The sequence below is a fragment of the Panthera onca genome, chromosome X, assembly GCF_046562875.1.
Source record: "Panthera onca isolate mPanOnc1 chromosome X, mPanOnc1 haplotype 2, whole genome shotgun sequence".
Classification (NCBI taxonomy): domain Eukaryota; kingdom Metazoa; phylum Chordata; class Mammalia; order Carnivora; family Felidae; genus Panthera; species Panthera onca.
Genome location: NC_138357.1, coordinates 32,517,373 through 32,805,730, shown reverse-complemented (window position 1 = coordinate 32,805,730; position 288,358 = coordinate 32,517,373). Strand labels below are relative to the sequence as shown.

The 288,358-nt window shown below is 43.2% G+C and overlaps 1 protein-coding gene across 9 annotated transcripts; it reads right to left on the bottom strand.

Moving 5' to 3' along the window:
• Window positions 1–64,169: 64,169 nt before the first annotated feature.
• On the bottom strand, window positions 64,170–265,741 carry KLHL13 (kelch like family member 13). 9 transcript variants are annotated; one of them, XM_081793530.1, is made up of 8 exons: window positions 265,453–265,741; window positions 185,435–185,508; window positions 106,139–106,280; window positions 88,233–88,365; window positions 87,286–87,482; window positions 74,701–75,496; window positions 67,895–68,008; window positions 64,170–65,303 (listed from the first exon to the last, which is right to left on the bottom strand). In XM_081793530.1, exons 2-8 carry the CDS (start codon window positions 185,485–185,487, stop codon window positions 64,816–64,818), a joined length of 1,923 nt encoding a protein of 640 aa, XP_081649656.1. In that variant the 5' UTR covers window positions 185,488–185,508; window positions 265,453–265,741; the 3' UTR covers window positions 64,170–64,815. The 9 variants fall into 9 exon arrangements, with proteins under 9 accessions (XP_081649656.1, XP_081649657.1, XP_081649651.1 ...); XM_081793531.1 differs by lacking the exon at window positions 265,453–265,741 and adding an exon at window positions 265,372–265,390; XM_081793525.1 differs by lacking the exons at window positions 185,435–185,508; window positions 265,453–265,741 and adding exons at window positions 145,694–145,759; window positions 147,491–147,671.
• Window positions 265,742–288,358: the final 22,617 nt, after the last annotated feature.

Here is a 288,358-nt window from a genome sequence, read left to right as displayed (position 1 = left end):
ATAGGGGCGCCTGGGTGGCTCAGTCGGTTGAGCGTCCGACTTCGGCTCGGGTCACGATCTCACGGTCCATGAGTTCGAGCCCCGCGTCGGGCTCTGGGCTGACGGCTCAGAGCCTGGAGCCTGCTTCCGATTCTGTGTCTCCCTCTCTCTCTGCCCCTCCCCTGTTCGTGCTCTGTCTCTCTCGGTCTCAAAAATAAACGTTAAAAAAAAAAAATTAAAAAAAAAATAACTGGATAAACATTAAAAAAAAAAAAGGACTTGCCAGTTTTTCCTCACGATGCAAATATTATTGTTTATTCTTCAACACGCTCTTCAAAGAGCTGGACTAAACGGCAGAGCACACGGATGAAGGATGCTCATATTGCGTGAGCAAGTCATCGCACAGTGCCGGGATAGAATGCGTGTACATATTTCTACACCTCAGAGGCACAGAGAGAGGATTCCAGCTCTTTCTTAAAGTATAGTCCCTGAAGTCACTTATCCTTTGTGGGTAAGCAGAGGTGGCAGAAACAGGAGTTGACAGAGTAGGACGCTAAGTGAAGGTCAAAAACAGAAACCAGAGTCCTTTTAGCCAGGCCACGTCAGAGAAGGACAGAGCGGACGGAAGCTCTCAGCCCTGCTTAGTTGGCTAACGCTAAAGAGCTACGTACAGGGGCACCCGGGTGGCTCAGTTAAGCGCCTGACTCTGGATTTCGGCTCAGGTCATGAGATCTCAGGGTTTGTGAGTTCAAGCCCCATGTGGGGATCTGCGCTCACAGCACGGAGCCTGCTTGGGATTCCCTGTCTCCTCCTCTCTCTGCCGCTGCCCCGCTTGTGTTCGTTCTCTCTCTCAAACACTTTAAAAAATAAATAAAAATAAAGAGCTATGTACAGACACGTTGGGCACTAGTCCGGACTTAACTGAATTTTAACAATTTCGGTCTCTTCCCATGGATAAAGTAGGTCTGTGGTTACTGGCACGGACTTTGAAACAAAGAGATACCAGAGTGGAACAGGAGGATGTGTTTTAACCCTGGGAAGGCTCCAGCGGCACGCGTTCAATTTTGCAAAAAGACACAGCAGTGGGGGCTCTGGACTGAGCCAGGTCACCACCGTGAGAGTTCACCAGAACTCAGGAATCACATGGTTTCCCGATTTTGCATCACCCACTTAACAACGACGGTGATAAGGATACATCAGCTATCGTTGCATTGCATTGCATTCCTAGCCGTCCTTGATTATAGAGTATCAGATAGGGTGGCATAAGGCAGCTCGTCGTCGGAATGAGCTTTACAGAGCTACCGGGGATCCTGCCAATGTTACGAACTCCTCTGATGATCAATTATAACTGACGTATATTAACGGTCCTTGCCGTCATATGGGAGGGATCGTCTTTTGCGGTGGGGTTTCTCAAGCTTTTACGTGCACCAGAATAGTGGGGTTTTTTTTTTCTGAAAGTACAGAGGTTTGGACCTCACTTCTAGGGATTCTAAATCAACTAGGGCTCACTCAGGAATCTCCACTTTTACCAAGCACCCCAGGTTGATGCAAATGGCCCAGGGATTACACTTTGGAAAATACGGAGCATGTGTTCGCACAAAAAAGAAAAATTCCTCATTTCAAACCAGCTCATTGAGCCTTTCTGTGAAATGTGGATTTTAAACCGAGCCACAGAAATATTCTCAACAATGGATTTGGCTTGCCCGCTGGCCTAGGGCATCCCACGCAATGTTAAACTAAGGACATCTGACACTCAGTTTGCAGATCTCGCGCACAAACTCCCAACGTCCCCACCAACTCTTGGCCTTTGGTTCTCCTGCAGATTCTAATCCACTGACTACCTATCAGGACATATTTGGGGTCAGAAAAAACACCAGCAAGTGACTTGTGCTGTTCTGGCATCATCATTACACATTACCAAGCTGTGGAGAAGCAAATCAGGGATAATCGTGCCTAACGTTTCCTCAATATTCATCCGGTTGGAAGGTGAAGAAACAGGTCCCGGGCCACACAGGAAGGGGAAGAACTGGGATTTAACTACTGGTCAGAGCGCACACACTGAACCACTCCGGCGGCCACGACACCAGCACGGTCCCCCAGCAGCATTATTAGCCTTACCCGCTAACTTCTTAGAAGTTCCAGCTCGGTTGGGCGCCCCGCTTCAGCTCAGGTCATGAGCTCGCGGTTCGTGGGTTCGAGCCCCGCATCGGGCTCCATGCTGACAGCACAGTGCCTGCTGGGGATTCTCTCCCTCCGCCCAACACCCCCTTCCTCCCCCCTGCCAGCAACTCACACGCGCACACCCTTTCTCTCTCCGTGAAAATAAACTTTAAAAAAAAAAAACTGTCTTCGATCAACCCTGGCCCCTCGCTACCCTTGTCACAATTCCCCCATGGGGAGAAGTAGAACCTCAAAACCCAGGGCAGCACCACCCATCGACCCACGTGGTCCACACCTTTCCTTATTTTAAGGGACACTGGATTTCACCAGTGCAGCAAGAACTAACATTCCTCCCGTTTGCCAATGGAAGAAGCTATCCGGAAGGCTCCCGTTTGCTCCTTCATTTATTCCACCACGATTTAAGAGCCGGGCAGGTGTCCGGCAGGCGAGCTGCCTGCTGCCGATACTTAAAAGGTAACGACAAAAGGTAACGACAAAAGGTAACGACAAAAGGTAAGGACGGCACACAGAACCGTCCTTGGAGATGCGGCAGCAGACCCACCACTTCGAAGCCTGTGACAATATAAGCAGTGCCTACATCAGTTCAAACGACAACAAAGGTCCCAACAAAGGTGTGCTTGGGGCAGGAGATAAAGTCACCCAAGGACTACCGTCCAGTTCTCTACTCCCCAAGCAGGGGCCAGCCAGAGCCAACAGCCAGATGGCTTTCCCCACACCTCCCCTGTGGCACAGAGAGAGGCGCACTCCTGCAAATAGCAGATCTTACTTCAAAGTTTATTCACGAAAATGCTGACACCTGGAAAGACCTTGAGTTGTAAAAACATCCCAGGAAGGGCCTTTGAACGTTTGAGGATTTATAGCCCTACCTCTAGAATGTAGCTCCAGAAGGCCAGAGACACTGGTTTCTATTTGGTGCCCTGATAGATTTCAAAGACCAAGAACAGCGCCTGGTACGTAACTGACGCTCAGTAAGTATTTGTGGTGAACCATCCGCGTCTGTTCTAATTTCAGAAACTCCTGTATGTACTTTTCAATAAAGATGACTTGTCGGGGGCGCCTGGATGGCTCGGCCCATGGAGCGTCCAGCTCTTGATTTCAGCTCAGGTCATGATCTCACAATTCGGGACGTTCGCGAGATTCACGATTCATGAGCCCCTTGTCGGATACCCTGCTGACTCTCCATGGTAACTCTTGGGACGCTCTCTCTCTCTGCCCCTCCCCCACACGCATAGGCATCTCAAAATAAACATTTTTTTAGAAACGATTTGTCAAATTTGTTAACTACATACTTCATTTTCATACCTTTGTAAGACTTTTCATATATATATATATACACATATACATATATATATATACATATACATATATATACATATACATATATATAAATATATATATGTATATGTATATATATATATATAAATATATATATGTATATGTATATATATATATATATTCCTGCCCCCACAACCCACGATTGGACCACCTAACCAACTTTTGGTTCAGCAAATATCGTCATCCTACTTAAAACACACACCCACTGAATCTTGAGCAATAAGGCACGAATTAGCTTTGGGAAAATAAGCCACTGAAACGCACACGAGCCAGATCCAGTTTCCGGCCTCTAGAAAGTCTTTCCAACTGGAGCAGCTCGGATTTTCTGGCGACGAGCCAGGCAAAGCGGAAACACGGGGTGCGCTCCCACCCCCCCCCCCAACCCCACCCCCGGCTGGCCTCCGGAAAGACCAGGCTGACCTAAGATTGTGGTGCCTGTTTTGTGGGCTGCTGCCGGCATGGATACTCACGGCTGGAACGCAGTGGGCACAGAGCATCAGAAGCCCGGGATCGGGGAGCGCCTGGGCGGCTCAGTCGGTTGGGCGTCCGACTTCGGCTCAGGCCAGGATCTCGTGGTTCGTGAGTTCAAGCCCCGCGTCGGGCTGTGTGCTGACGGCTTGGAGCCTGGAGCCTGGAGCCTGCTTCGGATTCTGTGTCTCCCTCTCTCTCTGCTCCTCCCCTGTGCACGCACTCTCTCTCTCTCTCTCTCAAAAATAAATAAACATTTAAAAAAATTTTTAAAAAAAAGAAGCCCGGGATCAGGATGCCGGGTCAGGGCACGGAGGCAGAAAGGCAGGGAGAGGCGAGGGCAGAACCGGTGGCCCCCGGGAAGGTCTTGCCAACACCTCCCTGAGCTCTGCTGAGTCGCTTTATCCTAAAGCACCTGGCAGGGGCCAAGGCCAAACATTAATAAACTGAATTCATCTGGGTAGGGCTTGCTCCCAATGATTCATCTGATACAGCTGAGAGCAGGGCAGTTACACTTGAGGCTTCATTGGAAGGGGCCAAATAACTTCCAGTCTATAGGACGCTGCAGGGAGGGACAGTCCTCAGCCCAGTGTATTGACCAAACACCTCCAAACATCCACGCACACCACATCCCTGTGAAGAAGGGGAGAAGTGGGCACGTGTGACCTGACTTTACAAACACACAAGAGAACATCCGCCCAGTGTCACCCGCCCTTGGCGGGCAGCTCCGAGCCCTGCCCATCATCTCCACCTTCTCGGGCAGCACGTGGCTTCGGGGCTTGCTCTGGGGACCCACGATTTCCATCTTCCAGCGACCTTCAGACTGTCGAGCCTTCCAAAACGCCTGACATGTTGTGAGTTCACCAGCCGTGTGTTTGTTCCTCCCTCTACGGAACGCACGCTTAGCTGCAATGTTTCGGTGGAGGGAGGGCCTTGGTTTGCCAGGGCTGCTGTGACAAAGGACCCCAAACTGAGTAGCTAGAACAACAGAAACTTCCTGTGTCCGTTCTGGAGGCCGGAAGTCTGAGATCGAGGGGTCGGCAAGGTTGGTTCTTTCGGAGGGCTGGGAGGGAAAATCCGTCCCATGCCTCCCTCCTAAGTCCTGGTGGCTTTGCTGACCATCTTTGGTGTTCTTTGGTTTGTAGAAACAGTACCCTGATTTCTGCCTTCACCTTTACTTGGTGTTCCTTCCGGTAGGTGTCTCCAAATACCTCCCCCACTTTTTTTTTAAAGATTTTATTTTTAAGTAAACTCTGCACCCAACGCGGGGCTTGAACTCACGACCCCGAGATCAAGAGTCACGCGCTCTACTGTGTGAGCCAGCGAGGTGCCCCCTCTGAATTCCCTTTTTCATAAGGACACCACTCATTGCATATGGGCCCGCCCTACTGCCCTGCTCCAATATGACCTCACTTAACTAATTACATTTGCAGGGACCCTATTTCCAAATTAGGTCACATTCTGAGATACTGAGAGGACTTCAACACAGGAATTCTGGGAGGTCACAATTCAACACAGAACGTCAAGTTTCTAAACAGAAAACCTTGGTTTCCCCACTGACTTTCACAAAAATATTCTAAATGGGTCCATTCCGGTGTAATTGTCAACAGATAATATAAATTACATTAGATAACGCAGCAAACAGCTTGAAATGGCATAAAGAAAAAAATCGTTGTGGGGGGGCGGGGAAGGGGCACAGAATGAGGGTGCAAAGCGGTGGTGTTTCTCTTATCGTAACAATAGATTTGGGGGATAAAAAGACAGGGACAGTTTAGCAGCACAAAACATACTGGATGACCATGAATGGATTTCCCCCAGCCCTCCACCCTCGCTGACATCATTGCAACAGGGGAAAAACCAAAGCTCTGGTTACCTAGCCCCGGCTTTCTAGCACGCCGTGGAAGCTGCTGGCTCGTCAAAACGAACAGATTGCTCTGAACTGAAGGATGGAAAAGACACAAACACAGCTGAGGCATTTGCAAAATGCGAGAAGAAATGGGCAAACAAGATGAACACCCCCAACCGCGATGGATGGGGGGGGGGGGGGGGGGAGCGCGCCAAGGAGACATTTGCTGGCATCTGAAGACTCTCCCGTCTGGCATAAGGCAGGGCAAAGCCGATCGGTCCCCCTCGCCGTAACCGGAGAAGGGCAGCCAGGCAGTGGAGGGGTGTCCGAAGGGAAAGCTGACCAGCCAGCCGGCCAAAAGGCTTTTCAGGGAACCGCTGGCAAATACACCATCGTTCAGAACTTGTTCCCAGAAACTCCATCCCGCGTGTGTTTCCGAGTGAGTCAGACCCGGGGGCAAACCGATCCACGCTACCAAAGTCATAAGAGATTGTCCTGGTTAGCAGAACGTCCATGTATTCATTCATGGAGGACTCCTTTACAGAGACCAAAGTGGGGTGTGTGTGCGTGTGTGTGTGCGCGCGCGCGTGCATGCGTGTGCCGTCCAAACCTCTTCTTGCAGACTGCCATCCGTCATCAGAAGATGAGTTGGGATGGGCATAGACTCGGGAGTTCAAAGAAGACGCCGCTCAAGGATAGCTCACCCAGACCAGAGTAAGGCCTAAGACCTCCCGACTGGGACAATGACCTTCCTAGTGCCTGGAATGCGTATGCCCTCCTAGAATCTGAGTCCCTCTGGCCCCGGCTCGCCTGGGTTTCCATACTGACTACTCGCTTCCCGTTGGCCCAGTCTCCCCTTCAGTCGGCATCACTGATTATACCAAAACCGGGTCTTTTCTCTGCACCTCTAGTCCGACCTGCAGTATTCTGTCTCTATGTCGGTCTGTAGGCGTCAATATCTCCACAGTCTCACGGTCCTTGACAATTACCTCCATGCTCGGGCTTCAACCTCACTTAAAAATTCAGTATTCCCGGGGCACCTGGGTGGCTCAGTTGGTTAAGCTCCTGACTCTTGACTTCGGCTCAGGTCAGGATCTCACAGTTGGTGGACCCAAGCCCCGTGTCGGGCTCTGAGCTGACAGCGCAGAGCCTGCTTGAGATTCTCTCTCTCTCCGCCCCTCCCTTGTTCATGCTCTCTCTGTCTCTCAATAAGTAAATAAAAATTCAGTATTTCAAATTGTTTGTTGATCCTCTAGGCATATCCTTTACTCACCAGGATCCAGAGAAAGACACAGGGACAAAAAGGGGAGAACAAGACTTGGCATCTGTGATCAGAGCTACAGGTAAAATAAAAACACCAACGTCACCTAATGAACTTGGCTTCCATTCCTCACCATGCTTTGCACAGCCCCGCTTCCAGCTACCCCCACGCTGTCCTGCCAAGTGCATCTACGAAGGCAGACGCCATGAAGTCCTCTTTGCTCGTTCCGATGGCCCCCCTCTTCCGGACTCGGGGTGACAGTTGTCTTGGCTCTCTGGGGTTGTATCCCACCCCTGCTCATGGGACTTGTTCAAGTTGTGTGTCACGCGGCCATAGGATCCCCAGTGAAAGTGTCACGGCCACGCCATACTTTATTGCTATTTGTTTTCCCTGCTTCGAATGGAAACCAAACAAATCATTCTTTCTGAAACTGCTCTCTTTCCTAGGGACTTGGGCGAATTGTTGCACAAAGCCAAGAGCTGCTCCGCCAGAAATCAAAGTCTTTCCATCACAGCAGGAGACTGGTTGTTGCCCAGCCACAAAAAGGAAGCTTCACGATGGTTAGTGTCACAGACGATGGGGAGGGATCGACAACGATGATAGACATTATAACAGACGTCAACGACAACAACAACAACCACTTCAAAATAATAGACGACAACGACAACAACAACAACAACAACAACCTCAAAAGCTCCTTCTTCATCCACTGTCAATTCAAGTCACCAGAGATTGAGTACCCTTAAGTACTATGGGGGACAAAACGATGAGTGAGACAAGGTCTCTGCCCTCAGAGGGCTTAAAGTCTAGAGAGGAAGGTATATACCTGAGGGAGGCAGGGAGGAAAGGCAGCAACTGAAGGATGTCACAAAATGCCTGAAGAATAGAGAGAGAGCAATTACAGTGATTAAAAATTGTTTTGGGATAGCGTGCCAGGCCAACAGACTGACACCATTTATTTTTTCAGAGCAGTGTTGAAGCACATCCTGTCTGCTCCGGTGAAAGTCCCCCAGCTTGCCTGCCTCTTTGGTGGAAACAGCTAGGTTCTCTGCCAGTATGAAGAGAGAAAGCCAGAGCTCAAGGTGGGAGGAGAGGGGAGATGCTAGGAAGAATGGGAGGGGGAAGGCATTCTTTGGTTTATGACGAAGCACAAGCTTAGAAAAATGAATAGGACTGAAAGGGATCTGAGTAGTCACCTGACTCGGCCACCACCTAACGCTTGAGTTCCCTTCACAATATCCTGGCCAAACAGATGCCCCGAGGGGAGCGATCAGAAAGCTTAACACAGAAAAAAAGGTGGCATTTAAATTGGGTCCTAGGGGCACTGAATTTTGACGCTTGAAAACAAAAAGTAAAGACAAGGAAATGACCAAATCCTAAAGGCTCTAAGAAATGGTATGGCATTTGCGGAGGCTAAATGTTACAGGCTGGATGGAGTATTAAAGAATATCAGGGGAAAGAGGATGGAAATCTTGATAGGCATGAGATCACAAAGACTTCTAAATACCAGGTCAAGAAGTCTGGACTTGATGTCATAGGTACTAGGGAGCTATTGAAGATTTCAGAGCAGAGGAGGAGAGCCATGATTAAGCGTGGATTTTGGAAAACGAGTCCGACAGTACAGTGGAGAATCTATTGTAGAAGGGAGGCTGGAGGTAGAAAGAGAAATCAGGAGGCATGTGCAGTAACCCAGAAAAAGCGTATGAACTCTGGTTGGAGCAGAAAGGGGCAGAAAGAAAAGGGACAGAATTTCACAATTATTCTCCAGTGGGATGTGGTGACGGATGGTGTGTGTGGGTGTGTGTCTAGCATTCCACGGGTTTCAAAGAACTAGAACATCTATTATTTCCTTGATTGCTGCAACACCCTGCGAAGTAGGTAAGACAGGTTATTTCCCCCCATATTCTAGATAAAGAAACGCAAGCAGACATTTCATGCAGGAGCAGTGGGCGTCATACTGAATAAAATCAGTCACAGGACGGGGTGCCCCGGGTGGCTCATTCGGTTAAGCGTCCGACTCAGGTCGCGATCTCACGGTTGGGGAGTTCGAGTCCCGCCGACGCGGAGCCTGCTTGGGGTTCTCTTTCTCCCTCTCTCCCTGCCCCTCCCCCACTTGTGCTCACAGTCTCTCTCAAAATAAATAAATCAACGTAAAAACCAAACAAAAAAAAAAAAACAGTCACAGGGCCAGGGCAGGTAATGAGGGCCCCCCACCCCCCACGACAGTCACGGCAACACGTTTCCTTCACAGTCACGTCCCTACACATCCGCCCCAGGTTTCGTGCCACATTTTGCCAATAAGGCAGCTCCCCCTCGCTATGGTGCATTCTCTTTTCAAAACAAACAAACAGATATCGGCTCTTGTTTGCAGAGTATAAATTGCTCATGACAGACTAACCAGCTTTCACGAGCTGGTCTCCTTATCTTCGACGTAGCGCCAGCTGGAGGTAACCCAATCCCCGCAGCACTGCAGTGCCGATCTCTGGAAGAAATACACCAAAGGAGAAGCATCCTTCACTCGGCCTGTCCCCCAACACCAGTGGCCGCCGGGACAATCTAGTGAGAGGAGCCCGGGCTAATATTAGGATCACCGTTACCTCTTTTTTCAACTATTGATTTTTGAGGGTTGCTGCTAGAAATCAAACGAAAGCTAAAAAAACAAACAAAAAAAACCAACAACAACAACAACAAAAAAATCCATCTGGGGCCTACTAAAATTGCTTCCAAATGAAAAGCAACGTGATGAGTCACCACCGGGCCTGGCCCGGCCCCGAGAATAGACGTAAATGGACACAGAGGGACCTACTGGACCGGCTCCACGCAGAACACGGCACAATCCCTGGACTGGGGACAAAATGAAGGGCAGTAGAAAGGGCTCATAAAAGAACTGTTTAAGACTGTACCAAGACACCTTCCAGAATGTTCCCAAGGCCACAACGCCGGAAGGGAACCGAGATTGGAAACCACGTTATCGTTCAGTCAGGTGTAAAGGCACAGCAACGTGGGTTACGGATAAGGCCATTAATTCAGGACTTTTTCCTCCTATAAACAGTCAACTGCCTTTGGCCTCCTGATGTCCGTAAGGAGCCACTCAGATAGGGGCGCCTGGGCGGCTCGGTCATTTGACCATCCGACATCAGCTCAGTTCGTGATCTCACAGTTCCTGAGTTCGAGCCCCACATCAGGCTCACTGCTGTCGGTGCAGAGCCGAGCTTCGGATCCTCTGTCTGCCACGCGCCCCCCCCCCCCCGTCCCTCCCCCTATCACTCTCTCTCTCTCAAAAATGAATAAACATTAAAAAAAAGGAGCCACTCAGATATGTACCATTCATAACTCTTCCCCTGTGAACAAAAACCATTCTTGTCTCTGCCTTTACGCCATAGCGATGTGTCAAGACCCACTTTTTTAGGACTGTGGATGCTGATTGAGAAATTCGGGAGTCAAGGCATCAACCACCTAGAGATAAGTCATCTATAAAGTATAACCACGGGGGCTGCCTGGCTGGCTCAATTGGTAGAGCCTGCAACTCTTGATCCGGGGGTCGTGAGTTCGAGCCCTGAGTTGGGCATAGAGCTTCCTTAAAAAATAAATACCAAGGGGCACCTGGGTGGCTCAGTCAGTTAAGCATCTGACGTCAGCTCAGGTCATGATCTCGTGGTTCCGGGAGTTCGAGCCCCGCTCTGTGGGCTCTGTGCTGACAGCTCGGAGCCTGGAGCCTATTGGGATTCCGTGTCTCCCTCTCTCTCTGCCCTTCTGCTGCCCATGCTCTGTCTCTCTCTGTCTCAAAAATAAATACACATTAAAATTTTTTTAAATAAATAAAAATAAATAAATACACATTGCAAAAAACAACTACTTGGGCATCTCAATATGTTTAATTCAGTTGTATCCCTGAGCTCACCATACAGAGCTCCTCTAAGGCACGAACGGGAGGCACTATGACGCGGTAGAAAGATCGCCAAACTAAAGACTTTAAGTCACACCTCTACGCATGACCCCACGTCTATCCCGAAGCCACACACTAAACTAACTCGCTGACCCATAAACTAACCCATAAACTAACTCGCATCATCCATAGGAGAAGGGTGTTTTCTTCCCCCTAGTTTAGAGTTAAATGCGGGTGCAGCTCAGTGGTTTACAAACTCGCACGAAGCAGCAGAATCTTTTTTTCTTGCCCCCAAGTGACATCCCGGCCGAAACCCAGATGCCAGAAAAGCAGGTGCCGAGTGGTCTGGAACTCCCTGGATCCAGAACCGAGAACCCCCGAGACAGGAAAGAGCCTGGAAGTGGAACCTGTGGTTCCATTTGACCAGGAACTAGTTGAAACCCCATGGTTAAACACACGTCTCCTGGGGTTAAGGCTTTGACACCTCAAGAAGCCCTCTGCCACACCCCCTTCCTCCAAAGGGTGACATTCAGAAGTCTGGTCAGTGACGTCGCATTTCAGGCTGAGTAGAGGACATCAGAAAGGACTTTTTGGAGCACCTGGGTGGCTCGGTCACTTAAGCGTCTGACTCTTGATTTCAGCTCAGGTCACGATCTCACGGGTTTGGGGGTTCAAGCCCCGCGTCGGGCTCTGGGCTGACAGCTCAGAGCCTGGAGCCCGCTTCGGATTCTGCGTCTCCCTCTCTCTCTCTGCCCTTCCCCCACTCGTGCTGTCTCTCTCTCCCTCTCTCAAGAATAAACAAACATTAAAAAAATTTAAAAACAAAGGAAAAATATAAATTAAAAAGGCAACTTTCCCTACAAACCCCCCCCCCCACACACACACACCTGCCACCAGATAAATCAATGGCCTTTGCTAAACATCCTTCTGGGCTTTTTTTTTTAAGTTTATTTATTTATTTATTTATTTATTTATTTATTTATTGAGAGAGAGAGAGAGAGTGCACAAGCAGGGCAGGAACAGAGCGAGGGGGAGAGAGGGAATCCCAAGCAGGCTCCACACCACCAGCATGGAGCCTGATGTGGGGCTCGAACCCACAGTGAGATCATGACCTGAGCTGAAGTCAAGAGTCAGAGGCTTAACTGACTGAGCCACCCAGGTGCCCCAACCTGTCTTCTTTTGAAAGAACTGCTTTGCTTCTGGTTCCAACCTAAGTAAATTTATCTAATTCATTCTCCACGGATCTGTCAGGGTTTCTACTTTTGGTGGGGGGGTGGCTGTTGCAAACACTGTGCAGTGCAGCCTTTTTCAATCTTCTCTCAATTTTGGGTGGGAGTGGAGAACTTGGGGGCCCTGGTCCCCGGTGGTGCACCAAAGCCAAAAAGGGCAGGCAATGGGGCACCTGGGTGGCTCAGTCAGTTAAGGGTCCGACGGCTCAGGTCATGATCTCGTGGTCTGTGAGTTCAAGCCCTGCGTGGGGCTCTGTGCTGACAGCCCAGAGCCTGGAGCCTGCTTTGGATTCTGTGTCTCCCTCTCTCTGCCCTCCCCTGCTCACACACACTCTCACTCTCACTCTCTCTCTCTCTCTCTCTCTCTCTCCTTCAAAAATAAATAAACATTTTTTTTTTTTAAAAGGACAGGCAAGCTTGAAGACCACAATTCAGGCGTGGCCTCGCTTCACGGTGTCGGAGGCTCTAAATGATTCCTTTTATCCCCGCAAAAGCCGCAGCCACATTTTATTAGCATGCAGCTCTGAAATCCAGCAATGATTTCCCACTTTCCTCAAAGGTTTGTACTGACAGCATGGGGTCCATTCCAGACTTTCTGGATCACCAGAGGAAACCGAATGACCCACTTAGAAGAATTACTCTTCAAGCCTCAAGCTCATCTATCAACCCACCTATGATAGAAGTGGACCTCTTGGTGACGTCCCCTCTCCGACCCTCCGGCCCCCCACTCGTGGACAGGAAGTGGTGCATAACTGGTCTTGAAATTTCTTCAGGGTGAGAGAGCAAAACGGCCATAAACCTCACCGTAATTAGTCACTGATTACACTAACCATGCACATTCATTTCAGAGCTTCCCAGGTTATGGGTTTTCACTCCATTTACTTTTCAAAGCCCATCCTGTTGAATATGAAATTTAGCACCAGCCAAGGCGGCTGGGGGACTGACGTCAGTACCGATCTGGAAGCAAAACGAAAGAAATACAGGTTCCGTGCCAACATCGCCGACTGAGGGAAAAATCTACTTTTCTGACTTTCCTAGAGCGTGGTCCGGGCGGACGCTTCCTGAATGCTTACCAAAACACGCTGCTATGCATTTCTGAAATGCATTTCTAGGAAATGCTTGCTTGCTTTTTTTTTTTTTTTTTTGTGAACTCCTATAGTTTAGCTTTACAGCAAGGTTGAGTTCACGGACCAGTCAAGTAACCATCTAAGTTCCTTCCTAACAGGAGCAAGACAGTAGGTGGTGTTGAGGAGGCTGCAAAAGTGAATAAAGCAAGATCCCTGTCCTCAAGGAGCTTGGACTTCGGGGAGCGCCTAAGTAAGGCTCGCACACACCATTACCACAAAGCCGAGGAAGAAATACATTTCGTGTAGTCTAGGAGGACAAAAGGGGGGCAGGGGGGGACAGCGAGAAATTTCAGGTCATGATCAGATCTAGGAAGGCTTTCATGGGGGAGAAGGAATTTGAGATGGCCTTGAACGTTGGGCAGGATTTAAACTCCGGTGGGGGCGGTCTCAAAGCAAAATGCCTTCGGGAGCCCAGCAGAGGCCAGAGATCTGTATAAATGTTCTAAGTGACAGAAAACAGCAAGGAGTGGGATATGTGCCGAATGAAGCACAGCGTGCCCCCTTTAAAGGCAGGTAATAAACACCGTGCAGAGCAAACAAACCGTACTGGTGGGCAGACTTTGGCCTTCGAGACATGCCAGTCTGCGAGAGGAAGAGAATGGGGGTGGGTCGGGAACAGGCAATGATGAAATCAAGGGCACGGAGGCTGGAAAGGGTAGATTGTACTCAAGGAAGAGTAACTAAACCAGTCTGACCAGAGCACCCTGGCAAAGAAGGAGGAGGAGGGGTAGGGGTGGGGGGTGGGGAAACGGAAGAGGGAAATCAAGGAGACTGGAGTAAATAACATTCCTCTGAAGGCCAACAGCATCACCTATACCGTGTCTCCCGGGCTCTCTGCAGGGGCCTTTCTAAAGTAGGTGTTATGGCTCCTGTTTTAAAGAAAAATAAAACTCAAGATATAAAGAGGTAGGTAAGGGGTGCCTGCGTGGCTCAGGTGATTAAGCATCCGACTCTATTTTTCTTTTTTTTAATATCTTTGTTTAATTTTTTTATAGTTTATTTTTGAGAGAGAGAGAGAGAGAGAGAGAGAGAGCAAGCGAGCACAAGTCGGGGAGGGGCAGAGAGCAACAGAGACACAGAATCCGAAGCAGGCTCCAGGCTCCGGGCTGTCAGCACAGAGCCCGACGCGGGGCTCGAACTCACGAACCACGAGATCATAACCTGAGCCGAAGTCGGATGTTAATTGACTGAGCCACCCAGGCGTCCCAAGGATCTGTTGATTTCAGCTCAGGTCATAATTTTACGGTTTCTGGGATCAAGCCCCAAATCAGGCTCTGTGCTGACAATGCGGAACCAGTTTGGGATTCTGTCTCCCTCTGTCGCTCTGTCTCTCTGCCCCTCCCCTGCCTATACTCTCTCTGTCTCTCAAAATAAATAAAAAACTTTAAAAGAAAGCTTTAGGGGCACCTGGGTGGCTCCGTCGGTTAAGCGGCCGACTTCGGCTCAGGTCATGACCTCACGGTTCATGGATTCAAGCCCCGCATCGGGCTCTGCGCTGACAGCTCGGAGCCTGGAGCCTGCTTCGGATTCTGTCTCCCTCTCTCTCTGCCCCTCCTCTGCCTGTTCTCTCTCTCCCTTTTCTCGCTCAAAAATCAATAAACTTTTTAAAAATAAATAAGTAAAAAAATAGTTAAAAAAAGAAAAAAAAAACCCTTGAAACCCAAACTTGCCAATTTCTAAAACTTCTTCTCAGGTCGTCACACTGGGCGGTAGGAGGTAAGGTAATGTGAAAAGGTGAGGCCAGACCGTGAAGGTCCTCGACTGGCAAACCAATTAACTCAATAAAAAAACATACGCGGATCAAATCAAATATTTCAAGTACGACGCGATACCCGTGTTCCATCTGTTGTGAATACAGAATTTACCCCCATTTCATACGGGAGACGTGCTGCTTTAAGGGTGCCTCCCTCTCCTCCTTTCCCACTTGTCCTCATTCCCTTTCGCCAACTCTAAGCAAACCAACCGGTGCTGTGTTAATAAGGAGGCTCTGGCCTCCAATTGCTTGCCTTTGGGGGTGCCGGGGTGGCTCGGTCGGTTGAGGTCACGATCCCAGGGTTGTGAGATTGGGCCCCACGTCAGGCTCCAGGCTGAGCCTGAGTCTGCTGAGGATTCTCTTTGTCTCTCTTTCTCTCTCTCTCTCTCTCTGTCCTTCTGCTCCTCTCCCCCACTTGCTCTCTCTCTCTAAAATTAAAAATTAAAAACTGCTTGCATTTGAATCCTGAGTCTCCCGCTACACAGGAACTTATTTAACCTCTCCGTGCCTCAATGTCCTCATCCGTGAAATGGGAATTCTAGTACACTCCACACTCTACAGCATAGCACGACTGCCACACTTAGCATAGAGTAAGTACTCAACGTTAGACGTTCCCTTCAATAGAACCGATAATCCCATCTAGGTACAAACAATGAAAGTAGGAGGAAACTTCTTTTCCTGAGAAAAAGGAAAGTCACAAATGTGGATAAGAATTTACACAAAGGGGGCGCCTGGGTGGCTCAGTCGGTTAAGCGTCTGACTCTTGATTTGGGCCCAGGTCGTGATCTCACGGTTCTGGAGTCTGAGCCGCGCGTCGGGCTCCATGCGGACGGTAAGAAACCTGCTTGGGATTCTCTCTCCCTCCTTCTGCCCCCTCCCCTGCTTGTGTGCACTCTCCCCTGCTCTCTCTTTCTCAAAAGAAATAGACTTTAAAAATATGAATAAAAAAAAAGAATTTACACAAAGAACTGATTTGGCTCCAAATCTTCCCAATATCCATTTCCCCCCCTTCCTGTTTAGTAAAGAGAATCTTAATGGTTAGCTGAGCATATTCAACACAGAAAACCATATTGTCTAGCCTCCCTTGCAGCTAGGTGAAGTCCGAAGTCAGTCAAGCACCTAACTTCAGCTCAGGTCACGATCTCACCGTTTGTGGGTTCAGGTCCCGCATCGGGCCCTGTGCTGCCAGCTCGGAGCCGGGAGCCTGCTTCGGATTCTGTGTCTCCTCCTCTCTCTGCCCCTCCCCCGCTCGCCCTCTGTCTCTCCCTTTCTGTCAAAAATAAAGATTTAAAAAAATTTTTTAAAGAAGAATAAGATGTAAGCAAAAACATTACGTGGACTTTTTAGGAAGTCTCCTGGAAAGACGGAGGATACCGCCTTTCCCCTTTCTCCCTCCATTCTGCTACCTGGAAAATAGATGTGAGAGCTGGAACTCCAGCAGCCGACTTGGATTCTGGTGATGGGGCTTCCAAGAGGATTCCCAAGGACAATTAAAATGTAACCCCTGACCTGTATCTAACGTGAACTTTGCCTTTTGTAGAGATACAAATACATTAATAGACTGTTCCATTCACGCTATGAAACGATCTCGTAAGGCTTTTTTCCCGGGAAAAGGTTATGCCGAGAGGTGCCTGGCTGGCTCAGTCAGTAGACCATGTGACTCTTGATCTCAGGGTTGTGAGTTCAAGCCCCGCGTTGGGCATGGAGCCTACTTAAATAAATGAATGAATGAATGAATGAAAAAATAAATAAATAAAGTACAAATCAGTAAACTCAACTGAACAGAAAAGAAAATGTTATGAGGTATCACCTCACGCCGGTCAGAATGGCTAAAATCAACAACACAAGAGACAACAGGCGTTGGCGAGAACGTGGAGAAAAGGGGAACCATCATGCACCGCTGGCGGGAAGGCAAACGGGGGTGCAGCCACTCTGGAGAACAGTACGGACCGTATGGACGTTCCTCAGAAAGTTAAAAACAGAACTACCCTACGACCCACCGATGGCACCACTCGGTATTCACCCAAAGAATACAAAAATACGAATCCAAAGAGATACATGCACGCTGATGTCTGTAAAAGCATTCTCTACGATAGCCAAGCTATGGAAACAGCCCAAGTGTCCCTCGGCTGACGAATGCATAAAGATGTGGTGTATATATACAAGGCCATACAAAATGAACGGAATCTTGCCATTTGCAAGGACATGGATGGAGCCAGCGGAATCAGTCAGTCAAAGGCAAAGACCGTATGATTTCACTCGTATGTGGAATTTAAGAAACAAAACCAACGAGCAAAGGGAAAAAGAGACAGAGGCAAAAGAAGAAACAGATCCTTTAACGCTAGAGAACAAACCGATGGTTACGAGAGGGGAGGCGGGGGTGGGGGGGAGTGTTGGGGAAAATAGGGGATGGGGAGTAAGGAGTGCGCTTGTCGAGATGAGCGCCGGGTGTTGTATGGAAACGATGAGATCGCTATATTGTACGCCTGAAACTAATATTGCATTGTATGCTAACTAACCGGAATTTAAATAAAAACTTAAAATAAATAAATAAACAAACTCACCAACAAAACGTTCAAAAGAAAACGTTCGGACAAGATATGAACAGTACCAGGATTCTGGATTCCTCAACCTATTGCCTTCACTTATCAGGATCTAGAAATATCTATCTTCCCATTTAACAGATGCGGAAACTAGGGAGCACAGCTGGTTAAGTAGCAATGTCCAGATTCAAATCCAGGTGGTCTGATTGCCAAGTATGTGTTTCTTTTGCTTTGTTTTTTGTGGTTTTTTTTCTTTCTCTTTTAGAGACAGAGAAAGCACGAGCCCTAGAGGGAAAGAATCTTAAGAAGGCTCCACACCCAGCAGGGAGCCCAATGCCAGGCTTAACCTCATGACCCTGAGACCGCGGCCTGAGCCCAAACCAAGGCGCTTAAACCGACTGAGCCCCCCGGGGCGCCCTGATAAAAAAGGCCATGGATGGAGGAGCCTGGGCGGTTCAATCTGTTGGATGGCGGGCTCTCGAGTTCGGGCTCAGGTCACGATCCCAGGGTCGTGGGATCGAGCCCCGCGTCGGGCCGCACGCTGAACGCGGGGCCTGCCTGAGATTCTCTCCCTCTGCCCCTCTCCCCCCACTTGCACTCTCTTGCTCGAAAATTTTTTAAAAATAACCGGAAAAAAATAAAATGCCGCGTACACATCGCTTGCTTGTTTTTTAAGTCAAGTCTCTCCCCAGTGTGGGACTCAAACTCACAACCCCAAGATCAAGAATCGCACGCTCTCCTGACTGAGCCACCCAGGGGCCCCACCGAAGGGCTAATTTTAAGAGTTAAAGTTAACAGGGCGCCTGGGTGGCTCAGTCGAGCGCCCAACTTCGGCTCAGGTCACGATCTCGCGATTCGTGGGTTCGAGCCCCACGTCGGGCTCTGTGCTGACAGCTCGGAGCCTGGAGCCTGCTTCGGATTCTGTGTCTCGCTCTCTGTCTGCCACTCCCCCGCTCACGCTCTGTCTCGGTCTCTTAAAAAAAAAAATGAATACATATTTAAAAAAAATTTTTTAAAGAGCTATTTCTATCTAGAACTCAGCAATGAAAGCTACCCTCTCAACCTGATTTCGGAGGCAACTCTTAGGGGAGGAGCAGTGACTCTTCTCAACCAGGATCACCGGTTAAGCCGGAAATGTAAAGACTCTTGCACTCTTTCCAGGTCTTTTGCTTTGCTCAGGGACACAGAACATGGTCCTGCAGAGTTAACACAGTGACAACTATAAACTCAGGGGAGGAATGGCACCTTCAGATCCCCAGAGCTGGGAAAGGAGAGCAAACGGAGCCCTGTTGTCATCTCAGCCCCATCCCGCCCCGACCTTCAAGGAGCCAGAGAACCTTCCAGGTGCCAGGTCCCTTTGGTTCTTGATCTCAAGAGAAAGAAATACCCCCAAGAGGGGAAAAGAGGGCACATGTTGTCAAGTAGGAAAAAGAACCTCCTGCTGTTTTCCAACAGTCGCAACATTTGCGGAAACCTCTTAGGCACTCAGGGCTGGCTCTCCTAGCGGTCTGAGGCGATGTTGGCCCGGAGACTGAAAGAGCCCTTTCCAGGACATTAATGGCTTCTCTCGACGGAAGTATTTTCCCCGCTTGCAGATCAGAACGCTCCTTCTTCCACACCCTCATGAATTTGGGCCACTTTATTCCCTCTCGCTCTAGGAGTCTGTAACAGACTCTTAAAAGGTACAGGGCCTCCCAAAATTTGACATATGAAATACCAGCAAAAAGGAAAGATACTAAGGACACAGGCCGCGTGTCGGGACCTTTACGGTTCTATGCGCTTGTTTTTGTAAGAACGGCGGCGATACCACTGGGCGGCAAATATCCCATCCCGTTGTTTCCGTAAGCACCCTGTCAGGCCACAGTTGGAAAATATGGTCACCACATCGATAGAGAGCTCGAACTATGCTCGGCAGCTGTTACATAAGCCCTAAGGAACGATGAGAGCGGAATAAAAACATACCACGAATCTGCCCCCCGAGAAGCTGATAAAATGCAGAAGGGACCCGAGTCCTTCCCGTGGCTGCAAATAGGCGAACCACGCTTGGCTCCGTGAAGACTTCAGACACGCCTCTGGGTGTCAACCAACCCTCGGCAAAAAAGGGGACCTTCTTCACCTCCTTGGAAGGAAAGGACGTTCACGCGTCGGTCTATCTCAGGCGCCACGACCATAGATAGGTATTTCTCCTTTGTCAAGCCTCCTGATTGTTTTTTTAAGTTTATTTATTTATTTCAAGGCAGAGAGAGAGCTTGAGCGGGGTAGGGGCAGAGAGACAGAGCGAGGGAGAGAATCCCAAGCAGGCTCCACGCAGAGTCCCGTGCAGGGCCCAATCCCACGAACCATGCGATCGTGACCCGAGCTTCCCACCGACCGGGAGATCCTGATGGGAGCCGACACCAAGGGTGGGGCGCTCAATCAACCGAGCCACCCAAGCCCACGGAGCCTTCGTCAAGCTGCTAATTCAGCCTCGGCAGGGTTCTGGCACAAGGGACATCGGGAAGGGGAAACGTCGGTATTCAAAGGGGAAGACGAATCATTTGAAAGACGAAATACAGTCTATGGCCATACCACCCTGAACGCGCCCGATCTCGTCTGAAAGATGAAATACTAGTTCAGGTCAGTGAATTTTTTCCAGACCTAAAACAACAGGCAACATGTGAGCTGTGTGACCAGGGGGCCGCGCACAGAGGTGAGAGGGACAGGAAGGGGAAAACCCATTAAAACTGAAGAGTCAAGAAAAAAGCAAGAGGGGCGCCTGGGTGGCTCCGTCGGTTAAGCGTCCGACTTCAGCTCAGGTCACGATCTCGCGGTCCGTGAGTTCGAGCCCCGCGTCGGGCTCTGGGCTGATGGCTCAGAGCCTGGAGCCTGTTTCCGATTCTGTGTCTCCCTCTCTCTCTGCCCCTCCCCCGTTCATGCTCTGTCTCTCTCTGTCCCAAAAATAAATAAACGTTAAAAAAAAATATATATATATATATAAAAAAAAAAAAAAAAAAAGAAAAAAAAAAAGAAAAAAGCAAGAGCCAACGGGCCAAAAGGAAATTCTATCAACTTAACTAATAAATGGAAATTAAAATTGCAGGGGATTGCTAATCATACTCAAGACGCTCTTCTACTCTGAATTCTAAGTAGAGATACAAAAAGAAAAAACACCCTCCAGAGGAGCTTTTAATAAACGTAAGGAGGGGCGCCTGGGTGGCTCGAGCCCCACATCGGACTCTGAGCAGACCGTGCGGAGCCTGCTTGGGATTCTCTCTCCCTCTCTCTCTGCCCCTCCGCTGCTCACACTCTCTCTCTCTCTCTCAAAAAAAAAAAAAAAAAAAAAAAGAAGTCAGTAAACAATCGGAAAAAAAACAAAAATACTCACTCGGAAAGATATTTGCACCAGGGTCATTGCAATATTATTGCAGTGGAATATTATTCAGCCTGAAAAAAAAAATGAAATCTTGCTATTTGCAACATGGTTGGACCTTGAGGGCATCATGCGAAGTGAAATAAGTCTAGAGGAAGACAAAAAATACAGGATGATCTCACTTCTATGTAGACTCTACAAAAAGGGGGAAAAAAAAATCCAGCTCATAGATACAGAGAACAGATCGGTGGTTGCCAGAGGCAGGAGGTGACCGGGGAGTGGGGGGGTTGTGAAATGGCTGAAGGTGGTCAAAAGGTACGTCCAGTTATAAAATAAGTCATTGGGGGGGGGGGGGGGGGCGCGCCTGGGTGTCTCAGTCGGTTAAGCGTCCGACTTTGGCTCAGGTCATGATCTCACGGTCCGTGAGTTCGAGCCCCACGTCCGGCTCTGTGCTGACAGCTGGGAGCCCGGCGCCTGCTTTCTTAGTTGACCGAGGAGTACCTCTCCACCCACCCATGGGACCTAGCCCACATTCCTGCTCCCACCACTGTGACCCATAAATGCAACCATGCTGTGTTCTCAGACATGTGATATTCTAGACCTCCCTTAAGATTTTCTGGAGGGATCCATGAGACAGCTTAAAGAGGTGTCATTAGCAATTCCTGGGGTTCGTGTTGGGCTCTGTGCTGACAGCATGGAGCCTACTTGGGATTCTCTCTCTCTCTCTCTCTCTCTCTCTCTCTCTCTCCGACCCTCCCCTGCTCATGCTCTCGCTCTCTCTCAAAATAAATAAATCAATACGTTCTAAAAAGAGACGGTTCAGGTCACGGGGGCCTGAGGCTCTCCAACAGCCTTTCATTCCTGAGTTAGGGAGAACACCTGTCCTCACACACCAAACGGTGGTTTTAAAGTTCTAGAACCCTCCCTCTGTGATATCATTAGAGCTATGATGTCTGTTAATCGTCGCTTCTAGGCTAAATACACATTCAAAGCTTGAACATTTTTTTTTATGTTTATTTATTGTTGAGAGAGAGTGAGCAGGGAAGGGGGCAAAGAGTGGAAGGGGCAGAGAGTGAGGCAGACAAAGGATCCAAAGCAGGCTCCGTGCCCACAGCAACGAGCCCGATGTGGGGCTGCAATTCACGGAAGCGTGAGACTACGACCTGAGCCGAAGTGGGACGCTCACCCGACTGAGCCAGCCGGGCACCTGAAAGCTTGAACATCTTTAACACTTTCATGGTCCAGGGTGCTAAGATGGGCCCATCACCCAGACTATTTTATTTTTCACATTTACATAAAGCAGTTAAAAATAATCACGTACGGTGGAGCGCCTGGGTGGCTCGGTAGGTTAAGCGTCCAACTTCGGCTCGGGCCTTGCTCTCAGTTTGTGAGTTCGAGCCCCGCGTCGGGCTCCGTGCTGACAGCTCAGAGCCCGGAGCCTGCTTCGGATTCTGTGTCTCAATCTCTCCCTGCCCCCTCCCCCACTCACACTCTGTCTCTCTCTCTCTCTGTCTCTCTCTGTCTCTCTCTCTCTCAAAATAAATACAATAAACATTGAAAATTTTTTTCAAAATCATGTATAGTGAGGAATTCTAAGTGGTGCTTCACGATGAATAAGGGCCGTTTGAAGGACACAACAAAGTCAGAGATCACTCTCAAGTCTTCTAAGAAGCTCTGTGACCCCCAGCATCCTGGACAGCCCTCAGCAACATGGTGTAGCAGAGCATGTACTGAAAAGTCAGATGGGTCCGGGGCACCTGGCTGGCTCAGTCTGAAGAGCATGCAACTCATGAGTTGTAAGTTTGAGCCCCATGTCAGGTGTAGACATTACTTAAATAAATAAAACTTAAAAAAAAAAAAAAAAAGTCAGATGGGTCCGGGTTCCTATCCCGATTCTGTTACTTCTTACCCGTGTCATTTGGCCAAGTCACTGAACCTCTCTGAGACTCCATTTCCCTCAATAAAATGGAGATAATGGGGCGCCTGGGTGGCTCAGTCGGTTAAGCGTCCGACTTCAGCCCAGGTCATGATCTCACAGTCTGTGAGTTCGAGCCCCGCGTCGGGCTCTCTGCTGTCGGCACAGAGCCCACTTTGGATCCCCTGTCCCCTTCTCTCTGCCCTTCCCCTGCTCATGCCCTCTCTCAAAAATAAAAATAAACATTAAAAAAAATTAAAAATAGGGGCACCTAGGTGGCTCAGTCGGTTGAGTGCCTGACTCCTGATTTCACCTCAGGTCATGATCTCTTGGTTTCAGGAGTTCGAGCACCACGTAGGGTTCTGCGCTGGCAACACGGAGCCTGCTTGGGATTCACTCTCTCTCCCTCTCTCTCTGCCCCTCCCCCACGCGCGCGCTCTCTGTCTCTCTCAGAGATAAATAAATACACTTCAAAAAGTACATTAAAAGATAAAGTAGTTAAAAATTAAAAATGGAGGGGCGCCTGGGTGGCTCAGTCGGTTGAGCATCCGACTTCAGCTCAGGTCATGATCTCACGGTCCGGGAGTTCGAGCCCCGCGTCGGGCTCCGGGCTGATGGCCCAGAGCCTGGAGCCTGCTTCCGATTCTGTGTCTCCCTCTCTCTCTGCCCCTCCCCCGTTCACGCTCTGTCTCTCTCTGTCTCAAAAATAAATAAAGGTTAAAAAAAAAATTTTTTTTTTTTAAATTAAAAATGGAGATCATGAAGACAATAACGGCCGTATTAAAGGGTTTTATGAGAAACATGGGTATAAAGTACGTAAAGCACGTGGACTAATCCCGGTACATAGTCAGAACCAGTGGCCACTCCAGAAATTCCACAAAGGAGACACTCCAGGGTTACGTTCTAGTTCAAAGGGGCAGATACGCAAGGGTCACAGATCACATGCTGTTTTTTGCATTGGTTGATCTCCATTTAGCATAGTTTGTGGTACTGAAGACATTAAAGCCTCCCACTAACCTTGACACAGCCACTCATAGAGCCTCATAAATGTAGTTCTCCCCAACGCCCACACCATCACAAAGGTCAGAGAGTCAACATCTTCCGAGGCCAAGCAGGGGAGGGGCAGAGAGAGGGGGCGACAGAGGCTCCAGGGCAGGCTCTGCGCTGACCGCAGCGAGCCCGACGCGGGGCTCAAACTCACAAAGTGTGAGATCATGACCTGAACTGAAGTCAGACGCTCAACCGACTAAGCCAACCGACTGAGCTCCAGCACCGTCTTCTCTAATCCCGACCCTTCTACCTTCCCCGAAAACAAAAGCCAGAAGGATTTCCTTACTGGATTTTATCTAGCTGGGACCAACCCAGGGAGGCACATTCAGGAATGAGCCGTTCTCCTTCCAGCAACGTAGCAGAGTAGACGGTTCACAATCGCACACGTTAACGTCCGGGCTCAAGCCCACAAATTCAAGTTCTCTCTCGTTTGCAAATGCTATAAGGAATTCGGACTTCTCTTCAGTCTTCTGCACACAACAGCGGGGAGCTACCTCCATCCAAACCCAGGCTGCTTCCAAACACGTAATGAGAAGTGCAGAAGCCTTGTCAACCTACTGTTCACCTTGGCCCGTCTCTAGGGATGTCGATGAGAAGCATTGTGCCCCCACAGCAGAGACTCAGTCTGGGGGCTCCCCAATGTCTGTGCTTCCTTGGGTATTACCAGCTAGCGGCACAAGGAAGGCAATCCCTGGCATTCAGGCAATAATTCCACTCGACTTCACATTTTTTTTTTATTTTAAAAAAAATTTTTTTTAACGTTTATTTATTTTTGAGACAGAGAGAGACAGAGCATGAACAGGGGAGGGGCAGAGAGAGAGGGAGACACAGAATCAGAAGCAGGCTCCAGGCTCTGAGCCATCAGCCCAGAGCCTGACGCGGGGCTCGAACTCACGGACCGCGAGATTGTGACCTGAGCTGAAGTAGGACGCTTAACCGACTGAGCCACCCAGGCGCCCCTCGACTTCACATTTTGATGCAAACTTGGCTAAGCCTGTAAGTTGCACCAGTAACGTTTCAATATAAACAAGCTAAAAATAGAACTTAAACCTTGGAAGCAAAAAAAAAAAAAACCCACCAACAGCAAATAGGGGCGCCGGTTCAGCGTCCGACTCCCAATTTCGTGTCAGGTCACGATCTCATGGTGCATGGGATCAAGCCTTACCTCGGGCTCTGCTACTGACAGCACGACACCTGCTTGGGAATCTCGGTCTCCCTCTGTCTCTCTCTCTCTGCCCCTCCCCCTGCTTGTGCGCTCGCACATACTCTCTCTCTCTCTTAAAATAAACAGGCTTTAAATAAATAAATAGGGGCGCCTGGGTGAGTCAGTCGGTTAAGCGTCCATGACTTCCGCTCAGGTCATGATCTCACGGTTCATGGGTTCGAGCCCCGCGCCGGGCTCTGTGCTGACAGCTCGGAACCTGGAGCCTGTTTCGGGTTCTGTGTCTCCCTCTCTCTGACCCTCCCCTGCTTGTACTCTGTCTCTCTCTCTCTCTCTCCCAAAAATAAATAAACATTTAAAAAAATAATTGAATAAATACAAGATAAATATGCAAGAGGAAAAGAAAGAGCAAATAATATTTATCAAGTGCCCACTACAAGCCAGCACTATTCTAAGTGCTTTATATGTAAAAACAGTATTTGTGATACAGATAATGGAGAGCTATTTAGACTCTATAATAATAAAATGATAGCAAATACTTATTGAATGTTTAGTGCCTTGTACTATTTTTTTTGAAGATTTTACTTTTAAGTGATCAATATACCCAACGTGGGGCTCGAACCTCTAACTCTGAGATTAACAGTCACACACTCTATTGACTGAGCCACCCAGGCACCCCTGCCCTGCACTTTTCTAAGGACCTATAAGGACTTTTTTTTAACAAAAGAGAGGGTGCGCATGTGCACAAGCAGGGGAGGGGCAGAGAGAGAAAGGGAGAGAATCTCACGCAGGTCTCGATGCAGCAGGTCCCAATCCCATGAGTGTGGGATCATAACCTGAGCCAAAATCAAGACTCAAAAGCTTCACCGACGGAGCCACCTAGGTGCCCCGAATAGGATAGGACTTGTTAAATTCTCAACCAACCCTATGAGGTGAGTACGGATATCCCCATTTCACAGGTAAGTAAATCGGGGCTCAGAAAGTTAAGTAAACTGGCACAGGACCGTGTAGCTGGAAAGTGGCATAGCTTCCACTAAAACCAGGCAGTCTGACTTCAGAACCCATGAGACTTGAGGACGGGCTCTGGAAACATCTCTTCTACAACTCATTCCCATGTATTTAAAGCTGCCCACTGTAGTTTGGGGTGGGGAAGAACCATTTTGCAACCTGGATTATAACAAGAGACACCATTTATCGAGCTCCTATTATGTGAGATACGACGCTGGGGTGTTGATACATTGTATTAAATTCTCACATCAGTAATGTGAGCGGATTACTAATGTTTACAGATTATAATAATGGGGCTGTCCCCAATCACACAGCTATGTTTCCTGCTCCCCACAAAGCCAAATTTATCTGAATCCAAGCTACATGCTCTTTACAATTGTTTACAATTCTCACGCGGATCACTCACTGCCCATCCCTACCCTCCAACCCCCAAAGCCCATGATCAGTAAGTAGGAGAGATAGCTATTTTTTTTTTATTTTTTTTTTAACGTTTTATTTATTTTTGAGACAGGGAGAGACAGAGCATGAACAGGGGAGGGTCAGAGAGAGGGAGACACAGAATCTGAAACAGGCTCCAGGCTCTGAGCTGTCAGCACAGAGCCCGACGCGGGGCTCGAACTCACGGACTGCGAGATCATGACCTGAGCCGAAGTCGGCCGCTTAACCGACTGAGCCACCCAGGCGCCCCAAGATAGCTATTTTTTTATTCCTGTCTCCACATACTTTCTGCTTGAAGAAATTTCTAGCCATCGAACATAAAAATATAGTAGTATCTTCTCTTGACCTGAAAACTACATTTTCCTTTCCTTTATTTCAACCAGGAGTGCCATTCAGCCATCAGGACAGGACATCAGGACATTGAATTCTGCCTCCAAGAAATCTTGAAAGCTTCTATACAGACCTGGGAATCCAGGTTCCTTCTCTGCCTCCGCTTAAGAAGTGTCATTTGTGGGAGTGCCTGGGTGGCTCAGTCGGTTAAGCCTCGGACTTTGGGTCAGGTCATGATCTCGAAGTTCCTAAGCTCAAGCCCCACGTCGGGCTCTGTGCTGACAGGTCAGAGCCTGAAGCCTGCTTCAGATTCTGTGTCTCCCTTTCTCTCTGCTCCTCCCCTGCTCACGCGCTCTCTCTCTCTCTCTCATAAATAAACATTAAAAAAATTAAAAACAAATGAAGTGCCATTCGTGGGGCACCTGGGTGGCTCAGTCAGTTAAGCATCCGACTTCAGCTCAGGTCATGATGTCACGGTTCATGAGTTCAGGCCCCACATCAGGATCAGTGCTGACAGTGCAGAGCCTGCTTGGAATCCTCTCTCTCTCCCTCTCTCTCTCTCTGCCCCTCCCCCACTCACACTCTATCTCAAAATAAAACCTTTATAAGAAAATCATTTTTTAAAAAAGAAGTGTCATTCGTCCTTTTGTAGCCTCATAAATTCTGATCTAACAAACCTGCCCCATGCTTATACAGAACAGGTTCATTCTCTTCCCAAGACAGACGGAGCAGGGGCCCCGAGACATGAGATGCCGGTATGGTGGGGGGTAAAGGGACGTTTATGAACATTGCAAGTACTTGAAATATGAAGAGGAACTAGGAACAGTAGCTTTGTGGACAGTAATGCACCCAACTAAAATGATTCAGAGTGGCTGGACAGCCTGGAAGTCAAGCATTTAAAAGCACTGGGTATTAGGCAGCATGGAAACCAAGTATTTTTAAACTCAACAGAGAAAGCAATTATCACTTTGTATTTTGATAAAACTACTTCAGCTAATGGCTTTTTTTTTTTTTTTAATCTCCAGGGTCTGGAAGCCCAGAACCCAAAGTCTTCAAAAAGAAACAAAGACTAGTAGAAATAGGCCAGCGTGCAGTCCAAAGTAGGGCCTCTGCGGAGTTCAAAAGAATCCCATTTTCCTTACTCCTACCAGCAGGAAAAGCGGGTCAGTGAATCAAGAACACGGATCGTGGCAAGCACGTGAGAGGGAGGCTGTATGTTATTTTTCCTCTTTGGTGAGAGTAAGCTTGCTAAAGAATAGAAGGCAGATGCCTCAGTGTTGTAGTTAGGACAGGAGACTATTCTAGAAGCATCTATAGGTACCCAAAATAAACAAAGAAAGGCTCTGGCCCCAGAGGGACCCTGCAACCGATGCCTTTCTTTAAAGTCTCCCCTCCCCTACTCAAAACTCAACGAATAAACAAATAATAAGATTATCCCATTTACCCTCCTGAGAAAATGGACCTAACAGAGCAAAGAAAGTGATTTACAGGCCTTTGGAAACACAAATGGTTCTCCAGTGGGGAGGGGGGAGGGGACAAAACAGTTACAGATTAATAAGGTAGCAACTGCTAAGCAAGCACCAGCCTTAGGACCAGAAGAGGCGGGTGTGAGTGGCTTTGCCAACTTACTTAGTGTTGAACAAGTCACAAGCCCGTGGAGGTGATCAGTTTCCTGCCATCAGTTGTTCATTCATTCATCAACTAAACACGTTTGAATGCTCTATCCCGGATCCTGCACTAGGCAATGGCGCAGAAACAGAAATAAAACAAGCCCTGGGAATTCCTTTCCATCTACAGCCTTTGAAACACACCTAGAAACAGTACGTGCTCTCATGACATTGTATCTTCCTTCATGAAACAGCTCCCGCTTACTGAGCGCGATTTTGTGGCAGGTGCTAGGCTAGAAACGCTTTATAAAACACCCCTTGGAAAGTCGCATCACCACATTCATTTCACATGTAAGTAGGTTTCTGAGAGGGCGAATAGCTTGCCCAAGGTCACGCGCACAACGTTCCAAGTGGCAGAGCTGGGATTTCAATGCAGCACAGTCCGACTCGTGCTCTTTCCACCCTGCCACACTGCCCACGTGTGATGCGGCTGTCAGCCAGATGGCTTTTTGTGTTTTCTATCAAGCACACAAGGCGCTGACAAATGTATTTCTTGTCCTATCCAGCTTCTGAAGAGGACAGCAAATGTTTGGTAACTCAGCCCTGGCACGACATCATCTGACTTATCCCCTGAACATGAAGGCTGAAAGTGATGACCAAAATAGTCCTGGGCAAAAAGGACACATCAGCCTAATCACGGTCTCATAAGATGACATATGCAGCGTTTATTACCAGTAGAGACTTGGTGTGCGTGGTCTCTGGGACTCAGTGTCAGGCCAATTATGGATTGAAGGGACGAATGCGCTTCCCTTTTTCCTTCAGGGATTATCACGATCATTTAGCATCACTGGTGATGGGGCAGACCAGTCATGAGCAGCAGGTCATTTCAACTGAGTTGTCAAATTTACTGGCATACGATTGTTCATATTTACTTACTAGTCTTTTAAAAGCTATACAAGGTCTAGTAACCTCACCTCTGTCAATCCTGGTATCGGTAATTTGTGTTTTCTCGTACAAAAGTCATAGTTGCGACCATGAGCTCCAGGTTTAAGCACGAACTCTTTATTTTTTTTTTTAATTTTTTTTAATGCTTATTTATTTTTGAGAGAGACAGAGACAGAATGAGAGTGGGTTAGGGGCAGAGAGAGAGGGAGACACAGAATCAGAAGCACGTTCCAGGCTCTGAGCTATCAGCACAGAGCCCGACGCGGGGCTCAAACTCAAAAGCTGTGACATCATGACCTGAGCCCAAGTCGGACGCTCAACCGACTGAGCCACCCAGGCGCCCCAAGCACGAACTCTTTAAAGATTCATATTCAGACAGCAGTAGCGATGTAGCAAACGGAACAAGATACTGTACAAATGAATCAGAGACTGTGTTCCTCAACTCTTAATTAATTACGGGGACCCCTGGGTGGCTCAGTCGGCTCAGGTCATGATCCCGCGGTTCGTGAGTTCGAGCCCCGCGTCAGGCTCTGGGCTGACCGCTCGGAGTCCGGAGCCTGTTTCGGATTCTGTGTCTCCCTCTTTCCCTGCCCCTCCCCCGCTCACACTGTCTCTCTCGGTCTCTCAAAAAAAAATAAACATTAAAAAAATTAATTATAAAAGATCAAGGCTGAAAGGAAACTTTGAAAGCATCTGACCCAACTCTCACTTTACAGATGAGAAAACCAGAGCAAAGAACAGGGAAGTGGATTCCTCACGGTCAACAGGCACTGCTTACTACACAGCAATAAAAATCAGCAAGGGAGGGGATAACGGAGGTGAACTAAATGCCTCATCCTTCTTGGTCAAAATTAAAAAAAAAAAAAAAAAAAAAAGAACCCAGAGGTAAACACAAATCATTTTGTGTTATAGCTGCAACAACACAAGAACTGAAAATGAAAGCAGTCCTGATATGGCGACAAACTAGCTAAGTGACTTTGAGTAAACTCCCTGGGCCTCAGTTTTGTTATCTCTAAAATGGGAATAACTGCCTCTGCCGCAGCTCACTTCCTAAGGCTCTTATGAGGAACAAACAAGAGAGTAAATGTGGAAAATGAGAATAGTTCTCAGCCCCAGAGATGGTTTCTGGCCGTTTCTCCAGCTCATTTATATACTAGGCCTCTTGTTACAACCTCCCCAAATCTACTGGCTTCTGTCCCCAGACTATCACCCAATCTTATGGTCTACTCCTTCTAGCCCCTGATAAGAAACACTTAAATCTTTGAGATAAAAGTACAGTTAGAAAATACCTAATGTTCTCTCTCAGTCTCTCCCCTCTAATCAAGATCGTCTCCCTACTACTAGGGTTCCTCCTTGGGGTTTGAGATTTCTTATTCTAGAATGACTCACTATAAAAGGAGGGAAAAAAAAATCAACCCTGGTTTTCCTCCCTTTGTCAGAGTAGGGTCTCAATGTAAAACAAAGATCCCTCCCTCCAAAGGTTTTTTTAGGGGCACCTGGGTGGCTCAGTGGGTGAAGCATCTGACTTCAGCTCGGGTCAACATCTCACAGTTCATGAGTTCGAGTCCCATACCGAACTCCATGCTGACAGCTCAGAGCCTGGAGCCTGCTTCCGATTCTGTGTCTCCCTCTCTCTCTGCTCCTCCCCCACTCATACTCTGTTTCTCTCTCTCTCTCAAAAATAAACATTAAAAACAAACCAAAAAAAAAAGAAGCTGTTAGAGCTGGGAACAGTCATCTCAGGAATATGTCCCTAACAGTAGAAAGACATCATCTGCGCTCCTCTGTCCAGTATGGGCATTCATGGGCCTGAAAGGACCCAGCTCTACCTTCCAATGTCTGGAGATACACATATGCGCGCGCGCACACACACACAGGCAAACGCACACCATACAAGCCCCAGGCATGCACCCTCCCTGGCGTGGTGGAAAAAAAAAAAAAATACTCTCTAGCCCTCTGAGAGGCTTTTTGCATTAACGGATGGTGTAGTCCCACTAAGCAGAAAATCAGAGTGACATTTTTTCGAGAAATGCACACTTGTTCCAATTTTCTTGTCTAAATTATCCAAAGCCCTCACAGTCCTGATATGGTTCACTTAAAGATCATCCCTCCTGTTACTGAGTGGGCTGCAGAACGATCGTGCCTACGCAAGGTATTCTTCTGGGTATTGGAAAATGACAGGAGTTAGCTATAGTACTGAATGTGATGAAATTAACTCCAACTTGCAAAGTTCCATCAGCACCAAATAAGGGAAGATATTTATCCTGCAGCTGAAGTTCCAGAGGGAAGACGCAGAGGGATGGGGGTCTCAAGTGATTTGTGATTGAAAAGGTTCAAGTCAGCAGACGGGCTGAGGGTCCCATAAGATGTTGCGAATGATTAGCAATATAGCCATTGGTATCCGTGTTGAATATAAACCACTAACGCAAATTAGAAGAGTTTACTAAAAAAAAGTCTTGTCAGTTTCTCCCAAACCCTTTCTTCTATTTGACACAAAAGGCTATTTGGCATGTGTCGTTTATAACTAAGATCAAATGCGCATCGTTTTTGAAAGAAAATGAAAGAACGACTGCCTGAACAGGGAGATGGAAATGATTATTTTTCAAAAGTAAAGCAAAACCCAATTAAACACGTCTTGCGCCTTAAAATACTCCCTAAAGAAGTGTCTAAGGTCTTAATTAGCTTTCCTCCTTATCTCCGGTAAAACAGGCTCACCAAGTTTTCTATGTCACTTCCACAAAGGCATTTGAAAAATATGCGATCACCCACACGGAAGATGTGTAAGCGCATTTCCATCCTATTTGAGACTTATTGCCAGCAACGTGTGTATGTTTGTACATTTTGACTAATAACTATGGAAAATTATGGAAGATGCTGTTAGGGGAATTGGTTCCATTAGATTAGGAAGGAATATTCTTCCAATATTCTATAGGCAGAGGTCTAATCTCATAATAAGCATGATTTACAAAATGAATTTTAAGTCATTTTAATGGAAAGTATTCTCTAAACTGGGATGATAGGCTCTTTCGTCCAGAATTTGATTCTGATCATCTGTGTTCTTTTTTTTTTTTTAAGTTTACTTTTATTTATTTATTTCAGTAATCTCTACACCCAAGGTGGGGCTCGAACTCACGACCCTGCAATCGACTCGCATCCTCCTCCACTGAAGCCAATCACATGCCCCTGACCCATTGTGTTCTTAATTTTTTTTTTTTTAACATTTATTCATTTTTGAGAGTGAGAGAGACAGAGCGTGTGCGGGGGACGGCCAGAGAGAGGGAGACACAGAATCCCAAGCCGGCTCCAGGCTCCAAGCTGTCAGCACAGGGCCCGACGCGGGGCTCGAACTCACGGACTGCGAGATGGTGACCTGAGCCGAAGTCGGACACTCAACCGACTGAGCCACCCAGGCGCCCCTCACTGTGTCCCTAAAAAACACATGAAGCTCACTGAAATTTATTTTTTAAATATCCGATGCATAAAAAGGATCTGCTTTTGAAGATTGCCCTGAATAAAGGTATCCGCAGATATCCTGTGTTGTTTCTCACTCTTCAATAGCCGACTCCAACTTTTTGATATTTTACTCAGTACATTTCTTTAAGTGTATCTATTTTCCAAAGAGAGAGAGTGAGCACGATCAGGGGAGGGGCAGAGACAGGGAAAGAACCCCAATCAGGCTCCGCACTGTCAGCACGGAGCCCGACCCGGGGCTCAATCTCACCAACCTCGAGATCGTGGCCTGAGCTGAAACCAAGAGTCGGACGCTCACCTGACTAAACCACCCAGGGGGCCAAGGGAGTGCGTTCATTACCAAATGCAAGTGTGGAACTGCTTCTACTAATAAGGCTGTGTTGCTTGGGGCGCCTGACTGGCTCCGTCACAAAAGCAGGAGACTTTGGATCTTGGGTCATGAGTTCGAGCCCCCTGTTGGGTGTAGAGGTTACTTTAGAAACTAACTTAAAAAAAAAAAAAAAAAAAGACTTCATCGCCAACGTTTCCACCTTTAGGAGCCTTCCCTCCACTTGAAATGCACGTGTGAAAGCCGGAGTCATGGCATCATTCTGCGCTGCACCCCGCCCCCCCCCCCCCACCTTAACAGAGCTTTGTTGGGAGTCTGAATCTACCAGAATCAAAAAGGAGGTCAGTTACCTCAATGTCCCCTTGCTCCAAAAGCAAAAGGGGTTCCCAGGGGCGAAAGATTTGGCTCCTTGATGGTCCGATGACCGCTTTTTGTCATGCGGAAGGTTTCTCTGTCCTCGTGCTCTTTTGCATATCCCAAGAGTATCTGTAAGACAAAGGAGAAACAAAGCTGTGTCAAGCCCCCCTCTTACCTTCATCCTGCGTGACCTTAACCGGCCCGCCATCGGGCGCGCCACAACCGCTCCTTCGCTCAACCCTGTGAGTCCGTGCACGACCCAGCTGCTTCTCTGTGGCCTGATTCAGGCGCTGGAGCTGGCCCAACTCTGACCAAAGACAAGCTGAACAGTGATCCCTGCCTCCCGTTCAACTGGTGTGGCGTGTAACCCAGGAAGCAATATACAACTTGGCCTCCCACAGAATTCAGAGTTTTGTCTGCTGGAACAGAACTGTATGGCAGGCCTGTTTGAAGCATCTCAGCTCCCCATTGCAATCAGTCTCCATTCGTTTTTGTTTTGTTTTGTTTTGTTTTGTTTTTAATGTTTTATTTATTTTTGAGAGAGTGAGCGAGCAGGGGAATGGGCAGAGAGAGAGAGAGGGAGACAGAAGATCCGAAGCAGGCTCTGTGGTGACAGCAGAGAGCCCAGTGCGGGACTTGAACCCAAGAACCAGAACTCAAAGAGCCGTGAGATCATGACCCGTCTTCCGCAAGCCTCCCCTCCTCCCTTCTTAGCATTTTGTTTCAGGAACCCTAGAGATTTGACAAAGGAGGCTGGCAGCATATACACACACTATTCTTTTTCAAAACCGGCTAGATCCTGTATTGCCCTATGAACACCGCCTTTCCCCACCCCCCCACACCCCCCTCCGGCCCCATCCCTCGGGGAGAGCTGGCAGTTTTTGAAGGCCAGAGGCCTGCCCCGGCCTCCTTGGCCTGGCAGAGCGACCAAGTTCTTGCCCCTCCGGATTCCAAACTCGGTCTATTTTGGCTCCAGAAGCACAGAGGTCGGTTTTTGCCGACAAATTCAAAGTAGCCAGAGGGAAAATGATTGAAAATAATGGCTATGGTACCAATACTAATAACCACGATCATAGCAGCTAACCCTTATCAAGTGCTTCCGGGCTTCAGGGACCACGCTATAGGCTTCATGGACCTTGGCGCATTTAATCCCTACAAAACTCCCCTTAGGTCAATTACCTTCACTTCACAAATGGGGAAACTGAGGCTCAGAATGATCAAGTTACCCGAAAGCAGAGCGGCTAGCAAGTGAGAGAGATGTGGTTTCAACGCTACTGTCTCCCCAAATTCTCTCTCTCTCTCTCTCTCTCTCTCTCTCTCTCTAAGCCCTGGACTCCTAACCCAGCCTGCCCATTAGCATCACAATTAAGAAATGGGACCCAAGCATCGGTAATTTTTCTTTTACTTTTTTCTAAGATTTTATTGTTTTAAGTAATCTCTACGCCCAAGGCGGGGACTGGAGATCCAGAGTTCCAGGCTCCACTGACGGGGCCAGCCAGGCGCCCCTCCATCAGGACTTTTTAAAAAGACTCCGAGATGTCTCCATATTGCCAAAAAATTTCGGACGTTTTACTGCCAAGTTTACTCTCGAAAATCTTTCCAGTACAGTTGAGTTACCTTCGTAGGTTCCTCTATTAGAAAAACTCAGTTTTCCACCTGGAAATCGTCTCTGCTACTCACAAAAACACTTCACTCCTGGTCCCCAAATGCGTGGAGGGTTTTTTTTTCCCCCCACACCAGGCCATTCTTTGCAACACCACCTAGGTGTCCCTACAACTTAACTCAATTCTGGTACGGTCTACCCAAAGGTGGCTTCAGATCCCAAAGGTTAAGGGCTCCGTCCTTCAAGATTGGAACCTGCCCCCCCGCGTCACACAACTCACCCAACTCAGAGAAATACTTACTTCCGTTCACCAGGCCATTAAAGGATATGATAAGGATACAGATGAACATAAAGATAGAAGAGAAGAATAGGACGAGGTATAGGTACTCCATTCTCCCCCATGTCCCTGTGTTCACCAACCCCCGAGCTCTTCTGGGCTCTTTCAGAGGCTCCCTGGAGTAAATCATTGGCCATTGGCGACGGATTCCAGCCCCAGCCCCTCCCCCAGATCCTTAGGTGCATTCCAAGAGCGACGTCATTAGCATAGCAAAAGATACCCTGATGGCTTTTACCACTTAGGAAATTGTCTCAGGATCTGTGAGCCAAGGTCTTAGGTCACAGGTCTTAGGATCTGTGAGCCAAGAACTGCCCAGGAAGAGCAAATATATATACAGGAAAAATATATTTGGGTTACCTGAACGACCAAATATACATTTCTTGCAAATCAGAATATCACAGTCTACCCTCCGATCACTTCTAGAAAAAGCAATCCGAGAAGTCAAAAGAGGCCGGCACATTACTAGAATCCCGTTCGGTCATTACTGACTACCCATGCCTCACCACATCCTACGGAAAACGTCTTCCAGGGTGACGTCCCTCGGATGTGCACGTCTCCCTTTGATCTTGTCAGGGGAGTGGCCATGTTTGACCTTGGGCAAGTCATTTCCCCTGTCCGAGTTGCACCCTCCTTATGATGGCCATCCCGCCCTCTGGTTTCCAGAAGCTGGAATTTCTACGGGCTCTTGTCCGTGTTCACACGTAAAGCCTTTACTCTTTGAGTCCTTCTTCCATCCCTTTATTCAATAGATATTTATGGAGTAGATCCTAGGGACCTGGCCCTGTTCTAGGAGCTGTGAACTGAACAAACCAAAGATCCTGCCCCTAGAGAGCTTGTATGCTAGTAGAAGGAGGTCGACAAGGAATAACTCAACAAAAAATTCCATCTCTCTGATGGTGACAAGTGCCAAGGAGGAAAAGAGGACAGACTATGGAGTCAGAGGGGCGCCTGGGTAGCTCCGTCGGTTAAGCGTCCAACTTCACTTAGGTCATGATTTCGTGGTTGGTGAGTTCGAGCCCCGCAACGGGTTCTGTGCTGACAGCTCGGAGCCTGGAGCCTGCCTCAGATTCTGTGTCTCCCTCTCTCTCTGTCCCTTCCCTTGCTCACACGCTATCTCTCTGTCTCTCTCAAAAATAAATAAATAAATACATAAATACATAAATAAATAAAAAGAACATGGAGTCGGAAAGCTGGGGGTGCTTTTTTGGATAAGATGTTTAGGGTAGGCCCCTCACAGGAGGGGGTGGCTGAACGGACGTGGAGTGAAGGGAAACAGCAAGGCCATCTGATGCAAGAACGTTCCAGGCAGCTGGAATGGAACCTTTTGCTGGAATGGAACCTTTTTCTGGAACCACAGCGCACAGCTTCAGAGGAGACCTCCTCGGGGAAGGTCTGCCAGGGCCGAGGCTGCGGCTGTAGAGTTTGGAGATAGAAGGAGCTCACCTTAACCTAACTTTGCCTTTTTAGCTCCTACTTCCAAGGCTTTTGCTATCACATACTCATGGAAAGGGCTTTGTTTAGCCAAGGAAACAGGCTAACAAATGTACTAATAATTGAAGGCATACGCTGGTGCAGTCATTCTGGAAAACAGGCTGGAGGTTCCTCAGAAAGTTAAAAATAGATCTGCCCTACGACCCAGCAGTTGCACTGCTAGGCATTTACCCAAAGGATACAAAAATACTGATTCAAAGGGATACACGCAGGGGCGCCTGGGTGGCTCAGTGGGTTAAGTGTCCAACTTCGGCTCAGGTCACGATCTCGCGGTCTGTGAGTTCGAGCCCCGCGTCGGGCTCTGTGCTGACAGCTCGGAGCCCGGAGCCTGCTTCCGATTCTGTGTCTCCCTCTCTCTCTGCCCCTCCCCTGCTCATGCTCTCTCTCTCTCTCTCTCTCTCTCAAAAATAAATAAACATTTAAACAAAAGGATACATGCGCATAGATGTTTATGATGAGGGAGCATGTTTATGATGTTTATGATGAGGATGTTTATGATGAGGGACGTGGGGCAAACTGAGAACTGGGCTACCCAAGAACAAAGGAAAGGGGTTTAAGCGCTTGCCATGGTAATGTGGGAAACTAAGGCAAGTGAGAAATTAAGTTCCCTTACTGCCTACAGTCCACTGACAAGTCCTTGAAACAGGCAGTGTCCTCCCTCTAGGAGCTCTGCTGCCTCGATGATGACACTTTGCTGGGGCAAAAGGGAATCTTGGCTTAACATTACCCTGACCCCCCCCCCCCCCCCGCCCCAGGATCCTGTAAAGTCTACTTTCACATAGGAAAATTCCTTTGGAAACTTCATCTCACCTCCCCCGAGATACATGCTGGTAATCATACTCCAAGCTTATGGCCCCCAATACACATCTGAAGGGTCTCATGACTGAGGTTTCACTAAATGGTAATGAAGGGCCTTTTCCTAAGAGCAGCTGGCCCCTTCAAGGTCCTGGAAACCTTGCTTCCAAAATATCTTAGAGACTTACTCTATCCTATATACGATGGAATATCACTCGGTGATCACAAAGAATGAAATCTTGCCATTTGCAATGACGTGGATGGAGTGAGAGCGTATAAGGCTAAGTGAAATAAGTCAGAGAGAGACAAATACCCTATGATTTCACTCACACGTGGACTTTAAGAAACAAAACAGAAGAGGGGCGCCTGGGTGGCTCAGTCGGTTAAGCATCCAACTCTCGATGTCAGCTCAGGTCATGATCTCACTGATCGTGAGTTTGAGCCCCGTATGGGGCTCTGGGCTGAAGGCACAGACTCTGCCTGGGATTCTCTGTCTTCCTCTCTCTCCGCAACCTCCCCCCCCCACACTCACACTCTGTCTCAAAATAAACAAATAAATAAAAAAAAAAAATAATAAAAAAAATAAAAAATAAAAAAAATAAAATAAACAAATAGACATTTAAAAAATAATAATAATTAATTACATTTCAAATTAATGTATGAGGGACGTCGGGGGGGGGGGGGGGGGTCAAAGGGCAACTGGTCCTGGAGACAGGAGGCCTGGGCCAAAGTCCAAACTCTAGCACTCACTAGACACGTGACCACAAGTAAGTCCCTTCACTGCTCTGAGCCCGCACATTCCTCACCTCCTATATAGAAACAGGATAAGTAAAGAAAAAAAGAAAAGAAAAGAAAAGAAACAGGATAGGAATCCATGTCTGACCTCAAGGGTGGCTACATTTTTAAAAACTGAAAATTGTGAAATACCTATTTCAGCATTTGGGGTTTCTTTTCTTTTCAACTAGTTGAAAGAATATGAAGATAAAGAGTGAACAGCGATCTGAGAGCTCGTATCGGCTCAAGTTACAGACACGTGGCAATGCGAAGCCATTCTAAGCTAATTTTCACAAAAATCTCAAAAACAGGCAGTTCAGTTCCTCTGTAGCACTAATTCTTAACTTTTCCGGCCACCCAATTCTAACCAAATTGTTCTTTGTGGTTTGGGGGTTTTGGTTTTGGTTTTTTGTTTTCTATATAAAATTACTGAACCACAGATGTTTGTACCTGGAAGGGATCATAGCGTTCATGTTATCCAATCCTGCTTTGTACAAATGAGGAAATGAGGCCCAGAAGGGTCAAATGCCTAGCCAAGCCATTCGGGGAGTTAGTGAGTGATCCAGAAGCAGAATCAGATTCCCCTGACTCCCTCCAGTGCCCTTCACGTTCTAGAAATCTTCTCTGTTCCATCCTGTCTCCGAACCTCCGTCCCACCTGTTTTAGTACACTTTGAAAGGGATCTTTGCTTCTAAAACGCTCTCCCTAGCTATGTTTCTTGAGATTAATCAGTTTCCTTATCTGATCGCAGCCACACGCACATAGGAAAGTGGCCTGTCACAAATCTCTCGCACTGGTTCACATGGGTAGTTGAAACAGTACCGGCAGCTGGACCGTGTTCAATTACACGTTCATTTCTCTGGGGCCATTCAAACAGACTATAGTAAAATGCTTCTTACCCTTATAAAAACCCTACTGAAATAAAAGAAAAAGAACAGGTGGCTTTATACACAAAAGACCATTAAAACCCACAAATGGGTTAAGTTGGCAGAAAAATTCTAGCGTGGCCAGAAACAACAAAGCGTGGTATCTTGGCCAAACACTGGCCAAACATAGGGACTCCTACGGAGGATAATAGGAAGCACCGTATAGACAGACAAGACTTACCATCTCACTTGACACTTTCTTCCAAAGCCCCAGAAGCACTTAAGTCACAGATACGCTTTTCCCTAATGACATCAAGCGGTGGGGGAAATATTGAATGGAGGCTTTCTCAAATGGTCTCTTGGGAACTTACCGCATAACACACTCAGTGGAGACTGTACTACAAAGCATTGATTCCACCTCCGGTGAGGTTCCGGTGACATCATCTGAAAGGCTTGGTCAAAGTGAAGAGGTCACTGGAGTGTGAGAATGTTCTACGGCAAGGCACTAATAGAAACTCTCACAGAAACCATTTCTTTTCTTGCCGAGGGATTCGGGGCTAGCTCATTGTTGAAGAGACAGACACTCTCCGGGCAGCCTAATGAAATTAAATTCTAGAAATGTTTCCTGCTGAGTCAGCACTTCTTTTTATAGAGCCGAAGGAGAAACAAAAAAAAAAACAAAACAAAACAAAGAAAGGACCCTAGCCCACAGGGTCCTTCCTTCCTGCCCCGCCTGCCTCACTGGCCAAGAGGCCAAGGTGCCACCCAAGGACAATGGTCTCCTCCCCCAGGCAAAAAAGATCATGGCATTTCAGATGTTGATGCTGAATGTTATAGAAATGCTGGTTGCAGGGATGATGGATCGAGTTTACTGTAACACTTTGCTCTGGGCAGGGCAACTCCCACCAGCTCATGTAATCCTTGCAGCATTCTGTGGGGTAGATATTTTATCTTACCTTTTTTTTAAAAAAAATTCTTTAAGTGTATTTATTTTCTTTTGAGAAAAAGGGAAAGCACAAGTTGGGGAGGGGCAGACGGAGAGGGGGAGAGAGAGGATCCCAAGCAGGCTGTGAGCTGTCAGCACAGAGCTCGACAGGGGGCTCGAACCCACAAACCATGAGATCATGACCTGAGCAGAAATCAAGAGTTGAACACTTAACCAACTGAGCCACCCCGGCGCCCCTATGCATGCATTTTGAAGTATTCACCACCAATCACCTCAGTTACCATTTTCCTCTTTTTTTCCCCCTTTTTTGGGGTGAGATCCCACAAGATCTACCCTCTCGGCAGATTTCAGATACACAATACAATATTGTCAACTATGGTCACACTGTTGTACCCTGGTTCTCAAAATCATCTTCTTCCCGTGCAGCCGAAACTCTGTGCCTCTTGACCCACGTCACCCATTTCGCCTTCCCCCCAACCCAGCCCCTGCTGACGACCACTCTACTGCTTCTGGGAGTTGGACTAGTTTAAACTCCACAGGTAAGCTCAGGCAGTATCTATCTGCATCTCGTTATTTCGCTCAGCGTAATGTCCGTCAGCTTTACCCAGGTTTTCACGCACTGCACGATCTCCTTTTTTTGTCATGGCTGGTATTCTGTTGTTTACATATCCCACATTTTCTTTATGCATTCATCCACGGACAGACATTTAAGCTTTTTCCCATAGCTGAGCTATTATGAATAATGCTGAAAAGAACATAGGAGGGCAGATATCTCTTCGTGAGCCTGATTTTATTACCTTTGGATATATAGCCAGAAACGGGATTATTGGATCATGCCGTAGATCTGTTTTTAGGTATTTTAGGAACCTCCATACTGTTTTCCCAACTGGTGGCACCAATTTACATTCCCATCAAGAATGTACAAGGGTTCCCTTTTCTAGACATTTTTGCCAACAGGTGCTGTCTTTCTGATAATAGCTATTCTAAAATGTCTGAGGTGATATCTCATTATGGTTTTGATTTGCATTTTCCTGATGACTGATAATTGCTGAACACGTTTTCATATACCCTTTGGCCATTGGTGGGTCTTCTTTTGAGCAAGAATCCTATTCAGATCCTATGTCCATTTTTATTTTATTTATTTTTTAATTTTTTTTTAATGTTTATTTATTTTTGAGACAGAGAGAGACAGAGCATGAACGGGGGAGAGTCAGAGAGAGGGAGGCACAGAATCTGAAACAGGCTCCAGGCTCTGAGCTGTCAGCACAGAGCCCGACGCGGGGCTTGAACTCACTGACCGCGAGATCATGACCTGAGCCGAAGGCGGCCGCTTAATCGACTGAGCCACCCAGGCGCCCCCCTATGTCCATTTTTAATGGGGTTTTGCTATTTGGTTATATTAAGTCCTTATGAATTTTGGACATTAACTCCTTATCAGATATATGGCTTTCAAATATTTCCTTCCATTTCGTAACTTGCCTTTTTACTCTATCAACTGTTTCCTTTGCTTTCTAGAATATTTTTAGTTTTTTGGTTTTTGGGCTTTTTTTCTTTTCTATCTAAAAGATTTTATGATTTGGGCACCGGGGTGGCTCAGTTGGTTAGGTGTCTGTCTCTTGATTTCAGCTCAGGTCATGATCTCATGTTTCATGAGTTTGAGCTCTGTGCTGACAGTGGAGAGCCTGCTTAGGGTTCTCCCTCTCTCCCCCTCTCTCTCTCTCTGCCCCTTAAAGTTTATTTATTTATTTTGAGAGAGAGAGAGCATGAGCAGGGGAGGAGCAGAGCGAGAGGGAGAATCCTAAGCAGGCTCAGCACTGTTATCATAGAGTCTTGGGCGGGACTTGATCCTGGGAACTGTGAGATCATGATCTGAGCTGAAATCAAGTCAGATGCTCACCCCACTGAGCCACGCAGGTGCCCCCCCACCGCCAAAGATTTTTGTTTGATGTAATCCCACTTGTCTCTTTTTTTTTTTCTCTTGTTGCCTGTGCTTTTGGTATCATATCCAAGAAATCGCTGTCCAGACCAACGTCAAGAAGCTTTCTGTGTTTTCTTCTAGTAGTTTTACAGTTTGGGTCTTCCATTCAAGTCTTTAATCTATTTTGAGTTGATTTTTTAATATGGTGTGAGATAAGGGTTCAGTTTTATTCTTATGCATGTAGATATACAGTTGTCACAAAGGTCATTTATTAAAGAGACTATCTCTCCCCGCTGTATATTCTTGGTGTCCTTGTCAAAGATCGGTTGACTGTAGATGTGTGGACTTACTTCTGGGTTCTCTATTCTGCTCTATTGGTCTATGTGTCTATTTTTACGCTAGTACCAAAATATTTTGATTACTACAGTCTTGTAATGTATTTTGAAATCAGGAAATGTGATGCCTCCAGCTTTGTTCTTCTTGTTGAAGATTGCTTTAGCCATTTGGCGTCTTTTGTGGTTCCATATAAATTCAAAGGCTTTTTTCTATTTCTGTAAAGAAGGTCATTGAATAAATTCCTAAAGCATACAAACTAGCAAAAATCAATCAAGAAGAAATAGAAAACTTAAGTAGATCCATAGCAAATAAGGAGACTGAATCAATCATCAACCATCTCCCAACAAAGAAAAGCACAGGACCAAATGGTCTAATGGGTGAATTCTAGCAAACATTCAAAGAAGGATTAATACTAACCCTTCTTAATGTCTTCCAAAAAATAGAACAGGGAACACTTCCAAACTCATTTTGTGAGGCCAGCATTACTCTGATACCAGAACCAGATGAAAACACAGCAAAATGAGAAAACCACAAGCCCATATCCTGGATGAAGACAGATGCAAAAATTCTCAAGAAAATGCTAATAAACTGAATTCAACAACACATTAATAGGATCAGACACCGTGACCAAGTGGGATTTATCCTTGGGAGGCAAAGTGGTTCAATGTATGCAAAGCAATCACCGAGACGCTACACATTAACAAATTAGAAGAAGAAAACCCCACAGGATCGTCTCAATAGCTGTAGAAAAAGCACTTGACAAAGCTAAACAGCAATTCACGATTAAAATGGCCAACAAGGGGCACAGAGGCTGACAGCACGGAGCCTGCTTGGGATTCTCTCTCTCCCTCTGTCTCTGCCGTTCCCCAACTCTCTCTCTCTCAAAAGACATAAATAAACTTTAAATAAATAAATAAATACACGCATACATAAATAAATAAATGAAATGCTCAACAAAATAGGAACACTTGGCTGGCTCAGTCAGGAAAGCATGTGACTCTTGATCTTAGGGTCAGGAGTTGGGGCCCCATGCTGGGTGTAGAGATTACTAAAAAAATAAATACACTTAAAAAAAAAAAGGCAAGGAAACAAGTCTTGGCACTGTGTGGAGAAAGGCTGGGCACTAGCAGTGGGAATGTAAATTGGCACAGCCACTGTGGAAAACAGCGTGGAGGTTCCGCAAAATGTCAAAAATCGAAATACCGCACGATCCAGTAATTCTACCACTGGGTACTTAGCCACAGAAAACAAAAACACTAATTCGAAAAGATATATGCACCCTGCGCAGCTCTGTGTTATTGCAGTATTATTTACAGGAGCCGATGTGGTATGTATGTGCAACAGAACATTACTCAGCCACGAAAAAAGAACGAAATCTTGCCATTTGCGACAACGTGGGTGGCGCTAGAGAGTATTAGGCTAGCTCAAATGAGTCAGGGAAAGACAAATACCCATAGGATTTCACTTATAGGTGAAGTCTAAAAAAACAAAAGCAAACAAACAAACAAGCAAAAAGAACACACACACACACAAACAGCAGGAACAGACCCACAAATACGGAGAAGTCGCGGTTGTCGGAGGGGAAGGGAAGGGGGGGGGATGGGCAAGGTGGATGAAGGGGAGTAGGAGGCACGGGCTCCCAGTTATGGAATGAGCAAGTCACAAAGACGAAGGGTACAAAAAAGCTTTCAGTGCCTCAGATGGACCAGCCATACGCCAAGTACTCCAGAGAACCGTCTCGACCAGTGTAGCTATATGATATGTCCGCCATCTCAAAAAGCTTTCTTGGCCAGGACTGCTCTATAATAAAACAGAATACTACTTCTTGCACTTGAAAAGCTACCCAAATGTTTCCCCTCAGTCATTTTTTTAACTTTATTTATTTATTTTGAGAGAGAGAGAAAGAGAGAGAGAATGAGTGGGGAAGCAGCAGAGAGAGGGGGACAGAGGATCAGAAGCGGGCTCCGGGCTGAAGGCAGAGAGCTGATGCGGGGCTCGAGCCCCCCCCCCCCCCCCCCCCCCCCCGAACCACGAGATCATGACCTGAGCCGAAGTCGGACCTTGAACTGACTAAGCCACCCAGGGGCCCCTCCCCTCGGTCATTTGCATCCAGAATAAATAGCCTTAGTTCCTTCAACTTTGGGGAATGGTTGTAGTCGTTAGCTAGTACTGCCTAACAATTAACCCAAATGAGGTGGCTTAAAACAACGTTCGTGTGTCTCATGATTCTGGAGGTCAGAAGTCAACAGGCTCACGCGGGTTCCGTGCTCTGGTATTCAGAAAGCCAAAACCAAATTGTCGACCAGGCTGGGCTCTTATCTGGAGGCTCTGGGGGAGAATGTGCTTTCACATCCATTCAGGTTGTTGGCAGAATCACGTTTCTAGAGGATGCTCTTCACTCCTTGCCCTTGGACCCCCTCATTTATTCCCTCCACTGCAAAGCCAGCAGTGGTGCCTCAAATCCCTCTGAACTTCCTATTATGCTACTAGGCAGAGAAAACTCTGTTTTTAAAGGGCTCATATGCTTGGATTGGTCCCACCTGGATAATTTACCTACCACAAGGTCAACTAACAAGTAACCAGCAAAATCCATTTGCTGGGATGTCTTCATATTCACAGTCTGAGGGCTAGGATGGGCCATCTTAGAATTTTGCATACCGCAAATGATTTCCTGTTACTATCTAATCGTGGCTGTGACCCCTATACTTTCTTTTCTTTTTTTTTTTTTTAAGTAGGCTTCACGCCCAGCACAGAGCCCAACATGGGGCTTGAACCCATAACCCTGAGATCAAGACCTGAGCTTAGATCAATAGTTGGATAATTAACCGACTGAGCCACCCAGGTGCCTCAACACCTATATTTTTTTAAAATTTTTTTTAACATTTATTTATTTTTGAGAGAGACAGAGCATGAGTGTGGGAGGGGCAGAGAGAGAGGGGGAGACACAGAATCTGAAGCAGGCTCCAGGCTCTGACCTGTCAGCACAGGGCCCGATGCAGGGCTTGAACTCACAGACGGCGACATCATGACCTGAGCCGAAGTCGGACGCTCAACCGACTGAGCCACCCAGGCGCCCCAACACCTATGTTTTTTTTTTTTTTTTAACGTTTTTATTTTTGAGACAGAGAGAGACAGAGCATGAACAGGGGAGGGTCAGAGAGAGAGGGAGACACAGAATCTGAAACAGGCTCCAGGCTCTGAGCGGTCAGCACAGAGCCCGACGCGGGGCTCGAACTCACGGACCGTGAGATCATGACCTGAGCCGAAGTCGGACACTTAACCGACCGAGCCACCCAGGCGCCCCAACACCTATGTTTTCTAAAGAGCTGTTGGCATAATGGCTATAGACAACAATGCTGTATTATAAACTTCAAAGTTGCCGAAAGACTAGAACTTAATTGTTCTCACCACACACACACACACACACACACACACACACACACACACACAATGATAATGACGTGAGAGAGACATTAGCTAACACTACGGTGCTAATCATATTGCGATATATAAATGTACCAGATCAACGTGTTGTACACCTTAAATTTTACACAATGTTATATGTCAATTGGATCTTACTAACATTTGTTAAGAATAAAGAGTGGTTGATCAAGGTCATTTCTTCGAGTTCTGCAAAAAAAAAAAAAAACTGGCCAGCAGGAAACATTTCTGAAATTGAATTCCAACTAAAAGTGTGTTAAGTTTCCTATGTGCAGTTTGAGGTCTCCTAGAGATGAGCAATTAGCCGCAGGAACACAATCAAAACCCAGAAGTAAAGGTTTTGTTTTACCAACTCACTATTCCGAGGAACTAGGAGATCACAGTTTTTCCACTTAATGACCTACACATGTTCTGAATTCGCGTTCCGACGAAAAACCTGAACTCAAGGAGAGTTCGAGGGGTTTAGCTTTGTGTGTCTAAAACTTACTGGACCACCTGGGTGGCTCAGTCAGTTGAACATCCAACTTCGGCACGGAGCCTGCTTCAGACCCTCTGTCCCCTCCACCCCCTGTCTCTCTCAAAATAAATAAACTTAAAAAAAAAAAAAAAAGGAAAGCTCATCAAAAGAAAATGTAGCAGATTTTCAGAATTAAAAATTTAACACAGGAGGTGCCTGGGCGGCTCAGCCAGTTAAGCATCTGACTCTCTTGATTTCGGCTCAGGTCTCGATCTCGCGTTTAGTGAGTTTGAGCCCCTCAACCGGCTCTGTGCTGACAGTGTGGAGCCTACTTGGGGAATCTCCCTCTCTCCCTCTGCCTCTGCCCCTCTCATGCGATCTCTCTCAAAAATAAATAAGGAAGCTTTAAAGAAAATGCAACACAGAATATCCCACAAAATTAGTAAAGGCAGTGGCCTCAGAAAAAGGTTAGCAAAACAGCACATTTAAGACTAATATTAAATGATGACTTTTCCATTATTCTCACCTGATTGCCCTTGCTAACTCCTTCAAAACGCCATGGTTCGCAAAAATACTACGAAAAGTATTACGAAGCTACGGCTTCGTGGAAAAGAAGGTAGTTAGTACTTGGGACACCCTGCAAGCAGGAGCGTGATATTCTAAAAAGTTTGAATCCTGGGGCGCCTGGCTGGCTCAGTCAGTAGAGCCTGTGGTTCTTGATCGGAGAGTCGTGAGTTCGAGCCCCATCGTGCGCCGGGCTTACTTAAAAATAAATAAATCATTAAATTTTTAAAATAAACAGGTTGAATCCTACTAGGAGAACAAAACGCTCACGTGGTGAAGCGATGACAACCTTCTCCCACCGGAAGTACCAATTGGGGGAAATATTGAAAACATACCTCACAGCAACCCAGCGTCTTCCCTTGGAGAATTCACACACGTCCTGGGCTCAAAGGCCCGCGTATGATCTGCGGGGCAATGTTTCCAAGCGTGTCTCCCTCCTTCACAAATTGCAGATACAAAATATCTACCTCCCTCCACCTCAGGGTGGAGAGGAAAAAAACAAAACAACAATGGCTCGATGTTCGTTTCCCCCCTCCGGCTTTACCCAGGTATAAGTGAGAAGTAAAAATTATCTCGATTTGGGGCGCCTGGGTGGCTCAGTCAATTGAGCTTCTGACTTCGGCTCAGGTCATGATCTCACGGTCTGTGGGTTCGAGCCCCGCGTCGGGCTCTGTGCTGACCGCTCAGAGCCTGGAACCTGTTTCGGATTCTGTGTCTCCCTCTCTCTGACCCTCCCCCATCCGTGCTCTGTCTCCCTCTGTCTCAAAAATAAAATAAACATTAAAAAAATCTTTTTAAAAATTATCTCGATTTAAAGTGTGCAACTCGATGTTTTGATATACATACACATGGTGAAATAATCACCACAGGCCAGCGAATTGCCATGCCCATCACCTCACATAGTCACCCTTCTCTTTTTTTGTGTGGTGAGCACACAGACCTATTACTCCCCTAACAAACTGCAAGTATACAACACTATACAGCAAAACCTTGGTTTGCGAGCATAATCCGTTCCGGAAACACGCCTGTCATCCAAAAAGCACTTGTACTTCAAAGTGAATTTCCCCGTAAGAAAGAATGGAAACTCCGATGATTCCTCCCACAACCCACAAATTTTCGCATAAAATGATCACAACACTGTAATAGGGTACAAAACAATAAAGAAACCACAAAACGTAAAGAAAAATAAACAAAGTAACCTACACTCACCTTTGAAAACCTTCGTGGCCGGCATGAGGGAGACCAGAGGGAGGAGGGTTCTTGTGTAGGACGCCGTTCACTGTCACGAAGGGAATCCCTGCTACCTCTTGGCTCAACGGGATCTTTTTCTTTTCGTGCGACCTTCACAAGGAACCTACCCAATGACACTCGCTTTTGCCTCCTTTTGAGGATTTCACGGACATGTGACATTGCATTGTCATCAAACCGATTCGCCACTCGCACGGCTGCAGCCTTATGCGGTAGAGCTTTTCTACAAAATTTCGCACTGTTTCCCACATCTGACACATCTTCCTAATCTCATTTGAAGCGAGGGATTCCTCCACGCTTTTCTCCTCTTCCTCTGCAGACGAGAGGCAGAGGTAGACTTCTCATAAAGTCTTGCAATTTCGGCCACTCACAGACCTCGTTTGCACTTCTCGATGATTTCCTTCTTAACTTCCACCGTAACCAGCTCCTTCTTACCGCCTTTCTTTTCAACCTTTTTGTGCACGGGGGCCATCGCATACGCTCGCACGGATGTTGACTACGGGACACCATTAATAAACTCTTGTCCTAGACTGTATTTAATGTAACTGGCAATAAGGCAGCAGAGGAAAGGGCTATATATCTGCCGGCAGCCTGACCTAGAATGAAGCAAAGCATTCCGATGCTTCCTCTTGTCTGGAGAAGCAAAGGACTGTCCAGAGGTGCTGTGAAGTGACAAAAAATACACTAGTGTGGGCTGTGGGCACCTTCCAGCGTTCTGAAAAATCACTGATTTCTGCCAAACACCGTAGCCTGAGACTGAACATCCGAGCATGGGAGACGATTACCCACAATCCCGGAGAGAGAGAGAGAGAGAGAGAACCATTGGCTCAGTCGTGATCATGTGACATCCGACATCAGGTACTACTCGTATTGTAAGACATCGCTCGTTTATCAAGCGAAAATTCGTAAGAAATGTTTGCTCATCTTAGGGAACACTTGCAGAACAAGTTCCTCCCAATCCAAGGTTTTACTGTACTGTTAACTGTAATCACGTTGCTGTACATTAGATCTCTAGAACTTATTCATCTGGCGTAACTGACACTTTACACCCCTTTGACCAATGATTACTATTATTACTGCATGGAACAGAGGAGGAACCTACCTCACTGAATTCCTGTGACTTCCGGCAAGATCAAATGAGCATATTGTCTTGCAATTTCCTCATCTTGCAAATGGAGACAGGGCACGGATAAATGATTCTAGAATTCAAAAAAAAATGACTTACACTTAACACAGTTTTCTATTTCCCTGGACAAGAATATTGCTTCGAGTGAAAAAGACAAGTCCATAAGCACCCTGAGTGAATGACCTCCAGACAAAGGCGGGACGCTTGCTAATCATTTCCAGTGGTGTAAGCTGACCTTCCCACAGTCTGCTCTCCGCATACCTTATCCCCAACATCTGACAAGAGGTCATGCCTGTTTACAGAGGTAATACTCATAGCGCTAACTCTGGCTATTTTTGCAAAGGGCTTTCACAAACCAGCGCTATCTCCAGAACGTTTGCCAAGTCTTGCTAACTCGAAAGAAGCTGTCCCTTCTTCAACATCCCTGCTTCAACTTTTCCCAGGGGCCATTTTCCTTGGTGTTGACCGTGGCGTCAGAAAAAAACGCCATAAAACGTTAAAACCTTAAAGAGTTCTTCAAAATGGAGTCTAATCCCAACTTTTCATTAAAAAAAAAAAAAATACTTGATTTGAGAGAGAGAGAGACAGAGCACAAGCAGAGGAGGGGCAGGGAGAGAGAGACAGAGAGAGAGAGAGAGTCCTAAGCAGCCCAATGGGGGGCTGAATCCCACGAACTGTGAAATCATGACCTGAGCCACGACCAAGAATCGGACACTTAACTGACTGAGCCACCCAGGCGCCCCAATCCCACCTTTTCTAAATGAGGAAACTGAGTTACAAAGATGTTAGACTCATAGAACTTAGTTCCATGACCATACTCATCTATTCAGGACTATCCCTCAGCCTGGTCTGAGCTTCCGAGTACCCACATGCATAAAAGCCTACAAAAATATGTCTGATTCCTAAGGCCAAAGAAGAAACACGGATCAGGCCAGTGCCCCCTAGCAAATGCTGAATTTAGCTCCAGGACAATCAGCTTATCCATTTCATATTGTCCAGTGAGATAATGCCTATATATTTCGAGTCGTTTAAAAAAATTTTATTTTAAAATGATTCTAGACTTACAGAAAATTTTCAAAAATAGTCCTGGGAGTTCACATATACCCTTTACCGAGCTTCTCCTAATGTCAACACCTTGCGTAATCTTGGTAAAATTAGCAAAACCAGGAAATTAACTCCATATAGTGTTATTAGCTAAACTACAGACCTCATTTGCATTCCACCAGGGTTCTTGTGCTAATGTCCCTCTTCTGTTCTGGTATCCAATCCAGATCTCATATTGTAAATATTTGTTGTGTCTCTTTGCTCTCTCTTCCAGTCTGTGATAGTCCTTTAGTATTTGACCTTCACGATCTTGGCACTTTTGACGAATACTAGTCCGTTGTTTTGCAGAAGAGCTCTGAATTATTTCAGACCATTTTAGAGAAATCCGAATCTCATGGTTCAATAAAGGGGTGCCCTCATTTTTTAAAGTCTATTTATTTATTTTGGGAGAGAGAGGGAGTGAGTGCGAGCGGGGGAGGGACAGAGAGAGAGGGAGAGAGAAAATCCCAAGCAGGCTCCATGCTGTCAGTGCAGAGCCCCATGTGGGGATCGAACTCCCGAACCACGAGATCACGATCGGAGGCAAAATCGAGAGTCAGATGCTTATCGAACTGAACCCAAGTGGGGCCCCCATTTTGCATCCTGATCAGGCTCGTGTGTTTTACCACTCACCTCCACTTACATGGTATCTGTCTTTGTCTTGTTTTGTTTTACTCACTTAGGACCATTCCATAAGTGATTGGGGTCAAGTTTATCATCCCTCATTTGCCAGAATTAGACGTACTATTCTTCCAGCATCTCTGGAGAACCACCTCGTGATGCATTATGAGTAACAAGAAACACTGCTGGGACACAGGATGTGAAACTGATTAACGGGTTCATCGCGAGTGTGTGTTGTTACCCATAGGAGGGCCAGGCCATGTTAACTCAAGCCAGTCACATCCCAACGCACTGGAACCTTCAAGTTCTGGGGGATGTTGGCCATGACGGACATCAAAACACACTCCAGGGGGGGCGCCTGGGTGGCTCAGTTGGTTGGGCGGGCACCTTCGGCTCAGGTCATGATTTCACGGGTTCATGAGTTCCAGCCCCGCGTGAGCTCGGTGCCGACAGCTCGGAGCATGGAGCCTGCTTCGGATTCCGTGTCTCCCTCTCTCTCTGCCCCTCTCCTGCTCACGCTCTGCCGCTCTCTCTCTCAAAAATAAACAATAAAAAAATTTTTTTTTTTAATTTCGCTTTAAAAAAAAAATAACAACACTCTGGGGGCGCCTGGGTGGCTCTATCAGTTGAGCGTCCGACTCTTGATTTCGGCTCAGGTCATGATCTTGCAGTTTCATAGGTTTGAGCCCCCGTCCAGCTCTGCACTGACAGTGTGGAGGCTGCTTGGGATATTCTCTCTCTCTCTCTCTCTCTCTCTCTCTCTCTCTCTCTCTGCCCCTCCTCTGCTCGCATTATCTCTATCTCTCTCAGAATAAACAAACTTTCAAAAAAAAAAAACCACTCCCAATTTCACCCCAACTTTGAGATAGCATGTTCCCATCATAAAATAACAGTACCCATCATAAAATAGAAGATGCATGCCTATAGAAGAGGATGGCCTGGATGAATAATCTTGGGCAAATCCTGGGGGCCGTGGCTGGCTCAGTCAGAAGAACATGTGACTCTTGACCTCCGGGTTATAAGTTCCAGCCCCATGTTGGGTAAAGAGATTACTTAAAATTAAAAGCTTTGAAAAAAACCTTGGGCAAATCCCTTAATGTCTCTGAGATATTGGCAGTTGGGGCAGGGGAGGAAAGACAAAGGAAAGAACATGAAGGAAAAGATGTTGGATACCCCAAGGAGCTGCCATGGCACCAAAATCATGCTCTTCTGATAAAGCCCCCCTCCAACTCACCCCACTGTCAAGAGAAAGACAGACCTGAAAAAGCTGTGCCCTCATAGAGATCATGCAACCCTTTCTCTTGACAGTGGAGGCTTCTTGGAAGCAACGGCGAAAGCTTCTGTTGGGCCATACAGTGATCGGTAAATGTTGGCCGAATGGATTAACGAACGATGAATCAATGAAAAAAGTGTAGGTCTTTCGAACCTTCCGATGACCCTGAAGAATAAGCAGGACAGGATTTCCATTTTAATGAAGAAGACGAGCTTAAAGGACCTGCCCTGTGATCTCATGGCTTCAGTGATTCCCATGGTGCTAGGACGAGGGAAAATAAAGAGAATGACCCAAATTAAATGCCACATTTGTCCCATGCCTTATGCTGAGCCAAGAGTAGCCAACTCAAGTGCCTTTAGAGGTCCACAGGTCATCTAAATGTGCACAGAGGACATCAGATAATACAAGTGGTAGGGACAGTGGCCCAGTGGATCATGCCTGCAAATCACGTTTAGTCCAAGGGATCTGCACGTCATGGCCCCTGTGGGCTCCTTCACACCCAAGATCTCATTTACCCTCCTCACCACCTGTAAGGTCTGCATTATCATCCCCCCTTTACAGCCGAGGCTGTTGGGGTTTAGAGATCTAAGTGCCTTGGTCTTCCTGCTAGTGTGTGTCCAGGTCGGGGAGTCAAGCATGTGTCTAGGGGACCTCGTCACCTGGAGAAGCAGAACGTCTGGCTTTTCTTCCACAACTGCCCATACGCGGACAAAGCTCAAAGAGAGAGAGCCTCAGTAAGACTGAAGCTGTAGGTAAACATTATTGTGTTTTGCCATGTCTCTAATCTAACCCCTTTAATTTCCAGAACATCCAGCAGAAAAATATCTTAAAGACCCCCCAGTCCAGGGGCACCCGGGTGGCTCAGTCGGTTGAGCGTCCAACTTTAGCTTGGGTCATGGTGTCGCGATTCGTGAGGACTAGCACCCAGTCGAGCTCTGTACTGATGGTGCGGAGCCTGCTTGGGATTCTCTCGCCCCGCCCCTCTCTCTGCCCCACCCCCCCTTGCACACACCTGTGCTCTCTTCGAAATAAATAAATAAACTTAAAAAAATTAAAAAAAGACCCTCTAATCCAGTGTTCTTCAAACTACCAGACAACTCTCCTTGCTTGGTCAGAAAAATTCAGTTTCTGGGGTCACAACAGGCAACTCAAATAATAGAAAATAATGGAAAATATCAGAGTCCCTCACCCATGACTGGTGGTGCATGTGATTTTGTGAAATTTGTAGACACAGTAAAAAAGGAAATTAAAAAAAATTTTTTTTGAAGTTTATTTGTTTTGAGGGAGAGAGAGCAAGTGAGCGTGGGGAGGGATGGGGTGAGGGAGAGAGAGAATCCCGAGCAGGCTCCCCTCTGTCAGCACAGAGCCCGACGTGGGGCTCCATCCCATGAACCGTGAGATCATGACCCGAGCTGAAATCAAGAGTCAGACCCTTCACTGACTGAGCCATCCAGATGCCCTTAAAATATATTTTTTTACAAGCTCACGTTGGGGGCACCTGGGTGGTTCAGTCCGTTGAGTATCATTTCGGCTCGGGTCACGATCCCAGGGTCGTGGGATCGAGCTCCGCGTTGGGCTGTGTTGCCACCTTGGTAGGCTTCAGGCAACTCACTTGACTCTATGTCTTTTTTTTTTTTTAAGTGTATTTATTTATTTTGAGAGAGAGAGAGAGAGAGAGAGAGAGAGCAAGAGTTGGGAGGGGCAGAGAGAGAGGGAGAGAGAGAATCCCAAGCAGGCTCCGCACCATCAGCAGAGAGCCTGATGCGGGGCTCGAACTCACGAACCGTGAGATCGTGACCTAAGCCAAGATCAAGAGTCAGGCGCTTGACCGACTGAGCCACCCGGGTGCCCCTCGACGCTATGTCTTTGACCAGAGACCACACGCATTCTACCCTGGACCCCTAGAAAGCAAGAGCAGACACAGATGGGATTTCACGGTTTTCTGGCCTCTCTGCAGACTCTCGGGACCACATCTGTTTTACCTGAGACATGCGTGAAGACAGTAGTGAGCGCGGACGATATTTCGGTGTCTCTTTGCTACCCTTTAAGGGCGGAGGGGACCCCAATTTTCATTTAGTGGCCGTTCCCAACAGAGCCTCTATCCTTTGTGCTCTGGGAGGAGGTGCGAGACCTTCCCCCCGTGACTATCAGTGTCCCAGCTTCTCTTCTCCTTCTTCCAGTGGCCAGCCTTTAATTCTGCCCTCGTTCCTGTGCTGGATCCCTCAAAGGCACTGCCCCTTTCAGAGACCTCACTGGTTCTGACCGTGGTCACCATCCGCCAGAGGGCAAAGAGGGGTTCAGGAAAAATTTCCTCAAGAGATGGTCTCCAGTCTTGTGTTGCAGCTATGCCCCCAAAGGTCTTCTGGATCGGGCTCCGGGCTCCTCCCAGTCCTCATGAACGACGCTGGGTCTGCGACAACATCCGCCAACCTGCGGATGATTCGACTTTCCCCTTCCTCTCTCAGGAACCTAGAACGGGCCTGGCTCCACTCTCCCTCGCTGAACGACAGAGTCACCTTCTAGAGACATCTGGGCGGTGGCCTGGGCTCATTGTGCTACAGCATATTATGCTCTTCTGTCTGATTCTTAGCCCACCGTCACCGTCCAGCACCCCCCAGGACACACAACTGTTGGTTTCCTACGTGTGTTTAGAGTCTGCGCAAATTACGTGTACGGCTCCCTGGGCTCCTTGGGTCTTGGTAAGCCTTCCTGCTTGCTATAGAAGGAAAATAACAGACTGAAAGGGCCCTGCGGAATGAAAGAAACGCCCAGCGTGTGACTTCACTCCAAGCCACCCATTGGTTCCTCCCTCATAATCTGTTGGGGCCTTTCACTCATCTATGGGGCTTTCTTGGACTCCTAAGGGATAGTCGGCTGCTTATAACCCGCCCTCTACAAAGGGATCAGTTCTCCCATCCATGTACATGCCCTGCCAGCTCGTTGGAAACTCTGCTTTCTCGACCCGTGACCACATGCACCTTCTCCCTTGGAAGCAAAATTGGGAGCGCCTTCCTCTTTCTTTCTTTTTTTTTTTTTTTCCAATTTTTCAAATGTTTTATTTATTTTTGAGAGGGAGGGCATGAGCAGGGGAGTGGCGGGCGGGGGGCGGGGGGGGGGGGGGACAGGATCCAAAGCGGGCTCTGCACCGACAGGCTGCGAGCCCGACGCGGGGCTCAAACTCGCCAACCGTGAGATCATGACCTGAGCGGAAGTCGGCCACTCAACCAACTGGGCCACCCAGGCGCCCCAGTAGTGCCTTCCCGATTGATGGATGGGTGCATATTCTTTCACCTTCCAAAGACTTCCGCCCTTTCCGTGGACTCCTCCCCACCCCCCCCCCACCCCCCCCCCCCCCCCCCCCCGATCTCCCTAAGAGATAGATGGAAAAGAACCAGATCTGCTCGGTCACACGAAGAGGTAAATGACGGATGGGGGACGGAAACAAAAAGAGCAGACACCAGGTGTGACAAATATTCCAGCCATGACCCACGTGCCCCTGACACAATAGCCCTTTCCCTGTCCTCTCTGGATGGAGCTCCAATCACGGAGATTTCTTTTCGGATAATAGTAATGGGCCTTCTTTGCGGCACTGGCCTCACTGGCCCCAGAGTCTCCCTCAGGGTCCAAACAGAGCACTCAGTACTGTCCAGGTTAGAGGTCAGATCCTCTGAAGCTTCCCTGTGTGACCAGACCAGGCCAAAATGGCCGTGTCCTCCTCTTCTGCTGACTGAAGGGGAGTTTGTCTAATTCTCTAGACTTCCTCGGGCCCAGGAGGTTGGCCAGGGTGCTGAGGACTGGCATGGTGCCACAGGGAGCTTTTGCCTTCTCCAGACCCTCCTCGCCTGACCGATGCCTCTAGAACATTGTCCCAGCTTCTTTCTTTTTCATTTATTGTGAGAGAGAGCGTGCGTGACAAAGCGAGAGCGCGCGCGAGAGAGCACAAGTCGGGGAGGGGCAGCGAGAGAGGGAGGCAGAGAATCCCGAGCAGGCTCCGCCCCGACAGCGCAGAGCCCGATGTGGGGCCCGAACTCACGAACCGCGAGATCATGACCTGAGCCGAGATCAAGAGTCGAACGGTTAACCCATGGAGCCACCCAGGCGGCCCTGTGCCAGCTTCTTAAAATACCCAGGCTTCTTGTTTCAAAGAGGTAGGGTTCTTTGATCGATGCTTTCAATTTCCAATGACATCCATTTCTCCTACGCACGCCTCTCGGGTCAGTTTCAAGCTTCGGCAAAGCACGCGTGTGACCTGTTCACGCGATGAAAATGACAGGTGTGGGCTGGAGCTGGCTTACGTGGGCTTGTGAGAAACCACCGTCTGCCTTTCCCCCCAACTCCGCTCGCGGAGATGTCGCATGCTGGCTTACAATTTACATGGTGGGAGTACTTACAGCACTGAAATTAGCAAATGCTATAAATTGGGGCACCCCCTTTCTCTTCCCTGGACTGTTAAAATATTAACCTGGACAGCACTGTGTATAGATGAATGATTGAGTGTCAATATGGGAACCTCATAAAAGGTACAGCATAGGGAATATAGTCGATGGTGTTGGGACAACGTTGTATGGTGACAGATGGTGACAATACCTGTGAGTACAGCATAACGTTGTACACCTGACACTAATGTAACGTGGTCTGTCACGTGTACTTCAATTAAAAATACAACAAAGAGGGGCGCCTGGGTGGCTCGGTCGTTGGAGCGCCTGACTCCTGAGTTTCGCCCAGGTCACGTGATCTCGCGGTTCGTGAACTCGAGCCCCGCGTCGGGCTCTGCACGGAGCCTGCTTGGGATTCTCTGTCTCCCTCTCTCTTTGCTCCTCCCCTGCCCTCTCTCCCTCTCAAAAATAAATAAACTCTAAAAAAATACAATAAATAAATAAGGGCACCCGGGTGGCTCAGTCAGTTGAGTGTCCAACTTCGGCTCAGGTCGTGATCTCACGGTTCATGAGTTCCAGCCCCGTATCGGGCTCTCTGCTGTCCGCGCAGAGCCCGCTTCGGATCCTCTGTCCCCCTCTCGCTCTGCCCCTCCCCCACTTGCTCTCTCTCTCTCTCTCTCTCTCTCTCAAAAATAAACATGACAAAATACAATCGATCGATCGATCAGGGTTACCACAGACAACGAGGGGACAAAAAGCAGTCAGAAAATAGGATTATGTCACAGAAGCCCAAGAGTCTCAAAGAAGTGGTTCACCTGGCCCACCTCTCGAGCAATTTCCGGCGTTCTCCTGCCCATCCCTGTGCATAGCTATGAGTTGAGAGCTTTTCCCTTGTGACAGAAGAAGCAAGCCGTGTCTCAGAGGCCAGGACTCGGTTTCCTCCTGTATCTTGCTCTTGATTCTCAAGCCCAATGAGCAGAAGCGACAGTTTCTCATGAGACTTTCCTGCACCTGCTACCCCAGTCTTGGCCTCTCTGAGGCCTGCAAAGGGATCTATCCTTTTTTTTTTTTTTTAAGTTTATTTATTTATCTTGAGAGACCGAGAGCATAAGCGGAGGAGGGGCAGAGAGAGAGAGGGAGAGGGAGAGAGAATCCCAAGCAGGCTCCGTGCTGTCAGCGCAGAGCCGACGCGAGGCGCAGTCTCACGGCCCGTGAGGTCACGACCTGAGCCGAAATCAAGAGTTGGGCGCTTAACCGACTGAGCCACCCAGGGACCCGCCCTGAGATATATTTTTAAGAACTCGCTTTTGTTCAGTGTTGTACCCGTGAGTGTCCTAGGTATGCTTCTTAGGCGTCTGGCCCTGCTCTTGAGGGCTTTGAAAAAATGTCACCCCCCCCCCCCCCGAATCCCTGATGAAACGCTCCCTGGTGAGGATCATTAGCCCTTTTGGGCTAGGGCAGCCCCTCCCTTTGCCATAGGCCAGCATGCTCAGGGCACGGGCTGGCACTTCCCACGGAGGTGGTCCCTCCCTCTCGTACTGTCTTACTGGCAGATATTCTGAGGTTGTGGTCTTGGGCCACAGAGCCCTCTTCCATCCCGGTTTCAACCGGGGAGCAAGAGCGAGGCGGGGGACAGCGGAGGACATTTAAGTATCTAGTGGGTATTTGAAGAAGATGGGGTTTATAAATATGCAACGGAATACCACTCGGCCATGAAGAAGAATGAAGTCCCGCCATTTGCAACAATGTGGATGGAACTGGGGGGCATTGGGCGAAGTGAAATAAGCCAGAGAAAGACAGATACCCTACGTTTTCACTCCTAGGTGGAATTCGAGAAACTGAACAGAAGACCACGGGGGAAGGGAGGGGAAAAAAACGAGTTATAAACAGAGACGGAGGGAAACCATAAGGGAGTCTTAAATACAGAGAACAAACTGAAAGTTGATGGGGGTCGGAGGTGGGGGGCGGGCGGGCGGGGAAAATGGGTGATGGGCACTGAGGAGGGCACCTGTTGGGATGAGCACTGGGTGTTGTTTGTAAGCGATGAATCACTGGGTTCTACTCCCGAAGGCAAGACTACCCTGTATACACCGTATGTTAGCTAACTTGACAATAAATAAATACGTAAATACATAAATGGAGACGGAGTAAAGTATCGTAAATTTTGTTAGACCCGATAATGGGATTGGTACAAAGAAGAAAATTTTCCTTAGCGTTAAACATATGTTCCGAAGTAGTTAGGGGAGAAACATCACAATGTCCATATTTACTTGAAAACATTTTAACCTTTTAAAAAACGAGATGAAGCAAATATGACAAAATATTTACACTTGTTACACAGAAGTAACAGGTACACAGGTGGTCGTTATCCTATTTTCTCTACATGCTGGAAAATTGTCCTATTTAAGATGAAATGTAGGGACACCCAGCTGGCTCAGTCGGAGGAGTGTGTGACTCTTGGTCTTGGGGTTGTGGGTTTGAGCCCCATGTCGGGTGCAGAGATTAATTTTTTTTAATTAAGAAAAAATTATTTGTTTTAGAGAGAGGGAGAGACGGTGTGCGAGTGGGGGAGGGGCAGAGAGCGAGGGAGACACAGGATCCGAAGCAGGTTCCACGCTCCGAGCTGTCGGCACAGAGCCCGACGCGGGGCTCGAACTCACGAGCTGTGAGATCATGGCCTGAGCCGAAGCCGGACGCTTAACCGGCTGAGCCACCCAGGGGCCCCTAGAGATTACTTTTAAAAAATACAATCTTGGGGCGCCTGGGTGGCTCAGTCGGTTAGGCGGCCGACTTCGGCTCAGGTCATGATCTCACGGTCCATGGGTTCGAGCCCCGCATCGGGCTCTGTGCTGACAGCTCAGAGCCTGGAGCCTGTTTCAGATTCTGTGTCTCCCTCTCTCTGACCCTCCCCCGTTCATGCTCTGTCTCTCCCTGTCGCAAAAATAAATGTTAAAAAAAAATTTAAAAAAAAAATTAAATAAATAAATAAAAAATACAATCTTCAGGGGCCCCTGGGTGGCTCAGTCGGTTGAGCGACTGACTCTTGATTTCAGCTCAGGTCATGATCCCAGGGTCGTCGAGTAGGGCTCTGTACTGAGCATGAAGCCTGCTGAAGATTCTCTCTCCCTTCCTCTGCCCCTCTCCCCTGCCTGCGTGCTCTCTCTCAAATTAAAAAAAAAAATAAAAAATAGAGTACTGTAAAGGACAAGTTATGTGTGACCCTACCCGGCACGTCGGTGGTTGGGGTGATTAGCGAGAGCTCTGTAAGTTCAAGTTGAATGTCAACCGTCAACCGACAGGAGCTGGGATTTCAAGGACCGGCTGCCCCTTCCCTACAGGGAACTCTTTTATTTACAGCTTTGCGGCAAGAAAAGTTACATGGCGTTAACACAGGCACTCTTTTCTTTGCAGCCTCCCACTTTATAAACATCTATGCAGTTACGGTGCTCAGACATTGCTTCTTCACACGCCCATCGTGGCCCCCAGCCCTACATCTGCTCCCGTGGACGAAGCTCCTTGAGGGCAGGGATTTTGTAGTCATCTTAGTAGCCCCAGGCCTCTTCACTGACGTTAATACGCAGTAGGTTCACAATTAATGTTTGCTGAGCGAATAAACGAATGATAATGAAGCATGCTCTTGCAATGGCAAGAGCCGGCCAACTACAGCCCCTGGACGAAATCTGGTCTGTGGCTTATTTTTCTTTCTTCTTTTTTTTCAAGTTTGTGTGGGTTTGTTTTTCATCTCTAAACCCAGTGTGGGGCTCGAACTCACAACCCCTAGATCGAGTCCCACGTTCCTCTTATTGAGCCAGCCAGGCGCCCCTGTGGCCTATTTTTCTGTGGCCCTTGAGCTCAGAATGGTCTTCACATTTTTTTTTTTTTAAGATTTTCTTTAAAAAAAAAAAATTTTGTTTTTAATGTTTATTTTTAAGAGACAGAGTGTGAGTGGGGCAGGGGCACAGACAGAGAGAGAGAGACAGAATCTGAGGCAGGCTCCAGGCTCTGAGCTGTCAGCACAGGGCCCAACGCGGGGCTCAGACTCACAAGCCGTGGGATCATGACCTGAGCGGAAGTCGGCTGTTTAACCAACTGGGCCACCCAGGTGCCCCTTGGGATTTTCTTTTTAAGCAATCTCTACACCGAACGTGGGGCTCCAACTCATGACTCCGAGATCGGGAGTCGCACGCTCTATTGATTGAGCCAGCCAGGTGCCCCTATTTCCTCTGATTTTTTTTTCAATGAACAAGGTTGGTGTTTTTTTTTTTTTTTTTAAGTTTATTTTGAGAGACAGAGCGAGTGCACGAGCAGGGAGGGGTGGAGAGAGACAGGGAGAGAGGGAGAGAGGGAGAGAACCCCAAGCAGGTTTCGCACTGTCAGCTAGAAGACTGGCATGGGACTCGATCTCACGAACTGTAAGACCACGTGACCTGAGCTGAAACCGAGAGTTGGGGGCGCCTGGGTGGCTCAGTCGGTTAGGCGGCCGACTTCGGCTCAGGTCATGATCTCGCAGTCCGTGAGTTCGAGCCCCGCGTCGGGCTCTGGGCTGACCGCCTGGAGCCTCCTTCCGATTCTGTGTCTCCCTCTCTCTGCCCCTCCCCCGCTCATGCTCTGCCTCTCTCTGTCTCAAAAATAAATAAACGTTAAAAAAAAAAATTAAAAAAAAAACAAACCAAGAGTTGGATGCTTGACTGACTGAGCTACCCGGGTGCCCCTATTTACTCTGATTTTAAATGACAACTGGGTAAATAACAATAGTCTATTTAGCAGTAATCACCTTGACATGGGGGGAGATAAATATTTTTCTTCCCTCTTGTATTTCCCAATTGGTCTATATTTTGCACGTTACGACTACCCAAATAGTTTACTTTTTAAAATTTATTTTCATTTTCTTATTTTAGAGAGAGGGAGAACGAACAAGCAGGGTGGGGGGGGGGGAGAGGGGCAGAGGGAGAGAGAGACCTTCAAGCAGTCCCCACCCTCAGTGTGGAGCCCGACGGGGGAGGCTCCATCCCACGACCCTGGGATCGTGACCTGGGCAGACATCAGGAGTTGGACGCTCCACCGACTGAGCCACCCAGGCGCCCCCAAAAGGGTTTTTACACACGGCATCATTTGACCAATTTAAAATTCCCTTAATCCTCGTGAACTTGCCTCACATTTCCTTTCCTCCTTGCCCAGCCAAAGAGCTATCTGATGTGGAAGGAACTAAACCTGAGGTTTGGCAGCCCGCAAATGAAAAACAAACGGCAGGCACAGGAGCCAAGAATACAATGAGAGGCGATGCCAACTTTCCACCCAAGAAAGTCTGCTCACTGTTCATGGGGGGAAAAAAAAACACAAAAGACTTTGAACGCGGGGGCGGGAGGGGGGGGTAGGGGGAGAGGGGCGCAAGGTCACATGGTCGAAGTAATGAAATAAAACACTCCTTAATTGTCCTGTGGAGCACCCTCTCAGGGCTAAGGTGAGGGAATTATTTTAGCAACCCGCAAAGAAACATTACACACTTACATATTTCCCTAAGTCCCTATAGTAATATTAGACGGGAAAGAGTTTCCGGTCCTAAGTTTTACTCGTCAGGACCAAGGCTGGTTATCGCGTGCATTTTTCTAAGTTCCAGAAATAGGCAAAGTAGATTTTTTTACTCATCTTTCCCACCCTACTGATGTTGACCAAGAAGGAAAATCATGAACCTTTTGAGATGCAATGCATTCTAGAACTCCTTTTTCCAGATCAAGAGCGTGAGAAAGGCAAGGGTGAGAAATGGTGTTTTGTAAAGCAGGTTATTTATTTTTTTTGATAAAGACAAATAGTTAATTCGCTGGGAAGGAAAATGTGTAATCATTTACCAGCTGTTGGGATGGTTTAATAACAGCGCTGTGTGACATTAATCACCCTATTCCCTTCCTTCTGGGCACGCAGCTACCTGATATTTCCTTGCCCCCCCCCCCTTTGGGTTTATATGTGACCATGGGACTGACTTCCGGCCAGGAGAATGTGGGTGAAAGTGCCGGATGCCTCTTGCAAGCCTGGCCCTTCCAGCCCTCATACCTGCAAGGCTCCGTTTTCCTTCCGTTGACTGGACAGGACTCCAAGGACGTGGAGACGAGAAGAGGTGACAAGATGCCAAGGATCGTTGCTGTTTAGAGAAGAGCCTCCCGACCAGGAACTCCCCCCCCCCCCCGCCCCCGCCCCCGCCCCCGCACTGGACTGTGGCAGGACCGTGACTCCGTCCTGCACACGCCCCCATCTTTAGGCAGGTGGGAGCTATGTGCCAATGGATAAATGAGCTCCGCTGACAAGCACGGGACTGAAATCACCTGACCCCTGAAGAGGCGAAGACCTCGGCACTGCTGATTCCTCACTGGTGAAAAAAGCTGGTGACACCCTCGTTGCTCGGGGACTAGCTCCAAATTTTTGGTTCCGACCGAATCTGGCCATTGGCAGATACAGTAAGAAAAGATCATGCGTGTGGCCCTAACCTAATCTTCAAACAATCATCTCCCCATTGTTCCTTTACAATCCTAGGTCAAGAACAAATCTCTTAGGTCATTTTACATAATGTCTTCTCCTTAGGCAACACGGATCTTCTCCAAGATCAGGGAAACTGGCCTCAGAAATTTCCCTGCTCTTATGCTGGGAATGAAGAGGGGCCGATTCACATCTTAGGTGAACTAATTCCACAAAGACAACCAGCAATGAGTTTTGGCCAATGAGGTTAGACCTGGTCAGGTTATTTTCTTCCCTGAATAGAAGCCATTCGCATTAATCCACACCGTTCAGTGCTCTCGGCTCCGCTGAACCTTGCCGCACCCAAAGCAAGAAAATTAACAGAAGTCAAATCAGACAATAACAGGACGCCTGAGACCAACATGACATTAAATGCTTTTTTATTGAACAAAAAGAGATAAAACATGGAAGTTGAGATCACTGAGCAAAAGCAGCTCGCCAGGTGAAGCTGCTACATTTTGTGCTAAATAACCTTATGAATCGAGAGTATACAGAACACATGATACGTAAGTTACCTCAACAGCCAAGGAGAAGGTGTCGATTACAGTTTCGGAAGGAAAAATTTGGTCTTGTGACAAATGGAGTTGCTCCAAATTTCTAGCCCTTATCCACCTAAATTCAGTATGCACTGAATTCCCATTCTCATGGAAGCTGCTTTTTGGAAGAAATTTAAAAAGGCTTTTGCACGTTGATCTGACGCGCCGTTCGATGTTTAAAATTTTGTGTCTATACACACTTTAGAAACCCCGAACCCTTGTTTCTAAGTACAGGGGTCGTGCTGTTTTTTTTTTTTTTGTTTGTTTGGTTTGGTTTGGTTTGGTTTGATCGATACTGGTGAATTACAGTTACGATTTCTCCTGTGTGTCTAACAAACTTTCTATGTTCTCAGTGCACCCACACAGACAGGTGGGTTGACAGATATGTCAAAAATACTTTATGAAAAGAGGGAGGGAGCTCATGCGAGTTGGCGACCTTTCGCTATTGTCTCCTGGTGGGGCGAGCTGCCTCCCTTTGACACGTCACAAAGATGAAAGCGAAAACTTTTTACTTTGAAGCCTAGTTATTAGCACAGTTGTAGTCACTACAATCCACCTGCAAGTTGGTTTATGGGGCTTTCTAATAGGAGATGATAAATACCTCACACCCGGTACACGGCATCAAGAAAGTACTGAAGAAACATTTTATAGACAATACCTCGGTGGGTTCTTTTTTTTGTGGTTTTGTGGTTTTTGGGTTTTTTTTTTTTTTTTTTTGTATGTTAAACATCAGCTTCAATGGGATACATTTCCAGAATGGTTTTGTTACCACTTTATAAACACTCTAAGCCAAACGAACAGCACAAATAACATCAAGGTTGTCTTTTTTCCAATATCGGTATCGATTACTGGAGGCTAATCCTAACACACTACGAAAGGGGGGCAAAAGAAGAGAATTCATGACACGTTGCAAAGATAGGACTACAGCATCTTAGCTGGAGGGATGATCTTACGGTGCAGAAAGAGGGGACTCTCTAGAAGGTGATGGTGTGGTTTCTTCGGGGGGGAAAACCGTGAGCGTACAAGCTCGGATGCCACCAAGGGACTCCGGGAGATCAAAGACCTTATGCCATTCATCTTTATCTGGGTCGTATTTCTGCACGATCTCCACCATGCAACGGTTATTCCAGGAATACCCACCAACCACGTAGATTTTATTTTCAAAGACAGCGACCCCAACATCGCTCTGCCCCCTTAGCATGGCAGCAATTGGGGTCCACTGGTCAAGGATCGGTGAGTAGTATTCACAGCTCAGGACATCGTCGTAATCGCTCGTTCCTCGGAAGTGATTGCCACCAATGACGTAGAGCCTCTCGCCCACCGTACACATGCAATGCAGACCTCTGACAGTGGTCATTGGCGCCTTCTGGATCCATTTGTCAGTATCAGGGTCGAAGCACATCAGCTCCTTTTGGAAAGTATCATGAGTAATTCCTCCTAAAGAATGAAAGTAGGCATGAGGTAGACAGAGAATTCTAAAAAAGCACAAGTAAATAAAAGGCTACCACAGATAATGAACTTGTGGCCGCACAGTGTGACACTTTACAGCTTATCGGTAAGCCATCTTCAGATTCTTTTTTTTTTTTTTTAACATTTATTTATTTTTGAGACAGAGAGAGACAGAGCATGAACGGGGGAGGGGCAGAGAGAGAGGGAGACGCAGAATCCGAAACAGGCTCCAGGCTCCGAGCTGTCAGCACAGAGCCCGACGCGGGGCTCAAACTCACGGACCGCGAGATCATGACCTGAGCTGAAGTTGGACGCTTAACCGACTGAGCCACCCAGGCGCCCCACCATCTTCAGATTCTTAAAGAACCACAAACTAGCTTATATTATTGCAAGGACATTCTCAAGCAGAGACCCATGGACTTTATGAGACTTTACTACATGAAAATATATTTGGGCCACTTTTGGAGAGCTGGGTCTGCAGTAAATTGCAGCTATGAAGCAGGCACGCCCCGGGAGCTGAGCACTGGGCTGGGGGGCGTGTTAAATTCCAGTTGCCCATTTCCTCACTTGCCACATAAGAACGGCTACCCTTGTAATCTCGTTAGCATTGGGACTTTGAAGTCAAACAAATCAAAATGCTCCTTTGCAAGGTGGATGGTATTATGCAAACACACAAGCATGTAACAACACTCGGAATTGGGTTTTTTTGGTAGAGTTTCTGCCCAGTGGGGTGAGGAAGGTAATCTCATCGTTATCAGCATGGACATTTGGAGAATTAGAATGCTGAACGCGTACGGAATTTCATATGTACAGCAGTTTGTTGTTGACCTGGTGAGTCTGTATCGTCTACAAAGGACGTTCGTAGGTCACTTATAAATCAGCCTCTACAATGAAAGTACCAGACTCTATGTTCTGCAGATTAGGGAGAGGGCTAAACAAATTTTCATCCATGTCAATCAAAACTCTACTATCTGGTGGCCAGATGGCAATCATTGTTTTCTTTCTGCTTTTTAACTTTTTTTTTTTTTTCTCCTGTACTTTACAGAATTCTCTGGAAGCAAAACAGCGTGGTTTTTTTTTTTTTTTTTTTTTTTTTTTGGTTTGAGGATCAGCTATGGTTACGATCCTATTCTTTTTTTTTTATTTAATTTTTTTTTTTTTTAACGTTTATTTATTTTTGAGACAGAGAGAGACAGAGCATGAACAGGGGAGGGGCAGAGAGAGAGGGAGACACAGAATCGGAAGCAGGCTCCAGGCTCTGAGCCATCAGCCCAGAGCCCGACGCAGGGCTCGAACCCACAGACCGCGAGATCGTGACCTGAGCTGAAGTCAGATGCTTAACCGACTGAGCCACCCAGGCGCCCCACCATCCTATTCTTGACTGGTAAGGTCGTTTCCGCAATACACGTTAGCTATGGCAGAGTACCACTAGAACCATTCGATGCCATTTTTTTTTTTATCCCCAGAGGATTTGGAGCTCTCATTATAATGGCATAGCATCTACGCACATAAAATAGGTAGAGGGTGTAAATCATTGCGTAGCGGAGCATATGATTTCCTGGATGGCTCTCGCAATATAAGACATGCCGTAGTTGCTCATAAATTTAACACCAGAAACCTGCCAATCACACACTCCAGGCCTTTCACTGATCCTTCCTGATTACAGATTTCATAAGGCAGCAGCGTTCAGAGACGCCGGCCACAAACATCACCTTAACGCCTCTGTTCTCTAATAGTGTAGCTGCTGGCCTGGCACGGGCAGGCTCTCAAGATGGGAAGAAAGTGGCAAAAGTCGACCATGTCAGGGCCAGACGAGAAGAAGCTGCCTACCAAAGTAAAATGTCAACACCCGAGGTGAGCGTTACGTTAAAATGAGACTCCTTTCTAAATTCGACATAGGGACGATTTCAACACCAACAGTTTGAGAATGAAAGTTGTTACTGGAGCAACTTGTAGCTGTTTTAGGATTTGTTATCAGAAAAATATAAGTGCACGTCGCCAACATATAGGTAATCGGCACAGAATTATTCACGCAAGGACATCACAGTAGAATCCCATGATAATGCTGAAGAAAAGGGAAAAACACATTATCGGGTGCACTAAATGACAGAATGAACATCATTATGCATTATAGGTACATCAGAAGCAAGTTTTGCACAGTACAGCTTGCATGTTATGCAATGATATATTTCATCATAGAGTTTAGCTAAATGTAAAATCAAAATGAATTAAGTATCGCTACGGAGAATACGAACGGGGGTTGTTAGAGTACAGGCTTTATTAGAGAGAGTAGGGAGTATGGGGACTGGAAGGCAAGCTGGGGAAGCTGAATGCTTTCCAATTTCTTCAAAGTCGGGTATTTACAGCAGGACTATTTTGCTCTTAGTCTTATGACCTTATAAAATACCAAAGGCATCTATATGCAAATACAAACACACAACAGATCTTCTCAAATAAGCATGAATTATACTTCGATTATTCATTTTTTCTGGATTATTTTTATATACTATATGGAAAGATGGTGACATGGTTAAAAGTGTATGTGTTATGTTAATTGCATCTGCATTAGAATTGTTTACCTGAAATATACATCACTCCTCCATATACGGTTCCAGCATGGCCATAGTGGGGCTCACTCATTTTGGCAACGTAGGTCCACTCATTTGTTCTTGGATTGTAACACTCGACTGTGGCTGTTGTTCACGGGGGGAAAAAAAAAGAACAGACAAGGAAATCATGTATGAGTTCAAATTTAGCAATTCATTCTTTTTCCTTTTAAGTTGAATAATAAGAATATTTAAACAACCGATCCATATTTCTTATAGGTATGAGATACCCTTCGGGGACCTCTTTTTTTTACTCGTTGAGATTGTATTACTGAGATGAACCATGAATACATTTTACATTAGATACTTATGTCATAATCTAACACATTTCTGTCGCTGCAGAAATTGCTAGGATTTCTTTGCTTCTAGTCACTTGTTACATCTTTATAATTTGACATGTCTCCCATTTCCTTCCTCTAAATATGTGGAAGATGAGAAAATCATAAGGGAGGAAAAAAAGCCAGTTCTTGGCCCCCCTGCTGATCCACCATCTAGGAAACAAAGGTTAATAGATAGGGAGCAAAATTTGAAGTTCAGAACGAACATGTATGCACACTGCCCGGTGTATGTTCTGGCTACCTATTGCTTTATTTTATATCCCGACTACAAAATAGACACTGACAATAATTTTTCTACATTTATACATTAAAGCCAATATGTGCACATATCCAATATCATTGTAGCCAGTAATGCTTTTATTGGAAGATGACTGGAGACATAATACGAAGTTAAGATTTTTATCAGGGGCGCTTCCTTTCAGTAACAAATTTATTATCTTTAACATAAAGTCTTTCGGAGAAGCGGCCTCAACTTATTTAAATATCAATCTGTTATAGCCTCAAGAACAGACCAATCACGGTCCAGACAGATAGAAAACGTGATCCCTTTTAAAAGGCAGAAAGAAATGGGGCTGTTACGAGGACTCTGGTCAAAAACACCAAGTCTAGGGTGCCTGGGTGGCTCAGTACAGCATGCGACTCTGGATCTCAGGGTGGTGAGTTCGAGCCCCACGTGGGGTGTAGAGATTACTTAAATAAGTAAAAGTTAAAAAAAAGAAGTCCAAGAAAACAGCAGCGCCTGGGTGGCTCAGTTGGTTAAGCATCCAACCTTTGGTTTTGGCTCAGGTCATGATCTCCTGGTTTCGTGAGTTCGAGTCCCAACAAACAAATAAAAAACTTGAAAATTTTATATAATTTATTACAGACGCTGCCAGTTGCCAACCCAACTGCTTGCCTCCCCCGACGCTGCTTTTTTCTCAGGAACAGAACCACAACACCGCTCACGGAAGCACTATGCTAAACTCAAAATTCAAATTAGCGGGTTCCCTTGAAGCTGGAGTTGACCACATACGTGATGGAGTACTGGAATACCGAACTGATGAATCATCCTTTGAACAAGATTTCCTTTTTAAAACACATTTTGTTTAGTTCATTCATTTCTTCCGAGAGACAGTGTGCAAGCGAGCAGGGGAGGGGTGGAGGGAGGGAGAGAGAGGGAGAGAGAGAGAGAAGGAGAGAATCCCAAGCAGGCTCCCTGCTATCAGCGCAGAGCCCGACGCGAGGCTTGAACTCATGAATCGTGAGATCATGACCTGAGCTGAAACCAAAAGCTTAACCGACTGAGCCACCCAGGTGCCTGAAGATTTCCTTTATTACAAAGAAAATAACGTTAACAATAGGCCACCCTAAATAGAAAGAGCGAGAGATTCACTTTCTACTCCATTCAACAGTTTCATTTCTTCAGCAAATTGACTATGTGAAATGCTTCTTTCTCTTCTCCAACATCTCCTACATTACACCACTGCTCACATCCCTTTACTGATCGCCTTTTGCACTGACCTGGGCTTTACATTTTCGGTCTTATTTCAAAGGCCTTTACTCTTCCCATTTTGATCTACTCTCTTGGTAGTTTTGTTCATTGCTTCAGGCTTGGACCCTCACCAACTCTATCCCTTCTAAACCCTTCCATTAAGTAGCCAGGTCCTGCAAACTCTTTCCCCCAAAAGAGGGCTATTGCCATAACTAAGGACAAGCTAAGACTAACTGTTTACTCCGAGACTGGTTTTGACTATTTGTAGTCACCAGACGTCTTCTCTAATGTCCATTTCCATTCGCCTTTACCATGACTTTCACTTAATTGACAAGCACAATCCTACTGAACGTACGTTATTATCTCTCTCTCTCTCGCTCTACCTACAGAGGATCTAGCATATTGATTGGTATTTGGCATCAGCAAAGTAATTAATGATAGGGTTTTAGCTGATAAAAGAAAGCCATCTAATCACACATCCTAGCGGCGAAAGCGTTTTAAAAGACTTCCTGAGATCATCTTTTCCACCTATTTGATGTCAAAGACAGGTTCTACCGTAGTCCTATGCTTTCTTTAATGAAAGATGCTGCCTTGAACTTGGAAATTTCTAGAGTGTAACAGTCTTTCCTTGTGTCTAATTCCATCTATTCTGATGGAGTTTCCATGAGTTTTCTCTTTGGACTGGAGCTGCCAGGTGAACAGCTATTCGCTCTTCATGATTATGAAAACTTTCCCATGTAGAAAGATAACGCTGTGCTTCTGTCAGTGAATTAATTGCATTTTCCCCCTAATAGAGGTTATAAGAATCCACCTGTATTTACCAGCAGTAATAGAATAGCTATGGAATACTTCATCATCCCTCAACTTTCCGTCTTCTGGCTAAATAATCCACTTCCCTTGGCTTTCCCCATCATTTAATATTTACTGCCAACCTATAGACTTTCTCCAGGAAGAACTGGTGTCGTTCTTAGCAAAATCCATACTATTTGCTTTCAAAATAGAAGACATCTAATTAAAAGTACACACACACACAGGCCCTTATTTCTATTTTCCGTGTTCACAAGGCAGTGAGATAGAGGTTAGTGCCCAACAACCCTGAAAGGGGGAGGGGGCAAGGGGTGATGCAAAACACAAAGCAGTGGTTCCATCGAGGTCGATGAGCGGGAATGGCAATGAATTAGTAAGTTCTCGAATGGGGCCGCGAATGAGAGCCGTAAGCCAAATCCGGGATGCTGCCTGCATTTGTATGTCTCACGAGATAAAAATATGAATGGCTTTTACCTTTCTAAAGAGTTGGGGGGAAAAACATCAAAGAGAAACTACTTTGTGGCATACGAAAAATCGTATGGAATTCCAACGTCGGGGTTCCTACATTAAGCTCTAGAGGAACAAAGCCTCACCCGTTTGCTTATAAATTGTCTGTGGTTGCTTTTGTGACAAGACAGCAGAGGTAACGAGCTGACAAGATCCTACGGCCTACAAGGCTGAAAATATTGACTTTCTGGCCCTTTACAGACTTTTGCTGACCCTTATTCTAGAGAATCATCTTCAGTGACCTGGTGGCCTGCCACTTAAATTAGAGACCTTCTCCAACTTAAGAATTACACGTAGGTTGCTTACTTCTCATAAATCATCAAAGATTCCTATTTTCTCAGGTGAGCCGACAGGAGTCCAGAATCGGTCCCAAGGGATGATGTAGAACTCGCTTGTTCTTTTTGAGATGAGGAAAGAGATTAACCCCGGATAACCACCGGAACAACAATGGATCCCAGACAGGGGGGTACGGTCTCCAGAATCTTAGAGTGCCAGCTGGCGACGGGGTGTTTAATGAACAAAACTGCAAATCCGTTAAGGGATAGGGAGGCATTTGATAAATTTCAGTAACTTTACTGTGCATTTATTTGAAAAAAGAACCTAACACGTTTTCCGTTAAGTTTTTTCAGTATTTCAAAGCTTGACTTAGGAACAGAAGCGCAAGATATCTGAGCTGTCATCTCTCTCTTCAGTATAGAAAACCTCAATGGAAGATCGATCTCTTGTATGACATAAATTTGGAAGATGCCAGAAATAACGGACTCCTCTTTCTCGTAAGTGACAGCTGGTCTAAGCTTCACGTCATTTCCAATTGTACCTGGTGTCACAGGTCCATACACTCCACGAAGGGATTTTAAAAAGCCAAATGCATTAACATGACCGAAAGTGTCTTGTAAATGCTGCCCCTGGTTTCTTTTCATAATTACATATAGGCAATGGTCATTGTATATATGAAGAATAAATAATATACCGGTACTGATGAACCTATTAATTTTTTTTTAAGATTTTATTTTTAAGGAATCTCTACCTACAGTTCTGAGACCAAGAGTCACATGCTTGGTGTGCCCGGGGGGGCTCAGTCAGTTAAGCGTATGAGTCTTGATTTCGACTCAGGTCATGATCTCGCGGTTCGTGGGTTTGAGCCCCATGTAGGGGTCTGCACTGGCTGTGCGGAGCCTGCTTGGGATTCTCTCTGTCTCCCTCCGCTCTCTGCTCCTGCCCTGCTCTCTGTCTGTCTGTCTGTCTCTCTCTCTCACACAAAAATAAGTAAATGAACTAAAAAAAATTACTACAGACTGGCTTTGCTGGGTATGCTGACTTTAAGGAAACCAGTCCTTTTCCACAAACGTTTACTTACTTATAGATTATGGGAGGTAATGTCAAAGGAAAGACATATCATTGGCCTTTAAATGGAACTTGGGTTGTTTCTTGGTATTGAGGCTTTGGGTCTATATTATGACGATACGTGTACTTGCGAAAAACGCAGTTTATGAATTTAGATAAAGGTGGGCCTAAGTTTACCATCTAGAGGGGGAATATTTTCTGGGAAGATTTAAGTCATTATCCTCAGGATGCAACTTTGGGAGATTGTGATTTTAAAGCCTAAATATAATCAAAGAGTTATTATGAATTTGGAATAGCCCATGAAAAGCAGGCTTCTTTCTTTTTTACTTTCAAACTGCAACACAGAAGGCTATTTTTAATAAGAGATAGAGGGTGTGATTTCTGAAGGTCACGAGCAAGGAAGAGGCCGGTTGCCCAATGAGGATAACATGGCCAGAGCTCAGAAAAAGAAAGCCTCTAGCTTCCTGGTTTTATGTAATGACTCTCCCTGGCCCAAAGATTATAAATTCTCAGAAGAATAAGGCCTCTAATTAACACTAGGAACCATACACTGAAAACTTCCTATTGACAGGGGTGGGGACATCAGTGGGCAAGCACTATTTCCCTCGAGAAAGAGGTTTTGAGATGACCGCTGACTGCCGGGATCGAAGACCTATAATTTGTAAACTTGTAAAGATTATCCGAGACCAGTGGTTTTCCTGAGAAAGCACCAAGTCACTAGCTGCAGCTTCTGGATATTTCCAGACGCCGTAAGTGTAAAATACCAGAACAACATGAAAATAACTTGTGTGGCGTGACTGAGGAGACCTGAAATGACAATTCTACACTGAAGGATACTAATGCCTCAAATGCTTTTCAAAGTCGGATTACTTGGGGGCGCCTAGGGTGGCTCAGTCGGTTAAGAGTCTGACTTTTGGGTTTGGCTCGGGGCATGACCTCACGGTTCGTGAGTTTGAGCCCCGCGTCGGGCTCTGCGTTGGCAGCAGGGAGCCTGCCTGGGATTCTCTGTCACTCTGTCTCTCCCCTACTTGTTCATGTGCTCTCTCTCAAAAATAAATAAATAAACTTTAAAAACTCTGATTATTAAAATACACTGGGGAATCTGTGTGGTTCATGATAATGACACCTGAAGCCCAACCATTTGGAAAGCCTGGTCTTAGAAAAAATATCACTACGACAACAAAAGAAGAAATCAAACTGTGGGTAGGAAAGGTCAGTGACATTAAGACATCACGAACAAGAAAGGGCTTGATAAGCTGGAAAGTGTAAGGGCTGAGAGCAGTTCTCTCTGCCTCCAATAAACAGCTTGTTCTCAAATCCATTAAGCTACTTTTTATTTCTTAGACTACAGAAGAAAAAGATTCTGATAATTACTCTGAATTTATCCAGAGCCGATGCCAACATCTTTCACTTCCCCAGCATTACAGAGCCTGGGACGCTGGTCAGCTACAAGGACTCAATTCACAACCGAATAAAAGAAGGATGGCAAAAAAGGCCAAGCAATGATGGTAATGACAGATACGTAAGGCGTGACAGTAAATGTGGTCTTCCTGACTTCTTTTTGGACAGCTATCTCATCCCAATTTCATCTAAAATTACAAAATTGATGTAGCCAAAGTACTGCTCTCTGTTCACCGTACTTGTGACCAATTTTAGATTTAGGGAGACAAAAAAGTGGCCATCAGTTTTAGCGAAGAAAGCTGTTTGGTATTTCACCAAGAGAGAATGGTTTTTGAAACGAATAGCCCCAGATCATATTACTCAAAGTAAATAAACTTTGGGTAATATTGAACTTTGTGCATTTAATTGACAAAGAAAATGACCTTACTATGTGGTCTGGGATAGGGTAACAGATTATGTAAAAGAAGAAGCAGTCACAGTGGGTCCTCTGTAGGGAAGGAGTTTAACCTGCTCACTGAAATATTATGTGGGCTTTTAAAAATGGAAAATAAGGAAACGTGCCAAACTTCTGTCTGAGATTCTATCAGAATTTAAATTAGCAGAATATACTGTGCAGTTATACTGTCAAGGTGAAAACCATATATACTGCCAAATAAAATATTCTGCAACATACTGATACATTCCTAAGATATAATTTGTACCCTGGCCAACAACATACACTCGGATTAGGCATACAGATTATCTCCGCTATTTTAGGAAATGATGATAATAATACTTTAGAAAACCAGTTTAAACGAAACCCTAGCTACGTCTTTGCCTTTAATTTTATGGAACTGCTTATTTTATGATTTAACAAGAATTTGGGGGTAAAGAAATTAGACTCTATGCTCAACATAAATGCGCACACTTACGCAGTTCACCAGCCGCGTTTCGCCCGCCGACTGCATACAGGTATCCTTTGAGGGCACTTAGGTGGAAGAAGGTGCGCTTTTCATTTAAAGATGCGACTTGCATCCATTTATTGTAGCGAGGATCAAATCTGAAGACTGTATCGACCGCCGTTTTCCCTTTCGTGTCATAATTACTCTGTCCGCCGACGACATAGAGGAAATTTCCAATGACGGCAATGCCATGCTGGTACCTTGGGGCATCCATGGGGGCTAAAGATTTCCATTCGTGGGCCTTTTCATCATACATGCGCAATTCCTTGCTGACGACCAGCTGCTGCCTCAGAACTCCTCCCAGTGTGACCAGATGAGTGGTGTCAGAGCGAATGGCAGTCCTGTCTGACTGCATCACTGGCTGCATATACGGCATCATTTGGTAATTGCTGGCTTCCAAAAGGAGATTCACGCACGTGTTGTCAGTTCTCATGAAATCCACGGTTTGCACATAATTAATGAGCTCCTGTGGTGTCATCAGTGGAAATCGTATGTTCTTCATTAATTTTGCAGCAAAGTCCATCCGAGGCTCTTCCAGGCGTAGCCAGCGACAGGTGGCCTTAAAGAGCTCGAGTTCAGTGCAATGCTTAAGGCTATTACTGGAAAGCACGAAGGCAAGACGCTCAAAAGGGAGTTTTAAGAACTCCCCGGTGCTCAGCAATGCGGGAAAATTCTTCAAGACAAAACTGTTGACGTATTTATCCACTTCTGTCAGATTGTAGGTGTTGGCGATCCGACCGACTTCGACACAGTTGTCTAAAGTGACCTGTTGAATCAATAAACAATGTTAAGATACTACTGTTTTCATGACACTCACATCTGGATAACAAAAATACCTGTTCTAGAATAAGACTAAACTGAGAATTTTACTGTCCCTATAGATGCAAATAAAAATTGTTATCGAAATACATTAATGACCTAAAGAGAATTCACAAACCACCAATCCATTACAAAAGTGACAAAAAGAAAATTATCTACAACGCATCGACAAGAGAAAGGTTAAAAACCATGCGATCATTTCAACGGATGCAGAAAAAAGCATTTGACAAAGCACAATATCCATTCATGATAAAAACCCTCAACAATGTAGGTTTAGAGGGAACATACCTCAACATAATAAAGGCCATATATGAAAATCCCAGAGCTAACATCATACTCAATGCGGAAAAACTAAGAGCTTCTTCCCTGAGATCAAGAACAAGACAAGGATGTCTACTCTCACCACTTTTACTTAACATAGTACTGGAAGTCGTAGCCACGGTGATCAGACAAGAAAAGGAAATAAAAGGCATCCAAATTGGGAAGCAAGAAGCAAAACCTTCGATATTTGCAGAGGACATGATATTATATATGGAAAACCTGAAAGACTCCACCAAAAAACTACTAGAACTGTTGCAAAAAGCTACTAGAACTGTTCAATGAATTCAGTAAGGTTTCAGGATACAAAATCAATATACAGAAACCCACTGCATTTCCATATACCAACAATGAAGTAGCAAAAAAGAAAAGAAAACAATCCCATTTACAATTATGCCAAGAATAATAAAATACCTAGAAATAAACTTAACCAAGGAGGTGAAAGACATGTACACTGGAAACTATAAAACACCGATGAAAAAACTGAAGATGACACAAATGGTAATATATTCCATGTTCATAGATTGCAAGAACAGATACCATTAAAAGGTCCACACTGCACAGGGCAATCTACACATTTAATGCAATCTTTATCAAAATGCTAAGAGCATTTTTCACAGAACTAGAACAAACAATCCTAGAATTTGCATAAGACCCCAAACAGCCAAAGCAATCTTGACAAAAACGAAGCTGGAGGTATCACAGTCCCAGATTTCCAGTTATCCTACAAAGCTGTAGTGATCAACACAGTGTTGTATCGGCACAAAAACGGACACGTAGATCAACAGAACAGAATAGAAAGCCCAGAAGTAAACCCGTGATTATATGGTTAATTAATCTTCGACAAAGGAGGCAAAAACATGCAATGGGAAAATGATAGTCTCTCCAACAAATGGTGTAGAGGACCCTGGAGAAGGTACCTGCAAAAGGATGAAACTGGAACACTTTCTTATGCCATACACAAAAGTAACCTCAAAATGGATTAAAGACCGAAAAGTGAGACCTGAAACCATAAATATCGTAGAAGAGAGCACAGGCAGTAATTTCTCTGACATCAGCTATCGTAACATTTTTCTAGATATATCTCCTGATGCAATGGAAACACAAGCAAAAAATAAACTATTGGGACTACATCAAAATAAAAACTTCTGCGCAGCAAAGGAAACAGTCAACAAAACAAAAAGACTGAATGGGGAAGCTATTTGTGAATAAGATATCCAAAAAAGGGTTCGTATCCAAAATATATAAAGAACTTACACAATTCAACACCAAGAAAACATAGATAATCTGATTTAAAACATGGGCAGAAGACACGAACAGATATTTCCTCAAAGAAGACATCCAGATGGCCAACAGACACATGAAGAAGTGCTCAACATCTGTAGCCATCAGGGAAACGCAAATTAAAACCATAAAGAGATATCACCTCAAACCCGTCAGAATGGCTAACGTCAAAAACACAAGAAGCAACAAGTGTTGGCAAGGATGTGGAGAAAAAGGAACCCTCATGCACTGTTGGCCGGAATGTAATCCGGTGCAGCCACTCTGAAAAAGAGTATGGAGGTTCCTCAGAAAATTAAAAATAGGACTACCATATGATCCAGTAGTCACACTACTGGATATTTACCCAGAGAATATGAGAACACTAATTTGAAAGGATATATGCACCCTGTTTATTGCAGCATTATTTACAACAGCCAAATTATGTAAGCAACCCAAGTGTCCATCAATAGATGAATGGATAAAGAAGATGTGGGGTGTGTGTGTGTGTGTGTGTGTGTGTGTGTGTGTGTGTGTATACACACACATATATATATACACATATACATATATCTATATGGATATACAGATATACAGATATACAATGGAATATCATTCAGCCATAAAACAGAATGAAATCTTGCTATCTGCAGCAACATGGATGGGTGTAGAGAGTATAAAGGTAAGCGAAATAAGTTAGTCGGAGAAAGACAAATACTGTATGATTTCACTCATATGTAGAATTTAAGAAACAAAACAAATGAACAAAGAAATAAAGAGACAAACCAAAAAAACAGACTCGTAACTACAGAGAACAGATGGTTCCCAGAGGGGAGGTGGGCAGGGAAATGGGTGAAACAGGTGAAGGGAATTAAGAGTACGCTTATCATGATGAACCCAGAACAATGTATAGAATTGCTGAATCACTATATTGTATAACTGAAACTAATATAACACTATGTCAACTATATTGGAATTAGAATTTTAAAAAAAAGAAAAGTGGCAGACACATATTTATTGACTATTTTATCAAAATCAGTAGATTAGAAGTTACCGTGAGAAACAATGTTATAACTTGACTGTGGCCAAAAAATTCCTTTTCTCTTCTTGGAAATGTGTGTTCCCTCTCAAAACTATACTAATAAAATTCTGGCTAGATGGAAATTTCGGAAAAATAGAGGGTTATTCTATTACGGTTCATCTCAACCCATCTTCTCAGTCATGATTCCTAAAAGTAACCTTGCTAGCAAATCAATCCACAAACAGAAAGTCTCTAATACAGGATCTCTAGATTTCTCTTTCATGTAAAGAGTCATGATTCATTACCATAATTCATTTTGATCCCTTCAAAAGTTATTGTTCCTAATAAAGGTAATCTACTAAGGCAATCATTCCTAGGGTGAAGTTATTTTCACATTATTTATGCAGAAATACAAGGAAAGGAATCATTTTCACGAGGGCTGGAACAGGTGTTGTCTCCCATCACATTTACTCATGCAGTTCAGTTAGTTTCTGGTGTCTGTGATGATGGCTTTGCAACATAGTTTCCCCGGGCCATTCTCTTCCTCTAGCATACTCAAGCTGTGCCTGGAGTCAAAATGAGCCCAGAGAAGTCTCCCCTGGACAGATCACAATATAGCAAAAATGGAAACTTCCAGAAAAAGGAGACAAGTGATGGAGAGGCTCGTCTTCAGCAAGAGCTCTTGCCGAAGCCTTAATAACTGGTCAGAAGGGAAAACGGGAAAATCATATCAGCAAATGTTATGCAAGGAATCAATCACTAAAATAAGCCTGCCATACAACTATCTGTGTGTGTATACAAACACACAGGCAGGTCACAGGCAAAGGACTCAAAGGTTTTCTCTTAATTTTGTCAGTGTGTGTGTTCACATATGTCACGTAAACTTCACTGACATACCTGTATTGTTACCAGATTGGCAGATGATTAAGAGAAAATTGCCTAATCCTTCTATTATCCTTTTATTTAAAAGCTGAAATGAGACTGAAATAATTACTTCTCTGCATAAAGTATCAGCCCAGCTGATACATTATCACAGAAAGCTCTAAGGTTAACACACACACACAGGAGGCTATTTTCATAGATTTATTACTCAGGAAGAATTTTAACAATTTGCTTTACAGGAATCTCCAAAAAATTTTAATTGCTTATTAAACTTAATAGCTATATATTAAAGAATACCTAAAACAGAACTGTAACACAAAAGAAGAATTAGGAAAAACAAATTAACAAATTATGGGCCTTTTTTTTTTTTTTTTTTTTTTTTATTTTTATTTTTATTTTTTTTTAATTTTTTTTTTTCAACGTTTTTTATTTATTTTTGGGACAGAGAGAGACAGAGCATGAACGGGGGAGGGGCAGAGAGAGAGGGAGACAGAATCGGAAACAGGCTCCAGGCTCCGAGCCATCAGCCCAGAGCCTGACGCGGGGCTCGAACTCACGGACCGCGAGATCGTGACCTGGCTGAAGTCGGACGCTTAACCGACTGCGCCACCCAGGCGCAATTATGGGCCTTTTGAAAGACACAGTTTAACACTGTTCAATACCTTGGATTTCCAATGTGATTAATAAAAAGTACGTTTCAATCCAATTGTAGGAGTGGCAAGTTGGCAGCTTATAAAATTTTTCATCGTGTAAATGAAGTTACAGTCATTAGTCACTTGCACAAATCACTCCGGGTGGCAGGAATTAACGTCTGGGGTAACGAATCTACTTTCTGAGTCCGGAAAGGAGTAGCCCTTCCCCAGAGCAAAGGTAATTTGCACCTTTGAACACATTTACTAGCAGGGATAAGCAAAGGTTGGTGGGAACGTAAAAATGATCCCCAAGTTTGCAGATTCTCGTCATGAGTGATAGGATTACAGATAAAAGCAACAAGAAATGGGTACTTCAAATAAGCAAAATGACGTTGTTGCTCACCAAATAGAAGTCTAAACTGATAGCCTACAAAACAAACCAAGATTAAAAAATTGAAACTGAATTAGAAATGGGATCAAGGTATTTAGTTCCTTCCCCATTTCCCGCTTCGACTTCATCCAATAAGAGAATAATTACTAAAACAACAGCATAAAAAAAAAAAAGTCTGCCTTTTATTGAAGGGCATTTGGAAAATATCTTCTATATATCAGTATGCTCAGATACAGATACACAAGACTGCAAAAGACCTTGACAGACCACTAGGATATACAGAAAGCTGTCTAGTCTTTTCTTAAAAATCACCAGAGAGGGGCGCTTGGGTGGCTCAGTCGGTTAAGCAGCCGACTTCAGCTCAGGTCATGATCTCGCGGTCCGTGAGGGCTGTGAGTTCGAGCCCCGCGTCGGGCTCTGTGCTGACAGCTCAGAGCCTGGAGCCTGTTTCAGATTCTGTGTCTCCCTCTCTCTGACCCTCCCTGTTCATGCTCTGTCTCTCTGTGTCTCAAAAATAAATAAATGTTAAAAAAAAAAAATTAAAAAAAAAATCACCAGAGAATGATATTTCATAACCTTCCAAATTGTCATCTTCTTAATTTTTTTTAAGGTTTATTAATTTTTGAGAGAGAGACACAGAATGTGAGCAGGGGAGGGGCAGAGACAGAGGGAGACACAGAATCAGAAGCAAGCTTCAGGTTTGGAGCTGTCAGCACAAGAGCCCGACGCCGGGGCTCGAACTCACGAACCGCGAGATCACGACCTGAGTCAAAGTCAGCCGCTTAACCGACTGAGCCACCCAGGCGCCCCCAAATTGTCATCTTCTTGATAGAAGGAGTAAGCATTTTCTATACCCCACGTACAACAGCTATCACGCTGTGGGTATATAACAAAGGTTAAATACTATAATTATTGGCAATATACAAATTAAAGAAGTGACGATAGAGACAACTAAAAATAGAATAGATTTTGAATTGATATAGAAAATTACTAGACCCTTGTTAATTTTTAAATGCAACTCAGACAAAAAGTATGGAATAGAAAATTGGTTGTTATGAAGTGCATGTAATCAAAGCTCAAATAATTAATCGTAGACTATAGGGATTATAGAAGCAAAGTCTAGAATAACAGTTAACAATGTAAGCAGACCAAAGTGATGGAATAATGGTAAATGATTTTTGGAAAAATACACGATTATTCAATTATGGTTCATTTTCATCAACCTCTTAGTCATGATTCTTAAAAGTGCTTCAGTTAGCATATACCCAAACATTTAGCCTAGATAGTATTAAATAATGGATGTGTGCAGTAATGTAACATTTAATGAAATTCATGTATATATTAGAATGCATTACATCTTGAAATATAAAATAGGAAGTTTAAAGCTTATTTAAAAAAAAACAACTCATAAGTAGAAAGGACTCTAATTTCATCTGAATATATAACCTGGCCCGAATTCCAAGGAAGAGTTATTACAGACATGAATTCAAATACACATTAGTGTTTTAAAGGATATAGAAGCAAAAAAGGACAAAATTTCTCAACCACTTATGAGAACCAGTAAAACTGCTTTTAAAATAATCAAGTGCACATTTCAGTTGCCTTGATATAAAATATTATAAATTCTTCTACTGCAATCAAACAACCTTCATAGGTCACCCTAAAGGCAGTTCCAGAATTTTCACCCTAAAGGCATCAGAATTTTCAAAGTGCTACTCTCATTAACATACTGTCCCTCACTGCGGCTGTATTAAATTGTTCAAATCACACTCGATGCACCCAAACATTTCACTGCCATAATATGATATTTTAATGACAGGTTTCATCAGAAATCAGAAATCAGAAATTCATCAGAAATCAGATGGTATTCTGTTGAAGATCGGTGTGTTACACACATAAACTTCCACTTCGGAAAAAAGCAAAAACTAAAACGAGTCTCTGCTTTTGTAACTCTTAAGAAAAAGTGCATAGACCAGGGAATTAGCTGGCAAGTTTGGGCGGGGGGGGGGGGGGGGGGCGGGGAGGGGGGATGCTCCTCAGATAGTCCATGTGCCAAAGCGTCCTTGGTGCTGTCTAGTTTATTAAAATGGCAGCCTGGTGTCAAATACAACCACTTCAGAGAGAGAATGCGTGTCCACACACTGGGAAGAAATCAAATGAACGACTGAGGGGGACAGAGGGTGTAGGAAGGACTAGTACTTGGAATATTTAACACCCAGCCCAGTCTGGGTATCCGTGAATGAGAATAGATGCTCAACCATAAACAACCAGTACGTGGGTATCACTTGCCGAATGTCAGCCGTGACAATAAGGGAGTCGAGATTGGTTTGGTGCGGGAGGGGAGGAACGGTTTCGATTCATCGAAAAATTATCTATATGAGTTTTCCTCTAATTTGCATTAAACCTCCCCAAAGGCAAAAAAGAATTATCTGAAAAGACATGTTAATTTTTATGGGTAAATCCAATTTGGATCAAATAAGGAATGTGAAATGCAAGTACCATACAGGAAATTCTTACATCAAGAAGGATATTCCCAAAGCTTGCTGCTGACGTCATCCCCTAACAGTAAAAGAAACTGTCTTTTCCAATAACTTCTTCTGATTTCCTTCATGTTTCCCTTGAGAGAACTCCTTTACTCTGCCTTTTGCCTCTCCCACATGGGCGCCTTCGTTTTCCACGGTCGCAAACTCTCTATTACCCTCAGTAGCCTCCATAAAAAAACCTCTCTATGTTTCATTGTGAGCTTCCCCACCCGGATCAGTGATGATAAATGTACGAGTGGAACCAAGGCTATACATGCATCAAGGAAAAACAGCAACACAACTTTAAAACAATGAGCTTAAAGAAAGAGTATCACCAAGTCGAAAGCACAATGGCATCTTCGTTCTCGGATTCGATACGCTTTTATATAAAAAGAAAATGGTTCCTTGCTCACCTTCATTCGGGTTTGTTTATTCTGTATAATTGTATATTTCAATTGTCATATTGCCGGTTCAATGACAAACGTCCTGTTTCAGCAACCTTACGTTACAAATTGGGTTTTGTGGGCTGGCCTGAAATCCTCCGTCACAGTGGTTCCGTGGGGGCAGATGCGAGATGTTACAAATTCCAAACAGCAGACAAATGATAAAAAATTTAACGACAACCTGTGTGTAAATCAGGGAATGGCCGCACAGCATTTAGCATGCTGTAGTTATAGAATGTCGTAAAGACGGAAATGAATGCCATTTCTAGGCATGTAACTAAACAGATAATTTTCCATCGTCTCCATGATATCGGAAAGCAAATGTTTTTAAGTTTATTTATTTTCAGAGAGAGAGAGAGAAACAGCGCAAGTGGAGGAAGAACAGAGAGAGAGAGAGACAGAATCCCAAGCAGGCTCCGCACTGGCAGCGCAGAGCCCGACGCATGGCTCGAACTCACAAACCGTGAGATCGTGACCTGAGCAGAAATTAAAGAGTTGGACGCTTAACCAGCTGAGCCTCCCGGACGCCCCGGAAAGCCAATGTTTTTAGAAAATTTTACCTACTCCGCTTTGCATCCTTCACTGTTATCCCTTTGTATCCATTTCATAGTTCTCTTTTCTACAACTACCAGGAAAGTAACATAGCAAGAACAAAAGCACCTGAGCCTATAAACTACAATAGTCATTAACGCCCTAAGAGAAAAGCATTACTGCGAAGGATGGCAAAGCGGGGAGTGGTTCTTGTTCTACGGAGCCCCTGATGCTCTGTTCTAGAACACTGGTGTTTTTCTATCTCACCAAAGGCGAGGGTGGTTTTATTGTCGTACTTAAAGTTATCACGCAAAACTAACATAAAAACGCTTTGGGGGTTATTTGCCGAGTCACATTTTATTGTACCACTGCTCCTTCTCACCCACACAAACAATTAAGAAGGGGATAGACCAGAGTGGTATGGGAAGCTGATTTTTCTTTCTAAAAGGTCAAGCCTAAGTAGTGTTTTGGTTACGTGAAGTATAATCCCACCACATCATTAAAAGCATACACCTATTCGCTCAAAACCTTTGGTTTAAGCACGCAATTCTTAAAACATGAGACCATCCTATGTAAAAATGATCCATAAAAGTTAGCTTGTGGGAGAACTCAAAACAAATCTACCGTTGAAAAAATACATTATCTAGAAACTTCCAAGGGCTACTCGTGCCTGATCCACTTGCTTGCTGAGAAGGAAAGAGGAAATAAATAGAGTAAGGCTGAACATTTGACTAAGAAATGGAATGCATGAAAGAAGGGATAAGGGAAAAGTTGGATTTTAGATAATCTCTATGCCAATGATCGACCAACTGTTCTCAAAAACTATCATGGATTCTGAGAGGGAATATTTCCACAGTAAAATCACACAGACATATCCTCAGCAAACAGGATGAAAGACAGGTAAATAGAACGGTGCTAAGAAAAGAGGTGTTTTTCCTCAGAGTTCAGAGAAACTTCGAAAACCGAGAGGAAGGAGTAAACTGTACCACAGGTACGCTTTGTCAGACACAAGCCTCTTCTCCACTAGAAATGGGTTTTAGGAGGTCCGCAGAGGACACTAGGAATGAATAATACAATCTTTAAAGCAATAATAAGTCTTCATAAAAATGAAGAAATTTCCAAACGGGTAAAGCACGCAGTTACAATAAATGTTTCAAATAGGTTAAAGAACCAACCTCCTAATTACACAAAATGTGTCAATATTGCAAAATTACTGTGATGTCATCTTTAAATAAACTTGTTTTAGAGTTTTCTAGAACACAATCATTCTTCATACTGTTATTCTGACAACTGTATACTTTTACGACTTTTCATAAATTGTGCTCTATTCCATTTGGTCCTTTCCTTTCAGGTAAAGGAACAGATCGCCACCCACATCTAAAGGTCTAAGTACTACAATTCGCTATGAGAGAAGAGGTTGACCATGAACGTCTATTATTAATGACCAGTTCCAAAGAAATCATAACACCGTATGTAGTTTGGCTCAGGATGACCACGTGTGTTGCTGAGATCAGTGTAAAAGCAAATGCTGAGAGTATATAAACGTAAGCATTAAGTGTTATTACTAAAGTAATTATTGGACGTGATACACTTAAAAAATACATTCAGTTCATTTTTTTCCTGGGACGAAGGTGTTACATGATGTCAGGGGTACGAACCTAGAAGAAAGGTGCTTATAGGTCCTAAGGGGGAGGGCCTTGTGTGACTAAATTAAAACGAGAGTCAGCGCTCAGATTCAGTACTGACAAGCAGCATCTTGAGAAATACACTTCATGCGGGTTACGCACGTGACAGAGAATAAACAACACTGTAACCCCACACTGCCTTTTGGCTGTTAGTTCAAAAGTTTATAAATAACGGTGAGACAGTAGTATGGATGCTTTAAAATGGAAACACACAAACAAGACACACTTTCCACAGTCCTGTTAAATTAGCTGTGGGCTGACTTTATAAGACAAGGAGTAGCTTATTAATAAAAGCGCTAAGGACACGTTCTCTTAAAACCGAGGGTTTGCAAACTGGGCTCCCAGTTTAGTCAATGCAACTTTTAGAAAGCCTAACAGCAATAATTTACCGATATTAGAATTGGTAGGAGTTTAAATCAAGGGTAGAAAAATGTATTATCTACTCATATAATAAATTAGAAAACATATCAAAATTTACCGCTGCCATAATTCTCCAATTACAAAAGCAAGTTCCATAAACTCCAGAAATCTTCCGGGCAATATCTCCTTGCAACCAAAGCATTTCATTTCCCGGAAGCAGAATTTAAGAGTCTCAAATAGGGCAGTGCCTTCAGGAACCACGTGACCGCTAAGCAGTTCATTGGTAGCTGTGTCTTCTCCTGTCTATTAATAAAGGCTAAAAACCATTCAGTGGGTGATGCGTTTCCATGCAATTAAGACTTATTTTTCTATATGTTGTCACATAAGTATTACTTCTTCTCAAGACCTGGCTCCCATATCTAAGGAAGAAAAAAAATTACTGAGCCTGGTTTAAAAGGCTTCTAGAAGCTCAGATTATGTTTCCATGGAATTCCATTTAAGAAGTCTGCCTGTATAAAAACATATGAACATCAGGGAAGGGAAGCAAAAATAATATCAAAACAGGGAGAGGGGCAAGACATAAGAGACTCTTTTTTAAAAAAAGGTTTTTTTTTTCATGTTTATTTATTTTTGAGAGAGAGAGAGAGACAGAGTGTGAGCGGGGTAGGGGCAGAGAGAGAGGGAGACACAGAATCCGAAGCAGGCTCCAGGCTCCGAGCCATCAGCACGGAGCCCGACGCGGGGCCCGAACTCGTCAACTGCGAGATAACGACCTGAGCCGAAGTCGGACGCTCAACCGACTGAGCCACCCAGGTGCCCCAGGAGACTCTTGAATATAAAGGACAAACTGAGGGCACTGGAGGGGGATGGGCTAGATGGGTGATGGGCATTAAGGAGGACACTAGTTGGGATGAGCACTGGGTGTTATATGTAGGGGATGCATCACTGGATTCTACTCCTGAAATCATGATTACACTATATGCTAACTAACTTCAATGTAAATTAAAAAAATAATAATAATAATGGTAAAGAGGGCAAATTTTATGGTGTATTTTACCAAAATAAAAAAAAAATCGGATTAAAAAAAAAAACTTATACAAAGTGGAAAAAAAGAAAAAGAAAAAAGAAGCCTGCCTGTATAAAATCGTTAAGGTAAATAAAACCAGATTAAGATATATAACATCAACAAACAGTTTAAAATCTATATCGCTATGGGGTGCCCGGGTAGCTCAGTCGGTTCAGCGTCTGACTTCAGCCCAGGTCATGATCTCGCAGTTCACGAGTTCGAGCCCCACATCGGGCTCTGTGCTGACAGCTCAGAGCCTAGGCCCTGCTTCGGATTCTGTGTCTCCCTCTCCCTCTGCCCCTCCCCAGCTCACATTCCGTGTCTCTCTCTCTCAAAAATAAATAGCATTTTTTTTTAAATTAAAAAATAAAATCTTTATCGTTACGAAGCGCTATCACTGTCTGATGCCATGCGATTACACCACAGATTTCTATTACGTAATTCTGTTTGTAAAAACGCACTGGTACTGTTTTCCTCTCAACTTGCTTCCAGAGCTCGCACTACCTGACGCGCGTCTTGAACGGCCAACGTTTCGTACGCCCACGCAACGAATTTCATCCGTCTCCAAACAGGCGACGTCAGGGTGTCCTGCAGGAAAAGCCTTGAAGCTGTGAGAATGCCTTACCCCAGATATGAGAAACACTTTGCAGAAGTCCAAAACCGGCAGAATCTGTAGAAAACTGGCAGCTTCTAGTGTATCTTGAAGGTTGTCCATGTTAAGGGAAAGCTTTGCAGTGTAAATGAAATCAATAATTTTCCTTAAACCGACTTTGCTCACACCATGAAGCTTAATGCACATTAAATCTTGTTCTTTCATGCCACCTTAAATAAAAAGACAGTCAATTAAACAAGGGTGGATAATTTAATTAAGGTCAAACTCGCTTCTGCCGCCAATTAGATGCGGTGAAATCAAGGCAAAGTTTTATTCTATGCAAGCATTCACGTCAGAGTCAGACTTCTGCATATTTTATAGTTAAAAGAGAGTACTTAAAGAGGAATATCTCTATCCTAATGGAAGTTGTATACAATGCAAGAGCTTCCAGAATGTTCCCCTGTCACTTTGTATCTTTTGACAGATTAAAGATTGTATTAGTGGGACCCAGAGTCTCTGGCAGAGAGAAAAAGAAAAGCTGTGAAATTAAAGTGGACACAGGTATGAAAAAGGTACATCCATTTCCCAAGTTTTAAAAAATGCCACCTACAACCACACACACTGGGTGTATATTCCTTTTTTTTTTTTAAGTTTATTTATTTTGAGAGAGAGAGAGAGAGAATGAGCGGGAGAGGGAAAGAGACACAGGGGGACAGAGGATCCAAAGCAGGCTCTGTGCTGACAGCAGAGAGCCCGATGTGGGGCTTGAACTCATGAACCCTGAGATCATGACCTAAGTCAAAGTCAGACGCTCAACCGACTAGGCCACCCAGGCGCCCCTGTATATTGCTTTTGAAACTATTTCTTCTGGGAAAGATACAGATCAAAAGAACTGAATTTCACTTTAGAAATAAAAACATTTAAACACGTATTTTCCATATTGTTTTAATGTGGGTGCAGAATGTGAAGAGCCAACCTACCTGTGAACATGGCCTTGAAGTAATCACTAGCAGAGGCCATCATGACTCTATGCACAGGGAAGGCGTCATCCGTGTCACCTGGCATCAGGGTCACATCACAAAGCAATCCTTCAAGTCGAAGCTGGTCAAAGCCCTACAACAAGAACGTGAGTTGAGACACTAATCAAGGTTAAACGGATATACACATTTCTGCACGCTCAAATCCTGTTTATATATTAATTTGCGTGCAACATATTTAGAACATAAAGCCAACAGAATAATTCCTCAGAAGACAACAACCTATTTGATATGTGACAATGTATATTTAATTCACAGTAGGAAAAAGATAAAATTATGACTGATTTAGATTAAGAACAAATATGGAAAGAGTATATACATTCACTTATTCACGCAACGACTGGTTTTAGCTTATTTTGATGTTTGTTTATTTTTGAGAGATAGAGCATGGTCAGGGGAGGAGCAGAGAGAGGGAGACACAGAATCCGAAGCAGGCTCCAGGCTCTGAGCTGTCAGCACAGAGCCCGACGTGGGGCTTGAACCCATGAACCAGGAGATCATGGCCTGAGCCGAAGTTGGACACTTAACCGACTGAGCCACCCAGGTGCCCCCCCCTTTTTAATATTTATTTATCTATTTTGAGAGAGAGAGAGAGAAAGAGAGAGGGACACCATGAATGGGGGAAGGGCAGTGAGAGAGAGGGAGAGAGAGAGAGAGAGAGAATCCCAAGCGGGCTCCACTTTCTGCACAGAGCCTGATGTGGGCCTTGATCTCATGACTGTGAGATCAGACCTGAGTCAAAATCAAGAGTCGGATGCTCAACCGACTGAGCCACCCAGGAGCCCCCCGCCGCCCTCCTACTTTGATCTGTTCTTGGGAGAATAAAACATTTTGTGATTATAACAGGCTGATCAAATGCACAAAAAGGAGAGAATATGTGATTTAATAATAAGGCTCAGAAATGGAGATTTTCACAAGATTTACTCTACAGTTTCAAAACGGTGATGTGTGATTATAAAAAATCATGAAGAAACTCATACAAATTACCTTCCAATATACAACGTAATGCAATAATGTGACACAACAAGAACTAATAGCAAGGAGTGTTCCATCCCCTTCGTATTTTCATGACCCCAAATAAAACTTCTCTTTACGGTTGTGCTTCACGAATTTAAGAAGCAAAAGGCATGACATACTGACGGATGCAGTTTTAGAAATACTGATGCTACACATATGTATAATATAAATCTCAGTCTAAACATCTCATCATAATCTTTAAATTGCTTTTTAAAGCAAATGCTTGCATCCACAGAACTAGAACTTCAAAGAGATAATGTGATCCAGCCACTTTCTCTCTGGAGAGAGACAGTAATGTTTTTATTCCAAAAATATTTATACATTATACATATACTTTAGAACGGGATTATGTATCATATTTTTCTTTCTCCAACAGTGACTGACATATGTTTCTGTTCACAAATATCGACTCTTTCACAAACGCCTCTTTTCTTCTATAAACACAAACGTTATATACCCCACCCTCGGTATTTTCCATTTCCCATCGTTAAATGATCCACAAGGGCTTGGCTTTTTTCTCTTTCAGATAAATTGCAAGTTAAAAAAAAAAATGAAATATCTGCTTGTTATAAAAGTACAGGATATAAATGGAAAACCAAAACTCTACTACTGTTACTTACTTACAGGAAGTAACTACCACTAACAGCTTGGGATATATACGTCCAGGTCTCTTTTTTCTTTCTTTATTATTTTTTTTAATTTTAGAGTGGAGGCGGGGCAGAGGGAGAGAGACTCTCAAGCAGGCTCCACGCTCAGCACCGAGCCTGACATGGGGCTCGATCCCACAGCCCTGACATCATGACCTGTGTCGAAATCAAGAGTTGGATGCTCAACCAACGGAGCCACCCAGGTGCCCCAGGCCTCTTTCTATACATATGCATAATCTATCGTTTGCTTGTGTGTGTGTGGGGCGGGGGGGGGGGGGGGGGAGGAGGGGTGTGAGTGTGTGTGTGTATGTGTGTGTGTGTATGTATATGTATATATATATATATATATATACATATATATATGTACAATGACAACTTTTGCCATTACGAGCAATGCTGCAAGAAAGCTCCTCGTACATACCCTCACTCGTGTAAGTAGATCTTGTGGGCATCACTTGTAAAAGTGGAACTGTTGGTTTGGAGAAGATGTACCGTGAAAGTTTTAGAAGCTTCTGGCAAGTTGAAGCATACAGTTTATCTTGGGAAACTGATTATGCCCTGGGCACTGGCAAAAAAAGACCCCAAAATACCAATGAAGTGAGACTAGGCACTCTATGCCACCTTGCTTTATTTCTATTCATGAAAAAATTTCTGAATCTTCTCAAAGGTGTACATACAGAGATAATGCCTGTGAAAGGCAATCATGGCTTATTCTGTCAAAAGCAGTGATTGCATCCAATCCGTTGTCTTCTTCTACTAAAACAACAATAAAAAAAAAAAAAACCCAAACAAAAACCTCGGTTCATTTGCTGCCCCTTCTGTCTTTAAAATATTCCTACAGATATTTCATACTGGGAACTGCGTAATGTCAGTACGCTCCACGCCTACTATTTATTATTCCTTCTTGTTCCTTTTGAAAAAAGGAAGAGCGAATACTTCCCGTATCATTATCTGTGTCATTTCTCATTTTGTCCATATTCTATTAAAACTGCCTGTTGAGGTACAGACTCAATCCTCACGATTTGGACAGCCCGGCCAAGTCCCCAGGAGCTGTCATCCTCTTCACAAACCTGATCGTTTTGTTTCCCTTTGCACTGTCTTAAAAAAGAAAAAAAATCCTCTACCCTTCCTCAGTATAATCTGGCGTCCCCCAAGAAAGGAAGCTGAAGCTCGTAGGCCACTTTTATCGCACTCTGAATATCTTCTATTCTAAGCTTCATTTACCTACCTTTGGCAAAGTGTGTGGTTTGTGAGGTTTTGCCTTTATTTTTACTGCCTATAAAGTAGTTTCCCTTTTTGTATATTTCACAGCCTTTACTTTCAAATGTATAAATGAACAATCCTGCCATCCAATTCCGTATTTGCCAATTTTATTCCTGACTATTGCTATCTGTATCCAAATAAGAATCTGTCGATTCAGATTATATTCATACAGATTCTAAATATCTTCTTGGCGTGCTGTTATCTGTATATCCCAGCTTTGTCTAAAGAGACTACAGTTCTCTACAGATAACAGCGTGCTAACAAGATATTTAGAATCTGTATGTTGTTAGTTTCTCTAAACAACTTTTATACTCTAATCTTGTGAAGGGTGCACACATTCAAAGAGAGGGGGAGGTCATTCTCCACAGGTCTTACCTGCCTTCTATAGATTTATCTTTTGCTTTTAGTCTTATACATTTCCTCCCCCATTCAACTCGAGGAAGACTCTCAAAGACACCCTGATGGGGCGCCTGACTGGTTCAGTGGAAAGAGCATGCAACTCTTGATCTCGGGGTCGTGAGTGTGAGCCCCATGTGGGATGTACGGATTACTTGAACAAATAAAACAAAACTTAAAAAAAAAAAGATCCCCTGCACACTTAAAATGTGTCCTTTTAATATAAAATCATTTTCTTCCACCACATTTGTACTCATTCCTCTTGTCAAAATGCTATAAGGCGTGTTGTCTGTTTCCATATGCTAGTTCACTCTCTATAGATACAGCTCTGGTTTACGCAAAACTGAGCAAAGTTTCCAGTTTTTTAGAGTATCTGTAAAATGGTTCCTATTGCTTTAAACTAAACTTCTTTCTGCCCCAATCCATATCTTAGTTCTCGATTTTTCTATTTCTTCTGGGCCTTGGGTTCCATTGATGTGGAGATTATTATCTGTTCTTGGCTTCTCTACTCTAATGTTTCCCTTTCCCCCTCCTATAACTCTTCCCATATCTATTCTTTTCTTCTTCTTCACATCCTTTGGGGGAAAAAAACCAGAGCATTAAAAAAAAACAACCCTTTTTCTATCCCCTGTATTAAACTAAACCCAATGTATCAAAACTTCAATTCCTATTAAATAAGGGTGCCTAACTGGCTCAGTTGGTTAAGCGTCCAACTCTTGACCTCAGCTCAGGTCATGATCTCCTGGTTCATGAGTTTGAGCCCCGCATCGGGCTCTGTGTTGACAGTGCAGATCCTGCTTGGGATTCTCTCTCTCCCCTTCTCTCTCTGCCCCTGCTGTGCACGTGCTCGCTCTCTCTCTCTCTCAAAATAAATGAAATGAACTTAAAAAAATATTTTTTGTTAAGAAAATTGTTTTAAATAGAGGGAGCTACCTATATAATACTCTGAAGGACTGAGACATCTTAAATGAACGTGATAAATTTTTAAATGATCATATTAAAATACAAGGGGATATGCGTTGACGTTACACAACCATAATATAGAAACCGTATGAGCTACAAGTAATTACTACCAAAAGTTGGTTGAATGTCGATAGCTTTCATTTTTCTGTCTTAAAAATTTTTAATGTTTATTTATTTTTGAGCGAGAGAGAGATGGAGAGACAGAGCATAAGTGGGAGAGGGGCAGAGAGAGAGAGAGAGGGAGACACAGAATCCAAAGGAGGCTCCAGGCTCTGAGCTGTCAGCATAGAGCCCGACACAGGACTCGACCCCATGAGCAGTGAGATCGTGCCCTGAGCCGAAGTTGGACGCTTAACCGACTGAGCCACCCAGGCGCCCTGAATGTCAATAGCTTTCAAATTAAATATAATGTCATTGTGAAAAAGGCTAGAATGATAATTTCAGGTATTAAAAAGCAATCTGGGAAGCAAATCTTTCCATTAAATTCTGCACTGGAAGTAACTCACTAGCATATTGTATCTAGTTTTGATCAGTGTAATTTTGAAAAGGAAGTGGGAGAAGAAGGAAACACATCCTGAGAAGAGCAATAAAGAGTATTAGTGGAAAACAGGTTTTACACACAAAGATAAAGGAACTAAAGAAAAGAAGGTTAGGGGTGCCTGGGTGGCTCAGTCAGTTGAGCGACTGACTTCAGCTCAGGTCATGATCTCACGGTTTGTGAGTTCGAGCCCCATGTCCGGCTCTGTGCTGACAGCTCAGAGCCCGGAGCCTGCTTTGGATTCTGTGTCTCCCTCTCTCTCTGCCCTCCCCCGCTCATGCTCTGTCTCTCTCTGTCTCAGAAATAAACATTAAAAAAGAAAAGAAAAGAAAAGAAAGTTAAAGAATGGGTTTTTTCCCAGTCTCTAAGTAAATATAATGCATTTGATGAAAACAATGCCATATCCATGTTTAATTCAGAGGACACAAAAGGAACAGATGCATGTTTAAAGTAAAAGAGATCTATAGACTGGATATAAAAGTTTATATTAATATTAATTAAACTGTTCTTATTATACAACATTGCCTAGAGCCTAAATACTTCTAAGGGCTTTGTATCAGCACTATATCACAATATAGGAATTTACAGATTTGTTTTGTTTTGTTTCTTTAAAGAAATTTTTTTTTAATTAGTTTTCTTTATTTTTGAGAGGCAGAGAGAGACAGAGCACGTGGGGAGGAGGGGCAGAGAAGGAGGGAGACACAGACTCGGAAGCAGGCTCCGGGCTCTGAGCTGTCAGCACAGAGCCTGACGCGGGGCCCGAACTCACGAACCGCGAGATCATGACCTGAGCTGAAGCCGGACACTTAACCGACTGAGCCACCCAGGCGGCTCTGTTTTGTTTTGTTTCTTAAGGTTTTATTTTTAAGTAATCCCCATACCTAACGTGGGGCTCGAACACACAACCCCGAGATCAAGAGTCGCAAGCACTACTGACTGAGCCAGCCAGGTGCCTCTGGAATTTAAAGATCTATTTTTTTTTAATGGCCCAGCTCAACGGTTCAACCTTATTTTTCATTATTTCAGGTTGTTGTCTAGACTGGCTCATCGGTAAAAACCAGGCTTACCTTTTTTCTAGTCCCTTTATATATGCCATTATTTTTCACATACAATAGCTTCCCTCCTTCAAAGCCCAGTTCAAATTTGACCTCCTTTGTAAAGCTATCTCTAACCAAATCTCCAAAATAATCAGGCACCGTTAGCCTGAGTCTCACAATTTGGCATTTAATTATAGCCTCTAGATTTTTTTGTTTCCAGCAAAGATAAAAGAACAGGGACTGGATTTACCTTACCTCTTGAAACAACTTAAAACCAGACAAAATATATGAAAAAACAAAACAAAACAAAAAAACAGTAAAAGACTGGATGAAGGAGAGGGATCTGCGAAAGATGAGAAGCAAGTTAGATGAGCCCCATGATTGTTCTGGACTTTCCAAGACAGAGGTACAGGGAGGAGGAACCCACATGAAGCATGGCATTCTCCCTGCGAATGTCGAGGGAGTTAAGGCAGCTAGGTTTGTAGGGCAGAACACAGGAGAAGAGATCTGCAGAGACAGAGGGCTACGGAGATCAAAAAACAGTCTCCCTCAAAAATAAATAAAATGGGGGCGTCTGGGTGGCTCAGTCGGTGGAGCATCCGACTTCAGCTCAGGTCATGATCTCACGGTTCGTGAGATCGAGCCCCGTGTCGGGCTCTGTGCTGACAGCTCAGAGCCTGGAGCCTGCGTCGTATTCTGTGTCTCCCTCTCTCTCTGCCCCTCTCCTGCTCACACTTTGTCTCTTTCTCTCAAAAATAAATAAACATTAAAAAAAAATTTAACAAAAAAAAAAAAAGAAAGAAAGAAAGAAAGTAAAGCTGGCGTGAGGTGCCCAGCTGGCTCAGTTAGAACATGTGACTCTTAATCTCAGGGTCATGAGTCCAAGGCCAATGTTGGGCACAAAGCTTAGTGGAAAAACAAAAAACAAAAAACAAAAAAACCTGGCATGACCATAAAATAAGGCAAAATAGATTTCTGAGGAAAGAATATTTATTATCGGTCTGATGAAAGACTTCAGCTTCCTCCTTAAGAAACTAGAAATTGAGGTGCCTGGGTGGCTCAGTCGGTTAAGCAGCCAACTCTTGATTTTGGCTCAGGTCATGATCTCACAGTTTGTGAGTTCAAGCCCCACCCCGGACTCAACACAGATAGTGCAGAGCCTGCTTGGGATTCTCTCTCTCTCTCTCTCTCTCTCTCTCGTGCGCGCTTTCTCGCTCTGCCCCTCCCCCTGCTGGCTTGCTCTCTCTCAAAATAAATAAACATTGAAAACTAAAAGAAACTAGCAGTTAAAGAGCAGCTTAATCACCAAAAGCAGGAAAATGGAAATAATAAAGATCAGAGAGGAAACTGATGAAATGTAATATAGAAAGAGAAAAACAACAACAATAAAACCCAAAAAGGTTTGGTTCTTTGAAAAGATCCAAATGTTTGATAAAAATCTAGTTAGATTAGGGAAATAAAGAGAAAAAACACAAATTACCAATACCAGGATTGAGAGAGGTGAGATTACTAGACATTGTATAGCTTTTAAAAGAATAGTGAGTAAATATGAACAATTGTATGCCAATACACTTGACAACTCAGTTGAAATGGATAAATTCCTTGAAAGACACGGGCTGCTAAAGATAACTCTACAAGAAATAAATAACCCGAATATCTATATGTCTACTATAAAACTGAATTTTCTCTGGTGAATTCAACGAAACATTTAAGGAAGAAATATCACCAGTTCTACAGAAACATATCCAGAAAATTAAGAGGTGGGAACATGTGTCAACTCATTCGACAAAGCCAGCATTATCCTAATATTGACAAAGCCAGCATTATATTTTTTTTTTAATTTTTTTTTTTAACGTTTATTTATTTTTGAGACAGAGAGAGACAGAGCATGAACGGGGGAGGGTCAGAGAGAGGGAGACACAGAATCCGAAACAGGCTCCAGGCTCCGAGCTGTCAGCACAGAGCCCGACGCGGGGCTCGAACTCACGGACTGCGAGATCATGACCTGAGCCGAAGTCGGCCGCTCAACCGACTGAGCCACCCAGGCGCCCCGCCAGCATTATCTTAATATCAAAACCAGACAGAGATAAGAAAACTAAGAAGACTAAAACCAAAATTCCTCATGAGTACAGATGGAAAAATTCCTACAATTTTAGCAAATCAAATGTAATAATATATAGAAAGAAGATAATACATCATGGGGTTTGTTCCTTCAGTGTATGGTTGCTTTAGCCTTTAAAAATCAATCAACATAATTCACAGTATTAGCAGACGAACCAAGAAAAATGATGAGATCATCTCGATAGGTGCAAAAAAGCATTTGACAAAATGCAACATCCATTTCCGATGAAAAACACCGAACAGGACTCTCAGCCAATTATGAACAGAAAGGAACTTCCTCAAGCCTATAGCTAGCATCATAATTAATGGTCAAAGAATGAATGCTCCCCACCCCCACAAATATCAGCAAAAAAGCAAGAATGTATATGCAACCGCTGCTAATCGACATTTTTCTGGAGTTTCCGTGTAGTGCAGTAAGGCAAGAAAATGGAATAAACAGCATCGGACTGGGAAAAAAAGAAACAAAAGTATCTTTATTTATAGGGAAGATGACCGTCTACGTGGAAAACCCCACAGAATCTACCAACAGTCTCCCAGAGTAAGTCAGTTTGTCAAGATTGCAAGACACAAGGTCAATAATCATCAACAAACTGTATTATTCTATACTGGCAACAAACAATCAGAAATGGAAATCCTGTATTAGGGCATCTTTATCGGTTGGTACGTGCTGTTACTTCAATATACGCTAAATAATAACAACAATGACAACATCTCATTTGAGAGCGTAGGATAAGAAGATACTAACGTAGACTGAAAGTCGTAAAGATACACACTCAACTGTGGAAGGATTAGAATACCTTACTGTATCCTACCTGTCCCGAGTACCGAAAAAGCTATTCCCAAGAAAAATCACACACTCATTTCTCTATTTTGGCAGCCATTTAGGAAACTGAAGTAAAAAAATTACAAGTTTCATTTTGATAAAAACTTCAACCATCTAGATTATGGGAGCTCTTCTTTTATCAAATAGATTATTTCACTTAGCATAAAACCCTCTAGGTCCATCCATGTTGTCACAAATGGCAAGACCTCGGCCTTTTTTATGGCTGAGTCATATTTCATTATATATATGTGTGTATGTATGTATATATCCCACATCTTCTTTGTCCATTTATCTATTGTGCTTCACTTGCTTATGTTAACAGCACATTTTTATTTTTAAATTTTTTTAAGTAAACTCTACCCCCAACAGGGGGCTTGAACTCACGACCCCAAGATCAAGAGTCCCATGCTCTACTCACTGAGCCAGTCAAGTGCCCCAGCAATACATTTTTAAGTTGTTTATTTTATGATCACAAAAGTTTAAAATAGGGTAGAGGTCATCAACACGACGTGATCAGCAACCCAAACATCTACCTTAGGATAAGCATTTCGGAAAGTGGGTCCACTGGAAGGCCACACCAGCTAATTTGTATAGGCTCTTGGGATAATTCATTTCTTTAACGTTGCACTATACAGATAATAGTCTGAGACTATAAAATGATCTTTCATTGGTTTCGCAACTAAAACTGGGTAGAAAAAATAATAAATAGATAAAAACGGAGAAAAATATAGAAAGAGCAGTCTGGTAGGTATCAGTCTTAACCTGAGAAAATGCCAATTAGGAACCTAGACACCCAGAGCCGGGAGGCAGTTTGAAACTCCGTAGGTCTGAGTAAGCACAGCCAACAGTCAAGAAATAATTTGTTGTGGGGCGCCTGGGTGGCTCAGTCGGTTGACTTCGGCTCGGGTCATGATCTCGCGGTTCGTGGGTTTGAGCACCACATCTGTCTCTCTGGTGTGAGCGCAGGACCTGCTTTGCATCCTCTGTCTCTCTCTCTCTCTCTCAAAAATAAATAAACATTTTTTAAAAAAAAGAAATGTTGTGGGGCGCCTGGGTGGCGCAGTTGGTTAAGCGTCCGACTTCAGCCAGGTCACGATCTCGCGGTCCGTGAGTTCGAGCCCCGCGTCAGGCTCTGGGCTGATGGCTCGGAGCCTGGAGCCTGTTTCCGATTCTGTGTCTCCCTCTCTCTCTGCCCCTCCCCCGTTCATGCTCTGTCTCTCTCTGTCCCAAAAATAAATAAAATACGTTGAAAAAAAAAAATTAAAAAAAAAAAAAAAAAAAAGAAATGTTGTTTCTACCTAGGTAAATATTCTACAATTAATATACACGGCCACTAGCTGAAACGTGGTACTACAGTTATGGCCTCCCTTGTCCTAACAAGGATGTGTCCAACCGGCAGTTGGCAAGTTTTTTTCTCTGTTTCGTTTGTTTGCTTTGTTTTTTTCCTAATTTTTCTAATTATGCCAGAAGACGTTCTGCATAATTTTACTATTTCTATTAAGAATAAAACCTTTATGGGGCGCCTGGGTGGCTCAGTCGGTTGAATGTCCAACTCTTGATTTTGGATCAGGTCATGATCTCAAGGTCCCTGAGTTCGAGCCCCGCATCAGGCTCCACACTGACAGTGCGGAGCCTGCTTGGGATTCTCTCTCCCTGACCCTCCCCTGCTCACACTCCCTCTCTCTCTCTCAAAATATCCAAATAAACTTAGAAAAAGAAAGAATAAAATCTTTATGGGGCACCTGGCTAGCTCAATCTGAAGACCATGGGACTTTTTCTTTTCACTTTAGTGGACTTTTTATTACAGAGCTGTTAAGCATAACGTGATACATCTTTTCTCTCTCTTTAGTTAACACGGGCAAATGTTCATTTAGTAATGTCACCTCAACCAGTTTATTGCTGACATTTATTAGCAAGTCAGGAGCTAATACTCTGAGGATACCTCACCCGTGTTTGACTTCTAGATCACTGTTTATCTCGGGGTTGTGAGTTCAAGCCTCACGTTGGGTGCAGAGATTACTTTTAAAAAAATCTTAAAAAAAAAAAAAGAATAGAATCTTTGCTCTATCATTCACAACAAATTATCTGTCAGCCTTAGTTAATAAATGTTCTTACATTTAACTGTCAATGAAAACTTAGTATTGACAGACATTATGTTTAAAAAGATGATAGAGTTTAGAGCAAGATCAGAAGAAACTAATCGTAAAAACAGATTATACAAACAAGTTTACAGTCAGAAAACCTGTGTTCAAGCTCCCTGAGCTTCAGTTTCCCGATCTATAAAATGGAGACAATTCTTGGGTTTTCTGCCTCCCAATGTTGTTTAAAGCATCAATGAAGCAAGTATACACGAAAGTTATTATAACTGCCACTCAAATTCGTTTATTCCACAAACAATACCAATAGTAGCAACGAAAAGCACGGAGTACTTTCTCTGTGCCGGCTAATGGGCTAGGCTCTTTGTATATATTATCTCTTTTAATGACAGTAATAAATATAACAATAATAACGGTGATGATGACGACGACGGGCCCTTGTTAAGCATTCACCATGTACCCCAGCACTAGATCGTAGGCATACAGAAACAAGAAATTGGACCCTGGGAGTTGTGGATCGCACCGATAGGTCATATTAACGAGGACGCAGAGGAAGGAAGAGAAGCCACTAACTCTGCCTGGCTCACACGAACTCTAGCTTCAAAAGGCATTTAAAGTAGCTGTCAGGGCAACAGGCCAATGGGAGGGACCGTTTTAAGAGGTTCCGCGCTGCAGGATTACCCACGGCATAACTGCAGTGGGAAGGACATGAGTTGAGGGCAAAACCAGAATTCCAGTTTTATTATGTACATTTTAAGATGGGGATCATTATGGGGTACCTGGGTGACTCAGTTGAGCGTCCGACTTCGGCTCAGGTCATGATCTCGCAGTTCGTGGGCTCGAGCCCCGCACCGGGCTCTGTGCTGACAGCTCGGAGCCCGGAGCCTGCTTCAGATTCTGTGTCTCCCTCTCTCTCTGCCCCTCCCCTGCTCACGCGCTGTCTCTCTCAAAAATAATAAAATAAACATTAAAAAAAAAAAGATGGGGATCATTATGTGTAAGTAGGGGTTAACTAGAAACAAAAAGGACAATAAAGGCATTTCAGGAAGAGGAAATGGGTGCAAAGACCGAAGTGCGGAAAAATACATATGTTAAGAGAACGGCGACAAGTCCCAAGTCTCCCAGCGTTTGCCTTGACTATCTGTCCTGTGAACTCTACTAAGGTAAAGCAGAAACAAAGATCAGATGATTGAATGCATAAAGCACAGGGGATTGGCAAGGCAACTATGACAGAACAGAGGACTACAAAACCATAGGTGCTGGGAGAGGGGTCCCTGGGTGGCTCGGTCGGTTGAGTATCTGACTCCTGATTTTGGCTCAGGGCATGATTTCACGGGTCGTGAGTTCGAGCCCTGCGTCGGGCTCTTTGCTGACAGTGTGGAGCCTGCTTGGGATTTCTCTCTCCCTCTCTCTCTCTGCCCCTTCCTGACTTGCTCTCTCTCTCTCTCTCTCTCTCTCTCTGTGCCCCACACCTCTCTGTCTCTCAAAAAATAAACTTAAAAAAAAAAAAGAAAGTTGCGGGGAGAAAATACTTGCAAATCATGTTCCCATAAGGGATTTGTATCTAGAATACATAAAGAACTCTCCCGACTGAATAATAAGAAGATAAATAACCCAAGTAAAAATGGGGCAAAGGATCTGAACGGGGGGGTTCTTCAAAGATGATGCAGACGCAAATGGCCACGAGCACAAACGAAAAGATGCTCAACATCACTGGCAATCAGGGAAGGACAAATCGAGACCCTGAGATCCCGCTTCACACCTACCAGCGCAGCTAGAATCAAAAAGACAGAAAATTAGTGTTGGCAAGAATATGGAAAAATCGGAATCCTCATGCATTGTGGGTGGGAATGTAAAACGGAGTCTCCTGGGATTTGTTCGAGGGTCTAGGAATCCAAGCCTATTAGGTATGAAAATTCTTAAGGCACTTTCTTTGACAGCCTAGTTTGCTACATAAAGCCTGTTTAATGGAGACGAGGAATCTGTAAGAGCTGATCCGGCCAACCACACGGATGCCTTCTTTGGCACACCCATCACTTGAGGTCAGCTACCTTTCCTCCGACACGTTCCGTTTGGCTCAAATGAGAGGGATATTTGTTTTGTTTTGTTTTTTTTTAATTTTTTAATGTTTATTTTTGAGAGAGAAAGAGAGAGCGCACGTACACACCAGGGGTTGGAGAGGCGGGGGGGGGGGGGGGGGGCGGAGGATCCAAAGCAAGCTCTGTGTTGATAGCGGGGAGCCCGATGCGGGGCTTGAACTCAAGAACCGTGAGATCACGACCTGAGCCGAAGTCGGATACTCAACGGGCAAAGCCATCCAGGTGCCCCCAAATGAGTATTTATTATGCATCTTACTTTAATTGTCGCATTTCATCCTCACATCCCCTACCCATATCACAGATAAGGAAACTGGCCCAGAGAGGAGAGAAGATTCCCGAAGTCACATAATCAGCTGGTGGTACAATGAGGATTCCGGTTTGGGCCAAAACTCACACCTTTCCCACTAGAGTCGGTAAATCCTGCTGAGTGAGACTTCCCGAAATGGCTTCTCCCCAGGGATCCCTTCCCCTGACAGCTACTTACTTTGAAGGCCTTTTGGAGCTGAAGTTTGTAGGACTGCTAATTTTAAAACAATGATAACATTTACACATGAAACACTTCTCTCACTTGTTCCCTTGACAACCACACACCTAAGATCAGATATGGAAAAAAGTTCTCTGTCAGTGCTTGTAGGGAAAAATCGCCGTTTGTGAGGACATCATTTTTAATTGACTTTGAAAGACAGCAAGGGTCCGCCAACAGCAGTAGAGGCCCGTAGTTCTCAGCCACCACGGAAAGTAGCATCATCACCACAAAAAAAGGCCAGTCGATGAAAGGTCACCTTTGCTCAATACAAAGTTTCTAGTTCCTTTCACATCACTGTCCCTCCTGAATTAAAACGCCATATAGCTAAGTGTCTAAGACTCAGCTATACGTGTTTCACCAACAACTTAATATATATTAATAAATATTAATAATTATATTGATTCATAAATATTAATGATTATATTGATTCATAAATATAATAACAAATTATATATATATTAGGCAGGAGCAAAGGAGAGACTGTCTGCCAGCAATGGTATTTTGTAAATCACACAGGTGACACCCAAGAATATTTCCATTGTAAAAAAAATTAAACAGGGCCGGGATTGTACAGGGCAGAAAGCATTAAGACAACATTCACCAGCCACCCTGATGCTTCCAGACCTTTGGCTGTGCATTTATGTTCATATATAGGGACACATATTGTCTATTTTTTCTACCAATAGATGGGATTATGTGATACATGTTGTCCTGTAACTTTCTAATTGATGATGATGATCTAGCTAACACCACACAACTCACTCATTTATAGTGTAGAATTCCGCCGTTTGGGGTACATTCAAGATAACACGTGCAACCGTATCCACAAATTTAGGATATTTTCGGCATCTCAAAAAGAAACCCTGGGCCCCGTAGCACCCTCATAATCCTCACATTCTCTCCAACCCAAAGCAACCACTAGGCTACTTCCTGTCTCTATGGATTTCCCTGTTCTGGCCACTTTGTATGAATGGAAGAATATTTCTTTTTTTTTTCAATTTTTTTTAATGTTTATTTATTTTTGAGAGAGACAGAGACAGAATGCGAGTGGGTTGGGGCAGAGAGAGAGGGAGACACAGAATCCGAAGCAGGCTCCAGGCTCTGAGCTGTCAGCACAGAGCCCGACGCGGGGCTTGAACTCACGAGCTGTGAGATCATGGCCTGAGCCGAAGTCGGACGCTTAACCGACTGAGCCACCCAGGCGCCCCCATAGCCGAAGAATATTTCATCGTGTGCAGATGCCGCCTCTGTCCTGCCCCTTTTTTCATTTAACATATTCTTTCCATTCTTTTTTTTTGGTAATGATTTTAATGTTTATTTTTGAGAGAGAGACAGAGAGAGAGAGCACAAGTGGGGGAGGGACAGAGAGAGAGGGAGACACAGAATCCGAAGCAGGCTCCAGGCTCTGAGCTGTCAGCACAGAGCCCGATGGGGGGCTCGAACTCACAAACCACAAGATCATGACCTGAGCTGAAGTGGGATGTTCAACCGACTGAGCCACCGAGGTGCTCCTATATTCTTTCCACTTACACACAGATTTACTTCACCCTCTTTGGTGACTGCAAAGTATTACATAGTTCTTATGCAACATAATTTCTGTAAGCATTTCCCTGTTGATGGATATATAAGATACTCCACATGTTTCCCCATTAAAACAATAGCTTATCACGCACCATATGATACGTAGGGAGAAAGGGAGAGGCCATCTTTCTTGGTGGAAGAAGGACCCTGTCTCTAGAATAGTCGTTCTAAAGGTATGTTCCTTGGCTCTGCAGCACCACCTGGGAAAGTGTTAAAAATACATGTATCTGAGTTTCTGATTTCAAAACGCTGGGGTAGGGCCCAGTGCTCACTGTTTCTACAAGCTTTCCTCCTGGTGATTCTGACATGCTTGAGGACCACTGCCCTAAATCTGCATCACTGCACTAAAGCGCCTTCCATTACCTGGGTTAAAGGCCATTTGAAAAATTAGCAGGAGTTGGGGCACCTGTGTGGCTCAGTCGGTTAAACGTCCGACTTCGGCGCAGGTCGTGACCTCCTAGTTTGTAAGTTTGAGCCCTACGTCGGGCTCTGTGCGGACAGCTCGGAGCCTGGAGCCTGCTTCACATTCTGTGTCTCTCTCTCTCTCCCCCTCCCCCACTCGCGCTCTGTCTCTCTCTCTCTCTCTCTCTCTCTCTCAAAAATAAATAAACAGTAAAAAAAACTTTTTTTCTAATTAGCAGGAGCACGCACATTGGCTTTAACACATGACTAGGGGCATGGATACGGTGGGTGTATGCTGGAGGGGTGAGTGAGTTTCTTTTAATTTTCCTTTAGAGTGATTAACGTAACACAAAAAAAGCTCTTCCTCTCAGACGTTTCCTATCTGCTTGACGCCTCCTTCTCTCTTCCCAGAGCCTTGAGTAACCAACAATGAAAGCCCGGATGTGGCATCAAGATGCCAGGAGATACAAGGCTTCCCCTTCCTGACCCTCACGTCTCTGCTGATGAGAGAGCCACGGGACGATAAACCGTAAAACGCCGCTCCTGCTCCAAACCAAAATATTGGAACATACGATGTCACCGAATCGCAGAGGGGAACTAGAGTGGAATTTCGAGATCTCCTGGTCAAGACGCGTTTTGGAGAGGAGACAGACGAAGCCCCGAAAAACGACGTGACACAACGAAGCCACACAGCAAGCCGAAAACTCGTCTCATACTCTACCGTCCACCAAACACTATACGCTAGATACAATGGTCCTTCGCCAGGAATATGCATGAAATTCACCTGGGGAGGGGCCCCTGGGTGGCTCGGTCGGTTAAGCGTCCGACTTCGGCTCAGGTCATGATCTCACGGTCCGTGAGTTCGAGCTCCGCGTTGGGCTCTGTGCTGACAGCTCAGGGCCTGGAGCCTGCTTGGGATTCTGTGTCTCCCTCTCTCTCTGCCCCTCCCCTGTTCATGCTCTGTCTCTGTTTGTTTCAAAAATAAATAAACATTAAAAAAAAAAGAAATTCATCTGGGGAGATGTCTTCGGAAAATACAGGTAGAAAGACTGCTTTTTTTTCCCATCTCCCTAGAGGGAACACTGATATAATTTGATTATATCTAGAAGACACTGATGGACATCCAGTATTATATTGTTATTCTAATTCAGCAATGCCCTCAGAGGTCAAGGAGTGTCCACAATGGTCAAAAGTCCTGGGACCGCTTATCCTTATGCTAATTAGCTCTACATTGCAGTTTCTTTCTTTCTTTTTTAATTTTCTTTTAATGTTTACTTATTTTGGGGAGAGACAGAGCATGAGCGGGGGAGGGGCAGAGACAGAGAGGGAGACACAGAATCCGAAGCAGGCTCCAGGCTCAGAGCTGTCAACACACAGCCCCATGCGGGGCTCGAACTAGGGAACGGTGAGATCATGACCTGAGCCAAAGTCAGACACTTAAGCGACTAAGCCACCCAGGCGCCCCCCCCCCCTTTTTTTTTAACATTTATTCGTTTTTGAGATACAGAGAGAGAGTGCGAGCAGGGAGAGGCAGAGAGAGAGAGACAAACACAGAATCCAAAGCAGGCTCCAGGTTCTGAGCTGTCCGCACAGAGCCCGAATCGGGGCTCGAACTCGGGAACGGTGGGATCGTGACCTGAGCCGAAGTCGGATGCTTGACCCACGGAGCCGCCAGGCGCCCCAACCACATCGCAGTCTGTGATATCTGTTTTTTTTTTTTTTTCTCTTGGCTTTCTATTGTATTTCCGTCCTGTCCTTTGGCACTTGTTACCACTTACATCTATCAGTGTGTTTACGTCCAGCTGTCCTTATCTATACTCCCACACCTACTACTACTGTCAATGAGCTGAGACACCAATAAATATGATCTTCAGAACTATGATAACAAGGTGACAGTTAAAACAGGTCATGAGTGAGGAACCAGAAAATTTGGCGCAGGGCACTGTGATATTTATATTGGCTGAAACAAACTGGAAAGTCAATGTTCCCAGACCTAACATTCTTTGGGAAAGTGGCCGATAGCACGACCTTCTTCATACAAACAAAACAAATAACGAACTTTGGGGCTTTTTTGTTTTGAACATCAGGAAGGTATGCAGTTTTCCACCCAAGGCTTCTTCTCTGAGGTCTGTTTGCTCTGTGTGCGATCACGAAACTTAATTGTTTAAGAGCAGTTTTAGGTTCGCGGCAAAAGAGAACGGAAAGTACAGAGAGTTCCCACAGGCACTCTGCCCACGCACATGCACGCCCCTCGGCCCCCACCATCACGTCACACGTCACAAGCATCCTGTGTGGTTTCTGGGGCCACTTGAACATCACCGAAGAGACCGCTCGGATTACCTGTAACACCACGGAACTGTGGGTGTTGCTGGTAAAGATGCGTGTGGTTCCTGACTTGGAACACTGCAGATGCGACGAGAGACCCATGTCGCTGCTTCCGAGGGACAATTTCATGTGCTGGTCTTCGTCCTCCACCAGAGATCTGAAGATTTTTATAAATCGGAAAGAGAGGCCAATTAAAAGGTGATAAAGAACGCACGATAAAGACCTCATTTAGGGAGACAATCAGTCACGAGGGCCAATTGCTTGACTCCGGAATAGACTGCATTTTGTTTCGTCGCATTTGAGGCTGCTACGAAAATGACAGGTATTTGGAAAACGTTTTCGAGGGCGGAAAAGATAAACTGGAAGTGAGAAATCAACCTAAAGGCTGGTTCAAGACTATACTCACGGAGGGTTTTTGTGTTTTTAGTGCCGGAATAATTGCTTTTGGTATTGTGCTGTTGTGGTAGCAGCAACATCAAATTGTGTTATTCACAGTTAAAATTACTTTGGAATACCTAATTTTGGGAAGAGAAAAATAACAGCTATCATTTATTGAATAGTCACTATGCGTCATGTACTTGTCAAGAAATTTACACACGTGACTTCGTATAATCCTTAAAACAATCCAAAGTTGGGGCGCCTGGGTGGCTCAGTCGGTTAAGCGTCCGACTTCGGCTCAGGTCGTGGTCTTGCGGTCCGTGAGTTCGAGCCCCGCGTCGGGCCCTGTGCTGACAGCTCGGAGCCTGGAGCCTGTTTCGGATTCTGTGTCTCCCTCTCTCTGACCCTCCCCCGTTCATGCTCTGTCTCTCTGTGTCTCAAAAATCAATAAACGTTAAAAAAATTAAAAAAAAAAAAAAACAATCCAAAGCAAGAGGTACTATTATTATTTCCTTTGTATTAGCGGTAGGGAAAAATGGGCTACAGAAAAGTTTAAATAAATTACCTAAGGTCACAAAATTATGAAAGTAGTTGGGTCAGGATTTGAATCTACGTCTAGTATGATTCTAAACTCTGCAGACTTTGTCAATAAAAGTCAAGGATTAACTGATGTATTAATACACTGCTTCCTCTTCTATCATTAGTTGTGATTCTTTTTTTTAAATTTTTTTAATGTTTATTTTTGAGAGAGAGAGAGAGAGAGACAGAGCGTGAGCGGGGGAGGGGCAGGGAAAAAGGAAGACACAGAATCCGAAGCAGGCTCCAGGCTCTGAGCTGTCAGCACAGAGCCCGGCGCGGGGCTCAAACTCAAGAACAGCGAGATCATGACCCGAGCCCAAGTTGGCGCTTAACCGACTAAGCCACTCGGGAGCCCCCCCATGAGTTATAATTCCAATCAACCCCCAACTGCACAAAAATTTTATATGTGAATTAATTTCTTTTTCTAGCAGTATCTCTCATTCATCATTTGGGGATTATTTAAACAGCTACAGCCTAGTGGCATTTCCATCTTTTCCAAGAAATAAAAAGTGGGAATAATAAACGCAAGCTATGCCCATGTGCGTATTACGTTAATAATTTTTCAGGATCCATAAAAAGCACTGGGGGACCTGGCATTCAACAGGTCAGTTAGTTGTTGTTGTTTTTTTTTTAATGTTTATTTATTTCTGAGGCAGAGCATGAGTGGGGGAGGAGCAGAGAAAGAGGGAGACAGGCTTCGAAGCAGGCTCCAGGCTCTAAGCTGTCAGCACAGAGCCCGACGCGGGGCTCAAACTCAGAAACCGTGAGATCACGACCTGAGCCGAAGTGGGACGCTCAACCGACTGAGCCCCCCAGGCGCCCCAGGTCAGTTAGTCTTCATAGAGAATACGCAAACTACTTAATAGGGAGCCCCAGGTAACACTAAAAATTGATTACCACAGTACCACCTTTTATTATCGTAGACTAAGCAGGCTTGCTTTTCCTTAGGTACACGATGCTAATTTTTCCGTTGAGCGACTGACTCTTGATTTCAGCTCAGGTCATGATCCCAGGGTCGTCGAGTAGGGCTCTGTACTGAGCATGAAGCCTGCTGAAGATTCTCTCTCCCTTCCTCTGCCCCTCACGTTTGCTATTTACCTCGAACTTCCTACGTGTGGAATTGTTATTGTTTTTTTCTTTGTTAAGGTTTTCTTTTTAAGTACGCTCTGTACCCAGCATGGGGATCGAATCCCGAGGTCAAGAGTCGTGTGCTCCACCAGCTGAACCAGCCGGGCCTCCCAAATCATTTGTTTTTCTAACTCTGCCCTACCCGGTATCCTGAAGATTTCACGTGTTCACTACCATGCCTATAATCTCAGTTGATCGGTCTGAACGAGAAAATAGTTTGAAGACTATACCATATTAATAAAGATCCTGCTTTTTGAATGCTCACGTCAACCAAATGGTTTTAAATCCTATAACAATTAGCAAAAGTTCTGGCCTCAAGGGTGACATCAATTCCTCTTAATGATATTAGAGCCATGGTATAACCAAAAATGAATAATATATGACCATGTTTTATTCAACTCTCATGGATATTTAATAAAGAGAATCATTTAAATAAGATTTTTACAAGCATAAAAGAAAATGAATATAGCTGTCTACTAATTTCAGAAATAGCCTTAAAAAGAATTAAATTATATACATGACATACAGCATGCACACACTCCCACACCCTTTTAAACAGCTTTTGCAGGCAGACGTTTAAAATGATAGAATCAATTGGAAAAGTGGGAAATAGACTGGTATCCCCTGACCGGAAAATTTCCATTCAGACAGAATTATTTTAATGAAACATCCAAGCAGCATGTTTCATTATTTTCCGTAATCCCTGCACAGAACGTGGCACTTGAGAATTGCAACGTATGCCACCTGAATGAACACAGAATCTCATTTTTGTGGACATTTCTTTCTCATGCAGTGCCATAAATGACCATCGATTATCATTTTTATAGAACCACATATGTAAAAGGGACAGGAAGAAAGCTGAAGCCGCATTGTGCCCATGACATATCCCGGAAATCGCTTTTTTTAAGAAACTACAGATAACAACTCGTTTACTTGTCATTTGTCTCTAGCTCTTAAAGTTGAATAGCAGGACGTGAAAATGCAGGCTTTCCTCGGCAAGATAATATGCTTGGCTTTCTAATTAATTCCTTCAAAAGCTGAAGAAGGCTTCACTAAAATCGTCTTCTTTATGACTTTTCATCAACATACTTTGACTTTTTACCATTCAGAACACTCCCTATTATTTCTGCATCACTAACAATACCTGCCATGTCCACCTTCTCAGCAGATTCGATATCCTCCTCTGTCTTCTTTTCATTAAGTTTACCGACTGGATGTGACGAGCATTGGTTTTCAACATGGCAAGGAGGGAAAACCTCTCAGCAAAGCCCAGGCCACAATTATATAAACCTATCCTTACAGGAATGATTATCTGAGTAATTCCAAGAACAAAGAGCATTTTAAAAATCTTATTGTTGGGGAGTGTGGGTGGCTCAGTGGGTTAAGCATCCGACTTCAGCTCAGGGCATGATCTCGCAGTTCCCGAGTTCGAGCCCCACGTCGGGCTCTGTGCTGACAGCTCAGAGCCTGGAGATTGTGTGTCTTCGGATTCTGTGTCTCCCTCTCTCTCTGCCCTCCCCCACTCGCACTCTGTCTCTCTCTCTCTCAGAAATAAATATTAAAAAAATTTTTTTAAATAAAAATCTTATTATTTAAGTCATATGGTTAAAAGCAATGTAAAGACCAGCGGTTCTCAGGAGGGGCTGGAAGGCCAAGGGGATTTTGTTTCTCTGCCCCCATGTTTGGCAATGTTAGGAGCCATTTTTCATCGTCGCAAGGGTGTGTGTGTGTGCTACCTTCATCTAGTGGGATGCGGCTAAACATCCCAGCAATGCACGGGAAAGTTCTCGACGGCAAAGATGTACTGAGGCAAAAATGTCAAGAGTGCCAAGACTGAGTAACCTGATATAGAGAGATTAATCTACTCAGGAAAATTTTTCTAAAGCAATTTCATGTTCTAAATTACTTCCCAGTCTGAGGGTTGCCTACACGAGGTTAATGCTGGCAGTAAGAAACGCGGTGGTATTATTAATTACCACTAATTCTTCCAAGGCTACCGAACAATAAAATACCTCTGCTTTCTTCCAGCCCCACAATTTGAACAATCAAGTGTTTACAGTAGATAAGTAGATAATGCTTTGGAGTTTTATAAGACAATTGTGCAGGAAAGCTTTTGTTCTATATAAATTCGTGTGAGAATAATAATTTTCTAATTCTGCTTAAGACAACTGCTATTTGGATTCACTTGTACATGCTAACTCAGAATCAAGCAAATCCCAGGGGCGCCCGGGTGGCTCAGTCGGTTGAGCTCCGACTCTTGGTTTCGGCTCAGGTCATGATCTCACGGTTCGTGAGTTTGAGCCCCGCATCGGGTTCATTGCTGCTGGTTGCGGAGCCTGCTTGGAAATCAATCTCTCTCTCTCTCTCTCTCTCTCTCAAAATAAGTAAACAAACTTAAAGAAAAGAATCAAGCAAATCCTTCCTAAATAGTCCCATTTTGTCAACACTATAAAATTCTTCACCAGAGAGAGTATGTTCAGCAATTTTCTGTTCAAAACTCAAATCTGTTTCTCGTGTCTGTGTATTTGCTATCAAGCCACTCCAGCCCACCCCACTGCCACCGGACAGATCTGGTTTTCTTGACAATGACCAACCACGGAGCACAAAAGCAATCTTTCACAGAGTGTGCACGAACCACTCAACCGTGCTTGTTCTACGAGAACGACTTTTTCAATGATTTTCCCGAAAGCATTGCAAAGGGGGTCGACTTGAACATACACAAACTATGCTCTTTCTTTGCACTGCCACTGGAAGACAAAAGAAACAGGAAGTCCAAGCAACTGCCGTGCTAACAAGGTGATGCTAACATCATAATCTTGCCTAAAAGACAATGACCGTACTTTAAAAATCACCCCCGAGGGAAACGTGTGTCCATGTTACGAGCACACAACTCATAGGGATCTCAGTGTGAATGGTTTAATAGATGGAAAATGGTCAACCTCATTAGTATTCCAGAATATGCAAATTAAAGCAAAGATTCCGTCTTTCAACCTGTAAACTTAAATGAGAAATTGCTAATTTTTTAAGAACCGTCAAATGGACACTTTTTTCTTTTTTTATGGTGAACACCAGGACAACGAAAGGTGGTGCATTACATGGCTGATCTCACAGTTCACAGGTTCAAGCCCCACATCGGACTCTGCAAAATAAATGAATAAACTTAAAAAAGGCATATGGATTTCCTGGGGTGTCTGGCTGGCTCAGTCAATAGAGCACGAAACTCTTGATCTCGGGGTTGTGAGTTTGAGGCCCGCGTTGGGTGTAGAGATTACTTAAAAATAAAAACCTTAAAACAAACAAACAAAAAGACTATGGCTCTCCTGGCTAAAAACTACGTTCATATAAAGCTTTATATGGGAGAATGTTCTGCGTCCATCTGGTTGAAACATGTTTTCTGCAGCGCATAGTTCTGTGGAGGTTATTAGGTTGGTAGACGTTCTATAAAGAACCCGTGCCCTCAGGATTCACTACAGCAACTGGGTTTGTTGATATGCACTGTGAGTAAGGGAAGAGTATTACTGCGTTATTTGGCTCCAAAAGTGTCAAAAGGTCTTCTGACACTCCACGCCGAAAACAAGAAAACCAAAGACAAAAACCCACCAGAAATTCCCCCCCCCCCCCGCCCAGTCCACTGGAGCGAGTACTCGTATGTTTTCAAAATGAGGTATCAACTTGATAAATGATGGAACGCACATCTCAGTGTCTTGCTTTCCATCACTGCAAGCACCAGATCATGTTATGCAGAAAGCCAGGTGAGGTCAAATATCACTGACACGGAAGAGGCGACGTTGTGGTGCTCTTTGAAATCACTAGCACGAAAATACGTGAAACATCTGACGTTTTTGTGTGTGGAGATATCGTACGTGCCAACCCAAGCCCTGGCACGTTCACTTCCTGCACACGTCAAATGAAGACCAGCTCGTTAAAAGGGTGTACGCGAAAGATGCTGGATGTGCGGGAGAAAAAGTGCTGCCCAAGACTCTCCGAATCGTCGTCAAACTGTCCTCTGTACTTTGCTATGTTGTTTTTATTTCTTTTTTTTAAAGTTTATTTATTTATTTTGAGAGAGACAGAGACAACGCACGTGGGGGAGGGGAAGAGAGAGAGAGAAAGAGAGAGAGAGAGAATCCCGAGCAGGCTCCACACAGAGCCCGGTGCGGGGCTCGAACTCACGAAACCGTGAGATCATGACCCGAGCCGAAGTCGAGAGTCGGACACTTAACTTACAAAGCCACCCAGCCGCCCCTCCCATGCTGTTTTTAATTTCCGATGGGGAAAAAAATTTCTCAGAGAAAGTGACGAAGGTAGAAGTATCTGAATGACACCTTGAACTTTCCTCTCTTCAGTTCCCAATTAGCCTCACAGCACTTCTTTTTGGTGGCCACGATTATATTACAAAGTGGCTGAAGCCAACAGTGTGTTTTATTTCCTTTTTCAAAAGATTTAATGTTTTTAAGTACTCTCTATACCCAGTGTGGGGCTCGAACTCACAACCCCAAGGCCAAGAGTTGCATGCTCTGCCGACTGAGTCAGCTGGGCAGCGCCCAACAATGTACTTGAATAACATGACTCCACTGTAACAAAAGAATAGGGGGCTCTAAGTTAGCGTTAAAAGGATTACACGAGGGGCGCCTGGGTGGCTCAGTCGGTTGAGCGCCGACTTCGGCTCAGGTCACGATCTCGCGGTTCGTGAGTTCGAGCCCCGCATCGGGCCCCTGTGCTGACAGCTCGGAGCCCAGAGCCTGTTTCAATTCTGTGTCTCCCTCTCTCTGACCCGTGTCTCCCTCTCTCTGACCCTCCCCCTTTCATGCTCTGTCTCTCCCTGTCTCAAAAATAAATAAACATTAAAAAAAAAAAAAAAAAGGATTACACGAAGACTGTAATTTCTCAGAGTCACGGTGCTACCATAACTGAAAGTCAGCACCCGTGGGTGAGTATGCAAGAACCAACGATAACAAAACAAAACACAAATAATACTTCAAAGAAGTACTCCCCCCTCCATTTGTGTCTTCTGCTCTGAAACAGAGAAGGGTCTGCCGGCCTCGGCATTTGCTACATGAAACATTTCTCGCCATACAGTTGCACGGCAGGTGGGGGAGGAATGTAGCCACCTGTTCTCATACTCATTTGAAATTGAGTGCTAAATCTGTCAAGGTATTTCCTTCCACCCTTGAGAAATAAATTAAAAACTTAAGATGGGCAAAGTTGTTCCCCATTGATTTTTCTATAGATTCAAAGTACGCGCACCACATTGAACGCTAAAGATATTTATAACCATCCTACCTCACAAAAGTTAGTCTTAACCATCCTTCATCACCCCTCCCGGGCAAAAGCTGAATGATACACACCACACACACACACACACACACACACACACACACACTCAGCTTCCATTTAAAAAGAATGGGAAATTGTTTTTAAAAAATCAGAAAGAAAATTCCAATGTATGAAGCAAGGCAATACGTATACAATACGTCTGGTATTTTCAATTTAAAGAAGGAAAAACAAAACTTGAAAGCTTCAAATATTTTAAAGATACGTCCCAACTAAAACGTCATTTATAGCGTCATTACACAAAGAAATTGTACATATCATAGCAACTTTTCTTAATAAGGCATAAATTAATAGCCGTTTAAGAAACTATGGAGAACGTATCTCTTACTGAGGTGCTTGCCTGAAAGAAATCATGCAAGATAAAGCTTTGGTTAGTTATTTCTAATTTTTAGTGACATAAATGCAAGCACCTTATTGTCAACTCACAATGGATTCGCTAACGGAACTCTTTCGCAGGTACGATATAAAATAGAGGCTAATCTTCCCAAGGCTTTCTTTCCTGCTGCAGCAATACCAGAATCCACAGAAGAGAAAGAGGGTTCAAGGTGACAGGGTCAGACGGCAAAATGATTTTCTAAAGTAACGAGGCTTCCCTATATGCCTGTGTCTGTCACGTTTAAAATAAAATCACATTAATAAATAGCCGATGTCGCTTTTAACATAGAAATAAGATTGTTTCTCCCGCACCTGCTGTGTACTCGGCATTGCACCAGCCACATTCTCGGAACAATCCCATTTTAAAGACAGGAAACTGAAGCTCAAGAGGGTTTAAGGCTTCACCATGAGTCTGGCAAATTATGATTTGAACTTGAGTCTGATTCCAGAGCCCACGACGGTCCCGTTACACCGAGCCCCCCCAAAATAAGTGAACACTAGAGAGTAGAGGCCCTGAAGCAACTGGCGTTTCGATGCTTCGTTTCTAAACACAAGGAAGATCTCAGAAAGACACATTCTGTCAACGGAAAGTAAGTTTTTGGTTGGATTAATTCAGTCGACAATCACCCACTTTGACCACTTCCGCTAAAACAATACCATTGCTAGAAATCTCTCATGCCCTTCTCCCAACACACATAGGGTAAGGAGGTAGCATCTCTTAGTACGCAGCTCAGATCAAGTTTAGGGAGAACTTTACGATACTGATATCAACATTTAAAGGCACAGATTCTGAATTCCAGAGCCGCCCATCACTGTCACGGAAATAGCACTACAGCACAGATGAGGGAATTGGGCTAAACAAATGGAACAACAAATGATACCCCATTAGAGAACTATGACAGGATGAAAGTTAGTTACCCGAACCGTAAAGCATGGGCACCAAATATCTCAATCCTGGCCCCGACAAACTTCAAAACTAATGTTCGCTCCCTCTACCTACCGTATTGCCATACTTTTAAGTCTTTCTTCCTCTTTTAAAATTCACACACCAATTTAGCTACATCGAGCGTCAGGTATCTAGACCAGAAAATTCGTCCGTTTTGAAGCTTGAGCCAAGCTATTTCTCATTCTTTACTACTATTTCTCATTCTTTCTCTATTATTTCTCATTCTTTACGTTTCTTATTAATACTGTGATAAAAGACAGATACATAGATACACACACACACACATACACGCATACCTGAAGTAGAGATAAAAGAATGGATTCCCAAATGCTGATTCCATACCTACGATATATAAAGTAACTAGGTCAATGCTTCCTTGCCCTAAGAAGCCATAAGAAGGTAAGAGACGGTGGTATAGGGAGATGGGAATGTGTAGGTGTGAGTTAGGGAAAACAGCATGCGTTCCCATCATTGTCAATAACCCCCTTCCCAGGACACAGAGAAAATAGCAGTTATAATCCTCTGGCCACACATAAGCCTTCTGGAAGGGTGAGCCACCCTACAGCCAGCACCAGCCCCGCCATGGAGAAGTCTAGCTGTACCTGAGGCGGGGAGCAAGCCTTGTTCTTCTTCAATCCTCAAATGAAGAAACTGGCATGGGAGCTCCGATACCCCGGCCAACTTTCTTTAAAGGGCTTCTTGCTTTGGCTCCCAGAAGATTGGCTAACGAAGGTGTCGTTCTTACTTCTATTATCTGGACCTCACCAACTTTGAAATTTGACTGTTGAGCTATGGTGCATTTCAACAGGAGAGCGTGTGATTAAAGAATTGGGCTTACGCCTGCCCAAAATTTCAGTTTATTAAATATTCAAACATCCAAGTTATCCAATTTTTGAGTTTATTATAAAGGCTGATTCCACAAACTCAAAACCAATTAGAAATCACTGAGACAAGTCTCTTTGGGAAGAGGAGAATCATTAATCAAGCGGTAAAAATCCTATCCTTGTCTGAATTTCCTAGTTATATTGAACTTCGTAAAGTCAATAATTCATGACCGGATCTTCAGGGAATGTTTATTTCTCTTTTAAAATGAAACATGACAAAAAAACCAAAGAGTAATAAGACTTTTAAACTTACAAAGTAATAGCCAATTGCATTCCATGTTTTTAAAAAAAAATTTTTTAAATGTTTATTTATTTTTGAGACAGAGACAGAGCATGAGCATGGGAGGGGTGGAGAGAGCACGAGGCACAGAATCTGAAGCAGCTCCAGGCTCTGAGCTGTCAGCACAGAGCCCGACGCTGGGCTTGAACTCACGGACCATGAGATCATGACCTGAGCCGAAGTCGGAAGGCTAGCCGACGTGAGCCACCCAGGCACCCCGCATTCCATGTTTTAAGAAGTATTAGTGGCGGCTGAGTCCCACTGCCTTTATGTCTTCAAAGCGTGTAATAAATGTAACAAATCTCAACCTTGATTTTGCAATGACCTACAGGCATCTCTAGTTATGTCAATGAATGTGGTAAAAAATTCACTACTGAATCGATCACGTTTCAATATAACATGTTTAATGTGATGTAACCAAATTGGGGCGCCTGGGTGGCTCAGTCGGTTAAGCGTCCGACTTCAGCTCAGGTCATGATCTCACAGTTCGTGAGTTCCAGCGCCACGTCCAGCTCTGTGCCGACAGCACGGAGCCTGGAGCCCACTATGAGTTCTGTGTTTCTCCCTCTCTCTCTGCCCCTCCCCTGCCCCTGCTCACACTGTCTCACTCTCTCTCCCTCTGAAAAATAAACATCAAAAAAAATTTTTTTAATATGATGTGACCAAATCAATGTTTCACTATGGCAGCCAGTATGTTTCAGAGAGGGGAAGGTAACACAAAAAAATACATGCGCATCACACGACAGATTCTCAACCCGACAAATCTGGGAATCACACTTAGCTACTTCTCTCAAGCTCATCTCAGATAAGGAGCCAATGGAAGCAAAGCGTCAAATTTACATAACATTTCAGCTTAAAATGCTTTCCATTTTGTACGCATCTGCGTCACCATTAAGGTGGGTTTTGTCCATAAAATTGTGTTAGAAGAAGACTTTAAGTTATCCCTCTTATACCACGCTTACGTAACCATCGCGTGCCTTCATTTCTCAAGTCGTCAGGAGATGCAAAAAAATCTTTACAGCCCCTTTATTTACAGCCCACCCACCTATCGACACATTCAAGTGTCATATTCTAAGTAAAAATGCAGGGTTTTTTTTTTTTTAAAAAAAGTTTATTTGTTTTGAGAGACAGAGATAGAGAGAGAGAGAGAGAAAGAGAGAGACAGCGTTGAGTGGGGGGAGGGGCGGAGCGAGAGGAGGCAGAGAATCCTAAGCAGGCTCTATGCTGCCAGCAGAGCCCGACGTGGGGTTTGAACTCACAGAACCATCAGTTCATAACCTGAGCCGAAACAAAGAGTTGGACGTTTAACCGACAGAGCCACCCAGGCGCACCCTCCCCCACCACCACCAAGAACTGCGGTTTTTAACGTCAGAAATGGCTTTTGATTTGTCTCCTCAAATACCATCAAGATGCACCATCTTACTACACTCCTAGAAAACTTTTAACAAGACGACGATGATGTTTGGTTCCACATCACGACACTATTCCAAGATCTAGCTACAGGCAGCTATACTGATGTGAGTAACGAAAAATGCTCCCCAAAAATATTTGTGTGAGTCTTCGTCCACAGCACGGTAGCACGGAGGAAGGACTCCTTTAGGGAAAGGGTTTATGTACCATGACTGTATTTCTTGACCTAAAATATTAAATATTCTCTTTTTTTCCTGTTTTTGACTCTTTTTGAGAGAGAGAGAGCGCGAGCGTGAGTGGGGGAGGGGCAGCGAGGAGGAGACGCAGAATGTGAAGCCGGCTCCAGGCTCCGAGCTATCAGCACAGAGTCCGGTGCGGGGCTTGAACCGTGAGATCATGACCTGAGCCGAAGTCGGACGCTTAACCGACTGAGCCACCCAGGTGCACCTAAAAGTATTAAATATTCTTCATAAAACTGGTAATGATTTCCCACCAGGCAGACAGTTTTTTGGTTTTTGTTTTTGGGTTTCTTTTTTCTTTTTTTTTTTTTTTGGAGGGAGTAGACGCAAAATAAAATTCATTAGGCATTTTGCCAGTTTGGGGACAAGGTGTTTCTTTTTAGGAAAATTACGGCTTCTGGCTTAAACAGAGTATGTGTTCTCGCATGGAGTTGCAAAAGGGTAGACGCACATCATACCATTGAAACAGTATGACACAGTGGGTGTCAAACATTCACATTTGCCAGCCACTTCAGTGGGAACTTTAATTAATTTATTTTTAAAATATTTATTTTGAGAGAGAGCAAGAGCGTGAGCAGGGGAGGGGCAGAGAGAGAGAGAGAGAGAGAGAGAGAGAGAGAGAGAGAATCCCAAGCAGGCTCCACGCTGTCAGAGCAGAGCCTGACTCGGGGCTCAATCCCACTAACTGTGAGATCATGACCTGGGCCAATATTAAGGGTTGGACACCCGATCGACTGAGCTACCCAGGTGCCCTTAAGTGGGAATTTTAAATAGAAGATCATTGGAGCATCTTCGGACCGTGTGTACGTGTTTTGTAGAAGCTAGCTATGAACTGTGAAGGAATAATGAGGTACTACCTTGATGTGTTCGAGGCAGGAAAGAGGGATGTTAAGCAAGAACCGACAAGCTTTCCTCTCCTTTCCTTCCTATGCTCTTTTAAAGCAGTGTTTCACATCCCACCTTCTAACTTCCGACTCTCAGATGCAGGCGACAAGGAGACGGGGGAGAGTCACCAGGGAGGTGAGGATGGCACAGAGTCAAGGTGTTGAAAATCTGCCCAGGTGGTTGGAAAATGCTATTCTAAATGCTACGTCCCTCACTCACCCCATCTACACCAGGTACTTCTTGAAGCAATACGTCATTTTAAATCTCCCAAACCTAATCTTTTCACAGATCCCACTTTAAGGAAAAAACCGGGTTCTTTAAAGGTCCTCTCAATGGAAACAACTTTGACTCCACACCTCTGAAAGATCTGATTTTATTACAGGTGTTATGTTTTAAGCAACCTCAACCCCCTACGTGGGGCTCGAGCTCACAACCCCGAGATCAAGGGTCGCACAGTCCACCGACTGAGCCGGCCAGGCGCCCCATACTCTACAGTTCCTGATGATCATTTCCGGAAGCCTGGTCAGACAGAAGAAAGTTCAGCAATCTAAGTGTCATGCATTCAAGAGAGCCACAGATGGGGTATTTTGGATTCTAGAAGGCAATCGTTATCATCAAAATATTTCAGTCATCTTTGACTCCCGCGGCTTCCCAATCTCCCGCGTCTAGTCAACAAACTACCACTTGTCTCCACGGTCACTGCCCGTACACCACACTTCCGGTATCTGTTACTTCTTACTTGGATTTGGTGATTCATGTAAATTACGTATTTGTTACAGCACAGCTACTTCACATACGGTGACTGTATTTAGAACTCTGAAAGTCACTTCCTTGCTCAAAAGTCTTCAATGACTCCTCACCGCTTCCTGAACAAAAACCAAATCCCACGCTCGGGTTCCAAGCTTCTTGGATCAGCCCTCCTTAACCTATTGCACATTCCAGAAAATAATTCAAAATAACTATGTATCCAACACATAGAAAATACATGGAAAACCCAAATCTATTCACAAACTATCAACCGTTTTGTTTTAGAGCGTGTTGTCTGCCGACACAGTAACGGCTATGCCCTTTTGCTATTGTTAACCAAGTAATGCATAGGTTAATGTGTAGGAGAAACACGATCTAAAACAACGGTTGATAGTTTTTAAAATGCTCATTCCGGTAAGTTACATACAGGGTATATTAGTTTCACCTGTACATTACAGCAATTCAGTGCATAGATAAGTGTAGTCTGAATCCTTTCATTCTTGAACCCACCTATCTGGTAACCATCTGTTTGTTCTTTACAGTGAAGAGTCTGTTTCTTGGTTTCTCTCTCTTTTTTCCCCTTCATTTGTTTTGTTTCTTAAATTCCACATGAGTGAAATCATATGGCATTTGTCTTTCTCGGATTTATACTGTTTAGCATTCTACTCTCTAGACCCATTGATGTTGCTGTAACTGGCAAGATTTCATTCTTTTTTTATGGTTGAGTAATATTCCTGTGTGTGTGTGTGTGTGTGTGTGTGTGTGTGTATACCACATCTTGTTTATCCATTCATCTACTGATGGACACTCGGGCTGCTTCCATAATTTGGCTATTGTAAATAATGCTGCAATAAACATAGGGGTGCACATATCCCTTTGATTTGGTGTTTTCATTTTTTGGGGTAGATACCCACTGAAGCGATTACTGGATCATAAGGTGGTTCTATTGCTCATTTTTAGAAGAACCTCCATACTTTTCTCCACAGTGGCTGCACTAGTTTGCATTCCTAGCAATAGTGCACGAGGATTCCTTTTTCTCCACATCCTCACCAACACTTGTTGTTTCTTGCGTTTCTAAGTTTAGCCATTCTGACAGGTGTGAGGTGATATCTCACTGTGGTTTTTTTGATTTGCATTTGCCTGATGATGAGTGATGTTGAGCATCTTTTCATGTGTTTGTTGGCCATCCGGATGTCTTCTTTGGAGAAATGTCTGTTCATGTCTTCTGCTCATTTTTTAATTGGACTGTGTTTTTTCATTGTTGACTTGTGTAAGTTGTTTATATATTTTGAATTCTAACCCTTTATCAGATATGTCATTTGCAAATATCTTATCCCATTCACTTTGTTGTCTTTTAGTTTTGTTGTTTCCTTCACACTGCAGAAGCTTTTTATTTTGATGTAATCCCAACAGTTTATTTTTGCTTGTGTTTCCCTTGTCTCAGGAGACATACCTAGAATATTTTTAATAGAAGGAAAATTTTACTTAATTTAAATCTAATATTTGCTAAACCTCTGCAATTAAGTTGAAGTCCTTTCAAGTATCAAAGAAGATCATAAGCAAACGTGGATGATTTTTAGTACTAATTTTAAATTCATGTCTCCTAAACCCTAGTCAGACTTCATTTTCTCTTACTCTGTCATTCCTTTTTTCCAATCACACACACAAAACACATTATCATTTCAGTGCAAACATACTAGCTTCAGAACATAAACTTCTCTAAAATAGTTTTTCCCATTATGGTAAAGGATACTTGCAAATAAGTCAAATAACTCCTAACTTTCGGAGTAGTTGCCGTCTTGGAAGAGATCATAATCTTATTTTCTTTATCAAATTACTCTTTGATGAACCATGACTAAAGTATTCTGGTCATTGGTAAATTGCTTCTGCTAAAGTAACTTTCAGTCTGTGTCAGCATCATGGTATTTATCAGCAAGCAAGAAACAGAATCAGAATCCAAACTAATTTGGATTAGTTTTTTTCATAGGAAAGATAGGCATAACTTACTCTCTAACGAGACTGTCATGTATTAGATTAGTGCATATATCAGATGAAGAAATTCACACTCTTAAGTGAAATGATCTGCACAAGGTGACCAACCTAAAAACTACTTTCCATAAATTCATTTATCTACTCAACATTTACTGAACACCTTCTATATGCCAGACACTGCACTAGGAGATAAGTAAACAGAGAGCAGGCCAGATACTTGCTTGCAAAGAAATCATAGTAAAAGAAAGAATTACTTTCCAAATGGCTAAAAGATATAAAAATAATAATAAATTGTCACCATTATCTATAAAGAGATACCATGCCGCATAATTCAAACAAACCACAGTAACAAAACTAATTGCAAACTTCGCTCCCTAGTACAGAAGTGTATCAGTTCATATATAGCACGTGAGGACCAGATAAACAAGATAAATAACATAAACTTTCCTTACGATTATTTTTTTTCAATTAAACTTTTTTAAATGTTTTATTTCTTTTTGAGAGCGCGTGCACGTGGGCAAGTGGGGGAGGGACAGAGAGAGAGGAAGACAGAATCTGAAGCAGGCTCTCAGCTCTGAGCTGTCAGCACAGGGCCTGATGCAAGGCTCGAATCCACAGACCGCGAGATCACAACCTGATCCGAAGTCAGATGCTTAATCGACTGAGCCACCCAGGCACCCCTCTATTATTTTATTTTAAAAGACTGTCCCAGGTCGTCAAATCACTTGGAAAAAAAAAAAAAGGCAGTCTCTTATTGCATCTGTCTATATAGTGCAGCAATATATCTATGAAAAATACTCTGATGATCCAGGTCTCTGGTCTACTTAAGATCAAAATGTTGGTTCCAATTCCACGAACTTTTGTTTAGTTGTGAATCATTCAGAAATGATTATATGCACAAAACCTTTGAAAGAAAATGCTCATAATGAATGATAATTGCTTCAGTTTGGTGATGCTAATGGATTGGATAACCTATTCACAGCCTAGAACATCCATACGCTTTTCAAAATTCTGGTTCAATTATTCTGTGGGTCCATCCGAAGTAAAGCTAGATCAAACTAAATGAGTTAATAAGGAATTAAGTGAGCTAACTGCAGACAAAAGCTCCAGTGTAATCCCATCTATAAAGACAAATGTAGTTGAGGCTTCTATAGTAAACCAGTCTTTTAAAAAAATTTTTATTTATTTTTATTTATTTTTGAGAGAAAGAGAGAGACAAAGCACAAGCAGGGGAGGGGCAGAGACAGAGGGAGACACAGACTCTGAAGCAGGCTCTAGGCCCCGAGCTGTCAGCACAGAGCCCGACATGGGGCTCGAACCCACAAGCCATGAGATCAGGACCTGAGCCAAAGTCGGACGCTTAACCGACTGAGCTACCCAGGCTCCCCCGTAGTAAACTAGTCTTAAACATTAATTTGTAATATAGTTGATGGAATGGGATAAAATAATAAAAGGGAAATATAAATTAAGAATGGGTTGAACCATCAGGGCACCTGGGTGGTTCAGGTTTGTGGGTTCAAGCCCCACATCAAGCTTTCTGTTGTCAGCACAGAGCCTGCTTCAGATCCTCTGTCCCCCTCTCTCTCTGCCCCTCCACCACTTGTGTTTTCTCTCTCTCTCTCTCAAAAACAAATAAGCATTAAGAAAAAAGAATGGGTTGAAATCATCAAATACAAACATGCATTAAGGAAAAGTGATCCAACATAAATATTGCATTCTCTTTCAAGGTATAAAGGTATGACAAAAAATAATTTGTAAGGTTCCTTCCAGCTTTTGGATTCAAAGAACTGCCCCTGAATATAATAATTATATTCTTTTATTTATTTTTTTTTTAATTTTTTTTTATGTTTATTTATTTTTGAGACAGAAAGAGACAGAGCATGAATGGGGGAGGGGCAGAGAGGGAGACACAGAATCGGAAGCAGGCTCCAGGCTCTGAGCCGTCAGCACAGAGCCCGACGCGGGGCTCGAACTCACGGACCGCGAGATCGTGACCTGAGCTGAAGTCGGACGCCCAACCGACTGAGCCACCCAGGCGCCCCCATATTCTTTTTTTTTTTTTTTTAAAGTAAGCTCTACGCCCAAAGTAGCGCTTGAACTCACCACCCAGAGATTAAGAGTTGTGTGCTCTACAAACTGAGCCAGCCAGGCACCCTTATAAGTATGCTCTTTTCAAGACAGCATGGTCTTATCCCACTGATCCGGTGGGATCATTCTCATGATGTTTCCTGCTCGAAATGTTAGTGCTGTAAAATACAGGATCCAACCCTCTTAATTTTTTAAAAATTTTTTATTTTAGAGAAAGGCGGGGGGTGGGGGGGGAGAGGGACAAAGGGAGAGAGAGAGAGAGAGAGAGAGAGAGAGAGAGAGAATCTTAAGCAGGCTCTATGCTCAGCATGGAGCCTGACATGGGGCTCGATCCCATGACTGTGGGATCATGACCTGAGCTGAAATCAAGAGTCGGACGCTCAACAGACTGAGCCACCCAGGTGTGGCTTTCCAACCCTTTGAAATCAAAAACTCAATCAAGCCCCTGTACCTTCCATAATAGAAGGCAGACAATGTCCAGAGAGTTAAATAACCGGTTCTGAGCTCGGAACATTCCCACACTCACCTCCCAAGTTTAGAAATGTCACTTCTCAGGCCATATCAACTTGCTGGAGAACCCAGTTTATGCTCAATAGCTGAGTGGCATAGACCACCCTCATTTGTTATTTTATTGTTCCTATCTTACTCCACAGATGTTAACTAAGTAACATCCAAATTTCCGTGTTTTCCTCTGCACAAGCACTGAGGGCATCAGCATGGCAACAGCCACATAATCATGTGCCAGCTAACTTTGTAATATCTTTTGAAGGTTTTTTTTTTTTTTGAAGGTTCTCTACAACTTATACTGTCTATATGTCTTTCCGGAGATATGTGAAGACCTTGTAGTTGTTAAATATTACTCTCTTATAGCCCTCATGCTTTATCTAATTCTGGACAGTTCTCCAAATAAAATGAAAATAGTTGGAGAAAGTGGAAAGGATTGCAGAGGCTTTTTAAACGTTTTCCTCAGGGGAGCCTGTGTGGCTCAGTTGGTTAAGTGTTGAATTTCGGCTCAGGTCATGATCTCACGGTTCGTGGGTTCAAGCCCCGCATCGGGCGGGCTCCATGCTGACAGCTCAGAGCCTGGAGCCTGCTTCTGATTCTGTGTCTCCCTCTCTCTCTGGCCCTCCCCTGATCGCAGTCTGTCTCTCTCTCTCTCTTTCTCTCTCTCAAAAAGAAAAAAGCATTAAAAAAAAAAAAACCTTTAAACATAAATAAATAAATAAATAAATAAATAAATAAATAAATAAAAGGAGACTTGGACCATGCAAATGATCTCAAAAATAGTCTGCATTTTAAGAAGTCAAATCAACAATAAACTTTTTAAATGATTGCCATCTTAGTTTTAACTCACACTTTCATTTTATGTGTTTGTGTATACTTGTAAAATTGATGCATACAATACATTTGTGCTTATTTTATAGGACTTGGAGCATAATAATGAGGCTTTCAACACAACCCCAGATTATAGTGCTGTCCCTGGAGAATTCTACTTGTAAATAAGATTTCCAGGAAATCACCATTGCAGAGTTTGAGACCTGCCTAGTTATGTTTGAATTATTATAATTTTCACGAGCAAAACCACTGGCGCAGAGATTAATAAATTTGGCTTAGTAATAAAAATGTAAAATTTGTAGAACCCCTCCTGTATTATCTAGGCGGGCCCAATCTAATCACACGAGCCCTCAGAAGTGGAAGAGGAAGGCAGAAGAGCAGGTCAGAAAACAGTTCATGAGAAGGGGCGCCCGGGTGGCTCAGTGCCTTAAGTGTCCGACTTTGGCTCAGGTCACGATTTCCCAGTTTGCAAGTTTGAGCCCCGCATGGGGCTCTGCGCTGACAGAGCGGAGCCTGATTGGGATTCTCTCTCTCTCTCTCTCTCTCTCTGCCCCTCCCCCACTTGCACTCGGTCTCTCTCTCACCAAATAAATAAATAAACATAAAAAAAAAAAAAAAAGGAAAAGATTCATGTGAAAAGGACTCTTTTTATTGTCGGTGTTGAAGACGTTGGAAGGGAGCACAAGGCAAGAAATGCAGGCCGCCTCTAGCAGCTGACCTCAACTCTCAGCTTCTAGCCAGCAAGCAGACGGGAACCTCGTTGGTCCTACCACTGAGGAGAACGGAGTTCTGCCAGTGACCCCAATGAGCAGTTAATGGATTCTCCTCGAGAGCCTCAGATGTGGCGATCACAGCCCTGCGGATGCCTTCACGTTAGCCCAGGGAGACCCATATGAGACTTCTGCGCTCAAAAATTAAAAAACTATAATAAATTTGTATGTCTTACGCCATTCGTTTGCAGGAATTCATTCTGGCAGCAAGGAAACGAATATAGAGGGTTTTTTGAGTGCTTGCACACAATTAAGCAATGGGACTATCCTGTCCACAAGACAGGACCAAACATACTGACTCAGGAGAATCCTGGGAAAGTACTACAAAGAGCACGACAGAGCGCTGTCCATGGTGGGAGAGGGTGGGTAGCCAACAAAGGTAGAATAGCGCTTCTAGAGAAACAGGGAACCGTGAAATTAATCCTGATATTATCAGAGAGGAAAGAGAACCGCCCCAATATTTTCCTACAACATCACCACTTGACCGCACGGCCCAGTAAAGCTGACTTCTCCTTACACCACCGCTCCCTTCAAAAAAGCTTCCCTCATTTATCATACTTCTTTGTTCTTCTAATCCTAGGGAGGTATCATCTAATTAAGAGCTGGCATGAAACTAGCAAATGTCTATAAAGACAAAAAAGGCATTAGCGAAGTTAAGAGCTTTGAAATCAAGCAGACCTGAGTTTGAATTCTCACTGTACGTCTTCCTTGAAGTGTAAACAGTGAGCAAGGTAATTAACCTCTCGGAACCACTGTGCCCTTTGGTGTAAAACGTAGATTTACCCTGAGAGCGCGTTTGGGAGGCAGTCTGCAAAGTGCTTGACAGCTTTTCAACGTTGCAAACAAATGCATTTCATATGAAATTTATAATACTGGTTCGACAGGCTAGATTCAAGTTTTAAGTTCCCGGAGCTCTGAAAGGTGTTTTTATTTATATTTTTCTTAGGGAAGGCTAAGTTAATTGCTTTTCTCTACTGAATCATCTCCCTATCTCCACACAGCTGGAGATGCTCTTATCTTACCATACCATAAATGTGGCAACATGGGGCAAAAACAACATATGCCCTCGTCATAGGATGTCACACCAGAGAAAATATTTCACTATCATTGAAAACAGAGTATAGGGGCGCCTGGGTGGCTCAGTCGGTTAAATGGCCGACTTCAGCTCAGGTCATGATCTCGCGGTCCGTGAGTTCAAGCCCCGCGTCGGGCTCTGTGCTGACAGCTCGGAGCCTGGAGCCTGTTTCAGATTCTGTGTCTCCCTCTCTCTGACCCTCCCCCGTTCATGCTCTGTCTCTCTCTGTCTCAAAAATAAATAAATGTTGAAAAAACAAAAAACAAAAAACAAAAAAAAACCAAACAAACAAACAAAAAAGAAAACACAGTATAATTTTATTTTTCACGAAGATTACATCCTACGGACCAGGATCAAATTCTTGCTGCTTGAAAGGTAAAATATGTACCCTTGTGTGCTATATAAAGCACCTACGATCTGTCCAACTTATAGGATGGCATTCCGTTCCTCTTGTTTAAAAACGTGACCATCGGGGAGCCTGCATGGTTCAGTTGGCTGAGCGTCTGACTTCGGCTCAGGTCACGATCTCGCATTCATGGATTCAAGCCCCGCATCGGGCTCTGTGCTGACAGCTCAGAGCCTGCTTTGGATTCTGTGTCTCCCTCTCTCTCTGCCCCTCCCCTGCTTGTGCTCTGTTTCTCTCTGTCTCTCAAAAAATAAAATAAAACATTAAATTTTTTTTTTTTTAAAAAAAGGTTACTGTCAAGTTTAAATATAAATTGGATCATTTTCCATCCTATGTAATATTCACTTTAAAATCTGGTATTGGGGTGCCTGGGTGGCTCAGTCGGTTTAGCATCCAACTTCAGCTCAGGTCACGATCTCATGGTTCGTGAAGCCTGCTTCAGATCTTCTGTCTCCCTCTCTCTCTGCCCCTTCCCACTTGTGTGTGCTCCCTCTCTATTTCTCTCTTTCTCTCTCAAAAGTAAATAAACTTCAAAAAAATTTAAAAAATAAAATAAAATCTGTTATGTATTTTCAAGGCACCTGGCTGGCTCAGACAGTGGAGCATGGGATTCTTGATCTCAGGCAGGATGTAAACATTACTTAAAAATAAGATCTTTAGGGGCAGCTGAGTGGCTCAGTCAGTTAAGTGTCTGACTCCAACTCAGGTCATGATCTCATAGTTCGTGAGTTCGAGCCCCATGTCGGGCCCTGTGCCGAGAGCTCAGAGCCTGGAGCCTGCTTCAGATTCTGTGTCTCCCTCCCTCTCTGCCCCTCCCTTGCTCATGCTCTGTCTCTCTCTCCTTCAAAACTAAATAAACTTTAAAAAATTTTATAAATAAATTCTTAAAAAAATCTTAAAAGTAAAATCAAATCTGGTACCTATTTTCAATTCCTACCTTCACATTTGGCCCAGACACCTTTCTCATCTATAGTGTTTTCGTTCCCATTAAATCCATTATCAATACTGAAAATACAGTAAATAAAAATTAACCTGAGGGGCGCCTGAGTGGCTCAGTCGGTTAAGCGTCCGACTTCGGCTCAGGTCACGATCTCACGGTTCACCAGTTCGAGCCCCGCGTCAGGCTCTGTGCTGACAGTTCAGAGCCTGGAGCCTGCTTCGGATTCTGTGTCTCCTTCTGTCTGCCTCTCCCCGGCTTGCACTTTGTCTCTCGCTCTGTCTCAAAAATAAATAAACCTTTAAAAAAAATTAACCTGATTATCTTGGCTCAGAATTTTCATGCGAGTAAAATAAATTGAGAAAGAGACAGACAGTATGAGTGGAGAAGGAGCAGAGAGAGAGGAAGACACAGAATCGGAGGCAGGCTCCAGGCTCTGAGTTGCCAGCACAGAGTCCGATGCGGGGCTCGAACTCATGAACTGTGAGATCGTGACCCGAGCCGATGTCAGGCGCTCAACCGACTGAGCCACCCAGGTGCCCCAAGAATAGTCATTTTAAATGACTGCAAGGACTAGAGCCCTAATACCCAGCAGGGCTGTGCCTGGCACAGAACACAAAGCGAGTAATTCTGAAGATTATAACGTCAATATACAAGGTGAGTGAGAAAGCACTGAGCGCTTTCATAAATGGATTACTCAGCAACTTCTTTATATACCAATTCCCCAAGAATCTTCCACGGACCCTGCCTCTTTCTGACAGTCTTGAGGAAAGAAAGCAATACACAGTGGTTGCCATTTCGATTTAAAATACCGTCATGCACAGCGCTTGCAATTCTTGACTCTTTAAACCACAAGTTCAAGTCATTAACACAAATTCTTGCCTCTCTCTTACATCTTTCTTTCCCCTCCCCCTCACTGGGCCCTACTTAGGTTCTCCTCTAAATATTCTAACTTTCAAGCAGAATGTCTGGAATCCTTAGAATTCTTAGTAACTCCAGACTTCCCATGAGGATGTGAGATTTGCATTTCTGCCTCTTCCCTCTGCGGCGAGTGTTTCCAGGGGTACTTGGAAGGAACATTAAAGTATATAAAAAAAAATGAATCTAGATTAATTCTTGACAGGTAGAATTCTTGGAAAGTTCTGAAAACATCAGAAATACTAGCTTTCTGTCTTGCAAGTTTCTTTGTGCTGTATTCTTCAGTCATGTAAAAAGGACTTCAAGAGATCTTTCAAAACACACACACAATTGGCTTTAAAACAAAGTTTTACGTTCACTTGCACATGCCAGGCTTCCTCGGACTAAAAAATCTGGGAAGGAAGTTTGTAAACGCTGAATTCACTATGGAACGGTGTGAATCCTATGATTAAAAAATGATACGATCCCAGGCTCTAAGACAAGCAGAGCATCTATATAAAAGGGGCAAAGTGTCTTCTAGTTGGACCACCCAGGGAGCACTGCTTTCAGATGTATTATCTTGTATAACGATTAACACAAAAAAACTATCTGGGTGAGGACAGCCAGCAGAGTGAAAGGTCTGGAAAACAAGACTCAATGCAAGGAGTGAGGTAGTGAGCTCTCTGTCACAGACAGTGATTAAGGAGAATGTGTATTACCATCTTTCAGAGGTGTCGCAGAAAGGATTCCTGCTTTAAAGGGGGTTTAGGTTCTCTAAAGGACCTCTAAGGTCACATTTATCTATGGTTTTCCATTAGTAAGTCTTAAAGGAGCTTACGTTTACGTTTTTTTCTCCACGTAATTTTGTTAGAGTGAGCATTTAGTAAAAACAAATTAAGCAGACAGAAATAAAAGTTTATGTAGACACTAATGGTGAAAGTGGCTAAATACATTCTTTTCTAATTTGAGATTATCAATTTAAGAAGTATTTTTGCTAAATAAAATACGATTTCTAAAACCACAAGATTTTGTTTTATTCCCTAAATTGGGGGGGGGGGGAGACAATCTTAGGGAACAGAAAAGATGTCAAATTTAGAAAATGCCTAGTTTTATTTGATCTCTTTTTTGTATCACCCATAAACAAGGGATACTTATCTAGGATGCACAATCTTTTCTCAGGAAATCCAGATACTGAATTCTAATGATGAAATGATAGAAAGCAGTTGCTGTAAAATACTGTGCTATTGATATTTACTACAAACTCCATTTTACATATTAAACAAAATAATTGTAAACAGGAAGCTAACCGAATGCAAGTGCATTAGCCAAAGGGGGACAAGTCTAATTTACTAGACTCCTTCTATGCTCACTGCCTTTTAGCCTGAGAAAGGTGAAATTCGAAGGGAAACATCTCACAGCGTCTGCCTTGCTAGAATTCACTGTTACATTGCACTGGTTAATTCCTACCCATTGTCTTCCTCTTTTTGCCACACGGTTATTATCCAAAGTTACTGCTTGTGAAAAAAAAACATGAAAGGATTGCTAATGCTAATCCGTTCTATCTCAGTGTGCCCTTAGAAACTAACAATACGTTAACCCTAGAACATTAGCCTGAAGGAACCATTTGCTGTTTTAAAACAATGAATACCAAAATACCAGAAAGCCACTTAGATGTGACTGCCCTTTCAGCTTTATTAATTTAGGCAAAAGGACAGGTTAATTTATACGGTGCACACCTGTCAGGAGCGCAGTCTTTACTAATTCAGTTTACACTGACCAGGAGATCCTCCCTCAGGCTAAGGCTGAACTTCAACCTACTGTTGAACAGAGGGTAACGCAAACACGTCACTCAGATTTCCATCAAGACGGTCCCTTCAGAGAATCCCATTCCACGTGGGTGGCACACCACCCTGCAAGGGTGCAAAATGGAAGCTCAAGGAAGACCAGATCTACCCAGTTAAAGACGAAGTATTTGGTAACCAAGCTACCTGAAGGCCAAAGGATTTTTTTTCCCCTAAATCTTTTGTCTTCAAGGTACGACTCCACTATTCCCGAAGCATACGATAATAGAGTGCGGAGGGCGCTTTATGCTATGGAAGAAACCATTTTCTTTAATGTCGTCATAAACATTGTCCTTATCATCAATCAACCTGAAAAATATGGAGAGCTTGCAACTCTCAGTCAGGCTTTCAAGACGGAGAAAGAAGACCCACTTGGGTTTGAAATCCACAAGGGAAGAACTGCCTTTCTGCGCAGTGTTTGCAGTAACTGAAATGTTGTCTCTTGTACCTTTCACCAGCGTGCCAGCACCGCCCTACCTACGGCACCAACACAGGAGCTCTAGCTGAGGGGCACCTATACCAGGTTGAGAACGAGCCCACAAGGAGCCTTGACAGTTTTTCCATGCTTGCTCAATTACTACAGCACATTTTGACTACAACCGAAAATATTTTTCTTGAATTTTCAGTCTAGGAAAAACGACCCACGTCTTCCACGAAAACCACGTCACGTGTATCTGACAAATCACAGTAAATAATGCGAAAACGCTACAAACCAATACTACCCAAGCAAACGTACAAAAGGATGTTTCTCGTCACTGTCCAGAACTCTATATCCAAGATAATATTTTAAATGTTTATACGTGAGCTTGTAGACAAATTCTAAAATATCGCAATTGACCAGAAAGTCGGAATTAAACTGTTCCATCATAGGGCAAAGGCTTTAGACTCAAAGACACCAAGAACCATTTAACCTGTGTCTGCCGGCTCAGCAACTGTGAGAGCAAATATAATGTTTCTTGACTCGGTGTTTTAACTTAGTCTTTATAATTTTTGCGAGCGAAAATGATGCTCAACTTAAGTATCCTTGTGTGTGAAGTGTTGTGGAATAGTTACAACATGTTACCCATGATATTTTTATTTCTGGCCAAGTAAGACAATGAACTCCAACCTAAAACAGTCAAAAACTAAGCAATGTATTACCAAGCCCAATTTAACCTCCCCACGCTAGTCTTTTCCTATATTTAACGTTTTCCCTGTGTACATTTACATAATATTTTAAAGCCTGTGTTAATTTATTTATAAAGAAAAATAAGTTAAAGCCAATTTAATAACACAGACTGTCACAATGTCAAAACAGTGTAACCTAACGCCAGCCCTTCAAGTATATTTGTCCGTTCTACCTCTGTGCCACTACCAAGAATCAACATCAACATGCAAAGCTCTGTGGAATTTTCTAGCTTCTGCCATCTATATCAATTCATTCATATCATCAGGTCAAAGAGGTGACTGCTTAAAAGGAAGAAAGGGATTCATTCAAGATGTTTTACTAGGCTGTATCTGAGCCTGTGGCTAGTATGAATTAATACAGTATAAAAAAATGTTTTAACCGTCTCTAAAAATTGGAAAACCAGCTGCAATTTGGATCTTCTGTATAGTAAAACATAGTAGGAAGTTAACACTCATTATTAGCCATTATTTATTGTACCCTACTGATTTTAAGTTTTGGGGCGTGTATGCTTTGTTTTGTTTTCACAATTAAGTTGCTTTTGGTAAATCTTTGCTCATTTCTCACCAGCCAAGATTCATAAAGTCAACAGGCACATCTCATTTTCTCAAATTATTTGAAGGAGCTCCATTAACTCGGCACCTCCACTAATCTGTGCTTTTGACACATTCAGCTTTTGAGAAACAAGTAGAACCAACCTTCCCCCCCCTTTTTTTTTCTTACAAATATAAAGTTTTAACTTTACAGGAAGAGTAAAATTAACAGACGGAGAAAACCACCTGAAGCATCTCTAAGGAAGGACATAAAAAATTATCTGAAAACGACACGATGACGGGATTTCACTCTGAAATGTGCTCATTTTTCAGCGCTTTCTAGGGAAAGATGCGTTTGGACTGAGAAGATGGGCACCCTTCCTCGGCAGCTGAAATCCTTTCAAAGAACCAGAGAAGACACCACTGTGCATGTGAACCTAGCAGAAAAAAAACCTAAGTAACAGAATGGCACCTCACCGGCTTTCTAAACACACAATTAACCTAAAGCAGGAAGAATTTTCCACATCTTTCCTACTGAAAGATATTTTCAAGGAAATACAGTTGAAACAGCCTTGCACTCATAAGCCCTTTTCGTACCAATATTAAAAAAAAAAAAAAAAAAAAGGGTCTACCTTGCCCTTATTCCTTCCTCCACCGAAAGGAAAAAAAGAAGCTTCACAGACAGTATTTCCAAAGGATATTTTATTACATCTCCTGGATTTTGTTTCTAAGGCAACAGTTTGCAAATTAAAAAAAATAAGATTTTGAAAAATTCTAGCAAGACTTCCCAATATGTTTTAGTATATATTTACTTAAAATAAATTTCTAAAATAGGCATTTGTAGAACATACTTTGCAACTCCATGTAGATATGTAGCTATTCATAGAACCGTAACTTGCACAAATTTGAACTTACACTTCTGAACTTGAATTATACAACCGGGAAAGATATAAACACCAAACTTATTAATATTCATACACAACGCAAGAATAAAAGTCCGGATTAAAAGACCCATTTTCTGATCAATGCGTTAACTCCGAATGTTTCAGATTCATCAAAAAAAAAAAAAAAAAAATTATAGAACACATTTCCCTATTTAACACCACACCAACATCAACCACAAAAGAAGTCATCTAAGTATTTCAGATATACAAAAATTGAGCAAAAAAATCCAACCAGTGTAAAAGATCAAAGTTTATCCTTATGCAATTCCTTAGGTATACCTTTAGACTTTTTTACATCAGTAATTCGATCACCATTAAGCACGTTAAATGAAAATAAACAAACTCCTAGGACAACAAACCGAAGGTAAGACGTGGGCATGCCAATATATTTAATGATAAGCAAGCTTGAGGTTTTTGATCTTGTGGGTTTTGGGATGTCGCTGCTTGGGATTTTTACCACCACCCCCCCCCTTTTTTTTTTTTTTTTTTGCCACAAGGTTGATCCACGAATGAAAGCCCACTTTAATATCCTCTTTTCTCTCACTTACATGTATGCTGGAGAAAGTGGAGTTGACCTGGATGTTTTAAGCACAGGAACTGGGAATTTCCAGATAGCAGGAGAGCCCGTTTTCCATTTCAATGGCATGTTGTCACTACGGTACTACAATAACAGTAAACAGCGTTTCCATGACAGAGTACCAACTAGGACTTCCATTCCACGCAGCCCCGACGCGGCAGCGGCAGCGGCGGCCGCCGAGAACAAGCCAACGATCCTGCCAGTGCCCTGAAACCGACGCTTCCAATCTGTAAAATAGGGCTGCAAGGTACCTCCTTTAAATCCTCCTGTCCCCTAAAGCAAGATGATGATTCTATCGTTCTAACTCAACAATAGTGCCACCTCGTTAGGAAAGCGTTGACTGCAGTATATATATATATATTTTTTTTTAAGACTGCACCGTGCATACCACACAATGCAGCTTTATTTAATAAAAGCGGCTGGGGTTTTCTTTCTTTTTCTTTCTGTCTCTCTCTCTCTCTCTCTCTCTTTTTTTTTAAGCTTGCAACACCATTGTTCTACCTTAACAGGGATACTGCAGCCCTGTACTATATTCTGCGCCTATTAACCTGATTTCTGACCAATAGTAGCAGGAAAAAAAAAAACAGAAGGGTTTCACAGGAAAATGAAACAACATACCTACTCAGAATACACTTGTCATCCTCTGAACATTCTTCTTTTGAGCTGCAACAATACAAATGGGATATAAACCTCAGCATAGCCTTAGGCCACAGCTAATAGAGATCAGTGACTAAATTCGGCAGCCTGCTTTCCTCCTGTGCGAGCTCTGGCCACACAATACAAGAATGCCATTATGGGAAAAGCCCGTTTAAAAACTGCCAGTCTCTCTGTTTTCCAGTTAGAAGAAGGCAAAATGTAAGAACAAATATAAACTGCTGCGGAACTCTGCCCGCTCTTCTAGCGGCTTCTGATTCAAGTTGCTCTCCTTTCCCTATTCTTATTTCCAAGCCGGGATGAGCAAAATCGCATACAGTGACAACATGCTGTGGTAACACGAATACCACTCTGTCTTCTGCAGCAGAGCACAGAGTAGTGTGCTCTTAATAGCAGTCCTCGGAGGGACGCTATCAACAATCTAATTCAAGGCTGCCCTCCCCTTCTTCTCTCCCCTACGTCCCCTCGCGCTCACCCCCCCCCTCTTCCCCCCCCACCCCCAAAGAGCTCACAAATTGCCTAGAGGAGAGACCAATGCTGCCGGCCAAGCAGGTGTCCAGCAGGGACCGTTCCAAAGCTCAGCGGCGGGTCCGGTAACCTCTAGGGGTTAGTGACTGACAAGGAGATTGAAAAATTCAAGCTGCTGTCAAAGGCAACTGGAGGTATTTCGCGAAAGCAGTGGCAAGTAGACGTTTCATCTATATTGTTTTAAAACACTGCCAGAAAATAGCATCCTCGTAAGTGCCCTGAAAGTGATGGGGGTGGGGCGGGGGGGTTGTTTTAAGTTTCTCTTTCAAGCATCCAACTCACAAATTTTCTACACGATTCTGAGATGTGAACATAGGGCAGACGGGTATTATGCTGAACTCTTTATTTACAGGCTGAAGAATTTTACAATTTCACCTCCGATGTAGGCAAGTCGCCATCACTCAACATCTACCTATATAACCAGAATTATCTGCCTTCGCCAATGCAAGCTTAGGAAAAGCAGACTGCCCTTGTCGCGGAAGCCACCAAAAAAATCACTGCAGTGACAAAGAGCTCATATTTCTTTTCAAGTTTGTATGCAAACAATACACTTCTGCTTCTAACTTAAGTAGCTGGCTTTCAGATACTCTTTCCAAATTATTCCTAGTTTTAATTGAAAAGATTGAGATGTGGTCCCTTAAGAGGCTCTCTTATCTGTATTCAAAAAAGGCACAGATGAATGTGACCAGAGGAAGCAACTACTTTGAAAACTTCCAAAATACAGAATTTAATGTACCAGAAATACAGTGTGCAATGAGCTAAGGTAATCACAACTAACCGTCCTTTAAGATCCACATCCATATTCAGGCCCAAAGTATTTTCCTATGAAAGCCAACCATACATGTACATTCGGTATATACACACACCACAAGCAAACATACATATATGGAGAGAAAGGTTCTTGTGAAATTCTGACCAGTAATGCACAAACGCTATCAAATAGTAAGGAGATGTCAGCCATCACTAACTCACAAATAATTTTTAATCCAATCTATCCCACACAAACACCCCCAAAAACCCAGGCAAGCAACTGAAAAAGTTAAATTATATTTCTCTTTTTAGTACCCACGCACAAAACTGTCTCATAGAAATCTTCAGAGGAATCTGAGAAAGGAGTATTTATCAATACCCTAATGAGCAAAGTACATGTAAAAGGTTAAAAACAAACAGCACCACTAATGCAAATAAACCACAGTCAATATTTTACATTAGAAGGCTTTGTGTAATAACTCTGAAGAGTTATGGGACAAAAAGTTTCCGGGTACAACAATCAGGAGCGGCAACTTGTTGGAAACCCCAAGAATAAAATAAAATACACACACACACACACACACACACACACACACACACACACACACACACCAAGCAAGTTTGGAATGTTCCATTCCAAAAAGGTGAAGCATTCTCAAACATTTACAAATGTAAAACACAAAACAGCTACACAAACTAGCTGTAGGTAGCAAGGAGGGGACGTTTTAGAAAGGAAGCTCAACCACTTTCCAGCTTCTGAAAATCTTACAAAACAGTAACTGCAAATAGAACTTCTGAGAACAAAGACCCCCCCGCCCCCCGCCAAACCTATATAAAAACATGGTTAGTGAAGCGTTTCGAGCGGTCTGTAAAGTGCACTCAACATTTATGAGGGGGAAATAGGGTGAATGTATAGTTTTCCAAGTCTCCAAACAGGTGAAGATGACTTTATTGCAAAAGTTCTGCAGTTATTAGCTTTCTGTGAACAATCAACTTATTCAAAAAAAGCAACATAATCTTTGTCTAACCTCAGGTCCCACAGGAATCAACCAGCACCAACAAATCATCTATGTCAATTTCCAACCTAGATTTCTCTTGAAGTTTAGAACCTGCTCTTGTGGACCTCTGACAATTGTAATATTTGCTCAAAGTGAAAAGAGAATAAGACTGCTCCCTCCACACCACCCTCGGTGCTTATAAGGACCCCAAACCCTAAAAGCTTACATCTGATGGTGACCATTTATTTCTGTTCAGTTTTTCTGCTTTAATAAATTGCTAGGAGTCCTTTGTAATTACCTCTCATGAGCAAGCAACTAATATGCCAAAGGCTTTAAAAAGAATTCCTTTAAGCATAAATATAGTCCATGAAATACGCTTTACGCTATTAATTTGGTTAACATCATTCTTCATACATTGTTTAGAAATAAACTTCAGCCAGGTAAAATCACCCCAACTGCAAATTAGCAGAGTCCAAATGAATCAGATTTTACTACCCTGACGGCGACTCCAGTAGCCAACTATCGAGTGTAATTACCGTTACATTCTGGAACTGAAAATATTTTCACCTACAGAGTGAAAGGGAGCAAATGATTAAGTGTGGGTTTTAAATATAATTTTATGCAGGCTCAGTGTCCCACTACTTTAATATTTAGGCTGGGAAATGTCAAAAACCCTCATTGACTTCATAGGAAACAGTGATTTCATTTATGGAACATTTGGTTTCTACTATGGACCCCACCGCGCAAAACACACAAGATAGAAAGACAACATACGCAAACGCTCGTCAAAGCATTTTAGGAACATTAATGAATCACTTAAAAGTACCTGTGAAGTGCATATTTCAGAGATGTCATAAACAAAGGACAATGTGGGGACTTGGCCAAGGCCACAAAAAGTGTCATTCTTGGCCAAATCTTGCGACATGGAATTCCCTGGTTCCCAATGTAGAAAGAGAAGAATTTTAGAACTTTTAGAATGCTTACACATCACCTTGCTCAGTACCCTCTTTGTACAGATGAAGAACTGAGGCCCAGAGATGTTAACTTGCCCAATGTTCCATCTGCTGGTCTAAGACTCCCACTCTAGAATCCATTTGCAAAATCTTCACTGCAGAAGGTGTTTAAATAGGAGGAGGGAGAAAAAAGTAAATAAACGCCACCACCCCACTCGATGAATTGACCATGATGTCGCATATCTGTCCTCTCTCTCCATATTTTCCTGATATTCCCTAAGAACTGACCTACCTCTTCCTTGCAAGTTTTGGTTAATCCTGTGGTAGGTACAACTAGAGACTGATAGCATTAACCACAGTTTGTGTGAGCAGGCGCCGTGTAAGCTTCTCTTCGATCCTGACAGTGTCTCCTTGGACTAATCTGGGATATCCACATTATTTGCATTGCTCAGATCGGACCATAGATTAAGCCAAATCGTGTGTTCTGTTCTGTTCTACCAATCAGTAAGAGTATTTGGAAGGTGACCAAGTAGAAAATGTTAAACCTTTTAGAGCACACAAAAAAATGGACTTCCGCACAACAGAGCAAAAATCTTAAAACATTCAGGGTGCCTTATTATAGAAAATGGAACCGTTCACAGAATGGCCACATACACGTGTGTGTGTGCGCACCTCCTTGAGTTGCTTCAGGAAACTGAGTATCAAATACATTAATTTTTTTTTTTTACTAGATACTCAGATATGCAGCCTTGCTAAAATCAAAACAGAAAATCCCAGATGTTTCTCAAAGGTTGACTATGTTGGAAAGTCGTGAGTAACTTCATCTTTTAGAAGTACCTTCTCACATGTCAATTTCCTTAACAGAGCTGTGTGGATCCTTACGGTCCCGCAAAGGATTTACACCTATGATTATGTCTGGGATTAATATAGTAGCTATCCCCTTTCTCACAATACAAACAAGCACAAAAACACAATTGTTTTGCCGGCACACACGCATACATATGCATGCGTGTATGCACGCATATGCATATACCCAATTCCTCCCCACTGGCAGGAGTAAAGTGTAGGCAAGCACTCTTCCCGTCTTTGACATGTTCAAAAGAGAAGAAGGATACTGAGTTTTGGGGGAAGGAGGCACAGAACAGCCATAAGTGGGGATGGTAAGCCGGCAAGCCAGGAAACAATAGGAAAAGGGACAAAAGGAGAGGACAAAAAGGGCGAGGAGGGGAATGGCTGGAGGGAAGGAGAATGAGAAGCCAGAATGGTAGTAGTTCCCGGATGTGGCAACTTTTATACTTGGGGGTCCAATGAATGAGGTTATGGGACTAAGATAGGAGTTGGGGTAGGACAGCAAATACAGAGGGACTGAGCAGGTGACAAGGAAGGTCCAATTGCTGGGGACCCAAGGGCCCACAGGTTCTGACTATCCTTACTCTCTAAAAAAAAGGATTAGCACTGAATGGGAAATTTGGAAGTTCTTGCCCTTTCTTCCATCTTGTGTTTTCTGTAGTCTCTAGATTCTAGTAAAATCTGTAAGTCTAGTAAACTCTGTAAGTTTTTTTTCTTCCCCTTGGCTACCCCTGAGTGCCTCATTCATAGATGATTCCCAAATCCACATGCCCAAGTAAGTCTTTGCACATCTATGACATGTGCAAACGAAATCGATCCTTAAGTATCCCCCTCTATTAACAACTGCCTTAAACCCCAAACCAAAGTGTTTGTATCAGGTGTGGTGGTGGTAGACAAAAAAACCTTTTTAAATCACATACCTGATTTTGCGTTCTCATTTTCAAAGTGTTTGAAAAAGGCAGTTTAGAGAGGCATTTTATTTATCGCCATCAGATAGAGATAATGTGTCTAGTGGCCATGCTTTAGTGCACCCTATGTCCCCACTGTGCGACTTCATCTGCCTGAGACACCCTCTCTGCTCCTCCCTCAAGGAGTCCCCAATCTTTGTATCTTCCTAACTGAGCACTGCTCCGGGCACACAGGAAAGCACTCAGTAAATATTTGTCAGGTAAACTGAAAGAGAAGTTTACAAGCAGAGGGGTGATTAAATAAGAATTCTGTTCTGGGGCACCTGGGTGGCTCAGTCAGTTCAGCATCCGACTTCAGCTCAGGTCACGATCTCACAGCTTATGGGTTCGAGCCCCGCGTCGGGCTCTGTGCTGACAGCTCAGGGCCTGGAGCCTGCTTTGGATTCTGTGTCTCCCTCTCTCTCTGCTCCTCCCCTGCTTGCACTCTGTCTCTCTCTCTGTCTCTCAAAAATAAGCGTTTCTAAAAATTAAAAAAAAACAAAAAAGAATTGTGTATCAAAGCCAGGATATATCCTGGAAGGATTTTTAAATCTTGACTCTGCTCTAAAAGCAGAGTTCAGGTAAAAAGAATATTCACCTGTTAATTTGATAATTTTAGGCTATGAATTCCTTAAAATGAAAAAAATTAGATATACACATTATCTTGTTAAAAATAAGTATATGCTGAAGAAAATCACCCAGAATATAGGCTTTTTTAAAATGAAATAAATGCATCACTTATGATGTCTGCTCTCATCTCAAGTAATGATAATTTATCTGTTGTCTCCCAGCAAATTCCTAAGTATCTCTTAAATTATAAATAAAACAGCCAAACCATCATTAGATTTTTCTGATGTGTTTGTACATTAAACCTGAAGACTTATCGCAATAAAAAGCCATTAAAAATGTACAGTGTTGGGGCACCTGGCTGGCTCAGTTGGTGGAGTGCGTGAGTCTTGATCTCAGGGGAGTGAATTCAGGCCCCACGTTGAACGTAGAGCTTCCTTAAAAAAATGAAAAATAAAAACAAATATACAGTGCTACTGAAAGGAAAGTTAAGAACATGGCTCTCCTAGGGGCACCTAGGTGGCTCAGTTGGTTAAGCATCTGACTCTTGATCGTCTCAGGTCATGATCTCACAGTTCATAGGTTCAAGCCCCACATCGGACTCTGCAAAATAAATGAATAAACTTAAAAAAGGCATATGGATTTCCTGGGGTGTCTGGCTGGCTCAGTCAATAGAGCACGAAACTCTTGATCTCGGGGTTGTGAGTTTGAGGCCCGCGTTGGGTGTAGAGATTACTTAAAAATAAAAACCTTAAAACAAACAAACAAAAAGACTATGGCTCTCCTGGCTAAAAACTACGTTCATATAAAGCTTTTCAAATAGTTTCACTACTTTTTTTTTAATTTGGCATCAAATATAGAAGCAAAACCATAAAAGTTGCATGGAAACAAAAGAATAAGCAATATTACAATCTTTTTATAAACCCTGAACTATTTTTTATTAAAAAAAATTTTTTTTAACGTTTATTCATTTTTGAGAGACAGAGAGAGAGAGAGAGCGTGGGCGGAGGAGGGGCAGAGTGAGAGGGAGACATAGAATCCGAAACAAACTCCAGGCTCTGAGCTGTCAGCACAGAGCCCAACACGGGGCTCAAACCCACTAACTGCAAGATCATGACCTGAGTGAAAGTTGGGACGCTGAATCAACTGAGCCACCCAGATGCCCCTGTAAATCCTGAACTATTTTAATAAGAGTAAATACTTCCTAATAATGTTTATCTATGATGGTCGAAAAACTTTTTTTTAATTTTTAAATTAAAAAAAATTTTTTTAATGTTTATTATTTGTTTTTGGGAGAGAGAGAGAGAGAGAGAGAGACAGAGTGCAAGTAGGGGAGGGGCAGAGAGAGAAGGAGACACAGAATCCAAAGCAGGCTCTAGGCTCTGAGCTGTGAGCACAGAGCCCAACGTGGGACCTGAACTCACGAACTGTGAGATCATGACGTGAGTTGAAGTCAGATGCTTAATTGACTGAACCACCCAGGCTCCCCAAACTTATTTTAAGTTTATTTATTTTTGAGAGAGAGAGAGAGAGAGAGAACAAGCAGGGGAGGAACAGAGAGAGGGAGACAGAGGATATGATGTAGGCTCCATGCTGCCAGCATAGAGCCCGATGCAGGGTTCAAACTCACAAACCATGAGATCATGACCTAAGCCAAAGTTGGGTGCTTAACCGACTGAGTCACCCCGGCACCACAAAAAACTTTTCAATAATAAGCACATCATATATACCCAATCTCAAAAGGCATGTTAGTTAAGGAAAGTCAACATTTGCTTATATTCTACATTCTTTCAGCAATAACTATGCTTTTATAAAACTCCAAGTTACTGAAAGGCCTTTACAGTAACGTATGACATTTTCCTCAACATTCCAATTAAAATTAGTGAAATCATGTTACTATTTAAAAAATGATACTTATTTCCTTTTACCCAAAGAGTTATTACCACATGCACATCTGCACCATAAATGTTATAGCTAAAAAATGAGATCTAGAAGTAAACTCTTTCATGGAAAGCCAATCGTAAGGACTCATTAAGATCATACAATACTACTTAAAATTTCCACGAAAAGGGGCTCTTTATGTTCAACTAGTTTAATGTTATGTTTAGCATTTCCTGGGCCTAACTATTACAATTTCAAATTTCCTAGGAATATACATCTATAGAAACTACTGTTGACTAAATATTAAAGGCTGTAACCAGACATGAAGGAGAAAATCTTAAATTCCAAAAAAAAGACTCAGTGTCAGACTCGAACCTTGTGACCTGTTGCCATAACATGGGGCTCGAAAGTCTTCATAAAGGTATATAGTTTATAGTCATGCTATTTGCCTCCTATGGTGGTATCCAAGAAATTCAGCAACCAGGTCAATACCTCTGTTTTCTGAACTACTTTCAGATCCTTCTCATTTTCTAATTTAGAATTCTTCTCTTGGGTGATCTTACGTTAGAAAGATTTTATTCTTAGGGAAAGAAGGCGGGTATATCTTACCTTGAAAGATAACAAATATGTGGTGGTAAGTCTAAATTACAGAAGCAAGCCGAAAAGCGTGCAATTTAAAACTGTCATGCCTCAAAACGTACTTAGCAATTAATTCAGTGAAAATCCTATGATGTCAGACATCATTAACTCATGTTCTATAAAGAGCTCACGTGTTACGAACTAACCACAACACAGTTTTAAAGTTATGTCTAACTTCGTTACTTGGATGCAATGGTTGTCCAGTGGGGGGAAGTAATGTATTTTCCTTGACCTCATGTTCTATCACTAACCAAAGTAAATGCAATTTTGATATGAGGAAGCAAAAAACATATTTCAGGTGCGCCTGGGTGGCTCAGTCGGTTGAGTGTCCGCCTTCGGCTCAGGTCACGATCTCACGGTTCGTGGGTTCCAGCCCCGCATCGGGCTCTGTGCTGACAGCTCAGAGCCTGGAGCCTGCTTCGGATTCTGTGTGTGTGTGTGTCTCTCTCTCTCTCTGCCCCTTCTCCACTCATGCTCTGTCTCTCTCTCTCTCAAAAATAAATAAATATTAAAAAATATTTTAAACAAAAAACATACCTCATCTTCTAGGTTGACCCTAGATTTAAGCTAGATGCAATTTACTTTTATTTCTTTTATTTTTTAAAGTTTTTTTTTTTAATTTTTTTTTTTAACGTTTATTTATTTTTGAGACAGAGAGAGACAGAGCATGAACGGGGGAGGGGCAGAGAGAGAGGGAGACACAGAATCGGAAGCAGGCTCCAGGCTCTGAGCCATCAGCCCAGAGCCCGACATGGGGCTCGAACTCACAGACCGCGAGATCGTGACCTGAGCTGAAGTCGGACGCTTAACCGACTGCGCCACCCAGGCGCCCCTAAAGTTTATTTATTTACGTAATCTCTACACCCAACGTGGGGCTTGAACTCACGACCCCGAGATCAAGAGTCGCACGCTCTTCATACTGAGCCAGCCCGGCGCCCCCTAACCTAGACGGGGCGTGGGCTTCGTGACTGCCTTTCTAAGTCTGTCTGCTCCAGCCAGTAAATTCAGAACCACTCCATGTCTTCAAAATAAAATACATGCTTTTTATTTTTTTGTTTACTTATTTCTGACCGAGACAGAGAGAACATGTGGGGGGGGGGGGGGGAGAGGGGCAGAGAGAGAAGGAGACAGAAGATCCAAAGCGGGCTCTGCGCTGAGAGCGGAGAGCCTGACGTGGGGCTGTAACTCACAAGCTGTGAGTTCATGACCTAAACCGACTGAGCCAGCCAGGCGCCCCTCAAATACAGGTTTTAAACAACCAGTTACTTCTCGTGGGATTCTGAAGCTACAGAACATTTGAGTGAAATACTATCTTCCAATTAGCTAGCATTTACTTATTCATTCCTTATTCAGCTGGATCTAAGTCACAGACATCGTTGAGCCTTTTTATGAGTCTTCTATCACCAGGTCTGGACGTGTTATGGAAATTCCTCTGATGTTGTTCGGTCAGTAAATGAAAATATTTCTGTTTGGGAATTTCCAGAGTTAATCATTTTTCGAGATTCAGATCTGCAAAGCACAGAAACCTATACCCCAAAAAGGGCAAAGAGGCAGCAAGACCGAGCTTAATCGGACCCTCCCAACAGGGAACAAGCCCTAGCAAATTAATTAGGACCATGTTTCCACATTTGCTGACTACACTGCATTTGTTTTCACCGAGGCCTCCTTCCTCTATTAGCCATTACCGACGGTGCAAGATTGACTCCTTGAACTTCACAAATACCAAAATCAATCAACTCACTATGCCGAGCCCAAAGCCTATAAATTAGAGGTGCCTGCTGAATTAGTTCAATCACCAGTAAGTACTAAGAACTTACGACTTTGCTGGATGTTACAAGTATACAAAAGAACTCATGTTCTCCGGCCACGATCTAATCAGGCAGTCTGCACAGTCACTGGGCTAACTCTTCAAATCTCAAAACTTAATTTTTCACCTTCTGACAGCAACCTTTTTGCCTCCTGACTGTCTTCAAGTCTAAAATGGACACAAATCTTTCAAAAACACCTCCCAGTCAACATAATACACAGGGGCTATTGCGAGAATGCCTCGGGTGGAGACACATACAGACTTTGACACGAAGCATGGATGCTACCAAAGAAAGGTGGCTCTTTTCTTTACACGCCGATACACAGAGCACAGGAAAAGTCCTATACCTTGAAGGCAGGTGTTCTCAAACTTTGGTATGGCCTAAGAATCACCTGGGGTGAATACTTTAACTGTAGAAGCCTGGAGGTGGGGCCTAGCACTCTGCATTTTATACAAGTGACCCAGTTGATTTTCCTGCCCAGTCCACGGAACGCGAAGAAACATTGCTTTAGAGTCAAGGTTGCTCACCCCCCACCGGAGATAGCCCCAGCTATGGCGAGGCTGTTTTCCCTCTGGGTCGCCGGCCTTCCCCAGCATATCAGCGTGGGCTGCTCACCACTGCTTGCCAGTCTGCACCGTCCACGGCCATTATCTTGCCCCTCCCACACTCGAGATCCTTCCAGGTCTGGGTGAGTCTGAAAGCAAGGTCTCCAGCTGGCTGACAGACAGGCACAGAGGCAGACCGACAGACATACGCAGAGTGGGGGCTGTGAAGTCCCAGCAATTAGGAAACAAAGGTAGTCTAAATTACACAGACTGTCCAATAGCACGTGAAAGTGAAAAATTTGTTTCAAACCTTTTTGATCAGGAAGGATGGAGAAGGACACGGCCGTGGGCACCTGTGGTCTGGTTGTGGTCTCCCACTGACTAGCTTTGTGACTTGCCATAGTGCCCTCCCTGACCTGTAAAATAGGGAAGGGGCCCCTTTGTCCCATTCACGGCAATCTTATGAAAACCAACTGAACTTGTGTTTGGGAAAGCCCATTTGAAAATGCAGAGCACAACAGACGGTGTGTGGTATTTTTGTAACAGGATAATTTATCATTTTTTTCAGCTTCATAAACACATTAACCTAGACATTATTCCAAGTTGCCTTGATGACCGAATGTCTTCTAGTATCTCAGGGTCTTTTTTATACAAATAAATTCTCACTGGCAAAAAGGTAGAGGAAAATGCAGACCCTTGGACATACCCCGAAGTTGATTTTTTGAATATATCCTTGAAATCGGCTTGTTTTAAAGACAATTGCCTCCGTCTCCTGAAAGTGGAGTGCAAAAAAAAAAAAAAAAAAAAAAAAAAAAAGAAATCTGGTTAATTGTGGCTTTACTGTATTTAGTTCCAATTTTTCAAAGCATGCTCTGCAGAATATATATTTTAGCTGTAAATTAATAAACCATGTTCATAAATCCTGAACAGTCAATACCACTCAGAACAACTTGTAAATATGTAAATTCACTTAAAAAAAAAACTTAACAAGAAAGCCATAAGATTCTATTTGTTTTTAGAAGCCCTCTTAATGTTTCAGAAAGTCTGGAATGAAGACTGACGTTAAATGCAACATCTATTGGCAGCTGATCTGAAAGACTAAACTGGCAAAATCGGGACAGAAGGAAAGGCTTTTCCAGTCAATATATACCCGGCCTTGGAATGCTTTGTCATTTTCTAGTGTTTGAAGCTTAGAGTTCAGTTCTTTGCTGACCCACTGTTTTGCCATAAAAACCTGAGCGCAAATGACACACATTACAAGCTTTCAGGGAACAGATGGTTAATGTTCTTCTAGGTGCGTTTACTACCAATTTTCTTATTGTCATACTGCTCATAATTAATAAAAACATAGAAACAGAGGCACCGGTCTCCTTAACCGGAAGATTTGGGTTTTGTGAACTCTCCCGTATCTCACTCCTCCAGGCTAATATAAAAGACAACGATGAACAGACGAGACTTCTGGTACTGCCCGAGGAACGCAGCTCTCAAAATAGAGACCTACTACGGAGCACTGCGGTATGGGCTGACACCAGTCAACTTTCTGAGAAAGTGTAGGAGCAGCTAACGGCAAATTTCATGCATTTACCTTTATTACGTTTCATGTTGCAATTAGCTTACGGAGAGTCACGACCTCTGCTAAGCACTACCCTTATCTAAGTTTGTCTTCAAAATAAACAGTTCGGGCTCCTTTCTGGGTCATCTCACAAGCACTATTCAAGTCACAACTCAATCAAAGTCAGAGTCTAATAGTACCGTCAGAAAGACCTTGGCAGAGACCTTATCCAAAATGTTATCCTCAAGCTAAGGACTTCTTATGTAAAGGTAGGTAGCAAGTCTTTTATTTATTTTATTTGGAGCCATGAATTCAAAACAGCATCTCTTTAATGGCAATACTATTTCAAAGTCCACTTTTAAAACGCTATACACATAAAAATTATTATTTTGCAATCATAAAAAGCTACAATGGGTTGAATTAATATTTGCCATGTTTTAGCATTAAGCCTCACCACGCAAATAGCAATTACATTATTTTTTACTTACAAATACATTAACGTATCTTTAAATACAGCTTATTTTATATTCCTATTAATATTATTCCTTTCCTTTGTGTATTTAAGAAGAATCTGGTGTGCCACCTTCTGGTAACTGAGGGAAATTATGTATCTCTACACAAGTCACTATTCTTTATTTTAACTTTAAAAAAATATATATATATATATGTATTTCTTAACCTGTAATACATTTAAGCTTCAGATATATATACAAATCTATACCACAGTCTGAAAGAAAATAAAATCTCCTTAGTGACTTTAAAAAAAAAAAAATCAAGCTTTCTTCATGCTTCCTATGATTTTTGCATGGTTACCAATATGTCTCCTGAATTCTACAATACATATAAAATTGATTTTTGTACACCGTTTCACAGCCACGTATGAAAACAACAGGCTTGCTATTGTAATGAATAAGTAACAGCAGTAAATAAAGGAAAAGAAAGGTCTCTTACCAATAAGCCCATTTTTCTCTTAAGGTTTGAACTCTCATCATTTGTCATGTTCTTGTGGATCCCTCTCTCATCAAATTCTCTGGAGTTTTAAAGTTGAGAGCTGGGAGGCACGGCTAGGCTCTGCTACACAGTAGCGCACCCCAGTGTATCTGCCTGGTATAACACTTCAGTTGCAGCTCCCAAAGGCAGAAACAGCCTTTTTATATATTCAAAAACCTATGCACTGAACACCTTCCATTGGTAGGAAATTGTAGCCGGCGTGGCTGAACTATTTTTATTTCTTATCTTAAGGACGGATCAGATTCGGGGATCAGAACCACAGGAACCTCGAGCTTAGTTCCAGTTAATTGAACGGGAACAAAGTGCCGGGCTTTAGAGCAGAGGTGGGATGAGACAAATACCAACACCGGGAGATCTGACGTAGGAGAAAACACGTTTGCCTGAAAGTAACCTTCTTTTTTCAAGGGTCGCTGCCCTGTTCTTTGTCATGTTACCTTAAATCTTCGTTCTCTGTAACCCTTCCCTCTCCCGTGCCTCTAGTAGCCAGGCATGAAGTCCTAGCCTTTCTTCTTTGTCGATTTCACAGGTGTCTAGTCCCTAGTGTTTGTTTTTGTTCTTGTTTATGTTTTTTTAGCAAATGAGCTACTTCCAAAAATACACACAACTGATCTCTCTGCATCACCCATGTTCGATCTGTCAATCACATTGCTTCTAGGTAACTCTCTTCAAAGACGGCTCTACGTGATGTAAATTAAACGTTCGACACACGGTTTAGTCAACAAATATTTGTTAAGGATTTGCTACATATGTGGTGGGTACTCCGCTAGGTGATATGGATATAAAGGTGAACAGGGAACAATCCCCTGCTCTCAGGGAGCTCTTGGTTGAGTGAGGGAAACAGACATGCAGTCTGACAGCACAAAATACGGCATAAAAGCTTTAGTCGTACATGCCTACGATTCGACAGAGGAACAATAAAAATCAGGCTGCGACTGGGGTCGAAGGACGAGGTATTATTCCCCAGGTAGACTCCAGAAGACACAGTCTGTGCAGACACACAGAGATTTAAAGGAGTACAACATGTTGGAAGGGTCAAGAAAGTCTTCAATATTACTGGAGGGTGTTTAGGTACACAGTGTTGAGGGGAGTAGATTTTAACATATAAGGAAATCACATGTGAGTGAAGTGGTGTGGATTTCATCCTATGGGCAATGAGAAGCCAGTTGTTGAATGCGTGGATCACTCAAGGAATTAATCAAGCAACGATGCTCAGCACTAAGAACTCATTACAGGGGCGTCTGAGTGGCTCACTTGGTTGAGCGTCCGACTTCGGCTCAGGTCATGATCTCACGGTTGGCGGGTTTGAGCCCCGTGTCGGGCTCTGTGCTGACAGCTCGGAGCCTGGAGCCTGCTTCAGATTTCGTGTCTCCCTCTCTCTGCCCCTCCCCCACTCACACTCTGTCTCTCAAAAATGAATAAATGTTAAAAAAAATTTTTTTAATAAAAAAAAAGGACTCATTATGAGCTGGCCAACCCACTCCTGAACTCCACCAACTGCCCGTTCTCTGTCTCGTAGGCTTGTTTTGTTCTGTCTCCCTTTGCTTCAGAGGCCCCCCTACGTGAAATCTCTTCCCCTCTCCACTTTTCTGAACTCAACTCATCCTTCTAGATCCAGCTCAAATTCCATTCTTTTCTGTGATGTCTCCCATGGTAATTTGAGTCTCCAGTTTTGAAATGTTCCTCCATTACACGGACCATGCATTCCTCCTAAAGTTTAGTGCACAATGTTCGAAAACCCTCTTCGACTCTTTGCCTATAAAGCCAAACAAGATGGCGCGGAGAGGACACTAAGGCAAGTCAGAGCCTGATGGTAAGTGGCCGAGGAAAGCACACCTCCCCATTCTGCACAGTACACACTCCTCTCAATAACTTCCTTTACTACTCTCAAGCCTGAGAGGAAAGGGCATGAAATGTGCACAGAACTTCATCTGCACTGGGCAGCGACTCGGCATTACTAGGTAACACTGTTGGTTGTACGCATCACAACTCCCGCCAGAAAATTCCAGAGAACTGGTGAGAAAGGGATACCAACAGAATAGCTTAATTATAGAGCTGTGATCTTTGGTGGGGGCGGGGGGGAAGAGCTGTGAGGGAGGCTTGGGGGGGGGGCATGCTTGTGTTTTACTACTTGTGGTAAACCGAGATAATTCACCTGAAGGTCCACACAATAAAACAGAATTCACGAAGACCACAGAAAGAGATGGGAGAGATGGGAAAAGCGAGGGCAGGGGATTGGATCTAGAAGGTTTAGCCTCTCATGAAGTTTTATGGGAGAAAATCCAAGTGTAAGAAGGGGGTATGGTTAAAGAAGGGGGTAATAGTATGAGCTGGAAGATTAATCTAGGGCAAGAAGCTTTACCAGAGAAACATGTCCTGGGGTGTAAATATTTAGTGTCCTCTCCCTGTGGAACCACACCCCATTATGCACAGTGTCAAATACTCAGACAAGCTTTCGTTGATGTTGGCATTTAGCCTTCAGCTTGGTCTCATCCTCTTTATGTGTGCATAATCTCTTAGATTTATGCAATGATGCAAAAACCATGGTGCTTTCTTTTATGTAGACAATAAAAAAAATCTTTTCATCTTATTCAACCATTTTATGTTAAAGAGGGTTAAGAGGACTCTGCCAATAATTTCAAAAAGCTATTAAAACTTAAAAATATTCTTTCAATGACCTAAAAATGTCCCAGATAAAAGCTGTCTGCACCTTCTTTCTTGTTTATTGAGTGCAAACACTGACCACTTTCCTTTCCATTAACTTATAAGGAAAAAATTCAAATACAGGGGGAAAAAACCAGAGAATGTGATTTTGGATAGGTGCCACACTTTTCTCAAGAATTCTCCACAACGGGGCAGTACTTAGGGGACATAAAAATGATTTAATCCACTAGGTCCTCGGAAGAATGCTTTTAAACCATGTATCAATGGTACCATAGACTTGAAAACAAAGAGAAAACAAACCAGACCGTTTCCTCATTTAATTTTGTGGAAAACAGAACAATTGCCAGAGTATGTCCCTCAAGCCTGACAGAAAAAAGGCAATAATCGTTTTTCTATTACAGTTTAAACTAGAATAGGTTTTTTTTTTTTTCCCCAACTTCAAAGGCACGTTCACGTGCGCTAGTTCACGTAGAAGAGGGGAACGGAGGGGAATCACCACGTCCTGCTAGGACACAGCAAGTCTCTTATGTTATTAGTGATTTTGATGACAGGGTCTGTATTCATCTAGTATAAACAATTCACTTACGTTCCATTTAAAATAGCATCATCGTGTGATCTCATCCATAGCTGTTAAGATGGCTCAGAGCAGGAGGCCTGAGTGGCTTACCGAGTTTTCTGTCGTGCAGAAAGGTCCTCGGGCGACAGACTTGGAAAACCAGTGATCGAAAGAAGGGTGGGTCAGGGGTACTCATGTTGGGAGTAACTACTCATACTCCTCCAGCCCGGAAGGTCACATTTCAGGTGAATGACCAGTGGCACAGGTGGGGTCAAAAGGGAAGAAGAGCCTTTTCCTGGGTACTAATAACTCCACCTTACTGTCACAGGATTAGGAAGAAAAGAAAAGTAGAAGGCCCGTTTCGTAACTTCCCATTTCCACTTGAATGAATCATAACCTTTTTATACTGCCTTAAAATGTAAGGAAATGCAGGCTGTCCCACTGTATGGTACCACAAAGGACGACGGAGGGTAGTTCAGGAGTAATTCAAACTACCTAACAGATCGTAAATCATTCAAGGTTGACTGTGAAATATACCCACTCGTATTTTACTGGCCCAAGTCTTAAATCCCTTACCATCGCGGACTTACTGTGAGAATCTAACATGGGCGAAGATATACGTGACAGACCACTGGGAAGAAGGAAATGTGGTCACGTTGGTGCAGAAACAGGGAACTAAGCTGACTGACGCCCCATAGGCAGAAGGGCCGACACAGGGAGTTAATGAGGAAGTAAGCATATTCCTGCGCTTTTCGACCCAGCCTTCCCATCCAGATACCCCGTCAAGTATTTTACTTGTCTTAAATGTCGGGTGGTAGCCTTAGCTAGCAGGATTCCAAATAAAAAAAAATTTACTGGACCTTTTAAGAGTCTCATTTTTCCTTTTCCCCTGGACTCTGAGGTAGGCAAGGCAGGTGTTAATATTCCCATTTTAGTGAAGAAACAGAGTTATTACATGACGACTCAAGTGACACGGCTGCTGAGAGAACTGGGAAACAAGAATCCAGGTCCCCTGACACCTAATTTGGTGTCCGTTAGTTTCCTCTGTATTGTATGAATATTTATTTTAGGGAACCCCCCCCTCCCACACACACAGATATGACTCCTAAACACCGCCACGGAGTTCCTTTATGAGGAAGGAAGGAAGAGGCCGGAGGAAAAGAGGAACGGGTCATGGGAGATACAGGACGATCTCGGATTCTGGTTGCAGAATCGTCAGCCTATACCTATGCCAGAAATACCTTCCCAGTGGCAATTCTCAGAGCTCCCTTTTTATCACTCGATTAACACTTCTTGGCACTTGGAATGCCACTCCACTTGGAATGCCCTGCTCTCCTTGTCTACCAAGCGAATTTCTAGTCATACTCAAGTGTTCGAGCTTATCTCCTTCCATGAACAACAACCCCCCCCCTCATCCCTTAGCAGACGCCATTGCTAGGTTTTCTAACCCCCCACGACACCTTGAATATTATAGGTCCTGTCACTTTGGATTGTAACTGTTTCTATGAACTCTAAACTAGACTGGATACTCCTGAGGGCTGCGTGTGGGTCCTCCTTATGTTTTTATTTCCCCATCCCAGTGCCTGTCACACAGTAGTCCAGTTAGTTGTAGGAGGCAAGTGGGGTGAAATCAAGTTGGCGGAGGTAAGCTCTCTCTTCCAAGACTAAGCGGTTTTCGGGTGATAATGAAATGAGAAATCGTCAAAGGGCCTCATCCTTCCTGAACGAAGATGTGAAGCGTGAGAAATAAATGAAAGACCACCACTGCAAACACTCTACCTGAATACCTGAATGACTCTTGGAGTCCGTGTGATCGACCCTGTGTGTGCCTAGCATGGTGCCCGCAACAGTAGGTATAGAACAACTTTATGATGGACGGAGGGAGGGGTGAATGGCTCGGTAAGCGACTCCTGACCTAAACTGAGCAAAGGAAACGCGTAGCTACAATAAGGAAGGGAGTCGCCAATCATCGTTTGTCAAGGTCAAGACAGGACTGGTAAAACTAAAAACCGAAGAAATGCACTTCATTGGTTTATCACCTAGGCCAGAACACTGAAATACGAAACAGCATCTCCTAAAACCAAGAATTTCCGCAGACTACTCATTGAAAAGGATAAAAACCATATTCTTTGGCTTATGAGGTCTTCTTAAATTATCGTAACCAGTGCTGATGAAAAGGGGAGCCACGAAGTCCAATTTTGACAATAACTGCTCCACTAGACTGAGCAAAAAAATAAAACAGTGAATTCAACCAAGCAAGTCACTTCACATCACCACAACCTAGTAGCTCAAATGACACGGTGAGCAGTCAAGAGTAAAATACACACATTAAGCACAGGAGGGCCCAACGCTAACAAGCTCCTGTAACTTTCAAAATAGAGGAAAAAAAAAAAATACATGTTTGATTAAAGACCTGTGAATCGTCTGTTCCACTATGAGAATTACAATTTAGGCTGAAGGAAATGTCTCCAATCCCTTTGTCACACCCATTTACGCAAACCGGCAGGGTAGAAATACCAAGGATATCAACATAATGAGTGATACAAAGAATCAAAGACAATGGAGTTCCCCACAGGGAAGAGCTTATTCACAACAAACTTTAGCATTTTCTTAGGGTTAGGTAGAGGGGGTGGAGGCTCCAGCAGCTGTGAGGGCTCACTGGTACAGATCATTAACCACGATCTTGGGGCGTGTTCGGGGGTACAAAGGCTGGAGGTTTTTATTTAAATAAAAGTAACGTGGTGTCATAAAAGGGAGCCGTGTTTTGCTAACACTGCACTTGAATTTTGCTACTGGGACACAGAAACGCAGTGTGTAAGTCCCTACGGGCTAGTTTGGAAATACAAGAGTCATAAAAGTCTCTAGGATCCTGAATCCTAAAGGAAAGATTGGCACAGAAGTCACACAGAACAGACAGACAGGCGGGGATTCCGACACTAACAGAGGAAATAGTCCCAGAACAATGAAGAAAAGGGTAGCAAAAGGTAGGATTCTGTATTAACCACTCACACAAGAGCCAAGAGTGAACTTGACACCCCACCATTCCTAATCTAAAATTAGAATTAGGGGCGCCTGGGTGGCGCAGTCGGTTAAGCGTCCGACTTCAGCCAGGTCACGATCTCGCGGTCCGTGAGTTCGAGCCCCGCGTCAGGCTCTGGGCTGATGGCTCGGAGCCTGGAGCCTATTTCCGATTCTGTGTCTCCCTCTCTCTCTGCCCCTCCCCCGTTCATGCTCTGTCTCTCTCTGTCCCAAAAATAAATAAAAAACGTTGGGAAAAAATTTAAAAAAAAAAAAAAAAAAAAAAAAGAATTAATTATGCCTTCCATATTGCTTTGACTATCTCAATCCTCATTCAAAAACCTATGACTCCTTATTTGTGTGGATATATTTGTAGACTCCACTTGCAGGGTCCCACAACCCCAGCTCCACCTGACTTATTTAATCTCATTTCCCATTACGAGCTGTCCCAGATTTGCACACAACTGGAAAACACAAAATCCCTTTCACCAGGAACTGCCACAGTAGCATTCATTTAATGCAGCTTATAGCCTCTTTCTTTTAAATTTTTTTTTTAAAAATTAATTTATTTGGGGTGCCTGGGTGGCTCAGTCGATTGGGTGTCCGACTTCGGCTCAGGTTATGATCTTGAGGTTCGGGAGTTCGAGCCCCCCATCGGGCTCTCTGTTGACAGCTTAGAGACTGCAGCCTGCTTTGGATTGTTTGTCTCCCTCTCTTTCTGCCTCTCTCTCTCTCTCAAAAATAAATATTAAAAAGTTTTAAATTAGTTAATTTATTTTGAGAGAGGCAGAGAGAGTGTGAGCAGGAGGAGGGTATAGAGAGGGGGAGGATCCCAAGCAGGCTCCGCACTGTCAGCTCAGAGCCTGGTGCGGGCCTCAAACTCAGGAACCCATGAGGTCATGATCTGAGCTGAAACCCAGAGTCGGACGCTTAACCGACCGAGCCACCCAGGTGCCCCTGCAGCTTAAAGTTTCTGTGCATTCAAGAAAGGAAGGTACCAAAAATAGAGTAAGGATCAGAGCAGAAAGGGAAATTCGCAAAGGCTTTCCCTGTCCTCAAATATCTTCTCCTATAGTGCCAACTCTCTCTCCAACAAACTTTCTCTCCAAGGTTTGCACCTGCGCTTTCTCTCTCTCCCTCTCTTCCCCCGTCCCCCTCTCTCTCATTGTTTGCTATGTACTACTGCCAGAAATTCCATCAAGTATGGGTTCATTTGAGCTAAAAAGAATCCTGTGAAAATTACAATAAGTAGAGCTGCCAGGATAAGGCGACTGTCAGTTAGTCTCACATTGGTGCAAATGAGTTCAGTCAAGTTCCTTCAAATAGCAAAGAGCTGCTGCCCTCAGGGAACCGGGAAGGCTGGTGGTGAGAGAGCCTTCTGGAGTCCTTGCAAACTTGGGTGGGGTACTATATGAAGGCAGCTGGCGGGCGGGGGGGAATAGAGCAACTGTATCCAGAGACAGAGAAAGAGAAACCGAGATCTAGAAAAGGGTACAGAGAAGGTTGTAGAAGAATAACAAAGCTCCATTTCCTCTACTACTCTATGCCTTCCAGCCCAGAACCTGTCACGCCTGTCCCGAACCCCTGCTCCCAGGCCCTGGAGCTCAGGCTAGTACTCCAGGGGATAGATGGGCTATTTAAGAAACTTAAAATGCAGTATTTGGGGCGTGGTCAGAAATTTCCCCATCCTGCAAACAAATAACTTGTAAATAAACCTTCAGGACACACACCGTTGTTAGAGCGGAAGGACCTGCACGCACACCCTAATTAGGCTGGTCTCTTCTCTCTTTTGGAGAGGCTAGATGTTTGGATTTTTTTTTTTTTTTAATTCTGTTATCATCTATTCAACTCACAAAACACTCCCCTGGCCTAAATTATGGCCGCTGCTCTATTCATGCCAAGTTCTGCCTGTTCCTTTTTTCTTTTCTTTTCGAAGATTTTATTTTTAAGTAATCTCTACACCCAACGTGGGGCTCAAACCCACAAACCTGAGATCAAAAGCCACATGCTCCACCGACTGAGCCGGCCAGGTGCCCCAAGTGCTGCCCGTTCTTAAGTTCCAAATCAAGCTCTACCCTTTGAAGCCTGATTGGATTTGTCTAACACTCATCAAATGCCCTTTTCTGAACTCTTGCAGCCCTTAACGCACACTGTTACTATTTAGCCTTATGTGCGCTCACCTCGACTTGCAAAATGAACCTTGTAAGCTAACTTTCTACAGGCAGAGGCCATTCGTTCGCCCACCCAAGCCATCAATAAGCACCTACTCCGTAACAGGTGTTGTGTTTCGGCTGGAAGTTCAAAGCTGCGTAAGCCCAGTTCCCCACCCCTCAAGGTGCTCACAGCCCCGGGAATATCAAGGCCAGTCACGGTGCTGTGTGAGATGCACTGTGGGGGAGGTGTGCTCAAGGTCATACGAATGCACACGGAGAGCCTTAGCTGGGTGAGGGAAAGGCTGGGAAGCAGGGGACGTATCACGGAGGTGACATCAGAGCTGAGTGTGAAGTCTAAGCAAGAAGGTGTCAGGCAGTCAAGTGAGACAGAGGGGAGGGTTGGAAGAGGGGGAAACCAAACTCGTTTAAGGGCGACTGCAAACAATTGTGCCAACGTAATCTTTTTTTTTTTTTAATTTTTTTTTTTTTAACGTTTAGTTTTGAGACACAGAGAGACAGAGCATGAACAGGGGAGGGGCAGAGAGAGAGGGAGGCACAGAATCTGAAACAGGCTCCAGGCTCTGAGCCGTCAGCACAGAGCCCGACGCGGGGCTCGAACTCACGGACCGCGAGATCGTGACCTGAGCCGAAGTCGGCCGCTTAACCGACTGAGCCACCCAGGCGCCCCTGTGCCAACGTAATCTTAAACTAAAGCAGTAATGGCGGAGGGGGAGGCGGGATTCAGAAAGGTTTTTAGCATATGGAATGGACAGGACTTAATGACTGGAGATTGTGAGAATCGCTAATGTTTGTGGATCGCTTAACATGTGCCCAGTGGTGTCACAAATGCTTTACCCATTTATTCATTTAACTTACTTAATCTTTCCTATGGCCTTATCATGTAGGTGCTATTCATAGCTCCATTTTACAGAAGAGGAAACTAAGGCACAGAAAAGTCCAGTGACATGACTAAAGTTATATAATGAGTAAATATTAGAACTAGAGGGGTGCTTGGGAGGCTCAGTCGGTTGAGCATCTGATTCTTGGTTTCAGCTCAGGTCATGATCCCAGGGTCATGGGATTGAGCCCAACATCAGGCTCCTCGCTGACCATGGAGCCTGTGTGCAATTCTCTCTCTCTGTCTCTCTTTCAAGTAAATTTTTAAAAATATTGGAACCGGGATTTGTCCGCAGGCAGTCTAGCTCGAGTCCACTGCTTAAACCCTCTACTCTATCTTTATTTTTTTTAATGTTTATTTAGTTTTTGAGAGAGAAAGAGAGTGGGAGCGAGGGAGGGCAGAGAGGGAGGGAGACACAGAATCTGAAGCGGGCCCCGGGCTCCGAGCTGTCGGCACAGAGCCCGACGCAGGGCTCGAACCCATGGACCGCGAGATCGTGACCTGAGCCGAATTCAGAAGCTTAACCTACTGAGCCACCCAGGCGCCCTTACTCTGTTAGCTTTAAACGTGAGATTGCTGGGGAGAAGGGAGCCCAGCAGGGCTGCAAAGTTAATGAGAGAGAAAAGGAGAGGCAAACAGGGCCACAGTAGATGAAACTCGAATACCGAATACACTCTCTGTTGCATTTATTAATTACTTCTGTTCCTTGGTCCTAATGTCAAAAGCAAATTTCTCGGTTCCTAGTCTCCATATATATTCTAGCATTTTCTTCAGTGGTACTGGTAACCTGAAAGGTACCTGGTCTTGATCTAAGTCTGTTCGTTCTCAGTTTTAGCACCTGGCACATTCAGCTTCTCCCTAGAATTATTTAGCAATGTGGCTTATCTACTTTATTAGGTAGAAGGCATCCACAGCAAAAAAAAAAAAAAAAAAAAAAAAAAAGATGTCTTATTCACCTTTGATGAACAGCAGCCAGGATTCAGTATACATTTAATAAAATTTAATTGGCTTGGACATAGGATAACATCTCTTTTTTTTTTTTTTAATTTTTTTTTTTAACGTTTATTTATTTTTGGGACAGAGAGAGACAGAGCATGAATGGGGGAGGGGCAGAGAGAGAGGGAGACACAGAATCGGAAGCAGGCTCCAGGCTCTGAGCCGTCAGCCCAGAGCCCGACGCGGGGCTCGAACTCACGGACCGCGAGATCGTGACCTGAGCTGAAGTCGGACGCTTAACCGACTGAGCCACCCAGGCGCCCCGGATAACATTTCTTAAAGTTTCCAATTCTTCAGACATTTGTGAATGACCTTCACCTGTCATATCCCAATGATCCCTTTATTATTTATTTGGTCTTTAAATCAGCCCTTTCACATTTACATTTGTTTTAAAAGAAAAACCTTCTACTTATTGCAAATGGAAAACTGCTATAACTTACAATAATGAGAAGGCAGCCATAAAAATAGATGCACAACTCCTAAAACAAGAGATGCTTCCACACACCTTAACACATCACCCGATTCCGCGCGCCCCCCCCCCCCCCCCCCCACAGTGCCACACTTCGCCACACTATGGGGTCGGTTTTTCTTTTTAATCGAAGTGAAGTACATAACATAAAATTAATAGTTCTTTTTTTTTTTTTTAAAGTAGCTCTGTGGGGGCGCCTGGGTAGTTCAGTTGGTTGAGCGTCTGACTTCAGCCCAGGTCACGACTTCACGGTTCCTGAGTTCGAGCCCCGTGTCGGGCTCTGTGCTGACAGCTCAGAGCCTGGAGCCCGCTTCGGATTCTGTGTCCCCCTCTCTCTCTGCTCCTCCCCTGCTTGCAGTCTGTCTCTCTCAAAAATAAATAAGCAATGGGGCGCCTGGGTGGCTCAGTCGGTTAAGCGGCCGACTTCGGCTCAGGTCATGATCTCGCGGTCCGTGAGTTCGAGCCCCGCATCGGGCTCTGTGCTGACAGCTCAGAGCCTGGAGCCTGTTTCAGATTCTGTGTCTCCCTCTCTCTGCCCCTCCCCTGTTCATGCTCTGTCTCTCTCTGTCTCAAAAATAAATAAACGTTAAAAAAAAAAATTAAAAAAAAAAAAGAAAAAAAAATAAATAAGCATTAAAAAAAATTAAATAAGCATTAAAAAAAAGTAAGCTCTGTGCCCAACATGGGGCTTGAACTCACGATCTTGAGATCAAGAGTCGCATGTTCTACCAACTGAGCCGGCCCGGCACCCCTAATGTGAACAAAAACCCATATCCCTTAAGCAGTTGCTGCTTGTTCTCCTCTCACCACAGCCACTGGCAACTACCCCTATACACTCTGTCGCTATGGACTCATCTGTTTTGATATATCACCTAAATGGAGCCATGCACTGTGAGCCTTTGTGCCACGCTTCTTTCACGGAGCGTAATGTTTCGGAGGTTTACCCACGATGCATGATGCGCCAGTACGTCATTCCTGCTTTTGGCTAAATATTCCATTGTAGGCATATGTGCCACCTTTTGTTTACTCATTCGGCCACTGATGGACACTTGAGCTGTTTCCATCCACCTTTTGGCTCTTGGGCTGCTGTGACGGGCACGTACATGTATTTCTCCCACTGCCTGTTTTTTCCATTGTTTCCGGTATATACTTAGAAGTGGACTTTCTGGGACATATAACTCTATTTTAGCCACCTCAAAAGGTTTTGTGCGGCACTCTGCGGGTTTCAAAATAACGCGTGAGATTGAAAGGTTTCACGTCAGAAGGCGTGTCTCCAAATACATGACATGTAATTAAAGAAGCTCATTCTTACATGTTTTACTAAAATACAAATTTCAAATAATTTCGTCCTGTTTGTGTGATAGTTGTTTTCTTTGCAGTCGGGCCCTTTACGTCAGTAGCAGAAGGATCGGGGAAATTGTTAAGTCAGGTCTTCATACCTGAAGATACGTGACCAATTTCACCCAAATCATGCCCAGGTATTAGCATTTCCATCACAGTTTGGAACCTTTGCATTTTCAAAATTCCATTTTACCCGCTGATCCAGGTTAGTTCAACAACAAAATAAGAAAAAAAAAACCCACAACACAGATCTGATTCGAATTCACAATTCCATATACTATAAATACTTGATATTTAAAAATTAGCATTTTCTGGGGCACCTGGGTGGCTCAGTCGGTTAAGCGTCTGACTCTTGATTTCAGCTCAGGTCATGATCTCACAGTTTTGTGGGTTCAAGCCCCACACAGGGCTCTGCGCCGACAGAGCAGAGCCTGCTTGGGATTCTCTCTCTCTCTCCCTTTCTCTCTGCCCCTCCTCCACTCATTCTCTCTCTCTCTCAAAACTAAATCAATAAGCACTTTTTAAAAATTGGCATTTTCTGGATGTGCAGTTTTGCCGCATCCCTAAAAAGACCGTAGCCATGCCTTCTTGGGCGTGCCTGAGCACTGCAGTAGTAACTCCGTTGGTCCGGATAAGTAACCTGCTCGAGTTGTGACCCACAGAAGCATGCCCACCATACTGCAAAAGACACTGCTCTGCTAGGACCTACTTCTTAAGGCTGCACATGCTGTGCTCACGTCTTCTTTGTGCCAAACAAACAGGAAGTTTCTATCGTGTCTGCCAACTGCCAAAGAAAGAGTGCACAGCTCATCACAAAGAATTCAATGAATTCAAAACCGAAGAAGGGGTTTCTAATGGCTCTGAAGGTGCAGACCTCGGGGCGCCTGGGTGGCTCAGTCGGTTGAGCGGCCGACTTCGGCTCAGGTCATGATCTCACGGTCCGTGAGTTCGAGCCCCGCGTCGGGCTCTGTGCTGACACCTCGGAGCCTGGAGCCTGTTTCCGGTTCTGTGTCTCCCTCTCTCTGCCCCTCCCCCGTTCATGCTCTGTCTCTCTGTGTCTCAAAAATAAATAAACATTAAAAAAAAAAAAAAAGATGTAGACCTCTTGACCGCCTACGAGGAAGATGAATTCTCTTCGGTGGGCATCTCACAGAACCCAAGCAGTGAAAGACAAGTGCTTTCGGGAGGACTCCCAGCCACATGCACCTTGCAACATCTTCTACGGGGAGATGTACTCATCCTGTGGTTTGACAGAATACTTGATATTCAAAGAGCACCCACCTTTAATGTAAACAGTACGCCACATTTCTTCCAGAGTCAACCAAGTCATCCCCTAGAACATTCTACGCCCACTGACAGACACACTATCTACTGACAAACAAGAGAGAATAATTTTTAAACAAATCCTTTCCCTTTTTCAATACAGAGATGATCAGGGAATCTTTCTATCTATTCTTGTTCTGAGGGGGAAGCATTTAACCAATTTTTCAAATGCAGTTATCCAGGGATCTATACAAAAATAGAATCTACCTGAAATGCTGCATAAAAAGTAAAATTTTCTGTCGTGAAGACTTTCACTGCCACTGACTACTCACACATAAATGGCAGGGGTTTCCAATTAAAAAATAAAACAGATGAACAAAAATCTAGCCTCGAGCCAAATATTGAAAATATGAGCCCAACGGGCGCCTGGGGGGGCTCAGTCGGTTGAGCACCCGACTTCGGCTCGGGTCATGATCTCACAGTTCCTGAGTTTGAGCCCCACATTGGGCTCTGTGCTGACAGCTCAGAGCCTGGAGCCTGCTTCAGATTCTGTGTCTCCCTCTCTCTCTGCCCCTCCGCTGCTCACATTCTGTCTCTCAAAAATATACATTGAAAAAAAAAAGGAAGAAAAAAGAAAAGATGAGCCCAAGACATGATAAAATAATTTAAGAGTCTCAGAATAAATTTAAAGGCCAAATATGATATTATATGTGAAGTGCCCAGCACAAGGCCCGTTCGTTGGTAACATGGCAATTTATCAAGATTAGGTGGCTCTCCTTGGAACCAAAACACAAATCCTCAGGCCAGAATTAAATCATAATTGTTGGGGCTCCTATAATCCTACTTGGTCCCCAATTTTAGCACTCAGCACATTCTGCCTCATCTAATAATTATATATATTTCTATATGTGTTTTATTAGGTTGTAAGTACTCTTGAAGGCTCCTTAAAGCTTTTAAAACAAGATGGGACCTAAAAATTCCAAACATGGAAGAGAAAACTGCGTAATAAATACAAGTAATAACACCTTACTTTTGTTTGATGCCCTACCAATTACAAAGGACTTTCATGTCCTTAACTTCACTAATTGATGATCTTTTGTTATCTCTGCCTTAACAAGAAAGCTATTGAGATGCAGGAAGGTCACACGATAGCTTGGTAAAGGCAAAGCTGAGATCAGAAACAGAGTTCATTCGGGGCGCTTGGGTGGCTCAGGTCATGATCTCGCGGTTTGTGAGTTCGAGCCCCAACGTTGGGCTCTGTGCTGACAGCTCAGCTGACAGCTGACAGCTCCTTCGGACTCTGTGCCTCCTTGTCTCACTGTCCCTTCTCCACTCTCAGTCTGTTTCTCTCTCTCGAAAATAAGTAAACATTAAAAAAAAAAAAAAAAAAAGAAATGTTTTATTCAGGCGAATGGGGAGAGAAGGGGAGGAGAAAAGTAACAGTGAAGGGGGCACATGGAAGGAGAGAAGGAAGGCACAGGTATACAGGTACACAAAGACTCCATGGGAAGAACACTTCAACTTTATGGTATCTTATGATACTTCCCTGAACAATATTTGAAATGTGCTGTCTTACTTTTTTTGACTGCTGGCACGCTGGGATCATCTCTTAAGAATCACCTTGCATGTGATACACGGTGGCTCACAGGGACCTTTAACTAGTTGTATCTGCCTAGGCCTCATCAGGAGAGAGAAACCAAACAATAATTCGAACTGGGAGAGTTACACATGAGGAATAATGAACTATGATGGGATTAGAACACCCGAAAATTGGAGTAATGACCAATTGCCTAGTAATGAGTAAAGAAACTTCTAAAAAGTACAGAAATCGTAGTGATCGTATCAGGAGCAACTACTATCTCTAAGGCCGAGATAGAGCACCCAAGGAAGAGATCCCTCCCCCAGGGCTGAAATACAGTGTCTACGTGTCCAAAGGAGAACCGCGCACCCAGGCCGAGATCCAGACCTTGTCTGGAGAGGGCCGAGCTGGGGTTTACTGGAGGGCAGAGAAGATGCTGTGGTGACCATCTTCTGGAATTGGCCGGAAAACCCATCCTGTAGAACTTTCTGAGACTCACCTTTGGGAACATGCCCAAAATGCACCCCTCTGGAAAGTGTCTTTGCCAGAAGCTCTGCTACAAAACTGTCTAAGGGGGCACCAGGAAGAACTCCCGACCGTTGGGTGAAGAAGTTGAGCCCTAAAGAAGATGCCCGAGTTGCAGGAACAGTCTGCCGAGTAAGCACGTGGGAACCGGGAAGCAGAGCCCCGCGCCCCCCCCCCCCCCATATCCCTCACCAGCGCCAGTTAACGCCTAACAGAACTTCCAGGCCAGGTGTAAAGGAAACAAATATTTCAAGGGCTCAGGTTCATGTTCCCAGAGCAGGCAAAAAGCATGAATCTGCAGCTGAAGGGCAATAAGACCAGTAACGGGCACATTGGTTAAGAGAGAAACACCGTTTGTAGGTATGTGAGAGCCAAACTACACACGGCTAGGTACGATGCTTGTCTGACCAAGTCCACGCAATGGACAAATTTGCTGGGATGAGAATTGTGGGAGCTGTGTTGCTTTGATTCTATTACTATTGGACTTCTTACCCAGATAATATATCCTACTAGAATGGCAGAGAAGACAACCTTAAAAGATCATATAGAATAAAGAGATCAAATCACCTTGCAATCCGGAAGCCAGACGAGACAAGGATACGCAACGAATGTGCGGTATGCACGGTAATATACTGTAGTTAAGGAATGACAGTAAAACCTTGGATCGTGAGTATCTTGTTCTGCGAGTGTTCCGCCAGATGAGCAAACATTTCTAATAAGTTTTAAGTTGATAAACGAGCCATGTCTTGTCATATAAGCAGTATGTGATGCTGAGTGTCACATGTTCACAGCTGAGCCAATGGCTCTCTCGCTCGCTCGCTGTGGGATCGTGGGTGATCGTCAATGTAATGTCACATTTCCGAGAAATCCTCAAAAGGAGGCAAAAGCAAGTGCCATTGGGTAGGTTCCTTGTTAAAGGTGCATGAAAAGAAAAAGATTCCATTGAGCCAATAGATAGCACTGATTCCATTAGTGCTAGTGAACATCGTCCTACACGATAACCCTCCTTCCTCTGGTCTCCCTCACGCCGGCCACGAAGGTTTTCAAAGGCAATTTTATATTTTCTTTATTACGTTGTATTCTGTTACTGTATTGTAATCATTTTTATGTGGAAATTTTGGGGTTGTGGGATGAATCATCTGAGTTTCCATTATTTCTTATGGGGAAATTCACTTTGATATATATACAAGTGCTTTGGACGACAGGCATGTTTCCGGAACGAATTATGCTCGCAAACCAAGGTTTTACTATTCTCCTCAAGATAACGATTTTACGTGTTAAAGTGGTCTTCGCTGTCAAAGTGCTTTCATGGCTGCTGACTCGTCTTAAACCTGTGAGATGGAAATCGTTAGCCTCATTTGACGGATAGGAACATAAACCACAACTGCGGAAACTCCATCAGTTACCCCGGGTTCACATAAGCTATTTGTGATCACCCTTCCCCAACACAGAAATAAAGTTTGCTTGCGTATTTGTCCAAACAGATGCATTCAAAAGGACCTTTCAGGCTATAATCCATCCCTATCAGAGAATCCCAAACCCATCACTGGGCATCATGGGTGGTTTTCTGCTACAAACTTCTCTCCTGCTCCAGTCTCCTAAAATTGCTACAAAATGAACTTAGTTTCAATTTACTTTGATTAGAAGTATACTTGAGGAATCTTCCAGCATTCGAAGATGACATTATCCCCGGATACGGATGAATATAAAAGAAGTAAAGCTATACTCACTTCAATAGCTTTCAAAGGAACGTCTTTCTCATGCTTTTGGGGTTTGCGGGCCAGTGAAATTTCAAAAACATCTTGGGGTCCTACAAAGGGTCGCCAAATTTATTTTGCAAAGTAAGGATATTTTAAAAGGCCACTATAAATCCATGACCCTTTACCCACAATTTCAAAATGCAGACAACTGGAAATCAAATGACTCTTTTTTTTTTTTTCTTGCCTGTAATTCATTTGGCAGCAAAATCTGAACTGACCTGAACTCGTCTGGCAGTAAAACCTGACCTGAACGAATGTGAGGCTATCCACAGACTTTTTCTATCTCACTTGGTATAAATATGCTTACATTTCACTGCAGAAATATTACTGAAACTGATTAGGGGATGTCAAGTCAGTCCCTGCTGGGGCTATTATATAATATAGGATACATGCATTTTATTACTTGTATAAAATCCAGAAAGAACCTGAATTCTGAAACATATCTTGCCTTAAGGCTTTCCAGATAATAAGCGTACCCAGGCCCTTATCGCCGTCATTTCATTAAGGAAAGGGCAAAAGGACATTTTAACAATCCAAAAAGGGAAGGGCAATCTTAGACAGAAAGGATGGTTCTTTCTACTCAATAGATTTAGCTATCCGGGAGAAAAACATCAAGTTGTCGTTTTTCTTATTTTATTGCAAACATGTAACAATACCCATAACAAACCAGCTTCCATGTACTAAATGGCATGCGGGAACGACCGCTATTGGAAGACATTCTACTCAGATGGCTCCCCGCTCAAAAGACGGTCTTCAGACTCTTTTCGTAGTCTGGGGTGGAACTGTCATCCTAGGACGGGAACAAGCTCAGGCAGTCAATGACTGCTGTAGCCCATTGATAAATGACATTGACGCAGCACAAACGCTAGTGGTCGTGTGGAATCCATCCAACAAGAGGAGTTTTGACACGTTCCCACCTTAAACTACCTCTAGTGAACAGATCAGGAGGTGCTTGCGTCCCTCTGGTCCAGATCCAACTGATTTTTAAAAAACCAAGGCAACTGAATGAACACGTATATGTAAGAATAAATCTCGAAAATCTAAAGATGCCTGACTGTTGGAACTCTGGGCAAGCTAGAAGGAAAAACCACTGGCAGGCCAGCTTGTGGGATGAGTCTCTCATGGCTTTCTCAGATTGCTTATAGTTGAGCACTGCCTATGCCCTGAACAGTCGGACGTATTAACACAACTGAACTTCCCGGACATGCCAAACTCTGTCCCAGTAGATGCTACTGAATCAGGTGTTCCCCAGAACATTTAGTTTCTGTCTTAAACTATAGGACACCTGATTCAGTAGCATCTACTGGGACAGAATTTGACATAGGCTCTTTCTGTCTCTCTCCACCATCTGCATCCACAGACGGGACCATAAATTATTCAGTTCGACAACGTTTAATGAATCTATACTTTGCATTAGTCACTGCGTTAGATGCAGGAAAGGTATGGCTTGATGGGAACATGTCACTTTCCTCATGAGCTTCATTGTCTACTTAGGAGAGACTATTAAAAAAGTAATCATTACACCATGTCATATGATAGATGTTCAACCGAACGCTGGGGGAGGGGTGGAATATCACGTCGTTCTGTTGGGGGCGGGGAGCAGAGTTCACAGATCGAACAAGACCACAGGCTCAGAAGAGGGTCTGAATAATCCTCGAGAGGCTTTAATCACAGAAGAGGCCATGGTAACTCTCTCATCTGTACTTCAAAATATAAATCTGACAAAGACCTAATTTCCTTGATGAGAATAAATCCGATACTCCTAAAATATCAAATACTCTTCTCCCCTCATTGTTTGGTACCTGTGCCTGGCTGGTGCTCTAAGCATGTGCTTAACTCACGTGTTGGGTAATCCAAAAGTATCACAGAAATAGGAAAGACTGTGGCATATTTGGGGAAGGACCAAAAACACCATACAGCAACGGCAGAGGGTGCCAAATTGAGAAGTGGCAGAAAGTGGGGCTAGAAAGGTGGTTTGGAGTTCGGTATGAAGGGCTCTCCATGCCATGCGAAGGAAACTGGACTTCTTGAACTCGGGACCCCAACCTTAAATAACCAGGGAAAGGTAAACCAGGCAACAGGTTTTTAAATAATCTCCATTTTGGGGCGCCTGGGTGGCTCAGTCAGCTAAGCATCTGACTTCGGCTCAGGTCACGATCTCGCAGTTTGTGGGTTCGAGCCCCGTGTCGGGCTCTGTGCTGACAGCTCGGAGCCTGGAGCCTGCTTTGGATTCTGTGTCTCCCTCGCTCTCTCTCTGCCCCTCCCCAACCCGTGCTCTGTCTCTCTCTGTCTCTCAAAAATAATAAATGAACGTTAAAAAAAAATTAAAAAATAAGTAATCTCCATTTAAAAAATGATTATTATGAGATAGCAGTAGGGACTCCACAGACTAAACCATAATTACCTGAAAAATCATCTTACTCCCAACTGCCTCTTTTTCTGACAACTTATTCTATAATTAAGTAAAAGTCAAATCAGCAATAATAAACCAGTAAGTGAATTAATATCCATCTAAATAAAAGTACTCAAGTTGGGAAGCAGAAATACCATCAAATATAATGAAGAAAATATGGGTGTTGCCTGCAGGAAAGCATTATTTATAAGAATAACAACAATATGTATGTCACATGACTAACCATCCAATAGCAGGGTTAGTAAACATTAAAAATCAGGTTTGTAAGGAAAAGCATGACAGTAACTTAAAAGTCAAAATATAGAGAATGTCTATTCTCTTCCCCTTCCTGAATAGTTGAGTCCAAAAGCCATTTTAGGGTAAAGCAAAGAAGGTACCCTGGCCTGGGGAAGGAGGTGGGGGATAGAGTAGGCCCCTTTTGGGGCTTTAAGGATGAGGGTCCCTGCAGGGGAGCAGCACTGACGGCCTCCTGGCATGATGAGTTGAACTCTAAACCAAATGGGGAGGGTATTCATGCTGGGGGACAGCAGCCACAGCCAGGCAAGAATTGTCGCAGGCCAACACTTGAGGATGCAAAGGGCAATGATGCATCAGTAGGGTACTGACTACACACAGGGGCATTGGTCAGAGAATGAGCCCCAGATTTGTTTCTCAGTGTTAAGAGATGAAGGGATAAAAATATGGGAAGAGAGAAATATAGAATGAGCTCCACGGTGTAGGACTGAAATTTGAGGTATTGATGAGAACTCACGGTTTTCAATACATAAAGATACTGAAATACTGACGTAAATGTATACATGGGTGTATAAATATACATACATACATTTCCTAGCTCTGTCCCGTGAAAGGGCCTGGAGGCAGCAAAACCCCAACAGTGAACACACACAGCACATGGATTTCATCTCCAGATACCACTGTCCACGACAAGGAACCAGGCTGGCTGATTCCATAATGCAAGGAAGTGCTCAGAAAGTAAAAGATAACTCAAAATTAAGGAAGAAAGACAGAAACGTGTCCAAAGGACATAGAAACCAACTCGAACGGGCTCCTACTGGCCACATCTAGGACCATTTGGCATCGAAATAAATAACAGATTATAATTCTTTGCTTAAATTGGGAACTTACCAGAAGACCATGGAGGAGGGGGAAGGAAAAAAAAAAAAAAAAAAAAGAAAGAAAGGTTAGAGAGGGAGGGAGCCAAAACATAAGAGACTCTTAAAAACTGAGAACAGGGGCGCCTGGGTGGCTCAGTCGGTTAAGCGTCCGACTTCGGCTCAGGTCATGATCTCACGGCCCGTGAGTTCGAGCCCCACGTCGGGCTCTGTGCTGACAGCTTGGAGCCTGGAGCCTGTTTCAGATTCTGTGTCTCCTTCTTTCTCTGACCCTCTCCCATTCATGCTCTGTCTCTCTCTGTCCCAAAAATAAACAAACATTAAAAAAAAATTTAAAAAAAACTGAGAACAAACTGAGGGTTGATGGGGGGTGGGAGGGATGGGAGGGTGGGTGATGGGCACTGAGAAGGGCACCTGTTGGGATGAGCACTGGGTGTGGTATGGAAACCAAGTTGACAATAAATTTCATATTTAAAAAAATAAATAAATTGGGAACATAGGGCTACATGCTGATTAAAAACTAAGTGAAATATTAAAAGTGTGACGAGAAACAAGACATTGACAGAGTCTCAACATACTCCCAACACCCCACCCAGAAATATCACTAATTAGAACAAGCTGAGAAAGTACTTTTCCAGGGGAGAAGCTAAGAGACACCACCTTAATCAACCTAACATCATCAACATGGGACAAATCAAAACCATGTGTCACCCGGCAGGATGCAATGAAAATACAGTATTGTTCCCGTGTGATTCCTGCCCAAGAATCAAAACCTGAATATAATCATGAAGAACCATTAAGACTAACCCAAACTGCAAACCATTCTACAAGGTAACTGGCCAATATAGTCTTCAAAGGTGTCAAGGTCATGGAAGCCTAGGAACAAAACTGAACAGACGTTACAATGAAATGCGATGCATGATCCTGAACTGGAACTTTTTGCCATCAAGAACACTTTGGGGCGAATTGGAAAAATGTGAATAGACTTGATTAGAATGTAGTGATGTATTAATGTTAATTTCCTGATTTTGATGGTTGAATTGAGGTTATACGGGAGAATGTTCTCATTTATAGGAATTATCCACTAGAGGATTTGGGGCTGATGGGCACTCTATCAGCAAGTTACTTTAAAATGATTCGAGAAGAAAAAACACAAAGTCCTGTGTACTGACCTTGCAGTTTTCTGTTAATTTGAGATTGTTTCAAAATGAAAAGAGTCACAACTGAAAAAGTGCTCATATAAATTTTGGCACATACATACAATAAAATAATTCTTAGGACGAGGCTGACGACAACTACAAGAAAAAATAACATGTGAGTGGTTATCATGTTCAGAAAGTGTGGAAAGCGCCTTACAAGCATACCTCATGTGATGCTACATAAAATGATGTTGAAAAGCAATGAGGGCACAAAAAATATCCTTGTTATATTAAGTGGAAAATGCGAACACAAAAGAGTATAGTATGAGCCACTTTTGTAAATCAACTACACACACATTTTATATGTACGCTTTAGATCCAAATATTGACTGACTGAATTGTGAACGATATGAATTTTCTTATTTTTTCATATGTATACCTTCTAAGTTTCAAAAATAATGATCATATTAATTTTGTAAAACAATTTATTTTTTTTAATTTTTTTTTAACGTTTATTTATTTTTGAGACAGGGAGAGACAGAGCATGAACGGGGAGGGGCAGAGAGAGAGGGAGACACAGAATTGGAAGCAGGCTCCAGGCTCTGAGCCATCAGCCCAGAGCCCGACGCGGGGCTCAAACTCACGGACCGCGAGATCGTGACCTGAGCTGAAGTCGGACGCTCAACCGACTGAGCCACCCAGGCGCCCCAAACAATTTATTTTATTTTATTTTATTTTATTTTATTTTATTTTATTTTATTTTAGAGAGAGAGAGAGAGAGAGAGCATGAGCGGGGTTGAGGAGCAGAGGAAGAAAGAGAGAGAATCCCCAGACTCCATGCTCAACACGGAGTCCAACACGGGGCTCAATCCCATGACTCTGGGATCATGACCTGAGCCAAAATCAAGAGTCAGACATTCAACCGACTGAGCCACCCAGGTGCCCCAATATAATTTATTTTAAAATTTACCACCGAAAACAATGCAGAATAAAAACATGGGGGAAACGTTATTTATTATTATTAAAGAAAAGCATGATACAAAACTACACATAAGATAGGAGTCTAAATTTTGCCTTATAAAAAAAAAACAGGGGGCACCTGGGTGGCTCAGTCGGTTAAGTGGCCAACTTCGGTTCAGGTTATGATCTCACAGTTCGTGGGTTAGAGCCCTGTGTCAGGCTCTGTGCTGACAGCTCAGAGCCTGGAACCTGCTTCGGATTTTGAATCTTCCTCTCTCTGTCCCTTCCCCACTTGTGCTCTTTGTCTCTCTCTCTCTTTCTCAAAAATAAATATGAAAAAAATAAAACAACAACAAAAAACAGGATGGAAAAAATGACTGAAGGAAATATATCTAAATGTTAAAAGTAGTTAAATTTGAAAAAGGGGATTAAATTTTTTTTTTAATGTTTATTTTTTGGGGGGAACGACTGGGGGAGGGACAGAGAGAGAGGGTAAGAGAAGATCCCAAGGAGGCTCTGGGGAGAGAGACAGAAAGAGAAATTCCCAAGCAGCCTGAGGTAGGGCACAAATTCACGAACCGTGAGATCATGACCTGAGCTGAAATCAAGAGTCGGACACTTAACCAACTATACTTTCCTGTATTTTCTAAGTTTTCTACCATGAATATAGACTAACATTGTAAGAAAAATGTTTTTTCTTCATTAGGTGATTAGGAAGGACTATTAATACAGAAAAGTGTTCATGGTATCATGTTGTGGAAGGAAAAAAAATACTGGGGTGTCTATCTGGCTCAGTCCATAGAGCATCCAACTCTTGACCTTGGGGTCGTGAGTTCAAGCCGCACGTTACTTTAAAAAAAAACAAAAAATGATAAATTGTACATAATCCTGATGACTATGCAAAATATATGCATGGAAAAACAGCTGAAAGGAAGTACACCAACACAATAACTGGTTTATAATAGATAGGATGGAATAATGTGTGATTTCTTTTCTTTTCTGCATTTTCCAAAATTTCTATAATTTTCACACACACATATGTCATCTTTAATGGGTGGGACATCTCTTAATAAGCGAAGGAAGTACATGGGGGTATTGGGACAAGCATTTATGATGAATGTCTTAAAACATAATGTTTACAATAGAAAAAAGAGCCCTTATCTTAACACCCTCAGAAGAAAAAGACACAGCACGGAATAGTTGCCATGGATGTTGGGTAGGGTAGGGCAAAATGATGTCCCTCCCCCAAAGGTATCCACTTCCAAATCCCTGGGATCTGTGACTATGTTCCCTCACATAGCAGAAGAGACCTTGTAGATGTAATTAAATTTTCCTGAGATGGAGAGATTATCCTAGATTATCCAGTTGGGCTGAATACAACCATAAGGGTCCTTAAAATTAGAAGAAAGCAGACAAAGTCCAAGGGATGAGATGTGAGAAGAATTCAACCTACAGTTGCCGACTCTGTAGGTGGAGGAAGGATCCTCCTTGAAAGGAATGCAGGTAGCCTCTGGAAGCCGGGAAAAGCAAGGAAATGGGTTCACCCTTAGGGCCTCCAGAAAGGAAGGCAGCCCAGAAATGCCCTCCAGCACGGTCAAAGAATAAATCTGTTGTTTTAAGCACTAAGTTTGTGGTAATTTGATACAGCAGCAAGAGGAAACTAATACATGGGGGGTTATAGATAGCTGGAAAATAATCTGATGATTTTAGCAACTTGTTTTAAGGAAAAACAAGATAACTGAGGCAGGAGAGCAAGTCGGGCCTGAATTAACAATGTCGTTAACGGCCAGAGGTGTGCCTGGATGTAAATGTGTCATTAGGTACATCTTTTTTTTTTTTTTTTTTAATGTTTATTTTTGAGAGAGAGAGAGAGAGAGAGACACACACACACACACACACACACACACACAGCATGAGCGGGGGAGGGGCAGAGAGAGAGGGAGACATAGAATCTGAAGCAGGATCCAGGCTCTGAGCTGTCAGCACAGAGCCCGATGCGGGGCTCGAACCCACAAACCATGAGATCATGACCTGAGCCGAAGTCGAACGCTTAACCGACTGAACCACCCAGGCGCCCCTGTCATTAAGTATATCTTTAAGGCCAAATACTACACTAGACATTCACTAGAACTGCACTCCTGGGGAAGTGTAGGACAGATTGTGTTGAGTTTCCCTTCTATTTTAATCTATGTCCCTCCTCCCCACTGATTACTAGATTAATACTTATTCCCTAGCCAACCCACAGAAAAGAAACCACTTCAACTATTTAGCTGGGAGAAAAAGTATTTTTACACATAAAAATAATGATAAAGGCTCCATCAATTTCACTGTAAGTTTATCACATCCACTGTACAATACTGAAAATTTGACAAAATACATTTTGCTATAGAAACTTGTTTTGGGGGGCACCCGGGTGGCTCAGTTGGTTGAGCGACCGACTTTGGCTCAGGTCATGATCTCGCGGTCTGTGGTCTGTGAGTTCGACCCCGCGTCGGGCTCTGTGCTGACAGCTCGGAGCCTGGAGCCTGCTTCGGATGCTGTGTCTCCCTCCCTCTCTCTGCCCCTCCCCCACTCATGCTCTGTCTCTCTGTCTCAGAAATAAATAAACATTAAAAAAAAAAAAACGAAAAAAAAAAAGAAACTTGTTTTTGGCTTTAAATCTACGCGATGCATGTTTCTGATGTAAAAATGACACATAAGTGCGTCGAAATAAACCCCTGAATACTCACGTCTTGGCTCTTCTCCCTTGCTATGTGAGCTCAGAGAAGTTCTCTCACCTTTGCATATCAGATTCCCTGTCTTTTTACATTCAAGACGGTTGAATGCTATCTCTACCATCTCTTTCTATCTCTAAAGAAGTGTAGTCTGTCATTTGAGGAGCAAACTATAATTAGCAAAACAAATAACCTTAACTGTGTTTTCAACTCCTTTCAAAAATCAACCAGAATTGATTCAGGGTCTACCTTGCGCGGGGAACAAAGGAAGGCAAGCGTATTGTGTCATTAATTTTCGAGGAAAGGAGAAAGTATTTCTGTTGGGGGGGGGGGGGGTGGCGGGGAAGGAGAAAGGAAAAGAAAGAAACGGGTAGCAGATTCAATAAACTGCCACTGTGACAATGACAGAGCCAGGGCCAAAAAAACGGCGTTTCTCAAACTCCAAGCTCAGCACTGCATTCTGCCTTTTCCACAGAAGGTGGAAACTGGGTAAATGAAGCACCTTGAACGGGAGTGTGTGTTCTAGGTGGCCTCCCACGGGCTCCGACAGCCACCGAGGCTTGGGAAGGCAAAAAAAAAAAAAAAAAAAAAAAAAAAAAAAAAAGGAACTTAGCTAAGCCTGACAGATTTGCCAACTCTGGACAATGGCTGATCTCAGGCAAGTTCGGACGAAGTTACGTAAGAGTGTTTTCAATAATGTGCCAAGGCAATATCAACGACATTCTCTATATCTAAGGCATGGCTCCTGTCAAGAACAACATCAAGTTTAATTTGAATTCACTCTGCTGTCTCTGTTATTTTGTTTCCCAGAAAACGGAGTGCTAAGATCAGACCCAGACAGAGCAGGGTTGCATGAGGGACACAGAGCTTCAAATGGCCATGGATGAACCCCAAAGGCAAGGTACAGAAACGCTAATCCGATGAAAGGGTACAGCTTCCAAGAAAAAGTAAAGGTATACTTTTTTCCTGGTCATTTCAATGTGAAACGAAGCAATGGTCAAAAAAAAAAAAAAAAAAAAAATGGGTTGAAGGGGCGCCTAGCCGGCTCAGTCGGTAGAGCATGCGATTCTTGATTTTGGGGTTATAGGTTCGAGCCCCACATTGGGTATAGAGATTACCTAAAAATAAAACCTTAAACAAAGCAAAAGTGTTGGGGGGTTGGGAGTTGAAATCTCACACAACACTGATAACTAGAAAGACAAAGGAAAACTTTGTTTTCTGCCTATTTTTATTTAAAAAAATTTTTTAATGTTTATTTTTGAGGGAGAGAGACAGAGCGTGAGTGGGAGAGGGGCAGAGAGAGAGGGAGACACAAAATCCAAAGCAGGCTCCAGGCTCCGAGCTGTCAGCACAGAGCCCAACGCGGGGCTCAAACTCACTAACTGTGAGATCACGACCCGAGCCGAAGTCGGATGCTTAACCGACTGAGCCACCCAGGCGCCCCTGTTTTCTGCCTGGTTTTAAAAAGCATCCACATTCATTAAGGCTCTGCATTATTTCATGGGTCCATATTCCTTGTCACCCAAAATAGAACCGAATGTAACCCAAAATAGAACATGACCCAGCTATGGTTCAGGAACCTTTCAAAATTTTACATCGTCTTTTAACACTCTCCCTGCAACTGCATTTGCTGGGAAGATGAAAAGGGAGGGAAATGAAAGATAAGAAAAAGGAGAGAAGTGAAAAGTTTTTAAAGAAAACCTTACTTTTATCCCCTTTCAAGCTCCCAATTCATTTATAGCACTGAACCTATCCGTCAGAATGTATGCATACACCCAAAGTAAGCAGAATTGGCTCGGCCTTAGGGGTCAACGCCACGGGTAGCAGATAAGAAGGCCTGCACAAAACTTAGAGCTATTCCTTTTTATTCATCTGCTGCCCTCTCTTAAAAGATCATCACGGAACTGGTTAACCATCAACTACCTACCATGTATTAGTTTGTCAGGGATTAGTAAACCAGTTAATGGAAACGCATTTAGGACAGGTGACACAGGATAGTCAACCCCCCACCCCCACCCCCCTCCTGCCAACACTCAGGGAGCTCACAATCCAAGGAAGGAGACAGACAGGCAGAAGGTTAAAGGCACAGACTCTGGGGCTGAACTTCCTGGTTCTGAACCCCGCATCCAGGCGCATTAGTGTGTGACTCAGGCACCTTAACATAAACCCTCTGTGCCTCAATTTCTTGTTTGTCGAATGAGAATAATGATAGGGATTATTATGAAAACAAGATAAATTAATATATAGGGCTTGAACCTGGCACAAGGCAAATGCTATTTAAGTATTAGCTATTATAATGACTATTGCCAATGGAACTATTAATACTATTTATTGGGACTTTGATCGTCGCTACCACTACCATAGAAATAAGGAACAGGAGGCGCCCGGGGGGCTCATTCGGTTAAGCGTCCAACTCTTCATTTCTGTTCAGATCGTGACTCAGGCCCTGATCTCACAGTCTGTGCGGAGCCCGCTTGGGGTTCTCTCTCCCTTCCTCTCTCTCTGCCCCTCCTCCACTCGCACTAGAAGCCACCTGCACTTTGTGGCTTTGTGGACCTCCCTCCATCTTCCAAGAGTGTGGCTCTAGCTTGTCTCCATCTTCGTATCTCCTTCTTCTGCCTCTGACTCCTCTTGTGCCCCCGTTAGACCCTTGTGATGACATTGGGCCCATCTCAACCCCATCATGTCTGCAAAGTCCTTTTTGCCATGCGCAGTTATCAGCCAGAGGGTCTGGGGATTAGGCTGTGGCCATCTTTGTGGGGCCACGATTCTGACGACCACAGGTAGTATTTGCCAGATTTCTTCACTGTAAAGGTATTATTTTTTTTTTCCGTTCCACACTCTTTTCCTCGAAAGTGAGTCAGGAAGTCCAAACTCAAGGCAGGAGGGAGATGAAGTTCTTTTTCTTCGATGGGGAAAATGCATACATATAAACCCACTTATACACACACATACACATATATAAAATTTGGAATTCTGTAAGGAAGATTTGTGTCTTCTCCCTCATTTATTTTTTTTCCAATTGCTCATTTCTATCAGTACTGACTCATGGGTAGAAGTCTGAGAAAGGGGTTGGATTAGCACCCAAGAGCACAGAGAGAGGGCCAACAGTTAATCCAATCACTCAGCAAATTTTTATTGAGTAAGTAATATGTAAAGGTGATAAATAATAAACACAGAAAGAAGGAAAATGCAGAGATTTAAACTGAGGTGATGTCACACGAAACAGGTGGCTATTTCAGATTGGGTAGTCAAAGAGAATCTCTCAAAGGGAAGAACATTTAAGTGGGGATGTGAAAAGAAGAGCCAGCCACACAAAGACCACGGGGAAGGATGTTCCAGACAAAGGGAACAGCCAGTGCAAAAGCCATTCCGGGAATCTTTCTTCCTTTGAGAATAAACAAACAGAAAAACAGCTAGCACGGGGCCAATGAAAATGTATCGAAAAACGAGGAAAAGATTTGTCATCATAAACACTCAGGGAAAGAGCAGAACTCTGCAAATGCTTTCACATAGGAGCCAGAAAACAATGTCAAAAGCCTCTGACATATTCAAGAGAAGAAGAAAACATGGTCTCAATAAACCAGGAAGAGGAAGTCAAATACGATAACAAGATCACATGAGGAAAGTGTAAATTATATTGGCCAACTGCAAGGAAACTCAACCAGACTAACAACCAAAACGTACGTTGGAGGGAGTAAACAGATTTGACACAGTATAAAACAACTTCATGAAACAGACGGAAAAAAGATAAATATTAAAGTGAGGCGAGAAAAGATGATACTATATCAATACCCCCAAGGTGGGTGCAAATGTGAACTAAATAGTTCATATTAAGAAATCATTTGTCCCATGGAAGAGTTTATACTTTATAGCTATTGCGTCTCTAACAAGTTTTTATTGGCATGTGAAAATGCTCCTGAGACAACTAAAGAAATTAGCAGGATACAGACATGATATATACAGTATAGAAAACAATGAGTGCTTCCATTTACTGAGAACGTATGTACCATGTGCCAAGACCTATCTTCAAAACATTTTATTTTATCCTCAGAGAAACCCCACGCCGTGATACTATTTTATTTTATGGATGAGAAGACAGACCAAGAGAGGTTAAGAAACCTTCCCAAGTTCACACAGCTGCAAAGGAGCAGAGCTTGATCTTAACTTACATTGGGCCGACTTCAAAGCCTCTGCTCTTAACCACAACTCTGAAACCAGATCCCATTCAATAATTACAAACTCGGTTACATTTTTAAAAACACCAGGGCGCCTGGCTGGCTCAGTAGATTAAGTGTCTGACTCTTGGTTTCTGCTCAGGTCGTGATCTCACGGATCGTGGGTTCGAGCCCCACATCGGGCTCTGTGCTGACAGCACAGAGACTGCTTGGGATTCTCTCTCTCTTTCTGCCCTCTCCTCTCTCTCTCTCTCAAAAATAAATAAACATTAAAGAAAGAATAATGTTTAAAAATTTTTTAAAAATGAAAAAGCATCATAGGACTAGAGTAAAAATCCACCAAGGAGCTAACAGAGATTACCTTAAGTGGTTATCTCCACTGTGTATATATAATTTTCTATTTTTAAGTGCTCTATAGTAAACACGTATTGCTTGTAGAGTCAAAACAAAATGGTGGAGAAGGGAATAAAGAACTTTTTAGGCTGGGACTCATGAAAAAAATTTAGACTTGAGATACAAATGTTAAGGTCTTCAGACCTTAACACATAGAGATTCAGGTCATGGCTGTAGATGAGCCTGCCCAGAAAGAATGTGTAGAATATGTACAGAATTAAAGAAGAGGAGTAAGGGAAGTAATTCCTCTCCCCGGGAAAAGAAATAGTTTCTATGGCTTGGAAAACTCCTCTAGATAGATTAGACACGCGACATCACTAATACATTCGTGTCCTTTGTATGAAGGCACACAACTCTTCAGCGAGAGGAACAAGTATGCTGTTAAACTGCACATGTGCCCATGGCAATATATTATGACATAATAATGGGTAACCAAAACCTATTGAATAGCTGAGCCAAAATAAAAGTCCATTAGATAAAATGTAACTGGCCTCAGAAATTCACACATTGTCCTCTCCTCGTATAATCTTTATAGGCATCTTCCTAGCCTAAGATTTCAGTTTATTATAATCATAGCCTCACTTACTTCAGCAAAGGAAAAACTAGATCCTCATAAGTTTTCAATCCTTAAAAGGCACAGAAAAACATATCTTTCTGAAAGTTTATAAAGCCAAATTACGAAAACAGTAATAAAAGGGCTTATCTTCAAAGACTGGTCATCCTTGAATGTAATCAAACAGCTGTTTATTTATCACCTACTATGTGCTTAGGCTTAATGATATAATTCCAGACTTTTAAAACTAAAAGGAACGATGGTATCTTCCAATCCTTAAATTTTACAGAGGAGGACAGTGCTTGACAAATAGTAAAGGATCAATATTCTTAAATATCTAATGAACTGAATCAAACCCTGTGTTCCCTTGACATCATACACTATTAAGAAATAACCATAGGGGCGCCTGGGTGGCTCAGGCAGTTAAGCGTCCGACTTTGGCTCGGATCACGATCTCGCGGTCCGTGAGTTCGAGCCCCGCGTTGGGCTCTGGGCTGACAGCTCAGAGCCTGGAGCCCGTTTCGGATTCTGTGTCTCCCTCTCTCTCTGCCTCTCCCCTGTTCATGCTCTGTCTCTCTCTGTCTCAAAAATAAATAAACGTTAAAAAAAATTTTTTTTTAAAAGAAATAACTATATATTATGTCGGTTAAAAAAAAAAGTGTGAGCTTTTTCCTAGAATCTGTACTGAATTTCATGAGCCTATTTTATGATTTTAATGATTGTCACTTAATATTCAATTACTTAACTATAAGTAGGGCTTGACTGTGGGAAGCAAAACTACCCAATTTAACCAAATAAAATCATCAGCAACAAATAACTGTTGACAAACGTTGTACGTTCTCAAATATTTAATGCATGCCTATTATGCACAATATTCTGTATTATATATGATACAAACACACAGTAGATATAGTTAGTCACTCGCTCAAAGGACGCCCTTAATGATGGTATAAGCAAAGACATGCTGAAATTACTTTAATGCAGGACCATATGTGATAAAATTCATTGCCCGGGTAAAACCGTTCAGAGGCAAAAGAGACCCCACTGATCTGCTTGGATCAATCGAGAAAGGCTTTAGGTAGGGCATGGAATTTGATCGGGGTCTTGAAGAACAGGTGAGATTTCAATAGTAAGAGACAGGAAAAGGCAATCTGGGTGACATTATCAGATGAGCAATTTTATGTCATTAAAAACATTTTTTTAATGTTTATTTTTGAGACAGAGAGAGAGAGAGAGAGAGAGAGAGATTGCAAGACTAAAAGCATGAGCAGGGGAGGCGCAGAGAGAGAGGGAGACACAGACCCCGAAGCAGGCTCCAGGCTCTGAGCTGTCAGCGCAGGGCCCAATGAGGGGCTTGAACCCACGAACTGTGAGATCATGACCTGAGCCGAAGTCAGACACTTAACCGACTGAGCCACCTAGGGCCCCTATTTCATTTTTTTAAAGTTTATTTATTTATTTTGAGAGAGAGAGCATGCGCCCATGTGCACGTGCACGAGTCGGGATGGGGCAGAGAGACAGAGGGAGAGACAGAATCCCAAGCAGGCTCCGCGCTGATGGCCATGGAGCCCGAGGCGGGGCTCGATCTCGCGAACCACGAGATCATGACCTGAACTGAAATTACGCCTAATTAACCGACTGAGCCACCCAGGCGCAATTAGCAAAGATCACTTTGACTAGAATGTGAAGAATCTAGTTGAACAGCAAACACTGTCAAATTTACCCTTCAATATTTCACAACTCCGTCTGCAAAGATGGAGTTCCCTCCTGACCTCACCTTTGTTTCAGATGCTCCTCGTGTCTTATACCGGCTACTACAATAGTCACCTGACCGGCAGGGAACCACGTGTTAGCGTTCACGGCTCTAGCGCTAACACCTGGCCCAGTGAGTGGTACATGATACTTGTTAAAGGGATGGCAACCTTATTATGTAGAGTCCAGCACTCTGTTTCCTGTATTGCAAGTACCAGACAATTATTTTACACCGTGGTTGATTTATCACAGTACTTTTAGAAAACCGGAACACCGTCAGCCTTGCACATCGTTGCAGAGATCCTTATTAGGGCTAGGAACCCCATCAAAAACTACCACCAACACAACACCAAAGGGGTGACTCTTAGCGCCGTGTGCCCTCTCAGACATGACCGTAATGTGTTGTGAGGATGACGCTCAGATAGAAATGCCGTTCGCAGCGAAGTAAGCCACGTGTGGCCGATCTTTCCCAATACCTCATGAGTCGCGGGACTGAAACTTCAGATAGGGTAAAACGTACGATGAACGGTACATTGCAAGACTAAAAGCATCTAAGACTGGTAAGAGGTTAATGTCCTTTTGTATTGGCACCCCCACCCTTAATTCTTTTTCTTTCTACATGCTTTGTTAATTTTGCATAGCACTTTTCTGCAATATATATTTTTCTATCCGACCCTACCCCTACATTCACCAAAATATAAGCTCAATGAGAACAAAAGATTCATCATTTTTCATCATATTTCACCACAGGAGAGTGTTTAGTACTTAGTGATCACAGAGCACGTGTTTGTTGAATTACACACAGAAGAAATTGTTAGATTTTTTTTTTTTGATTGGCAATTACTATATGCCAGACATTGTGTTAAGCAATGGGGATACATTTAATACATTCATTATCTTATTTGAATAATTACCTTACATTCCTGTTAAATTTATATAGTAATTTGGGAAGAGTTCAGGTTTTTGTTTTGTTTTGTTTTGTTTTGTTTTGTTTTAAGTAGGCTTCATGCCCAATTGTGGAGTTTGAATTCGTGACCCTGAGATTAAGTAAGACCTAAGCTGAGATCGAGTCAGATGCTTAACTGACTGAGCCACCCAGGCGCCCCGAAAGGTACTGTTTCTTAATTTATTTTTAATTTTTTTTTAACGTTTATCTATTTTTGAGAAGAGAGAGACAGAGCATGAGTGGGGGAGGAGCAGAGAGAGAGGGAGACAGAGAATCTGAAACAGGCTCCAGGCTCTGAGCTGTCAGCACAGAGCCTGACGCGGGGCTCGAACTCACGGACCGTGAGATCACAACCTGAGCCGAAGTCGGACGCTTAACCGACTGAGCCACCGAGGCGCCCCCAAAAGGTACTCGTTCTTCATTTTTACCTTATATCCCACTACTTTTTAGCACTCATTAGAGTTCTATCAACTAAGAAGTTGTTTTTAAGTCTTACCTTTCGTAGGTACATAAGCCTATCTTCTAAAACTTGATCACTTTTTTTTCTTGGCTCTTCCTTTCCATTACCTATGCTACTTTACTGACATTGGCCAGAACTTATAAATATATATTAAGTAATGATGGTTGTAGGTATCTTTGTTTTGTTTCTGCCTATGGAACTACTCCCACATTTGACATTAAGTATGATGCTGTGCTGTTGGTTTTAGAGAGAGAATTCTTTTTCTTGTTAAGAGAGCAAGCTTCCATCACATTTTTTTAAATGTATTTTTTAAGAGGCACCTGGGTGGCTCAGTGGGTTAAGCATCCGTAGTTTCGAGTCAGGTCATGATCTCACAGTTTGTGAGTCTGAGCCCTGCATCGGGCTCTGTGCTGACAGCTCAAGAGCCTGGAGCCTGCTTCGGATTCTGTGTCTCCCCCTCTCTCTGCTCCTCCCCTGCTCATTCTCTCTCACTCTCTCTCTCTCAAAATAAATAAACTTTTTAAAAAAATAAAAAAAATAAATGTTTTTTTTTTTTTGTAATCTCTATACCCAACATGGGACCCAAACTCACAACCCCAAGAGTCGCATGCTCTACCGACTAAGCCAGCCAGGCGTCCCTCACATTTTTATTCTTGAAACGGGTGCTGAATTTTTTCAAACACCTTCACCATTTTTTCTTTTAAGGAGATCTATCAACAGGATGCATCATATGACTTTCACAGTACTAAACAATTAACACTCTGGGATGAAACATTCTCAGTCACAGAGGGTTAATTTTTTGCATACATTCCTAAATGTGTTTGGGTTATATTTTATTTCGAATCCATAATTGATCTATAATATGTGTACACAAACAAGCAACCTTTTTCTCAGATTTTGATACCTGAATTCTGCAGCATCATAAAATGAATGGGGCAGTTTTCCATCATTTTCTATGCTCTGAATCATTTTATTAAGTATCAGAGAATTATCGGTTTCTTTCAAAGAAGTCTTATTTATAATAAGAAAGATTAGAACAGCAGGAAATCAAAAGTCGCTGTGTTATAAACTAGGCGGTCACACAACTAGTTCCTTATGCCTTGTCAAGTATGGCTCAGGTTCCAATTCAGTTACCTCGTCATGTACAAAGGTATTAACTTAGAATTAAAACTACAAAAAGACTCAGGGTGCCTGGGTGGCTCAGTCGGTTAAGCGGTTGACTTCGGCTCAGGTCATGATCTCAAGGTTTGTGGCTTTGAGACCCGCGTCGGGCTCTGTGCCGACAGCTCAGAGCCCAGAGCCTGCTTCGGATTCTGTGTCTCCGTCTCTCTCTGCCCCTCCCTTGCTTGTGCTCTGTCTCTCTGTCTCTTAAAAATAAATAAACGTTAAAAAAAATTTTTTTAATAAAAAAAAAAAACTACAGAGACTTTTCTTTTATAAAGTGTTCTTATTAACTATTCAGATTCTTTGGTTTCTGGTCAAGAATGAACTTATAATGTGAGGGCTAAAACCATAACATTTCAGGAAGAAAGCCTCAAATTTGGGAGGGCAAGGGTTTCCTGGCTAAGATGCAAAAAGCATGAGTATAAAAGAAAAAAAGGATCAATTGAACTTCATCGAAATAAAAAAAAATTCTGCTCATCAAAAGCCACAAAAATGGGACGGCAAGCCACAGACTGGAAGAAAATATTTATGATGCAATGTATCTAAATATTCAGAATAAACTTAAAAACTCCTCAAATGCAAAAAGAAAACAACAAGCCAAATTTTAAAATGGGCAAAGGATTCGAACAGATACTTCTAAAAGATAGACAAATAGCTAATACACATATGAAAATATACTCACATCATTACACATGAGGAAAATGCAAAGTGAAATCCATAATGAGAAGCCACTACATACTCAAGAGAATGGCTAAAATTAAAAAGGGTACCTAGGCGTGCCTGGCTGGCTCAGTCAGTAGAGCATGCGACTCTTGATCTCAGGATCGTGAGTTCAAGCCCCATGTTAGGTGTGGAGCCTAGTTAAAAGTAAATAAAAAACAATGGGGCGCCTGGGTGGCTCAGTCGGTTAAGCGTCCGACTTCGGCTCAGTTCATGATCTCGCGGTCTGTGAGTTCGAGCCCCGTGTCGGACTCTGTGCTGACAGCTCAGAGCCTGGAGCCTGCTTCAGATTCTGGGTCTCCCTCCCTCTCGGCCGCTTCCCCACTCTCACTTTATCTCACTATGTCTCTCAAAAATAAATAAATGTAATAAAAAAATTAAAAAATAAAGACCGTCTTTAAAAAGAAAGAAAGAAAGAAAGAAAAGAAAATGGATAAACAAATTGTGGTATAGTTAAAAAAAAAAAAAAAAGGAATGCCACACAGCAGTAAAATGGAAATAACTACTGATACCTGCAGGGATCACGATAAATTTCAAAAACATTATTTCAAAATTTCAAAAAAACTAAAGAAGCCATACACTAAAGAATTCAACAGTGTGTCTCACTCCATTTACATGAAGTTCAAGGACAAGCAATGCTACCACATTAGTCAGCATAATCGTTCTCTTCAGAAGGAGTGGAGGCGACAGAAAGACTAGAAAGGGGAACAAGGTAATTCTCTGGCGGGGTGGAATTGTTTTATATCTTGCTCTGAGCTGTGGTAACCTGGATGTGTGCATGCGTAAAAAACGATCGAGATGTGTATTTACGTGCTTGCATATTTTACTGCATTTAATTATAGCTCCATAAAAAGTAATGGAAACAAATTCAAGTATGCTATAACTACCTCCGTTATGGACTTGACCTTTGGAAGTCAGCCCTTCCACTATTTCCTCTTCCAAATGTGTGTTATAGACCCTCCTACTCAGCGGTGCTTGGACCCCACAGACTCAATGCACTGTTAGGAATTCACCCCCTCCCCCCGGTTATTCTTTTCTTCTCTCTTTTCCCTCAACATGGCCACACATTATTCCTGCTATGACTTACTTGCTTTCTGTGTCTCTGAAGAAGTCTACCTTACGGCACCTTGCCCACACGACAGTACACATTTCAATCAACAGGCACCCTTCATATATTATTTCCCTAACAGGATTATTATGTAAAATCCCTAGTATTGTATCTGTCGAATAACTGACTTTATATACGTCCCCTTCTTACTTCGAACTTTTCTGTCTTTTCATGTTCTTCTAAGATGCACCTATTTTAAAGCATATCAGAATTCAGAAACACAATATTATATTTCCAAATAGTTAAAATCCCACATTCACGTTTCAAGAATAGCACCAACATACCACGCATTATTTGCCAAGCTCTCTCTCTCTCTACATACCCCATAGACACCCATGTAATCCTTAAAACAACCAATATTATTATCCCCAATTCATAGATGAGAAAGTTAAGGTACTTGTGCAATTAAGAAATTTGCACAAGTCTAGACGACTAATAAGCGTTTGAGCCATGATGTACACAACTCCAGCATATTACTTCCAACGATTCACCCAAACCATACAATTCAACTATTGGGAACAAGGGATACTCTTTCACACCTACAAAGCAAAGGCTACGTTTCTTTAAACCATGACTTTAAAATCACAAGTTGTCAGAGAAAGTTCTGAATTTCTCATTACAGCCTGAAAAAAGCTTTAACTGGATTTTTGAATAACAGAAATGTACAATCACAGGGCAGTGCTATTTTAAAAACTACTTGGTTGAGACATCTATTGTCAAGCAATGGATACCCGTATGTATTCACTGATATGCTTAGAACAAAAACTTCAAGTCAATGGCTCCATTTACTGAATGTCAGGGGGTCACAACTCACACTAATTATGATTTCCAATTTTATTCTCTATTTTTTTGTCAGCTCAGAACCCATGGTCACTGACATGTTCTTCATTCCATCTCTCATTCCTTTGTTCATTCTTTTGTTCACTCACGCAGCAAATAGTGTCTATTAATCCAGGCATTCAACACATATTCATTAAGTACCAACTTCAGGTATAAACACAGGCAGAAGAGACATTATATAACTTATAAGGCAAATTGCTTCCATAAATATACCGGTTACGGAGTATTGCAGCAACTGATTCCCCTCTATGAAGATGATCCATCATCTCTAAAACTGGGATAATGACCTGTTCAGGAGGAAAAGAAGTCAATATTTACTATAAAAATCAATACTAAAATTTTCAAATTATTCTATCTATGTAATACGTGACACATTTTGTGACCGAAAGACAAAAATGTACGTCCATGTTCCTGACGTCCATATTCTAGCTTATGAAAATTAAGAAAATGAAGAACGTTAAAGGAATTGAATCTGCAATTGTTAAATTATCTTCAAAATTCCAGAGTGGCTCATTAGACAGTATCGACTACATTTCTGGTGAAATCATTAGAATAACAACCAGGTACACAGGAAGTTCGATTAACTCTAAGGAGACCTGAGATCCTGCATGAAGTTGGGGGAGACCAGAGAAGTTAGAGGTGAAGAGTGGAGGCCAACATTTGCCAAGGAGATACACAGCCCTACATCCCACGTTACCAAGAGCACACAAAGTCTCAAAAGCCCGTAAGCAGGGCCCACAATTTTAGAAGTGGTTGGTCAGAATTAAAGCTAGAAAGGTATAATAAGATTTTGAAAGCTTCAAAATACAGAAAAGGTAACAGGGGGGTTGTTTTCTTGATCTGGACTGAATTTTTATTTCGGTGGTGGTTTTTTAATGGAAAAAGAGCAGGTGGGGTTACAGCAAACTAAGTCTAATATACTGTTTCTAGTAAATGTGAATGCTTTGCATGGGAGATGTAGAGTATATTTCACGTGCTCTATTGATTTCAAATATATTGGGAAGCAGGAATGTATATTTTAGCTAAAGGTTTCTTGTTGATAAAATCAATTTACTGCACTGGGGAGATAAAAATGTAGACTATGCAATTTAGTTTGTTTATATAATTGTTTGTAATGAAGCTATGTAAAGACCTAAAATAATTAAGCTAGAGAAAAAGGTTCTCTTCATTGTTTCCTGCCTTCTATTTCTTGGGTCTTCATAATTCTAAAAAAAAAAAAAAATCAAATGGCAATATAGCATTTATATTTATTTACACAATCATATTTTCTATTATTACAAGAAACTGAGTAGCCTCAATGAAAAAAAGTTTTAAGCATCTCAAAACCAACTGACCTTTGACTTACCTTTTCCAAAAATGTTGAAGCGGTGAGAGAATTTTGAGGTGTTGAGAAACTTTTTTACGTTTTAGTTTAGAAAGAGACCATGCAAGCAGGGGAAGAGGGGCAGAGGGAGAGAGAGGGGGGGATTTCAAGCAGGTTTCACGCCCTGCACGGAGTCCAACGTGGGGCTCAATCCCACGACCCTGGGATCACGCATGGCCTGAGCGGAAACCAAGAGTCAGACGCTCGACTGCCTGAGCTACCCAGGCGCCCCAGAGCTGTTGAGAAATTTTAATTGTTTTTTTTTTTTAGGCTCTACAACTGTTGTTTTAGAAGGTGTGCCAAGAGGTAAACAGCCACAGCTAGATTGTTCTTAGGAATCTGGCAATGTGAAAATAAATAATTCATGTCCCTTTTCATCAACTACATCTAGAGTGGAACATATAGGTCCCCAGAATGAGGTATTCGAACTTTCACTCGATCCCACGGTTTCAATGAATCCACCGGCTGCACTATATCTCAGAGTCTGGGGCTTTCCCATCCAAAGCCTCCAGATAATAAACCTCTGGTTTCCCAAGGCACAGAGTAGTGGATGTCGTCGGGACATGGAACTCCACCCACTTACTATAAAGACTTTCAAAGAACAGCCCACATTTTCAATCTCAAGATTTATTCCTGCCTTCTGCAGACCAGATGCCTCTGAGTCTGGAAACATGAGGAGTTCTATGGGAAGAATATGTTGGTTTCTCCCAAAAGTTCGTGTCAGAAGAGATTCTGAAGTTGTAACTTCCTTTGACCAGGTAAAAGATTAGTTTAAACTACACAATTGTCAATGTTTCCACTCCTGTTCTTTGTCCTTTTGAATTTTTCCATTTCTTCAGTCTCGCGTTAGTGAACTTAGGAAGGGAGAGGAAGTAAACAATGTAAACAGTGATCCATTTATGCAAGATTTAACTAACACTAGCTGTTTTCAATCAAGGAATCTGTATGACCAAATATATATATTAGAAAATTAACACTGCTGGGGTGCCTGGGCGGTTCAGTCAGTCAAGCATCTCACTCTTGATTTCGGCTCAGGTCATGATCTCACGATCGTGAGATCGAGCCCTGCACTGGGCTCTGTGCTGAGTATGGAGCCTGCCTGGGATTCTCTCTCTCCCTCTCTCTTTTCCCCTCCCCCTATTTGTGCTCTCTCTCTCAAAAGAAATAAATAAACATTAAAAGAAAAGTTAACACTACTTGCAATGTGGGGGTAGATCAGAGAGAGAGAGAGAAACTACAAGTTTCCAGAGACTAGTTCAGAAACTACTAGACCAGTTCGGAAACCACTCCCATAGTCAAAGCATGAATTAAGAGCACAGAGAAGAGCTATGGGGATCACCAGGGAAAACCAGGACTCGGGACTCACAGATTTTAAAGGGATAAGGTGACAGCAAAGACAAAATCTATTTAAGTAACTGGGGAAATGGTAATGACATCAAGCGAGGCAGGGTAGGGCAAAAAAGGAAAAATACCGCAAGGAAGGAGAACAATGGTTTGGTGTAGACACACCGAAGTACTCTAGGGCACACCAGATAGCACCAAACAGACAACTGAAGACAGAAAGCGTCTAAACCTTGATTTAGATCGGAAGTAGAAATGAAAATACAAGGATATGCAGCCAGTTAAGAGCTGGAGTAATGAAATTGGGAAATATTCCTCAGAAGCGCCTTCGCCATGAGAAAGGGTAATCCCCCAAACACTGTTGTGCAAGGAACCACGGAAGATAAGCTGGCAGAGAGAGAGAGAAAATAGGTAGGAGGGAAACTAAGAGAAATGTGCGATTAAAGCTAAGGAAGGAGGCGGGTTCCGAAGAATAGTGGCTGGAGGGGATTCGACGGTTTCAAGTTCTGCCCAGAACGAGTGAGCTACCAGCTAACTGATTCGACAGCTATAAAGTCAGTGATTACCTTTTTTTTCAAGAGTAGTTTGAACACAGGTGGGGAGAACCACACTGCAGTGGTTTGAAAAATACGACAAACATGAACAGGGGCACCTGGTTGGCTCAGTCAGAAGAGCATGCGACCCTTGATCTAAGGGGTCGTGAGCTCGAGTCCACATTGGGTGTAGAGATTACTAAAAAACAATAATAATAACGAACTTAAAAAAAAAAACCAACACAAAATAAATTCTTTCAAGAACTCGCAAGGAACTCAAATTCGTCCAGGAATTACTCGATGGTAATGACAGCCGTCGAGCAAGCAAGGCGAAAGAAAGGATGAAATAAGCAGGGAACAATCGGGGAGCCATTTAGAAAAATAACTAAGTTTATCCTACTGCACATCACATTAGGGCATCCTAAATAAATGCCAGATAGATCAAAGGGATAAAATGAAACTCTGAAACAGTACCAAAGAGAATCCAAGTGAAATTACTTATAATCACGCAGTAGAGAAGGTAAGCAGGACCCCAAGTCGAGGAACCATAAAAGAAAAAAAGCCGTTAAGTGTAATTATACAAAAAAATTAGAACTCTGTGCTTTAAAAAATATCACAAGGCCAAATGGCATTTGATGAACTAGGAAAGACACATTCACCACGCACACATGAGAGACAACAAAGGGCTAATGATTTTAGCTTACACACACACACACACACACACAATCAATAAAAACAGTAAGACATTATAGTCATATAAATACAATGTGCACGTAAAAAATGCAATTAAAAACATACAATTTGAAGCGAGGCATTGGTTCCCCTATGAAATTCACACACACACACATGTACAAAGTCTGTTTATGTCCATTATTGGTGAGAGGGAATAGAAGTTTGGGAGGAATGTTCACTTGCCATTCTATACTTTTCTGTTCAACTTGTTTCGAAATAGAAAAATAAAGAGGAGCCAGCAAAAGAAATAAGGAGGTGTGGCCACGAGGTAGAGGAAAGGAAGGTGTGGTAACCTAGACGGTTAAATCAAGTGTAATATAAAGAAAGAAGTGATCGAGTGTGTCAGATACTGCTGAGAGGTGAAGTGAGGAACTGAGAAATTACAACACGATTTGGTAACATGGAGGTCACCGGACACCTTGATAAGAGTGGTTTACATGGAACGGTGGAGAAAATGGCTGATTAGCATGGGTTCAAGAGAGAATGAAAGAGAGGAAACGAGTACATGAAACTCTTGCAGACTTGAACTTTAATAAGGAGCAAAAAAAAATAGGTGGTAGTTGCAGGGGCGATATAGGGTGGAGGTAGATGTTTTGTTCTGTTTTACTCATTTATTCACTCATTCATTCATTTTTAAGTAGGCTTCGTGCCCAGTGTGGAGCCAACGTGGGGCTTGACCTCACAGCCTTGAGATCAAGACCTGAGGTGAGATCAAGAGTTGGATGCTTAATCAACTGAACCACCGAGGAGCTCCTGTTTTATTTTGTTTTGCTAATGGGGGATACTAGGGCAGGTAAAACCGAAAAGCATGCCATTACACAAAAATGTAAACTGAAGAAGTACAATATTATGTTATAAATTTCAAAAGCATGTAAGACAATACGTGTGTGGATTCATATATGGATATACACATACACACATATGAATACAGAAAAAGCATTAAAATATTCATGGGGATGATAATCCCCCAATTTGGGATAGTGTTACCTCAGGAGAGAAAAGGGGAGAAATGCAATTGAGGAGGGACAGACTATCTAGTTGTGTTCAAGGGACAAGGTAGCCCTGTTCCTCGGCTATTTTAACTCCTCCCCGAGGAGAGAGAGGCTAAAAGCTTCACCTGTATTTAACACTTTAATAGGTATCTGAAAAAAAAGATGGCAAAATGTTAAGCTATCACAGCTAAGTGGTGGGCATATGAGGGCTCGTTATACTGGTCTCTGTACTTTTCTGTATGTTTGAAATATTTTCATAAAAGGAAACAAAACAGCGTAGTACATGAAAGCGGGGACCATGTGGATGAGCAGACAAGATATGACATATAAAGGCCCGCAGATATAGATGGACAGAATGCTTCCAAAGATTAAGGAAAAAGACAGGACAACAACAGACGCAGACATGCATTATAATGAAAAAGACACACGTCTCCACAGTCATGACATTCTCATGAATACAAGGAAAACTGATCATGACGCAGAGCACACACCTGACAAAGACATAATTGTGGTTTTGCCCTTAGAATGTTCTACTTAGTGCACCAGAAATGAAACAGATAAGACTGTTTTGGATTGTTGCAATAACTTGCATCAGTTCAACCAATTTTACTCTGAAGCGTTTAAGTGATTCACAAGGCTAATATTTCACACAAACCTATCATATGTTTAGATGATATTTCAAACAGAGATCTCCAGTTTTGGACTTAGCATTTAATTAAAATCCACTGTCTCACTCTTTCCCACTCTGCCCAAGAGCCAATAGCTTTAAAAATAATGAGATTTGAGGGGCACCTGGGTGGCTCAGTCGGTTGAGCATCCAGCTTCAGCTCAGGTCATGATCTAACGGTTCGTGAGTTCGAGCCCCGCATCGGGCTCTGTGCTGACAGCGTGGAGCCTGGAGCCTGCTTCGGATTCTGTGCCCTCTCTGTACCCCTTCCCCACTCATGCTCTGTCTCTCAAAGATGAATAAACATTAAAGAAAAAATTTTTTAATTAAAAAAATAAAAATAAAAAAATAATGAGATTTGAGAAATGTCTAACCAATCTTACACCATGAAAGGTAAACACTGCTGATGAATTAACCTTATGTTACAGAAAACAAACCCAGAGTGTCTAGGATCATCTGCCTTCGAATAAAATTTTGTTAAGCACACTGATAAGAAAAGCGGACAGAAAAGATCAGTGAAAAGTGTAATACACTACAAAATTGAAAAAGGGCACCGTGTAGAAAAACTATGCATAATGGTACTTCTCTCAAACAAGCAGTACAAATTCAAAATCACCTTGAAATTGCAAAGAGTGGCGTTTAAGAAATAGAATTGTATTCTCTGGGACAAGTTTTAAAAATGTCACGGTGTGTTAGACTATCAAATCTTTCAGCTTTCACAGAGGAAAGACACCACACTCGCCTCCCACCCATGGCACTGAAGACGCCCTCCTACCCTAAAGACGTCAGTCCTAGATGTTGAGCTGGGTGGTGATTTTTCCCCCCTTGAGTAAATCTAGAACTGGAGCGGATTGTGTAGGATGCTCCCACATATGCACCCATAAGAACATCTGCAACACTAAAAATAATAAAGGTTGTGCCGTCTTAAAGGTTGCAGCTGTACTAGATTTCAGAACATTTATGCGAGTGATCAGCTTGCCTGCTTTCCTCCTTATCAGCATTTTTGTGCTGTAACGAGGGGGTCCAGAGAGGTAGAACAGCTAGTTGTTGGCCTAAACTCCTACCAAGAAGACTCGATCCCTCATGTCCCAGAAGTTTCTCCCTTTCCCCTGGCCGCATGCCAGGATGCACTGTCCTTGACAGTTTCAGTTTTCTTCCAAAAGTCACTGAGGCGATCTGCCCACGGACCACCATGTGGTCATTACCATTACAGCTTACAGCATGCAGTTCCACTGCCTCTTACAACAGTACCACTCTTCCCCACCCCCTTTTTTTTAACGTCTGTTTATTATTTTTGAGAGACAGAGACAGAGCATGTGCGGGAGAGGGGCAGAGAGAGGGGGAGACACAGACACTGAAGTAGCTCCAGGCTCTGAGCTGTCAGCACAGAGCTGGACACGGGGCTCGATCCCATGAACCGTGAGATCATGACCTGAGCTGAAGTCAGATGCTCAACCGATGGAACCACCCAGGCGCCCCTCTATCTGGTTTTTCTAATAGTGGTTGCCCTCTTGTAACAAGGGCTAAACTTTCTCTAATGGATGTTTAAAGGTCAACTGCCAAGCTTTAGCTGTCTTCATCTCCTTCAGTGTTACAGTGTTATAACTCTTATCTACCGGAGTGACACTGTCATGTTTCATATTGAATCATACCTCTCTCTGCTACCCACCAAAATCCTTACCCTAAATTATACACTCAGTCTCCCTCAATCTCCCTGTCACTAAGGTTTCGTTTCCCCCGTTCATCTGGTCAGGGAAAAGTGCATTTCTCACCATTCCTGTCTACAGTCTTACTTTTGGAAGTTAGCAATCTGTCTCAGCCTCTTCAGTCAAAGTCCATTCTACATAATTCATTAAGCACTGTTACACAAACATCCTGCAAGAAAAAAAAGAAATGAGAAAAGAAAATATGGTCAAAGGGCACCTGGGTGGCTCAGTCGGTTAAGCGTCTGACTTCGGCTCAGGTCATGATCTCGCGGTTCTTGAGTTCGAGCCCCGCGTCGGGCTCTGTGCTGACAGCTCGGAGCCTGGAGCCTGCTTCGGATTCTGTGTCTCCGTCTCTCTCTACCCCTTCCCTGTTCACTCAGGCTCGCTCTCTCTCTCTCTCTCTCTCAAAAATAAACATTTAAAAATTAAAAACCAAAAAAAAAAAGAAAATATGGGCAAGAAAAAATAAAAATCATTATTTACATCAGTGGTCCACAAACTTTGAGTATGTAGCAGAATCCTCTAGAAAGCGAGATAAACCGAGATTGCTGGGCCTCACCCCCAGCATCCAGCGTTTCTCATTCAGTTGATGTGGGATAGGTCTAGAGAATTTTTCTTTTCTTTTTTTTTTAAATATTTTATTTTAAGTAATCTCTACACCCAATGTGGGGCTCAAACTTACAACCCCGAGATCAAGAGTTGCATGCCCTACTGACGGAGCCAACTGGGTGCTCCAAGAATTTGCTTTTCAAAGAAGTTCACAAGGGCTGTTCCTGCTGGGAGACCACAGATCACACTTTAAGAATTAATGACTGACAGATAACATCGTTTTTATAGAGAGCTTAGAAGAATCAACTGGAAAACTAATACAGTAAAATGCCCACTACAGCAAAATCAGCCCCATAAAGACAAAGATGTCTTCTCTTCCAACAAAATTTGTAAACTACCTAGGAATGAGCTTAAAAAAGAAACCCGGAAGACTTACAAACAATAAAATTTTACTGGTTTGTAAAACCATAAAGGACACGAATAAATGGATACAGGGAGAAATACATACAAATATCGAATAGAAAAACTCAACATCACAAAGATGCGAAGTTCCCTCAAAATTCATATAGAAATTCAACACAATTCCTATTGGCAAAGGGTCCTAAGTTCTTTTTGGCGGGAAGAGGATGGCTATTTTGTATGTTGAATCCTCAGTTCATTGGAAAAAGAAAATCACCCAAAATGTTTTAAAACAGAAAAATAAGGGACGACGCAACCTTTCACAGTCGATAGTACAATGTACTGTAAAGTTACGGTAACTATAACCGTGTGGTACCAGTATGGGGACAGAGGGATCCATAGAATAAAGTCCCCAAACAGATCCAAGTGCTTATGGTTCCTAGCTATGTGGAGAAAGTGGTACTCAGGTTGGGTAACAAAAAATGGTGAATCTCTCAATAAAGAGGTTTGGGGAAACTGGCTAAGTTAGGGAAAAAACTGAAATCCCATCTACACCATACAGATACATCCCACAGATGGAATAAATAACTGAGCGTGAAAAACTAAAACTGTAACGGTAGAAGATAAAAAAGAATATATATTTTTAAAGAGGCAAAAATAAAATCTTTCTGAGGGCCAACACAAAACGCAGAAGCCGTAAAGAATATGAAAATGGTGGGGCGCCTGGGTGGCTCAGTTGGTTCAGCGTAGGACTTTGGCTCAGGTCATGATCTCGTGGTCTGTGAGTCTGAGCCCCGTGTCGGGCTCTGTGCTGCCAGCTCAGAGCCTGGAGCCTGCTCCGGATTCTGTGCGCCCCCGTCTCTCTGCCCCTCCCCCACTTGTGCTCTGTCTCGCTCTCTCAAAAATAAATAAATGTTAAAAAAAAAATAGTTTGTCAATTTGTTAGTAAAAAGGAAGAAAGGTTACAATTCTCTAGGGTACGACTGCGCCCCGAACATACGGACAAGCGACAGCAGCAGGTGGGGGGATGAGGAGGAAACCTGCAACACGTAACCGGCAGAAGGTTAGTGTTCATAATATGTAAAGTATTCCCCAAAATCAATAATAAAGCTGTGTCAACCAGGAGGCAAGTTTCTGAAGAGGCCTTTCACCGAAAAAGAACCACAACAGGAAGAGTAAGCAAAAGCAAAGGGGTTTGAGCTCAGTCGCGTGGGTTTGTATGCGTGGGTAAAACTGGGAGAAAAGCCCCAGCCGTTTTAAGGGCGCATACATTGCACAACCTACTGCTCTTTTCCACACTGTCACCTTCAAAAGATAGTGGGACATCTCTCAGGGCCTATTTACCATGGGAAGTCCTATATCTCCCTCTAAAAACCGCAAACAAGGGAAAGACAATGAGAGAGAAAGAAGGCTTATGAGAAATTCAGAAACGAAGTCTATACCAAAATTCAGGAAAGAGAAAAAAAATTACCGTGCATTTTACTGGAGAAGGAAACTAAGCGGGAATCGTCTATTAAAGCTTCCAATTGGGGGTGAGTTTAAACAAGCAGGTGAAGGTGGTTGTTTTTTTTCCCCAATTGCACGTTAGCAGGCCATAATTCAATTTGTCCTCAATGTTCCAAAGGGTAAAATTCTTAAGTGGTTTTATATTACAGTAATCATCTTACCAGAAAGCTGTTTATCCAAGCAAAATGAGATTCACAAGCGATCTTAAAACAAAAATGCTTGTATCTCCAAGGTAATAGAATAATCAAGTTCCAAGTGACTGCTGAAAAATCGAGATGCAACACAGGGATTTTATTACATTATATTTTTCTGGTATTATAAAAGTAAAGATTGAATCATTTAACTGTCTTTGCACGAGAGATCCGTAAGCTGATGGATTCTGGTTTTCAAATCAATCTATAGCTGAAATCTAAAGTCCATGCTTTAAATGCTGAGCAGCGTCTAAACAGTAGCAAAAAGAAATAAAAGTATTTCTTTCACAGTGATAAATTCCATATGGTGTTTCTTTAAAAAGAAAAAGTATTAATCATTCCTCAAAATAACTTAGGTGAATATGAGGAGAATCCTGACTATATTTTGAATAAAATTTTTATGGGAAAATTTTGAAAAATTCACACAGATGAGATTAGTCGATGTATATTATGTGTGTGTATATATATATATATGTATATACATATATATACATAATATACATTTATATATTATATACAAGATATTATATATAATACTTATTATTCTGACCAAGAAGAATATATTGGGTTCTACTCACATGATTAGCTATTAATATTGAATTAAGAACCCTCTTTAACTAAGATCCACTCTAATTTATAGACCACAATCTCAGAAAACAAATGGAGTATTTGATAGTAATCTGCCTTCCTAAAGGTTTCCCCTATTGTTCAACATTAAATTAAAAATACAAAGAATTTCCTTTTAAAAATATACAATACTATTTAAAAAATTTTTTTTAATGTTTATTTATTTTTGAGAGAGGGAGGGGCAGAGAGGGAGGGAGACACAGAATCCGGAGCAGGCTCCAGGCTCTGAGCTGTCAGCACAGAGCCCGGCGCGGGGCTCAAACTCATGAACCATGAGATCGTGACCTGAGCCGAAGTAGGATGTCAACCCACTGAGCCACCCAGGAGCCCCTAAGATACAATACTACTTAACATCCCATTCATTCATAATCAAAACGAGTCAATTAAATGAAAAACAACAATAAAAACCTGGCCTGATCACAATTAGTGTAGTCCATTCACTCGTGTTGTACCTCTTTTTAGTAAGTAACCTTCAACTATGGTAATAATTGGTCAGTGACAATTCACTAATTCGAGCTCAATAAAAAGCCAATGTTTCCGATTAAGAGCTTTGCAACATACACGTCTCCACTTTATTAATTGGGCCACTCAACGTTTACTGTGCAAGGGACCCGAGGGAGTGCAGGAGGCAGGTCTGGATAGAGAATAGTTCTCCTGGGTCCATAACAGGTACGTTTATCAAATGTGACAACACGAAAGAAGGCAGGAAGAGAAGGGCAGGCAGCTCTATCATTTGGACAATCTTATATGTCCACGGTGGAAATTGTATTGTGGGGTTTAATTGGGTCCATCGTTCACTGATGAGTCAAAAATTTAAAGTAGGAATCATTTGTGATTTGCCTTACCATCTGATCTACAGCCAAAGCTTTTTCTTTGTGCACTGGCCTACTGATTGAATCTTGACGTTTTCTTTCATAAATTAAGCTCACCATTACAATCAAATGCATGAATGGTGATTTATAGAATTGTTTTGTTTTCTTTAAAACAGGAAGAGAATATAAAGCACCTTGCACAGCAATATGAATCCAGAATCCTTAATGGTTTTTACAATTTCCCCCAAATTAAAAAAAAAAAATTTTTTTAACTACACTCTACACCACACATGGGGCTCGAACTCATGCCATGCTCTACTGACTGAGGCAGCAGGCACCATCACCCCCAATCTTAAAATGGCAGGTGCGGGGACGCCTGGGTGGCTCAGTCAGTTAAGCGTCTGACTTTGGCTCAGGTCGTGATCTCATGGTTCATGAGTTTAAGCCCCGCGTCGGGCTCTGTGCTGACAGCTCATAGCCTGAAACCAGCTCCAGATTCTGTGTGTGTGTCTCTCTCTGCCCCATCCCCTGCTTGCTCTCTCTCTCAAAAATAAATAAACGTTAAAAAAAAAAATTAAAATAGCAAGTGCAGGGGCGCCTGGGTGGCTCAGTCACTTAAGCGTCCGACTTCAGCTCAGGTCATGATCTCATGGTTCGTGAGTTCGAGCCCCACATCGGGCTCTCTGCTGTCAGCACAGAACCCGCTTTGGATCTTCTATCCCTCTCTCTCTCTCTGCCCCTCCCCTACTTCTACTCTCTCTCTCTCTGTCTCTCTCAAAATAAACACATAAACTTAGAAAACAATTTTTTACTCAAAAATAAATAAATAAATAAATAAATAAATAAAATGGCAGGTGCAGGACTGAGGTGAATGGCGTTACACCTCAGGCTCTAAATTTTAAGAGGGTCCCCAAAACTCAATATTCAAATAAATACTCATTGAAAGCTAGTTTACAAATGCAACCCACAACTACCATTATACTTAATAATGAAAGACTGAATGCTACCCTCTAATCTCAGGAACAAGACAAGGATATTCAACAACGTGCTAGAAGCAGTAGCCAAGGAATCAGTCAAGGAGAAGAAATGACTGGCATCTCATTGGAAAGGAGGTAACAAAACTACCTCTATTGGCAGATGACTTGAACTTGCATAAAGAAAATCCTAAGGAATGAAGTAAAAGACTACTAGAATTAATAAATGAGTTCAGCCAGGTTATAAGATACGTCAATATACCCAAATCAATTGCATTTCTATACGTTTGCAATAAACGAAATGAAAATGGAATTAAGAAAACAATTTCAATAATCACAGCATGAGAAAGAATAAAATACTTTGGAATAAATTTCACAGAAAGTACAAAATAGATACTCTCAGAACAAAACGTTGCTAAAAAAAATTAATAATATCTAAATAAATGGGAAAACATGATTAACCTAATATTGTTAAGATGCCAACGCTCCCCAAACCGATCTGAAGATTCAACATAATCCCTATCAGAATCTCACTAACTTTTTTGTAGAAACACTCTAGCTGATGGTAAAATTAAGGACAGTATCTCCAACAAACAACACTGGGCACAACTGGACAGCATATGCCAAATAATGAAGTTGGACCTTTCATTTCAAACCATACACAAAAATTAACTAAAATGGGGTGTCTGAGTGGCTCAGTCGGTTGAGCATCTGACCTCAGGTCATGATCTCATGGTTTGTGGGTTCGAGCCCCATGTTAGGCTCGCTGCAGTCAGTGAAGAGCCTGCTTCAGATCCTCGGTCTCCCTCTCTCTCTGCCCTTCCTCTGCTCGCATGTGCTCTCTCTCACGCTCTCTCTCTCAAAAGTAAATGAACATTAAAAAAAAATTAAAATGGGTCAACCTCTTCATGTTAGCGCTAACAGGAAAAAATTCACAGAAGAAAACATAGAGGTAAATTGCTATGCTCTCAGATTTGGTAAAGGATTCTTAAATATGACATCAAAGCAGAAGAAAATGAAGATAATTGAGCTTCATCAAGATAAAAAATTTTTGACTGTGAGGAACATGGAGTAGGAGGTTCATGAGCTCATCTCTTCCCATAGACATACTAAAGCTACAACTACATACAATAAAACGCACTTTAAAAATGACCTAAACAGGGGCACCTGGGTGGCTCACTTGATTGACGGTCCAACTCTTGATTTTGGCTCAGGTCATGATCCGAGGGTCGTGGGATCAAGCCCTGTGTCAGGCTCTGCACTAAGTATAAAGCCTGCTTGGGATTCTCCCTCTCTCTCCCTCTGCCCCTCTCCCCAACTTGCTCTCTCTCTCTCTCTCTCTCTCTCTCTCAAAAAATCAAATCAAATCAAATCAAATACCTAGGAATAAATTTAACCCTGGAGGTGAAAGGCCTGTACTCTGAAAACTCTAAGACAACAATGAAAGAAACTAGAGACGACACAAATAAATGGAAAGATATACCTTGGTCATGGATTAGAAGAATTAATATTTTTAAATGTCCATACTACACAAAACAATCTACAGATTCAATGCAAAAATCTATCAAAATACCAATTGTATTTTCTCCAGAACCAGAAGAAATAAACCTAAAATTCATACAGAACCACAAAAGATCCTAAATAGCCAAAGCAAATTTGAAAAAGAAGAACAAAGCTGGAAGTATCACAACCCCAAATTTCAAACTACATTACAAAGCTACAGTAAGCAAAACAACATGGTACTGGCCAAAAAAAAAAAAAAAGAACACATATATCAGTGAAACAGAAGACAGAGCCCAGGAATAAATCCATGCTTCTATGATCAATTAATCAATGAGAAAGAAGGCAAGCATATACAACGGGAAACAGATGGTCTCTTTAACAAATGGTGTTGGAAAAACCGGACAGCTACATGCAACAGAATGAAACTGGACCACTTTCTTATACCACATACAAAAATAAACTCAAAATGGGCTAAGGATCTAAATGTGAGACCTGCAACCATAAAAGTCTTAAAAGAAAATATAGGTAGTAAACTCTTGGACATCTGTCTTAGCAATATTTTTATGGATCTATCTCCTCAGATGAGGGAAGCAAAAGCAAAAATAACTGGGACTACATCAAACTAAAAAGCTTTTGTCCAGCAAAGGAAGCCATCAATGAAATGAAAAGACAACCTAGTGAATGGGAACAGATATTTGCAAATGATATATCCAATAAGGGATTCATATCCAAAATATATTTTTAAAACTCTAACAACTCAACACCAAAACAGACAAGCAAGCTAATTAAAAATGAGCAGATGACCTGAAGAGACATTTTTCCAAAGACATCCAGCTGGCCAACAGACACGTGAAAAGATGCTCGACATCACTATCAGGGAAATGCAAATCAAAACCACAGTGAGGGGCACCTAGGTAGCTCAACTGAACATCTGAGTCCTGGTTTCCACTCAGGTCATGATCCCAGGGTTGTGGGATCAAGTCCTGTGTCAGTGTGGAGCCTGCTTAAGATCCTCTGTCTCGGGGCGCCTGGGTGGCTCAGTCGGTTGAGCGTCCGATTTTGGCTCAGGTCGTGATCTCTCAGTCTGTGAGTTCGAGCCCCGCGTCAGGCTCTGTGCTGACAGCTCGGAGTCTGGAGCCTGCTTCAAATTCTGTGTCTCCCTCTCTCTCTGCCACTCTCCCACTTATGCTCTGTCTCTCTCTCTCTCTATATATATATATCAAAAATAAATAAAAACATAAAAAAAATCCTCTGTCTCTCTCTCTCTCTCTCTCTCTCCATCCCTGCCCCCCACCCCTCTCCTCCAATCGCCCTCTCTCTGAAAAAAAAACCAAGATAGGACAAAAGCCATAATGAGACATCACCTGACACCAGTAGTTAGAACGGCTAAAATAAAAAGGACAAGAATAACAAGTGTTGACGAGGATGTGGAGAAGAAGGAACCCTCGCGCACTGTTGGTGGGAACGCAAACTGGTGCAGCCACTGTAGAAAACAGTATGAAGGTTCCTCAAAAAATTGAAAACAGAAATACCGTATGATCCATTTAATTTACTTCTGGGTATTTCCCCAAAGAAAACAAAAACACTAATTCAAACTGATATATGTGCTCCTTTGATTATCGCTGCCTTTTTTACAACAGCCAAGACGTGGAAGTAACTTAAGCGTCCTTCAACAGACGAATGGATAAAGAAGATGTGGCATATAAATATACAATGGAATATTACTCAACCATAAAAAATGAAACCTTGCTATTCACAACAGCAGGGATGGGCCTAGAGCATATGATGCTAAGTTAAATAAGTCAGACAGACAAATACCATATAATTTCACTTACATGCAAAATCTAAAACAAACAAACAAAACAAAATAGAAACAGACTTATAAATATAGAGAACTGGGGGGTTGCCAGAGGGGAGGGGGGGGGATGGGTCAAACAGGTGAAGGGGATTAAGAGGCACAAACTCCCAGTTATAAAATAAATAAGTCATGGGAAGAAAAAGTACAGCATAGAGAATGTCATCAGTAACATTGTAATAACTTTGTAAGGTGACAGATGGTAACTACCCCTATGGTGGGGAGCATGTGTTAATGTAGATAATTGTCAAATCGCTAAATTATACACCTGAAACTAACATAATATTGTATGTCAACTATACTTCAATTAAAAATTTTTAAAAAATAGGGGCGCCTGGGTGGCTCAGTCGGTTAAGCGGCTGACTTCGGCTCAGGTCATGATCTCACCGCTCGTGAGTTCGAGCCCCGTGTCGGGCTCTGTGCTGACAGCTCAGAGCCTGGAGCCTATTTCAGATTCTGTGTCTCCCTCTCTCTCTCTCTGACCCTCTCCCGTTCATGCTCTGTCTCTCTCTGTCTCAAAAAATAAATAAACGTTAAAAAAAAAATTTTTTTTTTTTAAATAAATAAAGGGGCTGGCTCGGTCAGTGGAGCATGTGACTCTTGATCTCAAGATTGTGAGTTCAAGCCCCACACCAGGTGTAGAAATTGCTTAAAAAAAATAATCTTTCAAAAAACTCAATCAATAAAAAGTTTTGAAGCTTCAGGCTTGCTGCCTAGAGAAAAGAGAAAACCCGGAGATGGAGTGGGTCAAAGACGCACCCTGGAGCCTCTCCAAAGTGCAGGCATGAACAAAGCTCCTGGGCCTGGAGGGAAGAAGGAGGGGGCCCAGCTGCTGGTTAGCCCCCTGCACTCCCCCCCTCCATGGGATGCCTGAGTACTGCGCTCTGTCCCGCTCCATAAATCAAATAAACGAATAGATGTTTTCAAAATGAGAAAAGGAAAAGAAACTGAAAGGCAAAAAGACAACCTCCAGAATGGGAGAAAAGATTTGCAACTCACCAGTCTGATGAGGAATATCCAGAACTCCAACTTAACAACAAAAAACCCAATTAAAAAAATGCACAAAGAACCTGAATGGCTACTCGCTCCAAAGAAGACATACAAATGACCAAGAACACATGAAAAGATGCTTGACATCACTCATCATCAGCAAAATGTAGATCAAATTCATACTGAGATACTACTTCACACCCATCAGGAAGGCTATTATGAAAAACCAAACAAAACCAGTAGTAACAAATGTTGGCAGGTGTATGGAGACATTGGAGGCCTTGTGCATTACTGGTGGGAAGAGAAAATGGCGCAGCTACTGGGAAATAAGACTTTGGCAGTTCCACGGCGCCTGGGGGGCTCAGTTAAGCGTCCGCCTTCAGCTCAGGTCATGATCTCACGGTCCGTGGGTTTGAGCCCCACATCGGGCTCTGTGCTGACAGATCAGAGTCTGGAGCCTGCTTCCGATTCTGTGTCTCCCTCTCTCTCTCTCTGCCCCTCCCCCCCCCCCCCCCCCCCCGCACACACTGTCTTTCTCTCTCAAAACAAAATAAAGACATAAAAAGTTAAAAAAAAAAAGTTTGGCACTTCTTGAATACATTGAACATAGGACTACCACACGACCTGCACATGGACCCCTAGAAATATACCCAGAAGATTTGAAAACAGAGGAGTGAACAAAAACTCACTCGTGCATGTAAGCGGCACCATTCACAGGAGCCCAAACTGGAAACAACCCCAATGGTCACCAGTGGGTGAATGAAGAAAGAAAATGTACTATACCTATATGAGGGGACATCATTCAGCCACAAAAAGGAACAAAGTGCTGATTCATGCCACAACATGGATGACCACCGATAACATGACGCTAACCAAAAGAAGCCAATCAAAAAACGTAACGTATTGTAGGACTCCATTCATATACAATGCCCAGAAGACGGAAATCTACAAAGATAGGAAGTACATTAGTAGTTGCTTGGTGCTGGATGAACTGGGGGCCGGGGGGTGGTATCTAAAAAGGGCAGGGGGGCTATTTTTCTGGTGATAAAAATATATCAAAGTGGATTATGGTAACAGTTGTATCTGTGAATATACTAAAAATTATGGAACTGCACATTTGAAATGGATGAATCCTACGGTACGTGAATAAAATCTCAACAAACCTGTTTTTTAAAACGTCTAAGTGAATCCGGAAAACCCACGATAACCAAAAGATGAGCATTTTAAAGAAAGACAGCACTGGTATTACTGATCTTTCCTATTGCCTCAGACTCCAGTATGGCTCGGCAGGTACTACGCTGTTTCACCCACACTCAGCGGCCGCTCCTTCAATTTTCGGCATTTATTTTTTAACTTTTATTATTTTTTTTTGTAATCTGCAGCGTTTAAATGGGCCCTTGAAATTTACGTAGTCATTGCAATACATTCCCTTTTGTTTGCTTAGAAACAACTCGCTTTTCACACTTGCCTATGATTGGTGTGTGTACTACTGAAATAATGCAATCACAGTTACCAGTACAAATGGTATAAGGAGGTCTGGTGTTAAGCCACTGATGCCATAGGCAAGTTCAATGGAAACCGGAAGGACAACTAGAGAAGAGACCTCTAGTCAAGAGAAGGCAGTGTATCATGGCTTCAATTAATAGGACTCAAAGGCTACTGACTTGTTAAACGGGGTTTCTAATGCACTTGGTTTGGAACAGAGTTACCAGGTAAAATGGAGAACATCCAGTTCAATTCAAACGTCAGATAAACAGCAAATACATTTTTAGTATAAGGATGTCTCCAATACTGCCCGGAACTTCCTTATACTAAAAAAGTTAGTTGTTATTCATCTAAAACTTGAATCAAACTGGGCAGCCTATATTTCTATTTGCTAAATCTGGCAACCCTACTTTGAGGAAATTGCTTGTAGGGCAAACCACGGGTACTGAAAACAGCTGGCAAGAGTGGCTGAGAATTTGGGAGTCTGCCCCGTGAAGTGCAGCTTCACAAGTTCCTAAATAAGAGTGAAGGAAGGAAGATCATTTGACAACACAAGATTTGTTTTGCTAAATACTTTTACTACTTATAGCATTTCCAACCACTATTCCATCTACCCCCAGCAGACTAGAAAACAAAATTTGTATGATTATTTACATATTTACCTTCAAAAACACATAAACATAAAAACTTTTTCTGATATTTTCAATTAAAATATTTCTCCCCTCTTTCCCGAAATGTGTATTATTAACAACAAAAGGTGGGCTTTAAGGCTTTCATTTGGATTAGTGTTTACAAGAAAAAGAGGGGCTCCTGGGTGGCTCAGTCGGTTACGCGTCCGACTCTAGATCTCAGTTTCAAGTCTTGATCTCAGGGTCGTGAGTTCAAGCCCCGCATTGGGCTCTGCACTGGGCATGAAGCCTATTTTTTAAAAAAATAGTAATAAAATAAAAGAGAAAGAAACAAGTTCAATTGCAAGTATCCAGAACACCAAGGCTTACACTTGGAACTTCCTTGCCCCTTCAAGGTTCAGGACTCCTTTTCTCTCTAGACCGCAGGAGGATGGCCAGCAGTCCAGCTGAGAAGCCCCGCGGCCCCTGCCCAGAGGCCCAACTTCCCATCAGCAGGGCACTTGCATTTAATCCTCTCTGCTTTACCGAGGACAAAAAGTTTGCTTAAAAAAGCTTTTACCAAAGTAGTTAGAAGTCATGAGAGAGAAAAAGAGGCTGAAAGAAGGGGGAAAAAAAAAACCAAGGCATTTTTAACGTTTATTTATTTTTGAGACAGAGAGAGACAGAGAATGAACGGGGGAGGGGCAGAGAGAGAGGGAGACACAGAATCGGAAGCAGGCTCCAGGCTCTGAGCCATCAGCCCAGAGCCTGATGCGGGGCTCGAACCCACAGACCGCGAGATCGTGACCTGAGCTGAAGTCGGACGCTTAACCGACTAAGCCACCCAGGCGCCCCCCAAGGCATTTTTAAACATTTTCTTCTCACAATAGATATGAGAAGGGGGGAATACAACAAAAGGCCATGTAAATATGTTGTCTTTAATAAGTTCATATCAGTCTTAGATTTTTTAATCTCCATGGCATCTTATTGCATCAGAGAGGGACAAGCTATGGCCAGTAATACATGAGGAAATTGCATACAAATCTCGAACACATCATCTGCTAACACCATGACCTACATTACCACGAAAAGTCCAATCATACAGGCGTTAACTCACTGGCCAGTACTCCACGTCTCCATTATCAGACTACACAAGATGTCCTTAAGCTTCATTTAGGGTCTAACTTAAGATCTTATTATATACACAAGGATATTCGTTGCAGTACTATCTGCAAAAGCAGAAACAGTCCAAATATCTGTCAACAGGGGACTGGTTGAATAGACCACAGTATACATACACAACATGGAGCCCGACACGGGGCTTGAACTCACGAGTGAGATCATGACCTGAGCCAAAGTTGGACACTTAACCGACGGAGCCCCCCAGGCTCTACCTGCCAGAATATATTCTTATTGGGGGGTGGGGGGAGAGGGGAAGTTCATAGTGTATACAATGTGCTACTGTTTATTTAAGAAGGGGGGAGGGATGGTTACCTAGAGGAGGAGAGAAAGACAGTAATTGGACTTCTTTTACTATGTCTTCCTTTGTATTGACTTTCAAACTGTGTAAATACTCTACCTAATTCAAAAATAAAATGACATGTGGGGCACCTGGGCGGCTCAGTTGGTCAAGCATCTGACTCTTGATTTCGGCTCAGGTCATGATCTCACAGTTTGTGAGTTCGAGCCCCAAGTCAGACTCTGCTCTGACAGCACAGGGCCTGCTTGGGATTCTCTCTCTCCCTCTTTCTCTCTGCCCTTCCCCTGCTCATGCTCGCTCACGCTGTCTCTCTCAGAATAAATAAATAGGGGCGCCTGGGTGGCTCAGTTGGTTAAGCGGCCGACTTCGGCTCAGGTCGTGATCTCACAGTTCATGAGTTCAAGCCCTGCATCAGGCTCTGTGCTGACAGCTCGGAGCCTGGAGCCTGCTTCAGATTCTGAGTCTCCCTCTCTCTCTGCCCCTCCCCTACTCACACTCTGTCTCTCCCTCTCTCAAAAATAAATAAACATTAAAAAAATTAAAAAATAAAATAAATTTAAAAATAAAACACCATTTAACTATATATTTCTGGTGGCCTATACCTTAAGGACAAAAAAACCTGCCCATGAGCACATACACACACATAAATTGTAAACTGCTTCCCATAATCACATCGTTGATGGTTGTGTCGGTATTGTTATTCTGAGGCTATTTAGCATGTATAGTGGAATAAACAAAATAATTATGTAGGTGTCACTGAAATTTTGGATTTGCTGAAAGGGGATAAAGATGTTATATCAATAAGGTTAAAGTTACAATCCCATAGCCTTACATCTAAATTGGCATCATCAGAAGGAATACATGATACAGTTTATCTTACAGGAAAATTGTAGCTGTATGCCAAAAAAAAAGACTTCAAAACAATGATCAATCTAGTAGAAGCAATGGTCTGACCAACTATATTGTAATCTAAATAACATTACCCACCCCCCAAAGGAACAAGGACTCTATTAAAAAAATTTTTTTTAACATTTATTTATTTTTGAGAAAGAGAGAAAGAGAGTGAGCCGAGAAGGGGCAGAGAGAGAGAGGGAGACACAGAATCCAAAGCAGGCTCCAGGCTCTGAGCTGTCAGCACAGAGCCTGAGGTGGGGCTCGAACCCACGAACCGCGAGATCATGACCTGAGCCGAAGTCTGGCACTCAACTGACTGAGCCACCCAGGCGCCTCACAAAGACTCCTTTTTATAAACGGCTGATCATGGGGTCTAGAGCAGAAAATGTAGGAGACAGGAATAACTTGCACTGAAAAGCAAGGAAGTCATCAAAGACTATCAGGGACCATGTCAAGAGGACTCTGAAACCAACACAAGCCCCCACTGGCCAATTAGGAGATCATTTCAGCAGCAAGGACTGAAGCACATCATATATGTTTGAATACATGAGTTCATAACGATGCTAAAAATGAGCACTGATCATCTTTGGAAGTCACTAAAAAGCCAGTTTATTATTTTGGAAACTCCAGTACTCATCTTGCCTTTTCCATGTGATTTCTACCTCAGGATAAATGCATCATAATAGAGGTAACTGCAGAAACTTGGGGAACAGTGAGAAGTATGTCAAAATCAGGCTGGAGGAACGGGGAGCACTAGCCACAGTGTGGAAGACCTATGGCAAAACGCACCGAACAGTTTGCAGATTGTCATGATAGTCTAAGAGAGCGGCAGGTAGATTTGGAAATAAAATAGTGGCAGTGAGGATGAGGAGGAATGAACAAATTTAACGAACCGGATGGATGGAAGGAGTTTAAAATACCACTCAAGTTTTTGTATCTTGGGGGACTGATGGATGGTGGTGCCCTTAACCAAACTAAAGTTCGGGGCACCCGGGTGGCTCAGTAGGTTGAGCGTGCGACTTTGGCTCAGGTCATGATCTCATGCCCTGTGAGTTCAAGCCCCGTGTTGGGCTCTGTGCTGACAGCTCAGAGCCTGGAACCTGCTTCGGATTCTGTGTCTCCCTCTCTCTCGGCCCCCACTCCCCCGCTCATGCTCTCTGTCTCTCTTTAAGCAAATAAACATTAAAAAAAATTTTTTTAAACATGGAAAACTCATTAAAAAAAAAAATTCCAACAGAGTGCAAAATCATCCTTAGAAAAAATGCGCAATGGCCAACTAGAGAATGAGGAAACACAGGAAAAGAAGTATGGGCTGGTAGTACTCTGCTTCCTTCACGACCTTCCCGTCTTTACTTGTTCCATAGGATCCATTACATCCACTTCTGCTGTACACAAATCCTTTTTAAATGTTGACTTTGGGGGCGCCTGGGTGGCTCAGTCGGTTAAGCGTCCCACTTCAGCTCAGGTCACGATCTCGCGGTCCGTGAGCTCGAGCCCCGCATCGGGCTCTGGGCTGACGGCTCAGAGCCTGGAGCCTGCTTCCAATTCTGTGTCTCCCTCTCTCTCTGCCCCTCCCCCATTCATGCTCTGTCTCTCTCTGTCTCAAAAATAAATAAAAAAATGTAAAAAAAAAAAATTAAAAAAAAAATAAATAAAATAAATGTTGACTTTGCTAGGGTCCTTTCTGTGGAAGGCACTTCAAATAAGTGATGTACACTCATTGCTCACAGGGGGGTGGGTCCAAAGATCTGGGTTTCCATCCTCGCTCAACCAGTTTCTAGCCATGTGACTTTGGGCCAGGTACCTTCCTAAGCCTCAGTAATCTTACCTATAAAACAGGGGATAGGATTTATCCTACTCGTTTCCAATGTTGTCCATTCATTCGCCTCATAAACTACAAGGAGAGCAGTGATAGCAGCAGTGAGATAACACTGCTTCGGAGACCGTAAAGCAGAAGGAAAGGAGAATGTGCGAAAAGGGCGTGTGTGGTTGAATGTTTTATAGAAGATATCATTTCTTCAATTTTTAATTACTTACCAACAGTTGCTAGAGGCCCATCATGGTGCAGGGCAAACCATACATGAGTAGGTATGTGATAAAGACTTAACTACTTGCCACACACTGTCCTAAGCAATCAGCGCGAACAATTTCGGTAAAGCTCACTCCCTTGAAGGTAGACGTGAGTATGTGAAATTCACCAGTGAGGACCTTGCGATCCGGAGAGCTTGAAAAACTTGTCCAATGTCAAATCAGCCAGAAGTGACGAAACCAGGGATCGAAGCCAGTAATCTCTTCTGGATCAAGAATTATAACTCAGTGACTCACAAGGTACCTAAATAAATGCAAGTCACAAAACTCCCGGCGAAAATACTTGTTGACTTTGCTTCCCCTTTCCCCAGACTACATTACAGCACCATTTCTTTCAGCGAAGCAGGAAGAACGTTACTTTCCAATACATCCAATTACGAAACGTCACTAAGACAATCTGCCGGAAAATTACTTGAGTATTAAGCCAAGCAATTCTTTTTAACCCAGAAAATGAAAATGTTGAATATTTTACGGTACAATGCCTAGAATGAACCAGTTTTGTCGGAGCGTCATCTATTCAGACTGCAGCAAAGAAGTAAGTAAATAAGAGGCCTCAGAGACAAAACAGATGTCACAAAGCTCAAGCACAAATGAACATTCACATTAGTAACTGACATGCCCCTTGGTCCTTCGAGTACAATTCTTAAGAGGCTTGGCAAACTGGTTCTGCGCCTGCCACAAATCAGAAGGGGGCAGGGAGGCAGCTACAGGAAGGCACACTGACAGGGCGACTCCATGACATGTGATGGCAATAGAAAGAGGAAAATCATAAATACTGGTTCAAGGAAGATAGGAAGAGCATGACCATCTGAGATCATATATTGCAAGTCTCAACCAATCTTAAGAGTGTCTCTAAAACACTCTATAGTAATGGCAGTAAAAATGACCATGAGTCAGCAAGAAAATATTTACCCAAAGTATTTAAAATAAAAAATATGTCGGTGTGAAGGGGGCCAAGTTATTTAAAAAGAAACACTCCACGATGCTCCACTTTACAAGGAATCAAGAAACCTGAGCGGCATCTTTACCTTTTTTCACCTTATTTTCATGAAAAATATAGCAATTCCCTAAAGGTATACCAACTGCCTTAACTCTGCTGTCAAAGTAAATCTCATAATGTATAAAGGAGTAGGGGGTAATGAGAGACTTACGGGGCTTATGGCAAGAAAAATTCACTCCCCATCACGATATAAACACATTGATGATGAACAAGATGCATTTCAGAGATACAACCCATTGTCTGCACCTTCATTACTAACAGCTGATATAACATAGAAAAAGCGTGCACAATAAAATACAATTTCCTTCCTAAGCCTCAGGAAATACACACACACAAATTTCCTTCCTAAGCCTCAGGAAATACACACACACACACACACACACACACACACACACACACCCCAACCAACTTGTCTCCAGGTAAGATGTACTTCAGGCTCTGGATCGTCCCCATGAAATGTTCCACATTCTCTCTGGCTAACACTCCCCTACAATATCAGAGATGACAACCCTCCCGTTCTCAGGGAAGAGGCATCTTATAGTATAACGATTAAGAGCATGGACTCCTCAGACAGCTAGCGTGAACTCAAATGCTAGTTCTACCAATGAATCGCAGAACCTGAATACATAATTCTCATCTGTAAAATGAGGGGCTGGGGCACCTGAGTGGCTTGGTTGGTTAAGCGTCGACTCTTGGTTTCAGCACAGGTCACGATCTCACGGTTTCACGGGGCCAAGTCCCACGTCGGGCTCTGCACTGACAGTGCGGAACCCGCTTGGGATTCTGTCTCTTCCTCTCTCTCTCTGCCCCTCCCCCACTTGCACTGTCTCTGTCTCTCTCAAAATTAGAAATAAACTTAAAAAAAGTACCTAGTGCTTAACATCACTCAAAAATTGTTAGGGAGGGGTGCCTGGGTGACTCAGTCGGTTGAGCATCTGACTCTTGATTTCAGCCCAGGTCATGATCCCAGGGTCGTGGGATCGAGCCCCGCAGCAGGCTCTGCACTGAGTGTGGAGCCTGCTTGAGATTCTCTCCTCCCCCCCACCCCAAATCATGCTCATTCACTCTCTCTCTCTCTAAAATAAATAAAAACAAAATTTTTAAAAATTGTTATGGATACGTAATTTATAGCACACCTACAAAGAACCAGGCACTGCACAGGGCATTAGGAATACGACGATGAACAGGGAGAGTCACCGCTTTCAAAGACCTCGATCTCACAGGGGAAACAGACCGTTAACCTAGAGCTATGAATAAAGGTATGTGTGCTATCGTGCTATGGATCACAGAGAAGGAAGACTTAACCCAACAAATTCTCGGAAGACAGGTCTCCTGTGTCTTAAATGAAGTCAGACAAGCAAAACAAAGGCCACGACAACAGTATCTCCTGAGGCACGTGAGGGCTAATCCTTGTGCATCGCATAGCACTGAGAGGGAGGTGCTACATGTTCATAAAACTCGAAGTATTACACGCACTTTATCGAGTACGAGGGTACTGAAAAAGCGAAACGACTCCCAAACCACCTGCCCCACCCAGCAGTCAGGCAGCCTGAGATTCCCACAAGGAAGGCTCACCTCCCAAGCATGCCCTTATAGCCTTTTAGAAAATGCAAAACATACCTACAAGTGGAGGCAGATGAAAAGGGAACTAATATTTATAGAGGTCTTCTGTGCGCCAGGCTTTTCACATTACTTATCGTGCTGAATCCTCACAACGACCCAGTGAGGAAGGTACTACGATCCTCATTTGACAGATTTAAAAAAAAAAAAAAAAAAAAAAATGGAGCCTTCCCAAGGTTAGAGGGCCCAAGGTCACAACGAGTAAGTGGACAAGTCAGGATTTAAACCCTGAAAACATGAACTACAACCACTCGATTATACTGTCACCCCGTGTGCCAGACCAGAGGTAACCTACATTAAGATCAGTCAGTCGCTGGGGCGCCTGGGTGGCTGAGTCGGTTAAGCGTCCGACTTCGGCTCAGGTCACAATCTCGTCGTCCGTGAGTTCGAGCCCCGCATCGGGCCCTGTGCTGACAGCTCGGAGCCTGGAGCCTGTTTCGGATTCTGTGTCTCCCTCTCTCTGCCCCTCCCCTGTTCACACTCTGTCTCTGTCTCTCTCAAAAATAAATAAACATTAAAAAAATAAAAAAAAAAATCAGTCAGTCGCTGTATTAGTTTGTTGAGGATGCCGTGAGCAAGCAGCCCAGACTGGGGGACTTGGAGAACAGAAATGTACTGTTTCCCAATTCTAGAGGCTGGAGCTCTTAGGGAAAGGTGGTGGCAGGCTGCTTTCTTCTAAGGCCTCTCTCCCTGACTTGCAAATGGCTGTCTTCCCTCTGTGTCCCAATCTCCTCTTCTTTCAAGGACATCAGTCATAGTGGATTAGGGCCCACCCGAAAATACCCATCTCCAAACACGGTCAAATTCTGAGACCCCGGAGGTTAGGACTTCAGTATCTGAATTTAGCCGAGGATCCAATTCAGTCCCTCACGGTCACACTGTGAAAAAGATCCTCTTTGTAAGAGGACGTGAGGACTGCAAATGTTTTTAAGTCATAGGTGAAATTTATGAAGGTTGTTTTCAGAAATGCAGGCATGGGGGCGCCTGGGTGGCTCGGTCGGTTAAGCGTCCGACTTTGGCTCAGGTCGTGATCTCACAGTTCATGGGTTTGAGCCCCATGTCGGGCTTTCCACTGTCAGCCGGAGCCTGCTTGGGATCCTCTGTCCCTCTCTCTCTCTCTGCCTGTCCCCTGCTCTCTGTCTTGAAAAAAAAAAAAAGAAAAAAGGAAAAAAGAAATGCAGGCATGTACTCTTAGCAAGGTAGAGCCAATGAGTCAGTGATTACCACTCCGTAGGGAGCATTTTGGAAACGTGTTGAAGTGCTTTTACAACTCTTAATTATTGGGGGAAACCACTAGCAACGGGTGGGCAAGGGACCAGAGTCATGGAATGCTTGGGACAGTCCCACGCAACAAAGAATCGCCCCATATCCCAGAAGAGAGGAATGTTCTACCAGGCTAAATACAACACAAGCAGGTATCAGGAGCACTCTTGTGTATACTAACACTAGGTAGTTTCTGTAAGAAGTTCAGAGAAAAGCCTAATCATTTAGGGCACGCTTCTTATGGAGATAGAAGTTTGAATCAAATAAAGACATCGTCTCAAAGTGAAATGATGTGCTCACTCCATGCTCTATATATTAAAGCATTTTTCAACAACCTATCGTTGAAACCTTTGCAAAAATGTCAGAGGATACGGCTTTCCTTTTAACAAATTCCAAACAAACCATTATGAAAATAGTAGACACATAAAAGCACATATCTCTCGAAAGTTATTCTTAATATGTCAGATTGTCATAGCATATCTATCTATATAGATATGTAGATATAAGTTTTTGTAACACTAAAACCCTCAGCTCTGCCATTCTAGAAGTATTTATTTGGGAGGTGCCTGTAGTTTTTCAATCTTCTCTGCGTAGAGACTCTACTGCCCAACTTCTGTATGGCTTCTTGTTTTATTGTTTCGCTTTTTAAACCATCCCTTATTCCTCATCACTCGCAGAAGGATGTGGTCTTCAAGGGTTTTGGAAGTGCCGGCAATCCGGAATATGCCGCGACAGGTGGTAGTGTTTCAAAACACAAGATCCGCTTTCTGTGATACCCCGTCAGTACCCTGTCCGACATCGCACCGTACGGGGTTAGTTTGTCACCAGACTTACAAACATGGCCCGGGTCATCTGTGAGAAGTATCATACTTCATTTCCCCCATTTTGACAGTCCATAATTTGTCCTGGCATGCTTTTCCTACTTCAACTAAGTCCTTCTTTCTCTGGCCATATGCAAACGAGGCTGGTAAGGTGTTACTTATCCTGACACGTTCACTTTATGGTCCACGTGCATCACTGCTTTTTTTTATTTCCTCAGGCTTCTTATACAGAATTGTCTTCTTGCTCCTCACAAAGCCAAACTGGCTCTTTAGAAGTAGGTACAAACATCCATGACTTCGTTCCATCTTCTAGGACAACAGTGCCTTCAGTTACATCCTAGAATACATACTGTGGTATTATACATTACATTCGCTTACCCTTTATGTTATAATCATGGCATTATATTATTATTATTATTATTATTATTATTATATGTATAGGTAGGTGATATTATCCGTGAACATTATTTCTGGCTAAAGAAAGTATTACAGGGGCGCCTGGGTGGCGCAGTCGGTTAAGCGTCCGACTTCAGCCAGGTCATGATCTCGCGGTCCGTGAGTTCGAGCCCCGCGTCAGGCTCTGGGCTGATGGCTCGGAGCCTGGAGACTGTTTCCGATTCTGTGTCTCCCTCTCTCTCTGCCCCTCCCCCGTTCATGCTCTGTCTCTCTCTGTCCCAAAAATAAATAAAAAATGATGAAAAAAAAAAAAAAAAAAAAAGAAAGTATTACAAAATTTTTATTTAAAAGGGGGAGGTGGGGGGGCGCCTGGGTGGCTCAGTCGGTTGAGCGTCCAACTTCAGCTCAGGCCATGATCTCACACTCCATGAGTTCAAGCCCCGCGTCGGGCTCCGTGCTGACAGCTCAGGGCCTGGAGCCTGCTTCGGATTCTGTGTCTCCCTCTCTCTCTGCCGCTCCCCTGCTCATGCTCTGTCTCTCTGTGTCTCAAAAATAAATACAAACATTAAAAAATAAAATAAAATAAAAAAATAAAAGGGGGAGGTGGGGGCCCGAAGGGGATAAGCGCGCACACGGCGCCTCCCAGAGAACTGAGCCCAGAGAACTCAGGAACTAGCCCTGAATCTGGTCAAGAGGAAAAGGAAAATGTTCTTCATTACTGGCACTCTCTGCTAGCTTAGCAGACAGAACTAAGAAACAGTGACCCCGAAACTGGCAGCAAAAACGTTAAAGAAAGAGCGGAGAAGTAGTTGATGAGAAACCCGACAATTGAGCGTGAATATGCACAACTGACTCCTAGGTGATCCTCTCAGATCTTGCTGAGCAGCAGCCACAGCGTCAGGGTGGATTAAGGCGTCTAAGACGGAAGATGTGCAGACAGACTAGTTAGAATTTCAATCCTGAAAGGGTGGCGAGAAGCTGACTTTGACTAATAGATTAATTCTTTCAATTAAGTCTATGACCCACATAACATGCTCACCACTAGAGAGAAGCTTAGTTGTACTTCGACTGACCTGTGTATGTGCTGAACTTCAGAGGAGTAAGAAAAGGCGATCAAGAAGTCAGAAAGAATGTAAGGTCAAGAGGCCAAGAGGGTTTAGCTTCAGAAGAATAAAATTCTGTCACTAATAAGTTTCCATTGCCCGCTCTCGGCATACCAATGAGAAAAAACATTAGGGGCGCGGAAGAGAAGTAGGAGGGCCATTGGTTCAACCCATTACCTCTAAGTGGGCTCTATTCTCCTTAAGCCTGGGCCAACATCTGAGCCAGGAACTCCGGGTTACTTTTAATTAGGTACTTTTAGAACTGAAAACAGTCTAGGCTAGACTCTGATGTTTGATGTTGAAAGAAAGCATGTCATGCTATATTAGTTTGTCCTTTAACCAGAAAAGATAGCTTCGAAAGAATGGCCAAACAATTGAAGAATGAAACAATTTTCATTCCTGCTTTTCATTCTGGAACATCGAGCTCATCCACATCTCCGGTCCCTCGTTTTTAAAAAGGTCACCGTGAATTCTTAATAAATAAAGCATTAGGCTAGATTTCATTCGTATCAAATTAATCTTAAGTGAAAAACCAGGGAGGCCACATTTGATCAGATGACTTACAAAGAGAACACATTCTTATCTTTTGCTGGAACGTTAATGAATATTTTTCACTACCCAAAAGACAAAAAATTAGTTATTTTAGGAATTACGCCCTCACCGTGGTTTGAAACGTTTTCAGATTGAGTCTGAAATTACAATAAACCAAATGATGATTCATTTTAATTTTATTTGCCGGAGCCATTTAGGCTGATAAATTAAAAGGTAAACTCTCATTAATTCACAGGTAAAAATCATGAATATCTGAACGACAGCTTTGCCTCTATCAAGTTAATATCACCAATAACAAACAATTTAAATTTCTTTGATTTAACTAAACCATAAAGCATTTATGTATAGATACTTGTCTTCAACAAACATTTCTGAAGCATACGTTTCTTCTGATTTTTCACATTAAAAAAGAAAAGCTGAAAATAATGCTTTATACTCTTTAGTCAGTCTTTGCTCTCCTCTTCTTGTTTATTTAGACTAAAAAAGAAAGCTCCGCTTTCCCTTTCCCCCTCCAATTCCCAATTTTGCATGCGTTAATCTTTAGAATATAAGGTTAAAACACATTTTCTTTTCCAAACTGAAGCAGCTACTGCTATTTTTAAATATTGGTTTATCCCTTTGGTCGCCTCTGAAAAATCTAGCTGCTTAAGCGACCAGCATCAAATAACCGGCAGGACTCTCTTTTTGTTCCAAATATTGGAGAAATGGGTGCCACACATTTAAGTCCGAGACAGTTTTAAAGCATACAGACAAGAAAATGAGCTAGGTAGCTTCCATACAGTCATACATAGAGCCTGCTCTGGAAAGCTTCTGCAAGTAACCTTTTCTTACTCCCAAACGGTAAAGTGGGGAGAAAAGAGACTTTCAAGTCACACAGACGTGAGCTTAAATCCCAGCCTGGTCACGTATTTTCCTACCTCTTTCTCCCGGGATTTAATTTCTTCGTTGGCCATGGGATGATACCGCCTACTTCTCCGAGGGTGGTTGTAAGGACTGAATGGAATAACAGAATGTCAAGTGCCCAAGTAAGCAGAATTGTAATAAACGTTAATTCCCTATCTTCCCCTCCCAACTTGGAGATGACTCTGAATTTTAATATATCAAAATGAAAACTCTTCGGATAAAGTGCTTTCATGCAAACCATTAGAAGAACTTACCGCAATTTCAATCTGTAATACATGTTTGATATTTTAAATGTCTATGTTCTTTTACCTCCAACTCCCTCAATTTTGGGATCCACAGATATTTTATATGTTAATGACTGCCATCTTTTAAAATAAAGAGCACTCTGCACTCAATATATTCAACTAGATTTCTATGTATTATATTAAGTTCATTTATGTAAGAATTGAAGGAAACCAAAGGTCACTCTTGGATGGCAGTGTGAAATCTTCTGGTTTTGCAATGCCTAACGTACTTTAGTTTTGTTTTTTAATCCCTATACCCTTTTTCTGAACTTCTGTATTCTGAAAACCAAATTAATTTCCATACATTTTAAGAGATAAACGTATGCCAGTCTCACAGTCAGCACTAACTAAACTTGTGGGAGACCCGACACCCTTCTCAGTCTCTGAGAACTGCGAATCTTCGATGCACAGCAAGAGATAAGGGTTGTATTTTCTGGTCCCACCCCACCGGGGCAAAGCTGACTGGACCAAGGGTGAAACTTGCCCCAAACTAATTATACTGTCTCTCCAGGTATTGGAGCAGAATAATTCTAGCCTGGTTTGTTGGAGTAAACTCAGGATCCTGGGGTAGCCACGTGCAAAGAGAAGCAGAGAAAGGCAGCCTTCAGAGAGAGACGGATGAAGGAATCACACACAGAGAAGCAACATAAAGCCATTGTGGCCCAAAACACAGATGCTATAATAGGTGCAAGGTTACTGAGCCTTGCCAGCTCACTGCCCTTGACCCCTCCCCATAAAACCATTCCTTAAGGCACCGGCAGCTGTGTCTCTGTTGCTCAGAAGTAAAAAAAAAAACTCGCCTAAGACAGGGATAAACAGTGACACACAAGCACCAAAGGTTTTATAGCTCCCCAAGGGCTGAGCATCACCATTTTCACAGATACTAAAATTTTATCCCAACTAAAATCACTTAAACTCTTTCTCCTGTTCCACTTACTGTTATTGTCTGACAACGTGGCTGGTGGCATTACTTTGAAATTATTTTCCGTTATAGCAAAAACTGTGTTTAGAGAAAAGCTGAGTAGGATCATTACTTAGCAGAAAGAAAAGGGCAAAAAATTATGTTTATGGGTGGAGATGGTGATAGTTGTAAGCTCTAACTAAGATAGTGAAGCCAGAGTTTTTCATTGATCTGGACCTGTTGGTGGAATATGAAATCTCTTCAATATGTCAGGATGGACATTTGTTTCCAATGACACAGAACTGCGGGGAAAACAAAGTACTAAGAACACATACTTATTCTTTCATGTAATTTTTGTTTCAGGTACACGGACTTTTGAGTAACTAGGTTACAAAGACAACTATATTTCTTACGGCTGGTCAAGGAGCTTTAAAGTCATTGACAAAACCATGCTTCCAAAATACCAACCAGAGACAATAGGTCCTACAACTGTACCTCCAGACCATATTTATTCTGAGTCAAAACAAATGACATTATTCTTAGGAAATAAAAGTTTAACCCAAAATGGATCACAGAACTAATATAAAATGCAAAACTATAAAACTTCTGGAAGAAAAGATAGGAGAAAATCTTCAGGATCTTAGGTTAGACAAATATCTTATAGCTATGCCATAAAAGCACAATCCATGTTTAAAAAAAAAAAACTGATTAACTGGTCTTTATCAAAATTAAAATCTCTTGTTCTGGGAAAGATACTATCAACAGAATTGAAAAGACAAGCCACAAACTAGGAAAAAGTTATCTGCAAATCACATATCTGATCAAGGATTTGTATCCATGATCTTTCAAGAAAAATGAAAGGTAGGGAGGGAGATGAATTACAAAAACAAAACAAAACAGGGGCGCCTGGGTGGCTCAGTCGGTTAAGCATCCGACTTTGGCTCAGGTCATGATCTCGCGATCCGTGAGTCCGAGCCCCGCGTCGGGCTCTGTGCTGACCGCTCGGAGCCTGGAGCCTGCTTCGGATTCTGTGTCTCCCTCTTCCTCTGCCCCTCCCTTGCTCATGTTCTGTCTCTCTCTCTCAAAAATAAATAAACATCAAAAAAATTTAAAAAAAACAAAAACAAAAGAACAATGACAATTTAACAATAAAGACAACTTAATTTTTTTAATGAGCTTTAGTTCCAAATTGATGTTTAACCAAAAGATATGAGTGACCAAGAGACACATGAAAAGATGCTCAAAATCATTAGTCATTATGTACATGCAAACTAACACAATAAGATAATTCTTTATCCTTTCTCTCCATTGGTACATACTTTAGGGAGCTTACCACAATTCCTCACACAAGTAATATTATATAAAAACATTCCTATTGTGAAAATTAATAAAGGAAAACCTTATTAAACTAAAGTGGAGGGGTGGGGGCGTCTGGGTGGCTCAGTCAGTCAAGCATCGGACTCTTGGTTTTGACTCAGGTCATGATCCCAAGGTCATGGGATTGAGTCCTGTGTCCAGCTTGCACTGAGCGTGAAGCCTGCTTGGGATTCTTTCTCTCGCTCTCTCTCTGCCCCTCCCCCTCTCCCCTCTCTGTCACATGCGCCCTCTCCCTCTCAAAACAAATAAAATAAACTGAAAACAAAAAACAAAACAAAACAAAACAAAACCCCGAGAGGTTGGCTGAGAGGCCAAAAGGGGGAAGGTCTCATGTGCTACCATTCCTCATCAACCACAGACCCCAACACAAAGAGACATGCTTTCTAAGTCTCAAGTCAACAGCACTTTACTCCCCCAGGCAGAGGAACAATGGTTTTCTCCTTCCCCAGCAAGAGCTCAGCCAATGAGAGATTGTCATGACTCAGCCAATGAGAAGCCACTATAGTTCAAAGTCCCATTTTGCTCCATTGAAGATTTTGTTTATAACAGCACTTCCCAACTACCCCCCTTCCTCTGAGGAGTGCTCCCCTCCTTCCTTGTGCAGATTTCATACGGTTTTGCCTTAGTTTGCGTGTGCCGATTTGCAATTCTCTGCTATTATTCCGCAATATACCCATTTTTTGCTGGTAAAATAACTGACGGTTTTATTTGTAAGCTTAACATTGCTCACACATCTTTGCATACGTGTGAAAGACTTGATTCAATTTAGTCTACAAAGCAAAATCACTGGAATGAATATATGTATTGTTTTTATAGAAACTGCCAAATTATTCCAAAGCCCATACTAATTGACACTCCCAGGAAGAGTTAAGTGAGCGGAACTGTCTGCCACCTGCCTCCCCATCCCCCCGCCCCCCCACCCCCAATTACGAACATTTTTTTCAAAAGTCTTGCTGAATTTCCTTTGAAAAAAAAAAAAAAAGCCCCACTGAATTTCCTGATATTTAGCTAGTGAGCCTGTCTTCTACTTACCGGCTATGCATACATCTTTTTCTATGAATTTACCATTTCAATCATATGCCCTGTTTGTGCTTTTCTTTTTAATTTTATGAGTTAGTTCCTTTTCTACTTTAGAATTCGTCCTTAGTCACTTTTATGTTACCATTGTTTTTTCCTACTTTGTTTCTGGTACTTTAAAAAATACGGGGCGCCTGGGTGGCTCAGTCGGTTAAGTGTCCAACTTCGGCTCAGGTCACGATCTTGCGGTCCATGAGTTCGAGCCCCGCGTCGGGCTCTGGGCTGATGGCTCAGAGCCTGGAGCCTGCTTCCGATTCTGTGTCTCCCTCTCTCTCTGCCCCTCCCCCGTTCATGCTCTGTCTCTCTCGGTCTCAAAAATAAATAAAATGTTAAAAAAAAAATTAAAAAAAAAATATGATCAACTACTGGGGTATAATTCATATATAAAATCTATCCGGTGAAAGAAAAAAATACAATGGGTATCTTACTACCTACAGAATGGCTAACGCAATTTTTAAAGAAAATACCGAGGTGCTGGCAGAAATAGTCTGACATTTTCTTACACAGTTAAATATACAGTCACCATACAATCCATAGATGCTACCCAAAGGTATTTACCCCAAGAAATGAAAATTTACGTTCACACAGAAATCTATAAACAAGTGTTCATGGCAGCTTTATTTATAATCATTCCCATCTGAAAACAGTCCGGGTGTGTTCTCTCAACTGGTGAAAGGAAAAACAGGGGTACATTCATACCAAAAAATATCACTCAGCAGTAACAAGGAACCGACTGCTGATCCATGCAACAATTTGAATGAGTCTCAGAAATATTATGCTAAGTAAAAGGAGCCAGATCCCCAAGACAAAATACTATATGATTCCATTTATATAACATACTGGGAAAGGCAAAAGTACAGCGACAGAGAACAGATCAGGGCTTGCCGGAGGCCGGGATGAGGTAACTAGCTGACAAGGGAGCAAGTGAATCTGGGTGGTGGCAGAACTATTCTGTATCTTCGTGACAGGACTCTGATAGGTTTGTCCGGACTCAGAACTCACTGTTTGCTAAAACGGAGGGGAGGTTTCTATATGCAAATTACACCTCAAGGAACTAACCAAAAGGGTTTATAGAATTTTTTTTTAATGTTTGTCTATTTATTTTAGAGAGAGACAGAGCACAAGCAGGGGAGGGACAGAGAGAGAGGGAGACACAGAATGGAAGCAGGCTCCAGGCTCTGAGCTGTCAGCACAGAGCCCGACATGGGGCTTGAACTCACAGACTGTGAGATCGTGACCTGAGCCGAAGTTGGCTGCTCAACCAACTGAGCCACCCAGGCGCCCCCAAAAGGGTTTAAAAATTAAATCCATGGGACCTGGATTTCCAATTGGACTCCTATTTAGGGATTATGAAGTGAGAACACACTATAGGACTGCTAGACGTGACACGAAGGAGCCCTTCCTGCCGCCTCTACTAATCAAATCCTTTGAATGAGGTTCCAAAATGGCACATCAGGAAAATCAAAGTAACTGAGAAAAAAAAAAAAAAAAGCTGCTATACCAATACTTGATCGCAGAAAGTCAGAGTAAGCCCTCTGCTCAAAAACTTAAATAGGACACTGACGCAGCATCTACTGTCTGTAGGGGAAGAAAAACAAAACAAAACGTATAATAATGGCTGCATCTGTTCAGCGCTTTGGGAGTTCACAAAGCAGTTTCATATACGCCATCTCGTTTGAGTTTATTACAAAATACCTCAGAGCAAAGAATACGTCACTAACTCACTAAGGCCAACAAACCCTAGCTCACAGGGCCCCGCCAGCCAGGATTGTAGGAAGCAGCAAGCCCCAAAGGCCAACGGGAGATAAGCTCTGGGCACAAGTGTGAAGTAGGGATTGTCAACCCCCAAGCTTCCTTTTCCTTCCATGCTCTGAGCAGTGCTTAGCCCAGAGATAAAATTAAGCCAGTCCCAGAGAGCAGAACAGACCAGATTAGATGATAAGGCTATGGTGTCTCTGAACAGACCAACCCTGGTGGAAGAAAGCGGAGAACACGTGTATACAAGCATTTGCACACATTTGCATTCATTCCTACCCGCAGCTGCTGAGAGGAAACCGCAGGCTGTCTCTTTTCTAGGGTCCATTTAATTCTGAAAATATCTCCCTAGAGAGTATTCCTGTAAAATAAGAGTCACATTTTCTTCTTACTCCCAGGGCACCCCCTATTTCCTGAGTCCTGGGCCTTTGTTCATCGTGTTACCTCTTCCTGGGATGTGCATTTACAACCCCACTTCCCCCACCACAAAGCAGTCATTTAAACCCCACCATCCTTAAGGACCAGCCCCAAACTTCCCCAAGCAGCCAAGCAGAAGTCATCACTCCCTTCTGGTTTCTGCTGCATGCTGCTTAGCTTTCTCTTACAGAACCGATCACAATCTGCCTTAACTCACAGATGTTGGCTCACTTCCGGTCTTAAGCTCCTCAAGAGCAGAGACCTAGCCTTATTCAGCTGGGAGCCACCAAAGAGCGAGCAGTTGTACCTTCCTCTATGCACGGTAAGGTCCCAGCATGTTTGCTGACCTGCATCTGTAATCAAGTGTACCACACGTTTCCAGAAAGCACCAAGGCAAGAGGAAACACAGAGGCAGACATGGAAAGGCAAAATATTCAAAATAATAAAGCAAAACTATGTTTCCCCCTGCATCAGTGAGGGTTCTCCTGAGAAAAAGAAGCAATACAAGATTTTATATATATGTATATATATACACATATATGACATATAAATACAAAACATATTAAATATAAAATACATATATATATTTAAGTAATTTAAATAATCTCTACACCCAGTGTGGGGCTTAAACTCGTGACCCCCAAGATCAAGAGCCACATGCTCTACCGACCAAGCCAGCCAGGTGCCCCTACTATATATATATATATATATATATATATATATATATATATATATATATATATTTGTGTGTGTATACACACACATATATGTATATATATGTATATATACATATACATAAATATACATATATGTGTACGTGTGTGTATGTATACACACACATGCACACGCACACGAAGAGAAAGAGAGAGGGAGAGAGATTTTAAGGAATTCACTCACACCATTGTGGAGGCTGGCACGCTGGAGACCCAGGAAAGAGTTGATGTTGAAGCTTGAGTCCGAAGGTAATTGGATAGCTGGCAGAAATCTCCTTTCTTTGGGATGGATCAGTCTTTTTCTCCTAACGTCTTCAAATAATTGCAATCTCCTAACGTCTTCAAATAAGACACACCCACTTCATGGAGGGTAACCTGCTTCACTCAAAGTATACTGATTTAAATGTTCATCTCATCTGAAAAATGCCTCCAAAGAAACATCTAGAATGCTTAGCCAAATAGACAAACTGACATAGAAAATTAATCCTAACACTCCCTTTTTTATACATACTACTCCACACCTCCCTCTTTCTGGTCCTCCTACTACCAGAGAGGGAGCCACCTCCTTTAAGAAGAAACCGTTTTATTTAAGGGAAGCTATACAAACTCCTGCCAGGTCCTAACTAAACGACAATGTTCCAGAGGCCCAAATGACTAAGGCCATGTAAAACAAATAAATTATCCACTTATGAAATGTTCACAGGCTCGTTTCAAGTTGCAGATACACCTGAATTGGGTAAAACGCATAGCGTGATTTATGTTAATTTTGTTACACTGCAGTACGTTTTACAAAGGCGCAGAAGAGTTCGTTTCAAAATAACCTTCCTCCCAGAACACGAGCCAACATTCTCTTCCTATGCTGCTCTTTCTAAACAAGGTACAAGTGGCCTCAACGGAAAGTGAGGTTTCAACAGATCAAGGAAGAAGAAACCGAGAAGAGGAAAACTGTGGCAAAATAAAATATAAGGATTGATCATCTTGAACACGAAAATCCCCTGATGCTCGAAGAAGACGTAGTGAGAAACTGTTTTATCCACTTTAACTAAGAATTTTTAAGGTCTCATCCACAAGTATTTTGTGACACGGGAGCAGAATCCAGCAGGCTACTACTCTATCCACCAAATACTGAACTTCTAGCAAAGCGCATCCGGACCTCAATCAGGATCTCTCCCGAGAGTAAGGACGACGGCATTCAAAGGGGCTAATTCCACAGGTATCTACTGAGTGCTTACTATGTGGTAGGCACTGTGGACAGTATGAAGGTGCCTCCGGCGGAGAAGACCGGGTGAAAGCAGAATCGTAGACGGACGCATCGCATGGAACTGCTCCCACCGCCCGAGGTCACTCAGGGGCGTGGGCACCTAATTCCAAGTCACTGCTTCCTAAATCCACTCGGTCTCGGTCGCCTGCTTTTCCTCACAATTTCAGATGTCTTCTCTGCACAGCTCTGTCTGCCGATGCTGGCAGTTCACCTATTTCTATCCTCCTCCCTTCTCACACCCACCCCCCGAGGCAAATAATCCGGTGCATCCCCTTGGCGCCACTACCACTGGTTTGCTGAGGACTGTCGAAATAAAAACATGTAAATGTTATGTTATCTTTTTGAGTTTGTTTATTTTTGAAGAGAGGGACAGACAGACAGACGGAGAGAACACGTCCGAGAGCAGGGGAGGGGCACAGAACCAGAGGGAGAGAGAGAGAGTCCCAAGCAGGCTCTGCGTTGTCAGTGCAAGGCCTGACTCAGGGCTCGAGCCCACAAACCGTGAGATCATGACCTGAGCCAAAATCAACAGTCGTATGCCTAACGGACTGAGCCACCCAGGCGCCCCAACATGTATGGTATTTTAAAATTGGTTTTCAGGGCGCCTGGGTGGCTCAGTCGGTTAAGCGTCTGACTTCAGCTCAGGTCACCATGTCACGGTTCGTGGGTTTGAGCCCCGCGTCGGGCTCTGGGCTGACAGCTCAGAGCCCCAAACCTGTTTCGGATTCTGTGTCTCCTCTCTCTCTGCCCCTCCCCTGATCGTGCTCTGTCTCTCTCTGTCTCTCAAAAATAAACATGAAAAACATTATTTTTCATTTGTGGTCAAAAACACATAACGTAAAATTATTTTATTTTAAGCCAAGATCTCTTCTGTGATCCAGAACCACAGAGCCAACTGTATATTAGACAACTGGGATGACACACAAGCGCCTTGATTTTCAGGTGTGCTGCATTTAACTCGTCACCCTGTCTACATGATCTGTTTTTCCCTCGCAGACTCCTGTCGTGCTCTCTGGCGCTGGGAATGGTAGGACTTCTGCCACACCAGTGCAAACCAGAAACCCAGGCTCCATCCTTTGTTCCTTCCCACGTTCTCAATCCTTCGTCCATGCAAACTGGGAAGCCTTCAACTGGCTTTCAAACCCAACCCTCCTCCTCTCTCTATTTTCTATCGGACCTTAGTTCAGACACGTTATTTTAGAGCTCGAATTACTCTATCAGCCTTCTGACAAATCTCCTAATTAATCCTGGGACTTGCTTCCCTTCAACTCTTCCCACAAACTACAGCTTGACCAATATTGCTGAAAGGCTACCCTGAAGTCACCCCTCTCCTTACAAATACTCCCGTGGCTCCCCAGTGTCGTTAGTATAAAAACTGAATTCTTTAGAAATTCTTTAGAGTTCTATATAAACCTTTTAGTGAGGACCTGGTCACCTGCTACTTCTCAGCACCTTCCCCGGCCAGAACACAGAGCCCCCAGCCCTAGTCCACGTTTTACCTCCCTTACATGGCTCCCTCAGCGTGGAAGGCCCCTCCCCACCCCCACCCCCCGTATACCTAGTTACCTCCTACACATTGACTAAGAAAGACTGAAATCAGTCTTCCTCACTACTGAAAAGCTGTAGGGGTACAAGAATATCAACTGGAGTGTACTGAGCTTGGGAGAGGTGCAAGGATCTGAGAGACTGAAACAAAAACCTCATAGATGTGAAAATTAATACAAGGAAACCTCATTGAGAATGGAGTCCGATGTGAAAAGATGCTCCACATCACCCATCATCAGAGAAATACAAATCAAAACCACCTGTCAGAATGGCCAACATGAGCAACTCAGGCAACGACAGACGTTGGCGAGGGTGCGGAGAAAGAGGAACCTTTTGCGTTGCTGGTGGGAATGCAAGCCGGTGCAGCCACTCTGGAAAGCAGGATGGAGGGTCCTCAAAAAATTAAAACTAGAACTACCCTATGACCCAGCAATGGCACTACCAGGTATTTATTCAAAGGATATAAAAATGCTGATTTCAAGAGGCAAATGCACCCAATGTTTACAGCAGTGCTATCAACAATAGCCAAGTTATGGAAAGAGTCCAAATATCCATTGACTGATGAATGAATAAAGAAGTGGTGTGTATATACAGCGGAATATTACTCAGCGATCAAAAAGAATGAAATCTTGCCATTTGCAACAACGTGGATGGAACTAGACGGTATTATGCTAAGTGAAATAAGTCAGAGAAAGACAGATATATGATTTCACTCATATGTGGAATTTAAGAAACAAAAACAGATGAACATAGGGGATAAGTAGATAAGATAAAAGATAAAATAAAAACAGACAGGGCGGCAAATCATAAGAGACTCTTAAATACAGAGAACAAACAGGGTTGCCGGAGGGATACTGGGTCTCCTGGGACCCAGTTAACTGGGGGATGGGCTAAATGGGTGATTGGCATTAGGGAAAGCACTTGGGATGAGCACTGGCTGCTGTCTGTAAGTGACGGACCACTAAATTCTACTCCTGAAATCATTATTACAATATATGTTAACTAACTTGGATTTAAATTTAAGACAGAAAAGAAAAAAGAATGGAGTCAGGAGGCCAGAAGGGGGAGCTCTCATGCCCTATCACTGGTGGTCAATTGCAGACCCAAAGGAAGAGACAGACCTTACAAGTTGATACTACTTTCGCTATTATGTGACTCCTCCAAAGAGAAGACGAAAGGTTTCCCCTCCCCCAGCAACAGCCCAGCCAGCGAGAGACTGTCACAGCTCAGGCAACGAGCAGCCACTATACTTTGAACTCACGTTTACTCCAATGGACTTCTTCTTTATAACAGCCCCCCACCCAACTCCATTTCCTCTGTAAAAGAGCATTCTTCTCCTTTGTTCTCCAAACTTGCCTGTCTTTGTTTCAGCTTGCTTGTCCCAAAGTGTGATTCTCTGCTATTCCTAAACAAACCTGTTTTTGTTGGTAAAATACCTGGCAGTGTTATTTTTGACGCTAACACAGACCATATAAACAATTCTCCAATCCAAAAGGGATAGACCAGTAGTTCTGAAAGTATGATCTTTTTTCACACTGCTCATATGCATAGTGCACTCGGTCAGTAACTCTCAGTGTGTGCACTGACCCTCTAGAAGGGAAGGGGAAGCTTCGGCAGAGATCATTACAAGTGTACGTGGTGGGGCAGGAGAAAAAGGCAAAGAGAGAACCAGCTACACAGATCCAAAGATATCTTCTTAAATGTTTATGCTGCAAGTGGGGGCAGTAAATTAAAAAAAAAAAAAATGGATTTATCAGAGTCCAGTCTTCAAACGTACATAATTAGGGGCAAACAGCCCATGATGCTTATTTACAACTTAATAAGTTCTTATAAAATCACCAGTGAAAAATGTTTGCCATGGTCACAAATTCAATAACCTGCGTGAAAGGACATAGCAGGCAGTGGCCTAATCCAAAGGAGTGGGAACATCCATGGGATACAGCCTGCCAGTTGCATAACTGAAGAAAAAGGAATTTATTTAAAAAATACAGTGGAGGGACGCCTGGGTGGTTCAGTCAGTTAAGCTTCTGGCTTCGGCTCAGGTCATGATCTCGCAGTCCGTGGGTTCAAGCCCTGTGTCTGGCTCTGTGTGGACAGCGGGGAGCCTGAAGCCTGCTTTGGATTCTCTGTCTCCCTCTCTCTCTCTCTCTCTCTCTCTCTCTCTGCCCTCCCCACTCGTGCTCTGCTCTGTCTCTCTCTCTCTCAAAAATAAACATACATACATGCATAAAAATAAAAACAATACAGTGGAACTGCTACAGCAGGATGAAGTTAACAAACTTACTGTGCGAGGTGAAATACAGATGAATGTCTGCTGCCAGGTCAGACTCATACATATGCATTTGAAGAGGTTCTGGACCCTTTGAGAACCAGTTTGTTCTCAATCGCCAAGAGTGGCTACAATGAAAAGAGCAGACCCATTTATGGTTGAGATTTTTACTTCAAGAAACCCTTAGGTAGAATCCACATTTCAGCTGAGGTCAACAGTGGCCTCTGCACCAAAGGGAGACCAAACAAGAAATGTTTGTGGCAGTTTATGCAGGTAGAACACCCCAGGAATCCAGCAGGTTGCTAGGTCTGTGACTATAATGAGAACATCAAGTGCAAGAATGCAGGAAATGTAAGACAAGGGAATCAGAAAGGGGACTTTGTTTCTAACCTGCACTCAGCTAAAAGGTCTAACTGAAGAAGTTAACTCGCCTATAAGGAACTGAGTTACCTCATCTGTAAAGTGTACTGGGGGTGAGAAATGGCAGCTAAAAAAATCTTCTAAGGTCCCTCCCGGCTTTGAAACGACATGAGTTGATCTGGAGTGGCTTCCCTCACAAATACACGGGAGGTGAAAGAGAAACAGGCAACCGTGAAAACTGTCAGCAAGGAAGACAAAGGTACTGATGGCTGGTTGAAGTGAGTAAATATTATATAGGGAAGCTGGATATGAGGAGTCAACTTAGTATTATTCATGAAGAAGCTTTCCCCATTGTTTCCGAAACACCCTCCCCCACCCCCCAACTTTCAGAATTACTTCCTTCATTCTTCTAAGACTCCTACGGTGATATGCCATATTTCAGGAAAATTGAATGACAAATAATGTGGTTGCTTTCCTCAACAGATGGGGTTGAACTTCCAGTTAATCCACTGTCATTTCCACAGCCAGGGGTGTGTAGGGAGGAGGTTATTGGGAGAGAAAAAAGAAGAAGGAAAAGGCAAGAGGAATGGGGGATTCTTTCTCCTTCTGACTACATCATGATAAAAATGTCCATTTGCAAAGGAAGGTAAAACAATTCTAAACTTTTACACATCTAATACATGGCTTCGAAACGTATATAAAACAAAAATGTCTGAACGATACTAAGAAACTGAAAAATGCACAGATTAGATTATTTCAAACCATCTCTCTCAGGAACTGATAAAGCCAGCAGACAAAAAAATAATCTGGTAAGGTTACACATACTCTGAACACAATTACCAAGTTTAATCTATTGGCTATACATGGAACATTATTTCACCAAATGGAGAAAATATCTTGTGTTCACAAGCACACACAGAATATTTACAAAAATGGATCACATACTAAGCCACAAAGTAAGTCTCAGCAAACATCAAAAGGACTGAAAATATCATTATATTCTGTAATCACTCCAAAATTACGCTAAAAATCAACAATAAGTGAAAGCAAAAAACCATCCAAGTTTGGATATCAAGAAACACTTCTAAACAACACATAGGGTCAAAGAAGAAATCGCAATAGGAATCAGAAAATGCTTAAACGGAACAAAAACAAATACAACATAGCAAAACTTGGGAGGTGCAGCTAAAGCAAAGCTTAGAGGAAAACTTATAACCTTAAGTACTTACATTAAAAAAGAAAGGCCAGGGGGCACCTGGCTGGCTCAGCCAGTAGAGTGTGTGACTCTTGATCTCAGGGTCATGAGTTCAAGCCCCACATTGGGCATGGAGCCAACTGAAAAATTTTAAAAAAAAGAAAAAGAAAAGAAAAGAAAGGCAACAAAACAAAACAAACCCAGATAGACTAGGCATCCAAAGTAGTAAGCTAGAAAACAAACCTGACATAATAAAAATTTTTAAAGTACAAGTATAGAAATAATAAAGAGCACAAAATGAATGAAATAGAAATCAAGAAAATCAAAAGTTGGGCTGTCGGGGGGCAGTGGCGGTTAGCTGAATAACAATGACACACTTCTGGCAAAAAGAAGAGTTAGCATGAAATACTGGGAATAAAAGTGAACATTACATAGGCTGAAAAGCTTAAAAAGATGACAGAAAAAACTTTGGGGAAACAGATACATAGAAGCATAAATTGATGAAACTTCTCTAGGAGGCAATGAGGCAATATATTAACCAAAATGAAACCTGCACGTGTCGTTTGATGTACCCATTTCACCTGTTAGAATGTTGTCTCACAAAGCGGCCCAGAAATGTATGTCCAAGGCAGTTTGCAATAGATTTATTTTTTCCCCACCCCTCACCTGCAATAGATTTAATTACAGAGTCTAGATCTAATCCAAATGTCCCTAAGTAGGAGACTACTTAGAATTAAACTGTAGAACATCCACATGATGGGTCACTATGAAATTATTAAAAATAGTAAGGTAACAAGCCACGTAAAAGGGTGTACATGAATGTTCATAGCAGCATTATTCACGATAGCCAAAAAGTAGAAGCAGCCCAAATATCCATCAATGGATGAATGTACAAAAATTTTTGGAATATCTACACAATGAAATGGTATTCAGTCATAGAAGCAATTAACTACCCAATACGCATTATAGAACATAACTACCGATACACATTATAGAACATAAAGGAACCTGGAAATCATTGTCCTAAGTGAAAGAAGCTAAATACAATATGCTATATATATTGTATGGTTCTATTTATATGAAACGTTCAGAATAAGCAAATCCACAGAGAGAGCAGATTAGTGATTGCCAAGGACAGGGGGAGAGGGGTCTGCTAACGGATAGAGGGTCTCTTTTGATGAAAATGTTCTGTCATTAGTGGTAATGGTTGCACAATTTTGTGAATAAACTAAAAAAAACTGAACTGTACACTTGAAAAGGGTGAGTTTTATGGTATGTGAATTTTATCTCAATTTTTAAAAATTACATAGGGTAGGTATTAAGGCCCAGACATGGAAAGATCTGTAACACGTACTGAATTTTCTTTAAAACAGCAGGCAAAGAGCGGTTTCTATCATTGTTCTCCTTTGTATTTAAAAGAGGACATATGTACGTACTTTTATTTGCATAGAAAACATCTGTAAGCATAAAGACAAAAATAAAAAACTAACAATGTCTGACACTAGAGAGCGAAGACTTATTTTTCATGGATACTTTCTGTTTTTCAAGTATATGAATTACTCTCTAATAAAGAACAGAAAGCACCTGAAATACCTACATTGACAAGGAATACTGGACAATACTATATTGACCACTACTAGAAATTAAACCACATTCATATCCTGTGAGAGCGGGAAATCTCCAGCATACAGGCTAAATCTGGCATTCTGCCTCAATTCTCCCAGACCATGAGATATGCACGAAAATGTTAGTCCTATATACCGGTCTGATGAAATACAATTTTGGTGACGCCTAATGTAATGTAATACAATCCCAATAATGAGAATGTTACTCCACAGTGACAGACTTTTTTTAATGTTAGATGTGACACTTAAAGTACTCTAAAAATCAAGAAATAAAGGATTTCTCCTGTGTCAAATAAGGAAAATAAAATATTTAAACTACACTCGTGTCTCCAAAGATCAGGCACCAATTGAAATAACTGAAATAATAAAATCTTAGAGTCCAAAGACAACTTAAAAGATCATCTGGATCCCACCACCTATACAATGCTGAATTTTCCTCTAACCTATTACCACTGTCAAGGCGTCAATGAGCCTTTCCTTAATCACTTTTAGTGACAGGAAGTCCCTGTACCCTGAGATGGCTCATTCATTGTTTACGGCTTTATTAGATAACCTCCCTTATATTGAGGAGATGTCTAGCACTTTGAGCTTCCGATTGAATCTAATCATATGTATACATGCATAAATACACACACATACATAAATATATGTATCTTACATGTGTGTACATTTATACCTTTATTGTCTATTTACAGGCCTACCTCAAAGATACTGCAGGTACAGTATCAGACCACTGCAATAAAGTATCACAATGGGGGCGCCTGGGTGGCTCAGTCGGTTGAGCATCCGACTTCAGCTCAGGTCAGGATCAAACGGTTTGTGAGTTCGAGCCCTGTGTCGGGCTCTATGCTGACAGCTCGAAGCCTGGAGCCTGCTTCCGATTCTGTGTCTCCCCCTCTCTCTGCCCCTCCCCTGCTCGAGCTCTGTCTCTCTCTCTCTCAAAAATACATAAACATGAAAAAAAAATTCTTAAAAAAAAAAGTATCACAATAAAGCAAGTTAAATGAATTTTTTATTTCCAGTGAATATAAAACTTATGCTTAAAAAAAAAATTCTTTATACTATACTGGGGTCTGTTAAGTATGTGATAGCATTATGTCTGAAAAAGCAATGTACGTACCTTATTTAAAAATACTTCATTAGGTGGGCGCCTGGGTGGCTCAGTAGATTAAGCATCTGGCTTCGGCCCAGGTCATCATCTCACAGTTCGTGAGTTTGAACTCTGCATCAGGCTCTCTGCTGTCAGCACAGAGATCACTTTGGATCCTCTAGTCCCCTCTCTCTCTACCCCTTCCCTGCTCATGTGCGCGTTCTCTCTCAAAAATAATAAATTTTGGGGGTGCCTGGGTGGCTCAGTTGGTTGAGTGTCCGACTTTGGCTCAGGCCACGATCTCACGGTTCGTGGGTTTGAGCCCCGCATTGGGCTCTGTGCTGATAGCTCACAGCCTGGAGCCTGCTTCGAATTCTATGTCTCCCTCTCTCTGCTCCTCCCCCACTCGTGCTCTGTCTCTCTCCTTCAAAAATAAATTTTAAAAAAACATTTAAAAATTTTAAAAAAATAATTTTTTAAAAATTAAAAAAATGAAAATCAAAATACTTTATTGCTAAAAATGCTAACCACCCTCTGAGCTTTCAGCAAGTTGTAATCTTTGCTGGTGGAGGGTACTGCCTTGGTGTCACATGCCTGCTGACTGATGAGGACAGTGGTTGCTGAAGGTTTAGGTGACCGTGACAATTTTTTAAAATAAGAAAATGATGAAGTTGGCCACATAGATGGACTCTTCCTTTCACAATTTCTCTGTAGCGTGAGGTTCTGTTAGATAGAATATTACACACACTAGAACTTCTTTGAAATTAGATTCAATTCTCTCAAACCCTGCACCTGCTTTATCAAACGAATGTCATACTCTAAATTCTTTGTTTTTGCATTTCAACAATTTCCCCAGCATCTCCACCAGGAGCAGATTTCATCTCAAGAAACCACTTTCTCTGCTCATCTAGAAGGAGCAAACTGCCCGTCTGTTCAAGTTTGATCACGAGATTGTAGCAATTCAGTGTCATCTTCAGGCTCCACTTCCGATTCTAGTTCTCTTGCTATTTCCACCCCGTCTGCTGTTACTTCCTCCACTGAAGCCTTGAAGCCCTCCGAGGCATCCATGAGGGTTGGAATCAACTTCTTCCAAACTCCTTTTTATGTTGACGTCTTGACTTCCTGTCGTGCATCGCAAGGGTTCTTTCTTAACGGCATCCAGAATGGCAAACCCTTTCCAGAAGGTTTTCAACGGACTTTGCCCAGATCCGTCAGAGGAATCCCTATCTATGGCAGCTAGAGCCTTACAAAATGTGTGGCTTAAATAATGACGAGGCTTCAAAGTCAAAATGACTCCTTGACCCCTGGGCTGCACACCGGCCACGAGAACAACGTGCATCTCGTATATCTTCACCAGAGCTCGTCGGTGACCGGGCGCATTTTCAACGAGCAGTACTATTCTGAACGGAATCTTTTCTTTCGGAGCAGTAGGTCTCCCCGGTGGGCTTCAGACATTCAGCAAACCACCTTGTAAACACACGTGCCGCCATCCAGTCTTGGTCATTCCTGTTAAAGAGCACAGGCACAGTGGATTTCGCATAATTCTGAAGGCCCTGGGGTTTCTGGAATGGCCCGTGAGCACCGGCTTCAACTTAAAGTCACTGGCTATATTCGCCTCTAATAATTAGAGTCGGCCTGCCCTTTGCAGCTTTGAAGCCGGGCACTGACTTCTCGTCTCTAGCCGCGAAAGTCCCACATGGCATCTTCTTCCGACAGAAGGCTGTCTCGTCCACACTGCAGATCTGTTGTTTGGTGTAGCCTCTGCATGCATTCCTGATCTTAGTTGGATCTTCTGGATGGCCTCGCGAACCGACCTCCGCTAGCTTCCAACTTTCCCGCCGCAGCCTCCTCACCTCTCTCGGCCTCCACACAACTGCAGAGAGTTAAGGCCTTGCTCCGGATCGGGCTCTGGCTTAAGGGAGCATCGTGGCTGCTTCGAGCTTCTGTCCAGACCGCTAACACTTTCTCCACATCAGCAATAGGCCGTATTGCTTACTTCCCATTCGTGTGTTCACTGGAGTAGCACTTTTAATTTCCTTCAAGAACCTTTCCTTTGCATTCACAATGAGGCTAACTGTCTGCTGCAAGACGCCTAGCTTTCAGCCTGTCTCGGCTTAAGACGCGCCTCCCTCGCTGAGCTTCATCATTTCTACCTTTTGATTGAAGGGGACAGACACGTGATTCTTCATTTCAGTTGAACAGTTACGGGCCACTGTAGGGTTATTAATTGGTCGAATTTCAATATTGTAGTGTCTCAGGGAATAGGGGGGCCTAAGAAGAGGGAGACTGGGGAACATTTGGTCGGTGGAGCAGTCAGAACACAAACAACACTTATCAATTAAGTTTACCATGTTCTACGGATACGGTTCAGGATCCACAAAACAATCAGAATAGCAATATCAGAGATCACTTATCACAGATCCCTGTAACAAACATAATAATAATGGAAAAGTTTGAAATATTGCAAGAATTATCAAAATGTGACACAGACATGCAGTGACGAAATGCTGCTTGAAAATAGCGTTGACAGACTTACTCAACACAGGGATGCCACAAACCTCCCATTTGTGGGGCGCCTGGGTGGCTCAATCGGTTAAATGTCCGACTTCAGCTCAGGTCATGATCTCACGGCTCATGAGTTCGAGCCCCGCGTCGGGCTCTGTGCTGACAGCTCAGAGCCTGGAGCCTGTTTCAGATTCTGTGTCTCCCTCTCCCTCTGCCCCTACCCCACTCACACTCTTCCTCTCAAAAATAAACATTGAAAAAAAAAATTAATAAAAAAAGCTCTAGTTTGTAAAAACACAGCATCTACCAAGTGCAACAATGGCAAAATATGACAAAATGAGATATACCCCTATATAAAAGCTTTACCTTGGATTAAATAAAGTATGCCAAATTCTTTTGTTTGTTTGTTTGTTTTTTGTTTTGTTAAACTGACCTTGCATTTATTGCCTTTTTTTCATTTCTCTGAAAGTTTTTTTTATATTAAATGTAATTTATTGTCAAATTGGTTTCCATACAACACCCAGTGGTCATCCCAACAAGTGCCCTCCTCAATGCCCATCACCCACTTTCCCCTCTCCCCCCACCCCCCATCAATCCTCAGTTTGTTCTCAGTATGTAAGAGTCTCTTATGGTTTGCCTCCCTCCCTCTCTGTAACTTTTTTCCCCCTTTTCCCCTCCCCCATGGTCTTCTGCTAAGTTTCTCAGGATCCACATATGAGTGAAAACATATGGTCTCTTTCTCTGCCTGACTTATTTCACTTAGCATAATACCCTCCAGTTCCATCCACATTGCTGCAAATGGCAGGATTTCATTCTATTTCATTGCCAAGTAGTATTCCATTGTATATATAAACCACATCTTCTTTACGCATTCATCAGTTGATGGACGTTTAGGTTCTTTCCATGATTTGGCTATCGTTGAAAGCTCTGCTATAAACATTGGGGTACACGTGCCCCTCTGCGTCAGCACTCCTGTATCCCTTGGGTAAATTCCTAGCAGTGCTATTGCCGGGTCATAGGGTAGATCTATTTTTAATTTTTTGAGGAACCTCCACACTGTTTTCCAGAGTGGCCGCACCAGTCTGCTTTCCCACCAACAGTAAACTGTGCCAAATTCTAAATCAGGCATCATTGCCTACAATTTTTATCCTAGGAGCATACCTTTTTGAAATAAAACTCAATAAATTCAAGGATCTTTTTCTCTAAAAGAGTTTGGAAGTAAGGTTTCTGACTTCCTTTTTCTTATGTATTCATAGGACAGAATTGAAGTATATGTATTTTTTCCGATTGAAGTCTACTTCTAGGTTCTTGAAGAATTACATTTCAGGGAATTTTATCTGAGCCTCTTTTAGGACAACAGTAACTTTGTACCACTTGATAATATGTTACTTTCGTCCTTGCTATCTCCCCCACTAGATTCTTGGGAGGGCAGGCTCCAGGTCTCAGGCTCCCGGCGCCATACCCCTTGCTCCCCATGATGGCCCCAGGATCAGGGGATCTGAATTGCTTCCCAAGTAGCTTGTTGCCGCTCTCAGGTCTCTCAACATCTCTGGGCTTCAAGTTCGTCATCTCTAAACTGAGAGGGATGACGTATAGATCCACATTCAGTGCCAAAAATTTCATTATACTAAGTCAACTCTTACCTCTGTGGCCATCGATGGCCCCTTCTACCCCTTCAGTGGTGTACCTCAACCCTGGGAACAAAGGAAGGCTTCGCCACTGCTGTTACTTTGAAGCCGTGCTAACTCCCGTGAGAGAAATACACCAGGAAAGACAAAGTAAAATCACGGTGAGATACTGAAGTACTGAGGAAATTTACAGTTAAAGCAGAAAGCCTTTCAATCAACCCAGTCTATATTTATGGTTTCCGAACATGTAGAACAATAATGTGTGCCAATATAATATGTCTTTAAAGGATTTTAAGGAGAGTTATGTGTTTGCTGGTTAACTAATGCTGCAATCACACACAAGTTTAATCATTACTTAAGCATTATAATAACATTACTAAATTCAGTACGACACTAGTCCCGCACCCTCACTCTCCGATTGCACTCTGTGAAATCTGTCATCTCTACGTCCCTCCACTTCTATTGCTGTCATCTCAAAACAGATTGTTTAAATATAAGTAAACTCTTAAAGGTATAACGGATTCTTGAATGTGGGCACATGCTTCTTAGAATTAGCACTTTGCCTCATAAACTAAGGAAATGTTGCCTATATAAAGATACCTTTAAATAATATTACTGCTAAAGTAGCAAGATGGCACACGAAACTACTCCAAAATGTCTCCGGTAGGGTGAGTCTGCAGTTTCAGGCGCTGAGATGTAATTAAACCTTAATATTAACTAGCAAGAATTCAGAAATAGCAACACTAAGTCAAACTTCTGCTTCGGAAAGATGAAGTAGAAGTGATTTGCCCTATTCCTCCTAGAGAGTACAGCTAAAAACCAGTGACATGGCATATAAAACAAATACAAGAAAGCTCAGAAAGGTGGAGAGAAGACACAGACTGGCTTTGGAACTCAGGATCCAAGGAACGACACCATGGTGAGTTCCCTGGATTTTCTACTAACCTCATCTATTCCAGATGTGAAGCTGAAGAAGCTGGAAACTTAGAAATGTCGAGCACAGAGGTGGGGGAAAAAAAGCCCTAAGAAAAGCCTGTTTACCCAGCCAATGGATCAGGAAAGGGGCAGCTTAGCAGGACAGAACACTTTTATTTATTTAGTTTTTAGTTTAATTATTTTGAGAGAGAGAGAGAGAGAGAGAGAGAGAGAGAGCGCGCAAGCGGGGGAGGAGCAGAGAGAGAGGGAGAGAGACTCCCAAGCAGGCTCTGTGCTGTCAGCCCCAGAGCCCAATATGGTGCTTGATCTCAAGAACCGTTAGACCATGACCCGAGCCCAGATCAAGAGTTGGCCACTAAACCAACTGAGCCACACAGGCGCCCCTGGACAGAACACTTTTAGACAGCAACTGCTGTCTAAACTCTAGCCAAACACCACAGAAAAAATGTAACTGTACCCACATCACCAAAGGCTTTGGGGGGAGCCTAAGCTTCCACCCTCACAAGGCTGTAATGAGGCACACTTCCCCCATGCTGGGGTGGTGTCAGAGAAGGCTGACCGGAGAGACAGAACTTACACCACTGCCCAGTGGTAATGTGGCTATTTCCACCCCCACACCACCCCTGACGCTTAGCATCAGCAGTCCTTACCCTTCTGAGTCAGGGAGGTATCACTGGAAGCCTAATGGGGAACCAGTACTCCCACCCTCACCCATCAGTAATGAAGAACTGACCCCTCAAGCATCAACAGAGGTGAACTGGGGAATCTAGACATCTAGACCTACTCGGCAGTACTGAGGCACCATTGTCCCCACCTCTGACAGAGCGGTGCCAGAAGAAGCTGATTAAAACAGGAAGTTTCAATAAAACCCCAAATCTAATGACATGCTTAAGATGTCCAAGTCTACATAAAAAAATAATAAATCACTTGTCATACCAACAGTCCAAAGGATCTCAAACTGAGTAACAAAATATATGTCGATATCGAGATGACAGAGATGTTAACGTTATGTGACAAAGATGTTAAAACAAGCATCATAAAGGCTTGAACAAGCAATTATGAACATCCTTGAAACAAATGAAAACATAGTCTCAGCAAAGAAACAAAGTCTCAGTAAAGAACTAGAAGATAAGAAGCAGCACCAAATGGAACTTTTAAACCTGAAAAATATAAGTGAAATAAAATATTCAGCAGAAAGGCTCAACAGCAGAATGAATGGGGCAGAAGAGAATAATCAGTGGACTCAAAGACAGAATATAATTAATTACCCAACCTACACAAAAGGGAGAGAAAAAAATAAAACATCAGGACTTAGGGGACTATAAGAAAAGATTTAACGTTGACATCATCAGAGTCCAAGAAGGATAGAAAAATAGGGTGCAGCTGAAAACATACTCAAAGGAATAAGGGCTGAAAACTCTCCAAATTTGGCAAAAGAAATAAGCTTACAGATTCACGAGACTGTGTGAACCCCAAATTGGGTAAACCTGAAGAAACCTAATATACATTACAGTCATACTTTGACAAAAAAAAACATCCTTAAATCAGAGAGAGACAGAGAAATGCCACCTTACCTACAGGGGAAAGCGAGTCCCATGACAGATTTTTTCAGCACTAAATCACGGAGGCCATAAGGAAGGGCACACAAGATTTTTCGAATGTGGAAAGAAAGCAACCGTCAGCCCAGAATCTGATATCCAGCAAAAATATCCTTCAGGAATGAAGGGGAAATCAACGTATTCTCAGAGGAAGGAAAACTAAGAATTTGTTGCCTGAAGACCTACTCTAAAACAAAGGCTAAAGGAAGTTCCCTAAACTGAAAGGAAATGATAAAATAAGAAATCTTGCAGTATCAGGAAGAAAGAATGAACGCAGTAAGAAAAATACGGGTAAATACAATAGACTTTCCTTCCTTCCTTATCCTCTTGAGTTGTCTAAATTGTGTTCGTGGTGATGGAATAATTCTATATCTTGATGTAGAGGTGGTTACATGATATAGAATGTGATACAATGGTACAAAATTACAAAACACATTGGACCGGTGTCAATTTCTAGGCCTTGAAAAAATACTATGGTTACCTCAGGGAAGACAAGGAGGGCACATGACTTCTTTCTGCACTGTCTTTGCGAGTGACTGTGAATCAGTAATGATTTCAAAACAAAGTTTTTTAGAAGTCTAATTATAACTAGGTTATTTCCTAAGTAATACTGAGGCAATTTAAAACAAATCCTATCAATAAGAGTTACAGGCAAAGTCATTGAAAGCTGGTGGTTAATTTTTGGTCAGTTTCTTTAGTTATTGTCCAAGTAGTTGACAACAATGACAAGTGATTTACCTGATAAAAATGTCCCCTATTCTTTGATAACTATTAAACTGCTGATGTTGTCACTTAACTCATTCTTTTGATATTTTTTCTTCTGTGGATGTTTGCTTAAAATAGCTGGAACAAAACTGAAACTAACAGTCAATGTTCCTTTGAAAATCAAATTATACTATTTATATAAAATAATAATAGCTAGCATTCACTGAATCTTACAATATTCTAGGTACTGTGCTAAACGCTCACATGCATTATTTTATTTAATTCCTATCAAATTCCTTGTTTTCTCCATTTGAGATGAGGCAACCATGACTCAACGAAATTAAGTAACTGACTCATTAACACACAAGTAGCAAGTGGCAGACTAATTTGTAGTCAGGCTTAGAGCTGATACTCTTAACCACTACTGTACTATATAAACTTTAAGTTTGTTTTGTTTCGTTTCATTTATTTTGAGAGAGAGTGTGCACACGTGAGCAGGGGAGGGGCAGAGAGAGAGGAAGAGAGAGAATCCCAAACAGGCTCCCCGAGCTGTCAGCGCAGAGCCCGACACGGGGCTCCATGCCACATATTGTGGGATCATGACCTGAGCCGAGATCAAGAGTTGGACACCAACCAACTGAATCACCCAGGCACCCCTAGTATATAAACCCTTAAGTCATCAATGCTTAAGTACTATTTTATGTGATAGATAGACAGCATGTGTGTTGATGTCTATCGAATGATTCCTATTAAATAATACATTGCAAATTATTTTGAGTATTCCAGTTAGGATTTCAATCACATTGGAAACTAGAACAAATAAATGTTTCTCAATATATTATAAGTAGGAGATCATGAAAACTGGTTTTATGCTTTAAAGGCACATTCAATAGCACGACCTTCCTACGATGACAATAAGTTTTACAATAATGTATGATGCTGAAACTGGTTGTTAGGATTCTCATGTTTTTATAAAGGCATAAGAAGTTTATGATGGGCTAAATTTACCAGATTTTCTAACAGAGTGGCGGGTAGGGTAGGGAATCACAGAAAAAATGCGGTTTTTCATTGGTTAAAATGTTTTTAATTTTCAAAAGCCAACACAGTTAACTTTAAATCATGTTGGCATACAATAATATCATAGAATAGATACTGACATCTTTAATTGTATAATATCTGAAACAAGTATTGTGGGGGTAAGCTTCCTAAAAATGTTTCACAGATATGCTAGGCTCAAATAAATACAACTTAAATGAACCTTCATTTAACTGGATATTTCCCTGTAATCCTTAGAAAAAAGGTGAATAATACAAACTATTCTCGGGGTGCCCGGGTGGCTCAGTGAGTTAAACGCCCGACTTTGGCTCAGGTCATGATCTCACGGTTCCTGAGTTCGAGCCCCGTGTCGGGTTCTGTGCTGACAGCTCAGAGCCTAGAGCCTGTTTTGGATTCTGTGTCTCCCTCTCTCTCTGCCCCTCCCCCACTCTCACTCTGCCTGTCTCTCTCTCTCTCAGAAGTAAATAGACATTTAAAAAAATTTTCACATAATAATAATAATACAGACTATTCTCATATGGGACCTTAAATGATTAAGTATTCAATATATGTTTCTGAGGTTACAAACTTAGACATGTTCAAAAGCCTAAGGGAAGCCCATGCACAGGTCCCTTCAAATGCACACATTTATTGCCCTTAAAGAAACACACTCATCCCTGGCCATACAAATGCTCTTCATTTTCAGATCAAGTTTAATTTAGTGCATATCTCTGGTTACTGTTCTCTCCTTGCTTCTGTTTTGTGCCAAAATACGATACTCCATTTTAGCCTTCCAAAGAAAACTTTTTTAAACAAAATGGCTTCCAAATGCATTGAGAGGGTCCATGCCACTTCCTGTTCACGGACTGCACTGGCAAAACCGCTACCGTGTTCTCGGTTACTGCCGGAATTTGTACAGTTTATTGGCATAACGTGAGAGCTTACACAATTACCTACAGTATGGCAGGACTAATATGTGGCACATTACCGATGTTACAAGCTTGCTGCTCGGGCTTACATTCTCCATTAAGAAAAATGGTGACGTGTTAACTCTCATGGGAATTCATTTAGCATTTATTCAGTTCGTATTTTTTAGCTGGCCTATTAGACAATGTGCCAGTTTCATGACCCATTTAGCCTTCAACTCGGTCCGCCTATCAGTCAAAGAAAACACGCAAAACTCGTTGTCATTGTATCACTCACCTAACTTAAGAAGTGCCAGCGGTTTCCCTCTGCAGCATGGTATTCAAGTACCTCCACTTTCTGGTCTATTCCTCTCCTTTCTCTCTTACCACTAAATACCATTCAACTGAACAGATCGCAGCAGTCACCTGTACATCCCCAAATGCACACTTTAATTCATACATTCCCTACACCTGGAATATCCTCTCATATCCAAATCCTTCCCAGCCGTCAAGGCTCACCTCCAAAACTAAGTTTGCGGTTGGGGCACCTGGGTGACTCAATCGGTTTGGCACCTGACACCCGACTTCGGCTCAGGTCATGATTTCACAGTACGCGGCTTCGAGCCCCGCATCGGGCTCTGTGCTGACAGTGCGGAGCCTGCTTGGGATTCTCTCTCTTCCTCTCTCGCTGCCCGCCCCCCCCCCCCCGAAATAAATAAATAAAAACTTCAAAAAAAAGAACAACTGAGTTTCTGGTTGAACCTACCTTGACTAGTCTGGTCTCTTCTACTCCTTGAGCACTTTTTTCTCAATCATCTTTTTCATCTCTGTACATACATACCATCTGTCCAACGGCACTGCAAGCTCGTTGAACACAGAGGCCCTTGGGCACGTTAACTTCTTCCTCTCCATGATATCTTACACCTTTTTTAAATCAGAAGGGTTGGATTAAACGATACGTAAGTCTCCTCCCTGCTCCAAAATTTTACACATCTATTTCTTACATCTCCTATCACGTGCATATTTTAGTCATCTGATAAATATTTCAAACTGTCTATCTGATTTTACCAGTGCCTCTTATAAACTTACCCAGCCCTGGCCACTGAGAAAGAGTCTAAGTATGGCAATTTCCAAATGGCAAAAGAACTGGCGACTTGATCAAACGGCCATAATTAGTAAGCTAAATATTCATTCACTCGCTTTCTCACTCGACAAACGTCAGTTAAACATCAGGGTCGGGTATCGCACCAGACGACACAGAGGTGACTGGCCTGGCCCTTGCCCTCAAGGAACTCCCAATCCAGTGGGAGACACAGAAAGGGAAAAGCACTCATTGTAAGAAAGATTGCTGAAGAGAAGCACACGCGACACGATAACAATGTATGAAAGAAACACCCAGCAGCAGCTGTGAGGCAGAGGAGGCTCAAGGAAATGTTCCCAGGACGGGGGACAACGAAAACCCTGAAGGGCAAGAGGCAGCCACCATATCAGGAAAAGCAGCAAGTACCAGAGTGTGAGCATAAGAGAACGTGGAAAGTTTGCGGGAGTGCAATTGAGAAGGCGGCTTTAGGAGGGGTGAGAGAGGAACCAGAGGGACAGGCAGGAGCCCAGATCGTGATGGGTCTGTCTGGAATGCTGACAAGTTTGGAGTCTAATCCTGAAGCAACTAGGTACTCAATATTAGGAAAATAATACCTGCAGATAAGTCCTACAATTTGACATTAGAAACAGCGTGCAGCAGAGACTGTGCTTGTCCCCCAATATCTAGTCTTCGCTTCCAATGAAGTGATAATAATTTTACTGGGGCACATGGCCGCAGAGTTAAGGGCCACGTTTTCCAGCCTCCCTTATAGCAGCTGTCGCCAACGACTGAGGTCTGGCCAGTGAGACGTGTGCACAACTGATGCTCACAACTGTTCAGTTATACCCTTAAATGGAAGGAGTATCCCATCTCCTGCCCTTCTGCCATCTCTTCGGTTACAACAAGAATGGGATAGTGAGTCAGAGAAAGCTAAAATCCCAAGACGAAGATGCTTTCTGAGGACCACAGAACAAGACAGAAGGAGCCTGGGCACCTAATAATCAAGAAGCTGCCATCCACCCTTGAACTGCTAAGATGTGAGAAAGAACACTTGTTCAAGGCACTCTATTTGGGGGCCCCTGTCACAGCAGAGTAACCTCTCCCTCCACGAATATACGGTGGAATTTAAAACTGGATCTGAAGGACTCGAGAGCTGCTCATACTCACCAATAAAACCAGACGGTAAAAAAGGAGCCCTAAAAACAAATACATAATAAACAACCAAACAAGTTCCAGAATTCCCATCTTCCAAGTGTCAGTGAGCATGTATAGGTTATCAGAATGTCATCACGTTAACCCAAGGCTACGCAATAAACATGAATAGAAGGCAAACATGGATTATGAACGCAAATGACTTGCATGATGTGGTCAGGATAGGATAGCAATGGGCTCAGGTTCGTTTACGGTCCTAAAATTATTATTCCATTATTCAGAATCAGTTTTTTTAAATGGACAGAAAAATTTTCATTAACAAAGATAACACAGGAAAGGAAGGAACGAGATCTGCACCTGAATTTACCAATACCCATGCCCCCCAAACTAAGGAAACCGATCTCTAAGGTTCTCAAACTAGGTAAGTAAAAGTGAATAAGTATAAATAGGTCTTCAGGAATCTCGGGCTGTCCTCCACGTGCCATTCCTAACACGGCAAGCTATCCACAGGGGCCCAAGAGGCCTTTTGGAGATACCCCACTAAGGCCAAGCCCTCACTGCTGACTCCCGGTATCCCACGCTGCCTTCTATGCTTGATATCCACCCCTCTCCATCTCCACCATATTGAAAATTACTCTCATGGGGCGCCTGGGTGGCTCAGTCGGTTAAGCGTCCGACTTCGGCTCAGGTCATGATCTCGCGATCTGTGAGTTCGAGCCCCGCGTCGGGCCCTGTGCTGACAGCTCGGAGCCTGGAGCCTGTTTCGGATTCTGTGTCTCCCTCTCTCTGACCCTCCCCTGTTCATGCTCTGTCTCTCTCTGTCTCAAAAATCAATAAACGTTAAAAAAAAAAAAGAAAAAGAAAAAGAAAAAGAAAATTACTCTCATGGCCAGGCACTTAGTATCTTTCAATAATTACATAACAAGGAAACTATTCCATGTTAATGAGGAAAGTATAGAGAAGACTTTAATGAGGAAAGTATAGAGAAGACAGCACCAAGGCTTTCTGTAAACCCATTTTAATCTGCTACAGCAACAGTACGTAACCTTCATTTGGATGGATTTTTTTAAAGGGGTTCTGTTAACTAAAACCCCAAACCCAAACCTGCCAACAAAAATCTTAAGAAGCCACAGGTCTAACCAAATAGTGGGAATGTCAGACAAATTCTACGACTTCAGTACCCATGGAAGTAACATTTTTAAAACAGGCAGGGCCACGAGGTGCCTGTCACATCACATCATGTCACGGAAATTACCTATTCCTATACAAGTCCCTTGCCAGCCTGCGTATCCACTAAGCGTGCTTCTCCAGTTGAAAATTAAATGATGATGGTCACAACTGTGATCGGATCATCTCCACTGAGTTACTGGGAAGGGATACAGGGAACAACCGAGAAAGTACTTTGGGCACACAGGAATCAAACAAGGGTTTAAAACTTAAGGGCAGCACTTCAGCTTGATGGAGCTAGAGGCCAATTTTCCCTTTCCTCCTTCGAGTTATGACTCCAAATACAGAGTGCCAAGAGAGACTCACTCGGCCTTATAAGGCCGTTCCACAGCATTTTAGAAGAACAAAGAAAATGAACAGGATACAGTGACTGCCTCGAGGACCAGAAGTAGGATTCTGCCTTGTTCGCCACGGCATTCCCCAGCGCACGGGTCAGAAGGTGCCCACTGATTTGTCTTGAATGAATTTATGTGAAATCACTCATTTCCTCTCAGCAGAGAGTGCTGCCCTATAGAGGAAGGCTAATTAAAGCCAAGGAGTCTCCCTCATATGCAGAGAAAGCAGATTCATCTTTACAGCAGGTAGACAGACCTAACCCACATGCAGAGTCACTTAGAGCCATTCTAAGCTATTAAGGAGTCTACACCATGTCTGGCACTAAATTAAGCAGAAAATCAAACGACTGTGAAGTTTATGAGTATATCGTAATGGGTTCATTTTTTAAAATCATTGAATGCTATCTCAAAAGTCATAGAACAGTGAATAGTCACATTACTCTAAATCCTCTTTTCTAAATGGGGGATACTTTCTCGTTCACAATGGCTCTCTTAAACCAGACCAGTTTGGCTTGCCTTAAATCAGCAGATTTCTGACTCCTTTCCATGTAGCCCACTACCATAATGGCTTAATAAAATTAGCGATGGAAAAAGGCAACATCATAATATAGACACCAAAACTCCTAAATCAAGCAAGGATTCTTTTTTATGTTTTTTCTTTTTTTCTTTTCTTTTTTTTTTTTAACTCCACAGCATCTCATATTCTCATATGCTAACTCCAGGTGATGTGAACTATTAATCTCCATGATAAAGATGTGCTTCCGCCTAATTCATATAAAGGTACATGGTACTTAGTTTTCTCTTTCCAGTGACAGCACTGCCATCTTATCCAATTCTTTTTTGTTAATGTTTATTTATTTATCTTCAGAGAGAGAGAGAGAGAGAGAGAGAGAGAGAGAGCGTGTGAGTGTGCGCACGTGTGGCAGAGGGGCAGGGAGAGAGAGAATTCCAAGCAAGTGCGGGGCTCGATCTCACGACTGTGAGATCATGGCCTGAGCTGAAACCAAGAGTCGAACGCTCATCCGACTGAGCCACCCAGGTGTCCTGTCCTCGTCTAATTCTATCCTACTCACTAGCTGCGAGATCATGACATCATCACCACACACGATGAATAGAGAATCCAAGTAAGCAAGTAAAAAATACACTTAGGGAAGATGGCAGAGTAGGAGGATTCTGAGCTCACCTCCTCCCACAGACGCACTGAGGCTGCCGCTATGTAAAATGCAACATACGCAGAACACGACCTGAAAACTACAAGAACAGCTCTTCCACCGCCAGGAATATAGGGAAAAAGACACTGAAAAGAGTAGGCGGGGAAGAGACAGGTTCGGGAAACAAACACCCGGCACGCGACCCAGTAGTGGAAGGAATACCGCAGGACTGGAGGCCCGGCCTGAGGAAAAAGGGGACAAGCCCTAGATTGGGCACCCCACCCCGAGGACCTGCTCCGGGAAGACAACTCCCCCAAAATGTCTGGCTTTGAAAACCAGTGGGGTTTAACTCTCAGGAAGTAGGAGGGCTATAGCAAACTGATACTCCTCTCTCAAAGGGTCACCATAAGGAGCCCCTGGGTGGCTCAGTCGGTTAAGTATCCAACTGCGGCTCAGGTCACGATCTCATGGTTCACGAGTTCGAGCCCTGCATCGGGATCTGTGCTGACAGCTCAGAGCCTGGAGCCTGCTTTGGGTTCTGTGTGTGTCTCGCTCTCTGCCCCACCCCCACTGGTGCTCTGTCTCTGTCTCTCTCTCTCAAAAATAAATAAATATCTTTTAAAAATGGTTTTGAAAAGAAAAGAAGGCTTTCAGTGGAATTTCCCCTATAGGACCCAAGAAGTTGGTTTAATTGAAAGGCACTCTCTATCGGCCTTAATACCACCACTCTCCTGGTCTCACTATGCGCCCCAGGCCCCACCCACTCAACCCACCCATCCTGGCAGACACAAACACAGAGCACCTTCTATCCCACCACATCTGTCAAGCAGTCTCAGTTAAGATGGGCAGCCCCCTCAAAGGGACACCCACTCCACCACACCCTTCAGTCAGCCCCGGCCAGGACAAGCACACCTCCTAAGGAACTCCTGTCCTGGAAAGCAGGACCAGCCCCGCCCATCAGCAAGCCCGTAGCAGCCACAACCCACAAACAACAGGAGGAAGCAGGGAGTAGTCAAAGGTGGTAAAACTATATCTACAAAAATTAGTTCAGAGATATACAAAATGAGGGGTGTCTGGGTGGCTCTGTCAGGTAAGCTTCCGACTTTGGCTGGGGTCATGACCTCACAGTTCATGAGTTCAAACCCCGCATCAGGCTCTGTGCTGACAGCTCAGAGCTTGGAACCTGCTTCGGATTCTGTGACTCCCTCTCTCTCTGCCCCTCTCCTGCTCGTGGCTGTCTCTCCCTCTCTCTCTCTCTCTCTCTCTCAAAAATAAATAAGCATTAAGAAAGAGAGAGAGAGATACAAAATGAAAAGATGTAAAATAAGGTGTCATATACATAAAATGTGGACGGGAGGAGGCAAAATATAGTGCTTTTAGAATGTGTTCGCAGTTAAGTGACCATCAACTTAATACTGACTCTCTTATACGTGGATACGTGCATATATACTTACAACTGTTATATAGAAACCTCATGGTAACCACAAAACAAAAACCTATAATAGACATACAAAAACCCAAATGTAACCCTACAGAAAATCATCAAATCACAAGGGAAGACAGCAAGAGAAGAAAGCAATGAAGAACTACAAAAACAACCATAAAACAAGTAACAAAATGGCAATAAGTATATACCTATCGATAGTTACTTTATTTCTTTTTAATTATTTTAAAGACTTTATCTTTAAGTAACCTTTACACCCAATATGGGGCTTGAACTTAGTAACTTGAGATCAAGAGTCACACGCTCCACCAACTGAGCCAGCCAGGCGCCCCCAATAATTACTTTAAATGTAAATGGAATAAATGCTATAATCAAAAGACATAGGGCGACTGGATGGATACAAAACCAAGACCCATCTATATGCTGCCTGGAAGACGCACAATTCAGACTAAAAACACATACAGACTGAGAGCAAACAGATGAAGAAAGATACTCCACACAAATGGAACGAAAAACAAGCTGAGGCACCAATATTTCTGTTAGACAAAATACACTTTCAAACAAGGACTGTAACAAGAGACAAAGGAGGGAATTACATAATGATAAAAGGTTCAATCCAACAAGAAGATATAACAATTGTAAATATATATGCACCCAACATAAGAGCATGAAAACATGCAAAGCAAATATTAACAGACATAAAGGGTAAAATTAACAGTAATACTACAACAGTAGCGGACTTAACACTCTACTTACATCAATGGATGACAATCCACACAGACAATAAGGGAACAGTGGCAATGAATGACACATGAAACCAGATGGACTTAACAGATATATACAGAACATCCCATCCAAAAACGGAATACAAATTCTTTTCAAATGGACATGGAACATTCTCCAAGATAGATAGATAACATGTTAGCCCACAAAACAAATCTCAATAAATTTTAAAAGACTGAAATCATATACAACATCTTTTCTGACAAGAGTGGTATGAAAGTAAGATATAAATTACGAGAAAAAAAAACCTGGAAAAAACCCACAACCACGTGGAGGCTAAACAACTAATGGTCAACCAGAAAATCAAAGAGTTAATCAGAAAATACCTGGAGACAAATGAAAATGGAAATACAATGGTTCAAAAGCTTTGAGATAGAGCAAAAAAAGCTCTAAGAAGAAAGTTTACAATGATACAGGCCTATCTCAAGAAACAAGAAAAATCTCAGATCAACTATCTAACTTTATACCTAAAGGAGCTAGAAAGAGGAAGAAACAAAAGGCCCAAAGTGAGTAGAAGGAAGTAAATAATAAAGAGCAGAACAGAAAGAAGTGAAATACAGATTAAAAATACAACAGAAAAAAAGACAGTAAAACTAAGAGCTTGAATGTTGAAAAGATAAGCAAAACTGATTGATAAAACCATAGCCAGACTCATCAAATAAGAAAGGGGGGAAGGACTCAAATAAGTAAAATCAGAAATGAAAGAGAAGTAACAACCAATACCACAGAAATACAAAGGATTACGAGACTACAACGAAAATTTGCACACCAACAAACTGGGGAGAAACTGGAAGAAATGGATAAAGTCCTAGAAACATAGATCCTCCAAGACTGAATTGGGAAGAAATAGAAAATCTGAATAGATCAATTACTTATAAACAAATTGAATCAATAATAAAAAAAAAAAACCTCCCAACAAATAAAAATCTAGGACCAGATGGCTTCATAGGTGAATTCTACCAAAGAGTTAAAAACTAAGAAATACGCATCCTTTTCAAACAATTCCAGAAAACAGAAAAGGAAGGAATGTTTCCAAATTCATTCTATGAGGCCAACACTACCCTGATATCAAAACCAGACAAAGAAGCTACAAAAAAATAAAATTACAGAACAATGTCCCTGATAAACATAGATTTAAAAATCCTCAACAAATTTTAACCAATGACCTTAAGCAATACATTAAAAGGATCATTCACCACAAGTAGGATTTATTTCAGGGATGCAAGGATGGTTCAATATGTACAAATCAATCAATGTGATACACCACATTAACAAAATAAAAGATACAAGTCATATGATCATCTCAATAAATGCAGAAAAAAAACATCTGAAAAATCCAACATTCATTCAAGACAAAAACTCAACAATGTGGGTTTATTTATTTAAAAAAAAAACTCTAATGTTTTATTTTATTGTTGAGAGAGAATGTGCGCTTGGGAAAGGGGCAGAGAGAGAGGGAGACAGAGGATCGGAAGCAAACTCTAACCGAGTCCAATGCAGGGCTCAAACTCAAAAATGGCAAGACCACCACCCAAGGTAAAGTTGGACACCTAACTGACTGAGCCACCCAGGTACCCCAACAATGTGGGTTTAGAGTGAACATATCTCAACATAAAAAAAAGGTCATATATGACAAAGTAGGAGATAAGATCATACTGAATGGTGCAAAGCTCAAAGGTTTTCCTCTAAGATCAGGAACAAATAGGGAATTCCGCTCTTGCCACTTTTATTCAAAGTAGTACTGGAAGTCCTAGTTACAGCAATCAAACAAGAAAAAATAAATAAATAAAAAGTAACCAAAGTGGTAAGAAGGAAGGAAAACTGTCCTACTTGCAAATGACATGATACACTATATAAAAAGAAAACCAAAAAGACTCCACCAAAATCTATTAGACCTTATAAATGAATTCAGTAAAATTGCAGGAGACAAAACTGATATGCAGAAATCTGTTGCATTTCTATAAACTAATAACAAACCAGCAGAAAGAGAAATTAAGAAAACAATCCCATTTACAATTGCATCAAAAACAATATCTAGGAACAAATTTAACCAAGGAGGTGACAGGCCTATACTCTGAAAACTATAAGACACTGGTGAAAAAAAAATGAAGACAACACAAATAAATGGAAAGATACACCATGGTCATGGATTGAAAGAATTAATACTGTTAAAATATCCACATTGCCCAAAGCAATCTACAGATTCAATGCAATCCCTATCAAAATACCACAGGTAATTTTCAAAAAACTCAAACAAATAATCCTAAAATTTGAAAGGAACCACGAAAGACCTAGAATAGCCAAAGCAATCTTACAAAAAAAGAACAAAGCTGGGGTATGAAAATAAAAAGCTTCTGCAAAACAAAGGAAATAATCAACAAATCTAAAAGGCCCCCTACAGAATGGGAAAAGATATTTGCAAATGACATATCTGATAAAGGGTTAGTATCCTTTACTAAATATATAAAGAACTTATAAAATTCACACCCAGGGGCATCTGGGTGGCTTGGTAGGGTGAGTGCCCGACACGTGATTTTAGCTCAGGTCATGATCTCATCGTTCGCGAGATCAAGCCCAACGTCAGGCTCCATACTGACAGCACAGAGCCTGCTTGGAATTCTCTCTCTCTCTCTCTCTCTCTCTCTCTCAAAATAAATAAACTTAAAAAAAAAACTCATACCCCAAAAAGGGAATAATAATAATAATCCAATTAAAATTAGGCAGAACACAAGAATAGACATTTTTCCAAAGAAAGCACAAAAAAAGACACAGGAATGATGCAGCAGAATAAAGAGCCCAGGAATAACCCATGCTTATAAGGTCAATTAAGACAAAGGAGGCAAGCATATACAACTGGGAAAACATAGTCTCTTCAATAAATAATAGTGTTGTGAAAACTGAACAGCTACATGCAAAAGAATGAAACTAGACCCCTTTCTTATGTCATATACAACAATAAACTCAAAATGGACTAAAGACCGAAACGTAAGACCTGAAACCATAAATCTCCTAAAAGAAAACACAGGTAGCAAACTCTGGGACATCAGCTTTAGCGCTGTTTTTCTGTTTTTCCCACTGTTGGTGGGAATGCAAACTGGTACAGCCATGGTGGGAAACAGCAGGGAGCTTCCTCAAACAATTAAAAATAGAAATACCACACAATCCAGTAATTCCACGCCAGGGTACGAAAAAAACCAAAACACTAATTCCAAAAGATGTATGTACCTCTATGTTTATGGTAGTATTGTTTACAATAGCCAAGATACAGAAGCACCCTGAATACCCCTTGATAGACGAACGGGTAAGGATGATGTGGAGTGTGTGTGTGAGTGTGTGTTGAAATATTACTCAGCTATAAAGTCAGCTATCTTGCCATTTGTGACAACATGGATGGACCTAGAGGGTATTATGTTAAGTGAAATAAGTCCGACTAAGAAGGGCAAATACCATACGATTGTATTTATATGTGGAATCTAAAAAACAAAACAAACAAAACAGAAACAGACTCACAAATAGAACGATCTGGTAGTTGCCAAAGGAGAGGGGTTTGGGGGGATGGGCAAAAGAGGTAAAGGCAATTAAAAGGTACAAACTTCCATTTATCAATAAGCCACAGGGATGTAAAGTACAGCTAAGGGAATACAATCAATGGTATTGTAATAACCTTGTACGGTGACAGGTGGTGAGCATTTCTTAATGTACACAATTGGTAAATCACTATGCTGCACACCTGAAACTAATATTATATTGTATGTCAACTGCATTTCAGTTATATATATACATGTATATATGTATACACTGTATTTCATACACACACATATATTCACACACACACACTTAACATTTACAGCAAATCATTTTGAGTGAATCAAGTCACTTTAACTTCAAATGAAACTACTTTGGCCCCTAAAAAGAAACTCAATCCAAATACATAATAAGCATAAAAAAGTACTGAGGAAGCATAAAATAACATTTCAAAATCATTTTGAAAGAAAAAGTAGGTGAAATCAGAAGTAACAAGCGACCAATCCAAGAGTAACTCATTTAAAAAGACACCTACTGGGGTGCCTGGGTAGCTTAGTCAGTTAAGCATCTGACTGTGGCTCACGTCATGATCTCACGGCTCGTGAGTTCGAGCCCCGAGTTGGGCTCTGTGCTGACAGCTCAGAGCCTGGAGCCTGCTTCGGATTCTGGGTCTCCCTCTCTCTGCCCCTCCCCAGCTCACGTTCTCTCTCTCTCCCTCAAATATAAATAAACTTAATTAAAAAAATTAAAAAGACACCTATGTTCTTCAAGATGTCAAATTATGTCCAAAGATTTTTTTTAAGTATATTTATTTATTGGGGGGGGGGGGGCGTAGAATGTGAGCAGGGGAGAGGCAGAGAGAGAGGGGAAAGAAAGAGTCTCAAGCAGGCTCCAGGCTGTCAGCACAGAGCCCGACGCAGGGCTCAATCCCACAAACCGTGAGAAGTTGGCTGCTTAGTCAATTGAGTCACTCGGGCATCCCAAAATTATTTTAATAATAGAAAATAGCCACTCTTTAGCTTGAAAGCTGACACTGACTATAACTTATCGCTGTCATGAAGAACTGGGAACAGCCTGCTTTCTTCTGCACCACACACGGATATCTGGTTTGGTAACTCCCACTGGACAGAAACATCCTTGACTAGAACAATGGGCTACATTTTAGTGAGGCGTGAGTTTAGTGAAACTCTTCATATATTTTTTTTAATTCCAATTTTCTTCACAATCCCTGTACACGATATCGTGGACTACATTTTATCGGACATTTTCCAAAACACGGCACCCCGGTCCTATATCCCGGCCAAAAAAGAAGTGCTACTTTTATCTCCACCATCTATCCACTACTAACTCATGTCAGGCACAATCTTTGGAAATATTAAAAAATGCCAGGGTGTACACATAAAATTTCTCAGTATCTCTGGCTCTGGCACACTACAGAAGCAAGTGTAGGTAAGGAGGGAGCCACTCACACAAGTGAGTTTAGCAGTTTTGTTTTTGTTTGTTCGTTTTTTTAATTTATTTTGAGAGAGAGAGAGAGAGAAAACATGAACGGGGGAGGAGCAGACAGAGAGGGAGAGAGAGAATCCCAAGCAGGGTCCGTGCTGTCACACACACCATGAGATCATGACCTGAGCCAAAATCAAGAATCGGAGGCTCAACCGACTGAGCCACCCAGGCGCCCCTAGCACTTTTGTTTTTAAATACAAGTCTGGCTGTGTTATGGAGTACTAATATCCATATGTTAGTGATAAGTACATAATGGGCAAATCATGGATTCAGCATTCAAAAATCAGATAAATACAGAATCCTGTAAAGACTAGTCAGTGATCAAAATGAAATTAAAAGGCGGCGCCCTGCAATAATTTGGAGCTACGCTGCAAAAAAAAACCCCAAAAAACCCCCAAAAAACAAAAAACAGCATAAGATCTGAGGGACACTGAGCAGGGATCTCTGAACATTTTGCTAGAAAAACAGTTAGCAACAGGCACACGGCTTCCATTCCCTTCCTGGCTACGTTTGTTTCAAAACACCTATTTCTCTTTTGGGGGTGATGAAAGTGCTCTAAAATGGATTGTGGTAATGGTTGCCCAACCCTGTGAAGATACTAAAAACCACTGAATTGTACCCTTTAGATGGGGGAATTGTAGGGCAGTTGAATTACAGCTCCGTAAAGTTGTTACGTACTCTCGAGAACATATTTGTGGAGCCTAATGTTGTACACAAAAAACAGCTGTGATTGGCTGTGGCTATGAAGGAGTCTCAATTTGATTTACCCTTGCAATTTTTTTTCCAGTTCCCAATGAACACGCACACACACGCACACACACACACGCGCACACACACACACCTGTGCACACACGTGCAACACACATGCACACAGCTTTGGGCATTAAAACATTCAGAATGCTTTCTTTGCTCTTCAAAAAGATCCACTTCAAAAGTACCTTATTCAAAATATCTCGCCAACTTTAACACCCTCCTCTGATCCTTCCTCTTTATTTCTCCAGCATGTTTTCTAGTGCGCCTGGTTTAGCGGCGAGGCTCTTATATAACGCCCCCCATCAGTCAGAGGTAGAATAAAAAGGAAGTATTGTGGTTAAAAAAACGCAGACTCTAAAACTAGGTTGCATAGTTTTTCATGCTAGCTCTTCTACTTCTCAGGTGTGCAACTTTGGGGGAAGTTATCTAACTTCTCTGTGCCTCAGTTTTCTCATCTGTAAAATGGGGATAACGACAGTCCCTGCCTCCATAGCACTGTTGTGTGGTGTCAATGTGTCCATGCATATAAACACTTACAATGGTGCCGTGCCCGTGGTGGGTGCTATGATAACTTAGTAATTACTGCTTCACCATTAGTACCAGTATCGATCGACTCATACCGAGTTGCTTTGTGTTCTCTCTTGCCCCTGCTGGACTGTAGGGTATTTCAGGGCAGTGGATATATTTTCTTCCTCCTAGGAGAATGCTTCACATATAATTACTTAACAATTACTTTTTGCTCGTGAACGTTTAAATAAGACATCTGTATGATGCTAAAAATGTGTAAATTCTTTAGTAAATCCCAAACTCACTTTGCCAAATTGTGCAAGAAGCTATACAGGTACCGAATAATGGTTAGAATCTCCACTGCTGAAATCTTGGTTTCCCTCTGTCAAGTGAAAGATGAGAAATGTGCAAGAATCCTTTGGGCTAACAAGTTAGTTAGTTAGTTACTTATTGAGAGAGGGTGCAAGTGAGCGAGGAGCAGAGAGGGAGAGAGAATCCCACAAGGGGCAGAGAAGGAGAGAGAGGGAGGGAGATGGGGAGGGAGAGGGCCTGGAACTCCCGAACCATGAGATCATGACCTGAGCCTAAGTCCGATGCTTAACCAATTGAGCCACCCTGGAGCCCCTCTTTATATTATTATTGGAAAAAGCACTTGGTAAAAAACCAAGGGCCCTACGTTCTGCTCCTACTTAGCTCCATCTCAGACGATGGGACCTACCTTCGGCAAGTTGTTCAACCTCATTGTGCACACTACTGAAGTAAATAATAATTAACCATGCTTCCAAAGAAGGTTGCTCTCTAAGTAAATGACATTATTCTTAACATCTGAGCTTATTACCTGAGGACAGAAGAAGTCTAATTTTTCTAAAAGTACATTTGAATGTTGTCGTTTCATGTTCAAATATGACGGTGATGGCGATGTCTATCTGTAAATGCAGGTAACACTGCCAATACATAACAGATCCCGTCAGTACGGTGAGCTAGGCTTCTCAAGTGCACGTGAATATACATTATCGTAATAATCATCGTGAAATATATAGTCAATATACAGTGATTTGGACAATGCCTTTCCCGATTCATTCCCTTCTGTACACCTATGGCATTCCACAACCAAGTTGGCCACCCAAGGATCAACGGTCTTGTCATATGTCTGACATGGGAAACGAAGAACATTGGAAGCGGGGGATGCGGGGACACTACCTCACGTGCTTCAACCCAAAAGGTTACGCCAGCCCTCCGACACCGGAAGCTGCTCTCAATAATCTACTTAGACTTATCCATTCATTTATCAAAACTGCCACTGAACTTGTATCATCTCTAAGGTATCATTTGATTTGTCGCTAGAGTAACTACAATAAAAGCTTAAGAAAACCATAACAACTCAAAACCTATAGGAGACATCATTCAAACAGAATTAACCCTCCTCCCAGTGGCTTAACTGTTACAAATATTTCAATATTTTCTTCTGTGACGACTTCAAATCTGGAATAGAGACAAATCAAGAAAATATATGACCTCTTTGATTATGAGCACACCAAAAGTTTTCATGTTTAAAGGACACTGTTTGTTGTATACATTTTCCTGCATCTCCCTTTCCCTTCGAAATGAAGATTAAACTTTTAAATCCTATTAAGGTAACCACTATCATATTTAAATATATATCAGGTCAATCGTATTAAAAAATTGATAGTCTCCTTGCATTCAGCGTGATGCCATCTTTGATTAAGCAATAAACCAAGCATTTACCTTAAGCCTTCTTGTCTGCCAGAAAACTAGTGTTACTTCTAACCAGTCAGTTCACTATTTAATAAGTGATGTATATTCAAAAAATATCACTCCGGCTGGGATTAAGGTAACATAAAGGAAAGACACAGTTTTCCCTTACATTTCTGGTTCATATATAAATGGCAAATGCCACAAGTTTTAACTAGTTAAGCCATTAATCTACTGAAAGAGTCAATAATAAGAATATCTACTAGGAGGGCACCTGGGTGGCTCAGTCTGTTAAACCGTTAAACGTCCGACTCTTGGTTTCAGCTCAGGTCATGATCCCAGGGTCGTGGGATCTAGCCCTGCATGGGGCTCTGGGCTGACAACATGGAGCCTGCTTGGGATTCTCTCTCTCCCTCTCTCTCCCTCTCTCTCTGCCCCTCCCCTGCTCTCTCTCTCTCACACACACACAATAAAAAAATAAAACAAAAAATAAGTTTTAAAAGATAAAATTAAATTAAAAAAAAAGAACATCTACTCTGTAGCTTGAATTATGCTTAGGACTTTATATGCACTAGCTCATGTAATCCTTAAAACATCAGAGGAGATGTTTACAGAGGAGGCATACATGGCTCAGAGGGATGAAGGGAGTTGCCCCAAGTCACACTGACAACAAGAGGCAGACTCAGGATTTGAACCCAAGCCTACGATTCCAGGGCCCAAGATCTCAGCCATCAATTTCTACTGCCTTCCCACTGAGATATATTAAGTAGTAGAACAGAAAACACTGTTGACATGAAGTTCTTGAGAAAAGAAGGGCCATTTCTATAAAATGGGACCAAGAAGCCAAACTCTACAACTCTATTATCCCCGTTTACTGAAAAGACTATAAAAGCACTTGACACAGAATATAACGACCATCCCTTAATCACCCCTCTATACCCATGTCCTTAGGAGCTCAGGGCAGTAACACAACAATACAACAATGGCAGCAGGCCCTGGGCTGTGACCGGAGCGGCGCAGCAACAATGAAAGTGGGACGGCAATAATCAAAATCAGTGGAAAGATTCGGTGTTCGACTGACTCCCGTTCTGCTCACTGCTTTTCTCCACTTGCCTTTCTCTTCTTCATCTTTCTCATTTGGAGCAAATCAAATCATTTGCTTGGTAACAGGCATTCCTCCAATGCATTGCTCACCCCTTTTCAAAACCATCTAAAACTCGAGAAACCTTCCGTTACCCTCAAAGCACGTGAACCTCGACGACTTTGCCCTACTCTTAAAACACTGCAGTAGCCAGCAATTAACAAAGCAATCTGTATCCTGCATGTGTCGTAAATGAAAGCAGCTTTAAAGTTAGCAGAGGTTAACTTCAATCAGGGACACAGGCAAGCGCTCATAGGATGGTACAAAGCTTTGACCTCATCAATCATGTTGCTTTAAGTTCATGGTCATCGTGTTCTAACAGCCTGTCTTCGGAAGATCGGTCCTTTGGCAGGTCCTTCACTATCAATCTCAGCTATTTCCCACCAATATCAGGAACTCTGTTAGGACTCAACACAGTCGAAGACTTAGACCACTATCAAACATCCAGAGTGTTCCCTTGAAAAAAGTAATGTCTATTACCGTTCCTGAAGGTCATCATGAAAATTGAAGGCTCTGAAAATGTCTGCGCACTTGACTTAAGGAACTGACTCAGCACCCTGTGGCCTCAGTGCTTTTCAAAGGGTCACCCCCGGGGTTACCACAGCTGACCCTGCACAGGCAGAGGCTTGCTTTGAAGTTGGGTTTTACCTCCAATTTTCATACGAATACTGCATTCTAAAGCACAATACACAGGAATTTGTTCAAATATCATTAAACGTTTTTAATCAGCTACCAGCGAATGTTCTCCTGAATCTTTGTGTAATGTAAAATCAATTCTTCAAGAACACACAAGCTGTTTTATTTTGTAGCTCCTGGGGCACACTATCATGTCACCGCCCTGCTCACCCAGTATACCCACTGTACTCTAGTTTGAGGAAAAGACCACTTCACAGACATTCTATTTGCTTCAACTAGTGCAATGCCTAGAATATAACAGGTACTTAAAACATATCTGTCGGATGAATTGGCAGAATGGTTTGAAGAATAGTTTTCAAATGCGAGAACATTCTCGAAAAATCTTTGGAGGCATAGAATTACTCCCAAGCCCACAAAGGCAAAAGGTCAAGCACAAAATATCAATTATGATTTACAAATGTTGGTAAGAAAGAACAATAAAAATTACATTTTGCTGGGGCGCCTGGGTGGCTCAGTCGGTTGGGCGGCCGACTTCGGCTCAGGTCATGATCTCGCGGTCCGTGAGTTCGAGCCCCGCGTCGGGCTCTGTGCTGACAGCTCAGAGCCTGGAGCCTGTTTCGGATTCTGTGTCTCCCTCTCTCTGCCCCTCCCCTGTTCATGCTCTGTCTCTCTCTGCCTCAAAAATAAATAAACGTTAAAAAAATTAAAAAAAAAAATTACATTTTGCTTAATTTAGTTAGAAAGGAAAGGTTGCCGGGATGTCATATAGGGATAACATTTCAGGGGGCAGAGAGTAGTTAAGGTATTAAAAACCAATTCCATATACTGGACACTAAGATGAGTTTTCAATGGTCTGTTGTGTTTTCCTTTGTACATCTTCAGTATTAATGGTTTCAAACTTACAGAGAAAAAGAAAGAATTGTAAGGCACAACTCTGTTTCCATGTAACCACGCGTGGTGCGGGAACTACTAAAAGCCAGGAACCATGCCTCATTTGTTTTGTACCTTTCTCCTGCTGTTAATACTGATTTCCATACACATGAGGAGTTCAATAAATATTTAGCAACTGCAACGTTAGGAGTGTCGAATCATGTTAAATAAGTTCTTAACTCAATCCTTCCCCCCCCACCCCCGCAAAGAGACTCGCCCTAAAGAAGCATGCTTTGGTTTAAATAACAAAAGAAAAACAAAAAAATAAATACTCCTAATGGTACTAGATGAGAGAGTATTGAAAGACCTGGTTCTTGGCTCATTTCAATCACATGACCCATATCTGCTTTCCTATGATAAAATGAGGATTGTACAGCCAGCCCTCTACTCATAGCTGCTGCCTGAATAAATCAGCATGTATTTACATGCTAACCGGTATGAGAAAGGTATTGGGAAGGAGACAAGTGTATATTTACCTCTCTAATCTCCACCACCAACAGCAACAACTTCTTATGTGCAACGAGCTGATTTAAGCACTTTACTCTAAGGTATACAATCCCTTATCTGAAACCCTTGGTGCCAGATGTGTTTACAAATTCAGAAATAGCCAGGCTTTTGGAGCGGCAGTAACCTGCACATACCATACGACATAATACCCCAGTAGGGTCTGAGGCACTACCCCGTAAACACACGGCTAATTCTGCAGCAAAGCCAAATAAAGATTAACGTTAAGTAGAACACAGACTATAAACACCCTCGTATCAGTCCAAGTCAGACTTTGCCACCACCTGAGTGAGCGTGGCACTCACCGAACCAAACTTTTTGTCAGTTTTCAGAGTTTTTGAAATGTAACTGTTGCAAGCAACAAGTTGTAGACTTGGGTATAAGTCATTTAATCCTTGCAAGCACCCTGCGAGGCACGTTTTGTTACCCTTATCTTACAGATGAGAAATACAAGAGTAACCGACCCGGCCAGTGTCCCACAGCTAGTGAAGTCTCCCAGCCCAAACTGGAACATAAGACAGTCCTGCCCCAGGGCTTGTGCTCGCAACAACTGTACTCCGGGACCTCTCAGAAACTGCTTGAGGGTGCTTGACAGATGTGGGAAAAGTAAAACAGTATTAAACGATTTAAGTATCCAAAACACTAACCGGAGACACATCACCAAGCACCATCGATTTGCTATTCCACGACTATTTCTAGAGGGCGTACCATATGCCAGGTGTCCAGGATACAATGATGAGCAAAGCAGGCCAGGTCTAGCTCACCTTCATGAAGTCGGAGACTCGTGGGGAGACAGCCAGGCATCCAATAAACACAGTTATGTCACCCAAGGCAAGTGTGTGATTACCATTCACGTCCAGAGTTGGAGATCGGGTCAGTGGGTTTGGTGTAAAATAGGACACGGGATTTGAACTGTTTCTTGATGCGTGTGGGGATTTGCAATGACAGGGAAGAAAGGAGACGGTTTCTCCAATAGACGGTGGCATGGCAACCATCCAACAAGCGGTCACTGCGTACCTACTCTATGCCAAGAGTAAAGCTAAGCAGAAAAGTTCCAAACTGGAGAAAAATCACTTGAAACCCACAGAGGATTTGTGTACGAGAATAATAAGGACACGTAGGGCAGCAGGCCTGGGTCAGACCGTCCAGAATCCTTGAGTGCGAAGCTAAGGAATAGGAAGTAGACTCTGCAGGAGTTGTTGAAGATTATTTTGCAGGTTACTGCCCCATAGTATTAAGATCTACCCCTATGGACTGTCGATGACCATCTGAATTCTGATTTGGGGCCAACCAGACCTCAAAGCTGGATTGCTTTTGAGCAAGAGCTCAGGGCACAAAATAAATACCAAATCTAAACTAATTTTTTTTTTTTTTTGAGAGAGAGAGAGAAAGGATGCGAGTGTACAGAGCAGGGCGGAGCAGAGAGAGAAGGAGAGAATCTTAATCCACGCTCAGCGTGGAACCCGACGTGGGGGCTTGATCTCACGACAGTGAGATCCTGACCTGAGCTGAAATGAAGAGTTGGACGCCTAACCAACTGAGCCACCCAGGCACCCCATAAATCTAAATGAATTTAAGCATGAATAGAATAACCCTAATCTCTTAAAGAATGGTGATTTAAAAACTCTGGAGAGGGGCACCTGGCTGGCTCAGTCAGAAGAGCAGGCGACTCTTGATCTCGGGGTTGTGAATTGGAGCCCCATGTTGGGTGTAGAGATTACTTAAATAAATAAATAAAAACTTTTTTTAAAAATCTTAAAAAAAAAAAAAAGAAAGAAAACTCTGGAGAAGGCAACAAGTAAAGGAAAATGGCAAACTCCTCTAAAAATCTCAAATGCCATTTCTAAAACCTAAGTATTGTTTCCCGTTCAAATGAAACTTCCAACCTTCCAAAGGAAACATATTTCTATGAGAAAATAAAACCTCGTTCTTTGGAAAACAAATTCTTGGGGTGAACAATGATCTGATTTTTAATAAAGCGGGTGAGAGCTTACCTCCGGGCACAGGTGACAATATGACAGTGGAAAGTAAACTGCTTTTCAACACATTCACCTCCCGGTCCCCTATCCCCTTATCTAAACAGAGTGGAAGAACTGAATTTATATGTATGCTGTATTTATGCAGCATACATATCAAACAAAGCTTTTCATTCTCAGGTCTTAATGGCAACACCTGAGTAGCTAGACAGCCTCTGCAAAACACATTTTTATTTATTCCCACTGAGTAATTTTTTTCCCAATGACCTCCCACAGAAAAGTAGTTAATAAACACTCTTCAATGGCTTCCCCTTCTTCTGAGCATCAAACCCAAATTCTATCTCAGAATTTCCAGGCCTGGTATTATGATCTGACTCCCTTTAGCCTCTGGAACACCTTTAACAACTCCTCCCACCCCATCTCATTGGGTCCAGCCATCCTGGCTTGCTTTCTGCTCCTCAAACACCCTGAAGTCTATTTTCCTGCCTCAAGGCCTTGGCTTACTCTGGTCTCTGCTCTTCACAAGGTAGGTTTATTCCCTCTTCTCTGAGGTCTCTGTTCAAAGGTCACCTTTGCTGCTAAGAGACCTGTCCTGACCACGCTTGCCAAATAAGCCCTTCCCAATTCTCCGTGTCACATTTTGTTACTTATTTCCTTCATTGTTCTTCCTACAATCTGTAAGGATCTTCTTCATTTGTTTACTCGTTTATTGTCTATATCCTTGGGTGGACTATAGCTTCTGTGAGACTGCACAAGGGCAAGGATCATGCCTTGTAATAATACAGGCCCTCGGGGCACCTGGGTGGCTCAGTTGATTAAGTATCTGACTTCATTCAGCTCAGGTCATGATCTCACGGTCCATGGGTTCGAGCCCCACGTCGGGCTCTGTGCTGACAGCGCAGAGCCTGGAGCTTGCTTCGGATTCTGTGTCTCCCTGTCTCTCTGCCCCTCTCCCTGCTTGTGCTCTACCTCTGTCTCTGTCTCTCTCTCAAAAATAAATAAATACACATTTAAAAAATAATAGTAACACAGGGCCTCATGCCCAGTAGAGGGTCTCGGCATATGGAAGGTGTTCAACAAATACTGTAAAATAAATTACTAAATGAATGAACAATATATTTAAAATCTGATTGATATGAATGCCAGTAACTTGGAAAAAAAAGCCTCCCCCCCCCCCCCATTTTGAGATGTTTTCTTTAGGGCTGTTCATTTTTCCATAATCTTTCTAAATTTTCTGAAATCTGATGATGCCTGGCAAATTGTTGAGTTATCTCACAGCAGCAAAAATAGATTCGTTCCAAGCAACGGATTTAAGAAAAAATACTTTGACGAGGTTACAGTAGTTTATTAAACATCAAAATCAAACAATTTGAAAATTGGTTAGTCTCATTTCACTACTGCAAGTCAAATTACATGAGAAGTAATGTAAAATGTAAAGAAAATGAAAAAGGCGGCAATTCCACAGCAAACTACAGTTATGTTTAGTAACATCAGGAACATCCAGTCTGAGAAGCTGTGAGTATACCAGGTGGGTTTATCAAATACATAGTGAAAAGATTTACAGCGAAATGTTTAAGACGAACTCATATCCAACTTTCTTTTTTTTTCTGGCAAACATAAGTAGTTCATGTGGGTGGCAATCTTAGCTTAGATTTAGTATTAATAATCACAAAAGGAAAAAAATAACATAATGATACAAACTATTTTCCTTGAAACAGTTTGCAAGTTAGTATGTCTTTCCAGAATGGGTTGCCAAGAAAATTACAGATTTAGGCGATTGGCCCAATTAATATAAATCCTCTTTCCCTACCACATCCCATTTTCTTAAATAAAAGTCAGGAACTTACCAAATGAGAGAAACTACAAATCATCTGCAATCCATCTAGCTAAACTGATAATCAATGGCCTTTACTATTCTTCTAGAAACTGCTTTTGTCAGAACATCAAGTTCAAACTCTGTATAGTCACACTACGCTTTTCAAAGTGTGCTTCTAAATGTGCAGATTTTAAAAGTGGGGGGAAACTGAGGCTCTTATTTATCTATTTTCTAAATACATCATTTGATGTTGCAGCAGAAACTACATTCATGGTCTCACTGGCAAAACGAGTGCTCCCAGGGCAGTGAAATGTAGCCCTTACCTTCTTTAGCAACTGTTTCTTCTGAGATCCCCACCCGTTAATGCAGGTTATGTTATGTCGAGGCCCATACCTGATCACACATCCAGCAAACAATTCTAGATTCTAAGTATAAGGGTATTTATAACAACTTGCAATCGAAGGAGGTAACCTTTGTAAACGTAAAATGATGTCATAACTGCTAGGCTGATTATTTCACTTTTCTGTTCTCAAATGTGAGCACTAGATATAGCCCATTTCCAAAACACAGCCGCAAACGTCAGCATGTGCTAATTCACTGTATCTGCCTCCACTCTCAGCTTCTCCATTCAATTTTCTTCGCACACTAATTCCAGCCTGCAAGTGAGTAAAAGCCTCAGTATGGGAGCTGCTGGGGCAACTGCATGGGGGGGAAGGCAACATCGCAGAGAAAATACGTGGTACTGTGTGAAATCAACTTAAGTGAACTAATCTCCAGCCCACAGAAAAGGAGTCTCTTTTTTAACCACCTGGTTTGTAAACGCTGCTTCTTGATGGCTTATACAAATAGGAGATGTGCAGTAAGGAACTCTGACTTCTTTAAAAAAAAAAAAAATTAAAAGCAGGTGCCCCTCCCAACAGAGGCCGTTTTAAACCCCAGATTCCCTCAGTTCCCATCCAATGTGCTTAGTAAACAGCCTACACTAACTTGAAGGACTACCCCAAACCACCAGAATCCTCCCTGAGTACAATAAAAGATGAACATCCCAGTTTGCAGATGAAGAAATGGAAGCAGGCGTCAAACGTCCCACCCACTCTCTCTCTCCTCTTTCTCAGGCCTGCTCAGCAGTGGAGGAAGAATCAGATTTAGGGCCATGTGCTAGGATCGCACACAAACATACACACGGACATACATAACATACATTTCAAGTGGCTGTGGTTCTTGGAGTAAGTTATTGAAACCTAGAAAGAAACTTTTGAGTTCCTTAGCTAATATATACTAGAGGATCATTCCCATCAATTTCGGTTAGCCGTAGGCTAGACCGTAAGCTTCCAAGAAAACCATTAGTCAACTGTGATTAAACCAAAGAAGCCAAGACATCCAGAGATGAAGACGTTCGGAGCGGAGTTAAAAGCTTCGAGGAAGCCGAGTGTGCTCCTGACTCGGGAGCCGGCAGCGAAGCCTCCCAAGTTAGAAGATTCTGAGGGAGGGATGGGTTGCGAGGCAGAAACCAGAAACTGTTAGAGGGCAAGAGACAGTGGGGCCGAGGCGAGCAGAGGGACCCCAGACCGTCAGGGCAGCGACAGGGAAGCCCGAACGAGAAGATCTTGGAGGGATAACAAAGAAGCAAAGGAAAACTGGGTTCGGGGGGGGGGGGGGGGTCCTGAAAGAAGCCAGGCGTCTGGCGGAGCCAGCGAGTCCGGGAGGTAGGGATGAGAAGGTGCAGGGATGAGCGCGCACCCGCACGCGAGAGAAAAAGAAGGGGGGTGGGGGGCGTGCAAAGAGCCCAGCTGGTCCCCTGTCCCTGCGCCCCTGGTGCAGATCGCAACTCCTTACCCCGCACCGCCTCGCCGCGCCGGGTCCCGGAGGCGGGGAGGTGGCTGATGGAGCCCCTGCGACTTCAGGACCCTGCCTCACCTTGTTTGCCGCGTCCCCGCGTCCCGCCGCCCGTCAGCCCGCTGCTGCGCTCGGAGGGCCAGAGAGCGAGTCGCGCGGCGCAGCCGGGGCTCCGTCCGGCTGCGAGACACCAGCCCCCGCACCTCCGCACCCCCTGCTCGCCCCGGTCACTTCGCCGTCGCGCAGGAGAAGAGCGCGGACCCTAACCCGAACGCCGCTCCACTTATTTTCGAAAGTCCCCGTTCCAGGCTTCCCCAGAATGGGAGCTGAGCTGCTGCGGCCGCAGCGGCAGAGCCTCCGCCTGACCTCACCGGGGGGTGGGGGGGGGGGGGGAAGAGAGAGGGGGCGGGAGCCCGGTTAAGGAGGGGAGGGGGGCGGGGGGAGGGAGCGCGCGGGCGGGGGAAACATGGCGGCGGGGGTGGCCCCGGCGGCGCCTGCGCGGGAGGCGGGGGGGAGCTGGGGCTAGGACCGTGTGTAGGGTCCGAGCAGAACTCCTCCCCCACCGCCAGCGCGCGGCGAGGGTGGGCCCGGGCCGGGGCGGGGGGTGGGGGCGGGGACCGCCAAGTGGCCCTCGCGCTTCCGAAACCGGGACGCCCGAGTTTGAGCACACATGGCCTCTAGTGCCCGGGAGGCAGGAGAGGTGAAAACTGTCAAGTACCCGGGGCCGGCAGCGCGCGCGCCCCGGGTTGGCCACTCGAGCAGGAGGCCAGCCGTAGTCTCGGCCCGTCACAGTCACCGAGGGCCCGGGAGCCGGGGTGTGCCCTGGCAGCGGTGCCGCCTGCACCTCGGCGGGGTGCGCACCTCCAAACAAGCCTTCTGGTGCGATGAGCGCTCCCTCGCTTCCCCACCCCCCCGCACGGGAGTACAGACTATGAAGAAACAGGAAGAATAACAACAAATACGGCAGTTTAACATTTTGCTGAGCGTTTACTACGAACCACGCGCTGAACTATTACCAATTCGCTTAACTCTCACCGCTGCTCCGCGAGGTGCACATGATCGTTATCTCCATTTTGCAAGTGAGAAAACTGAGGCGTAAAGGTCAAACGAGTTGCGAAGGTTACGCAATGAGCAAGGGACAGAGCGGGACCCGGGATCCCGAGCAGTGTGATGCCAGCGCCCAAGCCCTCCGCCACCAGGCTCCCAACAAAAACCCCAGTCAAGCCTGTTTTTCCCCTTGCAGGTCTATTCATTGCTTGCCTTCCAGAAGGTTACAGCCTGAGGCCACCTTCTTACGCCTCTCCCTTTGCCTTGTCTCCTTGTAATTCCAGGCTCCTCCTCCGAAAAATAATGGGAGCTTGCTGTTAACAGACAGTTTACTCACTGTTTTGTTTTGTTTTCTTTTCCTAAGGAAGTGACGGGGGCATTGTGGGGACTAGCTCTTTATATTTCCTAATATTTCTCACTTTGCCTACCGGTAAACGGAGCAGGTATCTGAGATCTCAACATTGCTGACTTGGTGTTTCAAATTCCATACACTGAAATTCTAGCAGCGGATTGTAGGTAACTTCGAAAATAATCAGCTGCTGGAAAACTTTCTAGAACTAAAGATATGACCACATCGTCAGGCTTTATCAAACTGGTGAAGAGACTCCAAATGCACATGGAATTTGCACTGCTATCTTTTATCCGTCAGTATTTTCCACGCAATTCATATTTGTTAACTGGAATGCATTCATCGGCTTCTCCACCATGCTTATTCATTATCGTATATGTATATTACACACAAAACGCCTATTATGTGGAAAGCACCTGTTAGAGAAGGTTACAATCTCACTGAGGAGATATGTTTAAAGCAATTCATTTTGGCATATATTAAAAACCTGGCACGTAGGTTAAAAATAACTAAAAACTACACATCCAAGTCATTGCGTCATCCCTGCCATAAAAAAAGGTCCAAGTGGGGTTGTTTACCAGTAAGTTCTCAAACAGAAAAGACAGGAAAATGGATCATCAGGTGTGGCCTCCTCGGCCCTTATTCACGGGATGAGAAAACCCTTCGTGATGCATACCAAGGATAGAATGAATTATAGAATCTGAATTTGAATGATCGGATAGGAATAAGATATTATAATTACACTTACTCTGTAGGATTTATTTGCTGTTTGGGTTAGGATATTTTGAGTAGCTAATCCACTGGACAGAGCACTCTAACTTGTGGTTATAAGACACTAATGTGCTATGTGACACTGTTAGCCCCATCAACTCTCTGAGTCTGTTTTCCTGAATTTACAAAAAAAAAAAAAAAATTTAATGCTTATTGATTTTTGAGACAGAAAGAGACAGAGCACAACGGGGTGAGGGGCGGAGAGAGAAGGAGACACAGAATCTGAAGTAGGCTCCAGGCTCTGAGCTGTCAGCACAGAGCCGGACACGGGGCTCAAATCCATGAACCAGTGAATCACGAGATCATGACCTGAGCCAAAGTTGGACGCTTAACCAACTGAGCCACCCAGGTGCCCTGTGTTTTCCTGAATTTAGGGTGGGGATAATAAAGATATTGACCAGACTTGCTGACTGCATTTTTCTGGATTTCAGATAAAATAAGGCATGTGAAATTACCTTGTAAACATGTAAAAAAATATGTGTGTGTGTGTGTGTGTGTGTGTGTGTGTGTGTGTGTGGCGAATGTCAATGTAAAATATCAGACTAGTCACTACAAGCTAGAGATGTAATTATGAAGGATTTAACATGTTAACCTGTACCCAAAAATGTTAAGAACTAAGAAAAGCATTTGAAATGCAACTGTATGGTAAAAAATCTGAAGAATGGGGAGATACAACAGGGATTCGGGAAATAAGAAAACAATCAAAAGAAAATACTGGTGAAAAGAATACAGAAAAGGCTAATGGCTGTTACGGGCTGAATTGTGTCTCCCTCTTCAAATTCATATGTTTGATCGTAACCCCCAATACTTCAGAATGCAGTTTCATTTGGAGATGAATTCTTTAAAGAGGTAATTAAATGGAAATGGGGTGTTTAGGGTGGGCCTTAATCCAACGCGACTGTTGTCCTCATGAAGAGGAGATCAGGACACATATACACACGCACACAGAGGAAGGACCATGTGAGGATACAGTGAGACGTTAACAAGCCAAGGAAAGAGGCCACCGAAGAGACCAAACTTTGATCTTCAACATGTAGCCTCTATGAGAACTGTGAGAAGAGAAATTTCTCTTGCTTATTGTTGTTTAAGCCATGCAGTCTGTGGTGCAGCTCTACCCAACTAATATCAGGGCAAACATTTTAAATGCTGGCTGGAGTATCCCCTGTACGAGTCGTTGTTAACTACCACAAACCTGGTGGCCAGCCTAAAAGCACACACAGTTGTTGCCGCTTCCATGGGTCAGGGGTCCAGGCAGGGCCGAGCTGGGTGCACTGCTCAGGGTCTCACAAGGCTTTACAAGCAAGGTGTCAGCCTGCCTGCATTCACACATGGAGCTCAGAGTCCTGCTTCCAAGCTCATTCACACTGTTGTCTGAATTCAGTTCCTCATGGTTGTAGGATTGAGACTCTCAGCACTTACAGGCTCCGGAGACTGCCCCTCTCCATAGGCAGTTTCTAACATAGGCAGTTGCTTTGTCAAGGTCGGCAGGAGAGCTCTCACGTCCAGAAGGGACGTTAAGTCCACCTTCAAAATCTCTTCACCTCTGTCATATAATGTAACCTAATCGTCAGAGTGATCTCACAGCATACTACACTGAAGGGGAGGGGAACATATGGGGCATCTACACCAGACACCTAGAATCTTGGAGGTCATCTTAGAATTCTGCCTACCACACCCTCCAAAGTTTTGATGGCACCAGTTTAATTATATACTTACAAAAATTCACCAAGACAGAGGCCACACAGGCAGATGTGGACACACACGCACACACACACACACACACACACACACACACACCCCAAAGAGCACAAAGCCATGGCTGATGCCTAGTCCCTCAAGACACATTTGTGAACCTGCTGTGTGCCTAACAGAGGTTAAACCCAAGAATTACAATTATGTTAACTTTGATTAAAGGACAGACGGAGGGGCGCCTGGGTGGCTCAGTCAGTTAAACGTGTGTGTGTGTGTGTGTGTGTGTGTGTGTGTGTGTGTGTATACACGTATGTATATTATATATACACATATATTATATAATATTTATATATTAATATATTATATAAATATATATTTATATATCATATAAATATATATTTATATATTAATATTTATATATCATATAAATATATATTTATATAATATATAATATTATTATATAAATATATAAATAAATACATTTATAAATATTAATATAAATATTAATATAATATATAGTATATATTATATATAAAATATATAATATATAGTATATATTATATATAAAATATATAATATATAGTATATATTATATGTAAAATATATAATATATAGTATATATTATATGTAAAATATATAATATATAGTATATATTATATGTAAAATATATAATATATAGTATATATTATATGTAAAATATATAATATATAGTATATATTATATGTAAAATATATAATATATAGTATATATTATATGTAAAATATATAATATATAGTATATATTATATGTAAAATATATAATATATAGTATATATTATATGTAAAATATATAATATATAGTATATATTATATGTAAAATATATAATATATAGTATATATGTTTCATCGTAATATACATATATGTATATATATAATATATCCCAATATATTATATATATTATATAGTGTGATGGAGGTAGGGTTATGTGTTTGAACACACAAAGAAAGAAATACACACTTGGTGAGTGAAGAGAAACCAACATGCTCCCACCCCCTTAGTCAGATAATGAACTCTAGAATAAGTGAGCTCTTAACTGGGCTTCAAGGAGAGGCCAAGCTCGAGCTGGAAGAGTCAGAGGGAGGAAAGGATCTAAAGTATCTGTACAGGTTTTCTAACATCAAAGGTGACCCTAGCCATAAGCTACTCTAACTCTGTGTGGGGGCCTTTGAGAAGATTCTAAGCCTGCCCTCTTCTGTCAAAACTTTGCAGAGCTGACTTCTCAGCACAGGTCCTATGCATTTAATACTCACAGGAGCTCGAATTTGGAGGGTTAGGAATCAAAACTTTCCTGGGGACTCTGTAAGCATAGGATTCTACAAATGAAGCTATCGGATGAGTTCCTCTCTTAACCTAGATGCTCCAGCCGACTCTACAGAGAACTGCACCTACGGAGACCCCCACATGCACAAAGGGTCCTCAGTTTCTATCTCTCAACTGACTTCTTACTCTGTCTTCAAACAATACACGAGTCTCCCTTCTAACTTGCCCATTCGTCACCCTCTGGCTGCAATCCCTCTCTCCTTCCTCCTTCCATTCATACCAAAAGACAATCATGGGTACATGCCCGCAGTGGGAAAGAGCTTGGTGCATTTGCCGAATGAAAGAAGGCCAGTGAGTACCGAGGGCGCGGAGGAGAACGTGGTGAAGTCGGAGATGCTGGCAAAGGCTAGATCCCGTAGGGCCTTGCAGGCCACAGTGAAGAGTTTGGAATTGACTTCAAGTGCAAACAATACCATTGACGGGCTTTAAGCATGAGAGCGATAAGAGGCAATGTATGTTTTAGAATCACCATGGCTTCTCTGAGTTGGCCGTGGGCAAAAGCCAAGCAGAGAGACGGGCGAGAAGGCTGAAGCAGGCAGACAAGCAATGACGCGGCTTAGGATAGGGTGGTGGCAATAGAGGCAGACAAAAGGCACGTGGATTAAAGGTCTACTAAAGAGGATGACCCAGCAACTAGGAAGACCCATTCAACTAGATGAAAGACGATGTCATTTAATAAGTTGGGGAAGATTGGAGCAAGGTTTGGGGGGAAGGGTGTTGCATAAAAAGTTCCTTTTTAGGGGCACCTGGGTGGCTCAGCCGGTTAAGCATCCACTCTTGATTTGGGCTCCGGTCATGATCTCCTGGCCGTGAGATTGAGCCCCGCGCTGGGCTCTGCACTGGCCATGTGGAGCCTGCTTGGAATTGCCTCTCTCCCTCTCTCTCTCTGTCCCTCCCCCATGCTCTCTCTCAAAATAAATAAATAAACTTAAAAAAAGAAAAAGTTCCTTTTTAGACATGTTACATTCGTAAAATCTTCAAGGGGAGAAAACAAGCAGGCTTCTACAAGAAGTAGTGTAGAACTGTTATCTGTCTCTCCACCGACATGCTACAACATGATATATATAACAACCTGGGTGAATCTCAAAATAACAATCCTAAGTGAAAGATGCCACACAAAAAGAGGTACGTGATTCCATTTATATAACATTCTAGAAAATCAAAATGAATTTATAGTGACCCAAAGCAGATCAGTGATTGCCTGGGGCTGAGAATAGGGAGTGAGGGGAAGTAAGAATGACAAAGAAGTACAAGGAAACTTTTAACGGTGACTCATATGTTCATTATCACCATTGCAGTAATGGTTTCACCCGTGTAGACATACGTCAATATCTATCAACTGTACACTTTAAATGCACGCAGTTCACTGTATGTCACATGTATCTCAATAAAGCTGTTAAAAAATCGGTCGCATGCCTGGACAAACTGCACTGTCTCTATTTTATTCTCTCTCTGAGAATAAGAATGTAAAAACAGGGATACAGTCAAGATCCAGGAATGGATTAGAATCAGAGACTGAAAAGTTGGCAGGACGATCTCCATCTTCTGTCTCTGTATGTTATCCAGGAATCTACTTCATTATTCTCTCTTATTATTTTGGCACTTTATGCTTTCCTGGCTGCATGGTAGGATATGATTGGCCACAAACCCTTAGGTTATATCTCCTCTATTCTATATCTCCTCCTATTCAAGAGACCAACCACACTGAAGCTGGGATCTCTAAAACCCAGTTCCATAGTCCATTGGAGTGTCTCCGATTGGCCCCTTTTTTATCAGGTACTGACTTCTGGATCCATGAACTAATCTCTGGCCCACATGGAATCTAGACCAGATGGGAAAAATCTCAGCCTCGCCATTAAGAATATGGGAAAATAGGACCACCTGGCTGGCTCAGTCAGTGGACCATGAGACTCTTGATCTTGGGGTCGTGTGTTCAAGCCCCACGTTGGGCATGGAGCTTGCTTAAAATAAATAAGTAAATAAACAAATAAATATGTTTATTTAAAAAAATTGGGGGAAATCGTGGTCATGACTTTAGTCACGATTGGAGCTGCAGGGAATTCCTATAAACACTGTTTGTTGTATCTATTGATATGGATGTTGGAAATAAATTCCCAACATCAGGAATGTGGTTAAATACATTTTAAGAGTATATAACTGAATAATTCAGTCTTTCAAGGTGATATCTGCTTTTATGTATTGAAATGGAAAGAGGTTCATGATAGGTTGCCAAACAGTATGTATGATACCAACACAATATACACATATAGGTACATCCAGAGAAAACTACACAATGAAATAGTACCAGTAATTATCCACTGCTGTGTAGGAATATGGGTGTGATTATGTTCTTTCGTTTGTTTGTACTTTCTGATTTTTCTATACTGAGCATGGAAGAAGAAAACAATGTGATTTTGCTTTTCTGATAGAAAAGGCTTCAGAGAAAATCTGATGCAAAGTCATGTTTTAGCCATGTCATTTTTAATTTTATTTTATTTTTTTTTTATTTTTTTTAATTTTTTTTTACATTTATTTTATTTTTGAGACAGAGAGAGACAGAGCATGAATGGGGGAGGGTCAGAGAGAGAGGGAGACACAGAATCTGAAACAGGCTCCAGGCTCTGAGTTGTCAGCACAGAGCCCGACGCGGGGCTCGAACTCACGGACTGCGAGATCATGACCTGAGCCGAAGTCGGACACCCAACCGACTGAGCCACCCAGGCGCCCCTAGCCATGTCATTTTTTAAATAGGACTGTACCCACCAGAGATGGAAAGTAGAGCAGTTGGGATGCCTGGCTGGCTCAGTCAGTAGAGCAGGCCACTCTTGATCTGGGGGTTGTGAGTCAGAGCCCCAAGTTGGGTGTAGAGATTACTTTAAAATAATATCTAAAAAACAAAAACAAAATAAAACAGGGCAATCGTAACATATTTACAGAGCGATGGTGGTTAAAACAATGGAAAGAATTAAGAAAACTCAGGGGAACTCAGTCTCACAGAAGTCTTAGGTGCCCGATGAGACACCAAAAGAACAATGGAAAAGAAAAGAGGCCACCTCCAAGTAAGAAACAAGAACACAGCAGAACCAAAGGAGAATCAGTTGTGCTATAACCATAGAAGTGAGAGTGGAGGGGAACATGGTAACACTCTCCAGGTGGAAGTGTCCAGAGCAACTGTTGAAGTTTAAAGCTTCAGATGCCTTTTTAAAGACTTATCACAAGGGGCGCCAGGGTGGTTCAGTCAGTTAAGTGTCTTGACTTCGGCCCAGGTCACGATCTCACGGTTTGTGAGTTCGAGTCCCGCATGGGCTCAACACTGACAGTGAGGAGCCTGCTTGGGATTCTCTGTCTCTGTCTCTGTCTCTCTCTCTCTCTGTCTCTCAAAATAAATAAATAAACCTTGAAGATTTACCATGCTATTACCATATAACGTAGTGTCCTCTTTCTCAAATGCATATCTAAATATGTCACTTATCAGTTCAAAATTGGCTCCTTCTTTGCGCATTAGACCCACAGAAATCACAAGACCAGTGCTGGAAGGGAACTCAAAGATCATTTTGTCTTCAACCTTGATTTCACTGATAAGAAGAGTGAGGCTCAGAGAACTAAACTGATTTGCCTTGGGTCACACAACCGGCGACTTCAATCGAGTTAAAGTTTTTCAGCTGTCTGTGCCAAAAGGGCATGCAGGTAAATGAAGCCTTGGATATTCTGCTAAACTCACTTTGTCAGCAGTTTCGAGTTTCCTCGTTTGCCCACCTGTTCCTTCCCTGTAGCTCTGAACGGCCTACTCTGTCCCCCCACCCCTTGCCACCTTCCCCTCTCCTTTCTCCTGAACCTGGTAATCTTAAGGTAAATGCTTCATTTTGCCAGGTCTCTGTTCCAATCACCGTACTAGGAAGCCCTCTTCTTGCCGTCTTAGCAAACAGCTTCTCCTCTGACCAGACTCAGCTCAGTGTCACTTTCCCTAAGAAGCATTTCCTGTCCGTCCAGGTGGCAAGGCACACACACCTTTGGGCAGTGGTGAAGAGCAAAGTTTACTTGGGTTTGAATCCAAGCTCCGCCACTCGCTGTGACCTTGGGCAAATTCGTGAATCTCTTTTTGCCCATTTACAGTATTCAGTAAAATGGGAATACTAGTAATTCCTTATCTACAGGATTCTCCTGAAGGCTGAATAAGTCATTATACATGAATACACTTAGAACAGTGCCTGGTCCTTGGGGTTTCTGGGCGGCTCAGTCAGTTAAACGTCTGTCTCTTGATTTCATCTCAGGTCATGATCCCATGGTCATGGGATCGAGCCCCGTGTCAGGCTCCGTGCTGACAGCACTGAGCCTGCTTGGGATCGTCTCTCTCCTCTCTCTTGGCCCCTCTCTTGTTGTCTCTCTCTCCCCGTCTTTCCCCCTCTCTCAAAATAAATAAATAAACTTAAACAAAAGAGTAGTGCCTGGCCCATAGGAAGTGCTACCTAAGTCTTGGACATCATCATTATCTAGAACCTACTTCTCTTATCAGAGTACCTAAAACACCTTCTGGTATTTTTTACGTGTCTGCCACTTCTTAACTAGACTGTAAGCTTCCTGATGTCAGGAATAAGGGTGATAACGAGGGTTTAACAAATACTCGTGGGATAAATAAATATGTCTAACAAACAAGTAATCCATACTCTAAACAAACTAGGCCCAGAGTAAGACTGTTACAAAAACAAATGCATTGGAGAAAGTAATATCTGCCCATCCTTGCTTTTTTAAAAAAAAAAAAAAAAAAATTCTTTTTAATGTTTATTTATTTTTGAGAGAGAGAGGGACGCACATACAGAGTGGGAGCAGAGGAGAGACAGACAGAGAGAGAGACAGAGACAGAATCCGAAGCAGGCTCCAGGTTCCGAGCTGTCCGCACAGAGCCCGATGTGGGGCTCGAACTCATGAGTCGCGAGACCATGACCTGAGCCGAGGTCAGATGCTTCACCGACTGAGCCACCCAGGCGCCCCTGCACATCCTTGCTTTAAATATCAAACCCAGCAGGTACATTTGAGTCAATGTCAATTTACAAAACTGTCGTACAGTTGTTCAGTCCTGTTAGGGGAATGTAGAAAGCGAGAACGTGCTGTTCTACCACAGCCGGCCTTCGAAAGGGCTTCCATTTCCCGTTTTCCATGCTGGCAGGTGAGCCCTCCTGAACACCTTCTAACATGGGCAAGCCTTCCACCTTCGCTGACTCTTCCCTAATTCATCAATGGGATAATAACACTCAGTAAACATGTCACAAATTGTGATGATTCACGAATTAACGTCACTAACGTGCTTGAAGATGAAATGTGGAGCATCGCTAACTATTCTCGCCAGGGTTTGCATCTTTACTCTTGGCGACAGTGAATGTGAACACGGGAACTTTGTCCATAAGGGGGCTTGGCTTCTATTTCTTCGGGTTAACTTTCCGCCGCCGTAACATGGCATTTCCTTCTTACGGACTAGCCTTGCTATTTCAGGGCCAAAATAGGCAGCAAGAACTCCTTGGGAGCAGTGGTCCCACTTTCATAAACCTGACGGTTTATGGTTAGGTGGGACCCGAGCAGCATCTGATCCAGTTTCTTCCTCTAATCCCTCACCCCGGACAAAGTCTCCATCACATCCGCAGATGCCGATCTGTTACAGTAATTGATTCGACTCAAAAGCCAAACATTTACTAACCAGCAGTGAGGACTCCTCATGCTCACTAACGGTCAGAGCACACCTTAGCCGTGTCTTCTGATTAGCCTCAGCCTTCGCTGACATAGACAAATTGAAGAAGTCTTGGGGCGCCTGGGTGGCTCATTCGGTTAAGCATCCGACCTCGGCTCAGGTCATGATCTCACGGTTCATGAGTTCAAGCCCCGCATCAAGCTCTGTGCTGACAGCTGGGAGCCTGGAGCCTGCTTGGGATTCTGTGTCTCCCTCTGCCCCTCCCCCACTCATGCTCTCTCTCCCTCTCTCTCTCTCTCTCTCAAAAATAAATAAACACTAAAGAAAATTAAAAAGAAGCCTAGAGCAGTGGCAGCCAATAGACATATAATGTGAGCCCCAGATGTTAGCCACAAATGCAATTTTAAATTTTCAAGCAGCCACACTTTTAAAGTGAAAAAAACGGTGACGTTAATTTAATAACATATTGCATCTAATGCAATAAAACAAAACGATTTTTTTTTAGCATGTAATCATTACAAAAAACAATCAACGAGATATTTTCCATTCCTCTTTTTCGGAGCAAGTCTTTGAAGTCTGATGTGTATTTCACACTTAGAACACATCTCGGTTCAGACTGGCCACATTCCAACTGCTAGATAGGCAGGCACACGTGGCTAATGGCTAGAGGTCTAGAGATCTGGTTTACTGACCCAAAGTAAGCTGAAATTACATATATATGTGAAATTCTGTGTATAAAATATACCACCGAATGGTCTCCAGCACTACCGCCTTCACACAGTACCCTCTGAGTGCAGGAAATGACACGGAAAAATGTAAGTTTTTGTCGTCTACACATCAGAGGGTCTTCCACATACCGCTTATAAACTACAACGGCATCGTGCAGTAATATGCTACAATAGCAAAGGTTACGTAGAAAACCTACGAACATCGTAAAGGATTTGGATTGCACGCACAAGCCAGCTATTACATTTCCGGCCAATTACCCACTGAGTGTACCGAGTTAAGAACAGAGGACATTTTGTGAATAATAGCCATGCGTTGTCTGAACGTGTGAAGGTTTGGACTCACGGAAGATTTATAAGAAAACCAATGTGTATTACTCTCGAGTACGTAGAGAAATGCAAATTAGATTGGCAAAGAGTTGGTCGAAGCCCTTGACAGACCTCTATTAATCCGAATTCTTTCCCATACGCTGTTTCCACTAAGCACACCATTCCCCGGTGCTGTCTCCTAGAAAATTTCTGCTATTCTTCAGGTGTCTCTTAATGTTTTGCTCCAGGAGACCTTTCCTCATATTCCAGACCACACTGGGGATTTCTGAACTATGCCCACAGCACGCTGTACTCGTCAAATCATATCATCCCGTGAACGCAAACCCTTCTTTGTCTTCTTACTAGAATGTAAGCCCCACGAAGGGATGGACCGGTTCTGTTTTGTTTGTTACTGAATCCCAGTGTTTCAAATGAAGCCTGGAATATTGGGAGTGCACGAATAAATACTATGTACTCAATACTATCATCATTGGCTCAAGTCACTACGTAAGTACGCGATGTGAAGGAGTGACCACATGAGCATAGCAATTATACCTAAAAGAGTGCATCCATAGTGTTTATTCTTTTAAGGACTTTAGATTCTCCTGATACAATCTTGTTTATAATACTGATGTTTTTGGCAATGCTTTTATTTTTCCATCAAAAGGGCAAAATCTCAGTTTCGGTCTACGTGGTCTCAGATTCTCCATCAGTCAGTTATACTTTAATGAGGTGATTCCATATTGTAATTAGATTGTCCTTGAAACTTCATACCAGCCACTTCTAAAGTTTCAGAATGTGACTTATCTACCTACCTGAAGAGTTTTAAGCTATGCATCTCTTTTTGACTCCGGCCCTATGTACTTTAAGCCACTTAAATGCAGAGTTTGGGTATAACTCCCACATTTGTACATTCAAGATAGAGGAAAGTGTGTTTCAGTTACATTTGAATTTTCCTGGTACATTGGGGAATTTTTTTTTTTTTTTAGCAACTATTTCCTTACACTACAAAATATGTACAACCAGGAGCTCCTCCTATAAGTAGCCACACACAACTTGCTGCTCTCACTCGTCACCCCAACCGACACACCAGCCTTCCCTTGCCATTCTTTGGGTTTGACGTCCACTGCTGTTCCCTGATTACAATCACTAACGACGGCTAATATTTGTTGAGTGCTAAGGTGCTAGAGCCTTCACAAACAGTATCTCATTCAATCCCCGCAAGAATCCCACGTGGCAAGTGCCATTGGCATCCTCGTTTCAGAGGCACAATCTGAAACACAGGATGTTGGCTCACTTTCCTAAGGATTCACAGTGATTCAGAGGCAGAACTGGGCTTTGATCCTAGGCAGGGCGCCTCTGGAGTCTATGTTATAGCATTTCGATTAAATGTGGACATTCTGGTGGCACCCAGGGGAGGGCTCCCGTCTGCCCTGCTCTGGCCTTATCAGTGGAATAGGGGGGAAAAATGATATTTTTACTCATGATACCTGGGTATATAATAAATCATTGTGCTGTATGCCTTGAACTTACACATGTCTCTTTTTAAATTTTTTTTTTTTTCAACGTTTTTTATTTATTTTTTTGGGACAGAGAGAGACAGAGCATGAACGGGGGAGGGGCAGAGAGAGAGGGAGACACAGAATCGGAAACAGGCTCCAGGCTCCGAGCCATCAGCCCAGAGCCTGACGCGGGGCTCGAACTCACGGACCGCGAGATCGTGACCTGGCTGAAGTCGGACGCTTAACCGACTGCGCCACCCAGGCGCCCCTACACATGTCTCAATAAAGCCGGAAAAACCTTTTTTTTAATGAAACTTTGAATAGATACAGTGACAATGCTAATTAGTTTTTTTCAATTTTGGTTTATCCATTATTCCTCTTCCTAAACTACATTCTTATGTATTTGGAAATCACTGTGACAGATTTTTCCCAACATAAAAGTTATATACAGGATCTTTATTCCCATATTCTTTGTTACTGACAGCTTCCCCCCCCCCCACCCGGCTCAAACTTCATCTAAAAACTGAGTTATAGGCATGGGAAGTGCAAACTTTTGACTTGGAAAGGACTTTAGATAAGATCCCACCTCTCCAACTTACAGGTAAAGATTCCAAGGTCAAGACTGAGTACGCCAGGCCTTTAGTTACTTTGTTAATATTGTTAGATAATTCCGGGTAATAAGTGTTGGGAAGAAAATAAAACAGAGAAATGGGATAGTGAGTGATCTGAGATGGCAGAAGGGCTACTTCTGAAGGGGTGGGGAGCAAACACTGCTCTAGGGAAGTAAAATTTGTACAGAGACCTGAATGATGAGAGGAAGCCATCCAAGCAAAGATCGGAGGGAAAATCGTTCCAGGGAGGGAATAGCAAGCGAAAAGCCCTGAGGTGGAATGGATTTGATGCACTAAAGGAAGAGAAAAGAGCCAATTAGGGCTGAAGGATAGTACATTATCAGCCAAGAGGTAAGGCATGATGTCATGAAAACAACATCATGTCGGTGTAGAAAAAACAAAATCACTTAGGGCCTGTGGGCTGTGTCAAGAAATTTTAATATTATTTTTTTTAGTGTTTTTATTTATTTATTTTTGAGAGCGAGAGAGAGAGCACACACAGGCAAGGGGCAGAGAGAGAGAGAGAGAGAGGGAAACAGAGAATCCGAAGCAGGCTCCAAGCTACCAGCCCAGAGCCTGATGCAGGGGTCGAACCCACGAACTGTGAGATCATGACCTGAGCCGAAACCAAGAGTTGGATGCTTAACCGACTGAGCCACCCAGGCGCCTCAAAATGTTAATATTATTCTGACTGCAGTAAGAAGCCATGGGAAAATTGGGAGCAAGGCAGTGATATGATGTGTCTCAGTATTTTAAATGGTAATAGTAAGTGGTACTAAAACTTTAAATCAGCCTATGACAACAGCTGTAACTTATCATTAGCGTTCAGGGGTTTACAGAATTCCCTGGCCATGAGTTGAGTTCATTTACTGTCAGTGCTTTAAGAAAACAAGGGACACGTTTAGAAATCGTAACAATTACTTTAATAGCAATGGCCCCACTGCATCACATCTCCCTGTACCCATTACCTTCCTGTAGCCCTCCAACGCATTGACTTTGACCTTGGCCTCCCACATTGATTCAGTGACTTCCCCGGCCAATGTACATGAGCAAACAAGTCACAAGCAGAGGCCTGAAACGCATTTAGGCATTGGGGCTTGCTCTCCCTTGCTGGTGATAGAAGCTAGCAACCATGTGAAGAAGTTCAGGCTAGCCTACAGGAATGTGAGTGGCACTTGGCCCGGTTACGTCCATCATCCCTGCTGATAGCTAGCTAACCACCACGGGACATGAATAAGCCCAAACTCGGGAAAAAGGCACACCAACAGCTGGTAACGCAGGGACAAGCCCTCTCAGCTAAGCCCAGCCCAAACTGCCAGCTCACAGCAGAGTGAGCCAATCAAATGTTGTTGTTTTAAGCCATTTAATTTTGGGGTAATTGATGATCATACAGAAATGAGTAACTGAGGCAGCTATATAAATAGAGTCCCATTTTAAAAAGCTCAGAAGTGTATCAAAATGTGTGCACTACCATAACTAAACTACTTTAAGTTATGCTTTGTAAAACCACTCAATCAATTTCAAAGGTGCTTAAGGCAGGGGCGCAGGGGTGGTTCAGTCGGTCAAGCGTCAGACTCTTGATTTCGGCTCAGATCACGATCTCATCGTTTCATGGATTCGAGCCCCATGTCGGGCTCTGTGCTGACAGCGTGGAGCCTGCTTAGGATCTTCTCTCCCTTTCTCTCTGCCCCTCCCCCACTGGCACTGTCTCTGTCTCTCTCAAAATAAATAAACTTTAAAGAAAAAAAGGTGCTTGGGGCTCCTGGGTGGCTCAGTCAGTTAAACATCTGACTTCGGCTCAGGTCATGATCTCACAGTTCCTGAGTTCGAACCCCGTGTAGGGTCTGTGCTGACAGCTCAGAGCCTGGAGCCTGCTTCGGATTCTGTGTCTCCCTCTCTCTCTGCCCCTCCCCAACTCATGCTGTCTTTCTCTCTCTCTCAAAAATAAATATACATTAACAAAAAGAAATTTAGGGGCGCCTGGGTGGTTAAGTGTCTGACTTTGGCTCAGGCCATCATCTCACAGTTTGTGGGTTCAAGCCCCACATCAGGCTCTGTGCTGACGGCTCGGAGCCTGGAGCTTGCTTCAGATCCTGTGTCTCCCTCTCTCTCTGCCCCTCCCCTGCTCGCACTCTGTGTGTCTCTCTCTCAAAATAAATAAACATTAAAAAAAAGTGATATCCAGTGAAAAAGTCTTTCCATTTATGTCCCATTCTACCTACTACCACTCAATTAGGAAAAACATATATGTTTGGATATAAACGTAGTAAATGGGGCAAGAAAGAGAAGATATAATGGTATTTGTTAAAAGAGAACTCTTTCCGAGGAGCCTGGGTGGCTCAGTCGATTGAGTGTCCTCCTCTTGGTGTTGGCTCAGGTCCTGATCCCAGGATCATGGGATTGAGCCCCGAGTCAGGCTCCTTGCTGAGTGTGGCGTCTGCCTAAGATTCTTTCTCTCTCTCTGTCTCTCTCTGCTCCTCTCCCTCATTCTCACACACACACACACACTCTCTCTAAAATAAAATATTAAGAAAAAGAGAACTCTTGGGGTACCTGGGTGGTTCAGTTGGTTAAGCGTTCAACTTCGGCTCAGGTCATGATCTCATGGTTCGTGGGTTCCAGCCTTGCATCGGGCTCTGTGCTGACAGCTCAGAACCTGGAGCCTGCTTCAGATTGTGCCTCCCTCGTTCTCTGCCCCTCCCCCAGTCGCATTCTGTCTCTCTCTCTCGAAAATAAATAAATGTTAAAAAGAAAGAAAGAAAGAAAGAAAGAAAGAAAGAAAGAAAGAAAGAAAGAAAGAAAAAAAGAAAGAAAAAGAGAACACTTTCTGCACCGGAGGTTTGCCATTCTCTTTACTACCAACTTCTGGTTCGGTTTTATTAACTAACTCAATTGAAGAAGTATTTGTCACGTCTTCTCTACAGTGTGATTCTAGGTGCCGGCTATATATGCATGCCATATGAGAACATCAGCAAAATACTTTGGTGAAACCAAAAGCAGGTTTTAATGGATGACCTTAATTGCACCATAAAATAATTTTTATAAACGTAGGATTCTCTACCCTAGAAATTGAAAATTTCCATTGAACATGTTAAAGGAAATTGAATATTTAGAAAACAGCTGGAAAGAGCCAACACGAAGTCAAAGAAAAGAAAAAATGTACGAAACTTGAGAAAACAGTTTTAGGAATGTCTATAGTTCCTAGCTTTCAGCCACCAGGAAGATGTCCAACCAAAACTAAGATTTAAGTGTCTTCAGGGAAAAAGGAGTTTCAACATTTAGCAGCAGCTCCGTTACTAAGAGAGTATCTGACCTAAATTCACAGAAGAACCACTCGTATTTTAAGTTACCTCATGCTACTCCAGTTTTCAGGCTTATAAATATATTGGTGATGTGAGGGACACAAATGCATTTTAAAACAAAGACCACACAGGAATTTTAATATTAACTCGCATTGAGCTAACCAACTAAATAATGTATGTCCCAGGAGAAATCACAGCCCAAAGCAACTACACAACATTAAGCTGCGTAGAAAGCCAGAAGGCAGGCTAGGTCAGCTATGAGGTCACCACTTGCACTCATGGATCCCCCATTCCAGGCATTTGAAAGAAATTTTCACAACTGGAATCCGTTCAAACAAATATGTCCACCATGCCTCCCGCTATCCTTCAGAGTTTCAACATTTCATTTGCATGTGACTACTTTTCCACACATCCTTGTTAACTATGGTCAAGTTCTGACGTCAAAAGCAAGCAGGTCCCGAAAGTAGCTGTTTTCAAAATGCAGTTAATATATAGTTTCCCAACTCTGTGACTTTTTTTTTTTCTATTATCCTTCTGACAGAACCAGGTGGGAGAAAAGGATAGAGATTCTATGAATGGAATAGTTTCAAAGGAAGCATGACAGAAGCAGGTGATACCCTTCAATGGAGTAAAATTCATGTAATTCATACTAGTAACCATGTCAGGGTTCCAGAGAAACAGTACCAATAAAATAGAGAGAGGAGGAGGGGGGGGCCTGGCTGGCTCCTTCAGTAGAGCATGCAACTCTTGATCTCAGGGTCGTGAGTTCGAGCCCCACGTTGGGCATACAGCTCACTTAAAAATCTTTAAAAAAAAATAAAAAACTAAAAACGAAACTTATAGAGAAAGAGAAAGAGACAGAGAAAGAGGCGGCAGACTGGGGAGGCAAGGAACAGTTTATGTTTAAGCTCAAGTAAGTCTGCCAGCAGAATTCTTCCTTCCTGGTGGCAAGTCAATCTTTGTCCTAGTAAGGCCTTCAACCGATTGGATGAGGCCCACTCACTGTGGAGAGTAATCCACTTTATTCAAAGTCTACTGGCTTAAACGTCGATCTCATCTACGAAACACTTTCACAGCAACATCTAGAGTAATATTTGACCAAATGTCTGCATACCATGGCCTAACCAAATGGACACATAAAATTAACCACCACAGGGGCATCTGCGTGGCTCAGTTGGTTGAGCGCCCGACTCTTGATTTCTGCTCAGGTCGTGGGATCGAGCCCTGTGTTGGGCTCTGTGCTGGGTGTGAAGCCTGCCTGAGATTCTCTCTCTCTCTCCCCCTCTGCCCCTGTCCCCTGCTCACGTGCTTTCTCTCGCTCTAAAATAAAAAATAAATTAAATTAACCACCGCAACAGTTAATCTTCCACAAATATTTGAACAATACAGATGCTCCTGAAAAGTGGTACATAAATGGGGTTTTTATAGATAGAGGCCCTATGTGACTTCTCAAACTAAAGTTGCTTTCCACCCGTACCTTGACCCTGCTGGTAGTCCCTAAGGCAATTTTTAAATATTTTTATTTATTTTTGAGAGAGAGAGAAAAGAGAGAGACAGAGAGAGAGAAGGAGAGAATGAGTGGGGGAAGGGCAGAGAGAGAGACAGAGACAGAGAGAGAGAGAGAGAGAGAGAGAGGATCTGAAGCAGGCTCTGTGCTGACAGCAGCAAGCCTGATGCGGGGCTCGAACTCACGAACTGTGAGATCGTGACCTGAGCCAAGGTTGGACACCTTACGGACTAAGCCACCCAGGCGCCCCCCTGAGGCAATTTAAACACGGCATACGACTCCATAACCGGTAGGTTCAGTGACCCAAGGCCTGAGCCCTGGAGGATTGATGGTTGAGAGAAGTATCACTCTTCTTAAACTGGCAGACGTGAAGTGAATACAGAGCACACACACAGCCAGGGAGTTTTCTAAGCCCTGCCGGCTTTGTTCAGTCTAGAAAAGTGGCCTCCCACCTTGGATTCTTGCTCTGCATTCCAGTTCCTCGATGGGAGGCTCAATGCCTGCCCTGAACTTCAACTTACTTGACCGGAACCCAAACACTCCCTTTACCCTAAACTGGGGTTGCTTCAACCTACCAAGAGCAACCATCAGCCTGACGCTAAACATGTTCTTCAAGGCTGCAGTGGGGCACCTGGGGGGCTCAGTCAGTTAAGTGTCCAACTCTTGATTTCAGCTCAGGTCATGATCTCATGTTCTGTGGGGTCCGTGCTGACAGGGCAGAGCCTGCTTGGGATTCTCTGTCTGCCTCTCTTTCTGCTCCTCCCCTGCTCTCTCTCTCACACACACACACACACTTTCTCTCTCTCTCTCTCTCTCTCTCTCTCTTTTTCTCAGAAATAAACCGACATTTTAAAAAAGGCTGAAGTTTACTGCATCCCTTTTAACACTTAATTTGGGTTTTGTACCTAATTCTAAAGTGTGTGTGTGTGTGTGTGTGTGTGTGTGTGTGTGGAGGGGGGGGTGCGGTCATGGTCTCCCTCACACCAATAAGCAATTCTCCGACACCAGCTGGGTGTCCTACAATTCAGCTCAATTCTGACACTATCTACCCAGAGACAGCATCAGTCACCACAAGCTGAGGGTTCACTCCCACAAGTCCTCCCCCTCAAGGTCAGGTTATCACTTGTGCTTCTGACCGACCAACTAGAGATTGTAGAGGTCTCATTTCACGGGCATGACTCATTAAATCATTGACCACTGGTGATCGATTCAACCTCCAGGCCCTCTCCCCTCCCTGGAGGTCAAGGGATGGGGCTGAAAGTTCCAACCCACTAATCATAAGGTTGGTTCACCAGGCAACCAACCCCCATCCTTAGGTGTGATCCCAAAGTCACTTCACTGACACCTTTATTGCTCTCCTCACAGGACATTCCAAGGGTTTTAGGAGCTCCGTGCCAGAAACAGGAAGACCAAATGTATATTTCTTATTAGAAATCACAATATCGGGGTGCCTGGGTGGCTCAGCCCATGAAGTGTCTGACTCTTGATCTCAGCTCAGGTCATGATCTCATGGTTCTTGAGATTGAGCCCTGCACTGACAACTGCAGATCCTGCTTGGGATTCTCTCTCTGCCCCTCCCCTGCTCGCACGCATTCTCTCTCTCTCTCAAAATAAATAAACATTAAAAAAAAATCACAATATCGCAACACTATTTGGAATGCTTTCTCCCCAGCACACATTCCCTTTCGATTTCCTTATCCTTGGGAGCCAATACATAGACTGTTTAGTTTTCCTATTTTTTTCCTGTCCTTCCTCACTGTTCTGTGGCTTCCCCACTGGCCTGGGCCAGCTTGCATAGGTTATGGCAGTAGATGAAAAGGGCGGGGGGGGGGGGGGAAGTAAAAGCGAATGATTCAATAGTAATATTAACAATCACACTTATCCATTACGCAAGGTAAGATTGATGAATATTTTTATAGAACTGAGTACATCCAGATTTGAGTGGGCATTCAGCTTATGAAACTGAATGAAAGAAACCTCATTTAAATTGGAGTCGGGAGGCCAGACAGGGGCGGTCTCCTGTGCTACCACTAGTCAGAAATTACAAGCCCCCATCAAGAAGAGGTACACTGAGGCACTTGGGTGGCTCAGTCGGTTAAGCATCCGACTTCCGCTCTGGTCATGTTCTCAGGGGTTCGTGAGTTCGAACCCTGCATCGGCTCTCTGCTGTCCACACTGGGCCTGCTTCAGATCCTCAGCCCCTCACTCTCTCTCCCCATAAAAAAAAAAAAGAGAGAGTGAGAGTGAGAGAGGACTACCTTGCATACACAATAGGAAAAAACCTACTTTACTATTTTCTACTTTCTCCTACTTTCCAGCAGGAGGAAAAGAATTTCTCATCGGCCAGCAACAAGCTCAGCCAATATAATGTTACCACAGGTCACCCAATCAGAAACCATCACCACCCTGAACTCTTGCTTTCCTCCAAAGTAGTTTTGTTCAAAGCAACGCCTCCCAACTTCCTCCTTTTCTCTGTATAGTTCCTGTTCTTCGTCTATGGTTTACCAGAGCTTGCATATCCCGAATTGAAATTCCTCTGCTCTTCCCGAATAAACCCAATTTGCCGGTAAAATAAATGGCTGTTTTACTCTTAAGTTTGACAAGCCACAGCTTGTAGAACAAAACTCTGAAAAGTGTACATTGTCAACAACAATACAATCATGATATTTCTGCTGATGAGCATCAGTTATTTTCACCCCGTTGCAAAGGGGCTTTCTTTGTGTCGGAATCACATATTCTAAAACGGTGATCTTAAGGGGAAAATGAGCTACAAAAATATTTTTTAGTGAAAAACTAAGAAAAACTGGATATAAAATTATTGTTAAAGTATCTATTCATTATATTCAACTAGATTGTCCCAGAGAGAGCCTAGTTTGTACATCAGGCACCTCCAAAAAATACTTTCTTTTTGGCCGCTGTACGTTTTTAAAAATACCGGATGGCAGTTTTAATATTAACTTAAATTGACACCAGGAATTATTTGGTATTTACTATTCATTCCTTGCCTTTTTTAAAATGTTGACCTCTTTATCTTCTTCAAATGGACTGTGAGCTCCCTAAGGGCAGCAAGCCGGTATCGAATTTTTATTGCTTAACACTCACCTACTCTCACTCCGCCCTCACCCTCCATCACCAATGACTGACTGAGACAGAATTCAGACTTGGGCAGGTGTTGGGAGGCCATTGGCAGGAAACCAGGGTGAAGAGGGAAGTATTCTCACCTGAGGCAATAGGAAACTCTGGGGCCAAAGTGGTTAGCCAAGCCCGAAAGGATGCCAGGCAGCCCACGTCCAAATGCCAAGGAGAAAGTTCGGGAAAAGATCAAGTCCTGCGGGAGTTAGAGATGGAAACAATCAATATCAGAATGCACCGCCAGGAGAGAAGCAGGGAGACAAGATCTAGCAAAATCAAATCCGGCTGAATTAGTGGGAAGAGAAGCCATAGCAATTGCCTTGGAAAGGCAGACAGCTCTTGGGGCTGGCTTCATAGGTCTGCAAGGGAGTGTTGAAAAGAAGGGGAGGTAACTCAGCCCAACATAAAGAGTCAGAAATGGGGTAGATTCATATTTCCTGGGGTGCCTTTCCCATAGTCAACTGTCAGTTAATATTAACTGGGCTAGTCAAGCAATAATTAGTCACACATGATCCTGGTGGTCTGAAAGTTAATGTGGCCCATTAGTGCGCACAAGAATAAAATAGATCAAAGTTTAGAGCACACCCCTAAGTCATGGGACTTGTTTATGATAGTAAAATGAGACCTTCAGAATGAAAGTCTGAGAACAGCTATGATGAGGCACATGGAAGGAGGAAGGAAAGGAAAAAGAAGCTTGTAGTTAATGAATACCAACCCGTGGCCAGGTGCCTTTGTGTGTTTGGCTTAATTCGGTCCTTCAGGGTATAGGAGGTCCTCACGATGTCAAGTTGAGGAAACTGGAGAAAGCTTAAGTACCTTTCCTAAGGTCATGCCGTCAGGACTCAAATGCAAAGCTGTCTGATTCCAGAAGCCAGGCTCTTTTTGAATATTCCACCTGGACCTCATGAACCACGTTGGGAAAAGGCGCGAGCTGGTGGAAGTCAAAAATCTGACAGAGGGGCAACACGTCGTGAGCGAGGCAAGAGGGTCTCTGAAAGGCA

Bases quoted from the DNA above. Each gene is read 5' to 3' on its own strand.
- KLHL13 (XM_081793525.1), bottom strand. From the start codon at position 147,531: ATGATGAGAGTTCAAACCTTAAGAGAAAAATGGGCTTATTG. The intron at 68,009-74,700 runs GTAAGTGTGCGC...CGTGAACAACAG, and splicing joins AAACGCGGCTGGTGAACTGC to CCACAGTCGAGTGTTACAAT. The intron at 65,304-67,894 runs GTAAACAATTCT...TTCATTCTTTAG, and splicing joins AGGAGTGATGTATATTTCAG to GAGGAATTACTCATGATACT.